At 37.9% G+C, this 214,925-nt stretch overlaps 7 protein-coding genes and 1 long non-coding RNA gene across 24 annotated transcripts; 4 read left to right on the top strand and 4 right to left on the bottom strand.

Annotated features, from left to right (window-relative positions):
- Window positions 1-391: 391 nt before the first annotated feature.
- On the top strand, window positions 392-34,996 carry LOC136677298 (tau-tubulin kinase 1-like). The gene is made up of 15 exons (XM_066654802.1): window positions 392-531; window positions 5,444-5,593; window positions 8,925-9,072; window positions 10,104-10,177; window positions 11,535-11,675; window positions 12,245-12,349; window positions 15,063-15,128; window positions 15,577-15,669; window positions 16,298-16,423; window positions 16,563-16,711; window positions 17,288-17,483; window positions 17,616-17,713; window positions 19,529-19,991; window positions 31,202-32,724; window positions 32,878-34,996. Exons 2-15 carry the CDS (start codon window positions 5,528-5,530, stop codon window positions 33,329-33,331), a joined length of 3,702 nt encoding a protein of 1,233 aa, XP_066510899.1. The 5' UTR covers window positions 392-531; window positions 5,444-5,527; the 3' UTR covers window positions 33,332-34,996.
- A 3,851-nt stretch (window positions 34,997-38,847) lies between these two features.
- On the top strand, window positions 38,848-46,833 carry LOC136676991 (solute carrier family 22 member 7-like). Its single transcript, XM_066654322.1, has 10 exons — window positions 38,848-39,192; window positions 39,435-39,538; window positions 41,050-41,204; window positions 41,349-41,517; window positions 41,785-41,899; window positions 43,029-43,138; window positions 43,340-43,554; window positions 44,136-44,244; window positions 44,689-44,895; window positions 45,431-46,833. Exons 1-10 carry the CDS (start codon window positions 38,848-38,850, stop codon window positions 45,492-45,494), a joined length of 1,593 nt encoding a protein of 530 aa, XP_066510419.1. The 3' UTR covers window positions 45,495-46,833.
- Window positions 46,834-47,156: 323 nt separating this feature from the next.
- Window positions 47,157-58,325, top strand: LOC136676578 (lysosomal alpha-mannosidase-like). Its single transcript, XM_066653678.1, has 23 exons — window positions 47,157-47,303; window positions 48,029-48,131; window positions 48,954-49,127; window positions 49,548-49,741; window positions 50,146-50,278; window positions 50,541-50,686; window positions 50,817-51,016; window positions 51,179-51,299; window positions 51,428-51,506; window positions 51,603-51,712; window positions 51,861-51,968; window positions 52,254-52,370; window positions 52,753-52,935; window positions 53,253-53,350; window positions 54,026-54,143; window positions 54,272-54,390; window positions 54,713-54,814; window positions 55,152-55,239; window positions 55,401-55,481; window positions 55,649-55,870; window positions 56,638-56,787; window positions 56,878-56,980; window positions 57,426-58,325. Exons 1-23 carry the CDS (start codon window positions 47,157-47,159, stop codon window positions 57,533-57,535), a joined length of 3,006 nt encoding a protein of 1,001 aa, XP_066509775.1. The 3' UTR covers window positions 57,536-58,325.
- A 107-nt stretch (window positions 58,326-58,432) lies between these two features.
- Window positions 58,433-69,146, bottom strand: LOC136676717 (tRNA (guanine(26)-N(2))-dimethyltransferase-like). 2 transcript variants are annotated; one of them, XM_066653902.1, is made up of 16 exons: window positions 68,277-68,385; window positions 67,477-67,879; window positions 66,703-66,910; window positions 66,084-66,271; window positions 65,692-65,807; window positions 65,410-65,522; window positions 65,153-65,301; window positions 64,848-64,931; window positions 64,702-64,771; window positions 64,223-64,357; window positions 63,961-64,046; window positions 62,707-62,815; window positions 62,193-62,269; window positions 60,465-60,584; window positions 60,103-60,220; window positions 58,433-59,552 (listed from the first exon to the last, which is right to left on the bottom strand). In XM_066653902.1, the coding sequence occupies exons 1-16, from the start codon at window positions 68,299-68,301 to the stop codon at window positions 59,472-59,474; spliced, it is 2,082 nt and encodes a 693-aa protein (XP_066509999.1). In that variant the 5' UTR covers window positions 68,302-68,385; the 3' UTR covers window positions 58,433-59,471. The 2 variants fall into 2 exon arrangements, with proteins under 2 accessions (XP_066509999.1, XP_066510000.1); XM_066653903.1 differs by lacking the exon at window positions 68,277-68,385 and adding an exon at window positions 68,703-69,146 and having other exon boundaries at window positions 58,434-59,552.
- Window positions 69,147-74,899: 5,753 nt separating this feature from the next.
- On the bottom strand, window positions 74,900-81,141 carry LOC136676853 (syntaxin-10-like). Its single transcript, XM_066654119.1, has 8 exons — window positions 81,064-81,141; window positions 80,232-80,401; window positions 79,908-80,002; window positions 79,672-79,734; window positions 79,281-79,382; window positions 79,041-79,147; window positions 76,963-77,057; window positions 74,900-76,752 (listed from the first exon to the last, which is right to left on the bottom strand). Exons 1-8 carry the CDS (start codon window positions 81,096-81,098, stop codon window positions 76,676-76,678), a joined length of 744 nt encoding a protein of 247 aa, XP_066510216.1. The 5' UTR covers window positions 81,099-81,141; the 3' UTR covers window positions 74,900-76,675.
- A 3,606-nt stretch (window positions 81,142-84,747) lies between these two features.
- Window positions 84,748-158,481, bottom strand: LOC136676287 (voltage-dependent P/Q-type calcium channel subunit alpha-1A-like). Of its 16 annotated transcripts, none has more exons than XM_066653157.1 (47): window positions 158,347-158,481; window positions 156,867-157,006; window positions 149,000-149,091; window positions 148,571-148,723; window positions 148,213-148,400; window positions 147,400-147,503; window positions 143,962-144,077; window positions 143,654-143,692; window positions 141,837-141,923; window positions 140,886-141,089; window positions 140,287-140,399; window positions 140,093-140,205; window positions 139,670-139,801; window positions 139,476-139,548; window positions 139,161-139,278; window positions 138,943-139,010; window positions 137,592-137,698; window positions 135,749-135,881; window positions 135,184-135,539; window positions 134,448-134,740; window positions 133,645-133,780; window positions 132,187-132,316; window positions 132,045-132,104; window positions 131,798-131,904; window positions 126,330-126,429; window positions 125,842-126,002; window positions 123,663-123,803; window positions 122,891-123,092; window positions 122,097-122,261; window positions 121,446-121,556; window positions 120,626-120,709; window positions 118,283-118,399; window positions 117,793-117,858; window positions 117,584-117,681; window positions 117,338-117,488; window positions 116,742-116,869; window positions 113,519-113,615; window positions 106,699-106,804; window positions 105,903-106,010; window positions 103,253-103,356; window positions 100,108-100,214; window positions 97,947-98,085; window positions 96,080-96,199; window positions 94,181-94,216; window positions 91,876-92,086; window positions 90,602-90,843; window positions 84,748-89,891 (listed from the first exon to the last, which is right to left on the bottom strand). In XM_066653157.1, the coding sequence occupies exons 1-47, from the start codon at window positions 158,479-158,481 to the stop codon at window positions 89,283-89,285; spliced, it is 6,600 nt and encodes a 2,199-aa protein (XP_066509254.1). In that variant the 3' UTR covers window positions 84,748-89,282. The 16 variants fall into 16 exon arrangements, with proteins under 16 accessions (XP_066509254.1, XP_066509259.1, XP_066509256.1 ...); XM_066653162.1 differs by having other exon boundaries at window positions 100,108-100,190; XM_066653159.1 differs by having other exon boundaries at window positions 103,253-103,353.
- Window positions 92,051-93,789, top strand: LOC136676289 (uncharacterized). The gene is made up of 3 exons (XR_010796277.1): window positions 92,051-92,166; window positions 92,281-92,358; window positions 92,642-93,789. It is a non-coding gene; the product is annotated as an uncharacterized lncRNA (long non-coding RNA).
- Window positions 158,482-204,485: 46,004 nt separating the features above from the next.
- Window positions 204,486-212,903, bottom strand: LOC136677218 (PAT complex subunit Asterix). Its single transcript, XM_066654686.1, has 4 exons — window positions 212,705-212,903; window positions 210,174-210,279; window positions 206,183-206,280; window positions 204,486-205,167 (listed from the first exon to the last, which is right to left on the bottom strand). Exons 1-4 carry the CDS (start codon window positions 212,752-212,754, stop codon window positions 205,101-205,103), a joined length of 321 nt encoding a protein of 106 aa, XP_066510783.1. The 5' UTR covers window positions 212,755-212,903; the 3' UTR covers window positions 204,486-205,100.
- Window positions 212,904-214,925: the final 2,022 nt, after the last annotated feature.

Raw genomic sequence — 214,925 nt, 5'->3', positions numbered from 1 at the left:
CATAAAGAAAAAAAGGAAAGTTTTACTACTCATTTGTCTAAAATGAATCCCTCACTCTGAGGAAACATGTTTCTCCTTTGGACCTATGGAGTGCCTGGGAGTTAGGTTACACCCATAACCCACAGTTGGCACTGGGCGTGGTGATGTAGGGCTCATGTTCAGCTGCTAAACAGCTTCCCATTAAATATCATGCTTGATTTTGAAAACTGTGTCCACAATGGGTCCACGTGAAGTAGCTCACTCACGAATCCTGCTTTGTGGAACAACCTATTAGCTACATCATTTTTCACACTCCCTGATTTGCCTTAATGTTATAATATATTCTGTGTAATGTCCAGTAATAAGTGGGAATATCCGCTGGGGGCGCACTGCAGTGATGCTGAAGATCTGATGGTGATGCTGGCAGTATCTTTCGACATGGAGCAGAAAAAAGCATCAAAATAACGATAAAAATGTGCCGCGGAGCTGGAGTGAGGATGATGAAAAACATGACGAAGATGAGGATAACAACATTAAACTGCTGATGAGCAGGTAAAAATATACGCTTCTCCTTGTCAATGAAGGCCCCAGAAATCATTTTGCCTTCTTCTCATATGAATTCTCGGTTCCACCTTAAATGGTACAGCAGTTACCTTCTTACGCCAGCTTCTTATTGGAATTCATTGTTCCACCTTAAAAGGTGCAGCATTTACGTTCTGGCGCCAGGTGCTTATTTGAATTCGCCATTCCACCTTAAATAACAGCAGTAACATTCTGGTGCCATATGGGACAGAAAACTAATCAGAAGCCGAGGTATGTTGCAATATTTTAAGGTGGAACGAGGGGTTGTAATGAAGCTGGCGTCAGAATGAAACAGATACACCATATAATGTGGAACGGGAAAATTAATTAAAAGTCTGACATCAGAATGTTAAAATATAACTGCTGCATCATTTAAGGTGGAATATAAAATTCCAATATGATGGTGACCAATAGAAGACATTGTCTGATGCACCATTTAGTATAAATGAAAATTGAAAAAAGAAACTGGCGTCAGATTGTAAAAATGCAACTGCAGCATTGTTTACAGATATGGAAAGGGGGGCATGCTGCTTTTTAAAATGTAAATGTTTTTTACTGAGGCTCTCATCTGGTATTGTATAATGAGAACATTCTAGGATGACGCCACGCAGTCTGATATTATGGATATTGATTACGAGTTAGTTAATTAAATGATCATGATTTGGGTCTAAAAGTCCGTTTTATTTCTGGTACATGCTGGAGGACATTGTCGCATTTGTTTTATTATTATATTATTTTGGAGAAGGACATGTGACTGTGACGTGCTGTATTGTGCTGTTCCAGCAGGGGGCGCTCTCAAAACAGCCCCGTTCACTAAGGAGACAGTTTCTTCCAGTTTACTCTTAGAATTACTCTGATGTCAGCTTTGGTTTAATGCTGTAACACAATATGAGCCACAGTTAAACAGATTAATCAGATTAATTTTACTTACAGTAAAATGTAACCCTTAAATAAAAATAACATTTTAGTTTTGTAATCTTGAATAATATACACAATATATATAAATGCTATATATTTTTATTACACTAGATATTTAAATAATGATTAACATCTGTATGTATAATGTATATAATCTCTGCATATTTCCTATAGAATATAGGATTATAACACATTTATTTTTCTGAATAAGTAAATCAAGTGTTAAATGTACCAAAATAAATTAAGCATAAATATAATCTAATAAATCAAAATCTAATAAAATATATATTTTAATTTTAATTTTTCACAGTAGAAAAGTATAACAAAAAACATGGGGGGGGGGGGGGTGTTGTGTTTGTGCCGTGTGCTTGAGTGCTTCTGAGTCCACCCTGCTGGTGAGGTTTGGTTTTGACCCGGTTCTGCAGTGCGGGACTGAAGCAGCAGTGGTGCATTTTGGGACATCACTCACTTCCAGCAGAGAGAAAATCCTCTTAAAAGCAGATTTGATTATTGATATTGATAAGGATTACTCCAGAATAATGACAGCAGCCTTGCTTTCTTTTACATTTTATTTATTCTTTCTTATTTACCAGGTTTCTGTGTATGTGGGCTCTTATTATCAGTTAAGTTCATTATTAATGTGTACATTGTATCTGTCTCAAGGATGTACAAATTGAGTTTTGGTTTCAAATTGTACATATTAGAGAATATTGTGGACTTTTGATGAATGGATCCAGGCATCTTCATGTATACAGTTCAACATTACAACACTCGAGTTCCACTACACCAGTACCTTTGAAGTCCAGGAGCCTAAAAAGCTTTATGGAATGATAGTGATGATGAGAAACATTCATTATTATCTGTAACCGCTTATCCAATTCAGGGTCGCGGTGGGTCCAGAGCCTGCCTGGAATCAATGGGCGCAAGGCGGGAATACACCCTGGAGGGGACGCCAGTCCATGATGAAAAACAGTGGAAATCTAAACTAAATATAAGCTTAAATTTGAGATTATTTTGTATTCTTTGAGGAGCTTTTAGAGGCACCTGGTTCCATTCATGTCTTTCGACAATACAATCTTCATAGGTTTCTTCAGAGCAGAGCAACTCTCTCTGAACAAAACCTATTTTCATCATCGACCTTTGTCTATATCTGCACGAGAGAATTATACAAGAATATTGGGGATATGCATATGCACTACGGTTATCATTGAGGTTAGCATTAATGCTGTTTTTAATCTGTATTTGTGTCTGTGGCCTTTTTTTGTAGCTGTTTTTTTCATCACTCTGTGTGTGTGAATGTGAATATGTGTGTGTTTGTGTGTGTGTGTGTGTGTATTTTGTTGTGTTTGCACATTGTATTCCCTGTGTTTAGTTTACTCTGAAGACATTTCTAATGGTGACCTCATTGTTAATGTTTTGTTTTGTTTTGTAACGTCCAGCTGCATGAGCTTGTTTTCTGCTGCTGCCTCCAGCTCAGTGACCTTTGTGCTTTTCATATTTACCTAAGCGTGTGTACTAATAGTAATGTGGTAGCTGATGTTAAAAGATGACATAAGTAAGTAATATATGTGTAATAACTAATACATATGAAGCGTGTTATGTTTTGGCTTTGTAGGCGTGAGAGGAGAGGTTTCTGCTCCACTCTGTTGTGGTGTTTGTGAGGTGGAGGTGGCGTTTTTTGAAGAGGTTAATGATGGTGAGAGTTCATTAATAAACTCTGAGCTCTAGCAGCTGCAGCTCTCTCTCTATTTCTCTCTTTCTCTCTCTCTTTCTCTCTCTCTCTCATTGCTGGATGAGTTACTGTATGTGTTCAGCTTTTATTGATCCAGGAAACCTGAATGACTTCTGCTCCCTAAACTGAGAGCACCCCCTCCCTGCTTGCTGCTGACTGTTAGCCTGTTACACCGGAAGTGATCATATATGAAAGTGTTTGTGTTTAGTAATGTAGGACTATGCTTGGAGTATTTGTAATAATGTTGGGAGGAATATTGGTATGTTATGGGGTATATTTTGGGGTATATTGGGTTTAATATGGGACTGTTTGGTTGAGGCCATATCATGTAAAGTGTACTGGTAGCACATTTGGAGTTATTGCATGCTGTTTTTGGGGAATATGTTGTATCTAGAGAGGTTAGTTGGTATAATGGAGGATATGTGGGTATTACAAGGGTATGTGGATATACAGGATTTATGCAAATTGTTGACGGAGGACATTGAGAATGAGGGAATATATTCGGGTTGTACTGGCATTAACAATAGATGACATGTCATAGCATTGGCATGTGGTGTATTGTTAGGGGTCATCTGGGGCTATGTGTTGTATTTGGAGGAATATTAGGCATATTGGAGGGGCATAGGTTGGTATCCTACTGTTGATTCTATTTCGGAGACTTCCTTTCTTGTGGAACTCCATTCACACTGTGGACCTCAAGGATAGATACAATCAGCCATGTGGCACTGAACTCTTATTCAGAGTTAACAGGAAGCAGAACGAAAGTTACTGCATTTTTATGTGGGTATGGGCAGTACAATTATAATGATCTACTGAAGTCAGAAATTAATTTCATTATTAATTGTGTCTGTGTCATTGTTATGGTTTTCTGACAAAGCAGAGACACGTTGGTCAAACAGGGAACTAGCCAGTGTTTTTGTCTTTCATCTATGAGTTGACTGTCGTAATGGAATCAGTAAAACAAGACATGTTTGATGGCTGCATGCTGTTAGCAACATGCTAATTCCCACTGCTTGTTGGCTACATTACCTTTCCAGTGTAAATCTAAAGAGACAATCTTCAGACACCAAATATGATTGGTTGATTGACTGTGTTTTGGGCCAGTCAAAATTACTGCAGTAAATTGGAATTTTAGAAAAGTCTAAGGCTCTGTTAGAGGATGAGAAAGTTACTGTATAAAGAGTGTTGCCAACTCATGGGCATCCCATTTCTGTTGCTGAAAAATCCGGGTAAGAGCCAGAGTTCCCTATATGGGCATGATACCTACTACAGAATAACAACACCTTAGTTGGTTATGACTTCTGTAGGTTAAATTTTTTCCACCCTTTTCTTGTGAATGATATTCACACAAGCTGGTAACAGTGTTGGGACGCTCCTCTCTACTGGGCTTCAGTAAACTCTTCTGGATTTGTTGCATATTGGAGCTTATTCCCTGTAGACCACTGCATGTGTTGACTAGCGCTGATGCTAAGCTCATATTGAAGCTGATTTCTGCATGCGGTCTCTGTGACGTTAGCACTGCATGCAGTGGCGCATGGGTTTGCTTCTTATTCTTAATCTTAAGTGTATATTAAATGGAACAGCAATCTGAAAAGAGATGGATTGAATAGTATTAATAAAGAATAGAATGTGGAGATTCTCTTTGCGTTTCTAGCAGAGAAAAGGTAAGTTTTTCACAGGGGTCATGAAGGTAAGGTAATGAAGTAATTCAGGAGCCACTGATGTATATGAAATTAATTTAAATACACAAAGTGATGTTTCTCTAAACTTTAAATATTCTCTGCATCCCATCAGAACTTGGTTAAGGGATTTCTTTGATTATTGAACCACATGGTTTTCTGTGGGTTTGTAATTGATACCCTTTTTCTCTTTTGGCTGCTTATACACCTTGCTTAACCATGACTGGTCAGAATGCTTAGCCTTAGCGCATTCCTGTTAAAGTAGGAAGTTATTAGTTGCAATTAGTTACAATTAAAGCACTGAGTGATGGCTGGAGGGTTGAATAGCTGAAATTAAATTTTGTAAATTAACTAGCTGAGATTTGCAGTTAGTTAGTTTAGATTTTCAAAGTGGGTATAGAGGTTTTTTGGCTGTTATTTTGCAGACCACATTGGAATGTCCAATAATGTTAAGAGGGTGCGTTTAATTTCTTGTAGTATTTTCATACCAATAAACAATTTTGTGTGTATGTGTATTTGTGTGTGTGTGTGTGTGTGTGCATATTCTTTTTAGATAAATGGGTCGTTTAAGCTGGGCGCGGCCCGGGTTCTGTCGGGTTGGCAGTGTTTAGTGCCTGTGCTACAGGACACCGGGAACATGAACGGCTCTGAGCAGCAGGATATTCTGCCGCCCAACTGCATGGTCAAGGACCGCTGGAAAGTGGTGAGTCCAGATAATCAATTGAAATTTTACATTTTAACAAAATAAATAAAAGTAAGGAACGAATGGACATGGGTCTGGAAGCTTAAACTTTAGGGATCAGTAATGTTTCTATAAATTGGAACACAAATGAGTAACAGAGGCTGCCCATTCACATGAGCTGTAATGTGTTGTGCTTGTGAGACTTTGGCTTCTCGATATGTGTTCTTGTGTGTTCTTACATCCTCATGTTCTTGCTTGACATCATTTTCCACTGCCAAAATTACATTCCAATACACAAGAACAACACAGATGCCAAGAGTTGTTAAAGTACCTGGATATGGTTTTTGATTCATCCAAAATAACGAGTATGCATCATGACTTGCCAATGCAGGATGTTCATGACTTGCAATCAAGAACAACCAGAAAATCCCAATATTCATTGCTCTATTGATCTATCAAGGTGACTTCTCAAAAACGTTCTTCTAAAGAAAAAAAGCATTCAAAAAATCCCACAAGCAGTTTGGATATGAATAATTCAGTACATTTTCAAAAGACATTTATCACCAACTTCAGATATTTTTGGATAGTTATTTCTTTATAACTGAAATTGGAGATTTATATAATTCTCAGAAGTACAGAATTGAGTTTACAGAAAGTGAATGTAAATGTAATTAAAGTAAATAAACCAGCAAATACATTTAAGAAGCATAGCTACACATCAGCAATGCTTGTAAACCGGTAAAGGAATATAGACACGTATAGACAGTTAAAGAGATATGTATCTGAGAGTGAAGTCAGTGGTTATGTAGTGAGTTTCTCTCAGTGATGACTGTGTATTTATGTGTAGTGGACTGTATGTGATTGTGTAAGAGTTGGATTATTGCTCATTTGCCCGAGAGAGATCACAGACCTGTCACAAATCATCAAACACGCACACACACACACACACACACACACAAACACACACGTCATGTGCTGTTGTCTGTTTATTGCAGTGTTATTAACCCCCTTTGAGATTGATTCAGACAGGATGACTGTTACTAAAGGAGTTGTGTGTTTAATGAGTTACTGAAGTGATTAATACTGAGCTGATTTATAAACTACAGATTCATACTGGATTAAAATACTAAATAGTAGCATCATCCAAAATATTAACTAGCCCTGTTCCTGGAGAGCTTTAAGCCCCATTTACATGGATCCTAAAGGATAATTAAAGTGTTGAATAATTAATAAAACAGAGATAAATAAATAATTAAAGTAAAGTGTGCTGACATTTAAAATGTACATTAAATAAAATGATAATGTATTAATCTCCCTTAATGTTAGAATGCTATATAACCTCAGTTATATGTAAATGATGTTACTTGGTGCTTACAAATGTTGGATTTAGAAACAGTAGCCTCACCTTAGCCGAAGATGCCCCACGTTTCTGTCAGAAATTTGGCTTTCAACCTGTGTGCAGTGGTGGACAAAGTATATGAACTATGTAGCTGAGTTAAACTAGAGATACTCAAGGTAAAATATAATGCCAGTAGTATTAAAAGTCCTCATAGTAGACCTCCACTTGAGTAAAAGAAGTATCTCTCTCTCTCTCTCTCTCTCTCTCTCTCTTTCCTCTCACAGAATAATATGACGGTGACTACATGATAAAAACCATATAAGCACCATATAGTGGTCATAACATATACTTGACTGGTTTATTACAAATATGCGTAACTTTGATATTACTCAAGCTGTTATGATCACGCAGCAACCGACAGAAAAGCACTTTTATAAGAATCCATCTAAAGTTAGCAGGTGCTACAACTGGCCCACATTGATCTGTCACACTCAAAAACCTGATTCTAACACTTTATTGTCAACAAAACTTGGGTTCCACTGACACAAAGTGTAATAATCACACAGCAACCAGAGAAGAGCACTTACTACGTGAATCTGTGCCTAACGATAAAAAGTGAGTTAGTCCATACAAACCCTGGCTTACTGCTCAATAATGCTCAACAATCTTATTACATTTACGTTTACATTTACAGCTCTTATCCAGAGTGACTCAAAAAACTTTTGCTTAGTGTTTAGACAGAATGTGTATCCTAGGTAGTACAATAGGTTCAAGTTTAAACTTCCCCTGAGCTCAGATGGTGCCAGAACAAGGGCCAGTACTGATACCTAGAAAAATCAATTAACACTTTCGTCAACAAAATGGATCACTAATTAGCACAGCAACACATGAAGAAAGGGCAACAAGATATTTACTTTTCTACTCTCTCTCTCTCTCTCTCTCCTCCTTGGTCTCGCTGCCATAATGTCTGTACTGGGACATCCAAGTTAGATTGTTCTTATAGTGATGTAACTACCTGTGTCCTATGTGCTGTATTTCTCATGAGAGATCTCCGCCCCATGGTTCTGAAGGTGCATGGCCAAGATTTTTAGAGGAGAAGCAGTGAGAGAGGCACAATTCTCCCTATTACATGTCAGAGGAGAGCCTCAAAATCTTTTTGAAGCTGTCATTTTTAGGTAAAATACTGTGTCCCTTTAATAGAATGCCATTAATTACACTGATGTCTGTGAAAGTTATCATAAGCACCAAGGTATTCTATTAGGTAGAAATAAGTGGTTATGATATAGCAGTAAATTGGGGAGAATAGGGTTGGGCTCACAATGAAAGGACTCTGAGGAACGCATATATTTTAATGGTTGTTATATTTGGCACTCTTTATTTTCAGGTTGGGTTTTTTTTTTGTTGTTATTTAGAAGTGCATTACGTTGTACAACAAAGTTATTGTATATAATAGAAATGTGAATATTTTAATTAACCCAAGGCTTCACTTTAAAGAATACATCATTAGTGGCCCGTTGGCACTTTTTCTTTCACCTGACTGTGGAAGTAGTGCGCTAATATATAAAATATTACACCACTGTGTTAATGAACTAAGCTAAACTTAAACATTCATTACTCTGGACCAGCAAAGTAATTCACAGAACGACATTTGGTAATGCTGCAGCAAAAAAAAAAATAATAAAATAAAAAATAAAAAAAACCCACAACCAGGGATTTCAAAAGAGAGGGAAGTATCTGCAGTACAATGTTGGATTTTACATTCTTTTGATATCCTGCAGCATCCTGCATGCTAATTTTTAGTTCCTCAGAAAATTTCCTCACCCGTTTTCTTGAAGTAGTTGTATAAATTATGTTAGAAATATATTTTAATCTATTTTTAGTGTGCATAACTGGCAGAATGTATATTACATGGAACTTTATTGAAGTACTTCAGTATTGACATTTAAAAATTTCCAGAAACCTCTGGATTAGGCTTTAGATTAAACTCATGATATTCCACTGTGATGTGTCCAGTTGAAGAAGATCGGCGGTGGTGGTTTTGGGGAGATTTATGAGGCTTTGGACCTGCTGACCAGGGAGAACGTGGCTCTAAAAGTTGAGTCAGCCCAGCAGCCCAAACAGGTTCTAAAGATGGAAGTGGCTGTTCTGAAGAAACTACAGGGTAAAACTTTGTCAACTCAGCTGCACCACAATAGTCAAACAAACAAAAAAAAAAAACCGGGTTTTTGGCCAAAACATGACAGAGAAAATTGTAAATTTTTTAATGGTAATGAGCTGCCAACAAAACAAATTAGTTAATGCATTTACTGCAGTCCACATATTTAAATACTGCACTAATGGATTTGGTCTTGCTTCGAATCTTTAAGTTCCTGTGCTGACAGATATGTAAAGTGTAAAATCACATGGAGCTCAGATGCAATGCCACGTTCTCCATGAAGCTGCACAAATGAGGCAGACGTGACCTGGATTATGTGATACATAGATACACGCACACACAGAGATGTCATGGTGCTCACAGTGGTCAGGGGCAAAAACATCATACATGATCATTTTAATTTAATCTCTACAAAGAAAATACTTTATACTTTCAAACATTATTGAATATTGTTTAAAAAAACATCTAACAATCACAGATGGTTTTATGAAATGTATTTGCATTTAAAGCCATTTAAAGACTAATCTTTTTAGAACTAATTGTTGTTACAATCACTTTCCATGTATTTCAAAGTGGACATGAAAATTGATATATGAAAATGTTACATTTTCACTGAATTTGCACATTAATCTGGTAATCTAGAGGGCTTACAACTATTTTATGATTAGATTTAGGCAACCCTGTCAGTTTATAGAGGGCTACATTAAGCTTTGTAAAAATAAAAAGACAGGAGATAATTAATAATTAAGTAATTAAGAAAAACAAGCAAGAATAACAAAAACAAAAGCAAACATAAATGCCAACCTATCACTAAAGACAAACAATACCTATTGTGTGCATTGCTTCTCACTGATGCTCTCTCTGACCTGTTTTCAGCTGTGTGTGTTTCATTGTTTAAAAAGAGATGTGTTATACTGGCCACATTTAAAATATATGGCATTTAATTAAGACCCCAGAGGACTTAACTTGTGGGAAACCATTAAAATATATTATCCTCTAATTTTCTTCAATTATTCTACATACTTTCATTTTTTCAGGTAAAAATCATGTGTGTAAATTTATTGGCTGTGGAAGAAATGATAAATTCAACTATGTCGTCATGCAGCTGCAGGTAATACATATATGCTCATTTTAAAATTTGTGGATTTTTGTTGCCACTTCTTCACCTATAGTTCAACAACTTGTAAGAAATCAAATTAGGGTCATATATATTTTGAGTTTGTGAAGTGATGTTTACAAATAAAACGCCTGCAGTTTTACATTGTGACTGTCCAATGAAAAACATGTATTTCCATTTTTTTTTTTTCATTTTTTAGTTTACCACATAATTTTAACTCAGCAACTGTCCTTCAGATTGTGTGAACATTTCATGATGCTCCAAAATTACTTGGAATAAAATCTTTTTAAATTGACTTCCATTGAAAGTTAAGTAGTTTTTTCCTTCTCCTATAAAGTTACTATTATGACAGTTTATGACATCTTGATCACAGAAATAGAGAGGATGGAAAGTGTTATGAACAAGGCCATAAGGAAGTGGCTAGGGGGGCCACAGTGTTTAAGTAGAGTGGTATGGTATGGGAGAGGGGTACTGGAGCTACCACTCACAAGTTTAGTTGTGGAATTTAAAGGTGAGTCGTGAGATGAGTTTTTCAGGATCGAAGGATGTGTGGTTAAAGCAGCAGCACCAGTTTCAAAAACAGGAAAAAAGTGGAACCCACGAGTGGCAGTGCAGGTAGTCAGGAGTTCCTTAAAACTAAGGGATGTAATTGGCCATGTGCAATATGGAAGAGCGGGCCTTGGGTCTGGTGATACATGGAAATCTTGTAGTAAGGCCACATCACCAGAGAGAAGGCAAATGATGACTAGATTTATTTGCGATCAGGAATAGGAGGAATGCTGCGCAATAGCAGCATCACAGGCAAAACAAGGCCAATGGCTTTGCTGGGAGAATTTAGAGAAGCAGAAGATCACTTGGCAAGAACTGTGGGCAATGGAGGCAAGTCATATTAAGTTTTTGCTTGGAGCAACATATGATATCCTTCCAACTCTACAAAATCTTGGACAGTGGGTAGGTGGAAACCATAGTTGTAGATTATATACAGAGGTTGGCACGCTGAAGCATATTCTGTCAACTTGTAAGTTTAGTTTGTCAAAAACTAAACGAAACCTCACAGATGAAAATATTCCTGCAATTATTTTATTCACATGTACAGAAAACCTTTTCTCACATGCGCAAAATATTGTTGACATGTGTAAATGATATCTGGGTGCATACAATTTTCTAAAGCTGCCAATATTTCTAAATATGCAAATCTTTATTACACATTGCACAAGCTAAAATATTTATGACCATGATTTGATTTCATAAACTTGTGCCATTGCCACATCATATTTTTGTGTGTTTGTATATGTGTGTGTGTGTGCGTGTGTTTGGGCATGTGTGTGTGTGTGTTTGTGTGTTCTTAAAGGGCCGTAACCTGGCTGATTTAAGGCGGAGTCAGCCAAGAGGAACCTTCACCATAAGCACAACGCTAAGACTTGGGAAACAGATCCTTGAGGCCATTGAGGCAATCCACTCTGTTGGCTTCTTGCATAGAGATATTAAACCGGTATATACACATACACACTTACACAACTACAAACACACTTGTATAGAGATACCAAACATGAAGGACTACTTTCACTCATGTCTATATACATCCATTTGAGGTATGGCAAAACTGCTTGATATACAGAGCACTGTCCTATGCATGCTTTTATTGTTCCAGTACATTTATTCCCATAGTTACACTACTCCTGTTTCCATAGTTACTCCAATTCCCTTTCCATTTTTCCGTACTCCTGTTTTCGTGGTTACAGTACATTATTTCCACTCCCATGTCTATCTGATTCACATTTCCACGGGTACATACTCCCATTTTAATGGTTATCCTATTCCAACTTGCATGATTACAGTTTTCTTGTTTCCATGGATACACTACTCCCATCCTATGCTTACACACAGACCTTTATAGTCCATTTTAAAGCTCAGAAAGCTGGAAAGGATACTGATAAAAAGATAGTTTTATAATATACAGTAATATAAATATGATCATCCTCCTAATAGTTCAGACAATGTGATTGTGTCTTTTGTGTTGTAATATAATCTGATGCTGATATGACTGTGGTTGCATTTCAGTCCAATTTTGCAATGGGGAGATTGCCGTCCACCTTTAGGAAGTGCTACATGCTGGACTTCGGCCTCGCCAGACAGTACACCAACACCACAGGAGAAGTCCGTCCGGTATGGTCCAGCTCAGACTATTGTACAGATAATGAAGTGGACTGTGTTTTACTGAACTGGGCTTGAATTAACTGAGTTAAACAAGACAGGGTTTAATTAGTCTGGTCTTAACTGCACTAACATAAACTTGATTGGACTTATCTGGACTGGGCTAAACTGGGCATGAACATTATATTCAGTCAAGACACTCTCTGAAACTTAAAAAAATCTTTAAGTACTCTTAAGTACAGTTCATGTATGGTCATGGTAGTTGACAAAATGGCAACATCCAATAACATGCTGTTTTTACTCCTATGCTGGTCTATGCTTTTTGTTTGTTTTTTGTTTTTTGTTTTTATGGTTTTGCTTTGGTGTGTTTTTTTTCCCTAGGATTATAGAAAGCTGTTAGCCTCATGATCACTGGTTGGTTATAGGGTTCCAACATATCAGCTCATCATATGCAATTGGACATAAAAAGGAACTAGAAAACTAGGTGTTTTTTCTCTAATTATAATAATATGGGTTATATAAAATCTCTAAATGTTTTATCCTTCTCTCTCTCTCTTCGTTGCAGTAGCATGGATATTTAATGCTGAAGGATGTGTCAGTTAATTCTCACAGACTGTGCCTCTCTCTCTCTCTCTCTCTTTCTCTCTCTCTCTCTCTCTCTTTCTTTCTGTACTGCAGTAGGTCGTAGTTTTAATGACCTCAGTGACCTTCACTGAGAGTGTGTAGTGTTGTCTATGGCATTTCTGAATATAAATAAATAAATTATGAGAATCGTATAAATATCTGAATGCATTTAATATTCCTCTGCTCTAGAGAATTCTTATTCCCCAAAAGCCATATGTTCTTCAATTTTTTTATTGGTTTGTTTGTTTTTACTTAGTCCTTTCTCCGCACTGAAGTAAATCAAATCTTTCATATATTGAATTTATTACCCATTTTGCAACAAAGTATTTTTTATTTTGCTTTTATGAGAAGTATAATATGAAAAAATCGCACCTCTATTTCAAATATAGATTGTTCTACATTGGTAATGTCCAATTTGGAAAAATATACAATATATTATTAGGTGTAATGTAGAGTAACAGTCAAAAGTTGGAGGCGAGCAGTTCTAAAAAAATAACTCTTGATGAGGGCACAGCTCTTCACTCAAAACCATTCCAGGTGACAAGCTCATGAAGCTGATTGAAAGAATGCAGAGAGTGTGCACATCTGTCATCAAAGCCAAAGGTGGCTACTTTAAAGAATCTAAAGTATAAAACATATTCTGGTTTGTTTAACACATTATGGCTAAGTACATAATTCCATATGTGTTACTTCATAGGTTCAATGTTTTCCATATTCATTTACAATGTAGAAAATAATAAAAAAAACACAGAAAAACCATTGAATAAGAAGATTTTCAAACTTTTGACTGGTACTGTACATTCACAATATGTGGGAAATGCCACAAATCAAAGGAAACCCTCCCTGAGTGATTGTATCCAAACATTTGACTGGTAATTTATTTCATTTAAGAAATGTACAAAATATTATGCTATGATACTCTTTAAAGCCTCTTTACATGTTGTTGTTTATAAATACTGAATATGTAGTTCCTATTATAACCATTTTCCATATTGAGTATAAATATTTTCTTATCATCTTTTCGTTTACATTGCTTTATATACATTGCATGCCTTTGATTTTAATTATTATGATTTATATTTTACTTTTTGGTGTATATTCTGGGTGTCATTATTTTAACTGGTTTTTAGTTTGAACATGTTGTTTTGTGTTTCAGCATTTTTTGGAGTGTTGATTTCAGACGTGTATGTCCTTCTCCTGCCTCAGTAAGCACTGCCCCCTACTGTTCAGGGGTCATAAGTTCCATCATCACTTCTGTTCTTTTTTTTCTTTTGTTCATTTTTTTCATATATTGTTTGTTTTAATTTTTCTTTTCCATTTTTGTAATTGTTATTTTCTGTTTGCTTTTGTTTTTATTTGTCCACGCATGGAAACGGGAGCTGAAAATTTACTTGTCTATGCTCTGCCCACAGATATACAATTGTGAAAAGTGTTAATACAATATACAAAGATAAATACACTCACAAATATCATGGTTAAGTTTACTAACTTCAGATGATTATCATCATATCCTTGCTATTTTAGCATGATCAAAATTACTGTAGGTTTCCCATTAAACTACTATGTATGTGTGTGTTTTACTCAAGCTGTGGGTACCAGAATGGTCCATGTACCTTTCGTTAATTGGTTTTCCATTTCTTATCCTGCCGTAGAAAAACAGAGAATGACCCATTTCCATATTTTGAATGATATAAATATAATTGATTTAAGGAAAACAACCCGTTTTCTACAACTTAATTAAACTAAATACAACAAAAAACGAAAAAATATATATGAAAAAATATCAATTAAAATAGCTAATTATGGGTTGGGCTGCAGATTTTAGATTTTAGGTTTTAGTCCGGAAGATTTTAACACTAATAGCCCCATATACTTTAAAATGGAGGAAGTTATTCTGCTGGTAGATTAAAGATGAACATACGTGACCCATTTCATAATTTAATTAAAAATATGGTCAAGGACGGGGCAATATATGCTGAGATTTCTATGCACATTGGTGTCCGGAAAAAGTTAAAGTTAGGGTTAGGGTAATGGTTAGGTTTAGGCAATGCAGGAATACATTCAAGTCAAAACAAACTTTGTATGTGCATGTGTGTTTCAGCCCAGAACTGTGGCTGGTTTCCGTGGTACTGTCCGGTATGCATCAGTGAACGCCCACAAAAACAAAGTGAGTCAGAAATACACTTTAACATTTATAATATAAAATTATGTTTGAAACTACAAACCCCTTTTCCAGAAAGGTTATAAATTCTTTTAAATGCAATGAAAAACATAATCTCTGATTTGTTCATTCTCTTGAAGCCTTTCTATTTTTAGTTGTTTGTTTTGTCCGTTAAACAAACTTTAAGAAAATAACAAATCACAAAAGTTTACATCTTTTCTGGAAATTAGATTTATATATAACACTGGTGTATGTGTATATATATATATATATATATATATATATATACTGGTAAGAATGTGACTTTATAGAATCTTGAAAGACAGGGTTTGTAAAGAAAAAAAAATGCATGTGACATTTACATTATTCCCACACTGTAACATGTGCATATATATAAAAACTCTGAGAATATTGTGTATGTAAGGAAACTGATCTGTGCTTTTGCTGTGATCAGGAAATGGGTCGCCATGACGACCTGTGGTCGCTGTTCTACATGCTGGTGGAGTTTGCTGTGGGACAGCTGCCCTGGAGGAAGATCAAAGACAAGGTAATAGTGTGAATGCAGCACAAAAGTGGTATAATAAATGCACACGTCAAGCACAGGAATTATAGCACCACAAAGTTAAAGTTTAAAGTTTAAGTTGCAGAGATACACAATGGGTGATGGGTCCCAGTGTACCCAGGTCTGACCATGTAAATGTGGGTGGGTGTACGTTAAAACATTAACCAAATTAGAACAATTTATGGGTTTATTGTTTATAGACATATTTCTGTGCATATGTATGGGAGTGTTTTGCTAAAAAAAAAAACTATTATTGTATTAATAACTATTATATTTACCCTATCCTAAAGCTGTATACAAGCCCACAGGTCATCAATAAGACACACAAATAAAAGTTGGAACCTTAGTGATGTATTGATTATTGTGGTGGATTTAACCTGACAGAAACAGAATACTACTACTACTAATAATAATAAAATTAAGACTAGCAATAACAATAATTAAACTATCATGAAAAACAATAGTGTGATTGTCTACTGCAATCATAGCAGTAATTAATAAACTGATAATAACAACTAAGAAATATATTAGAGGATATAGAGTTAGTGCTTTGACCTTTATAGCTCTATACAAGTGAGGTAGCGAAGTATTGTATGTGTTTGTATGTGTGTAGGAGCAGGTGGGCCAGGTTAAAGAGCGATACGACCACCGCATGCTTCTGAAGCACATGCCATCAGAGTTCCACATTTTCCTTGACCATGTCCTCGCCCTCGACTACTACACCAAACCTGACTACCAGGTAAATTCTCTGATACATCAAGGCCACTGGCTTTCAGTATAAAGGCTGTTTCATAATGTGAAAAAATATCATTGGGGGAAAATGACTATTCCTTTTCACTGTCGTGTATTTGTGTGTATTCGTGGGTGTGTGGGTGTAGTTGTTGATGTCAGTGTTTGAGAACAGTATGAAGGAGAGGATTATCACAGAGAATGAACTGTACGACTGGGAGAAAACTGGATCAGACACCATGTTAACATCTAACACAACTACACAGCAGCACACACGGCCCACTGCAGCTATGGTGGGGTAAGATACAGATTCTCTCTCTCTCTCTCTCTCTCTCTCTCTCTCTCTCTCTCTCTCTCTCTCTCTCTCTCACACACACACACACACACACATAAACAGAGAGAGAGACACACACACACACATGTAAGGTATAATAATGAGTTTGAAATCTTAAAATGCTACAGACACTGGCAAGCAGATTGTTACTGAATGATGACCCTCCCCCTCTCCTGTTACTCAGCACAGTTCTAGGTAAATTATGTATTACATAAATAACAGAAATAAGCAGTTAGGTTTCTCCTTCAAGTGTGCTAAGCTGGTGTAATAGAATAAGCCGTTAATATTCTCCTCCAAGTGTGTTGAGCCAATCTAACAGAATTAGTAAGTTTCTCATCCAAGCTGTCATTTTTCTATCACATAATAATTAGTTATTTAACTAAGAAAAATAGCTACTCTCACAATAACACTAGCACCACAACTACCATTAAGCAAGTTCTAACTATAAATTATGAATTTTTTCTAAAGTTAGACTTTTTCAAAGATGAAGTGATCAAATTGTGGTTCTGTTAAATATTCTTATAATTATCTTGTGTGTAGAGGGGTGAATGTTACTCCTGTACCGGGCGATCTCCAGAGGGAGAACACTGATGACGTTTTGCAAGATGAGCACCTTAGTGATCAAGAGAATGCACCCCCTGCTGGACGCCCTGAGAGCTCACCGGTGCCCCCTGAGGGAGATGGTTGGGAGGAAACTGATTTCAACCGCAACAAACTCAGAATCAGCCTTGGAAAAGTACACATATGTATCAGTACACATTTATGTGCTGATAATAAGACATACACAAATTAAATATACATGTATGAAAATATTCATTTTTGTTGTTGTACACTTTTCTCAGTAATTTTAGAATCCTTCTGTTTTCAGGGTCAGGAGGAGGAGGGTAACTGGGGGGCATGTCCAGTGTCACCACAGAGGGGTGGGGCAGGGGCAGAGTCTCCCAGCACACAGGTGCGCTCACTCAGGTAAGAAATAAAGAGCACAGCATACAAAAAATCTAATTTACACTTTACACAATTTATAATAAAAACAGTGACCTTGTGCGAAATGTCAGCTGAAGTAGTCTTTAATATTGACATGTTTTTAATTTTTTTTAATGTGAAATATTAGTGACACATTCTCAGAGTTTATCTGTGTATATTTTAATTCCTTAAGTTTCTATTTGTTTACTATATTTAGAACATTAGCTGGAAAAAAGGCATGAAATATGACTTTTTGCAAATGTTATGACAGGTTTTATATTTTATACTCTACAAAAAACGTATAAAATGTGCAGTTAAATGCCTTATTTAAGTGTATACCCTGTAGAGTATTTGTAACTTAATTTGAATTAGTGGTAGAACAAGGGTCTACTACGGTGTCCCCGTGAGTCACATCACAACAACATTTACAAAGCAAACAAAAGGTTAAAACACAACAACATTAAGGAGAACATAAATACAGTTCAAAAAGTCTGCATTGATAAAAACGCTGCATTGAAAAAATGCTGCATAAACTCAGAACACAACAGCATTAAGGAGAACACAAATACATTGGCAAAACGCTGCATTGAAATAATGCTGCATTGAAAAATACAGGTGCTGGTCATAAAATTAGAATATCATGAAAAAGTTTATTTCAGTTATTCCATTCAAAGAGTGACAATTGTATGTTATACTCATTCATTACACACAGACTGATTTATTTCTAGTGTTTATTTCTTTTAATTTGATGATTATAACTGACAACTAATGAAAACCCCAAATTCAGTATTTATTTCTGTAAGGTTCATTGAAAAACAATGCATTGGAGACTAGAGGGGGATTTTGGATGACATTTACTCAAAAACTATACAGTAATATCACTTTCTTATGTACATAGTATGGAAAACACTGAACTGAGATCTGATGTTGTATGGACTGCTTATTAGAAATTGTCATTTTATGCAGCATGAAATCTGACAAATCATTAAAATCAATGGACAATTATGGGGATTTTGGATGCCATTTACTTAAAAAAACAAAACAGTAATATCACTTCATACTTCATACGTACATAGTATGGTAAACACTGGACTGATATCTGTTGGATTTATGAAGTATTTGTTAGAAATATTCATTTTATAAGTCACTAAAATGTGGTTATTTTTTTCTTTAAAATGATCAACTTGCTTTCAGGTCTTCATATGCTTTTTGTATTACTGCTTATCAGTAGTATCAGTGCACTAAAATCTGATCTGCAGCTAGTTCAACTGTTTTCTCAAACAGTGGCTTGCTTAACCACAGTGAGAATAGCTCACACCGGAACAGTCTTTAGTCAAAGAAGGAGAGAAGCGGTGGATAGAATTTCGTCCCTGGGTACCTGATTAGAGATATGGTAAACTTTCTGGTATACAAACTTCTATTCACTGCTTCCCTCCATCTTTTACTTCTTGTTTCTTGATTTGCTAAGGCTTTTGGTGCAATCACAAAAAGTCAACATGTACAGTGCCCCTTGCAGCTGTGGCCATTTCCGATGTGAGCTACTCTCCAATGCAGCGTTTTTTTCAGTACAATTTTTTAAAATGTATTTGTGTTCTCCTTAATGCTGTTGTGTTCTGAATTTATGTTGCATTTTTAATGCAGCATTTTTTAAATGTATTTGTGTCCTCCTTACTGCTGCTGTGTTCTGATTTTGTTTGCTTTGTAAATGTCGTTGTGATGTGACTCAGGGGGCCACCGTAGTCTACCCCTTTTAGGCCAAAAATGTCTAAAGTCAGTGTAAATTACATGTCAGTATTGTTTGTTGTATTTCCCCTGTAGGTCTCGTATGGATGCCCTGGGTTCTCCGTCACGCCACCTGTATTCATCTCAGCCTGCCCAGATGCTGTCTGTTGAAGGTTGCCGTGGTGACCGCGGCCGTAACGATGACCCTGAAGCCCATAGCAATGCCTTCATCCGATCAGTGCCGCTGGCTGAGGAGGAGGACTTTGACAGCAAGGAATGGGTCATCATAGACAAAGAAGCAGAGCTTCGGGACTTCAGGCCCAGACCAGGGGCAGAGCCTAGCACCTCAGGCACCACCGATGAAGAGCCGGAAGAGCTTCGCCCTTTGGAGGCAGTTCGACCCAGACTGAGCCCAGGGGATCGCAGAGCTGGTGAGGGTGAAGAGTCACGTCGCAGTGGGCGGGGCCAGTCCACATCAGCTGACAGCCCAGCGCCATCGCCGTGTCACTCGCTTCCCTCAGGTCGAGCTCGTAGACGAGAATCTGAACCTCACCGTCAGGTAACAGAACATCTCACCTTTTACCTGCGGTTTAATGGGCTGATTAGTTTTTTTTGGCCAAAGGTGTTGGTGTGCATGATCAGATATGTTTTTATTGATACTCTAAGTCAAAAAAATGAAAATCTGCTACTTTTTAATCTTGTTTTTAGGCTTTGAATAAACTCATGCACTTATAACTGACAAATATTTACGGTTTGTAAAAGGAAATAGATTTACCAAAAACATCAATTTACATTTAAATTACATTTACACAAGTACAGACTAAACCAGTTCAGAATAACAGTATGCAGGGGAACAGTGCTGTTCAGTTGAAGTGACTCAATGACTCATAAGAGTTGTACAGTTTTGAAAATATAATACTTTTTACACATTTCCTCAGAAGAAAAATATTGGGTTTTTGTATGAAATGTCTCTGGGTGTAGATTTTTAACTTGTTTAAATGCCTTTAGATTATTTTTCTTCATTAACAGATTCTGGTTTTCCTAGTGCAAGTATCATTTCTTTAGAGGAAACACAAACAGAGGCTCAGAAAGGTCTAGAAATTTTTCTTTTTTTTTTTTAATATTTTACATTTTTTTGATGTAATGGTGAAAAACCAGCGTGAAGTTTAGAATTTATGCTTATTTAATACCCTGAGTTCAGTAAAAGTCTATGCTGTGTTGGTTTTGCAAAAGATCTAAAGGGTTAAATAAAATCGTAATGACTTTTGTTTTTAAAAAGTACAGAAATGTGGCTTAACATTTGTTTAGTCCTCAGGTGCCAAATTACCTTCAGTTTGCTGCCAATATACTGTATATCGATACATATCTGTATTTTTATTTTAACCAAAAATTAGGTAATTAAAATTAATGAAGGTAATTGCCTTCTCCTAAAAATGTATATTTTGAAGGTACATATTTGTATTGCACAGTAGTGAAATTCTTTGTTTTCTGTGCTTCTTGGAATAGGATAATGATTGCTAATGTGAAGTGGCAGATTATGATCAAAAAGAATTAGAGATGTTTTGTGGAGTGCTGGCATCTCTCTCTTTCTCTCTCTCTCTCTCTCTTTCTCTCTGCTGTGTGTGACACACTCATCATTCATTTGTTTTTTTCTGATCATCAGTTTTTGGTTCTCATTTTTTTCTGGAAACATTTTTAATGATTCCTCATTCAGAGAGAGATTTTACAGAGCTGTTGACCTAGAGCAGACAAACATTTACATTTTACGTGTACTTTTTCAGTTTTGTATACATGCACATTTGCTCACATTTTTTCTGTGATTTTCTGATTCTTTTTTTTTTCTTTTTCTTTGTTTTAAAATGCTCAAGGTATCTATCTTTCGTTTTTTTTGCTGCATTTAAAGATTTCCATGTCAACAGCAGCATTTTCATTTTTTAATGATGCAGATGTGTATTTTGGCAAAATCACCATAAAAAAGGTAACCTAAATAATATTTATATTAACATTTTAAATGGTATTTGAATGTAATTGAGTAAATCCAAATGTAGGAAAAATACATGTTATTAAGTGTTAATTGTAATAAAACAAATATAGAATAACAGGGCCAAATTCATTAATGTAATATGTACACTGTATTGCCAAAAGGCCAGTCAAGTTCTTTCATGCCAAACTTGCTAACCCATTTCTTTATGGACCTTGGTTTGTGCACTGGTGTGCAGTCATGTTGTAACAGAAAGCATGAAATCATCCAAAATCTCTTGATATGCTGAAGCATTAAGAGTTCCTTTCACTAGAACTAAGGGGCCAAGCCCAACTCCTGAAAAACTACCCCACACCATAATCCCCTCACCACCAAACATTACATTTGGCACAATGCAGTCAGACAAGTACAGTTCTCCCGTCAACCACCAAACCTAGACTGGCCCATCCAATTGCCAGACAGAGAAGCATGATTAGTCACTCCAGAGAACACGCCTCCACTGCTCTAGAGTCCAGCGGCAGCATGCTTTACACCACTGAATCCAATGCTTTGCATTATGCTTGGTGATGCAATGCTTGGATGCAGCTGTTCGGCCATGGAAACCCATTCCATGAAGCTTTCTACTCGCACTGTTCTTGAGCTAATCTGAAGGCCACATGAAGTTTGGAGTCTTTAGTGATTGATTCTGTGGAAAGATGGTGACCTCTGCACTGACCCCGCACTGTCATTTGACATGGCCTACCAGTTTGTGGCTGAGTTGCTGTTGCACCCAATCACTTTCAATTTGTTATTATACCACTGACAGTTGACTGTGGAATATTTAGTAGTGAGTAAATTGCTCAACTGGACTTGCACAGACAGCATCCTACCACGGCACCACTCTGGAATTCATTGAGATCCTGAGAGATACCCATTCTTTCACACATGTTTGTAGGACCAGTCTGCATGCCTAGGTGTTTGGTTTCATACATCTGTGGCCATGGAAGTAATTGGAACACCTGAATTAAATGGATGGGTGAGTGGACACTTTTGGCAATATAGTGTACATTGAAAATTTAAAATGAAAGTTAGACTTATCGTGTTCACTAGAAAGAGTGTAGATTTAAATGTGTGAATTTATGAAAAAAGGGAGGAATTAAAAATGGGTTTATACCCTTATAGTTTTGCAAATCAAAGTGAAACATCCATAAGCTTTTATCTAATAAAGCATGGCATTTTCACAGACATTTTTTAATGTTTCATTACAGAAACTGAATGTACAGAGGAGCTGTCTATAATCTGAAGAATATTGGCTTGTTTAATGTCTGTATTTATTACTCATGCTATAGTACTACTATGTCAGTTATTTCTATTTTATGAAATAGTGTGTATTACTGAAAAGTACAGTTTAAGTATGAAAATATTTGGAATAATTTTATATTTAAGCCAACCGGAAATTTGTACCCAGAATTTTCAAGAAGGCTCCAGACATGGCACAAATGCAATAATGATGAAGCAGAGAGGGAAATGGAATGAATATATGAAACCTGAAATTTTCACTGTTCTCTGTAACTTAACACAAATTGAGCAAAATGCAGTTTTGTAGATTTTTATATTATGAAACATAATATTTTATTTTTATTAATATATATTATGAAATGTCACAATTCACTAATAATACAAGTTTCTCAAAACTAAACTGTTAGTTTAACATCTCCATAAATCATTCTCATATTTTGATGTTTTAATGTTGGAATAGTTGATTTATTTGGTTGAATGCTCAGATGTTGGGCACCTTTTTATTTTTTTATTTAATTATAAGCTTTCCAAATAACAAAAGTAAAATAAAATTCTCGCAATGATCTTATAAATTCTCGCAATAAACTTATAATGAGAAATATTAAATATATTGACTAGTTTTAAAAAGATTTCTCTTGAGAAGATTCCTAGAAACTTCAGTCTTACTTTTGTCCCAGAGCCCCATCTTCTGAGAATTTGCGTTTTTCCAACATTCTCTCTTTTTTATTATTATTTTTTGCCTGTTTTTCGTAAGCGCTCCCTCGCTCCTTCTCTCGCTTAAGTTTGACTCGTGTATTTTTGGATCTGAGGAGAAAGTACCGGTTGCCGTTGGATCAGCAAGCGAAGAAGGAGAGAGAGAGCCTGGGGTAAGCACAGTTCAGGATGGTCCCTTATCACTGTTCCATCACTTCACTTCTATTCTTTATTTTATTTTTGTTGTTCTTTTTATTTTATGTCATTGTTTTTTACCCATGTTTGCTCATCTTTTTTGTATTTGTGTGCCTGATGTTGTAGTCGGTTCTCAGACAGTTCTCTAGTGTTTAAAAACAGCCCCAGATTCTTCTTCCTAATGTTCATTGTGTTGTTTGTTGGCCATTTGCAGAACAATTGCAAAGTTTTGCCTGATGTGTGATGTTTAACGGGAGGGAACAGAATACAGACATGACAAAAATAATTCTTAAAAACAAAAACATTTAAAATTTTGAGGACTGATGCTCAAACTTTTTCATATGTAGGATACATAAGAAAATAAGGAGGAAATAAGGTGTGTTTTATTTGGCATTCTTTTCTGCTGTGTTCTCAGTTTTAGTCCTGGAGAACCTGTCCTGCATGTTTTAGTTCTAATTTTAGGTTTAGTTTAGTTAGTACCATAAATGAAGTGGATGTGCAATTTTCATGTTTCACAAAATCTCAAAATAATTTGTGCAGAAGAGTCTGTTAAATTAAAATAAAACTACACTGTAAATAAAAATAAATAAAAAATAGCACAATTGTGAACTGGATATAATGAGCTACAAATTTTTTTACAAATGCGTTCTAAATTTGATTTCAATTTTTAAACTCCTAAAGGAGTTTCAGAGCTTATTTATGTTTTTACATATGACCAAGTTTGGACATTAAGAAATTTAAACAAGCTTTACACCAGCCAATAACATGTAACAGAAATTTAATCTAATCAATTAATCTCAGCATTTTAGAGGAATAGGTAAAATGCAATTTTGAAGATATGATATTGCCAATTTGGGAATAAAACAAAATAGTACAAATGTATATCAAATTATTTGAAAAAATATTTATATTAAAAGGAGATTTCATGTTAATAACATGCTTTCCTGTAACAGAAAACACACTGAAATGTGTAGAACATGTAGAGGTGGATGATATGGCAATATTTTACAATTATCATGATATATTTTGCTATTTTGATTAAGAATACTTATTGTTGAGTATATGGTCAGTACTTAAAAAGCGCTACACCCACATGTTTCACAGAAAACAGCCTTTAACTAGATTTGATGTGACAGATTGTATGTGAAATGTTAAATAAATATCATTGTATTCAGTGTTTTTGGTGCAATTCTTACATGTGGCTCTAGTGCATGATGTTTCCTTGAAAAAAAAATGTCATATGTATGGTATATTGTGCAAATGTTTTGTATAATATCACCCTCCTCTATCGACCAAGATTGTGAACCACTGCTTTGGTGCATGCATTTTTGAGAGATTATGAGGTTATTTGTCTATGGTATTATAATAGGTTATCTTCTTCAGTTTTAACTCTCTCTCTCTCTCTTTTGCTCTCTCTCTCTCTCTCCAGGTAGATGATGATCGCCCTCCCTCTCCAAGGCCCAATCAGCTTCGTCGTTTGGCCTCATATGTTTTCTCTTCATCTACTCTGGAGACAGAGCAGTATCCGCACTCCTCTTTTATCCAGCGCAGCCGCTCAGCTGAGAGTAGCCCCGCCCACATTACCCACAATCCCCTGCGGCCAGGTGGGCGGCGCCACGCCCCTCTTCAGCCACCGGGAAGCCCCCGGAGCCGACACTCTGTCCTAAATACCTCTCGCTCTCAGATCCAGCACATTCTGGCCAAGCTTATCAATAAAAACAGCTGAGGGTCAGGGTTGGAAGTGGGGCGGGGCGGGGGTGGACCCTGACAAACTTGCAGTTAAAAACCCGATAAGTCTCTTAATAATGCAATAACATTGTTTGCTGCTCCAGGCATCCAAGCCAGAGGTCGACAATTACATTTGAACACTCAGCGGTTTGGCCTTTTGTTATTACAAAAACAATGACATCATTATGTATTAGGGATGTGCTGCACAATTATACCAAAATAAAAAAAAATAAAAACAATATTGAGAAAAACAAATGGATAACTGCTACAAATCAGTTCAGTGGTAAGAATTAAACTGATGCAGTTAGGTTTATTTTGGAAGCATAACTAAAGGAAGGCAAGATTCTCTTATAAAAATTTAAGAAATCAAGAAAGAATGAAAGAAATATAGGGTAAAAGAAACAAAATAAATGTGTAAACATAATAATAAATAAAAAAAAGTTAAGGTCCATTTTGATTGGAATGCTCCCTTTGGGAAGAACAAGTAGAAGTTTAGATGAAATGGAATAGTTCTGGTAAATGTCTGGACCGGACTCTGTTAATGAAATGATACAAGTTTATAAACTTTATTTTGGTTTTGTTTAATTATAATATGTTTGTTTCATGATCAAAAATTTGGCTTGATTTTAAACACAAAACAGTAAAAAAAAATTACCATTTTGTTAGAAAGGGATAAGACCAGAGCTTTTACAACATTTTATGCAACGTTTCATTGTCTTCCATGTGATCTGCGTGTGGTGGGCAGAGCTTACCTCTTCTTTTTTTGCACAGCTTCAATCAAAGTTCAACATAGATGATGTTTAAAGGCGCACTAAGTAATCTTTATGTTTTTATTACTGTTTTTCCTTTGTAGCTTGCTATAAACAGACAGAAACATCCAAAACCATCCAGTAGATTTAATTTAATATATATTCTAAGTTTTGTTTTTAGTATAGTATTTAGTTTTTCCCTCAGTGTACCTTTAACCCACTATTTCTGAGCACATATACTTTGCTCTAAAGGTGCTGCTGCCTCATAAGGGAATACTGTGTGAATATGCAAATTAAGTGATGTAGGGTCCTTATATCAGAAGAGAAAAAGTTACTCTTCACACTTTCACCCCACAATGTCCTAAACTCCATCAGCTGCTTTTCACCTGAAACTGGAGGGAAACTGTAAATTCTATATTTAATATGTTGAAGCTGTGATTGAGATGCAGAAGAAAGAGTTTTGTCACCCTTAGAATTCTAAACTTTGGGTGGATGTGTGTAGACGTGGTGTGCTGAAGATTTTGGGAGTTTGCTCAGTTTGTTTGTTTGTTGCTTGGTTGGTTGATGTTTTGTACTGTACACTCCTGCACTTTATAAAGGAAAAGGGACTTCCAGCCATAATGCTAACACGCAGTCACTAATTCATGCAATACACATCTAGAGATGACTTTGGTCATCTGAAATTAAATGAAGCCATTAACGATTGCATTATTTACATTTTCATCACATGACTAGACCTGCAATTAACAACTGTCTCTGTATTTACATTTCTGTAGTCACTTTATCTGAAGTTTAACATTTTCTACAGCTCATTTCAAAATGAAATTTCAGAAATCATACTGCCCCCTGCTCTTTCTGTAGTGTGTTATTTTCTGTCAGAACCACAAATGGGCATATGAACATTAAAAATGATTATAGAGCAGTTTTATTATATTTAATTGCCTACAAGTGAATCATAAAAAACAAGATTGGTTTGTTTCTTGCAGCCCTGGTCTAAGCAGAGATTTCTGTGGAAATCAGATAATGGTTAAGTTTCTTCTTGTTGTGTTTTGTAGAATTAAAAAAGGAGATTAAATTTTAAGGGTGAAATCCAGCTCCAGGATAAAGAATCTTATTCTACTTACCTTGTCACAGCACTGAAGAGTATTTGTGAAGTTTAAAATGATTGTGGGAAAGTTCCTGCATGTGAAGGGCTATAAAACATGTCTGCATTTCTGCACAGCTAGTAATTATATATGCGTTTATTTCTGCACATTTTAAACAGCAAACATCCACGACTGCTGGCATGATTAATAATACAAACGCTAAAAAACAAAGAAGGGTATAACATGTTATGCAAATAGAAATGTGGAGATGGAAGGTGGGAATCTCTCGATGCATCACTGTTTTCTTTTTATACAACCTGTATTTTAATTTGTAAATCATAATTGTGGCTTTAGATATTTATTGTTGATGTTGGAACAACTTTGCAGGAGAAGGAAAAAAAGTAGATGTTAATAGAATGTAAAGGGACAGGACTATTTTTAAGCAATTTTGGAGCATTTCTGGTGGTTCAGTCATCATAAATTTTCCAGAATATTATTTTAAATAATGACATAAAATAAAAAACAGGAATGGGCATGCACAAAGTTATTGAAACTGTGAGCATATTTATGGAAACTGTGAGCATATTTATGGAAATCATATTTTAAAATGATAGATGTGTGTTCTGCTCTTCACATGATGCATCATGATGCATTCAAATGTAGCTTGCATCCTAAAAGTGGCCCCTGCCAGAGCACCTCCAGATCCACATGCTTTATATCAGTTTAACAAGGTGTGCTCTGTTATATCTAAGATTAGACATGTTGTGATTTGACTGAGAAGCTTTCTCAAGACAACTGTGATGCATCTGAAGCTTGATTGTTTTCCCACCTCAAATGAAAGTCTTAAAAAAAACTGTGTTCTTCTGCTAATGGCTATAATAGCACAGCAGTGGCTGTTTTCATGATTGTAGAGGCTGTGTGCTAACATGCTGCTAACTCTTGCAATTCTTTTGCACATATGCTTTGATATTAGCAAAGTGTTTAGTAATATACAGCAATGTTTTTAGCAGTGCTTTTGTAACATTTACATTGAGGCACAACGCTGTTATTGTACATTTTTATTCATAGATCTATTGGTTTATGCTGGACATACATTGATTTATCTGCCAATGTCTGCATGGCAACCAAGAGAATTCGCTGAAGAAATATGACTTTTAAAATTATTTAAATGGTTTTAACTTTAAAAACCCTAGAATTGTTATCCTTTTCAATCTTGAAATGATTTTAAATGTTAATAAAGTGGGAATAATAAAAACAAATTACTCTGAAATATGTTATGTAAGTGTAAGAGAGTAGCATTAAGAAACTTGTGCAACTATGATAAAAAGGGGTTATATTTCATTTTCAAAAGCAATGAAAAAAGACAATGTAAAGTATTACAAACTGCGTATTTTAATTTTTGGGTGTAGGCAATTTCACATGCAGCATTTGAAAACTTTGAAATGTTTCCAACAACCTCACACAAAGCATTGCTGTCTGAACCTGAGTCTGTCTACTAAATGATTTCTGCATAATTACATTATCTGGTTTAGCCTTAAATAAAGTGATTGAGGGTAGGATTTGTTTGGTGTGGAATATGCTGTTTTACAGAAACAGTAAGATTTGTTGACAGTGGTAGTAAATGGAACCAGATGTCAACTTTAAAAGCTTCTGACAGAAAATGATTATATGAAATAGTTCAAAACACACTGTTGTTCTTTAACAGAGAATAAAGAGGTGTGATTTTCATTTTATCCACTTTTTTCTGCTGCAGAACTAGATTTAAATAGTAAAGGGTTTATTTGTTCGCAGATTGTTTATTCATTTTATATATTTGCTGATAAATTAGATATTTAAAGTTGATAAAAGATTTAAGTTCAGTACGAATGTAAATGTAATCTCACTTCTAACATTCTTCATGTTCCAATCACTACTTCAGTTTCATTAGAGGACACAAGAGAACATTCTAGAATATTTAGAACAAATTTTACAATATTGAAGAAGATTAGAGAACATTGGGGAACTTTACTGAACCTTGAAGAATGTTGATGTGAAGTTCTGTTTCTTGTTAAAGATGATTTGTGTAGATAGTCCTCTTTATTATAAAAAGCCACAAAATGTATGATTGTATTTCATATAAACTCTGGTCATCATGCCAATGTTGTACTTCACTGATGAAATCACAAAGTAATTGGATGCTTCATGAGGTGTGATGGGCTAGTTTCTGGATGCAGGGTAATAAAAAATAAAAGGAAGATGGTTAATACTGAAAAAAAACAAAGCAAACAAACAAAAAAACTGTTTAATTAACAAAATTAGAAGATTTGATTACCCTGATCCTGAATGCTGCTTATGTCATTTTATGGTGGTTCAGAGTGTTAAAACACAACAGGAACAAAAGCAAAAGTGGAGACCACAATATCATTAAGGCAGAAAGAACAAAATGTAATATTAACATTATTGTCATGCTGTTGTTTATTTCCCAAATGCTTTTGTGCTTTACTCTCTGGGTCACCGTTTTGTAGTGAACACAAAGCTCATCCACAGCGGTGTAATATGTTATCTCAACAACTCAAAGTAAAGCAGCTTAAACTATCACATATAAGAAAGACAATTCAGTAGAAATGAAGTATGACAGTAAGCAAAATCATTTAAGGGTCTTTTTTTCTATTTAACTAAATTTGGAAAAGCCATTAATTCTTAAAACTCAAATAAGCCTCCTACTAGTAAATGTGAGAATTAGAATTTTTGTTTCAGTTTACATTTTGGATATTGGGAAAGTGAGCAATTAAAAAGCTAAAAACAGCTTTTCATAATTCTCACAATATTAAAAATAAGCACCAAAACCAAAATATAATATTTATTTGTAATTTTAAAATACAAAGGAATATCAGTATTTAGAAAAAACAGCTAAAATATTAAAAGGATGATTATTACTGTTAATTTGGGATAAATCTGTATTACTGAGATAAATATGTAAAATAATTGTTATATGCTTTATTGTGTCTTATATGACAAAAATGTACTATAAACATATTTCTTTTTTTAATCACAATATCACTGTACAGTATTGCAGTATGCTTGTATACATGTAAAGCATGTATTTTTTATTTTTTTTCTAATTATAAAAAAAAGTCTAATATAAGGCTCATATAGGTAAAAGCATGTGGTCTGGTTGGATATAGTCTGTAAAATAACATCTATGTTGGAAAACACTTGAAAAACAGTAGAAAAAATGACTGTTTAATGTTAAAGGGAAACTGCATTGCGTGCCTTTTTTATTTGTGTAATCTTGACAATCTTGAAAAGCTTGTGTACGACCAAAACAACATTAAAGTTTTGGAATGAACATTATTTGGTGTATTTTTGTTTTTCTCAGCAAGAATCATAACAATGTGTAAATTAAATGTAAACACCTATGTGATTTTTGGGAATTACCTCCTGGGAGATCCACAGAAATGTCATATCAAATGGTTGTATACAGGTACAGATTTATCTTTTAATTTTTTTATTTAGTTAAATATAAAATAAAGTCAAATGAATGCAACATGGTAGTTACCAATATTTCAAATTTAAAAATTGATTCACTTACTGATTCTCTTTAATTCTGATGTTAAACATATGTCAGTTTTAAAAATCACAAAAATCAAATCATATATATTTAAAATAAATATAAATCTATTCACATTTTAATGTCTTCTGTATCTAACTAGACCATACTGATCTTTTAATGTCCAGCTATTTTAACAAAATATTTTTCCTATGTGATCATATTACTATTATAATTATGTATTACAATAATAAGGTTCATGATGCTTTTGACAATTATGGAGTGCATGTACTTGGCCGCAGTGATAAGAAATCATTCCGTTTTATTTGTCATTTTAATTCTACAGTGCAATTATAGTGATCTGCCTTAGCAGAATTGGTGGCTCTCGGCGTTTGTTGGCATTTGGTGCTGCTACTTCTTTAAATATTTCTGTGAGGCTGCTTCACCCAGTACTACTCAGTAAGGTTCCTGAAAAATGTTTAATCTTCTTTATCAAGATTAGTGACTAAGTGTTTTTTCTTTGAATTTCAGGCTTCCGTGCCAAGTGAGCCTCTGCTGTCTCCAACTGATTACAGGACAAAGGCTCCATTCTCTGAGAAGGAGATGTTCCACATCCTTCCCAAGCTCCAGGCTAAACGAGCTGATTTCCTGACTGTGATGCTAACGGGGAGCTTGCATCAACGCAGAGCCTTCATTGCCACACCTCCAGAGACTCAGGATGATGGGCCAAGAGATGATGATGTGACCAAAAGCGAATCAGACAGTGGGGAGAGTGAGAAGAGCACTGAGAGGAGCCAGGATGGAGCTCCTTCCACTCTACTAGCTGATGATCCTCAGAAGGGTCCTAAAGAACCTGGTTCAGTTGCTGAAGTTGACCCTGATCAAGAAGACATCTCCAAAACACTTGTGTTGTTCTCACCTGGAGATATGAGGAAGTCTCCAAATTCTGGGGAAGTTGCTGAAACTTGTCAGGCACCAGTTACAACAGAAGCTCCTCAAACTGAGAAGGCTGTGTACTGTCAGCCTGTGGAGAAAAGCCAAAAAGAACATGCGGAGGGCCGTTCTAAGACCACTAATCAAGGGACATCCAGTTTAGTCAAGCAGAAGGGTAACCCAGCAGTTTCTGTGCCAATTTCAAATGCTTCTGCTGCTTCTCCCCCTTTCACCAAAGTGGAGCGCACTTTTATCCACATTGCTGAGACTTCGCATCTCAATGTCATGTCTTCCAATGGTGTTCCAGAATGTGTCCTTGAATTCTCAGCAGGTGCGGAAGATGTACCATGTCAAGGTGAACCCCAGAAAGACAGTGTTATAACCGCATCAGAACCAGAGGGGCCTCTAGGCATCCAGTCAGAAATCTCCTCTCAGACTCCCACAGAGGAGCCTCAAGTACTTACTGTACTTGATGGGACTGTACCTGGCCAGATTTACACCATGGATAATGTACCTATCTCTCCTGTTTCTTTAGAAAAACAAGAGCCCATCCAAAGAGACCCATCAAGCAAGGGGAACAAGGAGCTTTCACCTGAGATGACTAAAAAAGAATCTCAGCAATTGACATTGGAAGATGACACAGGAGCAAATATCGCAAAACATTCCGCATCTCCCCGGCAAAGAAGCAGGAGCCGAATTCCTGTCTTAGTCCCGGAGGAGGATCTCGGAGTGGACCAGTCAATTTCCACAAGAGAACGAATCTGGAAAAAGGCTAGGCAGCAGGACCTAGCAAGATTGGTTGTTGAGAGGCAGAGACAGGGTCGCTGGATGAGGCTAAATTCCAGGACATCCTCATCACTATCCTCTGGGGACGAGCCCAGGAGAGCCTCAGAGACATTGTCCACAACTGGCTCTGAAGAAGACACTCACCAATCAGATGACTCACTCAACAAAGGCAAAAAGGACATGGGGGAGCATGGGCATGAAGGGTGGCGCAGCAGGATTCCTCGACCTGTTACGCCAATCAGGAGACCCTCAGCTAAGCTGTTAGCAGCTGTTCCTTCACCTTTAACCCTGCCAGGGACCAGCACAGTGAGAACACCACATACTGCTAGCAATGGGTATGTTCCTTCCAATAAATCAATATTGTTTAGATATATAATCACATTGATTTAATACCTAGAACCTAGAAGTACCTTAAAATGTAACTAACCAGTTTCTTCCCTTCTAATTTACTATTAAGTGGTTGAGCAATATTTTTCTTTTACTTTCAGGCCAAAAACACCACAGTTTAAATCAGGAGTGGGAAGTGGTCCTCATCTGAGGTCAAAATCATCGATAGCCCACTGTTCTCAGCCTGGGGGGAGCCCTCGCATGCCGCTGCGGTGCATCTTCACCACGTCCCGCCGCAGCTACAGTACTACGGCCCAGTGCACCTTCACCTCTGCCCGGGCCACCAGCCCGTCCCCACAGCGTCCAGCTTTCAGAACCACTACCAATCCTGACCCCCGGAGGGCACCACTTGCAGTCTGCACCGGGCCAGCAATTTCCCTCCGGACCAGGACTACAACAGCCTCGCCAACTAATCCTGGCATAAACAACAAGAACCGAACCAAAGCTCCCACCGCCACCTCTAAAATCACCATCAAGCCCACCACAATGACCACCACAAACACACGCACTAAGCTGAAGAAAAGCACAACTGACCTTACAGCTGCAGCCAGATAATACACTGTGACTGCCTGGTTACTCTGATTGTTTTTGCTCACATTCATAGTGTTGCCTCAAAAAACAGACCCCAAGCAATCTTTTCATTAATCTTCCATGGTTTTGAATGGCCTGCTTCACAGTGTAAACATTAACTGTAACATAAACCAAAACACCATTTTACATTTTGCACAAAAGCAAAAACAACTACACAAAACAATATATGCCGTATTTCTTGTTGTACCAGGCTGAACTTTCTCTCTCTGAAGGCGAGCTTCCAGTAACTTAGTATATGTAATTCATATTTAGCCAACATGGTGCTATTCTGCTGTGTGTACAGTATTTTTGTGCATTTTTTATTTGGTTATGAGAACAAAGTTTATTTAAATTAACCAACAATCAGTTTCTACTAGCTTGTATAAAATCCGAAAATAGTACACATCGGAAAACACTGATTTATTCAGAAGCTACAGAAATTGTATTTTAACCATCAATCAGCTGAATATTTGCAAAATCTGGAGTCTTGCCTTTATTTACTATTGCTACATCAGTAAAACATTCAGTGTAAGCTAACTGACACAATCAGTATTTCTGAAAACTGATAAGTTTAAATTTCAAATCAGGATTCTGGAAACTATGTTTACATTAATCAAACCAGGGAAATTGTTTACTCACTTGATATTAAAGTAGCAGGTCTTCATGTCTGTTAAGGAGGTTTGCTTTAAGACAACTGCCCCTTCAGCAAAATCTAACACTAAAGCAAACATTGAAACTGTGAACACGTTCAAGCAAACCAGACTTTTGATTTGACTGTTGGCATTAAGCCCCTTTTGGCCATTTTTTTACTTTACTAATTTTGATTGGTTTACTGCCACATAAAATCTCAGAATAGATTTGTTCTGAGGAGTTTAGCGATTGGTAGGAGACATAAAAGAACATTTAAGGAATCATATATTTAAACATTTACATGCTGCTTTAAGTCACCGCTAATTATATTTCTTTGAATGCTCCCCTTTACAATAAATCTAATCAGACTCCTGAGATGTGTTGGTGCCAGTCTACAGAAAATTAGTCCTGCCCACCCATTGTACAGATGGGTAGCTGGCTGAGCCTTCAGCAGTTTAGCCCCATTTATTCAGCCTACTCCAAAATAAACATGACCAATTTATCCTACACCAGCTTAGCAGTGTCGTGTGTATTCAGCTTAAGACACTAAACATGTTTTGGCTTACAGACTACATTTTGTAAATGGGGAAACTGGGAAATATCATTTTTCACTAAGTTATCACTTTAGATAATGTTTTGAAACCTTCATATTAGTGCAGAGACATTCATTATTAAGTACAGAGATACTCATTACTCAGTGCAGAGATACTGTGATCCTCATAAGGCATTAAACAAATGTGACCCTTATATCTGCCCCTTCTGTGCTGAGGACATTGTACTGTAAATGTCCTTCTCTTTGACTCTATATTTAAGAGCATGCCTTCTGTGTTTTTGCTCAGTTTTTTTTTACATATATATTTGGTGTTTCATTATGTACAGTTTGTTTGTCCAAAATATTTCTCTTTATAAATCTCTTTATTTTTATCTGGCTTATGAAGAAAATATTTGGTTTTGAATTGCTTTGAGGAAATATATTTATTCCGCCCCACAAGTCTCTGCTCTGTATTTTGTACTTAAGAGTTAAACACATTATACCTTGGGATACTGTAAACAAATGAGACGAATGCTTAAAATGCTAAAGTGTAAATACTCATTAAACAGCTTTTATTTTAAATTTTAAAAAGAAACATAACTGATATAAGTTTATTGAGCATCAGATGATGAATTCAGGCAAAAGTTATATTAAAGAATTTTGTGTGTCTGTTATTGAAGCCAAGCATTTTTAACCCAATATTTTCACGTTCAAAACAAAAATTTAAATCACAATTGAATAGAATTAAATATTGCACTGCTGTTTCTTAGATCAATTCCAATTCCAGTGCTTTAATAGATTAGGTATAAATGCATTATTTATGTGTAGCCACATGATTATGGTACAGCACAGTGTGTGTGTACCTGTTAATATATTTAAATCACATTATATCTAAAATGTGTAAAACAGTATTACAACATGCTCAAAATTAGGGGTCAAACAGAGTAGATAGTAACACACACATGGACTCCACCCGTTACTAATGTGGAACCATTGGCCTTTAGGTAACTTGTGAATGGCCCTTGTGAGTACTCTATGGGTTGTGAACACACACCCAGAGTGGCAGGCTGTCATCCCCAGCCCCTAGGGGTCAGTTGTGGATTCGCTGCTTTGCACCAGGGCACGTCAGCCTTGGATTGAAAGAGGACACTTCCACATCTTTCATTCCCACCGTGCCCAACTTTCCTGCCAGTCGTGGGAAACAAACCAACAACCTTGTTGTTGTTGAGCAGTTGTTAAGTTGTTAAGCAGTAAGTCATGACAACATATTTTTGTCATTTACCGTATTTAAGTTTTGTGATTTCAACTGGATGTTACGGGATTTCAGCCTCTCAAATCAAGTTTTCAGATTACTCCAATGAAAAATAAATAGGAAATTTTTGAAGATTTGAGTGAAATGAGCTTGAAACTTACGCTCAGGAAGAGCACCCGGCATGCACCGCGGGCCCACCTTTTTCAGTACTTATCTTAACTGTCCATGAGACTTGCACTACTTTTAAGGACCTTGTGATTCGCATGCGCTTACAGTTTTAGCTTGGTTCCTTCCTGGATGGGGTTCCCTATGGCCATTTGGCTTGGAGAGAAGAAGGCAAGCTATTTATTGGTTAAAGGTTGGTGACGCTATCTCGGTCCCTGACCACAGAACACTCTTTCTGTTCCCCCCTGTCGGGGTTAATTTAGTGTTTGTGCGCTCGTGTGTTGCCGTGTATTTTGGGACGCTGATGTGTTAGGGCGCGTGTGAGTTGTCGCGTATGTACGTGCGCGTGAGGCACCATAAGCAAGTAAGTGTTTTCGTTTCAGTGAGCTTAAACAAGCATTTACACTGTCGCGTGTGTGAGGCACCATAAACAAGCATGTCCCCGTGTCTGTGAGTTAAGAAAGCAAATAAACTCACGTGAGCAACTCTAAGCAAGCTTATACGCGCGTGTTTGTGTGCGCATGTCTGAATGTTCCATAAAGCACAATGAACAATTATAATAGTAATGTAAAAAAAAATAGTGGTAATAGGTGTTCTATTTAAGTATTTTACTTTGGCGCAACAACATGTAATAATGGTAATAAATTGAAAATGTGCATTTTACTAAAAAGGTATGTTTTTATTTTATAGCAAATTACATTTTGTGAAAGAATTGATTAAACAGCTACTTTTAAAAGACCAATTTTACTGATAAAATAATACAGTTATTATCATCTGTCATTTTAGTGGAGGGTTTTTACCTGCAAGCAACAATGCACAAAAAAGAATATCAATTATATTCATTCATTCTCAGTCCAGTCTTTAGGCTAAGAAATCCAGCAATACATAAAACCAAATTCTTATTGTTCATAACATTGCTGTAAAGTACTGAAGAACAAAGACTGAATTTATGAATGAATTTACCAATGTGTGGGGGGGCTCACAAAACTACAGCATTAACATATCTTAGCCTATGCACAGTTGAGTACAAACTGAAAAAAATATAAATTTAGTTATTTAACATAAAAAAGAAGGCATATAGTGACAATTATTTCAATATTTCTTAGTATTATGCCATCTGTGTGGCATATTGCTAACCATTAGCCCACTGCCCAGTGACCACTCATTATGTCTCATGCACTTGTAAGAAAGCAGCAATTTAGCAATGCTGCACCCCCTGTGCCTCAGGTGTGAATCAGTGTGATCAGAGTTGCCCAGAGGTTGATGTAGTAGACAAGCAGATAAACCATCCAATCATTTTGTTCAGTCTAATTGAACAGCCCTGTGGTCTTTGTAGAAAAGTGTTTGGTTCAGCATTTGGTTATTGCTCTTCGGATGTATTTCAAGATATACAACAAAAAACATTTTTAAGACCAGCTAATCAAATTCAGCATGTGAACTCATTTGGCATTTAAGATTAACTCATTTACATGATGCATGCCCTAATTCATGAAGATCAGTAGTAAGGCAATAAAATTATGGAACCTGAGGGTCATTAAGTTAATAAATGGTCTTGCTTAAATAACTAAGGCTTTCTCAGAAAACAAAATGTCTGGATGATAGCATGTTTTTTCCAGTAGCTGTATATGTCATTCAGCATTAACAGTGCCTTCACATATGCAAGTCACCTGTGTCATATGCACTAATGTACCTCGCAGTACCATCACAGATATTGGCTTTTCAGCTGTGTAAATAAAAAAGGGTTTGATGGGCCCACTTTTCCTGAGCCCACAAGACACCGCATCCATGATTTAAAAAAAACAATTTTAATTTTTAATTTGTTGCAGCGCAGGACACTTTTCCACTTTGACTCAGTGCCTCTGAAATGAGCTTGGGCCAAGTGATGGTGGCAGCATTTCTGGAACCTGTATGTATATGGTTTACCTTGCATTTGTGGATGTGACAGTGAACTGTGTTCATGGGCAATAATTTTTGTTAGCGTTTCTGAACACCTGCAATTTACCTGCATCCAGTTATTTCCACTGCAGAAACATTTTTTTTCTCAGTTCAGTGCCACCTTAGGGCCCAAAGGCCACAGCCGGCCAGTATTGTTTTTGGGGCTTCTTCATTGCTTTTAGAGATTTGCCCCTCTGAAGGTTAATTATGTACTGTAGAAAATATACCCAGGTTCAACCCAATCATGTCACTGATATTTACACTGCATTACAAAACTTTACCAGTCTTTTTTTTTCCATTCCATTTTGGAATGTTTTGCTGACATGAAAGTTTCAACATTTAAAATGTTGTCTTTGCACGATTGTAAATTAAATATAGTGTTTCAATTATTTACACATTATTGCATTTTATTTTATATATTGCACAATGTCCCACCATTTCTGAAAATGGGGTTTGGAGACACAGTATAATAATAAAATATTAGTATTACTGCAAAGTTGCACTATGCATTGGAATTCTTGTCAATTAGTTTAAAGGCCAATGTGGACCTGAAGCATTTATGTTGGGTTTTACTTCCAGAGTTCAGAACTCTCCCTCCCTCCCTCTCTCTCTCTCTCTCTCTCTCTCTCTCTCTCTCTCTCTCTCTCTCTCTCTCTCTCTCTCTCCGTAACAGAGGGTTCTGTGTTGTGTGTAAACCTGTGACTGAGTGACTGAGGATAAATTCATGAAATAACACTATCATCTACATTCACCATACAGGCCAAAGAGAAAAAGTGAGAGAGGAGGGACAAAGAAAAAGAAAAGTCATGAGAGAGAGAAAGAGCAAAAGGGTAGGAGTGAAATAGAAAGGAAGCAGAAGGAGACTTAAAGAAAGCCAAAAAGAAAGAAAGAAAGAAAGAAAGAAAGAACGGGAAGAAGAGAGAGAGAAGGGAAAAAACAAAGTTAGAGAGAGTGAAAGAAAATAAGTGATAGAGTAAAAATTTAACAATGCATTTTGAGGAGGTTTTAGAGGAGGTGGGTGGGTTCCATAGGTTCCAGTTTCTGGTTCTCCACATCTTGAGCATTCCTCGCATTATTCTACCACTTCACTTCCTGCTTCACAACTTCATTTCTGCCGTTCCTCCGCATCACTGCACCCCACTTCACCTGAACGAGAGGTACGCTAGCATCACACCTTGGCCCCGCCCCAGAGACACCGATGGAGCCCACAGCTCTTGTAAGATGTTCCCGCAGAACCTGAACTCCAGCATTGCTGACTTTAATGGGACGATACCTTGTCAGAACGGCTGGACTTATGACCGGAGCACCTTCAACTCCACCACCGCTACTGAGGTCAGACAAAGTAATATATTACAACTAAAATGGGCAGTAGTAATGATCATTTTAATAATCATCTTTTTTTTGTGTACTAGTCTCTTTTGAGTGAAACAATAAAATATATACTGCCCACTATATATCCTGTAATGTATTATAGTCTGCCAGATTGTCCGTGTGGGTTGTAGAATATTACAGGCCACTTTGTTATTTATTAACATGTCTATTTTCCATTTTTGACATCAGTATTTGTTACACAGTGGGATTTAGTGTGTGATAGTAAGAACCTGAACCAGGCTCTAGCCTCATTTTTCTTCATGGGTGTGATGATCGGAGCCGCACTCTATGGTTACCTGGCTGACAGGTGAGTTTACGGTATTAACGTGTTCTACTGGTCGTTTTTATTTCAACACCTAATCTGAGACTTGAATAACTTCTAGCTTGCAGTTTCCATGGAGACATATTTAAGAAATATACAATTGTGATTTACAAGATTTTTGTATGATAAACATTCAGAGTTACAATTTTCCCATACAAATTGTTATTTTGTTTGGCCATGACAGACATACACTAGCAAAATCCCTGCAACCACCTAAGATACCAAAGCAACTGTTTTGAAATATTCTAATTATATTTTTAATCTATTATATTATATTCTAATTATTATTATTATTATTATTATTATTATTATAATCTAATCTAATATATCACCCAACTAGAAACACCCTGCTAGGAATTTCATAGCAAACAAAATCCTAGCAACCACTAGGGGTATCATGGCAACAACCTAGAACCACCCCTTTCAATGATTTGGGATATCATACAAATTTCCTAGGCACATTTTAACAGTCACCAGGAACAGATAACCACTGGGCAAAACTAGAGCACATGCCTTGTAATGTATATATACATACAAAAGTAAAAGATCTATTGGTTGATTCAAAAAACACATTCAATGTAGTCATGACGTTATGAACCATGTAACATTCATTATGCATATGCATAGAACATACACATTATAGTTAATTTATTTGTATTGTAAACACAGTGGAGTGTTATAGATGTTTATGGCTACTAAAATTGCATTGTCATTCTGCTTGTGATCCTGTGTGTATGAGGAGAAAGGCATGTGATACTATGAGTTGGTGTGTTTGACAGAGGGCTACACACACTTCCCATGGGTTTTATCTACAAAGGAACCCACTTTAAAAACTCTCTATAAAATAAATGTCCATATGAATAAAACTTATTTTTCCCAGATGTTGTCAATCAGGGGCATCTTCTGTGTCTAAATCTCTGAAAGAAAAAGACTAATGTAGGAAACAAGTAAATTTGATTTGTATAGCGCTTTTTACAAACTGATGTTGTCATAAAGCAGCTTTACAGAAACTGATAATTAAAATAAAATTTAAATTGATATCCCTAGGTGAGCAAGCCAAATGTTAGGGTTCCACTGGCTAAATAAATTATAAACAGTAAAGTTTTTTTTTTTTAAATTAGAGGTAGAAGTAGCTTTGGAGTCTGTATAGATCATGGAGGTCTTTAATAAAAGTCTGTGCGGAATCAGTCCCATCCAATATCCAGTAATGAAAAATTAAGAACACCAATTAGCATGGTGCTAAATGCATGCCTCAGGCACACAAGCCTATGTGTTAGAGAAATTAGATCAGCCAAGGCATATACATGATTGCTTCTGGGCCCACCCAAACTGACAGCCATAAAAACTCCCAGTTTTGACAAAGCCCATTCAGCTGTCAGCATCTGGCTACGTCACTAACAGTTTTTCTGTTTTTAAGGTCTTTTAAGGTGGAGTGGAAAATTCCTTTAACCAGGTCTAGCTACAACTTGTGTGTGTATGTGTGTGTGTGTGTTTAGGTTTGGCCGTAAGCCCATGCTGTTGGTGTCGTTTGTGTCCAGCTGTGTGTTTGGAGTCGCCTCTGCGTTCTCAACTTCATATATAATGTTCGCTATCAACCGAACACTTAGTGGAGTTGCACTGACGGGGATGAGCATCACCACACTTGCACTCAGTATAAAATGCACACACACACACTCTCTCTCACAAATTATGTTAATGGCTTTAATCTAATCTAATAAATTGTATGGTGTCTACACATCCAGTAGTGATCATATTACAAACTGTAAGGTATTAACTGTACCTATATGTTGCACAGGTATAGAATGGACGGGTATAAAGCGCCGCACGTTAACTGGTACAATAATGAGTTTGGGTTGGAGCGTTGGCAACATGCTGCTAGCATTATTAGCTTATTTGCTACGAGACTGGCGACACCTCATGTTAGCAGTAACTGCCCCCTGTCTGGCCGCCATTACCACCTGGTGGTGAGTATTATGTAGCACTGAGCACTGTGTCTACCTGTTGGTGAGTTACTGTACAGTAGCTCAATCTCCACCAAGCTCTATGTCCAATGGGTGAAAAGTTCTAAATTACAGAGCTCTTTTTTTTACCTGGTGGTAAGCTATTATTCAGCACAGTGGTATCTCAACCTTATTACAAAACAAAGTTTCTCATATTAATTATAGTGACATATGCTGTCATATAACTAGTACGTTGTTTGAAATTAAGCCTGATTAAGTGTAACTGTCCAGGTGGGTTCCAGAGTCAGCAAGGTGGCTGTTAGTGAATGGTAGAGTGGAGGAAGCTCATCGAATTCTGCAGCAGTGTGCAAGGATCAATGGGAGAACAGTCAGTCTGGATATAGAGGTACATAATAAAAATTTCCAACACAAATTAATACAGCATGCATGGACAGAGTACATGTTAACACAAAGGATTAGTAGTCCATGAAGCACCCATAAACATAGGGCAATGCTTCTAAAACCATATTTTCCTATACATGTAACTTGATAAGTATTGAAGTCTCTTTGGATTGGCTCATCTGCCAGATGATATAAATGTAAATGCAAATGCAAATATAGTGTATACCAAGTGTTGCAGGGTTAAAGTATATGCAGTGTAAAGTAATGGGATATTTGCATTATTCATATGTCTTTGAGAGAACAAATTACATTTTGTTATGCATTTAAGTCATAAATCTTCTATAGATCTGTGTCTAACCTTGCTTGTAATTTGCAGAACCTGAGCCTGTACAGCTGACTGTACTATAATCTCAAACAAATAAAACGGTCAAATCACAATGACACATATATATACAATTTCTGTGTATTTTTTGCTGACTTGCCATTTATTTCTGCAGCAGAATGTGCAGAGATAGGGTTTAGATAGTAACATAAAAAATAATGAGTTGTAAGAATACTGTTCTCAAGAAGTAATGAGTAAAGGTCATATGAATTGTTGGAGAAAAGTTAAATTAACTGTTGTAATGTAATGGATTACAACACAATTTAACAGGATGCAGGCAGTATACACCAACACACATTAATGGGGACATTGTGAAAGAAAATAACTTTAGAAGACATTAATTTAGTTGTAAAAGTAGGTTAATTTGATAATAAAGAGTGCATATCAAGACATGCAAGAAAAAAGTCAGGAAACATTAGATAAAATTGGCCATTCTGATTTTGAGCTGCTTCTTACATCAAGTGCAGACACTTTAGAAATGTGTTTATGTGAAAGCAAAAATGAGGTTAATTGGAAAAAAATAAACAGGGTGAGTGCAGACAAATAATAATACAGATTAAGTATTTTAACAGAACAGGATAGTAGCGCTGTGGGATTGTGGGATCCTTGTGGTATTTATGCATGTCAAAGACGTTTCAATAAGAACCCAGGAAACTGTTAACTGTATTAATTCTAGTTTAAGTAGAGAGTAATTACCTGCATTGTTTAAAAACATTTTTTCCTGTAAAAGAAAGTTTTTATTCATTATCAGACTTTACACAAAGTGACCATGACTGAAGAATCCAGTAAAGGTCATTCCTACCTCGACTTAGTGAAGACACGCAAAATGTGCAAGATCACCATCTGCTCAGGAATCGTCTGGTAATTTGTTTATTACCGTTCATAATACAATCAGTTATTTAATTGACTGTATCAATATCCACCAAATGAGTGGGTTTCAAATTGTGTGTGTGCTGTAATTTTACACATACAGAAAAAAATAAAACATGTCAACATGTATAAACTTTAAAATCTTTACTGCTTGCTGTATTTGTGTTTTGATCCTGTGTTCTGACTGGTCAGGTTTGCTGTGGCTTTTACGTATTATGGAATTAGCTTCAACATCAGTGGCTTCGGCCTGAACATCTTCCTCACACAGTTCATCTATGGTGCCATAGAAGTTCCTGCCAAAGTGGGAATCTATTTTGTGTTGGATCGTATTGGACGTCGGAATGGTCAGGCATGGTCTCTCATCCTCTCAGGGGCATTCATTGGTCTTAACTCCGTCATACCGACAGGTTATTTTACTTTATATATTCAAAACCACAAAATGGCATACACAGAATGTTTGCTACAATTATTAAACACTTCGCGTACATGTATACAGTCTTATACTGAAAAATGCTTAGACTATATTATTATACAAATATATGTTCAGCGCATTACCTATTCTGGCGGCGGAGTGGAGTGGCACTAAACAAGCTTTGCTATATTTGAGGCAAAATTATAGTTTACATAGCGGTCAGTCTCCAGTGAAAATTATGGAATCATCTTCCATAACCCCTGAAGAACAGATAATTGTTTTGGGAAGTTAAGAACGAATGGCGTTATTAGTGCCATCTATCGGTCAGAGTAGGTAATGCTCTTAAGTTCTATATTCTTTAGAAAATCACCCAAGTATATTTTTTTAAATATATTTTTTGGTTTCTGTTCATTTTTATGATATTTTTTGTTTGATTGTTTTTATTTTATTAATGATTATTTGATGCTTGATAAGAGAGATATTTTAAACCTAACTACTATGCAAGAAAACTGTAGGATACACTGATACACGGTATGTGTGTTCTTTGTGTGTGTGTGTGTGTCTGTGAGAGAGTAGATTATGTAGGTGTACGTACAGGTGTAGCTGTGTGTGGAAAAGCATTTTCTGAAGCAGCTTTCACTGTTGCCTTCCTCTACACAGCAGAACTCTTCCCTACTGTTATTCGGTAAGAAAATGAATCAGGAGTATTAATAAGGAGTTTGTTCCTTTTTGTGCAGTAACAATCTGTAATCTTCTGGGACATGTTTACAACAGATATCACTGTGAGGATTGGATAATAAGCCTATACAGATTTTGCATGCTTAGTTCTTGTATGTCATCCCATAAACACTGATTGGAGTTCCATCACTCAGGAGCACACAGGTGCACTGCTCCAAAGTCCAATGCTAGAGAAATGTATACACCTCTGGCAGTCTTCACCTTAGGTTCATGTGCTCATGAATAAAGTAGCTGACATTACTCATTATAAGGGGCGTACCTATTTGAATGTATATTGTGCATGCATTAGTATGCTTTGTTTGTTCCATTGTGTGTGTGTGTGTGTATGTGTGTGTGTGTGTGTGTGTGTGTGTGTGTGTGTGTGTGTGTGTGTGTATTGTGTGTATTTCAGGCATTGTGGTTTTGGCTACACCTCATTTGTTGGCCGGTTGGGGGGTTCTTTAGCACCTCTTTTGATCATGCTAGAGGACTTTTGGATGTATGCCCCACCACTGTTCTTCTCTACCATTGCCATTGCAAGTGGCTGTGTGGCGTTCCTGCTGCCAGAAACACTTCGTAATCGACTTCCTGAAACGGTCCGCGATGTGGAGGAGGACCGGTGGGCACTCTCTCTCTCCTTTCTCTCTCTCTCCTGTCTTCCTATCTCTCGCTCTCTCACCCTCTTTCTCTCTACTGCTCTCTCTCTCCTGTCTCTCTGCCTCTCTCCTGTCTCTCTCGCTGTCTTTCTCTCTACCGCTCTCTCTCTCTCTCTTGTGTGTCTCTCTCTCTTGTCTCTCTACCTCTCTCTCTCTCTCTTGTCTCTCTACCTCTCTCTCTCCTGTCTTTCTATCTCTCTCTCTCTCTCTCTCTCTCTCTCTCTCTTTGGGGGTGCTGTATTCAATTTCAATCAAGACAGAGATACTGAGCAGAGAATAAGACACATTTAATGGGGAGTCACTTACCTGCACAGTATCCCACTTCTTACACCAGGGTAGTTTTACAGTTAACATGTAAAGAGTTATACAATTTTATGTGTTTTAGGTATACAAACGGTTTCACCAGGTTTTGTTTTGGTGTTTAGTAATTCATACTGAGATGTTGTTTTTATTAAGAGTGTGTGATTTATTATTAAGAGTGTGTATTTATTTTTTCAGACGCACAGATCCGGAGGTGGAAATGATGGAGATAAACTCAGGGAGAGCACAAGAGGAAAATTAAAATTCCATAAAGGATAATGGATAAACTATATTTCAGCCACAACTAAACCATTTAGATTTATAACTAGCATTTTATCATTTTTATTTTGTTTATGGTTTACTCCAGTGTAAAATTCTGAAAAACTACTTGCTTTTTACACTGTGGAATATTTCTGAGTAGTGCTGCAATTTCCATTGGGATCAGCAAAATATTTCTTATAAAGTTATAAGTCGTATGAAATGATCTTAATTGTTAATATGATGAGCCCCTAGATGCCATTCAATAAAGTAAGCAAAAAAAACCACAACAACAACAACAAAAATTACAGTTTTAGAGACTTGTGTGTGTTATAGATGTGAGTGTTTGCGTGACTGGGTGAGTGTTTGATGGACTGGTGCACTGTCTATGCTGTGTTCCTGTTTTGTATCCAATGATCCCCAACACCCCCCACCCCCAATCACATCACCCCATTCTGTAGGTTCCGGGCCAGAGTTTTAGTATAGTGGGCGGCACGGTGGTGCAGCAGGTAGTGTTGCAGTCACACAGCTCCAGGGACCTGGAAGTTGTGGGTTTGATTCCCGCTCTGGGTGACTGTCTGTGAGGAGTTGTTGTGTTCTCCCTGTGTCAGTGTGGGTTTCCTCCCACAGTCCAAAAACACACGTTGGTAGACTCAAAAGTGACTCAAAAGTGTCCGTAGGTGTGAGTGAATGTGTGTGTGTCTGTGTTGCCCTGTGAAGGATTGGCGCCCCCTCCAGGGTGTATTCCCGCCTTGCACCCAATGATTCCAGGTAGGCTCTGGACACACCGTGACCCTGAACTGGATAAGCGGTTACAGATAATGAACGAATGGTTAGTAAATAATAATAATAAAAATGGTAAATAAATAATGCCTATAAGGACTTTGATTTGAACAGGACAAAGTAGTTACAGGAAATGAATTATTAATATTCTGACAGTTATGATATAATAACAATCATTTGGTAACTGGTGTGTTATGAATTTGGGAAAATGCACAGTTCAGATCGTATGAAAAAGCTGTGTTAGTGGTGCTATTACATAAACTTACTATTTATTTACATCCAGTTACAATTACTATGTCATTTTTATTTAAATATTATAAGCCTGTACATTATGCCTTCATCAGTATTAACATCACCCTTCAAATGGAATCATGCCTGAATTTGAGAGTTAAAATGACAAAAGCTATGTTTTTTAAAGTTGTGAATGTGTGTAAAATTAATGCAATCTGTCTGTTTGAGACTATAGTTGTGTGTGTGAATAATTGCTCACTAGTGTGTGTGTTTGTGTGTTCACTACCATGGATGGCTCAAATGCAGAGAAGCAATTTCCCCAAGGGGATCAATAAAGGTGTTTTTTCTTGTTCTTCTTGTTCTCCTTTTTATTTTCTGTTAACCTATATACCATTATCTTTGTCTCTGTACTTTTTATTACAGAAACAATCTACACAAACATGCATATAAAATTCAGACATAGTCAGCCATGCAGGACATTCAGAATAAAAAGACAGGATCACAGTAAAAGAGAGTTCAAAATATGCACCGTGTATGGTCTTTGTCTTTAACGCTGATGACGTAACTGGCTCCTGGGCAGGGGTTGGGAGATCACGTGGTGTGTGTTGTTAGTTAAACCCCGCCCGGCAGAGGATCATATGACATTGTGATGATGGCGGAGAGCACCGGGCAGAAGGGAGCTCTGGTCATCACTGTTGTTATAATCACTGTTAATATTATTATTAACACTGTTACTGTCAGTGCTCGTGCCTTACCCTCAAACACACACCAACACAGCGGAGATCAGTGCGGTTACAAGGTCAGTGTGTGTACAGTTTATAACTTTGTTACAGAGTTAGATAATTGAGTTTGTACTGTTTGTGTGAGTAAGTTGAGGGTTTATGTATGTAGAGTGTGTGTAGTTTCTAAGTATAGCTTCTGTTTTGTGATGTGTGAAGACAGTTTTTATGTATTTGTGTAGGTAGAATGTTTGTGTCTGTGGTTAGTTTATATGAGAGTGTCTGTAGAGAGTTTTGTGTAAGGTGTATGTGGACAGGATGTGTGTAGAGTTTCAGTTGTGTTAAGTAATTACATTTACTTAATGTGTATTTGTATGTATTTATGGCTGTGTGGGGTGTTCTCACATTGCAGTGGTTAGTAATTACCAAATATTTTCACGGAAGTGATGTACCAGTAACAGGAACGATGGGCATCCACGGCTCACTGGTATTCAGCAAGCTGTAATGCACTGTGTAATTTTAATCTGGACCAGTGGTCTGGTTTGGACCGGTTTTGGTAGGAACTAAACACTGTTCACCCAAAACACCCCACAAGACCAATGTTTTTGGAAATACAATTTGGCATTGTCAAAGTCACTTCGATCTTTACACGTGCCTATTTTTCCATGCTTCCAAACCATAATTTCAAGAACTGACTTTTCAGCTTTTAATCTTGTTGTTGAATGAAAACTAAAATTGTTTTTATTTTTATTATTTTTAAATTACTGCTTTCTATATGTACATTTATGAATTTGTGTGTTTTTAGTCATGTCCAGCTACAAAGTCCTCCATGCTAAATGTCCACTTAGTTCCACACACACATGACGACGTGGGCTGGCTGAAGACTGTAGACCAGTACTACTATGGAGGTAATACACCCCTTAAGCACAAATACACACACACAAACACACACACACACACAGAAACACACACACACAGAAACGCACACACATTGTCAGGGAGGTGACAAAGTTGAGGATGAAGTGGTTTTCTTACTCAGTCTAGTGCCTCTGTCTCAGTTTTTCTTTCTCTTCCTGTTCTGCATGTGTGACTTTTATCTGATTCACAGCTTTTGTTTTAACTTTAACACACTCAAACCAAGAAAGACTCTTTTTAATCAAATAATAATTCAAAGCCTTTAAATGAAAATATTTTACAGTGCTGTTTTGTAGTAAATTTATGATCTGGCTAGTACTAGTTTAGACTTTTTTTTTTTTGCAATGTGGAGAACTGAGAATGTGATACTGATCATCTGGTGTTTATGATGATCAGATGTGCACTGGGTATTGATTAAACCCGGAAGACTTACTCAGCACAATGTGGTTATTTCTTTGGCCAGAGTCGCTTTGATGCTGCCATGTAAATGTTTACACACCCTTGGACCAATAACTAACAAGATTAGGTAGAGCTGATCTTCGTCTCACATGAGTTTTATTTGATTTTAAAAGTCACCTCACTTTTGAAACTTAACAACAAACAAACAAAAAAACCAAACAAACAGCATTACTGTCAGAGGTGTTGTATAGAAGTGTCTTGATTCAGAGAATTGGGAGAGAGATACTGTTGGTGACCAACTGCTAGTTTGTTTGTGTAGCAGATAACACTATTATCTTAAACACTGGGCTTTAGAATGCTCTGGTGCTTTATGTTTTGAATGCTAGAGATTTTTTATTTTTTTCATTGTTTTTCAGAGCGTAATTATATACAGCACGCAGGGGTACAGTATATTCTGGACTCTGTAGTCTCGGAGCTGCAGAAGAACCCAGCACGGAGGTTCATCTATGTTGAGACTGCATTCTTCTATCGTTGGTGGAATGATCAAAACGAGAACACTCGCAAAATCGTCACTCAGCTTGTACAGGAGGGTGAGCATGCTAATATTGACACAGAGAAATATTTATCATCTGAGTGCACAACAATTTACACCTATTATGTGGGTATTTATCACAGATGTACAAATACTATAAAAAAAAGTTTATGGATCAAGAATCAAGTTGTAAATTTTGAATAACTTGTATATCTTGAAGAATTAAATAATTCATACTAGATATAGTATACGTCTTTGTAATTCTAATTAATTCAACGTAGATACAGAATAGTAAAAAGCAAATACTGACAAACACATGCTATAGTAGATGCAGAATTTTCACTTTTTTTCAAATTTTAATTATTTAGCTTATTTAATGAATACCAAATACAGAAATGTGCACTTGAAATGTTCAGTATTATTTTTTTTCCTAAATTCTCATTCTCTCTCTCTCTCTCTCTCTCTCTCTCTCTCTCAGGTCGACTAGAGTTTGTTAATGGAGGATGGTGTATGAGTGATGAAGCCTCTACACATTACAGTGCTGTTATTGACCAGATGACCCTGGGTTTACGTTTTCTAAATGAAACATTTGGTGAATGTGGTCGTCCTCGCGTGGCGTGGCACATCGACCCATTTGGACATGCCCGGGAACATGCTTCCATGTTTGCTCAGGTTATTTTGATGTCAACGTCTACATTAAAATAAATTACAGAATGAATACAGCATGAACAACTGGGAGAAAATGTATTACTTCTCATTACAGTTACTCTCTTCAGCCTTTGTTATATATTGTATGCTTTTGTTAATACTGACACTATAGCATCAACCTAGCATAATCCTAGCAACCACCATGGATACCATAGCAACTACCAAGCATCACCAAAGCAATTAACTACCAAAATTTTAACAAACACTTGTGATAAAATTTCCGCCACCTGTTTAGCCATGGCAACAAAATGGGCTAACATAGCAATCACCACTTTATTTATCTATTGATATAAAGGCCAGTATTGTGTGTGTTTTTGTTTATGGAGTTGAGTTACGAGTTGACATCGAGTGTGTTTATGTTGTTATAGATGGGTTATGATGGATTATTCTTTGGCCGGCTGGATTATCAGGATAAACAGAGAAGGCTGCAGATGAAAGAAATGGAGATGGTGTGGAGAGGAAGTGAAAGTCTGAATGCTTCCACTGCTGACCTCTTCACTGGTAAAAACATTTACCCTTGTTTAATGTTTTTGTTTTCATTTAAACACTTTTGAGTAACCTCTTTAGTGCCCTCATGTGACCCTACATGTTTTGTGTTAGTAAATAAGTTCTGTTTATTTTTTATTTATTTATTTATTTATTTATTTATTTATTTTTGGTCTCTCAAGGGTAATCCTGCCCTTTCCATACTGTATGTTTATTGCTGTTATTATTCCAAAGCATTCCATGTTGCACCATCCTGTGGCGATTGTGTTGTGTACAGGTGTTCTGCCAAATGGTTATAACCCTCCTCAAGGGTTTTGCTGGGATCAGTTTTGTTCTGATGACCCTGTTCAGGATGATCCGGAGCTTGAGAATTACAATGTGGATGAACTGGTCACCAAGTTTATTAGCACTGCAAAGACACAGGTCAGTGTGTGTCTGTGTACCTGTGAATTTAATATTAGCTAACCATGCCGTAAAATAGGATTTGACAAAAATAGAGATACATGTTTTTGATTGTTTGATTTTTTGATTTTGATGTTTTCCCCTCCACTAGGCAGATACATACAAGACCAATCACATCATTATGACGATGGGCTCAGATTTTCAGTATGAGAATGCTATCCCCTGGTACAAAAACATGGACAAGCTAATCCACTATGTCAATGCACAGCAGGCTAACGGCAGCCAGGTGAATGTCTTATACTCAACACCATCTTGTTACCTGCAGGAGCTCCACCTGTCCGACCAGAAGTGGTAAGACACACTGCATGAATATTTGTTTAATTTACAGCTTACCCTACATTTATTTCTTCAGATGTTATTGCTGTTCTTCATTTCTCACCTCTGTTTCTTCTAGGCTGTTTTAATTTAATTTCCTATAACAAATATAAATCTCTCTCTCTTTCTCTTTCTCAGGCCATTAAAAACAGATGATTTTTTCCCATATGCTGATGGTCCTCATGAATTCTGGACTGGTTACTTCACCAGCCGACCCGCACTCAAACGCTATGAAAGACTGAGTAACAGCTTACTTCAGGTTACACAGACAAACATAAAGCATAATGAGAAACTATAGAGGACACTAGTGGGTGGAGCGTGGTGGGAGCTCCCCACAATGATTTCATAGTAAATTATTTGAATCACTATATTCCTCTTTGCTTTCAGACATGTAACCAGCTGGAGGTTCTAGGTGGCAAAATGTCCAGGGATGGAGTGTTTGGGAAAGGGGACAGTGATGCTATGAGTTAGTTCAATTTTATTCAGATTAAACCCTGAGCAAGCATGTTTATTGACTGTGTTTACCTGTTGACAATAAACGATATACTTTCTGATCTGTCAGAGCAAGCAATGGCTGTAGCGCAGCACCACGATGCAGTTTCTGGAACTGAGAAACAACATGTCGCTGATGACTATGCTAAGCAGCTGGCAGTCGGCTGGGCTCACTGCCAGGTAGATGCATTAACCTATCATCTTACAGCAGTTAACAATAAAACGGCTGATTTGACAGAATTAGCCGTTAGTGTTCTCCAGTGTTTTGTTTTTGTTTGAGCAGTTTTAGCATTTTTCTCTCTCTCGCTTTCTCTCTTTCTCTTTCTAGGTGTTGGTCAGTAATTCCCTGGCTGTTTTAAGTGAGTCAGATGTTCCGAGAGTTTTCTGTGAGAACCTCAACATCAGTGTGTGTCCAATCACAGAGAGCAGCAAAATGGTAACACACAGACATATACATTCCATGATGAAATAGAAAATACTTAGGGGGGAAAAATATTGTTAAATTGCATATAATATTAGTTTCTTCTCAATTAAACTTTGTATTTTGGAGAACATTGACAGAACTCTCAATAGTCTTGCATTGTTTTCCATGTTGTCAATTTGTAATGAGGCTTCAAAAGAATGTGGACAGAACAGAGTCAAGCCCAGATAAAGCCAAATAAATAAAAAAGTTAAATAATTATATTTTTCTTTCAATCACTTTGATCTTTCTCTCTCTCAGTTCTCTCTGAATGTGTATAATCCGCTTGCTCGCCCAGTGAGCTGGTCCGTCCGTCTCCCCGTTAACGGCACTTTGTACAATATCACAGACTCCAGTGGGAAACAAGTGGAAAATCAGGTGACTTAAATTTAATTTACATTTACTAATGGAGAATTTAAATGAGTAATCAGTCTTTTCCTCAAATGATTCTTCCTCACATTATGAAAACAACCATTAAATCATTTAATTCCTAATGAAATGGAGATTTCGTACAAACCTTTATTTTAAACATGACCACCGCATGTGGGGAAATTACTATATAGAGCATTTGCCATTTCATTCAATGGACTACAAAGCAGCATGACTCCTCACATCCTGTGAGTTGTACTTGAAATATGAATGAAAAATATTCTTGGTGGTATTTAAGGTTATTAAAAATTACTGTTCTTTTGAGAATAGTTATATGGTTTTACCTGTCTCTCATGTTTTCCCTCTGTCCCTCCCCTTCTCCTGCTCTCAGGTGGTCCCTGTCTCTAAAGCTACTCAGAATGTGCGAAGGGGGCAAGGTTATGCTAAGTATGAGCTGGTTTTTGAAGTACAGGCTCCACCCCTTGGTTTCAGTACATATTCCATTACTCTACTTAAGGCTAACAGAAGTCCAGCAGAACCTAACCACAGTGCCCCTCTCTCCATCCAGAACAAGGTCATTATTCCGTGTCCATATTATTCAATATAAATATTTATTATATTTAAAATTTTATGGGTTTTTTTCCCCAGGGCTCACCTTATAAATAAGATATGATACATAACTTACATATAAATAGAATTAGTAAAAAATTAAAATAGGTTCATTCTAGCAAATTGCTAACATAAGCGAATTCTACTATTCTAATGTGTGCGTGCGAGAGAGACAAAAGCTTGACTAGACTAGTCTCTGTGTACCTAAACCCCCGTTTGCATCTGCATATGTGAGCATGTGATTTTTATTCTGAAATGTCTGGGTGTGTTCTGTTATTACAGTATCTGAAGGCAAGCTTTGACCCTGAGACTGGACTCCTGAGTGGGCTGACCAACCTAGAAACACAACAGAACATCCAGCTAACACAGAATTTCTATTGGTGTGTAGCACCCACACACACACACAACTTGTACTATTTTGAAAAACACGCATGCCAATGTGTTATATCCTTGTGAAAGGGCACAGGAAATATTCATACTTTGAGACTACTCCCTTTGCTGTTAAAGAATATGTAAGAAAATAAGTGCTCCTGAATGGCACAGAGCTCAAAGCATTCCTTCTATCATCAGGAGAAGACAGTTCAATCCTCTTATCCTCTGTGGGGACATGAGGATTGAACTAGATTTTTTTTAATGTATATATTTAGTTATATATAGTCGTATGTCGTATGCAGATGTATGGTGTTAGAACCAAAAACATAGATTTATATACAATCGAAACAGAAGACATTTTGGTGTGAACCCAACCCCAGGTCATTGAAAAGCAAGTAGACTTCCATTTCAGTCTGACAGACTTCCTGAGACTTACTGAATCATATATAGTATTCTTAGCAAATTTGAAAATACAGAATGTAAAATATTTAATAAACAGTTTTATACATTTCTAAGATTTATCATCACTGTGTACATCAAATTTATCTGGTAATTCTGTAGAAAATGACAATTAAATGTTTAGGAGTATTTTATTTTGGTATAAATAGATAAGATCACTTTGCATACAAAAATCATATGTAACATGTATATATATGGTTATGGATATGATTAATTATTCTTAGGTATAAAGCTAGTGTTGGAAACGTAGACAGCAGCCAGACATCTGGAGCATATATCTTCAGACCAAACTCTTCCTCTCCTGTCATTATCAACAATAAACCTGAAATATCCACAGTACAGGTCACTATCACATCTTTACACTTTTTTTGGAAATAATACGCAATATATACCATAAATATGTAAACCTCTCTTTTTTGCAATTTCCCTTGATGTCAATAGAATTATCTTTCTCTATGTATATATGGCAGAACTCTGTGGTACAGGAAGTAAGACAGCAGTTCAGTCCATGGGTTTCTCAGGTCATTCGTCTTTATGAAAACAGCAGAGAATTGGAGTTGGAATGGACTATTGGACCTGTACCTGTGGAGTAAATACACACACACACACACACACACACACAAAACAAACACACAACAGGACACAGACCTATAGTCAATTCTTAAAAACACCCACCGTGCACACACTAATCACTTAATACACTCAGAGACAGTAGCTCATTTGTTGCTGATTGGTGTGTTAGTCCTCTGGTGCTTCATCAGTAGGAACTTTGTGTGCTGTAGCATTTACATTCATATATTTATAGAGTAAAACACACACACACACACACAATTGTATTATTCATGAAAGTTATACTCTTGTTTTCTTGTAGTGATTGAATTCTATATTTTCTTGAATGTGTTTGTGTGTAGTGATAATTGGGGAAAAGAGGTGATCACTCGGTTAGATAGTAACATCAACTCAGCTGGATATTTCTACACTGACTCCAATGGTCGTGAGGTACTTGAGAGACGGTAAGAATGAATTAGAATTAAACTATCTTTTCTATGGCTTAATAAAATAAATTATAAAAATGGGCATGAAAAAAATGTGTGAATGTTTCACATTTAATGCAATAAATGTACAACTTTTTGAAACACTTAATGCAGTTTCCCATTTTGACACTTAAACCATCTGCAGTTGTACTAAACTAAGGTTGCCTTACATTGTGAATTTTGCTTATGCACTGACATTAACTGCTGCACCATTTTAAGGTAGAGCAGCAAATTGCAATAAAAAGCCTGCTGTTGTACATCATTGTGATATGACAGCAGTATTGATTAATACATTTTTTTTGCTCTGCCCAATCAGAAAAGATTATCGTCCGACATGGGATCTGAAACAGACTGAGCCTATTGCTGGAAATTACTACCCAATCAACTCCCGTGCTTTCATCAAGGTAGCAGCCAATCAGACAGCAGGGCTCCATTTAGTGAAAGATTGAGGGGGGGGGGGGGGCGCTCTGGTTCATTTACATTCATCAGTGTTTGCATGAATTTGTGTATTTTTTAGCCAGATGCTTAAGCATTCTGAATATTTTTTGTGTGCTTATGTATTTAGGATGCCAATAGTCAGATGACTGTAGTGACAGACCGTTCACAAGGAATCAGCAGCATCTATAATGGCTCTCTGGAAATCATGGTGAGATTTATGCACATTATTAGAATCAATCATTCTAAGATTTAATGGTTCTGGTAGGATTTCTCATACATTTTTATATATTTATTTATTTATTTTTTTGGCTGTACTTTTTGGTAATCACTAAAAAGTTAATTTCTTGTCCTCTATCACTTTACTCTCTCCCTCAGCTCCACAGACGTTTATTGAGGGATGATTATCGGGGGGTGGGCGAGCCCCTGTCAGAGCCAGGGGAATTTAAGGAGGGGCTGGTGGTTCGAGGGAAGTTGTTGTTGATTGTAACTCCTCCTGAAACTGCAGCTGATTCTCATCGTCCTCTCGCTCAGGGCATCGTGCTGCAACCACTTTTGTCCTTTCAGCAGGGTGTGCTACCACACTCAGCAAAACTGGAGGTACACAGGATTTATTGCTTGCTGTTGCTTTGAACATTTTCTATTAGCTTAACTTGTGATGTTTTAGTGAAGCATTCTTGTTGCAGAATAATTACATAGATCACACCAGGAGGATATCACTTTGTCTTTAATTTCCCCATCATGTTTTCTATGACCTGTCTATTTTGTCAAAGACGACTGCAGAGGGCTGCAGACTGTAGCTCCACTCTAGACAGGGAACATGACCTTTATACTTGTGATAATGAGGAAGTATTTGGGTCAGCTAATTTTTATTTTATTTTTTATTTATTTTTCATCCTCAATAGAAGGTTCAATTCAGCAGGTCATTTGTGTAAATATAAACATGTCTGAAATTGCAAAATTTTGAACGGAAATTGTATATGTTAGTGTACATTGATTCAGAAAAGATCATTAAAATATTTTAATATAGTTATTATTTATTTCCATTCTAAAGTGGAAGTCATGTGTTTCCTGGCTAGGGTCTGAATGCCAGAACTTCCTTATGTTTCTGGAAAAATACATTTTGACAGAGCAATGACAGTAGTGATTCTTTGTGACAGCTAGTTGAAAGTTATTGCACCAAGCCATCACTCTTGGGAACAGTTTGTATTACAATGTGACCAGTGTTCTCCTGTGTTGGTTAAAACCTAAAAGGAAAGTACAAATCTTTGCTCAGACATTAGCCTGTCACTGATTAAGACAATGATCTCCACTTGTATTAGAGAAACTCTGATCATTTAACACCCGTGTGTGTTTGTGTGCGCTAGTTCTCTGCGCTGGATGCAGCACTGCCTCCTGCTGTCCACCTGCTGACTCTCTCTCAGTTAAGCTCTGACTCTGTTCTGCTGAGGCTGGAACATCAGTTTGAGAAAAAAGAGAGCAAAACCTTCTCTCAGCCTGTTACAGTCAATCTCATGGTACTCTCATACACAACGCACATTACTGAAGTCACAAAACACACTCACCGTGATAATGTATGTGAATGATATTTTTTGTTGTGTTTTTAGAAATTGTTTTCTACTCTGGAAGTACTGGGAGCATCAGAGATGAGCCTTGCAGCCAATCAGTGGAAAGAGAATATGAGCCGCTTTCAGTGGAACACTACCACCGGTACATACACACACAGGCAATATGAGCTGTTAAACTTATACTCCTTTAGTGTACAGTGTAAATGTGGTGAAAATACGTGTGAACCGAAGCCTGTGCTAAAATAATGCTTCCTTTATCACTGATATGTATCTGGTGAAATTAAACAAAGCTTTAGGTTCAGTTTTCTGTGATTTAAATGGTATCTGTTCTGGCAAATTGCAAATGGGGAAAAAATCTGTATTGAACAAGCCTAGTTTCAGTTACCAAAAAAGCAGAAATCTATCTCAGAAGCTTATCATTTTAAACTTTAAACTCTTAACGTAATCAAATACAAACCTGTAGTGGTATGAATCATTTCTTCACTGTGATTAAAAACATTGTTGGAGTACCCTGGACAGGGGCCTAAACGATTTGTATCTGAATATGTTTAAATAACTTTTTATTTGTTGTTTTTTTTTCCCCTCAGATGCGGACATGAAGCCTTTGTGGGCAGAAATGAGAGACCCATCTCCCTGGGAGGTCACTCTGAACCCAATGGAAATCCGTACCTTTCTCTTGAGTGTGCAACAGAAATAACTGGTTACAGCACATTTATTCTGCAGCTGTCTTGTCAGAAGAGAGCCATTTCACCTGATCAATCATGAATCTGTGAACCTCAGTGTAGAAATATGAGAGAAATGCTAAAATTGTATGTAAAATTCTGTTGTAAAATGATAAAACTGTTTATAAGCAAATCAGTCACAGATATAAACACTGGTCACAGTTAAGACTGTATTGGTCACTGATAATTACTGATCACACAATAATGCAGTTAGACCTCCTGAAGTGATCTCCTCATTTCTGTAGTTTACTAAAGTTACCGGGACAAAACCTGGGTCTGAGCTGATTTCCTAAAGTTCAGTGTTAATAAAATTGTAAAATGTGTGCTCTTTGAAACCTGAGACTGTGAAGGTGGCCTATGTTTACCTTTATAAAAGGTTCTTTTAGCACCAAACAACAGCATGGTTTAATATGGATCATATATTGTGTAAAATTAGAAACATGTTTGGAACTCTTTGATTCACTGCAGAGAGAAACAGTATTGATATTTGAAGATATTCAAGAAAAAACTAAATCAGCTTAAGCCTGGCCTTGCTCATGACCAAGAGCCTAATTACAAAATAATGAAAACTTCAGGTGGTCTGTCTGCCTTTCTAAGATCCAGGGACAGTTTATATAGCCTTTTAAAAATTATTAACTATGAGGATTGAAGGGGAAAACAAACAGGATATTTTGTCTGTGGTCAACCATTTGTTTCTATTGTTTGTTTGCCTCCTTCCACCATGATCTCTCACACTAATAAGAGTTTGATGGCTGTATTTTTTTTGGGGGGGGGGGGGGGGGTTGTAAATGAATTTTTATAATGATCAAACTGTGGTTTTATAAATGAGCAGCTGAAAATAACAGCTTTTATTCTCTTCTCAGTTTTTTAATGGTTACCTCCTCGTGATAATATATAAAAAAGTTCATTCATTCATTATCTGTAACCGCTTATCCAGTTCAGGGTTGCGGGGGTCCAGAGCCTACCTGGAATCATTGGGCGCAAGGCGGGAATACACCCTGGAGGGGGCGCCAGTCCTTCACAGGGCAACACAGACACACATACATTCACACACTCACACCTACGGACACTTTTGAGTCGCCAATCCACCTACCAACGTGTGTTTTTGGACTGTGGGAGGAAACCGGAGCACCTGGAGGAAACCCACGCGGACACGGGGAGAACACACCAACTCCTCACAGACAGTCGCCCGGAGCGGGAATCGAACCCACAACCTCCAGGTCCCTGGAGCTGTGTGACTGCAACACTACCTGCTGCGCCACTGTGCCGCCCATATAAAAAAGCTATTAGTGTCAAATGTTACCCATGTAAACTTCATATACATCCAGTGTAAACAAAGCCTTTCTTAAAACAGCAAAACAGGGTCGTCACTTTTGGGCCTTGACATTCAAGGGCCAAAAGTCTAAAATATGGAAATGAGAAGTTTAAGATGATGACAGAAAACCTGCAGATTAAAATGCCACAATTTAACAGCTGTGCTATTTAAATTGGAGCAGTGATGACAAAGGGCCATTTATAGTTTGCCTAATCATGCATACTCCTATATTGTCACGCATTTAATTAGTGTTGAAATTTAAATGTATTTCCTTTTGTGGTTTTAAGTATGTCTTTAGAAGCTCAACGCTTCTGTTCTTGTGAAGATAGACACCTGCATGAGTTGGGCATTCACATAGAGTTTATTGTAAAAATAATAATAAAGGTAAATAATGTTCCAATCAGCTTTCGTATAGATATTTACATAGGGTTCATGCAATGCACAATAAACCTGTAGGTCAGAACAAAACTAAAGTACATTGATTATCAGTCAGATGCTGTAAACCCACATTTAATTAAACAAAATCCTAAAATGAAGACCACCCATTTTTCTCAGGGTTGATTTTGGTTTTCAGAATAATAGAAGTCATAAACCCATCACTCCTTCATTTCCTCTTGGACAAACAGATGTTTTGGATCATGGGAATAACAGCACTTTTCTCCATATGAACATGTTCCCTGGGACAGATAAAACACACTCAGTGTTCATTAATAATCAATAAAGGCTTAAGTTCCTAAATATAACATAAAAGTTATTTTAACGTTTACATAAGTAGATCATTGTCACACTGAATGTTTTCTCTTATCTAGTAAAAAGATGTTATTTTCACCAAAACAGAAAACAGACAATAGTTATTAAATATTAAATGCTTTCCTTGAAGCACAATGTGTGTATGAAATGTGCTCTATACAAACCTGCCTTGCCTATGCCTTGCCTACAGTAATACTGCAAGTAATTTTACTTCTAATAATAGTACTATCAGTACCAAAACTACTAAAAAATACTTTTAATACTAATAATACTTCTATTGGTTACTTACCTCTAACACTAATACTAATATTATTGGTACTATAATTACCAATGATATTACAACTTCTGATAATCACAGTTCCTTTATCACTACTAATGTTAATATTTGATAAATAATTAATATTAGTGCAAAGACTTTCACTTGACTGAAGGTTAATTTTTAAAATATTAAAAATTAAAAACATGAATGAAGTTTACCTTCCTGAACTTCTTGCAGGGGAAATTCTTGAGCTGAGATGAGTCAGTGATCTGGTTTTTTCGTTTGCCTTGAAACTGTTTCCTTCGCTCCTCCAGCTCAGAAGAAATGCCACCACCACTAAACACAAATATATATTTTAAAATGTTATTTTAAACTTAGACTAGAGTTACATTAGTCTTTATTTCAATGTCACAATTACACCATCTTCAGATTGTGCAAAATATTTAAATATTCCATTAAAAATAACTATAAATCTCAAAAATGGCTTTAGTAAACAATGCATAGTAAATGCAGACCTGAATTATGTCAGTGTTTTACAGTTAATATAAACATTTTTAATTTGTATTAAAACTAAACTAACCCAGCTTTAGCACGAGCTTTTGGACCCCAGTTTGCCTGAGGATTCTCTTGAAATCGTGTTAGGTGACGTTTACGTGACTGAGGATTAGCGTCTGGTCTGATGTCAAAACATGCTTCTAGACTGAAACAAACACACAAACATTAATAATTAAAATTGTACAGTAACTAACAAAAAAATGCTATAGGGAATAATGGAGCAAATCTGCATAAATTATTATTTCTAACCTCACATCCAGAAAAGCTGGCACACTGTGTAAAGTGCAATGAAATCATGAATCTGTGACATTTCTTTTGAACATTTATGTAACAGACAAAGGTAAATATCTCACAGAAAATATCTTGTGTTCTTAACAATCCAAGTTGATTGTGTTCTGTAATCTAAAATTAAATACATAGATTTAATGCTGCAACACTCCAAACATTTAAGAAGGACAAAATAAGATGTCCTTCATGTCACACTGTTTTGAAGCATAACACTATAAGCAATATAAAATGTATAAAAGATACATTCACCAAATGTTCAGTCTTTGCAACAAAAATAGTTTCTAAAAAATTTTTTTTCAATGCACAATTGCAAAGAATCCTGATCTTTCATCATCAACTGTCATAATATGATATAAAGATTCAGGAAATCTTGAGAAAGTCCATATAAAGTAAGGCTGGACACCAGTGTGACCTTCAAGGGACAGTTATAAAACAGACACACTGTCTTTGGAGTACTTAAAAAAAAAAAAAAAAAAAACCACTTGTTACTTAACAGAATCCACCAAAGCCTCAAGACATGAAACACTCTTACACAACGAGAAAGCCAATTCTATGCTAAAACACAGTTCTCATGGCACAAGCTCTTCTCAAATGGTAATGAAACCAGTAAAATGTGTGATTTTGTCAGATGAGTCCATGCTTCAACTTGTTTTCAGTAAAAATGCATGATGATTTCTCTGTTACACAGACTGTTCAGCAGCTCCTGTCTTTTTGCCCAAGAATGGGCAAAAACTCGACTTGCTAAACTGAATGAATATCAGTTTAGCAAAAATGAATATCTTTAATTCCCAAACAACTAAAATTTTGGCCCAGTGTCAAACAAACCTCTGTCCCAGCTTTTATTTTTAAGTGTGTTGCAGGCATAATTTGTTTTTAATTTGTTCAGAGTTAACAAACAGAATTAAGGACTAACAAATTTAAGATTTGTTTTTATTGCATTTTTAGATTGCAATTGCCCCATCTTTTTAAGAAATGGGGTTTGCATTTTTGTTGTAATCAATAATCTGTGGTGTCTGATTGTGTGGTTAATTAGTGTAGTGTAAAATCACAGCAGACTGGAGATAGATTTCCAGTTTGAGCATGAACATCAGTCTGCTTGGCCAAAACTCCTAACACTGCATTAGCCTACACAGGTAATATCATTAGATCTATAAGGCACAAAGGAAACTCCACAGATTTTCATTTTTATTTATTTCTGATAGGTTAAGCAAATTTGTTGATTAGCATTACAGCAGACTCAGGCTGCAACAGCCATTTAACTAGCTAACGTAGCCTGTGTTTACCTATAATTTATAAACAAAAATCATCTTGTTAACATTTATAGAATCGAGCAATCACTGGTTTTAAAAGGTGTGATTTTGGTTTGAATTAATGTTATGCACATAGTAAGTAGGGAAATGTGAAAAACTTATTACTGAGACACAGCCCATGTTAATCTGTTATATAGGAATGAAGGAATTTTTACGTAGGTTCAGTGGAGAGAATCCGGAAAGCTGGACTAGTCTGTGATAATCTCTCTCTCTTCACCGGGTTACTCTTCTCCTGGAAGAGACATGCACATGCACACACACACACAAATTCTGTTATGCTCTTTGTTGAATTAATGATTACTGTAGCTAAATAACGCTACACCTACACCCAACACTAATACTAGCCTGAACCTCAGTAAGCAAAAAACAAATCATTTCACTCTGTTAGCTTTTCACCTTAAAGTACCAGTTTCTTCACAATACCACAAATTGTGAAATACTATCCTTTGCTATCTGGTCCTCAAAAATATACAAAAATATGCCCACAAGGAGATAAGACCTATAATACACTGCAGTAGCATGCTGATATTCTTTCTGCAGGATTTATTTGGACAGACGTTTATTCTGCAGATAGCAACCTAGCAATAAGCACAGCTCGTTTTAAAGGGTTGATGACACATTTTTTAAAGCACACACACAAACACACACGCACTCTCAGCACTATCTCACCCAGCAGCGCATGATATCCCATAGAACTCCACATGGGGCGTCAGTCTTCACTGCGTTTTTACAGGCATGAGCAAAAGACACCCTGTAACCTGCATGAAGAATAGCTGACCTGACCACAGAGAAGGGAGAATATCATTATCAGTGATATTTACATTATATGAAATTATATTATATGGTTATAAGAAGATGGCGCGGTGCATCTGCTGCCGTCGCGTCTGTTGCACAGACCTAACCCCTGTTGGGCGAGTGGACAGACGGAAAATCATTTCGCTGCAATGTTGTACTTGTATAACTTTGTATGTGACAATAAATTGAATCTAATCTAATCTAATATCATTATAGGCCTAGGCAATGAATCGAAAAATAATCTAAATTCATATTCAGAACATAATATAGACATAATTTTGTCTATATCGATTATTTTTATTCAGTTATGTCCCCACTGTGTGTTCAAGTACTGTCCCTCTAAAACCATGCTATCAAGTTGTAGTCACATGATTCTGCCCCTATCTGCCACATGGAAGCAAACTAAACACTGAGGCCGACCAAGCGACTCGAGCAGCTCATATCAAAGAAAAACACAGCGCCTGTGGTTTGAAAAAAAACACACAGAGAGGAATAAGCTCCCAGCAACTTTCAAAACAATAACCCATATTGAATATGGGAGTATATTTACATTCACTGAACTATGAGGGTCAAAAATACAAAAACAAAATAATTGTTCATTAATCGCAATCGTGGTAAAATGTACAATTAATCATGATTTTGATGTGTACTCATATCACCCAGCACTATATCATTATCATTATTACTGTACATTATTAACAAGCATCTTTGTAATTATCAGCACCATGGTTACCATTATTGCCATCATCAATATTACTTATCATAAATATCATATCTGTAATACTCATCAAAATCAATACCACAATTCACAGTCACCACTGTCATGGTCTTCATCACCATTACAGTAACCACCATAATCTTCCTCATCATCATAACCTTAATCATCATCATCATTTTTTTCACAACCATCATCTCAATCATGATACTGTAAGCATCATCTTTATCATCATTATCATCATCATCACAGTAATCATCACTGACATAAAAATGACCACCTTTATCTTCTCCTCAGATTTAAATCATCATCAACATCATAAATACATTCTTTAATATTTCATTACCAATTTCATTAAAATATTTCAAAATGAGTGGACTGTGTACAGATGTGTGGTGTGATGTAATTTGTACCGGAACTGTAGCATGGAGGGTGTGTTACAGTGGATGGTGCTGCTGAGTTGATCCAGAACATAATACAGAGGAACATCCTGCAGCTCCTGGAAACAAACAAACAAAGTTATTTCACAACCAGATCAAAATTATGTGTTGACAACACTTTTCAGTCCTGAATCATTGATGACATTATGATTTATGATATCTGGATCTAATACAGCTGAAAGTGTTCCAATCCACAGACTTTTGTCATTTCATATAAATCAATCCTTTGACTGACCTCAGTGACCATGCTGAGAACCCCCTCAATTCGTTTGGAAGTCCCAAAGCGAGTGGGGTTGCCTGCAACCGCTTTGAGAACCTTTTGAACAAACTCAAGATCATGGATGGGTTCTGCCCACACTGGACCTCCCAGCTTTAAACAGAGGAACAGAGAGGACAGGTCAGTTATTATAAAACATACACATTACTGTTAGTGTTAACTTCTTCAATTTTAAAGACAGATGGATAGGCACAGATTTATAACTTTTCCATAGTGTTACTGATTAAAAGTAACTGAATAAACAGCTTTAATGACAGGGGGATTTAGTGATGTAAATTATAATAAATATGCAGAATTTATTCTACATAATGAATATAACAATATATGTTCTCTCTAAAATAATCTTCTGGAAAAAAATGAATAAGCTTATTGTTTAAATGGAAACTAAATTAAGGGTCTCAGTTTTTTGCCCAGGACTCTGTATGTTGAGTCTATACCTGATGTGTCTGGCCGCAGTGTTCACAGTTCTGTTTGACTGGAGGTCCAGTAGCAGCGGAATATTTCATACTGAAATAAAGCAGATACAGTTAAAGCCATACAGTAATAACATGTTCATAAATAACGCTAAGTGTATTTAACTCACTGTTTTCCATGTGAAATCCTCTTTCCCATTCTCTGGAGGTAAAACGCACCACAGCCCACACAGTTGTACAGCAAAGCCTGTTTACTGTAATAAACACACATGGATAAAGTTCTGTGTTAAATGAAAATGTCATGCATTTGTTTTTACATTTTGGCTCGATTATTAGGTTGAGACAGACATTGGAGGGATTTGATTATGAAGTTCATTTACTTAAAAAAAATAAATAAAAAATTTAAGATCAAAACAAAGGTTTATGTCCAAGTTCAAGTACAAAAGCTAAGTAATGGTTTGCATGTGTTATTTACCTGGCAGAGTTTTTAACTTTAGCCTGTCCCGTTCTGACTCTGACAAAGACTCTGATGTAAAAGTCGACGCTGACACTGAGCAGCGGCTCAATATATCTCTGATAAACATTCGCTCTCTGATCCAGAGAGTGGAGGATAATTCTGAGAGCCTGAACAACACACACAAAAGCCATAAAATAACAGAGTACACGTCATTCGTAAAATAGGCACGCCTTTAAAATGTACCTTCAATTACAGAAAACATGGGAGGTTCTCACCATCTCGTGGCAGTATTTAGTCTTGATGGAGATGGAGCCATATTTACTGTAACATGTCTCTCCACTGTTCCCTGCCATCACTGCCATGTCGGTACATGTAATGCACAGCAGCCCTGAAGACATACATGAGTTACAGAATGTCACCATGCCACACCAGGTCACACAGTGGTCTTAGAGGGGTCACATCAAGTTGTACAGTGCTATAAACAGTTCAGCAGTGAAATGAGGGTTAATGAAAAGGAGAAGTGCTCACAGCTAAAATGGGATGAGGCTTAAACTCACCTCCTTCACTGACAGCCTGCACAGCTGCATCCAGGAAGGGGGCAGGGCTTCCATATGGATCCAGGTCAATGACATCATAGCGTTCCTTCCTACCTCGAGCTTCATACATCAGCATACTAAATGTAAACCAACAACACTAGCTCTGTTTGAAATCAGCTGAAATTAGGTTAGATTTACCATTATTTAAAAAGAGTAATACATGTCTCTATTACAGTCTTTTGAGTATTGATCCATACCAAGATTTCAATCCATTTATTTTTTTTATAGCTAAGACAGGTATAACGACTAGGAAAAATTGCTGTACGAAAGACAATTTCATCAATGATTTTCATTTTTCACCATCATTTGTTTTAATGTGTGTGTATATGTATGTGGATGTGTGTGTGTGAGACCTGGCATCTCTCTGGCTGGCCTGTAACAGGTGTGTGACATTGTTGTGCTCAGCATTCCGGGCAATTAATGCAGCAGCTTTTGCAGAACAGTCGTTAGCTGTTACGCTCTTCAGACCCGGAACCTCCAGAGCAAACCGAACAGAACGTAGACCAGAAGCAGCTAGTCCCTCCAACACACACAGACCTTCCTATAAAAACACACATATACATTTACAGGCGTACACATATATAAAGGAGTTTGCCCTTCAACCTTAAATTATGTACAAGTTTCATTCAGGCACCTATTCTGCAGCTACATATTGGAATTTTCTGTTCCATTTTTATGATATACAATGTCAGTATATGGTCATATGGGTCCATAGGTGTATTATACATTGGGAATTCAGAGTCAAAGGAGATAAAGAAGTCACAAAGTACACAGAGGTTAATAGTGAGTCACACAGTGGTCATACAGGAGTCATTCTGAGTTATAGTGTGTCAGAGTGACACAGAGCCTTTGCCAAAAGTATTAACTGCTCTGTCATTTAAAGTGGAACACAGGTGAATACAAAATTCAGGTATTAGATAGAATTTACACAAATATAAAATTACTGTAACAAATAAAGGGGATAAAAAATACCTCACACTTTTCCCCAACTAAAGCAGTCTTAAACATTGCCTCCTCTTTTCCTTCCACTCTCTCGCCATTCTCTGTCTCTCCCTCTCTTTCTCCGCAATTCTTCTCATCAGACAAAGAGACAACCACTCTTTCTTTTTCTGCAGGAACAATGATGCGTACACCTCTTTGGATGAGTGTCTCCCTCGCAAACTCCGTCATCACCGCACACCTTAAGAAAACCAAAATGTCAGTGTCAGCACAAATACAGACATATTTTGAAGTCATAAAGAACTCATAACGGGTTATGGACAAGCAATGCAAAAGGCCTATGGGAGTTATAGAGGGTTATATAAGAGTCATAGAGTAGTGAGAGTGTAAAGTGTCAGAGTAGACACTCATGGTAATAGAGGAGCAATATATCATGCACTACTGTGAAGTGGTCTTACATACAGGTACATATAAGAGCCAAAATGTGGTCCTAGTGTGGTCAACTTGACCAAAAACATGGACACACTAACAAAAAGGTCAGTGTATTAGCCACACAGTTTAACATTTAAGTTCTGTGTTTATTTATTTATTTTTTTAATCTCTTTTACAATTTATAAACATTCTGCTTAAATAGTTATGGTAATGATAACGTATGTATTAATAAATAAGTCTCAAAAACACAATACTAACTTAAATAAATGAAGACAATCATCATAATGAGAGATGATCAATTCCCTCACAATCTCAGTACAATGCACTGTACTTTGAAAATTACATTAATCACATTGTGATGAGTGTGTTACTCACGTTAAGTCTCTGTTGAACTCCTGTACTGGGTTGTAGAAAACCTCATTGGCACTGGGAAACAGAATTGAGGCTTTTCCCTCTCTGACCACTGTCTCTGCAGCCGCTAGAACCTCTGACTCTACGGGTTTCACAATGTTTGCTGGTTCCCCTGAAGATTCTGTGGATTCTGTGATATCAGGCTTTGATGTAGTTTTGTTGTCATTAATGTCTTGAATTTCCTGGGGGTCTTCTCTAGTCTCCATGTTCCTGCAGAGTCTCTGAACCAGGTTAAAGTTTCTGTGCTGGCCAAATGTGATAGGCGCCAAATTAACAATTAGCTTTAGCCGTATGGTAGGAGAGATCCTTCGTGCTGTCTGCAGAACTGCAATTAGCCGCATAGAATACAACTCAGACCCCAATCCACCTGACAGAAAACAGAACAAAGAGATTTCATTACTGACAGATTTCAGTGTAAGTTTAAATAATGTATTTTATTCTCAGTCATTTTGGACCAATTTATTTGTCCCGTCATCACTGTAATGATACATACAAGGCAATTGGCAGTGGGCTGAGTGCTAAATGGAGATGGCAAAGAATAATTTCATATTCATACATTGACACTTGCTAAATAATGCCAAATGTATATAGTTACATCTAAACCTCTTTTAAGGTATACAAAGTAATAATAATAATAATAATAATAAAAACTTATGACACAAGGCGGGGAGGTTATTTTCACTTACACATATATTTGGCCAGGGGTGACATATCATATTTATATTAAATGTACTTTTATTAAATGAAAACCTCGAGAGTATTACCAAACATCAGCAATCTATAATCCATTCCCTGTAAAACAGTCCTGTGAGGCGTTTTAAGAGGACGTCAGGTTCCATTCGCCAGCATCAACACAGCTGTCCACAATGATGCCTTTGTAAGTTTCTATAGAACATTCTCCATCACTTACATTTCAACATTTGAAATTTAAATCAGACACATCTGATACTGTAACACAAGTCTATAACATAATACAACTGTTTCTTTGTTTAAGGTGGAATGGCGTAATCCCACTGACAATCCTGTTTAAACCTGGTGTGTAGGTTATATAAAAACTTTATTGTAAACTTAAGTGTATAAGCTCCTGAGGTTCATCGGCCACCATTAGCATTAGCCCAGCAGGTAAAACAGCCCAAGACTGACCCTAAAGTCCAAGAGCACCCGATCAGGTGACTGTGTTCTCCTCTTACCTGCCAGTTGTGTTTACGGGCACAACGCGAACAAATAACGGTGTATTATTCTGTAGGTGTCTGGTATAACTTATGTATATTTTTCTCACATGGACATGCACTACGCTACAGTTTCTACGGTAGCCGAGAAGTACAAACTGAGAAAGGCGTTTCGGAACAGCTTAGCTGAAGTCTACACGCATGCGTTCTTAGTGCTTAGTTGATGCCAACGCTCTATATGGTTAGGTTAAAGACATTCAAATTAGGGGTCCAAGCACTGCAAGTGCTGGAGGCCTGTTGTTTTTGGTCCGTTTCCTCTTCTTCTTCTTCTTCTTCTTTTTCTCCGATGAAACGCGATGGGCAGCCCAAGCCGTAGGTCCTACAGACTTGCCGTTTGGTAGTAAACCCTCCCGCTACTCAGGCGCAAAGAATCAGCCCGATCAGCCTGATGGTGGCGCTCCCTATATCTCCTACCCCGTGTGGCGTAGAGACAAAATTATTTTTTTCCCAGATTCCTCAGGTCAGACCCTACAAAAAAGCCTCAAGATCCCATAAGCTCCGCCCAGTTAGATTTTGAGCTAATTTGCATAATATGCTAAATCACACAAATTTTTGAGCGCGAACTAGTCTCTGGAAATGTACCCAATATGGACATATGTGGTATCAGCAGAATCCTAAGAACCTGAACTTTAATAATTATCAAAAAAAAGTTGGATTTTTATCACTGCTCGGCTTCCAGACTCCGCCCAAATACAGGGGTAGAGCTCGAGTTCCAAAAATCAGACAAATACAGTTATAACTCGCAAACGCTTTCTCTGAATGGTACGATACTTCACATGCTTAATCCGTATATGGTTTGGAAGACATACGTACTTGGTTGTGCAACTGCAAGCATAGGGGGCGCTATAACAACAAAGAATTTGTTACATTTAACAGGATTGTCCGATTGACATGCCGATTGGTATGCATGTAGTGGGTGATGTCCTGAATGAGATTCTATGAGGATGATGTCATATTCGAAAAAACATGGCCGTCATCGGCCAATCAAATTTCAGCAGCTGTTTCATGACTTTAACAAGTTCCTGTCATCATGAGACTTCCATAGTATGTCCATGGTAGCACTTCTTAAGCCCATAAAAAGTTTCATAACGATAGCCACTGGGGGGCGCAATTCAAATTTTCAACATGAAAATATGGAATATCTCTGTGAAAATAAAACATATTGACAAGCTGTTTAATTTATTTCATACTCTGCATAGAGTCTTACAACATTGCAATTACAACTATTGTCAAAAAATGCATCGTTTATCCACAATAGTCAGGTATGTGAAAATGGAGCTTTTTGAACTCCTCCCTGGAAATTTGTCTTATCAATAAACAACTGGTATTTTTGAAATCTTTATAGACTGTAGGTAAATAATTTTCATAAAAGCTTTGAACTTTTAACACGCTGTTGTGGCAGTTATTTAACAAATATGCATGGGCGGGGCTCAATGCACTCTTTGAGCTATAACTACAACAAACTTCACCCAAATCAAACAAAACTTGGTACACATATTTATGTCATTACTCTTAAGTAGTGTGCGAAATGTGACCACATTGCACAGAAAGGGGGCGCTACAATTAGACAGCAACTGGTTGCATAGGTTATTAATTGATTACACCGCCACCTAGAGATGCAGTACCAGTAAGATGAGATAGATATATTCTGAACATCATGGGAAAGGACCTTGTGCATTTTCATAACATATGCCTAAAGCATTTTTGAGTTACAGCTGTTTTTTATGTGATGTTTCAACGGCAAGCTGCACATCTCTATTTAAGCAGAGGCTGCAATCACACAGTAATGAAAGTTCCACATTTTTTTGATAACTACAAAATTTCAGGTTCTTACGATTCTCATGATACCACATATTAGGTTTTGATCCAAGAACTAGTTCTTGATCAAATATATGTCCGTTACATCTCATATATACCTGCAGACTCGTTATGCAGAATCCCCCCTCAGCCCTTACCTCTCCTCCTCACACACAGACTGTCACCTCTCCCCCTCCCCTCCCGCCTGCCAGTCAGAGAGGGCCAGATGACACAGACATTTGAAAGCAGATCTAAACAAATCAACAATACCATTATGACCACCTCCTTATTTTACTTTCAGTGTCCATGTTTTCAGCTCCACTGTCCACAGGAGCACTTTGTAGATCTAAAATTACAGAGAGGGGCGCACCTCTTGCTCTGCATACTTTCATTGCTCCTTTTCACATGTTCTTCAATGGTCAGGACACCTACAAAGCAGGTATGCTGCAAATGTATGAACTACTGTTTCTGCCATTTTGTATTTATAATATTAACCAGCAGAGTAGGTGTGTGTAACACTGTGGGCAGTGTGTGTTGACACTGGTTTTAAAATCTCCAGCAGCACTGCTCTTTCTGTTCCACTCATAAGAACACAATACACACTGACTTATCACCATAATGTCAGTGTCACTACAGTGCTGAGAATGTATGAGCTACTGTCTCTGAATTTATGTCTGTAAGTTGGACCAATAAAATATGTGTATCTTAGTGTGGACAGTGAGTTGACACAGGTGTTAAAATCTCCTGCAGCACTGCTTTGTCTTATCCACTCATAAGAGTGCTACACACACTGCCATATCACCATAATGTCAGTGCCACTGCTGTGCTAAGAATTATCCACCACCCAAATCATATCTGCTTTGTGGGGCTCCTGAACATTGGGTCAGAATCAAGGGTGAAATTCCAGAGTAAGTTCTGTGCTCTGTGCTGTCTCTGTAACCCAGAAATTCTGCAGTCCAGAAATTCACCCACTCATCTACTACCACTTCTTCTTACACTCCAGAACACCAAGGATCACATTTTAAAGCACTACAAAATCTATCTTAAAGTGTGGCTCCTGTATCAGGAAATGTTATATGCTACCTTCTTGCTCTGCAAAGACTGCTCGCTTTCACCCTGCTCTTCAATGGTCTGGACACCCATACAGCAGGTATGACTCAGGTGTTGGAGTTTTAAATCCCTCAGCAACACTGCTGGACAGAGAATAGTCCACAACCAAACACATCCAGCAGACAGTGTCCTGTGTACACTGATGACAGACTCGAGTACAAGCAACTCCACATCATATCTGCTGTTTGTGGGTCCTGAACATTAGGGTGAGAAACCAGAGTGCAACTCCAGAGTGACTTCTGTGCTCTATACTGTCTCTGTCATCCGCTACTCCTCCATCTCATGCTACACCTCCAAAGAAATGCCAGAACAGCATGGAACACCTTACAAACACTACACAAACTTCCCCAAAAAGCCCCTAATATCTCAGGGCAGCTCATATGCTAGCACATTGTGCTTCTACCAGCGAATACCAGCTTGGACCCCGGGAATTGTTGCTTGCGGCTATATTTATTTATTTTTTTTTTAAATTCAACCCATTTCACGTCACCAAACATTTCGCGTGTTAGTTACATTAGAGTATGTGTTTTGTTTCCACAAGATTTATTTAAATATAGCCTGTTAAGACACAAATTTATGTCAGGTTTTATTTACTCTACCAACTTTTCAGTGTATAACAAGTTGAAATACACATTGTATTAAGTTGCCTTGGACTTCTTAGAGTAGCCTTGCACTTGCTTCTCTCAAAGTTTTCTGGCGTTTGAGCCCATTTGTGCTGACGAACTACAGTGAAACAGTCATTTGTTTGCCTTCCCAGTTTAAACATATAAATTTTTTCAATTCACCCAACCACTTTTCTCTAGGATTCATGTCAAGAGATACCTTGTCATCTTGTTGTCATTAGATCCTAAACCCACAGGTTTCCATGGCAGGGCAGCACAATGAAGCAGCAGGTATAACTGTCATATAGCTCCAGGGTCCTGGGGTTGTGGGTTTGAGCCCTGTTCCAGGTAACTGATGAGTTTGGTGAGTTCTCCCCTTATCCATGTGGGTTTTCTCCCATAGTTCAGTGATTCCGGGTAGGCTTCAGACCCCCTGTTTTTCTGAATTAGATAAACGTTTACAGACAATGAATGAATATTTCCATGGTGGAAATCACTGCATGGGCTCAAAGTTCCCACAAACATCCGTGAACATAGTTTGCTACATCCACAAACGCAAGTTAATTCAGGACTCTAATTCACAACCCCAGGACTCTAGAGCTGTGCCACAGAAATGCTACATATTGTGACACCATCCCTGTCCTGTAAACCCAATATTTGCTGCTACATAAACTAAAAATTCTCACATATGTATATGTACTGTGGTCACTGATACATACCCCATACCATGATTGATGTGAAAATTTGTTTCTTTTTTTTTTTTTTTTAAACAAGCTCGCATGGTCTTCTGGGCCATCTGAGATGAACTGCATAGTATATTTAAGAATGGAATTATCCTTGTTTGTTTATGATTTTCTTGATGCAGTAGTTAATTCTTTTAAGTGGCAACAGATTTTTAGAGTTTTAAAAAGTTTTTAAAGTTCCCAAGACGTGTGTGGATATATAATATCCACTTGACATTTTCTGATGTGGTGCCATATGAAGAATTGTATGAAGGACCAAACTCGCCTGAATCATTTCACAATATTAAGTACAGGCAGTGATAAAAGAAATAAATATTTTGCAATCTTGCAATGAAAAATATTCTGTTGAACTATTTGAAAATTCTCTCATAAAGTTTGGCATAAAGCAATAAGCAGTGAACAATATTTGTTTGCAAAGACAGAGCCTTTGGTAAACTATCCTTTTATTTTCACATGCTTATAGCGTATTGCTTTAAAACAGCATGACAGCCCTCACTTTTATTTTGCCACATCCCAAATTTTTTTTAATTGTATGGCAGGCATCAAATTATAAAATTGGTTTATATTTAAAATACATAATTACAATCATACACAGGATAAGATATAAAATATCCTATGCCTATCCATTAGAGATTCACATAGTGCCCACCCACCTCTCTTCCTACCTACAGCCACAAAATTTCTGTTGCTTAAAACCTACACCTACACACTTAGGTTGCTGTGGCCATTTATGATCCAATCAGCAACCAGCTATCCTTAACACCTAAGATTACTCATTGAGCCCAGCCCATAGGTACACAAACCACCCACTGTATTACTAGGTCTTCAAAGGGGTCATCAGGTAGACACCTCCTCTTGTTGGTATTTCACTGAATTAAGCCCACAACACCTCCAGAAGGCTCAACAGTGAAGTCTAGTGTCCCAGACCCAACCCCCCTTCCAAGCCAGCTTTAGCCCACCTTATCCTTTATCATCAACAACCATAAATCCACACTGGCCTCCCTGGTGACTAAGGCCATACCTAGCCCCACTGGCACCGTTAATGCATGTTCAGTGCCACCAGTTCCATGTGAACTTTACATGCTACATCACCAACAACCACAATAGGACCTCTACAGTGCATTTCCTGAAATATTTTGTGCTCTCCTTATCCACAACCACTGATTAGACCTTTCAGCTGTTTCTGATCACTCCTTCACAGCTGTCCTTAGTTTCTGGCCCCTGATGCCAAACTGCACAAGCAGGGATGTGGCAGACTTGGCTACAATTCCCCTAACATCTGTCTCCACTGGTCTTACATGTGCCTGCCACGCATGTTCCCTCACTTCGGCCGCCAAGTCTGCGTACTTCAGCTTTTTCCTTTCGATTGCTTCATCTACTGTATCCTCAAATGGAACTGTTAACTCTATGAAATGAACTGTTTACTTTCAGAGTAGTTCACCATGTCTGACCTCAGTGTAGTTAACTGTACTCTGGGACCTACAGTTTTTTACCCATGTCTACCAGCAATTCCCAATCTTGTGCTACACCCCATATACCAATATATGAATCATGCTGTTCAGTGAAAACACTGGAAATCTATTCTGAGCTTTTGTCAGCTATACAAATAGTCGAGTATTTAAAAAAAATCACAATCTGCTTATTTTATTGTTATAAATGTCTCACCTTTCCTGGAGATGGACTTTGTATATAAAACAGAGAGGCGCTAGAAAATAAGCCTTAGAAAATAAGAAAAATTAAATCATATTGTTCAACTATTGTACATGACTAAACGGTTTATTAAAACTAAACATCAATTACAGATATTATTCTCTTGATTTCAAATAAAACTGGAATTAACCCAGTGTCTTAAGCAATAATTACACACAAAAGGGATTTTTAAATATAATTTTAATATAAACTTTTCTTTATTTTACAGCTCAAAACAAAAATCACATTCATTGCAGAACAGTATTAAAACCCAACACGATAATCAGTCTCAGACAGCATTCAGACTGAAAACATCTGACTGACTGCGTCTGTTCAGTATATCCGCGTGTGTGGATATATGTAAATGTGACATCATAAAAACTGGGAATTCAAAATGGGCTGTGCTTATTTTCCATATATGGACTGTACAGACTTTTTGAAACTTGTTTATTTACATCAACCAACTGAGATTAAAAACAAAACAAAACAAAAACTATTTTTTTCCATGATATTGACCATGTAATATTGAGTTACTTTCCCCTGTGTCTGGCAGAAAGTAGGTTCTAAAATGTTCAGCTCTTTTCAGTGAACAGGTAAATCACTGTGTTAAATGGTTAAGGCATGGAGCATATCAATTTACATTATTTTACATCATCAGTACATTAATTACACAAGCAGAAAAGGCTGAATCCAGAGCTGCATGACACAATCATATATGAATTATTATTGTGATTTTAGCATTGTCAAACTATGCAATTGATTTTCTATATATTCATAAATATAAATATAATAATCAACAAATATCCCAATTGACGGTATATGTCTTTGGTAAAGATAATATAGATATAAAACGGAGTATTTCTTTAATGTCAGTTGCGCAATATTGGAAATACTGGTAAAGGCTTGGAGCATCCAGCATGGGGCAACAGATCATTCAAAGTTCAAAATATATTAACGTAATAATTCAGTACAAAAATGTCAATATTTTGTTTCTTCTCATGATATAAATTGTTGGAAGCAGATTACATGCAAGTAATAGGGTGTATTATTATTATTAATACCAAAGTTAATAAACAAATAAAATTGCATACCAAATTAAAAATGCTGGTTAAGTAATAGCTGAAATAATTGTAAATGTAGATTAAAATAATATGAAGTAGATGTGATCCTAATGTAATTTGGGAACAACAAGAATTTATGGCAAACACAGTTACTGTTTAAATATCATTATTATATTATCACTAAAATTTGCTATCATAGTGTGGATATATGGCTTCATCTACAGTTCTGTTCATTATGTTATTTTCAGATGTTTACAAATAGTTTTACACCTGTTAAATATTACCATATTAGAATAATTGCATTATATATGCATTATTTATCTGCCAAAACATTAGCTAGTTTTAGTCCAGAGACGATTCCACGGGTCTTAAAATGAGTAATTAATTTAATTCAATCCAATTTAACATTATTATTATTTTATTAAAATTTTATATATGTATTTTTTTTGCAAGAAATATCACTATAAATGCATGGTTGCTATTATCACAATATTGATATATTTTCTGTATTGTGCAGCTCTAGTACAGCTCTTCTCTTTGGCTAGAAACAAGCATTACCTTACAAAATAAAAGTTCCCTCAACCCCGGTGTAGTATTGTTAATTGATTTACATATTTTCCATACTGCACTGTGAACCGTAGGAGTATAAGATATAATATTAAGGCTGCAGCAGGGCAGCAATGTCCACCCCCTTCCTCCAATCTGTCCAATAATACACAAACATTATTTAAGTGAAATATACAATAAAATAACCACAAGCTGAAATTGTGTGTAAAAAAAAAAAAAAAAAAAAAAAAAAAAAAAAAAAAAAAAAACCACGAGAGGTTTGTGGCAGCATTTACCTATATTCTCAGAGGCCACTCGTTTGTGTGTGGGTGTGCATACATGAACACGTTTGTGTGTAAAAGCCATTCAAGTCCAGCAGGTGGAGGTCACAATGCCAAGAACAGAATGAGGACGACAATGAGGATGATGACGAGAGCACCGATAGCACACCACTGCCGCTTACCTACAAAGGACAACAGTAGTCAAAGTTAACTTTTTTATTATTATTTTCTCAAAAAAAAAAAAAAACACTACAGATAAACACACCATATATGACTTAAAATTGAGCAGAGTGCAAAATCTCCAAAACAGCACTGGGATTAATTCATTATAAAAGAGTAAAATACCATTCATAAGTGCTCTGAAACGGACTGGGTATCTCAGTCATACTCACTGCTCGTCATGTGTGAGACTTTCTCCAGCTTCTTTAGAACTGAGTCCATCCTGGAACCGGTATGCTCCATCTCCTCACTGAACTCACCCAACATGCTGAAAAATACAGACACTATAAGTTTCACCATAATATACAAAAACTTTAGTTATGAATACATTGATACAATGCTGATGTGATTTAGCAGTTCTAAGATCCTTAAGAAAAAAAAATAGAAACACTGACCATATATGTGTGTGTGTGTGTATCTCAGTATATTAAAATATAATAACATTTATCTTAATTTATTTAATTAATTAATGTAAAAAGACACTCATATTATATAGATTCATTGTTTCAGGTATTTATTTATTTTAATGGTGATGATTATGGATTCTCTATGGGGTTTAGGTCAGGCGAGTTTGCTAGCAAGTCAAGCACAGTGATACTGTGGATATTAAATCAGGTATTGGTACTTTTGGCAGTGTGGACAAGTGCCAAATCCTGCTGGAAAATGAAATCCGCATCTCCATAAAGCTTGTCAGCAGAGGGAAGCATGAAGTGCTCTAAAATTTCCTGGTAGACGGCTGTGATAACTTTTGACTTGATTGGACACAGTGGACCAACCCCAGCAGATGGCTCCCCAAACCATCACTGATTGTGGAAACTTCACACTATACCTCAGGCAGCTTGGATTGTGTGGCTCTCCACTCTTCCTTCAGACTTTGAAACCTTGATTTCCAAATGAAATACAAAATTTGCTTTAATCTGAAAGCAAGATTTTGGACAACTAAGCAACAGTCCAGTCCTTTTGATCCTTGACCTAGTTAAGACACTTCTGCCATTGTCTCTGGGTCATGAGTGGCTTGACACAAGGAAGGTGACAGCTGTAGCCCATGTCCTGGATACGTCTGTGTGTGGTGGCTCTTGAAGCACTGACTCCAGCAGCAGTCCACTCCTTGTGACTCTCCCCCAGATGTTTGAATGGCCTTTTCTTCACAATTCTTTTAAGGCTGTGGTTATCCCTGTTGCTTGTGCACCCTTTTCTACCACACTTTTTCTTTCCACTCAACTTTCCATTAATGTACTTGGATACATCAGGAGGGTGTCAATGACTGCCTTCTGGACACCTGGAGGTTTAAGAAACCTTTTAAGAAACAAAAACCAGGTGTTTTGTGTTGATTATCATTATTTTAGGAGATAATGACTTTTGGGTTTTCATTGGCTGTAAACCAATTCACATTTTGAATTCATTCATTATCTGTAAGTGCTTATAGTTCAGGGTCAGGGTGGGTCCGGAGCCTATCCGGAATCATTGGACGCAAGGCTGGAAAACTCCCTGGAGGGGGTGTCAGTCCTTCACAGGGTGACACCCACTCACACATTCACACCTATGGACACTTTTGAATCGCCAATCCAGCTACCGACATGTGTTTTTTGGACTGTGGGGAGGAAACCGGAGCACCTGGAGGAAACCTACTGACTGGTTTTCTGACCCATGAAACAGCCTGGACCCCCACTAATAGAGTAAATGTAAACTGCACACTTCAGAGTGGTATTTTATTGTGGCCAGCCTAAGGCACACCTGTGCAATAATCATGCTGTCTAATCAACATCTTGATATGCCACACCTGTGGCGTGGACGGATTACCTCAGCAAAGGAGAAGCGTTCACTAACACAGATTTAGACAAATGTGTGAACAATATTTGAGAGAAAAAGGCTTTTTGTGTACATAGAAATAGGCTTAGATTTTTTCCACTTCAGTTGCTAATTGAAATAATAGGTCTTAAGGTGTAACTACTCTTTAAACATCATTTTGTCAAAGGATATAACATCACGTATTCTTACTTCATTTCACCCATGTGGGTTTATAGTATCTATGCATTGTACCCCCAGAATATTAGAATAATATATTACCATCCTTTTGTTTATTTCTTTCAAATTTTATTTAGAGCTATGCAGTTGCATACAACCAATGTAATAAATTAGAATAAACTCAATGTATTGAAAATATTTTCATTGCAGTTATCTGCTCTGAAACTGTATAATAGTTGATGTTTATGATATGTTTAAAAGTTGTGGCATATTTTGGGTCACTCACACAGCCTGTTCGTCAAGCTCATCTCCAATCCTGTTGGACATGTCCTTTAACACTCGAATACTTCCAGATACAAGTTCTAACTGCTCATCCTGCTCCTGTACAATCAACTACACGTAGCAGAAAGCAGTGTACAGCAGATGGAAGAAGTGCTATAATATCAAATCATAATAATAATACAGACACTCTAAACAAAACCAGCAAAGGTAACAACATAATTATAATAAAAACAGGTTTGTTTACCTGCTGCTGCTCCTGTTGTTCCTGGATGTACCGGGAATTGGCTGAAACCAGGTGAGGCTCCAGACCTGCATGTCTCACCTGAGTAGATCCTCCCATCAGAGCCTGCATGCACGCACGCAAAGGAGCGCATATGTATTTCTTTTGTTTGTTTTTAATAGAAAATGAATGAATGAATACATATTCATTCATAATATCAAATTACTCACTCATACATGACAAAATGTTCTACAAGGGATTACATGTGTATTTATGATAATGCATTCTTTATAAATAAGTATTTTTGTGTATATTTTTCAAAGGACAGTTTTTATAATAGTGCCTTACATTTTTCACATATTTTATAGTGATGTGTAGTGTGAACAGATGTATTAAGGCAGATGAAAGTACTTACCTGTCTGTTCTTTTTTTCTGCCTGAGCTACAGCTGAGGGACTGGACAGCTGCTCTTTCATCTCCTATGTACAACACACATATACATACACATATAGATATATAAAAGTGTGCTTATATTAAAGGAATATTTTGGTGGGATTGGGGGCAGTGAGTTGGATTTAACTGTATTTTCAGCTTTTACTTTTTAATATATTAAGCAGTGTTCGAACTTTTGCACATGACTTTCTGTGTGTACCTGAACAGCTGTTCTTGTTTTCTCCACAAACTCTCGCCGCTCCTGCAGCTCATTCTCCCCAAGTCGGAACTTTCCAGGGTTTGATTCCACGATACCTCTCATAGTTAAGAGCTCATACATACTTCTGGTTTGAACACACTAGAATGTTCATGATTCACTAAAGCATTACATAATGCACACAGCTCATATAGTGTAATGTAAAATGTAATACTGTATGAACACTGATGTGTACATAGTGTGTATGGTGTGCATGTAAGTTTGCATTTGTAGATGTTTATTTGATATAATATGATAAATAAAAAGATACACAGAGAGAGAGGATACTAATGGTTTCATGGAGGTCCTCCAGGTCCCAGTCAATAGCCCTGAGACAGTTTCTCAGCTCATTGGTGCTCCAGTCTAATTCATCTCGATTAACAGGTGTGTCCTCTTGCAGAAGCTCCTCCCATCTCTGAAATAGTCCCCGAGCTCGCAATAATGCCTTCTGCACCTCACTACAAAATTTGTTACACATTATACATCATAATGCAGTCTTTGTTATATTAAGTAATAAGTAATATTATACCCTTTTGAATGTTCCTACAACACATTCTCATTATTCTAAATTATAATACAACCTCCATGTAAATGCAATATAAACAAGAATGTGTGATGTGTTCATTTTTCTGAACTTTACTTAACAGACAAAAATAAAAAACTTCAGTGTTTTGTAAATATAAACTTTATATATTTACTAACATAAACAAGTGTCCCAACTGTGTGTAATCCTTTCTTACTGTGTGTGTGCACTCTCTGAGACACTGTGTATACCCTCATTGTGTGTATACCCTCACACACTGTGTAATCTACTCACAGACGCTGTGTACAATTTCTCATTTTGTACTCTCTCAGACATTATGTGTTATGTCTCACTTTGTGTACTCAGACCACACGTGTAATCTTTCAGACACTGTGTGTTATCTCTCAAGCACTGTGTGTATTCTTCTCTCATTGTGTGTACTCTCTCAGACACTGTGTAATCTCTCCTCTCAGACACTGAAGGATTGTAAAATAACCCGTCTCTGATTTTGACTCAGAACACCGATCACACAGAACTCATCGTGAAGTACATCATTAATGACAGAGTGAAATAAAGAATAATAAGTATTATTTTTACCCTTTAACCACGAAGAAAGGATCTTCCATGGACATGGTTCCTCTCAGCAGCAGTTTACACTCGATGTTGTACTTCAAAATAAAAGTCCTGACGCACTCCCTAAACTCCTCTGGATACTTTAAAAAAGTCTTTTACCTATTAAAATTCATCCTTAGTCACCATTGATACTGTAATTAATTTAAAGTGTTAATTCAACTGTCTAATACTTTTTTCTGCGTTAAATTACCACTCGCAGAAGTTATTTGCTGTTTTATGAATTACGTTCAAATGATCATTTTTAAAATAAAAAAGTACCACTCATTGTAGTAGAATATGCATACCGTTATATGTGATTTTTGGTTGAAGTCTTTTATTGTGAAATCAATCTGAAGTGAAGTATTTGTGACGTTGCAAACGGGCTTTTATTTTTTATTTAAGTATTTTAAGTAATAAAAGGCCACTTGTGTATTATTTGTACCGTCAGTGTTTCATTAATGTTCTCTGTTAATTTTCCTAAATTTAACTGAATCATAAAGTTAAAAGTTTATTCTCTCTCTCTCTCTCTCTCTCTCTCTCTCTCTCTCTCTCTCTCTCTCTCTCTCTCTCTCTCTCTCCCCACACACAAAATTTTGTGTCTGTGAATTGTTGGAACAATATATGTATACCATTTTGTGGACACATATTAGATTTGTATAAATACTACAAGAAATCTTACCCTAACCTTAAACAATTTCTTTATCTTAAAATGTAATAATTTACATTGTGGGGCCAGCAGAGGGGTCCCCATAAGTAAGACAAATCTCCACACTGCGTGATCAAGTGTGATCTATTCCTCGCGCGCACACACATACACACAGTAATAAAATTGAGGCATTTGTTTAGAATGCATTCTCTCTGAGTTTTATTCCAGGCCTTTGGGTAGGGTTCTGTTCAGAATTATTACAAAATGCACTTTAGAAACAGAAAGAGCATGATAGAGGAAGAGAGAGAGAGAGAGAGAGAGAGAGAGAGAGAAACAGGGATTTTCTCACAGCCGGAATAGAGGGCAACATCACCACATTCACAGCCTCTGCTTTCATAGCAATATCAGCAAACAGGGCTTTTAACATTTAAATCTACTCAGCAATAAAGCTGATGTTTGTTTTTACATATTTTAAATATAATTTTCAATATCGGTAACCTTTCAAACAGCGTGTTGCCTCACCTGCAGTTTTCAGTATCATTCGGCAATAAAAACAAACAAACAAAGATCCTTTATATCATTATTTTTTGGTGCTCTTTTTCTGTAAATTTTTGCTTTTTTGTTTTTAAAAATAGAAGAAAAAAAAGAACACATTGCTCTTAAAAACATCTATCTATTTTTATATATTTATACATATATATTCTTTTCTTCACACCCACACACACACACACTCACACACACACACATACACACAAACACACACGTGTGTGTGTGTATGTGTGCGTGTGTTTTTATTATTATTTTTTTTTATATATTCCTGAAGTTGACCCACAGAGTGGCATGCACATTGCACATGCATATCATGAAAACATACTCCTCCTCATCGCCATGGTAACATTCTTCCCTTTTTTAAACCTTCATCTTTTGCTTCTGAATGATTACAGAGGATGATGGTGGAAGTGTGTAATGATGGACTGATGTGAGAGACTGGGAGGGGCTTGGGGTATAATGGTAAACACAAAAATACTATACTGTTAAAACTTTATTATAATTTAAATTGTTCTATCATATTATTACTATTTCCAAAAAATAATCATATCAATAAATAAATATAAATACATTATTCAATATTTTTGCCTCTTTCTGTTAATATTAAAGCTCTATATATTATTTACTTTATTATTCAACCTTACAGCAACTCATAAAGATAAAACAGTTTGTAGATTTCAAACGCATGGATACTATTTAATTATTAAAACTATTGTATCTTTCATCAAGCAGATTAAACACACTTCTCCAAAGAGCTGTTGGCCAATAAGAAAATACCCTGATAGCTGTATCAGTTTAGTGTACCAGTGATATCAGATATGCTTTCTACATATGGTAAAGCTTTACTAGATTTATACCCAAAGCTTTAATACTTCAGCTAGCTTTTTGCTGGCAAATTCATATTGTAACTAATTTTAAGCAGTATTATGTACCTTTCCTGAACCAGTGCCTTATTTCGCATTTTTTCCTTATATAATAATATCATAAGATTACACACACACACACAAACACACACACAAACAATATATATACATTCATATATAACTGATATAACTCATTTAAAGCAGCATGTTAGTTAACTGCCAGGGATTAAATAGGAAGTAAAAGTAAAGAAATGCAGAGAAAGTGAGCATAAGAGTGAGAAGAGAGAGAGAGAGTGAGAAGAAAGAGAGAGAGAGAAAGAGAGAGACAGAGAGAGAAAGAGTGTGATGGAAATGAAGCAAAGAATGAAGACAAGCCCAGTGAGTGATATTTAAGTGATTATTTACTGAAGGAGATGGTAAACATAAACAATGAGCAATTCCACTTTCAGTTCAGAGAGAGAGGGAGAATGAGAGTAAACAGAAAAAGACAGAAGCAGAGAGAGGGCAGAGAAAAATAATACAGAGGGAGAGAAAAACAACAAAGAGAGTATAGGTGAGAGTAAAACAACACAGTGTAGATATAATGAGACAGATAAAGTATTTAAATGTCTGCCAATGTGTTTATATATATATATATATATATATAAACACATTCTTTACAGTTGGAATGTCTGTAAATCTACAGTAGGTTGGCAAATGACAATGCGAGGAGACAGAATGACAGTGCTCTATGTACAGTAAAAGTGAAGCAGAGTGGAAAGAGAAAGATGATCGAAAAACACATCATAAGGCACTGAAAACATCCAGCGTTCACATCAGCCCCAGAGGAAGTTAAGTTGAAGTGTTATTGCAATTAATAAACGTAAATGTAGCCAAGAAAAACCCAAACATACACCAACAATTATGTAAACTGTAAAAAAAACTTCCAGAATCTACCAGCATAGTTGCTAATTTGATTCCTCATTTCACCTTAAATGGTTCTAAATGTACATTCTGACACCTGGTGTATAAGTGCATTGACTACAATTAAACAGATTGTATGAATGGAGTAAAATTACATTAGTTTATAATATACTCAATTACAAGTATTAACATTCAGAATTACTCAAAAGTACACTCCCCCACCCACACACTGTTACAGCACTCACCCCATCCTCCTAGGTCTTTACTTTAAATAAGTGTAGGTGTTTGCTATGAGGGACTGTGAATAATGAATGTTGCTGAGCAGGAGTCATAATCTCAACAGAGTTTAAAACTTTAGTGCTAGGATATCAGGGTTGCAGGTAAGATTTTGCAAAATAATTCTATATTGTACTATCACGTTATATACTGATGCCTGACTAACTGAAATTAACAGGTTAAATTAATTGTAAATATACATATATAATTTGTTTTTGTAGTTTGTGTCACATTATCTCAAAATATAATTTATAAAGATAGACATTTATTAGATATTTCTTTTAAACCGGCTTTACATGGTGAAACACAAATAGAGTTTAATTAAATTTATTAAATTTTTTCAGAAATTTCCATTGTTGGAAAAAGCAATTCAATAAATAGTCAATAAATTATTCCAACATTTAGAAAGATGATTAAATCTTTTAAATCTGATTGCTTATAATAATGATGTGTACAGCTAATCAAGGAGAAAAATGCTAGCACAAGTATTTATTAATATTGGCTGACTCTCTATCAAACTAAATTATACAAATATTATTTTCTATTTCTCTAACACTAAGAGCATCATGTGTTTTTTTTTATTTGTTATCTAAATTATTATGGGGTGTGGCAAGGCAGATTTTGCTGTTACACACCACATGACATGGCAGACTTGGACATGGACACTCCTAAATTCATATGCTTTGACAGTAAAACATAACGGCATATAATGATGGAATGTGATGCCCTGTAATGGACTGTAATGGAGTGCAATGAATTGTGATGGATTCTTATGTGGTTGAATCCCTCTGGGACCCGATGGCATCATAGTTTTTGTGTTTGTATTTTTTTTTTGGTGTTGTTCACTGCCATAGTTTTGCCTCTTGCTCATACATACAGCCGAAAAAACTCCCAAAAATCCTCCCTCCCCAATGTGTTAGCATGCACACACTTACACACACAAACACACACACACTGCAGTGCTGATCTGTACAGAGGGAGGCCACATACGTGGCAGAGCTACATTACAGGAGACTAGATTTGGCAGCACTCGTAAAAATCAGACAGTAGAAGGAGAGCCCTTATTTGTGTTGAACACAATAACAAACAAAAATAATTACATTAAATAACGCTGTGGAAATGGAGTGTATATGTGACCTAAAACTCATGCTGCTGTAATCTTTAACTCCAGACCCCTTTTGGAATCCTGATCCGTGAAAAATTATGCTATACTAATGCTGCTGGCAATGAACGAAAGCTAAGAGACACCAGTTAACGATGGATTATTTAAAAAAATAATAAATACTGGCTGTCCACTTTCATTTATCATGGGCAAAGCTGGTGAGCATTAGCATCACATTCCTTTAGTGACTTTAAAACGTCCTGAAGCCTAACACATTACAGAACCAGTCGAGAAAAACAGAAAAAAGGATTCTGTAAACAGCACTAAAACCACAATCAACAAAAGTATGTCCAAGCACTGGGACCTAAGCCTGACCTGTGTCTGGAGCTGAATCAGAGCTTTTTCAGATTTGCCTCCTATTCAGTGTCAGTGTTTATTCTTTTTATTTTCCCCAGTGGAAAGCGCAGGACCAAGAGGAGTGTAAAATGGTACAGCATTTAAATGCATGCAAGAGCTGGACATCCAGCAAAAACCTTCTAGAGACCTGAGAAACAGAAAATCTCTCCCTAGCTCACAAAACTTGCAAAACTGTATCGATGCTAGTACAGACACATAATACAGCCATTGTCCTTTTCCTATTCCTCCAGAACTGTGATCTGTTTCACTGCATTACTGTGCCTCCCAGTCGTTAAGGCGTTTTGTGATTGATTCCATCACAGAGTGTGTGTGTGTGTGTGTGAGAGAGAGAGAGAGAGAGAGAGAGAGAGAGAGAGAGAGAGAGAGAAACAGAGGGAGAGATGTAAAGAGACATATGGAGATGTAGAATGTGGCACAGAAGGCACTGTGGCTCTGTAGGTTCATCTAAACATTATCGCCTTCATCTTCACCATCATCATTAAACCAGTCTTGGTGGGTCTCACTGGAGACTTACTGAACACAAATTCTCCACCAGTGTTTTCTCTTTCATACCACCGTACATCTCCAAACAATACAAGGATTAAATTTACATACACATCAATCCTGTTGTGGCTTGTTTAATAGATGTGTACTGATGTGTAAAGAAAATAATACAAATTGGGATAAATACCTAATGACAAGAGCATTAAACCATGTTTTCATTAATAATATTTTCTTCATTATTTTGGTAATTTCTGCATGTACTCTTTGAATATGCATGATGGCACAAAGAAAGAACACGAATGGAGTCTTAGTTGTAGTATAAACCAAGCATAATACCAGCATTAGGCTAATGTCTCACTGTAGACTGAATATTCATCAGCTTAAATTAAATCAGCTGGGAGGACATATGTGGATTAAGGGAAAACGATGGTGGGCCTGTTTAGGCTGTTCAGGGCTGTCCTAGGATACATGATACAATAATACTTCATGCTTCTTGATCTGAGAATCTGAATGCTATCTGCATAGGTACATACTCATAGTGTAAAAAGATATTTTTCATTTGTACCATACACTAAACCGAGAGAAACTTAACACTTCTTACTTTGGGGGAAAACAATTTGTTTTTAAAAGGTATATATCATTAGCTACATGCGGAACTAATTTAAACCTGAGGGTGATAGACAATAAGAACTGTGGGAGAATTCATACTGGCAGTGATGAGTATGGGGTTTGGTGAAGTATGGTCAGAAAATGTTGTATCCTGAGTAGGGTTTGAGTTTAGGATCAGATTTGGGTTTGAATTTGGATTTCACATTGGGGTTAAGGTTGGGGATTTGGACTTTATATTGAGTTTGAATTTGGATTTTGGTTAAAGTCTGGTTTCAGAGAGACAGACAGGTAGGCAGGGCAGACCATCCGACTTCCAGTACTTTCTAACAGATCACATAAATCCAGAAAATCCTCCTCTAAATCACAATCACACATTGTACCAAAATAAAGACCGTTAGCTGCTCCCCAGAGAGACATCAACACAAAAAGCGCTCTTGATCAAGGGAATAAACTGATCCCACTGTGGAGCCTAACACTGCACAGCAGCACCACCGTGTGGACAAAAGGTAAACATGACAATATTCTCTCAAAATAGTCATCTGCACCTACAGTTTACATTTGGCTGGCTGGAAAAAAAGAACCGGGGATTAAAACTGACCCATAGGATTATAAAACTTATCCAAATCACACTATTAAATTCTCTTCTTAAACTGCAGACAAAGAAAGGCGGATGAACCCTGAATGACGACCTTCGGCGTCAGTTTGGTTTCAGGTTACAACTGTTTTGAAAAACTTTTTTTTCTGACACAAAAACTGACCTCTCAAGAACTCCTGGGGTAGAAAATATCTGAGGGCAAAAAAATCACCTGGCCACTACTGTCCTGGAGTGCACTTAGTACCTAATGAAGAGCTCAGTCCTCGAGAAGCTCGGGCTACATCCCAAATCAATGCTCCCTGCTGATTAGTGCCCTTCTGTTCACTGAGGTCATAAAGATGTACCGTAAGCCAGAGGTGGAAAGTGGCACCCTTCTTTTTTTATACATAAACAAGTGTGCAACCAAATGAGAAACAACATGGCAGCTTAAACTCTGAAAAACAAGACAACAAAGTCACTTGACAACCTCTACCAACACCACCATCATGATCATCGTTTCATTCATCATCAATTGTGTTAAACATATTTTTCATTATTGTATAAGACTATTATCAATAGTGGTAATAAATTAAGTCTTTGTAAACTAGAAATTCTCTCCTGTAGTTTCTCTCACTGCCGTAGCCACTGCTTATCCGGAGAAGATGAGTGTCTGCTCCTTAAACATTTTTCTCTTGTATAGTGCAATCAAAAAATGGTGATCATCATCGTGGCACAAACCCAACATCTATCTGTGTAGGCCACCAGTGCAAGAGCAACTTAGAGAGAAGGAGAGAACTTCTTAGAACAATTGCAAAATAAAGAGACCTATCTTCCCATCCCCCTCTTTGTTCCACAGTTAAGTGTTTGTCAGGTAATTCTTTTTTTTTTTTAATCAATCATGCAAGATTTCCTTCAGATTTGAGTCCAAAATATGAAAGAAAGCAGAGCAAATGCAACAAAATAACCAAGCTTCAAATGTTCAAGAAGAAGAATAATAAGAAGAACTAATTAAGTGAAGACATACTGAAGTAGAATTAGTCTTTCATCCCATTTCCACCCATATCTCTGTCCTTTTTTTGTTTTGACAAATTGTGGGTAGGGCTTCTGGTGCATCACATCCTCTTCAGTGCCCCACCCTTTCTCCAGACTCTAGTTAACCCCGCCCCCAGGCGATGAGGCTAACTCCTTAAGTTTGAGTAAACATAGATGATAAAACTCATCAGTATGAGCCTGGGCTAGTTTTGCAGTAGGTGGTGCTAGCTCTACTTTATGAGAGCACTTGTTTGTTTGTTTTTTCTTTTTTTTTTTTTAGCTATTTTTTCACTTTCAGGTCTTTTCAAGAGGCATAGCTTTTATGTTGAAAAAAAAAAAAATAATAATGTTGTTCCCTGCTTGGGAAAGGAACAAACATATCATTGTCCGTTGTGGTGTTGGCTTAGTCTTGTTGTTGTAGTTTTGTTCTGGCTCTTGGAGTCCACTGAAATGTCCAACACACGTCTCCATGGAGACAGCCACCGACAAACACCCCCGGGCTAGCCCCTCCCCACTGAAGCTTCTGGATAATGTTTTAGAAAGCAAGGGAGAGTGTGCGAGAAGGAGAGAACAGGAGAGGTAGCATGGCATCTCACATTAGTAATGTGAGAGTGTCATTCTTATTTTAAGAGTATCTCAGACCACTGGCCCCTCCTTCTTCTCTCTCCTTCAAAATCTGCATGTCAATGTCTTTACTTTTTTTAATTGCAGGACAATTTTGTGCCCTCTTGAGGCCACTGCATGCTAGCGCTAGCACCAGTCATCCTCGTCCGTCTCGCTGTAGGGTTCATGGAGGCCTTTCCTTGGCCCTCGAGAGTGCGCAGGGCGGTGGGCTTGTCCTCGATGGTGTGGTGATGGAGGGGATGGCGAACGGTAGCCATTAGGGACACGGCGTGGGTGTGAAAACCCACTGTGGCGGGCAGTTCTTGGTGAACGGGAATGTGGGTGAGGGTTGCCCTGAGCTAAGCTCTGCTCATAAGCAGGCGGCTCATGGTGACGTTCATATTCATAGTCTCGTTCGTAAAAAGGGGGCTCACCTTCCAGACTGTCCACCGGGGGGCACCAACGGGGGTTTCTGGGTGAGCGGGGTGAGGCCTGGCGGGACTGAGGGCAAGAGGGTGGGCGAGAAGGTGGATGGGAAGGCGGGCGGTGGTGGTAGTGACCCTCGTGTCCTGGCGAAGGTGAACGGAGGCGACCCTGACCAGGTGAGTGTGTGTACGGAGGTTTCCGTACTGCAGGTGAGTAGGTGACCTTGGGGCGAGGGGTGGACGGCGTCTGCGGAAGCTGCCGGCGCCCTCTGCGGGGCGTACTTGTGCCCGACGTTGACGGGACAGGGCTCCCGCTCACTGAACTACTGCCCTAAACCAAAATGGAAAGAAAAAAACACAACAAAAAAATAAAAGAGCAAGCACAAAATCAACATGGAAGGCAAACAATAGAAGCACGATAGAAGAGGATGCAGCAGGAAGAGCCACAGTAAAGAAAGAGAGTGTGTGAGTGTGTGTGTGTGTGAGAGAGAGAGAGAGAGAGAGAGAGAGAGAGAGAGAGAGACAGCGAGTCAGTAAATAATACAAAAGCAAGCAAGCAAGCAAAGTGGCAAGCACAGTGAAGCCACAAGTCACACAAACAACATCAGCCAGAAATAAAGAAAAAAGTAATAACAGAATAACACAGGGAAGAGAGACTGGGTTCAGTGAGGAGGAACAGGGTGGGTGTTAATATCATGCATTACATCAGGATTAACTGTTATTCTAACAGAGATTTTGTGTTGAAAGAACAAAATAATTTCTTTTTAGTTACTGAGGTTAAGGTTAGGGTTAGGGTTAGGTTTAGGGTTAGGCTTAGGAAATGCTTTTTACATACACAGGTATTTACATGTTGTCAGATCAAAACCATACATTATGTGAATCAAGAGATCTACAGAAACGATCACAGAAGTTATTGGTGCATTATCCCTTTTTACAAGTTATCCTTCCCTTGCAAAGCTGTCATATTATGAGAACCAAGGTTTTGTTCTGAGAACAATGATCCTTTCAAGGAACCAAAATAACTGTATGCGTGTGTCCCACCTGTCTGTGTCCACGGCCATCTCTGCCCTCACTGGGGGAACGGGACCAGTGGCGTTCTGCTCTGCTGTGAGAGTGATGGTGGTATTCTCTCTCTTGGCCGTAATGCTCTTTATCCACAGAACTGTGGTGATGGTGGTGATGATGATGATGCCGCCGGTCCTTGGCCCTGCCTCTCTCTCTCTCCCTCTCTTTGGGTGGAAGATCACCTGACTGCGTTGTGGTACTGAGATCTGTGCCCAGACCTGATGAGTTTAAAACAGATTCAATGAGAATCAGACATTGCTCAAGTTCAGAGTCCTGCACAGCTTGGTTATGCCCATACTGCAAGTATGATGTGACACAAATAGGATGTTTTTAAGAGTTCATTCTTATTTTAATCTTTTAATTTTAATTTTAATTCAATTAATCTGTCATAAGTGACTGACAAACTGAAACAGAGAGACAGACTATTGACAAGGGGCCTTTCTCAGATTAGACATGTAAAAAAGGTATTAAATTCTGACCAATCTAAATGCAGAGGCCTCAAGTTGGATTCCTCCACAATGCCAGTGAATGGAGGTAAATGGATTTTAAATGTGCTGGAGAAGATCATAAATTGGTGCAAGACCCTGGTTTTAAGGACAAATTCTTGTGATCGGTTTAAGATACACCCATCACTACTATCTCTGTGAAAAACCACATTGACCAGTAAAAAATATATAGTGCACGTGAGTGTCGTTAAAATGTTTAGATAACACAAACTATCAACGAAAAACTCATTTATAAGTTTAACTATAGAATTCAAGGGACTTCTTGATCCTCAAGGCACTTCTCCCTGAAGGTGCTATGAAAATGTGTAGGAATAAACAGTCAAAACAATCCTTTCTTTAATTTTACAGTAAAAGCTCATGTTCAGTCTTCACAGAAAAGTATTGTATAAAAGTATAATATATATATATATATAAAAAGAGATGTAAAGCAGTGGAGTTAGTAAATCAGTAGGTTGCTGTGAGTTTAGCTATAGCTATCTATAGATTCAAGACGGCTAAATCAGTGTTGCTGATAGGAACTGGGATTCCGTTTCTAATATTAGTCACAGCTGACACTTACTGTCACTGGTAATTTCAAAATAAAAGCTTATAAAACCTGTATATTTATTTACTGTAAATGTAGCTGTTTTTTTTAAAGAGTTAAGAGTTATTAAGAGTTCAAGATGTTCTCATCTGTTGAACCACCATCAACAGTCCATACTAGCATGCAGTAAAAGAGAAAAAAGTTTTGAAATATAACCTGACCTGTATCCGCATCTGTGTATCGGGTGAGTGATCTCTCGGAGGTTCTATGACTTCGCTCTCTGTCTCTCTCTCTCCTCCGTCTCCCATGCCTTTGTGCTTCTTCAGACACCACCCGCTCCAGAGAGTAGTCATCCAATCGCACACCTCGTCCTGAGCGCCCATGCACCAATGAGGATGTAGAACGCCGCATTGGACTCATGTCTGTGATTGTCTGCAGAAAGCAAGAAAGATAGAGCGACAGACAGATAGGAAGGACAAGAAGAATGAAGACAAGGAGGAAGAGACAAGAAGGTTAAATAAACATGTTTTGGTTGCTGGGGAATTAGTCTGACTGAAGTCATGTTGGCAAATGCTGTGTGTTGGAGATTCTGGGTCATACCCATGCCTGTCTGTTCACACCCACAGACTTACACATCTCATCTGACATGCATTCAGGATCAGAAATAAGAGGACAGAGAAGGAGATAGAAGGAGAGATCAACAGGTAAAAAAGACAAAAAGAGAAAGTGACAGAAGCGCAAGGGTAGGAATTGAGAAAGACAGATCAGAGAGAATGTGCACAGCATGCTTTGCTGCCTAACATGCATTTCAATAGAACTATAAACTTAATTGCATTTTGTAAATACAAACACATTTTTAATTTGTGCAAGACACTCAAAAATGGGACATGGGCATAATAATAAGGTTTATAGATTATTTAAGTTACACTATTTCCAACTGGAGTAAGGGAAGCTAACACTCACGCTAGTTGCTTCTTTGGTCAACAGAAGGAGCTGATCCTTATTTCCTGTGAATGGTGACTAGCAGCCTGCTAATTAGCTGCTGCCAATGTTGACTGAGGGAGTCCCTCCAGATGGCGGCCTGCTCACTGGCAGACTACGTACTTTGCTATCTGTTTCGTACTTTCTGTATTGGGGTGGTTTTGTTTATTTATTTTTTTGTATTTTTATTTTTTTTGTTCTATCTTTGCTAGTGTTTTGGGTTCTTGTGTTGTTATTGTTATTAGTTTCTTTGTACATTTGTCAGTTGCATAAAGTTTCAAGATAAATTCCAGTTCTTGATTTATTACATTCTATAAGAAATTTCCCAACCTTTCCAAAACAGGGGTGATGCAATTAGGGCAGGGAATAGAGGACAGATCTGAGCAAATGCATGGAGGAACTCATGTTATAAATACTGCAGTAATCTACAAACAGCATCATCATAAAAGTCAGTCAATCAAATACCTAGCATTAAATCACACATAGACATACAAACTAGTGCATAAGTCTGAACATCTGTTGCTTGATGCCATGCAGTATATCAGCATGCTACTGTTTGTCGTCACTGATTTAGCTCATGCTACAACATACATAAAAATCACTCACTCATTCACTCACTCACTCATTCACTCACGTCTGGGTCTGTAGTAGAATTTCATGAACACAGTAGTGTAGGCTGACCCAGTCCAACAATACAAAATGCACTTTTTAATTTTTTTTTTTCTTCTCCAAGCTGTTGAATGTTGCTTGTTATAACTTCACGGACCACACTGAAATTGTCATATGTGTCAGCTGAAAAATGTAATTAAAGCTGAACATACAAAATATTAAGTTTTCCTGACTTAGGACAATAATTCACATTTTTATTTTGCCATGAGATTACAGATGACATTTAACTTGATGACTAAGAGAAGGTACTTCTGTCACTTATGTTACATACAAAAAAAATATTTTAACTTCTTCATTTGGCCACTTCTCCACTGAGTATCTAAATAACTAATAACTAAAGGGTTGTGTGTGAATACTATCTGGAGTTAAGTATCCCAGGACAAATTGATGTGGTCATTTACCTGCTGGGGCACTAGAACCATTTCAGCAAGAATGTTCATAATACATTACAGCAAAGTTTGACTCCAGAGGCATTTTGCAACAAAAGGTAGTTTCATTAATGTTTTCTGTACACTGTGGGGCACTAGGTCACCCTACTAATTAATAGATAGATGGACAGACATACAGACAGACAAAGAGATGAAGAGATAGATAGATAGATAGATAGATAGATAGATAGATAGATAGATAGATAGATAGAATGTTGACATTAAAAGGCACTTGGAGGTATAATGGAAAAGGATCAACAATATGTAATGAGACAAAGACAGACTCCTGGAACAGACAAAAAGAACAAGAGGAAGATGAAGGGGCAGAAGGGAGACAAAAGAGAAAGACAGAAAGAGGGAGAGACAGGAAAGAGAGAGAAAGAGAGAGTGAGTGAGAGAGAGAGAGAGAGAGAGAGAGAGAGAGAGACACGGCAGACAGGGTACATACACTGAGGTTATTTCCTCGCGGTCTGCTTCTGCGACGCTGGAGAACATGAAGCGCAAAGACACCAAGCAAGGAGAGAGAGATAGAGAGAGCAAGAGAGAGAGAGAGAGAGAGAGAGAGAGCAAGAGAGAGAAAGAGAGGGAAGAGATTGAGAGAGATTATTATACGTGGGTGAATAAAGTGTGTCATGGGAAGAAAGGGGTGGATAATGAAAAGGGGGAAATATTGTGGGAAACAATAGATTCTGTTTCCAAATCATGTCAGAGGGAATGATACATCAGATGGAGAGAGAAAATGACACGATTTGAACAGAGAGAGAGAGCGTGTGGTGTGATGGAGGTGGTCTGCACTTACCAGTGTACAGCGAACACTCTGCAGAACAGAGCAGTGTTAGACACAGCAACAAAAATAGACACCTTGCTAAAGGTATACACAAATATACACATGTAAACACACACAAAAACACAATATTCCTCAAATCAAGGAGGATGGAAGGATGTCAGTAGACATATATGAGTGGTAAGTTAACTGACCACTGCTGATACTAAAATGGATAATTTAAGAGCTAGCCTTTTACACAACTGTCACAATGCACTGTGCAAACTGATTTGAAACTAACTGCACATTGGCACATTGTCGCAATATCACCTATCCTTCCCAAAACCCACAGAAATTGTGCTGCAGCCTCTATACTTCATCTAAATATGAGATGAATATCAGAACAATCTGGGCAATTTACAGGAATTAACAGGAATTACAAGAGGTGGCACTGTACAGAAGAATTTCACCCTTTGAAAATTTGTGCTGAATTTCATCCCTTTACACTTTGGTGATGTGTCACCCAATGAACAAACCACATGTGAAACATGGCGTTTCATATCCTTTAAAAGGTGCAGAAAAGACTCCAAAGGAGACAGCCCAGAAGCAACAGAATATATGCACATAATCCACCAAAATGAAAAAATACTGGAAGAATACAAACAAAAAAGGTTATGTTGCTTGTGGGTTATCTCTGTTGCCATTCACAACTATTTACCCTCCATCTGCAGAACAGACAGGACAAACCAAGGCTATGTTCAGAGTGAACTAGTGAGATGGCGGTGATAGGAATGCTAAGGAATGCTAACACACACACACACACACACACACACACACACACACACACACACTCACAGCATGGATATAAATATGTCTACTCCAGGCACTTAAAGTACATGCTAGCATTTGCTTAAAATTTAGCATGGTAGCATACATAACAAATAAGCACGTATTGGCCTTTAAGAGCCTCAATGGTAATTGGCTGGTAGAATCTATAACTGGATGATGGAGAACACTACTAAATCAGTTTAGGCCCTGGACAAGCACCAGTCCAGCACAGTTTGATAATTTTCTTGTGTAAAACCCCTGATCTTCAGTTAAACCAGAATTACTAAAAGTTTATTAAAAAAAGGCACTTTTGGTAATTTACCGAAATAGTCTTAGGATAAAGGTTCCAAGGATAGAGGATAAAGATTCCAAACAAAATTACCCTTGCTAAAATAATGTTAGCTTTCTAGGTATCTTTTCCTCAAATACTAATTATAAGCTTATACTATGCAAACTATGCGAAGTTTGAAATCTGCTTTATTGTCTAAAACTGAGAAAGCATACAAAATTACAGGATTATTAAACTGGTTTTATTACATCAACATCTAATGGTTAAGAGGCAAGTTTTGAATCTGTGTGAGAAAACCTCCAAACTTTGCCAGACTCAGAGAGGATCTCCAGGACCTGAGCTGTGTTACCTGGAAACTAAATAAAGGAATACAGAGAAAAGATGGAGCTGGGGATGGCTGTATGCATAGATGGAGGAATGAGAGGAGGGTGGGAGAGAATCGTTGATGGTAGGATGAAGGTGCTCACTTGGTTGTCTGCTGAGAGGCGGGGCATGGAAATGGTCCTCCCATGCCCTTCCATTGGGTGAAAAGTCTCAGTGTCCGAGTAACCGCCCCCAACAGGCCCCATCTCCCTCATTTCTACTGTCTGTAAAACAGAAGGACAGTGTGGGGGCCAAGCCTCAAACTCCTGCTTAAAACGATAATCTCCTGATATAAACTAAACTACTAAACTAACCAAATATCTATTTTCCCCTCAAAGTATGACTAATATAGAACTAATGAAAAAAGCAGAACACACAGGACATACCTTGCATCTCTTAAGCAGCACATTTTAACAGTTGCAAAACCACATTTAGGGCACAGCAGTGTCATGTTTGTTTAACTGAGCTTGATAATCTTGAATTATTGCTCAAGACTTGGAATAGAATTAAAATGAATTCTTTACTCTTCCAGGTGAGAATAAAACACAGTTCACATCACTAATAAGAGCAGCAGAATAGAACCAGGATATTCAATTCTGAACAATCTAGCTAAGCCATCCGCAGATATGACTTGCAAAGTATGCATCCTCACTCTGCAGTGTTTTCCCATTCCTCATGTTGTGTGAGCAATGCTAGCTAAAAACTCTGCAGTGTTTTCCCATTCCTCATGTTGTGTGAGCAATGCTAGCTACAAACTGGGGTGGGTGTGGAGGACAGCATTGAGTGCTAGAGCTCCCTCAGGGAGAGATGGTAGCGTGTTAGCATTGGCGGAGTTCAACAGTAGAACAGCGGGAAAGGAAGCAGCCAGGCCATGTGGAGGACCAAAACAGGGGTCAACGAGACCGAGGGCGAGCAACAGTGAGGCAAGAGAACCATCAACGACCAACAGGAGAAAGACAGAAAGCATGAGAATTAGAAAGTGAGACAGAGAGAGAGTGAGACACAGAAAAAAAGGGAAGATATGGAGGGATGGGGATGGTAAACAGCTAGTGATGCACTGAAATTTCATTACCTTCATTATAATTTATCATTAACTTCATTATAATTTATCTTTTTTGCAAGGGTTAATCACTTAAAAAATTATTTTGATGGTAAAAAATGTCAGTTTCCATTGTTCTCCTTCATTGCTTAAAATTTTCTGTTGACTGCATGTGGGCAGGTGCTATGGGTAAGGTCAGGTCTCATAAGTGTCAAAAAATAGCAAGTGGAGTGTGCAAAGATTTATTGGTGCAAAAAAAGAGAATACAACTGGACTGAGATTCTGAAGTATACATTAAAACCTAAGACCTTAATTAGCTATGTAAGCAAACTAGCTAGTACTGCAGCTAATGTTAGCAACTACCCTAAAGTTTTCGGATCCTAAATAAATGCCTTGGCTAACAGTGTCATTACGGAGATGAATGGATTTGTTAAAAAAACAAACAAAAAAAAAACTAACAAACAAACAAACACATCAATTTAATATATTAAACTAATTATGTGACAGCAAAGTAAGGCACTAAGCTAGCTGAAAATATAGCTATGTAGTATTTAATAAAAGCAGTAAACAATGTCTAAATTAAAGTTTGAAACTTTTTTATTATGTTTCACTATGACTTTATAACTAAATGTCATTTTAGTCCAGAGTTTTGATTTCAGTGCATTGCTAGAAAAGACAACTGCAACAGACACAGCAACAATGGCTGTGATTGGCAAAACACAAAGCCTCTGAAACACAACTGTGCCTATCAGAGGTGCCAATAAATGGAAATGAAACAGAGGTAGACAGCTACTGTTTCTGCTGTAGAATAAGTGCAGAACTGAACAGCACTCCTTTGACCAGAGTTAGGATCTATGGTCCAGATCGCCATAACTATCTCACTCATTCCCTATGAGAAGAGTGTTTAGGTGTTTACCTGAGAGAAGTGTTACCTGTGGGTTGTGGCGGTTGTCATGGGGATCATCGTAGGCTCTGTCAGAGTTCCAGTTGTCAGGGACAGACTTGTGAAATATCTCCTGAGCTCTTGGTGTGACCCATGACTGAGTATCCATTAAACCAGAGTCCACTGGCCTGAACCAAACACACATGTCAGATACATACACAAAATTACTTACAAAATGTAAATGCACAAAACTTATGCACAAACTTAATCAGAAATATAAGAAAATCTCTTTAAGAAAATCAATAAGATACAGCTGATATAAAAACCTACAAGCCAAAGAAATGAAGAACATTTAAAACAAAAAACACAAAGCACTGGAGAGAGATACATAAAAGCGCTGTTTTATTTAGCATTAACATGTTAGAAAAATATCTGGATAAACTTATAAACTTATAACTCCCTAATATGTGCATAAGTGTTTACACTTAGCTGGTGGCAAATAAGAATATGATTCTATCAGCAAAAATGCAGGTAGTTGCAAGTTGTAAATAGCCTTAGAGAGAAGCTGTGTCCCAAAGTCATGGATCATTCGTATGTAACTGAGGCAGGAAAGATTTATTAGCTGTCCAAGTCTTTCCAATCACAACACTGAACAAATATTTATGTGAGATGCAAAGAGGTTAAACCAATCAAACCAAAACATGAAGAAACAAGTGTACTGGATAAATGTGGTCCATGCAGTATTTGATCCATACAGTATTTTGACATAGACATTTAATTAATACTTCTAGAGAACTGTGTAAACTTCTGGATAAAGGGGTATAATATGTTCCCTTTAAGTTCTCACGATGACTCCAGTAGAAACATCATGGCTTTCTGATATAAGCAACATTAATAACACTGAAAGATTTCAGGTGTTCGATTTAATGTAAGGATATTAGGTGTTGGGAAGTTTAGAAATATAGTTGCTGACTGAAGTCTGTCAGGATTGAGGGTCCTTGGAGTAATGAAAAGTTTGTAAATGAATGAAGGTTTGGAGGAACTGTGAGGGACTAAAGATCTGGTACAATTTAGGGTGACGAAGATTGAAAGGATTTAGAGTGGTGGAATTAGGACTTTTGCAGGTCTTTGAAGAGATGGAATGATTTTTGACAGTTGAGTTCTGCATTTTCTCAGAAACTAAAGCAGAATTAAAGCATTTAAAAAAAACCCAGAGTCTTGTAGGACCAAGTGACAGTCTCATAAGATTACAGAACATTCAACACCTGTAAGACCTTGGCTGCACTACTGGATGTGAAAGGCATGGTAGGTCTGAAGGCATTGTAGGATTGAAGATGTGAAAGGACAAAGAGTGATTAAAGAGGAGATTATTTGAAGGTGACTAGAAGTCTGGAAGTATCCACCTCTTGAATCCTTTATCAGAAATGAAAGCATTTCTCAAACATATCCAAAGGTTCATACAACATGGGACAACATTCAGTGATGTCAGTGGTCATTTTGGCAACATCCTTGGCCTTTGACAATGACTAATGCAGGTCTTAGGTTTAGTTGTGCATGCTCCCTCCATCTCGATTGTTTGGTGTCACGTGGTTAGGACAGCAATATTAAATCAGTCTTTTCTTTGTCTTTATGTTCTGATGCAAATCTCATTTCCAGAAAAGAGACTTGTAAAACAAAAATCTGTGAGCTGTTAATTCTCTTGAAGCTTTAATTGACTAAGAAAAGATATCAATTTTTAGCACATGGTGGACATTGCCTGCAACCACACACACTCTGTCTACAAAGCCTTGTTGTACTACAGAATGAGGCCTGGCACTGTATTGTTGAAATAACCAGGAAAAGAAGTTTTATAAATGGCAGCATATGTCTCTCTAAATACCCAATCAGTGAAAACATCTCACATATGCAAGTCACCCATGCATTGGCCATTGATACATCCCCCATACCACAAGAGATGTTGGCATTTTTGCTTCCATAGTCTTTGATGAATATTCCCAGAATGCTCCAGTTTGAATGCTCTAGATTTTTCAGAGTCTGTGCAAAATCTTTAAGCACATGATTAACATAAGAGAGGAAGATCTTAGTGAGAGGAATTAAGAAAGTGTGATAGACATAGAGAAAGATAGAGTGAGAGGGTGAGTGAGAGAGTAAGAGTGAGAAAAAAGAGAGAGTGAGAGTGTATGAGAGATATATTAAATTCTTTTACTCACAGGCTGTTAACAGTGTCCTGCTGAAGATTGGTCAAACCATTGACCCCCTGACTCCCATCCTGATTCGGGGATGGTTCCATGCGCTGAAACATTAATGGCGTTCGGTTCTGTGTGAGATACAACATGGCCGGCAGCCGGGGTCACACACACACTCATGGGAACACGGGGTCACACATACACACACAAGCCACCATGCAATACACTGGTGGGGCTCCAGACAGAATGCAGAAGTCAGTCGGAGGGCACTGTGGAAAGAGGAGTCCCTTGTGCCCTCGCCCAACCTGAGTGGATCTGAGCCTCGTCCATCCAGTCCATCGCTAATGAAGGGCTAAAACCACTTCCGCTGCCAAAACAGACTGAGCCTCAGAGTATTAGTAACCAGATCAGAAAACTACAAATTTTTCTTGGGCATAGTTTTATTATAGACACTTCTTATTTTTCGGGTAGGTAGAGGGTCCATACGTAAGGTCAATGGCTTTTGTTTGTTGATTGACATATACAGAGGTAATTTTCCTGGACTCCATGACCTCCAGTAACGCCCCATGTTGCTGGGAAATAACCCAAACAACAAAAAGTGTTAATGAATTTCAAATCATAATAAAAAAATCTCCTTCTCGACTTCTAAACCAAAATGTACTATATAATATCAGTTTATCTATCTATCTATCTATCTATCTATCTATCTATCTATCTATCTATCTATCTATCTATCTATCTATCTATCTATCTATCTCCATAACTTTTAAAGGATTAAGTGGTTGTGTATATTTTAACTGATCAGCTTGCCAATTAATGATCTGGTCAGTGTCTGAGACTCAGAAACTCTAAGGCAGCTAGAGGTTAAACTGATAACCTCACCTCAACATCCAACAAACTAAGAATGAACACACAGTTGCGGAGAGAAAATTCCATGTTATAAAAGTTCACTGAACAATATATCAACTGATCTTTTGATTATTAAAGACAGAAATGCAGAAAAGGGGAGGAGTAGAACAAGCAAATGACACAAAGACGGGAGAAAACAGAGAATAAAATATGGGAATATGGGAAGCAACACATTATCTACAAAAAACAGACATTAATATAACGGCTTAATAAAAGAAGAAAGAAAATGACAGAGTGAGGAAGAAAGAGACAGTTATTGGGACTGAGAGACAGGTAGACATCACTGAGACAGAATAATACTGTGTCCCATTACTATACACCAAAATATAATTAAAGAGGACGTATTATAATAGAGATAGTCATTTAGGGATAGGGAACCTTTCAACTCACAAACATGCTTAATACAGAATGCATGTGATAAAACAGACGTTCTGGCTATTGTTTTGAATTGATTTGGATTGTATCGCTCCTTCATCTGAGTGTTTTTAATCACAGTATAATTTGGACAAGGGATTCTGTGAAAGACAAAAGACAAGCAAAATGTCTCGCTGTGCTGTTCACTCCTGTACAGCGTACAGTGGTTTATTGTCACTTAAAGGAAGAAGTGTTCAAATCAGTCCTTTTAAAAATGGCTGTTTATACAGGGTGAGAATGGAGCTATGTGTTTGATCCAAAGAATGACACAGATACTTCATTAAGACCCCAAGGACCTCTGTTAATTTGTGGAAGAATATATGTCCCTTTTAACGTATACACTGAACTGCAAAATTGCGGGCTAACAAATGACCTCATCAATCTAGTCACAATATCTAATATTTCTCATCATGAGAGATTTTTAAGAATATTGTAAGATTGTTTACCACATTTCTATTTGATCTAATATATTTGGTCTAGCAAATTTGAGGAATTTTAATCTTTAATGTAAAAGATTGCTGTACAGACCATACAATAAAAAAGAAGTATTGATGATTCTGCACAATTTCTATGTTTTGTGAATTTGACAAAAGCAGAATCTTTTGAGCCTGATTTTTACACTTTAAGCTGAGACATTGAGCTTTTGATTGATTGAGAAATTATGTCTAAATACTTGTTTCCATTAACTCCTTTTTAACATTAAGGATATTTTTCTTTCTCCTGTAAAGTTACTTATTCATTCATTGTTACTAACTGCCTGTCCAATTCAGGGTCAAATTCGGTCCAGCGCCTACCTGGAATCACTGAGTCAGAAACACACACTGGATGGGGTGCATCTTAGTGTAAGTTTACTGTATTTTTTATAATTATATAAATAAACCATTATGAATTATGTTTATAATTGGGACACAGTCTAACAATAAAACAGTGAAGCAGGTGTAGCACAGTGACGTTGAGCGGCTTGTGTGAAGCTTCAGGAACAAGAACAGGAATCAATCTGATTCAAACACCATCAAGGACCAAGGAAAGACACAAAAAACTCACAAAAACACAATCTAACACACAAAGTAAGTAGTGTCCATGCTTCTCCAGTGGAATATGAAATGAGTACAAAAAGTTTATGGTTCTATAGTTTTAAAGAAGACTGATAAATTTGTCTTCCTTTTTAAATTCATGACATAACACTCCTCCTGTTAGAAGCTATGGACACTTTTTTGGAGAAAACATGAACTCTCACACTGTCAAACGGCCATGTTGTATCATAAATCATAACATTCACATCCACTTATTCTTGAAAACTAATATCTTTACCTTAATGCATGCTTATAAATATCTAGACTAAATTCTCTTTAGGGCTGTTTCAAAGACGCATATTAAACTGAATTGAAGATTTAGTGATCCCCTCAGTGTCTCAGAAAGGAAAATCCTTTTCAAAAGTGGCCCTAATTAATTGTTAATTGTATGAGCAAGTCACTCACTTAAGTTAGGAAATAAAAATCACTCAGAATGTTGATTAAGCCATCATATATTCTCAGTTGATGTGTTAGCACTGGCTCGTTAATTGATGGTCATCTGAAACAGCCTCTACTATTAAGTAACCAAAGATAATGCTAATGCTTGCAAAAAGAGAAAGTGAAGAGACAGAATCATGAGGCATTTCAGGCAATGTGCGATTAGTGGTGTAGGATGTTTTACAATAAATGTTGCAATCAGATTTCTAGACATTTCATCACGTTGTCTTCTTAATGCTAAGCTGTCTAGCTAAGAGGAGAATGAACATGCTTTATCAGAGCTAGTGTTAGAATTCAGAAAAAAGTATAAAATTGTTTTGTGTTTAAACTGGTACCTGCTCCTCCCGTAGTGCCTGTAGTTTTTTGGCCTTGCTCTGGCGGTAGTACTCCATGATCATCATGGCAGCATAGATTTTCCCAACTGTCAGGTCTGTGGCTGCTGAGAGGACGCAAAAGTTACCCTGCACAATTAGACCCAGCTGGAATGGACCCTGAGCCAAGAGGGGATGGGAGTGGGAGACAAAACAAAAGAACACGCACAAACACAATACCAACACAACAAGAGCATACAGAGCTAGCCTCTAACACCAGCATTAGACCTGATCTATTAAAATTAAATATGCCCATTATACTATATTGCAATATCAGTGTATTTTTTAGCTTAATACTGATGGATAGAACTGGAAAATACACATTTTTAATTAGGAAGAGACAATATGAAATTACAAAGTTACACCCATCAAATGAGAATATCTGAAGGATATTCAGGTAAAAGACAATTAACATTTAATTTAACCTCTGCTCTAAATTTATAGGAGCAAAGCATGCTAATACCATTTGTTATCCTAGTAATACTATCACCTTGGTTATAGTGATTCAGCTACATGATTTTGTAAATGGTCAATTTATTCACAAGTTCTTTTTTCTTGGATGACAACATATAAATGCAGTATCAGAAACTAGCTCACAGACACAACACAGACAAATTGGACACTTAGACATTGTTTAGTTGCCACACAAAACAACATAAAACAGCACGTTGGACACGGAACATGTAAAGTACATTAAAGAGCCATTTGTCTTTTCACAGGCAGACCGAATAGTAACAACCTCCAAAACTAACTGTAATTCATGTCCCTTGGAGGAGATGAGAGTCATCACCAAAACACTCGGTTTAATCATTTTCCTATAACCCTATTATTTTGAGCATTTTAACTGAGAAAATAACACAGAATGCTTAAACATATGCAGCAGATGAGTGCTAAATTGCTAAATCATGTGATGACAGTTAATGTATCTCCAGAGTATTTTAAAATGAACTCTATTCAAATTCATTCATTCATTAATTCATACATTATCTGTAACCGCTTATCCAGTTCAGGGTCGCGGTTAATTAAATTCAACAAAGAAAATATCATGCATTGTCAGATGCTATACATTCTCTAAATAGTTGACAACCATTGACAAGTAATTAATTACTAATTGACTATAAATGTTTTAAAATTACATTATTGTGCTAACAATTCAAGTATCATTTTGTTGTAATTGGTAAGGATACTTGAACACAGGTGCCCTGAAATGTGCAATTTTCTGCCTTTCACACACTGGAGTGAAAAGACATCTATAGAGGATTTTTCTATAGTGAGTCACCCCCTGATAACAGGCAAGAGGAAAGGAGGAAAAAGAGGAGAAAATGCAGAGAGTGAGGTGCATGCATTTGAAAGTGAGGATAAAGGCAGCTGGGAAAGGACACATGCACAGATTTTTTAAATGATTTATGATTTGCAAGACTGCCAACGTTAAAGAATTTGTTGGAGGGAGATTTGGAGTGATGCACAACTGAGACAGTTCACAGGCAACATGCTGGCATTTGTATTTTGGAGACAGTGCGTCTCAGCAATCTGCAACTTTATGTGGCCTGCCAGTTGGCTGAGTTCCTGTGGTTCCTAAACATATCCACTTTTATATAATACCACTCACAGTTGATCATGAGATAGTTTAGCGGGAAGAAATTTCACAACTGACTGGTTGCAACAATGGTATTCTGTTACAGTACCACGCTCCAATTCAATGAGTTTTTTTTTAAATGAGTTTCATTGAGTTTTCCAATTCAGTTCCATAGTTAATACTACTGTATTTATATATTTTTAATAAATGAGACGTTCTGGAAGGTCAGAGAAGAATCACTGAAAAGTGAATGATGTTTCTGGGGGTAGTGGACAATCAGAACAAATTTAAGGGACAGCTGGAGGATGTGGAAAATTAATCTAGAAATTGAGAAAAGATTAGCAGGATGTTAAAGGAGGCTTCTTGTAGTTAAAAAAACAGTCTCTGAAAGGATTATTAGATTGCAGGGAAAGAACAGAAGCTGAAGCAGGAGATTAGAGATTGAGCAAAAGTTACAGAAATTAAAACATTGTGAAAGATGAGGGAAGGCAAGCATGAATTTGTGTTAAGATTAGGTTGAGGAAAGTTAATGTTGGAGTACAAGGAAGGTTAGCTGAGCATACAGGGGAGAATGTTTTTTTGGTCTGGGGTGGTTATTTGGGTTGAATGTGCTAGCTGGTGGTAGATGGAAGGCTAGAGGAAAACTAATGTAATGTTAGCTGGAAATTGTAGATGGATTAGCTAGGACTTAAGAGAAGGTCAGCTAAGGACTTAGAGAAAGTTGGCTGCAAGTTTAGATAAGATACTGGAGTGTCAGGGAAGAACATATGAGGTTAACTGGATTGAGCCAAAGCTAGATACATAGTCATGCAAGGTTAGCTAGAAGGTTATGTTGAGGTTGAAAAATGTCTCTCTAGAGGCTGACAGAAGTTTATCTAAAGAATGATAGTCTGCTAGCTGGATGGCAATTAGAGAAAAGCTGGAGGCTGGGGGGGGGTTGCCTGATCAGAGGGTGCTGAGCAGTGAGTGAGTAAGCTCCTCTGATGACTTGGTGATCTGATTAGCTGTTTCGGTCGGTACAAACCCCTCTAAACTTACCCTTGTGAGGAGTGACCAGCAGGTCCAAGTTTTTCTGAGACAGATTTGGCCAAATTGCCATCATCTCTTTCCTCAGCTCTGCATCCATCTGGTGCTTGTCTGCTCCTCCTGAAAGTATGTGGTGTTTAAGTATACACATAGAAATATTGAACAGAATTGTCGTGAAGGCAGAGCCTTCATGGTGTATGATTTCCTAACCAAATAATATCACTGAGTCTAGTTCAGGGATCATCCAGTTTAGGGTCACTGTGGGTTCGGATCCCACCCAGAATCATTGGACGCAAGGCAGGAAAACACCCTGGACAGGGCACCAGTCCATCACAGGGCAATACACAGTTATATCTATGGATGCTATTAAGTAGCCAATCCAGCCACCAGAGTGTGTTTTTGGACTGTCAGAGGGAAAATGCAGACAAAGGGAGGACACACCAAACTCCTCAAAGTCACCCAAGGCAGGGCTCGAACCCACAACCAAAGGAACTTGGAACTGTGCGACAGTGACACTAACCTCATTTAAACACCTACATAAATATTTACCAGTAAAAGAGCTCTACCTTAAGTTAGAATTTTTCATAATGCCATGCACTGTGGGAAGATTAAGGACGCAATGATAAAGGTGTGTATTTATCAAGACATCTGGTTTGGTGACTATTCCAAATAGTAAAGTGCTGATATTTTCAATTTATTATCTGCATTTAAAAGGTCTCATTGTGAGGGCAGAGTTTCATTTCCTTAATCTACAGAGGAAATTAAACAGAAATATACAGAACCTGTATTATAGGCTAATGTTCCATACCCTTTGCAATTTTGATGTCAAGTGCCGTGCGGATTAAGGCCATCAGGGTGGAGTTGAAATGCACTGTGTTGTCGTCGGCAACAGGCAAATCCATACGCAGCAGTCTCTGTGGAGAGCCAATCAGGATTGAGAGTATGTGGGCGTTTCATTCAAACCTCCAATCAGCTGTTTTGTCGGGCAGGTATAAGGAGGGGGGAGCTCAGTATATAGTGGCTAAAATATGATGCCAGACATATCTTGGTTATGGTAGATGCATCAGTGAAGCATCTTCTGACATTTTCACTTACTCTATTTTCACCACTAATTGCACATATTTAATTCTGGTACTGTATTTCTTACCTATACTTCTGTTTGATAATCTAAAGTACAGGTTAACTGTTAAAAAGAAATCCATAAAAAAAGTCCATAAAGAGCTAGAAATTTCTAAGAGGCATCTTTGAGAATGATGACTACACAGAGCAACTGTCCAACACATTTAACTAAGTATATAACTGAAAAAACCAATAGTGCCAATATCAGTCTGAAGTTTGGACGCACTTAACAGAGACTACACAATCTCTGACACGTCATCCTTTGTATCAGAGCTCCCCCTACCTCCTGGAGGCATGGTTCACAAGGGACTAAATGAACAAAAAGACATCTAAGAACAAATCCATGTAATGTAGGATGTTGTTTTTCAGACTGCCATTTTTGGTCATTTTCAGTTACCTCTGAACACTAAGCATCGGTTTCATGAAGCACATGACATACAACGGCCTTACTGAGCATTAAAGCTCTGTGTTTCTTCAGCGTTCTGCATTTAATCCATTCCATTACAAGCAGAAAAGCTGCAGCTCCAACAATTACCATGCAACGGCTCATGCAGAGAACGCTGACGCCCCCAAAACCACCACCACATGCACCATGCGACACATGCACCCTCACCCCGAGAGCACGAGCAGCCGCGCACAGAGAGGACCATTTATCACTTCATTTATCAGAGTATTTCTCTTTGCATTGATCACTCTGTTTAAAGGAGTTGGGGTGGGTTGTGTTTTCTTTGCTGGTTTGGGCTTGTCACACATTCATATTTCAAATTGAATTTGATTTTTAATTCCAGATTTCTTTTCTGATCTCTCAATGCAGGATGGGTGCGGTCAGTTTTAAGGTCAGTTATAGAAAGACACTGCCTGCTAAATTTACAGAGTTACGGAGTTAGAGAGAGAGAGGCAAGACATGGGGCTGGGTTAGACATCGGTCGATTGCTGTGTTAGTTTCACTCCAGACTGGAAGGCCATGAAATGTTTCCACAGGTAAAAAAACAAACAAAAACAAGCAAAGAGATGATGGATGATCATATGTTTGGCCATGAACAGAAGGAATGGTCAGGAAAGAGTGAGGGATGATTGTTTAAAAAGCAATAAATGAATGAGAAAGAGAGAGAGAGAGAGAGAGAGAGAGAGAGAGAGAGAGAGAGAGAGAGAGAGAGACAGAGGGAAAGAGGAGGGTAAAGAGATAGAGAAAGATGTGTAGGAAGGCAGAAAGAACCACAACTTTGAGAGAACCGCAGACATTTGGTGTAAAATTAAACACAAGCAAAACCATATCTAACTGAAATTAATCTTACACAGATCGTGGGAAACGGACAGATGATCAACAGGCCGAAAGCTTGGAGGCAATGCTAAGCAATTAAATCAAACCTCAGCACAACCCTAGTTTTGATTTGAGTTTTGCAATATAGATTTTGATATTGACTGAATGATATTAATCATTGAGTTACACTGTCAAAGGTAGTACAGACACACTTATTTGTCTTATTTGTAGTAAAAACAAAACAAATCTATATTATAGAACAGCTGCTCCATTCTTCTAGATTTGAACATGATGTTCATGAAAAAGCTTATTTAAAAACAAGTGTTAACCCAGCAAATATACCATAATATCAAATCATATTTCAATAGGGTGAGAGAATAGCACTCTCAGGCTAGTGGAACATTCTGAAACAAACTGGGTTGTGAAACTGGACAGCAAATAGTTAAATACACAAGCATTTATTTCTAAAATATTTTAGAACATAAATAATAATTTTAAAAACAACTGCTTGCTTCTATACTTTAGGCCTGTACGGTATGATTCTGTGTTGATCTTTTTTGTTTTTCAATACAAAAGACTTAAATGCTAAAGAAGGTTATGTTTATCTGATTGTTACTGGATGCCCTTCAAAATAAAAGTCCTCTCTGGAATGAAATATCATGCACTGGGTAATATTTATTCCCAGCAAGATATTTCTTTCTGCATCCACAAATGTATTCCACAACCCTTAGAGTCAGGCCTGGTGTGTCATGGCTATTTAATACTTAATACTTACATAATACTTAATGATTAAGAGTGATTTTTTAAGTATAACACTACATTAAAAACACCCAAAAAACTGATTCAAAAACTAAGCTGTAGAACAGACCTAGAACAAAATAATAACCATCATTATAACCAACACTGATAACTTATCAGTAATTTTAGCAAACGTGTGTCACAAAACTCTAACAGACTTACTGGCTAAGTTGACCTTAAACATTAAAATACAATGTTAATGTTTACAACAAAGTTTAATTTTGTTCCTGTAAAGATTATCAAGAAATTACTGATCTTTATCGTATCTTACATCTTAATAGTAAATGTTAATAATATGGATAATAACTTCCTATAGTATATTTCACCATAGCAAACACTTAAAATTGCCCTCAGCTTATATTCTTTTGCTTTTATTGGTTCTTCCTACTGAATGAATCCTGATTAATGTACAGCATTAACTAAACTGTATTCTACTATCAAATAAATACAGAGAAATATTCCTTTAAGACTAAGCCAAGGTCAAATAGAAAAGTAGAGGCTTAGATTACAGGCGCTGGTGTTCTATTACAGGGGTTCTAAATCTCATCTTAAATATTTAGTCATACAGAATGACTGAACTTAACTAAAATATGAAGCTGGTAAGCTGAAGCTGCCTGAAATTTTTTAACTTTGTATAATTGCATAAATGACTTTGTTGACTTTTTCATAGAAATCTATAACCTGACTTTCTGGGCTATAAGTAAATTGCGGTGGAATAATCTAGATTGAAAATGAGAGAGACGTAGGGAAAACCATGCCAGGAATTTGAAGAGAGGGGAGATGAAATCACAGCAGAATTTTAGGCAAAGTGGAGCAATGTTAAGAATAGCATTGCCATATAGGCATTAACAATGCAAAAATAAAGACAAAATAAATAAGACAAATAGAGACAGAATGTGTGTGTGTGTGTGTGTGTGTGTGTGTGAAACAAAGAGACAGAGAGACAGACAGACAGAGAGAGAGAGAGAGAGAGAGAGAGAGAGAGAGAGAGAGAGAGAGAGAATGAGAATGAGGGAAATGGAATGAATACTGCACTGACAGAATCCGACAGATGAAAAAACAGTGGACAAGTAAACATGGCTCTGAAAAGTCATCTGATCTGATTCTGAAATTCTGAGGATCTGTAGATAATTTCTCTTCACTTCATTCAGAAGATATCTGCAAAGGTTTTTACAGCTGACCGTCTCAGTGTGTCCAAAGCTCTGTAATTTCCAGGATGCTGGCTGACCATCCACAGGAGAGAAAGACATAGAGCACGAAACACACACAGCCATTCCCAGTCCTTCTGTACACACACACACACCTTTCATCTTTAGTAATCTTTATTTTAACTATGTTTAGTTGTATGATTATTCCTACGGGCCTCTCAACCTAAATAACCCTTAGAAGTCACAGTTATTTTATATGAACTAATTATAATGTGTAGGTCACTGAAATTTTAAAATAGAAAAATATATATTATTTAATGTTCCAATATGATGAAAATATATCGCTGCGTGCCCAATCTTATTATTTGTGGGAAGTTAAATTACCAGCTTGCCATAGTCCCCAAAAAAAAAAAAAAAACCCAACAAAAAAAAAAAAAAACATGTATCAAACTACTATCACATTCTTTTCAATTTTTTTTTAACGACACTCAAACAAAAGAAAACGCATACTTCATATTTATCTGTGTACTTTCACATTTATCTGTGTAAAGTGTTGTGATCATTCCAGTTCAAACCTCAGAACAAAGCCTCAATAACTCTAGCCTTCTAAGGGTTGAAGGACCTGAGTGTTTGTTGCTGTATGTTGCTGGTGTTGTGTATAATATTTTGTGTGTTTAGGTGCGTACCGTGCAGAAGGACTGACAAGACCTCTCTCTGTTCTCCCTCTCCAGTGGATGAATGTGAATGAATGAGTGTGTGTTTGTCTGTGCATGAGTGTGGGCTGGCTAACACTTCACTTTCACCGACTTTCACAAAAGAACATTAGCTCACCAACACCAAAACTAACAGAGAAAAGGGGCAGCTCTGATTGGGGGAGCGGGCAGAGAGAGAGAGGGAGAGAGAAAGATAAACAGAAAGCAAGAGGGAGAGAGAGAGGGGGAGAGAGAGAGAGATGGAAAGAAAGATAAAGAGTCAGAGTGGTGCCCGCTCACCCAGCTGCCCTCTAACCTTGTATGCCACCCTTGCAGGGCATCGCTTCCCCAGACCGAGTGGCGGGCACATGAGCCTCAGCATCTCATACATATCACTGAAACTGATCCTGCCGCTGCAGACCCCCAAAACAAACAAACAAACAGACAGAACGCAAAACGGGATGGGGAAGGACACAGATGGGTCAGAACCAGGGGTAGCGTAGACGGAAAACCAAATCAAAAACAAAAGAAACAAAAGAAAAAGAAAGAAAGACACAGAGGTTATTGATTTGGTCACAGGGAGGTGGAAGGTGGAAGGTGGGGAGGTTTATGGGAGCGGAGTCTGAGAGTTGGCGAATGCTCCACTGTTGGCTGGATCTGTGGTTTACTGAGAGAAGGAGATGCTGAGATTGGTCGTAGCGATGCTCCATGAAATTTTTTTGGCCAGAAACAATACACAATAAAATGACTGTGGTGTGTTATTTTAAGTCTACAACATAAACAAACAAACTTGGCATTAAATATTACAAATCTATGTTCAAATGACCTACACAATTTGTTATGTACAATCAAAATGCTTAGAGGCTGACATGAATCCTATATTTTCATTTAAAGTTTGCAATGATTTAAAAAGTATAGTGTCTAAACGTACATTCATTCTATGCAAGCAACTGTACGTTTGTCAGTTAAATTTCAAAATTCAAATCACAGTAAAGATTCACACTAAATGATTCTCAGTGGTGGCAAAAAAAATAAAAAACCCAAAAATCTAAAAAAAAAACCAACCAAAAAAAAAAACGATTAGGACAATTTTTTAATTTTCATGAAAGCTAAATAAATGAATAAAAATTATATTCATATCAATCAACAAGTATGCAACAGTGTAAATATGAAAAACCTAATGCAACATTTTCAGTATCAGATTCAGCCAAAAATTTTAATTTGGTGCATCGCTATGTTGTACTTTTTTATTTAAATAAAAACAAAATAAAAAAGAAAAGCATTCTATGAGATCGGTGAGTGGTCACATAGAAACAGCAGCAAGGCTTTATTCGGACAGAAAACCTCGCTGCTCTGAGTCAGGTTTATGTCAGCGCAGTTCTGGCCCTTCCCTCCCCTTTCTAGACCGAACCAGAGCAATGCTTAATCCCCAGGCATCGATCCACAGCAAGCAAAGAACATACCACACACACGGCTGCTTTTATTGTGCTTTTTTAGGCTCTTGTTTTATCTTGTTTGTAAATTGACTGCTTGTGTGTTTGTGGCAAAGTGCACATCATGCGTTTTCCTGCGATTTCTGCATTGTCCCGCACATTCTCATTTTCATATCAGAATGCAAATATGTGGAGATGATGGAGATAAAATAAACAACGGAAAAAAAACATTTAAAAAATAATCGAAAAAACGTGGAGGAGAAGTAAATTAAAAAGAAGAATTTAAAAAAAGAGTAACACTTTATTTTAAGGTTTGCTTTCTAAAAATTGATTAACCATTAACAAGCAATTAATAGTCTAGTAAATATAAATATACGATTTGTATGCAAGCTTAAAAATTTGATATAATTTTGTTAGCTATAATATTATGCAAGTGTTATTAACTGTTTATTGACTAATAAATTAGATGTACATTTACTGTCAGTTATGACACCATTATCAATAAATAGTAAGAACTCAAATGATCAGAATTCACAATCCCAAAATACGGCCATTAATGTGATTACATGGCCATTGAGGATTATTTAGAAATGATATACAACTGGCAGCGTGATTAGTGGCCACTGTGTTTGAAAGTGTAATCATAAACTAATGCAAATACAATTTAATTTAAAACAATTAGTTAAACAGTTAATAACTCATTTACAGAAGACTGTATTAAAGGAGAGATCAATCATTTTTCCACCCAAAACACAACAAAAATTTTTTTTTTTACATCAACTATTATATTATATTGAATAACCAGTTTATGCTCCACAGAGCAGGTCCTGAACAAGAGGGCAGCCATGTTTAAAAAAAGCTTAGTACAGAATCTCTGATACATCCCAGAAACTAGGTGACAGTATAATGTTTCATGATATGAAGCACTGCTCCTTTAACACATCTTAGAAACAAATTTATACCCCATTTCTGAGCATGTTTACAAATTATATATTTCTGTTTACTAAGGTGTTATTAACTGCTCATTAAAGATTAGGTAATTGTTAAGAAGCAGACCTTATAATGAAGTGTTAATGCCAAAAGGAAAAGGAAAAAGAAAAGGAAAAGAAAAAGCAACATTCATTCCAGTCTCCACTGCGAGCAGGTGCTGAGGTTTTTTGGTTAAAAGCGTCCAAACCTTGCAGGCCACCCTATGAGGACATTTCTTGCCTAAGCCCAGTGGGGGGTCGATAACCCGTAATAAACTGTACATATCCTTATAATGAATTCGCCCGCTGCAAGAAAAACACAGGGTGGTTAGAGGGAGGGGAGGGGAAAACAGAGAGAAAGAGAGTGTGAGAGAAAGAGAGAGAGAAGGTAAAGGAGAAAAAAGAACAAGAATAGAAAGAACACACACACATCCATAGAGAAATCGCACTCTGAACCCAGTGAAGCTCCAGAGCTGCTCCCTGACTCCACCCAAAAATCTCAGAGATTATTTAAAGGACAGTTCGAGACATTTTCCACAGGACGTCTGGAGTTTATGAGGAGTGGAAACTGAACTGGGAGTAAAAATTACTGTGCACTGATTAGGTATGGGCGGTATGCAAATTTTTTATACTGTCTCAAAATATTATCACGGTATACAAGGTATGGGTGAGGGGGGTGCACTGTTGGGTTGAGTGAGCCTCAAATTTCAGTGACTGGTGCCGGAGTAACAGGAAAGAAAAAAAAAGCTAAATAAGACAAGTTCTACAAGCATTGCTTTCCAGCTCGTGGTTTAGCACACTGCAGCAGATTATTTTACAGCAAACAGCTACTGGGCTTGTGTTTTTTCCTCAACCCATTTTCAGAGTGTGAAATCACCAGTCAGCCAGCTCCTACAGTGCCCCCTCCCTGTGGCTCTCTTAATTGCACATAAATTAACTTTATGGCTATGTACTTAAAGACACAGAAAAGAAATTTGAAACATAATTACCACTCTCATTTTGAGATACAGTCCACATTTTTAAATGCCACAGTATACTTTATTATCATTATACCACCAAAACCTATCACTGATTCTGATCATATAAACATTCTGAGCCCTAAATGTAGTTTCCCTGCTGGTTTTATCTACTTCCATAACAAAAGTAGGGTACTGAACTAGATAGTGAATAGTCTTTCAAACATTTTAAAACTTTACTGTGTTTATGTTTTAAAATCATTTATTTTAAATATTTACATACATTCAAGCATATCCACAAATGGAAATTAGGAAAATCCTCTTTTAATATTTTTATGGAATATGTATACTTGAAGAGGGACAAGCTGCTGTGGGACAAGCTTCTCTCCATTCATGCATTCATACTGCTAGCCACTGATCCAGATTACAAAATAAATAAAATAGAACAAACCTTAAAAATATAAATAAAATAGAAATATAACTTAAAAAAACATATGAATATGACTAGTAATAGGTAAATGAAATGTAAATCTGCTTCAGATCTGGAAAGTTTCTTCCCCAATAAAACTACACATTTGTACAATTTTAAATCAACCAGAACACACGCTGCATTTTTTCAATATTAAAGTAAATTTCTGTTGGAAATTAACAGGTCCCAGCTCAGCATGCACTACCTCAGCCGCTTCAGATGGTGGGGTGATAAACTCTGAAAAAAATGGAGGAACTGTCCTTCAGATGATCTTAAGAGCTGGAGAGAGAGAGAGAGAGAGAGAGAGAGAGAGAGAGAGAGAGGAGAGAGAGAGAGAGAGAGAGAGAGAGAGAGAGAGAGAGAGAGAAAGGGAGGGAGGGAGAGAGAGAGAGAGAGAGAGAAAGGGAGGGAGGGAGAGAGAGAGAGAGAGAGAGAAAGAGAGAGAGAGAGAGAGAGAGAGAGAGAGAACGAGAGAGAGAGAGAGACTGGAGCAGTGATCATGGTGCAGAACAAAAAAAAAAAAAAACACCCTCACTGTGGCGAGGTCAATGACTTAATTTAACACTGCATACAGCATCAGGCGAGAAAACAGCAAAATACAGCAGTAGTACTGAGTACTCTGCACTTTGTATTTTGGTACTAAGTATTAGGAGGTATGCAGTGGGGCAGGACTGAAGCTGGAACCTGTGGAGAGCCATGCACCGGAGCCCAACAACCACTAAATTAAGTCATTGTCAGGATTTAAGTTTGCCATGCACAGGGTGTTCTTTTTATACTCAGCTTCTGTAGTGGTTTTGTTCTCATTTATTTCTTTTTTGTTTACTTGTGTTTACTCTGCTTTTTTAACCCTCAGAAGCTGCAGGTGTGGCCAGTGATAAAGTGCCTGGTTGTTAAATTAATTTATTTAATAACTGGAGAAATGTGCCACTTCTAAACCTTCAGTCAACACCACATTTGGTATTCTTAGGAGAAGAGAAGAAGTGTTACTATGATTTCAATTCTAAATATGAAAAGCCTCAGCAAGCACAGGCCTTGTTTTTCAGATGTTTCTGATACTTAAAACATATATTAATGCAAAATGAGATTTAAAGGTATAGTCCACTAAAATGTAAATTATTATTTATGCTTACACAGCACAACAAATTCTCAGTAATAATTTTATTCTTTAAGCCAGTTCATGTCAATAGAAACCAGTCACACTAACCTGTACACAATGGTCTGTCGTGCAGCAAAATCTGAATCACCATTTGACAAAAAAGTTCTGCAGATTTAAACTTTAGGTAAAAGAATGCAGCTGTCCTGTTGAGATCAGCCAATCAGGCACAAGTATATTGAACTCATTTGTCTCTGATTTGCACACATCAAATAGTGTATTTCATTTTCTTGATCAGATAGAAATGTCCTCATGGCAAAAAGAGCCATGCGATTAATTGGAATGCAGAAAATCTGAAAGTGGGTGTGCACTAAATCTAAGGATACAATACTGTGACAAAAAGGTGTTGGAAGAAGCGTCCTACACAAATTAAACTAAAAGTAGCTGTTTGTTTTTTCCTCTAATGGAACTGTACAGGGAACTGTCTACATTATTTATTTATATGGATTTATATATCGATTTATTTCATTTAATGTCATTTATGGATTATACATTTTTGGTGGGCTGCAAGACACTAATATTATTTTTTATCTACAGATATTATTGACTAATATCTGAAAACAGTAGCAGCATGGACTTTTATACCTGGTTTCCATATTTTTATAAATCTAAATAAGCACACCTCAGACACCAAGCTTGGCTACATTTGAAAAAAAATGTTGTAGGTTGTGTAAATCTACTTTGTATTAATGCTTAATGTGTGATCAGTTATTTTACATAGTGTTTTTAAAAGAAATGTGAGAAGGTTTCTAGTTTGTATTTATGTACCTGCATATATGTGTGTGTGTTTATGTGTGCGTGTGTGTGTTTAATGTATGTATGTATGTATGTGAGAGTGTGTGTTTGTTACTCACCAAGCTGCTGGATCATACTCTGCCCAGATTCTGACGTACTCATCCAAATGATGTGGACCCAGAATAGAAGAGTCCCGTGTCAAATACTCAAAATTATCCATAATTACGGCGACAAACAGGTTCAGCATCTAGACACACACACACACACGCGCACACACACACACACCATTATTCAATAATTCATTCATTTTTTGTCTGTAACCGTTTATCCAGTTCAGGGTTGCGGTGGGTCCAGAGCCTACCCAGAATCACTAGGTGCAAGGCAGGAAACACACACATTAGTAAAGCTCATTTATCAATAGAAGGTGATGAGTGAAACACCAGTACTGAAATCACAAAATTGTCCTACCTATAGCTACTGCTGAAATTTGTGCTAATGCTGGGGAAAATCTCATTCAAACTATTAGGAACCCTATAGAATAGCTATACACTTACACCATCTCCTCAGCAAGAAAGCTGAGGCATTCAGACTGCTATAAAATCAGCACTTGGAATTCTGGTGACTGAAAAGTGTGACCAAAAATGAGGGGTTCAAAAGTAAATGACCAGAATTTACATAGGGATGGATCAAGGGATGAAATGAAAGATTCCCTCACCAGGAAGGAGCAGAGGAAGATAAAGGAAACGAAGTAGGCGTAGGCCACGTTACTCCCACACTCTTTGTTTTCATTCCCAGAGGCAGGGTCACACTTCTTTCCACCCAAACATGCCAACATTATTTCATGCCATGCCTCTCCTGTAGCACTCCTGTTACACAAAAACACACTCATAAGACCATGAGAGAGAGAGAGAGAGAGAGAGAGAGAGAGAGAGAGGAGAGAGAGAGAGAGGTGTTGTTGTACCTAAACAGCAACATTAGTGCCATGATGAAGGTTCTGAAATTATTGTGTTCATCTATAGCACTGTCTTCTTCTTCATTTAAAGCCAGGTTCCCAAACAGCTACGAATACAGACATAAACATACATTTTCAACATACTCAGTGTATACAAACTTAAATGAACTCTGTACAAATCAGAGTGCAATATAGTCTGTTTTGTGTGTGTGTTTTACCTGCATGCCGATAATAGCGTAGATAAAGAAGAGAATGGCGATCAGCAGACAGACATAAGGCAGAGCCTTCAGAAAAGAATAAAGAAAGAAAAAAAAACAAGAAAGAAGGGAGAAGAGAGAGAGAGAGAGAGAGAGAGGCAGGTGTTATACACACAGACTGCTCTTTGTATGTAGGCATTTGTATTCATTATGTATCAGAGACACTATACTACTTATTTAAAAAAGGACATAATATGCTGATTTTTTAATTAATTGCTCGATAAAAATGTAATTATACAAACTTAGAAGCCTTGTTATCTGAGTGTGTGTTTATGTTTATATTTTACCCTTTATGAGCACACTTTTTACACACATGACTTCATAGGGACCAATGTGAGAGAGAAAGAGAGAGAGAGAGAGAGAGAGAGAGAGAGAGAGAGAGAGAGAGAGAGAGAGAGAGAGAGAAAGAGAAAGAGAAAGAGACTGTGTATGTGTTTGTGAGTTTGTGCACCTTAAATGACTGTACAAAGGTCCAGAGCAGAATGCGGATGGTCTCGCCTTGTCTGAGGAGTTTAATGAGACGAGCCGCTCGGAATAGACGTAGAAATCTCACATTAATTACGTTATTCTACAGAGAGTGAGCGCGAGAGGAAGCGCGAGAGACAGATATAGAGAAGAAGAAAACAGACAGAGAAGATAACAAAAGGGAAGAATGGGAGAAAATAGGCAGACAAAAATTTAAAAAGAACAAGTGAGAAATACTTTAAAAAAAGAAGAGAGAAATTCTGTTTTAAAATGCACATACCAAATTTTCAATACTGAAATTATCAGCTAAGATAGGAGGTCAAAATAAAAGAATAATATAATATCAAATAAAATAAAACAGGGGACATTAATTTTATTCATAAAAAAAAACAGAAACAAAAGAAAATGAAAATTCTGAAATTAAACACTCATCATCCAATCACATTTTTAAGCAGCAATTATCAAATGCACTGATCTTTTGGGACGAGCAGCAAACACAGGCACACACAGGAGGAGAACGCTGAGCTGAAACTCTCAATATATCTCATTATTTCAGTCACTATATTTTAATATTATATATGTATGTTTAATAATATTATATAGGTATGTTTAAATGATGCTTTAGTATAACAACAACAAAAATATATTAACTATATATTAACACTGATTCGTGTTCATTATATAAACTTTATTTCTAGATACATAAACAGAAAAAAATATATAATAATCATAAATGAAGTGACCTGATAAAAAATAAAACATTTAATTATTTAAGAAATTATAAATATGTTTCTTAAATATCTGTACTCAATTTTAGTAAATATAAAATGCATATGTTCTGTTTATGGTAATTTCTTTTACCATGAAAGAAATTTACTTGTATATGATTTAGCCTTTGAAATTTTTTTGTTAAAATGTTTACGTTCATGTCAGCGTTTGCCTCCTTCCACTGAGACACAGCGCTTCCTTCTGGCCAGGAGGAGGAACATGAGGGTGTGGGGTGGAGAGGAAGAGGAAGAGCAAGGAGGGAGAGGGAGAGCAAGAGAGAGAGCGAGAGAGACAGAGACATCATGCAACTTTTATTAAAGTGCATGGCATTCAGGCAATGAAATGATTAAATTTATCTGGGTGTATGTAAAAATAAATGTATGTGTGTGTGTGTGTGTGTGTGAGAGAGATAAATGTATCTGTGACTATGATCTAAGATCCTACGTCCTGTGTAACAAAATCAACAGGTATACATACATAGACTGTAAAACAATTACCTGTTAATATCCCATCCAGCATAAGCTGGTTCTAAAATGATATATAAGCAGTAGTACGTATAATTACTTTATTACAAATACAATTACTTATTGTAATACTTCTACATGGAGACAGTTATCCAGTAACTCTTTTGTACTATATCAGAAATCCCAGTAAAAATAAAAGAGGTGGTAGGCCCTGTGGCTGCTCACAAGCAGAAAACAAGCCCAAATATTACATTTAATGTAATTCAATTTACCCTTAACATCCAGCTGCTTTACATTAGGAAATCAGTACAATTATAGCTAACAATCAACACCACTGTATAAAATCAAACCTTTTGAATTTTAACAGAAATATAGGTGGGGTGGGACAAAGGGGATGCACTTTGAAAAACTTGTATTAAATACATTATCAGTTCTGTTAATTACCCAACACACCCCGTAAAATTCTCATGTTTTAGTACTTTAGTAAAACCTACATAGAAATACTGCTATGTATGTAAACTCAATCACTATAAGTTGCTGAGTGCTAAAATTGAAAGCCTGTTTCAGAGTGTGATCTGAATGCATTTGAACATGAACTGTGAGTCATTTCAGCTTGAAGATGCAAAATTATCATCATCAGCCACTCCAGGCGTCAGCTCATCACACAGGAAGCACATGCTCTCGCAGGGGATTGTGGGAAATGGATGCATTATAAGAGAGGGAGGCAGAAAGAAAATTACAAACCAACCGTAGGCTAATGTAGTTCAGAGAAGAATGGGTTTGATTGACAGTGATTGGTGATGTTTGGTTCATTTTGGTTTGTTATGGTCACACATGGAGGGACAGTGGAGGGTCATAGTGCATTTTTGTTTTGTTTTGTTTGTTTGTTTGTTTTAGATTGGATGGGTTTATCAGGGTAGATACGCCAACAAAGCAGAAGATTAAAGAAAGCATGAAAAAGAACAGGAACAACAGTGGTTACAGATCCAAGTTTAATGGCTAATTAATCACACATAGAAAACTATTTGAGGTATATTATACAAAGAATATACACATCCTGCATGAGACTCAGCCCAAAAGTGGAGCAGAACACTCACCCACAGCTCCGTAACTAAAATATCAGTGATGCTTCCAAGGATGGAGACGAAATCAAAAATATTCCAAGCGTCTCGGAAATAATTCTGCAGGAAAACAAACAAAAAACAACCAGCATTTAAACAGAGTCTGAGCGACTCAGCCAATCACAGAGTTGTTACCATGGAAACAGGCAGGTGATACGTACACTTGAAAAGATGGGTACTTGTGAGCTTATTTTAGGATATTTTAAAGAGGTCAGCAGATACTCACATGCTTTATACAATTTCAGGTCTAAATAGTAACACAGACCATTAATAAATAAAGAACGACATATTAATACTGATCACTGAGTCATTCAGAAGAGTATTTCTGTGTGCGTATGAAGATGTTTACGAGCCAAAAATGTAAAAACAAATTTCCCAAACAACCAAAACATCACATTTTAACCAACTGTATTAACAAGTTGTAACATGTGGCTCAAACCAATACAGATTTTATGGAGCTAAATAGACATCTATAATGCAGTGATATTTCTATAAATTATTTGAATTACATTGGTAATCAATATCTATTAACACAAGTTGGATGCTGCAGACATTTATCCACTTGCTGTTTGCTGTTTTAGGTGACTGTCATGGGGTAAAGACCTTGTGATTCATTCTTTTATTTATTTATTCATTCATTCATTCATTTATGCTTTCATCCAATGTCATTAACCGCGTATCCAGTTTGTGTGTGTGTGTGTGTGTGTGTGTGTGTGTGTGTGTGTGTGTGTGTGTGAGTGAGTGTGTGTGAGTGAGTGTGTGTTTGTGTGTGCGCACATGTTTGTGTAAGACTTACTCGAATGCCAAAGGCGATCATTTTCAAAATACACTCCATGAAGAAGAGGATGGTGAAGACAATGTTCAGATTCTTCAGCACAAGATCATACATGTCTGGGGCTTGGTGATACTGGACATAAACACAAAACCCTGGTTTATACTTTTGTCAAAGATTAACTGGCACTACCATAAATGAAAGCTCAGCATGGTGCAGGATATAATGTTAAATATAAACATATGTAGTTGGGCATATGTCGTAGAAAAAAGTTGCTCCCTTTCTTGGACACACAGCTATATAAAACTTTACATTTCCGTGGTCATTTCCCTTGTGAATATTGAGCAGTTCCAAATTGTGCTTAGTTACTACCCAAGTCCTAATTCTATACATGTAGCAATTATAAGTCAAAGCAATTGTGCCCCCCTATAAGAACATGTTTAACCAATCATAACCAACCCCTACATTTGTTTTTCTGGTTGTGCTATTATTATTATTATTATTGTTATTATTATTATTATTATTATTATTATCATCATCAGAGATTGAACAACAGTTTTTGAGACTAATGTGTGATACGAAATGTTGGGACACTAAGTTCTATAAATTTGCAGTTGAAACTAAAGACACAAAGACAATGTTCTGAGTGAGAAGAAGAGAAAGAGAAGGATGTACCTTCATCATGAGGACGATGGTATTGAGCGCGATCAGAGCCATGATGCTGTACTCGAATGGCGGCGAAACCACGAACTGCCACATTTTGTACTGAAAACTCAGCTTATTCTTTGGCATGTGACGAGTCAGAGGCTTAGCGTTTATAGCAAAGTCTATACAGGCTCTCTGTAAAACAAACACACACACACACACACACACACACACACAAGAATATGCTACATATTCAATAATTAATATAATTTATGTGTTTAATTATACACTCTATCTGTTTATAGTCATACACATAAAAACCATAAAGATCAGTGTGCTGATGCAGATAAGAGTGAAAAAATTTGGTGTCGAACCCACAAGGCAGAGGGTGCTTTAGTAAAGGAGGTTAGCATGTTTTACATTCAGTTAATTTCTTAAAAAAACACACAGAAAAATGCTCTATATTATTAATGAAATTATGCTGAATACTTAATTTATTATTTAGTTCATTATATTGTTTAGGCTTGTGGTGGGTTGTTTTTTTTGTGTGTGTGTTTTTAACGCTGTTTTTCAATGTATCTTAGCTCTGTGTGTAAGACAGATTGGGTTTGAATGAAGGGTGTGTGTAAAGTGCTAGGTTGTATTTTATTTATACCATATATAGTAATTGCTCAGTAAATTACATTGATTTATGCTTGTCTAGATAGATTTTTCTGTGTATTATTTTATATTGCTTAATTTTGGACTGTAGTTCTGATTTATTTTTTGCTGTGACTGACTATTTCAAACATCAAGCAGAATAAGAATTTTTTCTGTTTTCATACCTCATTCTTTTCCAAACTGTAGTCCTCCATCATCTTGTCTCCTTGCTCCTGGAAGGTGATGATAATCAGAGCCACGAAGATGTTGACGAAGAAGAAGGGGAAGACAACGAAGTACACCACGTAAAAGATGGACATTTCCATCCGATAGCCTGGGCTTGGGCCCTGATCCTCATGGGTGGAGTCCACAGAGTGCTTCAGCACCCTAAGAGAGTGTGATAGTAAGAGAGAGAGAGAGAGAGAGAGAGAGCGAGAGAGAGAGAGAAATGTAATGGCTATAAACAAAACACATAACTATAAGCTATCATTACCTTTTCTGTTTTGCGGGGCCTGGGAGGAAGTGGGGGGTAATTGGGACATAGGGAAGATGCTATATTTGCTAGGCCTTTTTTGGGGTTTGTTAGGGATTGTTTAGGGGTGTTTACATGCACGCTAGCTGTAATGCTAGAGAATGTCAATGCACTTAGCAAAACAAAGCACCTGTTAGCTCAGTTTGACACTAAATACACATGTGTGTGTATGTAATGTGTGTGCAGACCTTGTCTTTGATGCTCACTACAAAACTTGCAAACTGGAAACTAAAATAACTGTTTTACATTTGTCGCCTTTTTTCTTTTGGTGATCTGATCTGAAAAGTGAGTTTGGTCATCCATTACACCACTAAAGATTTGATACAAAAGCAACATTCCTGAGAGTCCTTTAGAACTATATATCATTCCAGGGGGTAACTGCAGTGTATTGCATTTGGAAACGCAGTGTTTGTGCATATACATACTGTGGCCACCCCTCCCCGGTTGATACGGTGAAGAGAGTTAACAGGGCCCACAGCACATTGTCGTAGTGAAAATCGTACTTCTTCCACTCCCGCGCCTGTGCTTTCACTTCGTTATCGCGCTCATACACCAGGTACTCACCCCTAACACACACACACACACATTTTTAGAAATTTCATAACATGTTAGCATAAATTGTTTCAAGAAAAGTTGTAAATTGCAATAAAAAAAAGTACAAAGCAAAGATTTTCAGTGTTTTCACCAACAAACTTTTTTTCACTTGTCAAACTTTTTTGTAAATATAAGCCAATTGTTAATTATAAATAGAGGCTTATTTACCACTGTGATGCATTATCTTTCTTTTTACACTTTTTAATCATTAGGTAACTATTGAATCTTTGCAGTATTGCAATTTTATGTCCACTCGTTTGACACAAGAGCCGCTCAGTAGTCTATTGCCATTGACTATTTCTCCTCTTCATGATGCTCAACTGGAGACAGATCTGGATTGTAGGCAGACCAGTTAAACATATACTCTGTGTCTACAAAGCCAAGCCATTGTAGCATGTGTAGAAAAAGGCCTGGCATTATTTTCCTGAAATAACCACAGCTTCTCTGGGATTGATGTTACCTTGATAAAGCCCTAATATATGACACAGATTCACATTTACTGCATTTTATTGAACGTAAAATGTATGGTATTAGGGCATTCCATAAATATTGTATATTATGAAAAAGTTCATTTCTTGTCCATAAATTAAAACATTTAAATTAAAAAGGTAAACTGCCATATTTGTTATAGTCATTACACATGTGGCATATGACAAGTAACATATTTCAAGCCCTTTTTTTTAAATCTAATCTGATGGCTAATTGCTCATAAAAATTAGAAATCCACTAACTCAAATTATAGAACATTTCATTGGATTAAACACAAAAGGACATACAATACAGGAGTGTCTAAGATCTGACAATTATGTTCATTTATACATTCAATACTGGTTTGGGGCTCCTTTTACCACAAATCATTACACCATTGTAGTGTGGTCTATCAGCTGAGATGTTACTGAAGCCCAAGATGCTTTGACAGGTGCCTCCAGCTTATCTGTATTGCTGACTTGGTTGTTTCTCATGTTCCATATGACAGTACCCCAGGGTACAGGTCCAGAGAGTTGGCTGATAAACCAAGCACTGTAATGTCATGGTCAGCCAAACATTTGGCAGTAGTTTTGACACTGTACATCCCGCTCGAAAAGGAAATTGGCATCTTCATAAAGCTTGTCAGCAGATAGAAGCATGAAGTGCTCTAAAATCTCCTGGTAGATGGCTGTGTTGACTTTGAACTTGATAAAACACAGTGAACCAACATCAGCAGATGGCAATCCAAACCATCAAATCACCTTAGTTTCTGTCCCTCTCCAGTCTTCCTCCACAATCTAGGACCTTGATTTCCAATTCAAATGCTTTGCAACAACATCAGTTGTTGACAAATTTAATTGGATTAAAACCTTTTTTATATTGACTTTAATTGAAATTTAAGGTGTTTTCCTTCTCCTGTAAAATTATGATATTGGAGATACGAGTTTTTCATTGGAGAGCAACAATATGAAAAGGACTTTGGACCACTCAGCAACAGTTCGGTTCTTTCTCTCAATGCCCAGATCTTTCAAATGTTGTAGATCAGGAGTGGTCTGATATTAGGAATGTGGTGGCTGTAGTCCATTTTTAAAAGACCTCTTTGCATAGTGGTTATTGATGCACTGATACCAGCCTCGTTCTGTTCCCTATGAAGCTCTTACAATTTCCTAAATGTAATTTTCCCAACAATCCCCTCAAGGCTGGGGTCGTCCCTGATGCTTATGCGACAAATTTCCATTAATATACTTTAATATAGCACTCTGCGAACAGCCAGTATTTTCAGCAAATGACCTTCTGTAGCTTACCCTCCTTCTAGAGGATATTGGGGACTGTTTTCTGGACAACTGTGAAGTCTTCCCCATGATTGCATGTGCTGAACTAGATACATGGTAAGTAACAGGCTTGATATATGTCACTTTATGTATAATGAATATAAAATATGTGAAAGTGTACCTTTTTTAAATAAATTATGAAATAAAATGAACCTTTTCAGGATATGCCTTTTGCATGAACCCATGGGTATATGAATGTAAGTAATCTTACCTGCAGTCACTGTCAAACTCTTTGGATTCGTCCGTGCAGTAGAAGAATCGTCCCTTAAAGAGCTGCACAGCCACCACAGCGAAGATGAACATGAAGAGCATATACACAATGAGGATATTCAAGACATTCTTCAGAGAGTTCACCACACAGTCAAACACCGCCTAAAGAAAGAGGCAACAACAGAGAGAGAGAGAGAGAGAGAGAGAGAGAGAGAGAGAGAGAGAGAGCGCACTTAGTAACATTTGGAAATTTGCTGATTTGGAGACCTCTCCCCTACCCTGAGCAGAAAATGACAAATCAATTACAGAAATGTCCTCATTAGTACATTACAGTTAATCAGTTGTTCTATGACAAGCGTTCACAGGGCTCAGATTTTCCTCTTGGTAGATGGCCAATATTTTATGCTGATTTCAAAATAACACAACAAATCAAAAGAAAACATCTTATGTACCAATGTATGAAACATCTACATTTTTGTGTAAGCTTACCTTTAGTTTGGGCAGACGCTTGATGGTCTTGAGAGGTCGCAGGACTCGAAGTACTCTTAGAGACTTAATGACGCTAATATCTTTCCCCTTACTGCTCCCCCTGGAGGAAAGAGGCCAAAAAACAATGCAATTAGCTCTCAGTTCCAGAGAGAGGCAGTTACTACAGTTTGCCCAGAACACTGTAGTCATTATTTACACATCCACTTACAGACTCATCTATTTCAGATGTGATTTTACTTTCTTAATAAAATACATCTATTTTAATATACCTTTTCTACAAACTGCAAGCTTTAAAAAAAAATCAAACTTCCAAAATTCTCCCCAACTTAATCAAAGTGTAGTCGATCATGAATTGGTGTGAAGTGTTTTAATTCCACACGGGAGATAAAAAATTAAGCACTATATATAATGGAAGTTATATCACTAGTTGGCTTTCTTTAACTCGTCTTAGTAACTCATGTAATGTTTTCTAACAGTATACATACAGTTCAGGTAACGTTGCTACATTATCCTTGTATGTCCAGTGCAAAATTAAAAAAACAAACTTCACACACAAAACATGTCCTTGCTATTCGGCTACATTTGAAGAAAGAGAACTAGCAGAATGTGAATTGTTGTCAAACTCTTTTCTGTTTTTTGCAATTCATTCATTCATTCCCTGAAGTTTGTGGACATTCCGAAAGCAAGACACATTCAGTTAATCATTAACAGAGTTTCAGGCATTTTCTGGTGCAATGCCCAGCCAACCCTCTTTCTTTCTTTCTGTTACAGTGTTGAGGATGTAGGTCCGGTTGCTGGGAATGGGGGGTCCAGGGGCTGGGATGGGGTCTGGGGGGCTGGAGTGTTAATATGGAGAGGTTGGGAGTGTAAAGTTGAATCACTGTTTATTTGAACAACTGTGAATTGCACTGAGACGTGAGAAAATTCCAAACTATAAATCAGGAGGAAAAAAAAAAGAAATATTAAGGGACAAATAAAATAGCATCACTCACTGTATGCTGTAGAGATTAAACCACAGTTCAAAAGACTGAAACTCAGTGTGTTAAGAAAAAGGTACACCGCACGGTGACGGAGAGTCTGATACTTTCAGTGCAATAACCTGGCCTTATTATCAGGATTCTGCCAGTTTTATTCTGATCGGCTCTCTGTACAACCGCATATATGAAATTCCATGTATTGTCCACTTCTATGTCATGCCAAAATAGCAGACTTGTGACGGGGACTTTTGTGTGTCAGTGAAATTTATATTCCTGTTTCAGTAGGCAGTTCTTGGCCACTTTAAGTGGCAAAAGGCACTTTTTTTTTTGTACAATGGAGATATACTTGAACTAAGCAGCATTCAGTTTTGACTATAACCCATAAAGACCAATTCCAACTAGAATATTTCACGGGTATTGAGAAATATATTTTTTGACTCTCCTTTAGTTTGGATGTGAATTCTGTTATCTCCTTTAAATTTCCTCTTAGTAATTCAAAATACCAAGATATGTGAAATTGACAATAATCAGAGAATAACTGTGTGGGAACTGGGCAATGACCATTAATCCATGATCAATTATTAATCACTCCTTTCCTTGTGATGGTGTGTGTGTGTATGTGTGTGTGTGTGTGTGTGTGCAGTTCTGTAACGCTCCAATGGGATTTGCACATAAATCCCTGAAAGAGGAATGTATGATTGTGCGGCAGGCAGGAAGAGAAGGATAAAAGACAGTAAGATAATGGATGAAGAGAGAGAGGGGACGGAAGACGGGAGAATGTATGGAGGAAAAAAGAAAGAAAGAGAGAGAAGCCATCGTCAGGTGAGGCAGACGGTTGCCGTGCGTCAGCAACAGGAAGAAAAGAAACTTTACCCAGAGAGACTCCTGCAGAGGACCACAGCAGAGAGACAGGAGAGTCAGGCACACACACATGCCCGCACACACACACATACATACAGAAAGACAGAGAGAAAAACGACAACATAGAGAAAGACAGACAGAATCAACAGGACAAAAAGGAGGAGAATTCAGAGGAAAAACATCCATATGAGAGATAGACGGAGAGAAGTGTAATGAAATTCAATGGGAGCCAAAATGTAAACTGTCCATTAGGTGGCGCTACAAATTCTAGTTTTAGTTTTTTCCATGATTTTTTGGAAGTCATGATGTCATTACAAGTTGCCACTGAAAACGTGTTCTGACACATTTCATACCAATGTTGTTTCCTGTATATTAGCACTAAGACTGGCTATGAGCGTTCAGTGCTAATGTGTCGAAGAACTTCTAGCTCTGATTTATTTCACAGCTGCAGTTGACAGCAAAATTTCAGAAAACTCTTGATTCAATGTCTCCTATGCAACAACAACATACCTTGATTTAAACACTTAACAACATTCATTGGTACCATGAGGTGAGTAAGCTAATACATATGTTCAAGTACTGTATTGATCTTATTTATTGGTTTGATAAAAAACACACACACACACACACACACACACAAAATACCTAATTACTGATGCATGCTGCGATTCATAACACACTACACCCTATAGCGGGTGATGTGCTATAGTAAGCAGTGTGGGGACCCAAGCTTGAACACGTAAGAGTGATGCCTTTCCCTACATGTGTGCAAGTGTGTGTCTGTGAACACACTTACACACATACAAAGACACTCACAAACACTTCTGCTTGGGTGCAGAAGATGATGTCATACTTGTACCTTCATCTGAAGGATCATATCCAAAAAAACTGCAGTTTTGGAATTTATTCATTTTATGAGATGGTTTCTCTTTGCTCTTCCAGGTTTAGGCTGGTCAGAGTGAACCTTGTTTTACTTTACTTTCTCCTTCCTTTACAATTTCCTTCAGTTTAAAACTCCCTTCTAATGATGCACCTTGCAAGTTACATTTCAAAGGCTACAAATTCAGTTAGAGTTATTACTCTAATGAAGACAAACATATGACACCAACTAAAGCTGAAGAAGGAGTGTTTCACATTACTGGGCTTTTCAATGGTCCCAAAGAATAATACTCATATCCTCACAAATATTACGTGGCAATAGCAAATTACCTTTGAAAATCCTTTTTAGTTTGGGTTTAGTTAATAGGATCTGTCTTTTGTTTATTATATAATTTGAATATTTTTAAGAAATATTTTATGAATATAGAGCTGGAGAAGTGGAAATCCTAAAGATTTAAAGAAGAGAATCAACAAACAACACACTGAAAGAAAGATGAGAATCTGTCACCCTGGAACACTACATTGTTTCTGTTAATTGTTTTTTTTTATTTATTTATTTATTTTATTTCCTTGACTCAACAAAATGTCCACACCCTGAATATTAGCCTGGAGCAGGAGAGAAGAGTAGAGTAGAGTAGAGTAGAGTAGAGAAGAGTAGAGAAGAGAAGAGAAGAGAAGAGAAGAGAAGAGAAGAGAAGAGAAGAGAAGAGAAGAGAAGAGAAGAGAAGAGAAGAGAAGAGGTATAGAAAAATGAGGTAAAATCTTTGGAGAGTGGGATGTATAAGGAATACGTGACGGCAATGGAAAGCCATGCAGAGCAGAGATAGAAGACACACACACACACACACACATACTTCTATATACATTTAGCAGTTTATCAAAATTAATCACATTTGTCTTAAATGCTTACATTTGACAAATGATCTGAGCCATCAAAAAATTTCTAATTTCAAATTTTGAACTAGAAGACTATAATTACAGAATCATAGCAACAGAGCACTGCAGGTGGGCTTCAGCCTGGGACTATGGATTGTTCAAAAGGTCCAATCTTTTATTTATTATTTTAATAAATATGCACATTAACTTCACTAATATAGACTTAACATCACAGATATAGACACACTAACCTCTCTGTTTCTAGAGAGTACAAACACAAACTCCACTTAGTAAACTGAAACAACAACCCTAATATTAAAAATAAACAACAAATGTCATAAAAATTCTATCAAAAACACCTCAAATGCACATTATGACTATCAGACAAATCCAATGATTGGATGTCTGATGTAATTACATTAATTATTTATGGGCGTGCAGAAGAAAAAGAGAGGGGTACCTGCAACAGGGCGGGACTCTGGATGCTCACCACACCTGGAACACACCTGGGCACTAAAGGGCTACAGGTGCCTGGAGGCCCCTCCCCCCACAAGGCCCCACCCATTGGGGCATCAGGTGACCCAATTCCATAGGAAGTGGAGGGAGAAGTGTTAGGGAATGGAGGAGTGAGGGATGTGCTGATGAAGATGGAGGAAGGAGAGCCTCCTTTTCAGCCAGTGTCTTAATTTACTTGTTGATGATAGATAATCAGTAATAAAGCTGAAATGATTTCAATTTAAAATATCGTTGTTGTCCAAAAAAACAAAACATGTTTCTCAAATATAGTAACTTTACAAGAGAAACTAAAAACTTCTTAAATTTCAATGACAATGTAAAACGATAAAAAGTAATTTTGGAGCATTTCTATTCGTCCATTCATGATTAAATTTTCACACAGTGTGAAGGACAGCTGCTGTGTTCAAATTATGAATTAAATAAAAAAATACACAAAAAATGCCTGTTTTTCTTTGGACAGTGACGATATAAAAAGCAGTACATGTTTTGAAAAAAATATGTTTAAAGAAATTGGCAAATTTTTGAATAAGTCCCTCAATTTTATGATGTAGATGGTTCATTTAAACACGTTATGCTCTAATATATTCATATAATCCATATGCCAATTCTGACATATTTAAACCACTACAGGAAACAGAGGGGGTGGCATTAATACAGTTTTTAGCAATCGTACAGGAGGAAAAGAGTTTGTAGCCCAAGCACAAGTGTGAAACCCAATGAATCCATTAAAGTAATAGTAAGTCCTGGCTACTAAATTCCAAAAATTATTTCCACTGAAAAAACGATTAACAACAGCCAATAGTTATTTTTAAAATAACTATGATTTGCAGCAGTCAAAAGTTAAGATGACAGGATTGTCCAAACTATACAGTCAGATCAGATTACAGCTCTTTTACAAACAAGGGCTAAGAGACAAAATACAGACAGAAAATAGGACAGAGACAGAAAGAGAAAGAGAAATGTAGTGTAAACTCGATGAAGGAAATTAACATTGCATGAAAGTGAAAAGTAAAATTGAGAAAGGACTTAGTGGGCAGGACAACAGAGAGAGAGAGAGAGAGAGAGAGAGAGAGAGAGAGAGAGAGAAGAAATGTATAAAAAGAGATAGAGGGAAAGATTTGACAGAAAATAAAAGGATGAAATAGACAAAGAGAACCAGAGACAGAGATGGAGAGAGTGAGAGAGGCAGATCAAAGAAAGAAAGAAAGAAAGACAGTAAGAAAAGAGAGAGAGAGAGGTGTAAAGGGTGTAAGAAGCCTGGTCAATGCTGCAGGGTGCCAGTTGAGGGCATTAGAGTGAAGGCAGATGTGGGGCAGCAGGCAGTGAGGTGAGTTATTTAAGGGGTAACGGGACACTTACGTGAAGGCGAAGGCCACCAGGGCACCACTAACCACTATAAAGTCCAGAAAGTTCCACAGATCCCTGAAATATGAGCCTTCATGAAGTACCAAACCCAGAACCACCATCTAAAACACATAGAGAATGTAATTAGATACAATACCAGATGTCTTAAAGAAGCAACAAGTCATTTTACCTCTAAAGAGTGACTTTTTAAGAGTCAAACTGCTTTTCTGAATGAAACAATTTATGCTCCATGAGACTTTACCTTGATCAGCATCTCAAAAGTGAACACACCAGTAAAAACATAATCAAAGTATCGGAGAACCTGTAAAACAACAAGAGAACTTTAACACCCTGCCACACACATAACAACATGTTAAAACATAAGTGTATGTGTGTGTGCTTACATTGTTTTGAGGTGAATCAGGTGACACTGGATCCTCTGCTGCTAGCGCAATGCTACTCATAGCAATTACAGACAGGATGCACATCTCAAAATAGCGAAGGGTCAATATGTAGTGACAGCATTTGCGAAATCTGCAAATACACACACACAATTATACAAACAAAATTCTCTGATACTGTGCAAATGACATAGACCAACTTTTTTTTTATGATTATTTCCAGTCAACAGGACCATTTAGTACAACTTATTGAAATTTTTGCAGTCTAGATTATCCATATTCATAAGGAAGAAGAAAGGCAAAATTTCCAAACTGGATTTAAAAAACTTGTAAAAATTCACTTGGAGAATGTGTAAAAGCAACTCCTGAGACTGAGCTGTGGAGGAGTGGCTGCAAAGTGTGGACATAGTAAACACTGAAATACGTACCATATTTTCCGCACTATAAGGCGCACCTAAAAAACTTAAATTATCTCAAAAGCCGACAGTGCGCCTTATAATCCGGTGCGCCTTATATATGGACCAATATTGAGCCAGGTCTCGCAACTACGGTAAGCAGCCGCCTACTTCATTTTCTTCCGCGCGCGGTGCATGCTGGATATATACCGGTATATATATTTCATTTCCATTTGTTTTTTATGTAAAGCCCAAAATGGCTCCTATTAAGAGACACGCATATGACGCAGAGTTTAAACTCAAGGCGATCAGTCACGCAGAAGAACACGGGAATAGAGGAATAACTTAGTAAAGTGAGCTTTACGTGTTTATTTTGTGTGTTGTGTGATTTTAACGTTTGAGCAACGTTGAGTTATTGATATATTGTTATCGCTTTGCACTATTTCGAGTGTTACTATATTGTGATTATTATTATTATTGAATCGAGGAAAAGCCCCCCCCCCTGTGGGGTATATTAACATTGCACTACATGTTTTACCTTAAACTACGCTGGGTTGTAATCTATTAATAAAGTTGAACTGACCTATCTGACTGTTTTGTTGACATTCCCTTTAGCGCAGCTCCATCTAATTGATGCATAACGTAATCCCCAGCCTCTACTGTAGCGTCTATTGTATGCGCCTTATAATCCGGTGCGCCTTATATATGGACAAAGTTTTAAAATAGGTCATTCAATGAAGGTGCGCCTTATAATCCGGTGCGCCTTATAATCCGGTGCGCCTTATAGTGCGGAAAATACGGTAATGTAAATGTAGATGTGGTGGCCTATGTTTAATTTTCTGTCTTTTTTGTTACTGGAAATGATTGGAAATAAAATAAATGGAGTGGTCTCTAAACTTGCACAGGACATTACATTATTGAACAGTATTATATTGCTATGTTATAGAGACAATCGTTTTTTTGTTTTTTATTTTATCAAATTTTTATTTACACTAAAAATCACTTGATAGACAACACACACACACACACAATAAACACATGTACACACTCTTTGCCACACACTCACGGATTGGTGGGAGACATGATGAAGCAGGAGCTGAAAGGAGGAATGGGCTTAGGTCCATCTTCATCATCTCCACCGTTCTCCTCCTCCTCTTTCTTCTCTCCTTCTTTAGCTGGTTCGGTGTTCGCATTCTTATTCACTGCAGGACATAGATGGATGGCAAAATTCGTGTTTGTTTTCTAAAGTTTTCTATTTTCATTTTGGGAAGGGTCATTCATTTAGCTAAGATGACCAATATTATATTGTCACTATCTGTTCAACTCCATAGGCCAATTCCACTGCTTTCACCAAGACAAAAATCTTGAATGCATAACACTCTTACAAATAAAGAACCCACACACATTATTTGAGGTTACTTAAATCCGCACATGTTGAGGTATTAGCTTCCATTATTGTTAGCTACATATGGTTGGTAGCTAGCTATGGTAATGTACGTTTGTTGCTCACTCTGTATATAGCTACCCTAATCACAATCTAGCCACCATTTCACAAAACCCAGCAAACAACTGCAAATAAAATGATAACATATTAAACGGCAAACACCAAATAAGCAACCGTATGAGATACCATTGCAATGAACTAGCAACCACTTGGAACACCACAGAAAGTACCCAGCAACACCATAATGACCTTCTAGTATTACCACTTAACAACCACATGGAACATCACAGCAACTGCCCACTAACAACTCAGAAGTCATCCCTTATCACTCCAGGAATATACTTGCATAACATATTAACCAGCAGACAAAAACCCAGTTATCACCTGGAAATTGCTTAATTTATTCTGAAGTTTGAGATGCTTACCCTGAAGCTTGGCATGAAGCGAGGGGTAAACAGGGGGCATGTCGATGGCAGTGTGTTCACTTTTTGCGAGTGTGTGTTCTGTTTTAGAGGAGGTGCGTTCTGGTTGTGTGAGGATGAGGACAGAGTCCTGAGGTTCTGGGCCTCTCAGGTTCAGCAGGTTATTTGCCTGCTCTGGATCATCCAGGACTAGCCTACTGTTCCTCAGGTTATCTAGATCCTCACTGTACACATCATCCATGTTCTCTTCACACAGAAGACCATGCACTGGACGAGCAGAGGACACAAATCCCTCCCTGAGAGAAACAGAGAGAGAGAGAAAGAGAGAGAGAGGGGGGGGATTTGACAGAAAATAAAAGAGCAGAACAGACAGAGAATGAAATAGTCAAAGAGAACAGAAACAGAGAAATGGAGAGTGAGAGAGGCAGATCAGACCAATAGAAAGAAGAGAGAGAGAGAGAGACAGAGCAAGCATAGATATAATTTATAGAAACTGGAAATTACAACTGATAAAATGCTCATATCATGAAGAAATTACTGATCCTCACATTGTTTGTTTTTTATTCAATAGTTTTGGCATTATTTAATGCAAATATAGCTACATTTTCTAAACTTAAGTTGAATGTTGATTTTTTTTATTGAGTCTTTCAGTTAATGTTTTTTCCAGTAGATATATCCTGAATTTTTCTCATTGGTGCATTGTTAATGCAGTTTATCATAAATATCATTTTCCACTCACTTCCTCGAACGATGTGGACAGGAGCGTTCCCTCCTCCCATCTCTGTCTCCGTGGTTACCATGGTTGCCATGGCGATGTCTCCTCTGTTTCCGATCCTGTGGCTCCTGTGAGTCTTGTCCAGTTGCCCTGCTGCGGTTCCGCCGGTTCCCATCCTCCCTACGTCTGTGCGAGTGCTGGTGGTCCGGAGTGTGAATAAAGAGGGAGCTGGAATTCCGAGGTTCATACCGAGGTGGAAAATCCTCGGGCTCTCCAGGTCGGGGTTTGTTGGTGTTGTTGTTGCGGTTTTCCTGAGGATTGACCACAAGGGGTCGATCAAGGTGGGTTTTCATGTCTGGACGATTCCGGTAGTTTGACTGCTGAAAAACAGTACAAAGTGCTTTTTAAAAAAAAGTAGGTCTGTTATATTTTATATCAGTTTATCTTTACTATAACAAGCAAAACATTTAAGCTTAATCATATTATTATCAACTTTCAGTGATAATTAATTTTAAAGAATTTAATCCTCCTCTTTCCTCTTGCTCTGTTTGCACCCTCTCTCTCTCATTCTCTCTCTCTCTGTACTAACCTTCCAGCGGTCCTCAGTGTCCAGTTCATTGTAGAGCGCCTCCCTGCTAGTCATGAGATTTTGACGGCGGATTTCGCTGGTACGCTGCTCCCACACAGACTTTGGTGGCTTTGCATTTTTTTGCTGCTCTTTACTGAAATAAATTATATCAGAGTTTACATTTGTAATATAAAATATAAAATATATTGGAACACACAGAATAATAGTGATGCAATGCATAAAATAAGTTTTATATAAATCAGTATTACTCAAAAAAAAATATGGCAACTGTAGAGACAAGAAAACCATTGAACATTTAACTTTATCACATAAACGTTATAAACTATTTAGTGGTGATATAAAATATGTATATTGCATAAGATTTATTTGAGCACAAAATATAGATTTTCCTGTTTATAATCTGTGCATTTAGTCATGCTGAGTGGAATTTACAAACTCATTCAAAAGTTCTAGTGTTCTAGTTTTTTATTTTATTAATTTCATTTCAAATTCTTATTGTTTTATTCTTATTAATTGTTTCCTGTTGGAGTTACTAATGTACTGGAGCAAAATACTTAAGTATGCTGTCAACCATAACTTACATACTAAAGCTATTCAATTTAGCAATAATACATTAGAGAGAGTCCAGCTGGGAACAAACTATTCTGGTTCAGATACCTATTTATGTTCATGGAAATTTATCATGAACATTTTTTAAATGTGGTGCATGGTGGTGAAAGGGGGCTATAAATGCCCCCCCATTCCATTTACACATTAATCACTGCTCTATACTACAAAATAGGTCCTAAAATAGGTTTCTCATTGTCTACTAGTTATAAAATTATTATAAAATTAAATTTGTTATAATGGACAAACTCCGTGATGCAGTGGATAATATTAACATTGGACAAATATCTTATATTAACAATAAGTACAAATATGACCAATAATAGTCACTGACTTAGGTTTTAGATATTGGACTTTAGAGACTGACTTTCATATACCAGTATAAGTAATAAAGATAAATAAATTTATGTTTAGAGATTAAAATAAATAAATAACTAAAGGAGAAATTGCAGCTGCAGGAACACAGCACATTATATATTTGACATAATAGCTTAATAGCAGAAATGTGGATTCTTCTCAGTGGATTTTCTGGATTTTCTATAGCACAGGGTCTAATCTGACAGGCTAAGCTAAACTAAACCCATTAATCTGGCTCTAGCTGTGAATCAAATGGGGAACAATATAAACCAGCTTTAGAGCATAAACCACATTAAAGTGTAGACAGAGTTACATAATCTGAGCTTCTTTTTTTTATGCTACAAGATCCATTTGCATATTTACACATATTCATGAAGGACTGAGTGTCAGAGGTGTCTTGTAAGTGAATGTGTCCATTAACCTTAAGAATAACCCACTGTCTAAAAAAGATGCTCCTGTAAATCTTAAAACCTTTCCCAAAAGGATTTATGTCACATGTTAATCGGCAATGGCTACAGTCAAATATCAATTTATTTGCATTGAGCTACAGCTTTTGAATTACAGAGTTTCATTTCACTGTATAAAACATGTGAAAGGCTTCCTTTATTGTTAAATGCACTGTGTTTCACAGTACTGCATAAAATATGTGCATGTCTTGTATTACTCTTGGATTCAATGTGTTTTCTTTCAAAGATGCAAGAGAATCCTTTCACTCTATAAAAGTTGCTAAGGCTTCGCTTTTTGTATGCAGTGTATCTCTTACACTGTTTGAGCTGAAATGAATTGGAAGACTGCAAGCTTAATCCATGTAACAATGGACAAAGGTCAATTCATTTACCATAACATTTATTATATAGGTATCCTAATTTGTGAGACTTACGCAGCGATGGACAGGTTAGCAGCTGAGAGGGGGCTGACCTCTGCAACCTCTTTAGCTTTCTGCAGGGCAATCTTCTGAGTGGTTGCTTCTTCCTCCTCCTGCTCATCCTGATTAACACATAAGTATACATATATTTCATGACAAAAAATTCTAACATTTGTAGTTTATTCATCTGTGTTTACACAGAACTATAACACTGAATATAGCCAATAGGGATGAGCGGTATCCACATTTTTCATACTGTCATACCCTCTCAAAATAATATCATGGTATATGGTATTATTGTGGGACGGGGTGGTTGTGGGGTGGTGCACTTTCGGGCAATACTGAGCTTCATATATGTGAACACAAAGTCAAGCAAAGGGTTTTCAGAGTGAGGCGCTGTGAACCTCTGCTCAGCACAAGCCCGACAGTTCACATCCACACACGTGTTAATGATAAAAACCTTTTTCTGAGAGAGCAAATTTCAGCGACTGGTGATGGAGGAACAGAAAAGTTCCAAAACAAGCTAAATAAGATGGGTTCTATACTGTGTAGAAGCATAATTGGCTAGCTAACGGGCACTTGTGGCTTAGCACACAATGACAGCGAACAGAGTCTCAAAACACACATATTTAGAGCACAAAGCCTCACAAGTCGAGTGAATGGTCTTCTGAGTACTCTCTCATTTAACCCAACTCAGCACTAAATTCACAGCAGTAATGTGCTACTGGGCTTGTGATTTTCCTCCACCCATTTTGTGTGACCAGTCAGTGAGTGAGCTACCGCCCACAGCTACCTATAATTGGCTGTAAAATTCTATTATTTGTTGGTTGAAATGGTACATCATTAGGTCATTGTCAGTAACAACTTTTATAAAACCACAGGTAATGGTGAGTAATACTGAAAAAAGTGCCATATTTAAAATATATTATTTACTCATAAACCATAATTCATTCATTCTGGAGCCTACTCGGAATCACTGGGCTCAAGGTGGGAACACACCCTGAAGGGGGCGTCAGTCTTTCACAGGGCAACACACACTCACTCACACCTATGGACACTTTTGTGTTGCCAATCCACCTACCATGTGTTTTTGGACCGTGGGAGGAAACTGGAGCATGGGGAGAACACACCAAATTCCTCACAGACAGTCACCCAGTAAGTGTGTTTTTTTGTGTTTACACACACACACACATAATATGATATATAATTAAAATAAAATATTATATTGCCTACCTAAAACTTCAGAGTAAATCAAAATGTTTTCAGCTTTCTTTTTTGTAACTAGCTGTTGCTCAATCTTTCACAAGCAGGGAATGAAAACATTTTTTCACCTTTATTACCTACTTTATCTTACTATTTTCCTTACCTTGGTGAGTTCCTGAGCATTGGCGAGGTTATCCACAGCGATGGCCAAGAACACATTCAGCAGTGTGTCTGACAACAAAAGAGCTAAAGGAACTCACAGAAGAAGGATGATATTATTTTTTAAAAACAAATAATATTTATATTAATAATAGTAATATTATTAACAATAATAGAGATAATAACAATAATAAATCCCTAATTTATTCCTGTCAAAGATACAGTTTCCAAAGAGTGTGAGAACAATGAAGAAGACAGAGGAGATCATCCCCTTCTTTACTCCTCCCTGAGACTCAATGCCATCATACATGACCATGTTCCAGTCTTCACCGGTCAGGATCTATCACACACATACACACACACACACACGCACACACACACATTTATATTAATTTACATTTATTCCAATGCAGAGAAAACATTTCTGTATATTTAGACAAGTTTACACAGTAAAGGATTTTAAAAATGCAAAATACAAATGAGAAATATCAGCTAAGAAAAAGATGGTATGTTTAAAATAAAACAGAAACCTCTCACCTGAAAGACAGTCATAATGGCTGCAGGAAAGGTATCAAAGTTTGTGGGAGGAGTTCCCTGTTCAAAATTAAACCTAACAGAGAATGGAGAACACAATACATGTCTCAGACCATCAAACTGGTGCCAGTCATCATCTGAAAATAAACAGTAAATTAAACTCAAATGATCTCATTCCAAACAGTTTTTGTACTCACTGTCCCCCAAAGAGCTGCATTCCGAGGAGAGCAAAGACCACAATAAAGAGAAAGAGGAGGAACAACAAACTGATAATGGACTTCATAGAATTCAACAGAGAAACAACCAGATTACGTAGGGATGCCCAGTACCTGAGAGAGAGAGAGAGAGAGAGAGAGAAAGAGAGAGAGAGAGAAAGAAGGACAGAGGGAGAAATACACAAAAAATCTGGTTTAGTCCTGGAATTTATTATATGGGCATGGTCCATGCTACAGAAGGGCCAAATGACTTCAGTGAACAGGAAAAAATAAATCTGAAACATCCTGCTTAATGTGAACAAAGCTGTCAAAGCTTTAGACTGTGACAGTGATTTCTTAAAGTTGATGGCTAAACAAGATTCACCAATCTGGCAGAATTCATACAAGATAAACAAGAAAACTCACTTTGTGACTTTGAAGATTCGGAGCAGACGGAGAGCTCGCAGGACACTGATCCCAAAGGAGGTTCCTGGTTTAATCACTGCCCAAAACACCTCAAATATACTGCCCACAATAACCTGAAAACACATACACATTTAAATACAGCAATATAGCAGAGAGAGAGAGAGAGAGAGAGAGAGAGAGAGAGACATACTCACCGCACAATCAAAGCAGTTGAATGAAGAGTGGAAATAAGGCCTAACCCCCAGTCCATATATCTTTATTAACATCTCAAACATGAAAAGGCCCAGGAAAATAAACTCTGCATAAACTGCAGGAAGACACAATAACACAAATTATATTAGAATATTATAGCAGTTAATCTCAGCAAACTATTTCAATAGCTATATTGAAATCAGACTCAGTCATCACAGATATATAGTAAGTAGTTATCAACCTCAACAATCATTCAATTTTCTATCATAGTCCAATTACTTTAAAAACACAAACCAAGCAGAAAACCAATCACACAATAGATCAACAGGAAGACAATATTTTGATAGTGACACATTATGGTTATTCCTGTGACTAAGTCACAGACAGTCATCAATTACAAAGAGTTTTCAACTAAATACTAAACAAAGCTGTGTTTCTTTTTACCCTATTTCCTCACGATACAATGCTGAAGCTGGGAGGGTAAAGGAATACATCTTGACTGTCCAAAGTAAAACAGGACATATTTGTCTATTTTCAAGTGAAGCTTTGCACGTTAACCCTTCAGTAACTGTTTAATTTATAATCCATTGGATGTTCTTACACAGGAAGTCTGAGAGTAGTTCCGGCTGGTCATAGTGGACCACAGCCACACAGAGTGTGTTCAAACCCACGAGGCTCAGAACTGTCCAATAAAACGCCTGAGTTTTCACCATCTTCCGAACCAGGAACCGGAACCTCCGCTCCTTTTTACTGAAATTGGACCCATCCCCTTTACCACTCTTTATACTCCCTCGGGCAAAAGAACCTGGAATAAACGCATACAACAACAAACATATAACACAATAGCACACAACACTCATCTGGGCAAAAGAACCTGAGAAACACAGAAAAACACACACGTGCACAAACACACACACACACACACACACACTCACTCACTCACTCACTCACTCACTCACTCACTCACTCACTCACTCACTCACTCACTCACTCACTCACTCACTCACTCACTCACTCACTCACTCTCTCTCTCACTCTCTCTCTCACTCACTCTCTCTCACTCACTCTCTCTCACTCTCTCTCACTCTCTCTCTCTCTCTCTCTCTCTCTCTCTCTCTCTCTCTCTCTCTCTCTCTCTCTCTCTCTCTCTCTCCAGAATGATCCTGAAATCAGGTTAATTGACCATATTTGGTGCATCCCTTTACAGCATCCACAAATGCATGAACATTAGTCGAATCAGGAAAACGTTCACAAATACTTTTAATACCAGTCATGTTAGGAGGCATATCTCTACACAGTTTCTCTCCCAGCATCATGAATGGAGCAGAGGGCAGAGAACATTCACGGGGGTCTGGAACCATGCTCCGAAGTCTCACCCTACTGTTGACAGGCAGCATTAGGACAGAGGGTGGGTATGGGCTTTCCGTTCTGACTTCCCTCTACTTTTTACAACACATTCTTTAGTGGTCAAATGATACATTTGAGGTAAATGGAGAGGGGTAACTTCGTTAGATTTCGTTAGTGTCAAACTATGCTTAAAGAGTTCTCATACCCATTGCATCCCCCATATGATCCTCTCCCTCCTCTGGGTTCAGGAGGTCCGTTTTACTTTTCTTTATCGTGGGTCTCCGACGAGAACCTAAGAAAAACAGAAGTTATTATAAACCACCAATAGACCCTCAAACTGTACAAGAAGAGGTCTCTATGGCAAAATGCATCGGGCTTAGAACTGTTCTGTTTACCAAATAATATGTTATCAGAAAATTGCCTCAGTTTCAAAATTCCTATTGATTTATGTTAAAGAAAAATAAGCTTATACTCAGAATTCCTTATATAGGCATAAGGCCCACTAGAAAATGACCACATGATTTCAACAGAATATATCAGGCATAATACTGTACTTAAACACAATGATGGACATTGTACCCAAACCATGTTTCTGAGTAAAAGTACAGCTACTCAATTTAAAATATATCTCCAGTAAAAGTCCTTGATTTAAGTCTCCACTTGAGTAAAAGAACAAACGTATTTACCTTAAAATGTACTTATGTAACAATAGTACAAGTACCATGATTTGTTATGGTTCTGATGTATCATTTTTGTAACAACTCATGCTTAATCAATGCATTGTAGGTGAAAAGACTCTACTGTCACTTTTGGTTCACCGGTGTTTTAATAGAATGCATTAATTAATCTGACAGTGATGAACACAAGAGAAACGGCCAAAGATTAATTACAATGAATGTTACATCAACCTTCACATACACCCAAGGAGTTTCACCTCCAAACCAACAGAGGTCGCTGTCTCTTGAGTATTAAGCCCAATTTATGATTCTGTGTCGAACCTACACCATAGCCTGACTCACACCTCATGCACCTCATAGACGCAGACCGAAATGACTGTGATTGGTCTGCAGTCAGATGAACATGGATGAACTCCTCATCCAAAAATATGAACTCCTCCACACTACAGAGACTGCAGGCAGCAGCAAATTCACTGCCAGAGATTTTCTTAGACATTGGTTTGGACACCACAGAATGAATGAAAAGTTTAAACAAAGGAAAAATCGGATGTCTCAGAAAAAAATTAAAAATAAATCTCAACGCAGAGTGCCTACTCTCCTGCAAAATTAACATTGACTGAGGATCTAATCTCTGTGTTACAGCTCAGTGAAGCTCTCTGTTACAAAGTAGGCCTATTGTTTGAGCTCTTTCTGCATTTCTAAGCCATCTGTTTCTTAAATACGTTTTTAGTTTTTCTGACTTTTTGCCTGACTCAGTTTTGTTTTTTTGGGTTTGCCTTTTGGACTTGTTTGTCTTGTGGTACTGATTTTCAGGTTTTGGAATAGATCTGGTTTTGAGCTCATTTCAAGTATTGTGTTAATTTATACTAAAACTTATTAAACACTGTTAAATAAACCTCCAACTGATTCTCACCCTCGGTTTGGAGTGATTAATGACATCCGTAAACCATGTAATATATAATTGCACTGTAGTCACTGCTGACTGTAACTAAACTGACATATCATTTTGTTAATTCATAATGGTTCTAAGAACTGAAACAAGTGTTTAGTCAAATACACACAACAGTTAAAATAAAAAGCAACAGTGCCGAGGAGAGCTGTGCGAAGATGGCACATTTGTTCAGACTTGTTACTGTTTTATCCACACATCAGCTAAAAGGAACAGCAGATTTTCATAATTTAGTGGAGTAAAAAGTAAGATATTTGACTTTGAAATGTAGTGGATTTAAAGTAAAAAGTCAACCAAAATGGAAATACTTATGTACAGTAAGAAATTACATTTAATTTACTACCACTGCTTAAACATACAAACAAACTTTACAAACATAAACATTAAACATCATACGGTCACCAGTGTTGTCATCTTCTGCCAGAATGATCTCTTCTACACAGAAAGAGAGATGGAGATAGATAGATACATAGATAGAGAGAGAGTGAGTGAGAGAGAGAGAGAGAGAGAGAGAGAGATTAACTTAAACTTTCATTTATTTTATCTTAACTCCTATGTTTTTTAAATGTTTTATTAATACTCATGTTATTGTGTTATTTGATAAGTTAATAAATGCAAACAATTGTTAATATATTAAAATGCTTAAGTTTTTTAACTATACATTAAATGTAATTCTCAGGTTATTTCTTAAAGTGCATATAAACCTGCTTTACAGATCCACTCCAGATATCCATTGAGTTCTCTTTCAATCTGCTGCTGTCTTCTCAGCTTCAGGAATTCACTCCGGTTCTCCACTCGCTCTCTTTCCTTTGCAAACTCACTATAGACAACACACACACACACGATTTTTTTTTTGTTGAAAACTGAATAGAAAAAAACAATACAATTCCAAACACATTGGGATTTTTTACATTTTATTTTCTGTTACATTGCTGTTGACCTTACTCACCAAAAGGCTGACTGTGTACCTAGTCTGTAATTTTTATAATTTAATATAGCCACTGAACAGAACTTAAATGCAGACTGACAGAGAGCTCAAAATAAAGAACACTTCTGCATAGTTCCTCCATTTAATTTCCTGGCTCTTTCTTTACCAGGTAAAATTTCTGACAGTTTTGGTGTAGTGAGCATGATAGTCAATTTCTAAGCTGCAGTAGAAGTGAGTGAGACCTCCAGAAAAACAAATGAATAAATAAATAAATACAGTGACAAAGGGCTCATTTATCATTGTGTTGTATTAACCTTTTAATATTGTCCTAGGATTTGGGCAGATTCTGTGCTATTTACAGACTTGCATTCTTAAAAGAGGTAATACGCTCTTAAAAATAAAGGTGTTACAAAGGGTTCTTTGAGCGATGGCATAAAAGAACCACATTTGGCTCCATAGAGAACCATGTTTGTTTGAGATGCATTAAGATGCATAACTCCATCTTAAGATTCTTTACCTATTTAAACATATTAGCAAAAATTGTTCTTTATTGGGCTCAAAAGTATCCGTGGGTGTGTGTGAGTGAATGTGTGAGTGTGTGTGTTGCCCTGTGAAGGACTGGCGCCTCCTCCAGGGTGTATTCCTGCCTTGCGCCCAATGATTCCAGGTAGGCTCTGGACCCACGGTGACACTGAACTGGATAAGCGGTTACAGATAATGAATGAATGAATGAATGTTCTTTATTGAACCAAACCTGGTTCGTCTACACCATCGCTCAGAGAACCTTTTGTAGTCCCATTATCAAAATACATCTACCACAACAACTAATCTAACAATGCAAATTCTAGCATGGTTTAAATTCGGGGTTCAGGGAAATCTGGTTGTGTGGGAACAGGGAAGCAAATGCCTTTTGTTACAAGGGAGTTTGGTTTGAAGCTTTTTTTCTGAGGGAGTTTGGGCTGAGGCCGTTTGGTCTGAAGCTTTTTTTCTGAGGGAGTTTGGTCTGAAGCTATTTTTCTGAGCGAGTTTGGTCTGAAGCTTTTTTCTGTGGGAGTTTGGGCTGAGGCCGTTTGGTCTGAAGTCCGATGTTTAATTACACGAGTTCTGAAGACATGACGATGATTTTCCCGAGACTTGATGTCGTTTCAAACGAGGAATGATGCCGTTCTGTTCAATGCCCAAGTACTGAGGCTGAGGATGTCCTAAAATGTACACCGTACACTTGTGGTTTAGCACACCACAGATTTTTTTTTCAGTGAACTGAGCCTCAAAATATCTTTTTAGAGGATAAAGCCTTATACCTGTATACACAAAGCTGAGTGATGGATTTTCTGAGTATTTTGTCTGTTTACAGCTTTCTTTCCTCGCTTTGAACCGAAATTCAGCGTTAATCTTACAACTGTTGTGGGCTACTGGGCTTATGCTTTTCCCCCGTTTTCATACCGTGACATCAACTGTCATTGAGATCCCACAACGCCCCTCCCTGTGGCTCTCTTAAATGCACATGGACATTTTTGCTGTCTTTTAAAGAGACAGAACAGAAATTAGACACACCACACAAGTGTCATAAACACCGCCCTCATTTTGAGATACCGCGTTATACGGTATTATCTTTGTACTGCCAAACCCTAGGTGTGAGTGAGTTTGAAGAACAATGTTTTGTTAAGATTCTCCTTGATTGCATGAATTTGTTAAATCAACAGCACACGCTATTTAAAATAATTATTTATTAACTGGTAAAACTAGGTATTGGATGATAACCTCAAGTAATACGGACTGCCACGAGAAGAGATTTGGAAAAATTTCAACCAACTGTCACGCCCTCATCCTGTCATGTCTGTTTTCCCCGCCATGTGCTCTCTTTGCACATGGCTCTGTTTGTTGTTGTCCATGTCTCCGCCCTAGTCCCGCCTCCTCGTCTGTGTCTCATTTGTTACCCTGCCCTCTCATTATCTGTTCCAGGTGTATCTTGTCTGTGTCTGGTATTTAAGTTCCTTTGTGTCTCTCCCGTTTGTCGGTCATTTGTACTGTTTTGGTCCCTGTTGTTACCTCTGTCTCATTATCAAGTCTGTATGTCTCTGCTGTTTCTCCGTCATTGTTTTCAACGTCGTCATTTTGTTTCTAAGTCTAGTCTGTCTCTGCTGTTCCTTGTTTCATTTCCTCTGCCGTTATTTGTTTTCCAGTCATCGTGTTTCCTTTCTTTTGAAGTCTGTTTTGTATTGTTCTGTTTTGTTTAAATAAAATTCGCTGTGTTTTTAGCGAATCCGTCCGCCTCTGTCAGTCTGCCCCCCGCGATCCTGACACCAACACATTCACACACAGAATACCACACTCACTGGAATAATGTTATTTGTTTTAATTCTAATGTTTGCCATTATTTGTTGTTTGTTTGATTTTAACAAACAAACACTTACTGCTCAAATCTTTAGATCTCATTTCATACAATTATATGGGCTATGTGTATATGTAGGCCTAATTTATCTGATGTTATCAATGCAATTTATCTCTAAATAAGTATACATTTGTCTAGATTACTTGTGCAACCATTGGTACAATATGGATTAGGTTAAAGTACCTTTATTATGCTTTGTGTAACTTTAGGTAGTAGATTACATTTAAGTAATCTATATCAGGGATGTATGTTATATGTGCAGCACAATGTTGCTGTATCTCTGTTTCAAGGGATGTAAAACGTACATGTGACACACCTATGTACAGAAAATCATGTTTAGAAACTCTACTATTCCATGATTGTAGTCCATACATTGGACATCATACCATTACTATAATGAATGCATCATAAACTCTGTTGGCAGTTTTCAAAGTCATTTACAATAGATTCTGTATACTTGTGACAGTAGATTGTATTTAGGGTGTGGGGGTGAGCCAAAGGACTGCTCAGCAGAGAACATTTAGAGGGAATTACAAAGAAGTAGTTTGTCTTAGGTATTCAAGGAGTCACAGAGATCGATAGCTTCTGTTCCCCCCACTAATTCCCCCACATTTCTAATTTAAACCATACTAGAATTAGTATTGTTAGAACTGAACTGGGAATTGGAAACAGACTGACAGCTTGCTCACAACAAAGAACACTTCTGCACAATACTTCGTACCTTCTCTGAGCTCTCTGTGCTGCAGGAAACACTTCCATGTTTTGGTCACTGTGAGGACATTATGTACTATCATGGTTAGCAAGATAAGTACACACACATACCCTGAGAGCACACCCAACACTAGGTTGAGCATAAAGAAGGAGCCAATGATGATAAGGGGGACGAAGTACAGCCAGTTCCACGCACTGCCTAAGGCATCATTACTCTGTAAAACACACACACACAATATTCTGGGAATATTCTTGTTATGACATCATGTCTGGGGCAATCAGAATGGTTCGATACTCTAGCTGTAACTAGCTAGTGTTCAATTAATGGCACTAATAAACTTAAAAAAAAAACTTGCTTTAACTATGGAAATTATGACTAGTCAACTACTTTCTGATGAACTAAAATTACTAGTCATATAACCCCTAATATAGCATAACATAACACTATGATATATAATGTACTGTAGTATAATAAACTTAACTGTGGTATGCTGTAGTATAGTATATTATAGCACTGTACCATACAGTCAAGTACAGCATAAGTATACAGCTAAAATATAATGTGTTATAATATGGTATAGTATAATTTTGGTATAGTATATGGCAGTATTCTATGCTATAGTATAATATACTATAACATAATGTGGTATATGTTAGTTCAGTTTGATGGATGTGTGTGACCTAATTCCTGCAGTTCTGAGCATGAGGTTATGAAAACCCTGCTCTGTTTCCTATGCCCTTGTAATAAAGGACAACCTTGAGCAGTATGTCTGTGTCTGCAAACCTCTTCTTTGATGATTTCATTACAATAATATAGTACATTATAATGTACCAACAGAAATTCTTTTGATTAAAATTGGCCAGGAACAAGTGTGATTTTGATTGCGAAATGTCTAAAATATTTAAATGTCTCCTGGTATTTACGTAATAGAGCATATCTGTCCAGCCCTCCATGGTGATACATTGGAAGACAGTTAGGACAGCGAACAGGATATTGTCGAACTGCGTGATTCCATAGTTAGGTCCAATCCAGGATTCATTACAAACTGCCCCAGCAGGACACACTCTCGCTGGTAACTCCTCTCCACATGGCTGCTCGTCAAAAATATCACCTACAACACACACACACACATACACACATACACACACACACACACACACACACACATTAATAAAAATACACCCATATTAAATCAGTGCAGAAATTGGCCTCATTTGTCATGTCATTTAGTAATCCTATACAAACGTAGTAGTATTTTTGTGTTTTTGTGTGCTTTTGAACCTGTAGCAATATCGAAGCAGGTTTTGTGGAACTTTCCGGAGTAGAACTCAAGGCCGATGATGGCAAACATTAGGATAGCAACAAAGAGCAGCACTCCAATCTGCAGCAGGGGAATCATGGCCTTCATTATGGACTTCAGCACCACCTGCAGGCCTAAAAGAGGTGCAGCAACATTAATCATCGAATGACACTTCTGAGAATTTAAGATATTATATTATGTTTAGATATTTTTATTTACAGGTTTTTCCCTGAAACCAGAGTATTCTACATTAGAGTGTGCACTAAAGTAATCAGGTGTGTTCAATACAACACACACACACACACACACACGCACACACCGCCACCATTTGCAGGCCTGGAGGAAAAATAGCAGCAATACGAAAAAAAAAACTCACAAAACACTAATACACAACAAACACAAACACTTACTTGGAATTCCTGAGACCAGTTTGAGTGGACGCAGCACTCGGACAGCTCTCAGTGTCCGCAAATCCAACTCAGAACCAACAGTGGATAAGATACTGAGAACGATAAACAGAGAAAGACAAAAAGAAAGAGAGAGAGAGCAAGAGAAAAGGTCAATACAGTGAACAACATATATTAATAGCAGCTGATTTGGTCTGAATTACTTTTGTGTATATAATTGATGAATATGGAGAACAAATGTGAAGACAGAGGTACATTTCTGAAACCCACCACCGGTGGGTGCCACTGACTCTCTTTCATAAAAACAAATGTGAACTTTACAGAGCTAAATTACAGAGTATCTCTAAGTACCTTTCACCACTTAATGTAGCCAAGAAATGCCTACTACAGCAGGAAAAGTGACTGACTGACAGGCAAAAGGACCAATCACAAGTCTGTTCTATTCTGGCACGACATGTAGAAGGAGGGAGCCTTTCAAGCTGGACCAGTAGCAGAGCCAGTACAATACAATATACGGAAGTGTGTATATGTCGATGTACAGACAGCCAGTCAGAATGCAATTTGCAAAATCCTGACAGTGAGACCAGATTCATGCACTATAAGCATCAGGCTCTCCGTCAACCTGTGGGTGGAGCATCTGTGGCTGCAAGTACAGAGCTGGCAACAGAGCTGCACTCTTAACTGATAATTTAATGGTTATTATATGGAACATGGGCTCTTAAGGTATTCACTGTTTCATACATATGTTTCAAACACTAGAAGAAATGAAGATTTACTGGGTTAACTATTTACAGGAGCACTGTGTATTATTTTTATCTTAAATGTACAGCTTCAAAATGATTATGATGCTCATTCGACCTGCAAAAACTAGACTATGCCACTTCAGCATTACAGGGGATGGAGGATAACACTCACAAAAACTGCATAACTCTTTACGAAACACAGGAGCTACTACGGTGTTCAGCTTGTTACAAGGAGAATCTAGCTCAGATTTCCTAGTAAGGACATTATGGCAGAGGTTACAATGAGACAGCGACAATGTGTTATAGTCAGGTTGTTGAGAATTACTGAACAATGAACTCCAAGATTAGCTCCTGCTAAATATAGCCAGATTAGCAAACCTTTTAGCTGTTTATTTGGACACTGATCCTGGTATTAAGTGTTTTTCTGTCGATTGCTGTGTGGCTGTAATGGACAGAGTTACAAAAGCTTAGTTGACAGCAAATTGTTATAATCAGGGTTTTGAGAATTACTGATGAATGAGGCCCAGTGTTAGCATGCTTGCTAACTTTTGCCAGAGTAACACACTTTTTAGTGTTAGACATCAACTCTGGTAACAAGTTCTTTTCTGTTTATTGCTGTGTGGTTGTAATGGCTGTGAAAATACTTCCAGGAGACAAGAACAATATCAGAGAAATTACAGGGAGCTGGATAAACAGAAGCCATCATATGCCCTTGAAATATAGAGATACAGTGTGTTCCAACCAGATTACAGGTGTAAATCCAAACATTTCCGATTGTGCAGAGTTTCAAGTGTGAAAAGGGCTTAAAAATGTCTTCAAAAAAACACGCTCGGTCTGGAAATTCTAAGCTACATTTGGGTAGGAAGAACTATTTAAACCTTAGTTTGGACACTCTTTGGGTCCAAAGGTTAAAATAATTGACAATAATTCACATAATGGCACTCCCAGCCCAGCAGGATGTTAAGTGCAGTGCTTTTAATGGCGGAAGAATGGGGTAATTTGGTATGATCCCCCAGACTGACAGAGAGAGTTAGCCTTGAAAGTAACAGAACAACAGAAAATCTCCAGAGACATCAGAGAGAGAGAGAGAGAGAGAGAGAGAGAGAGAGAGAGAGAGAGAAAGAGAGAGAGATCAACCTCCAGGGAGAAGAGAATGACAGGGTGACATGGAGGGAGAGAACAAGGGATTAACACATTGAAGAAGTGTGGAAAGAACTTTAGTCTGCAGAGAAACACCTGACAATCACATACATGCACAGACAGAAACACAGGAATCAAAACTAATATGAGGTGGATGACAACGTAGATGATTAAGATCATGAAGTGAGCATAATATAGGTGTATACAGGAGTATTAAAGATGTTGATGGAGGTGAAGAAGACTGATGAAAATTATAAAATTGAGGAAGAGGATGATGGAGGTGTGGAATAGTTGATGCTAGTGAAGATGGTGATGATAAATGTAAAGATGATGATGATGAGGCTGATACAGCTGAATATGATAAAAAATGTTAGTGAAGATGAAAATGTAGGTGAGAATAAGGATAATGGAGTGACGAAGGGACAAGGATGAAGATAAGAATGACGATGTTGGTGATGATGAAGTTGAGGAAAAAAATAATGCAGATGAGGATGAGAATAAAGGGGAAGATAAGAGTGAGGATGATGATTATGATGAAGGTGGGACTCTCCCCCACAGTCAGGTCTCTCCCCGTTCACCGCATTTCTATGGCAACGGGCAATTCCTCTTTTACAAAGTCTCCACGGTTACCGACCTCCTCTCATTCATAACCGTTGCCACAGCAACGAGCCCTCTGTCATTGATGGAATCTCCGCTGCAACCAGGCCAGTGAGAGAGACAGAGAGAGCCAGAGAGAGAGAGAGAGAGAGAGAGAGAGAGAGAAGGGATGACATGCAGAGAAGGAGGGAGACGAAAAAGACAGACAGAGACAGCAGAAGAGGGAGAGAAATGTGGACAAGAGAAAGATGGAAATACAGCAAGAACAAGAGTGAGAGAGAAGGCTTTCCTTTCTTACATGACAGATTCTCTGCTGCAATAACTGACCAGTACATGCAAAAACACACACACACACAAATTGCTGACATGTTATTATGGGTTTGTATGTGTTAGGTGATAGATAGATAGATAGATAGATAGATAGATAGATAGATAGATAGATTCTGACTCTGAGTGTGAATGTGGGTCAGTGTTTACATTATTCAGTGGGGTTCAGTTCTGAAGCAGAGTTCACGTTGTCGCAGGAAACACATGACACCCACACTGCTGTGTACAGAGGCTTTAACTGGATATTTTATGACTTAAAAAATCCTTTTATAAGGACTAGACAGCCATGTGCAAGTGTTTGAACATCCCTGTTTTTGTCAAGTTGAAAATAAGCACATTCTCTTCAAGAATTTTAAAGGAGCAATAGGGCATTTTTCCATAACAATGTAAAAAGCAATATTTATAAAAGTGGTTATATATTGTTTTTTACCTTTTCTATGGAGTTGCCTATAGAAAAGTATGTGTGTAACAATGTCACACACACACACACACATTGCAACACATTATAATTCATCTCTGATTAGCTGATATTTGATAGATTTAAGCTGCAGTAACCCGAGACATTAATCACTGACATTTCCCAATTGAAATCTGAATCATCTCAATTGAATTGCTGTAATAAGCGAAACCAAGATTAAGTTTGGTGAATTCTGATATGTCATTTTGCATCCTTGACCAGTAACGCTACTGGGTTGGCAGTGCTCTGTACAGCAGTACTGTAGATCAAAAATCCAGGAAACGCTAATTGCAGCCATTTGTAAGCATGAAATTTTAGAATACTGTCTGAGCTGATCATAAAATGCTACATATGCATGAGGCGGCCTGGTGTGCAGTCAGTAGATTTGTGATTAATACTGATTTATTTATTTAACCTTTATTTTATCCAGGCAGGCATTTAAGAAGGTATTCTTATTTACATAATTGGCCTGGGAAGTGCCCAGTGACACTTGGAAAAAAAAAGATAGAAATAAGTGTCCAGTTTTAGTGTTTCATACCATCAAGATATAACAGAGTTGAGCAAGATGACCAGACATTCCCCTTAGTGAATGTGAACAAGTAGCTCACAGTATAATTAAACCGCTGCCATCTTTACCATGTTCTGTTGCATATCAATTATTTAAAAAGCTGCAATGTGTCCAAATCTGAAAAAAAGCTTTATGAGACAACTGACAGTAGTGAGTACATGTCAATTGCAAATTCAGAAGTATAATAATACATATTCACACATATTTCACAAACGTAATATGTTTCAAAATTATAATATATAATCTTGTTCCATTCATTTCTATTAAACTTTAAGAACATTTTTACTATACCTCTAAAGCTACCATTTCAAAGATACAAACAACAATATGTTTTCTATAACAAGGAAATGAGATTACGTTGGAAGGCATAAGAAGGACAGAAAAAGTACCAAATATTTCTGGACGCAGTCAGAAGTGTATGCACAATTCTTGCTGTAGCCACAGGTGGGCAGTATTTACGAGCGTTTACTGTTATAATGAGTGTCTCGTTCATATCCGCGGCACAGAGCCAATCAGTTTTCAGCATGGACGTCACTGTGTGTGTGTGTGTGTGTGTGTGAGACAGAGAGAGAGAGAGAGAGAGAGAGAGAGAGAGAGAGAGCCAGTGTAAATTGTACCACTGCCATCACTTCCATTATCAATATTACTCCTGGAGCACTGCAGTCATTTAAAGAAAGTGCGCAGTAATATCGCTACGGTAACTGAAGGACTAGCATAGCGGCAAGAAGCGTTAGCATCTTCTCTGGCATTACGTAATGTCGCCATGGAAACAGGAAGCATGTCGGTGCTGAGGAGCGTCTGTGTGAAATACGAACGATAGATTTCTCTGTCCACAGCTCAGTGGTTATATAACTGGCTACACTCATATACCTGTAATCTCTCTCTCTCTCTCTCTCTCTCTCTCTTTAGCATGCCCCCTCTTTCTCTCTCACTCTCTCAATTTCTCTCTGTCTGTCCTTTTTCACTCTTGCTCCCTTTCCGTGCCAGCATTGAAGTCAGTCCGGCTGCCACAGTCACGATTCAGAGAGCTGCCAGACACACACACACACACACACACACACACACACACACAATGGGGTGGGGGGAATGCTAGTACTATACAGAAGCTAACACCTGACTAAGTTTCTCACTTGTACTGAAACTACAGTGTAATCACAGATTTCCTGTCACTGAGCAGAGATTTAATTCCTTTTGTCTTTACATCTGGTGTAAATCCTGAAAAGAGCAAATTGTCTCTATATCTTCTTAAAGCAACTCTTTGGTGTAAAATAAATGTAAAATTCGATATCACAATTTATAATACTGATAGCTGAAAATGATTTAGAGTATTGTCAGTATATCACTACCAGTACCAGTGCAATGTTTGGTTTCTGGTATCAGCTGGTACTGAGCTAATTCTTATAGTAAATATTGTCCACTCATCAGTCCATCTGTCCAGTTAATTCCACTTATACAAGACTAGACTCTTCTCACCCCAAATGTAAACTCAGAACTAAATGCCATAGTATTGTTTCAACAACAGTTTAAAATCAGACCTAAATAGTTTGTAATATTTCATTTAAATAACACAACCACCATTTTTTTCCAGATACTGTTCTCATGCCAGCCAAAACATGTAAATGTTCTAATGTCCTCCTTGTTTCTACACTTATTGCCTCAGCTCCATAATGTATTGATGCACTTTGTAGTTCTACAATTATACACTATAGACACTATAGTCCCTCTACTGCTCTGCATAATTTGTAGTTTTTCACAGTTGTTCAATTATCAGGACCCACACAGGACCACAAATACACTGCAATGACAATGACGTATTGCTGGTGTGTTAGTCTGTGTTGCACTGATATGAATGCATCAGTCACAGCAGTGCTGCTGGAGTTTTTAAACACTGTGCAGACTCACTGACCACTCTATCAGACACACCTACTTTATTGGTCTGCCCACTAGATGTAAAGTCAGACACAGTAGCTCATGTGCTGCCGCAGAGTTGTCTTAGTCATCCTCTGGTCCTTCATCCGTGGTCACTGGACGCTATGCAAAAAACGCTGTTGGCATAAAATTTTTGTTTGGTGGACTATTCTCTTTCCAACACTAACATGGTGTCCAAAAACTCCAACAGCACTGTTGTGTCTGATCAACTCAAAATAGCTCAACACACACTGACAACCATCACAGCAGTGTCACTGCAGCACTAAGAATGATCCATCACCCAAATTACCTGCTCTGTGGTGATCCTCTGTGGGTCCTGTCCACTGAAGAACAGGGTGAGAGTGGTCAGGCACTATAGATAGATTAACTACCTGCACTTACATGGTGAGAGAAACAAGGTGGGAGTTTTAATGGTATGGCTAATTTATATGTTCACCCAATTTTATCCACAATTTAGTCATGGACAGTTCCCACTGTAAACTAAGACGGACTTCCCAATTAAGTGCAAGACTGCCAACCTGGGCGGGTGAAGAACACTTGCTTTTGAGAAAATACTGTATGTCAAGTTCTACTAATTCTTTATAAAATGTTGATAACACAGTGATACTGGACATCTCCTCAGGCTTGGAAAATAATGGTAACTGCACAGATCTATTATATCAGATAACAGATGCCTTCTCTGTCTGGCACTGTGCTCGTGATGGGAAGGGGGAGGGCCATTATACCTACCCTGAGAGCAAGGATGTGTTCGCCGGGATTGTACAGATCGCATAAAAGCGTACTATATGTGATTGGTGCATCACTAGCTATGCCGTAAACACATTAAAGGATTTTAGCTTCACATTTCTGCTCTCACAAACACACAGCCAGTTGATGCAAATGCGTTTCTTAATTGGGGCACACACACCCATCTTCAGATGAGCATGTGTGCTGAAGATGCAGTAAATCAACAGAGTGTGTGTGTGTGTGTGTTTGTGATTGATCATCTGCAGCAGTGAAATCCAGGTTACTGCAGCAGCTAATGCTCTCATTTGATCTTCTCCCATCCCCCTCCACTCACACACCATCTTCATCATCCTGTTTCCAGCTTTCACTCTCTCTCTCTCTCTCCCTTTTTTCCTTTTGCCTCTCTCTCTCTCTCTCTCTCTCTCTCTCTCTCTCTCTCTCTCTCTCCCTTTTTTCCTTTTGCCTCTCTCTCTCTCTCTCTCTCTCTCTCTCTCTCTCTCTCTCTCAGTCACTCTTCCTTCACTCAGTTCTGTTCCCTTTTAGCCTAGGTGTTTCGACCGCTTTCAAAATTTTCCTCTCCAGAAATGCATTACCCCATAGCGATTGTTGCTAGGTTAGACAAACTTTAGGAAACACTACTAAATATGCCACTCAACCACAACTCAATTTATAATACGTTATCACAATTATATTTTGTAGTCACCTGGTAATCATCTAGCATCATTTCTGAGTTTCTATTGGCTGAAATCAACCACATGTTTACCACATGTTGTTTCAGAAATGGTAGATATCTGTCACTCACCCTCTCTGTTTTCTGTCTCTCTCTCTCTCTCTCTCTCTCTCTCTCTCTCTCTCTTTCTGTCATTGTCTCTATCTGTCTCTCTCCCCTGCTCTGTGACATTTTCCTCACTGTCGCTCCCTGCAGTGCTGCTGTGATCCAGGCCTTGTTTGACTCTGTGTGTGTGTGTGTGTGTGTTCATTAGGGTAAGGTGAATTCTGTGTGAAAACAGTACCCTGCTGTGCCCACACATGCACACACACACACACACACACACCTGTATGTATTACATGCTAAACTGCCATGTGGTGAATGGTGGGGCTAAATTGTTGGAGACTGAACAGGCAGAGCTAAGGTGGTGTAGGCTGAAAGTTGTGGAATGAAGAGTTTGGTCCATAGTCTTGTAGGTGAAATAGCTGAAACCAGCACAGACGTTTGGGTGGGCCGTACATTAGAACTGGGTTGTGACATCACAACCATGCTACATCGATTATATCATCAGCTGGGGAGGGAATGGTTCATGATGCTCTGTGAACAAAACAAAGCAAAATTGATCCTTAAATAGAAAGGATGTGTGTGTGTATGTGTGTCTGTGTGTGCCTCACCCTGTCAGCACCACCACGAAGTCCATGACGTTCCAGCCGTTACGGAGATATGAGTCTTTATGGAAGGCAAAACCTAGGGCCAGGATTTTAATCCCAGACTCAAAACAGAATATCGCTATAAAATACGGCTCAGTTTCCTCCTGGAGAAAGAGAAAAAAAAAAGAGAGAGAGAGAGAGAGAGAGAGAGAGAGAATTGACATTCTGCAGTCACAATGGCCACTAGAAGGCCTATAGAAGGTTAAATATGTATAAGTTTAAATTCTATTAAATATTTGGCCTGAACAGATGTGGGCAGGTCTAGTTTGATGTCTGCCAAAAATTAGTGGTCTTCTTTTTAAGCACATTACAGTTTTTCTCAGACGATTTGGATAATTTCTCAGATCAGAATTGAATTTCTCAAAATCACTTGTTCAAACTCCACATTGTCTAGTTACGGGTGCACCTCATAAACACTGTTTCTCATTCATTTTGGACAAACAGCACCTGCTTTGTTTTAACCATGCCGATGATTGTGTACACCTGTCTGCTCTTTCTGACATTATCAACTTCTTTTTTCATGTTGATCAGAATGTTTTAGAAAGACTCCAGTGTAATTTTCTATGCAGCCCTATATGTACATCTGTGCCTGAAGGGTGTTCCCCATGTTTATACTTCTGATATGTTTTTTTTTTAAATCATTTTTTACATTTGCTAAACAGTCTTGTCTTTCTTTTTTGTATCATAACAACACAGTCTGTCACTGACCTACAGTACAAACAGTAAAAAGCATAAATGTGAATCTGGTCCAGTCTCTTCCAATCATTCCCCACATACTGTGATATCTAACTTTACCTCACAGTAAAAGTGCAGCCTGGTGCAATTTCACTGTCATCAAAACATTAAAAAAACACTTATTAGTTATTGATATACTGACAATGTGGCTACACATTTTGACTGGGTTGTTCATAATCAATGACACAAGGTCTTGTCATACTGATGACACAGATACGTACATTGACATAAATACTTCGTTCCGGGATATGAACTAAGGATTTTTAGCAAGTTACAGGCATTTGCCAGAAATCCACCCTGTGGTGCTGATTGTACGAAATGTTTTGAGAAATGCACATGATGTTGTGCAAAAATAAATGATGATTTGAGAAATGTTGCAAAGCGCCTGAGGAAACTGCAAGTAGGAGTTTGTTCCTCTTTACCACAGTAAGTCCCTACTCACCTGGGACATTGCTGTGAAGATTTTGTGGTATTCAACCATTTATTTTAGAGATTATACAGTGTCCACAATATGTGCAAATGAATGTTTGAGCAGTGTTCACAAACCTTTGGATATAGGTACTTGACACTATTTTAAAACACTCATAAAGCTGATGTGAGTGCAGAAACCAAAGTAGAGGTTTAGATACTTTCTTTGTGTTTCGGTCACACTTTTTGTAATGAGTATGTGTGTGTTTTTGTGTGTGTGTGTGTGTGTATGTTGTCTCACCAGTCTTTCTGAAAGTGGTGTTTTGTCTCCCACTGGTAGATGCTGCTCCAGAGCCAAAACAATGCAGTTGGCGATGATGGTGGTTAAAATCATCCACTCAAATGGAGTGAGTAGAGTTAAGGAGAAATTCAACATTTCACTCTCAGCCAATCGCACTAATGTGCTCACACTCCGTTAATTATGTGTTCTCACTCACACAATCACGTTTATTCTGTTACAGTCACCCAATCACATTAACCCTCTCACTCTCACAAATTTGTATTCATCTGCTCACTCCTAACCAATCACAATCAACATGTCAACAAACCTATGTTCACAACACAAGTGAAATACAGAAACACAGGTAAATATCATAAATACCAAAGAACATCACAAGCGCTAATGGATTTTAATAAACAACACGTAATTATGCATAACAACTCTTCTGAATATCCCAAAGACTACTGGATGCCCCAAACTATGTAAACACAAAAAAACAATCTTAAGCATCAGTAAACATTGCAAACATAAGTGAACTCTCAGAGGCAGGTAGCCTAAACATTGCATTTTAAATAAGAATTCCACTTATTTCACAATGCTTCTGCATCCTTAAATGTTTGACATATAAATGAAGGAATTTTGTTTGGATGTTTTTTTCTAAGGGCAGCAGGTAGAGGGTGGCGCAGCAGGTAGTGTCGCAGTCACACAGCTCCAGGGACCTGGAGGTTGTGGGTTCGATTCTCACTCCGGGTGACTGTCTGTGAGGAGTTGGTGTGTTCTCCCCGTGTCCACGTGGGTTTCCTCTGGGTGCTCCGGTTTACTCGCACAGTCCAAAAACACACGTGGATTGGCGACTCAAAAGTGTCCATAGGTGTGAGTGAATGTGTGTTTGTGTTGCCCTGTGAAGGACTAGTGCCCCCTCCAGGGTGTATTCTCGCCTTGCGCCCAATGATTCCAGGTAGGCTCTGGACCCACCGTGACCCTGAACTGGATAAGCAGTTACAGATAATGAATGAATGTTTTTCTAGAGAAATTTCAGACGTTGTGAGGTTAAGATTTCCACTTATTTCCATCATTTTCATCATCATCATCATCATCTTTGTCATCATTAACATCATCCATTTAAAATTTTTAGACTGTTGCAGTTCACTGCTGGTTGTGGAGAGGAAATAAAATGCTATATTTGTGTTTTAAATATCTGGTTCATACCACCACTGAATGAAAACATGCTCATAAAGCAAACACACATACACACACACGCACACAGCTGCAGGGCTGTGTTGAACTGATGGCTGTGGACAGATTCAGACAATATAATGGAGCATCGTTATCCTGTTAGAGCACGCCTGTTAACAGAGGCTACACACATACACACACACACACATCGACTGATATGTTATGACAAACCCATGGTGTCCTGTCCATGTTACTACCATCTTACTGGTTTCAACCAAGAAGCCACTTTGCTTTCACACACACACACACAATCCAAAAACCAATAATATTTAATAACTTTTTGCTACCTCATAAACCAAATAATAAACATTATCCAATTCCATGTGACCATACAAAACACTACTGAAATCCTCCAAACTAATGAACAACATACCACTAGTAAAAATTGATGCAAACATTTGTTAAATTCCTCAAAATTAGTGAACCTGAACAATGACTTGCTATAGTGAACATGTGCCAAATAATAAAAAATCTAAAAACCTTTAAATATTTAAGCAATAAGAGGGAGAGCTATAACAGGAGATTGCATCGTTCGTAGGCATGAGGCAACAGTTCCGTTATCGTATAAATGTATTGTTAGATTTTAAGATAAAAAGGACAGAGAAAATAAAACTACCTGTTTATCAACATTCCACAAGGTAAAATAGTTCCATTGTTTCAAACATTGATTCTAGTGTAAATCCACCATTGAGTGAGTGAGTTAATCCAAGTGAGTTCAGTTTATAGTGATGTACATGTACATTGAATTTACAGATTGTAGTGATACACGTGTAAATGATAGAAAGTTTATCTGTTTAATTTAAAGTATTTACACTGCTCAAAAAACTAAAGGGAACTCTTAAACAACACAATGTAACTCCAAGTCAGTCACACTTCTGTAAAATCACCCTTTCCAGTTTGGAAGCAACACTGATTGTGAATCAATTTCACCTGCTGTTGTGCAAATGGAACAGACAACAGGTAGAAATGAGAGGCAATTAGCAAGACAACCCCTATGAAGGAGTGGTTCTGCAGGTGGTGACCACAGACCGTCTCTGTACACATCGTTTCTGGCTGATGTTTTGGTCACTTTTACATTCTGTCAGTGCACTCTCCCCTAGAGGCAGCATAAGGTGGTGTCTACAACCCACAGAAGTCGCTCAGGTAGTGCAGCTCATACAGGATGGCACACCAATGTGAGCTGTGGCAAGGAGGTTTGCTGTGTCTGTCAGCACAGTGTCCAGAGCATGAAGGAGATACCAGGAGACAGGCCAGTACACCAGGAGACTTGGAGGGGGCCGTAGGAAGGTAACAACCTAGCAGCAGGACCACTAACTCCTCCTTGGTGCAAGAAGGAACAGGAGGAACAGTGCCAGAGCCTTGCAAAATGACTTCCAGCAGGCCACTAGTATCAATGTTTCTGTGCAAACTGTCAGAAACAGACTCCATAAGGATGATATGAGGGCCCAGCGTCAAGGAGTGGGGCTTGTGCTTACAGCCCAACACTGTACAGGGTGAGTGGCATTTGCCAGATAACACCAAGACTGGCAGATTTGCCACTGGCACTCTGGGCACTCTCATCACGGATGAGAGCAGTTTCACACTGAGCACATGACAGACGTGACAGAGTCTGGAGACGCAGTGGAGAACGTTCTGCTGCCTGCAACATCCTCGAATCTGAGCAGTTTGGCAGTGGGTCAGTAATGGTGTGAGGACCTCCATGTGCTAGCCAGAGGTACCCTGACTGCCATTAGGTACTGGGATGACCATATGCTGGTGCAGTGGACCCTTGGGAATCCAATCGAGTACATCTGGGATATCATGTCTCTTTCCATCCACCATTGCCACCTTGCACCACAGACTGTACAGAACATCCCTCAGGAGAACATCTGCTGCCTCATCAGGAGCATGCCCAGGCATTGGAGGGAGGTCATACGGCACTTGGAGGCCACACACACTACTGAGCCTTAATCAAACTGGTCTTGAGGAATTTCCACTGAAGTTGGATCAACCTGTAATTTGATTTTCCAATTTTATTTTGCGTAAGATTCCAAATCCATACCTCCATGGGATAATAATTTTGATTTACATTATCATTTTTATGTTATTTTGTTCTCTAAACATTCCATTATGTAATGAATAAAGATTTTCAACTGGAATATTTCATTTATTGAGATCTAGGATGTGTTATTTTAGTGTTCCCTTTATTTTTTTTAAGTGTATTTTGGTGCTTGTCTTAACAGCCGTCCTGCTTAGCTGGTGACAAAAAAAAAATAAATAAATAAAAAAAAAAGATCAAAGAGAAACTAGGGAAGCCTAGATTTGCCGGACCACAATTAGCCATATAGCCATTGTCACAGAGGTCTGTCTGGTATTTCAAAAACAGGAAAGCTCAAAATACATACCCTTGTCATTGGAAGGTCTGGTGCTTAATATCAATGTCTTTGTTTACAATAATAACAAATAAATAAAAATAGTTTATCTTGTCAGTTGCCGAGTGTATGTGTGATCATGGAAAGCCTGTACTTTTTTTCTGTTCATGCAAAGCTACAAAACTGAAGTACCACGTTGAGGTGACATTAAAGCAACAAGTTAACAGTTTAACATTTAAGTTTTTGAACGTTTATAAAAACCAACCCAGTAAACATTTAGCCATTGATTCAAATAAAATGAAATGAAATAACGTGATGATTTCCGTCTAATCAACGTTCTCTTAAGGTTGAAAATGATAGTTGAAAAGACCAAGTCCAAACACAGACATTGAAAAGACGACTATTAGACGTATTTTGGACGTCCAGGGACGTTCCTTGTTTACTGGGAAGCACCTTAACATTTTATCAACCGAGTAATCTATACTTGATAAAGAAACGGTATCGCTGGGAACTAGATATTTATTACTGACTTACATTTCTATAAAGGTCTGAATGATAAAAAAAAAACTGTGCTGTAACAAATTCACAGCCTCATTTATTTTGAGTAACACTTCGCTCTGGTGTTCTGGTTTTAATAATCCGAAGATTTTGTCCGTTTTCGTGTAAAGTTAAACAAAAATCGGTGCAGATGTAATTTACTCGTCAAAAAGTCAGTAACGGTTAGACAGTGTAGTGACGCCACCTTAAGTTCTGTGAAATACGACTGAATTAACAGTTCCTACTGGCGCATGCGCGTTTCAACATTAGGTGTCAGTAAACGCAAATGCCTCAAAGCCTCAGCATACTTATCTCGAAACGAAATTCGCGAGGGCTATGTGAACTGAGAGCGCCTTCTCAATCTTTGCAAGGTCAAAGATGGTGAGTGATTTGTGACATCTACAGATCTGTAATCCGTGATTAATTACTCTTAAATTATGTCGCAAATACAGCGAAATACTAAACCGTACAGATAATTTTGTTAACTCATAACGGTTCTAAGAAAATAACGTAATTATTTACAGTCTCGGATTCACACAACAGTTGATAAAAAAGTATGCCTTTGGTATTATTGGTTTTAGGCGGAGAAACATTTCACTTGTTTTAGCGCAGCGGCTTTTTACTTTTTTTGTTTGTTTCCTAGCAACGGTGCCGCTATGTGTCACACAGAGAGTTGTGTGGAGCAGGTAAAGTTGTTCACACATTACGACTTCCATACATAAACCAATAGGAACGGCAGATTTTCATAATGTAGTGGAGGTAATAGCAAGATATTTTACTTTGAAACGTAGTTAAAGTAAAAAGTTTCCCAAAATGGAATTATTTACGTGAAATACAGATACACGAAATAGTTCTATGACAAATAAGTGCTATAACAAATTACTGTCCAACACTGGCGGTAACCATGAAAACCTCATGAGCCCCATACCCAGCATTTGTAACTACAGCATCCATTACCCATACTGCATCTCCACAAGTCACCAACACTGCACCTCAGTCAGCACACAGTAGGATCAATGCTTACCAATCAACACTGAATTATATTTTTTCTCAAACAGGTCTGAACCACTAAACCAAAATCATCTATTTTCAAAGAGAATAATATGATTTTACACTAACTTTAGACTGCACCACCACACATTGCCAACTGCTAGCAGTTTGTCTCTCTGTTAAGGTTTTCTGTCCATCTCTCTCCCTCTCCTTCTCTCTCTCTCTCTCTCTCTCTCTCTCTCTCACTGATGCTGCTTTACTGGAAGATGGTGGTCAGCTTATAATGGACTTTTAATAATTCACAGTTCACAGAAAGACAGACAGACAGATTGATAGATAGATCTTCAGTTACAAACGCACACATAGATACACAGAGAGAGAGAGAGAGAGAGATACATCCTCATAACACCAACATCCCTTTTAATCCAAAAAAGTGATAATGCTTGTTCAGTGGTTGAAGTGAACTACAAATCCTAATACAGTGAAATAGGTATGCAGTGTAAATAGCGGGTTTGGCTAAGAAAGGCGTCATGGGAGTTGTAGTTTTGTTGGTTAATGCTGCTCTTTGGCCTCTTTTTCACTGCAGGGCTGAACGGTTTGAGCAAAGAGGGTAACAGTTTCTGTGTTTTTTCCACACGGACATTATACGGCACGTTTACAAAGCATGCTCAGAGTGTTTTTTCTCAGAATGGTGAGCTAATCTACAGAACCATTCCATGGGAGGGCTCAAATGACGTAAGGATCCACTTATTGGCTTTAAAAAGTTTGCTGCTTAAACATGAAGTGATTCTGCAATGCAACATATTTACAGTTGAGTAAAATGTGTATTATATGACGTATTAGTAGCAATAACATACCTTGACCATACAAGTCCTCCCGTTGGCCATATATCCTACAAGAATTAGTATTCACAGTAATCGCAGTATTCACAGAGTGTAACATTAGTCTGTGATGCTTTGCACACACAAAAAAAAGAAGTTTGAAAAACAAACCAACAAACTCGTAGTTCTCCATTTATTTAGCATGCTAACTGACAAAATTATTTTGAGATATTATGTACTTCCTGCTCCTGATTTAGCAATGGAAAAAGAAACCGCAACCAGGCTGACAGGTCAGCAACGGCAGGAACACTACGGAATAGCCTTAAGAATCTTTTAGTCCTCACTGGAAAAGAGGCCTGTGAGCAGGTGGCCTGCATTGGGAAGGAGAAATCTCTCTCTCTCTCACTCTCTCTCTCTCACACACACTCTCTCTCTCATATCTGTGAATTGTGGGTATATTACATAGACTCTCATTAATTTTGTGGATTTACCAACACTAACCTTAACCCAACCTTAAAACATGACTTCACCTTAAATTGTAATGATTAACATTGTGGGGACCAGCTGGTTTTCCCACAATTTGAGTGTGTCCCCGCAATGTGATATATTCCTGCTACATGCACCGTGTGTGTGTGTGTGTGTGTGTGAGTAATGATGTCGTAGATCCTTCCTCCTGCTCATTACTAAAAATAGATTTGTGACTGATAAAAGGCTTTGCTCTCTCCCTCTGTTTTGTCTCTACGTTCTGTCTCTACCTCCATTTTTCTCTCTCTGTCTCTTACACTCTCTTCTTTCTCTTTTGTCGCTGTCTCACTCTCTTTTCTCTCTCTGTCTCACTCTCTTTTCTCTTTCTCTCTCTCTGTCTCGCTGCCTCTCTATCTTTACCCCAGTTATTTGTCTCTTCTTTTGCTGAGTGATCCAGCAATCCACTCTTTGCAGATTTCGTATGGGATTTCACTCGTCTCACTTCAAACACACAAAGTGTCTCTTTCACTTGGTCCATAATTCCATCCCTTAATTTTCTGGCTCAGTGTTTACCTTTTTCTCTCTGAACCCTTTACAATTCAGTCAAAAATCTCTCTCCATCTGCCTCACTCTCATTACATTATACATCTACAGGCAACACCCCCATCCTCAATCATATCACAGCAAGCACTCATGTCTGGGCAAACACAATATTCTGATATGATTATTGATACCAGATCAGATGTCTTTTAGAGAAAGACAGTGAGTGTGTGTGTGTGAGAGAGAGAGCAGTCAGAGATAACAGAACAAAAATCAAAGATATTAAGCAAACATTTCTATCATTATCCAGTCCTGTCTACTCCTGTGCAACTGTCAAAAAACAACCAATATTTCCAACCATTTCTAAACTGTTCCATAAAATTGTCAGTGCCCAGACCTGTCCAACACTGTCCCAGATTAGCAATGTTGTGGATATTCAGCACTAAACTCCACCCTTTGAACCCTACCCTCCTGCCCTAAGTCCTGGCATTGAGTCCCACTCCCAGTGACACCAAGACCTGCCTTCTGAGCTCCACCCTAGCTGTACTGTTGCTGATGGAAGCTGATGGGATGTCAATGGACCAGTGCACTCTGGGAGATAAACAGCCCACAGCAGCGTGTAGCTGTGTAAGCGAGTGTATGTAAGTGAGTGTGTGTGACTGAGCCAGTGTGTGTCAGCAGTGCTGGTCTGATGAGCAACACTAAGCTAACAGACTCAGCACTGCTCACTGCTGACCTGGTCACTCCCCCGAGGAGATTGAGGACCATGGGTCAACACCTCCCCTCCACCACACACACAACACATATCCAGCTCAGCTCAGAAACCTAGAACATAAAGAATCAGTCAGTTTTGATGACGAAGACAATGTAAGCCTGTATTAAAAAACATATAAAACAGCTACTGTGACATTAAAGTAACAGAGTAGCTTCAAAACATAATGGTAAAATCTTCACAACAGTAATCTTTAATAGAATTAATTATCAGAATTCTGGCACACTTTTATTTACGCACAATGAAAACTGTGCTACCTGCCACAAGCAAACTAACGCTTCTATGCACATCTAAAATGACAGGAAACTGACAAACCTCTTAAATGTGATGTTCATCGTTTTAATTGAAAAACACTTTTTTTTTTACAAAATTCTGAGGATGTTTCCTCACCATTTGCTCGCTCTCCATTGTGTGCTTGTCATTAAACTGGTTTAATGTATTTACAAAGCCCTAGCATTTGGAAATGGGTAGGTAATAAAATCAAAATATGTCTCAGTCCATTTTGCTAGGCTTTCTCACGGCTGAACAACGAAGACAACGAAGACACCTCCAAACTTTGGAAAGCATGAACTGAGATGAGGATATTGCTCTATTCCTGCTCCATAGATGGGTAATATTGACTTATCTTGGTTGTAGATGGAACAGACTGGAGAGCACTAACTGTATGAAAGTAAACACAGACGAAACTCGCTACTGAACTTGCCAACTTAAGGAACAAATGAGATTCTGTGGCAATTCAACGAGTGAGTAAAAACGTACAGACAATGTACAAACAGTAATTTTGTCCCCTTAAACATACCGTTCCACTTTAAAAGACACAGAGCGTCTGAACATAAACAAACCAGAACAGAGTTTACCTACAACAGTAGATGTTGACTTTAACACCCACACTGGACAAAGCTTGCTGCTCTGTGTGGGAGATTTTGGGAACATTGTCACAGCAGTGTTAGTTTGTTAGCATGTAGTTTTATTTATATTTAACTTCTTATGAGTTCATTATTTAGAAAATTTTAGGCCTGTTATTCCTTATATAGGCGTGACTACAGCTTGTGATGGGAAGCATCAGGTTTAAATTTTTCTTCCACATGAATCTCACGGTAGAGTAACTGAAGATTAATAAGGATGTGTGTCTGTTTCTTTGCTTGTGAGTGTGTGTGCGTGTGTGTGTGTGTGTGTGGTCACCTGCACAGTTTCACACCCAAAATACAGGATAAATCTATCTAAATTTATCTACAGTTTCCACTCATCTGTATAAAAACCCACACTGTCTGTCAGGCAGGTGCTCTGACTCATGCTATGCTAACCTGGCTTCGGTGATGGAGCAAGAAAAAAGAGATAGATAGGGACAAAATGGTAGAAACGGGAGGAGAGGTAAAAACAGACAAAAGAAACAAAAATAAAAAACAAAAAAGAAATTAGGATATTATGATACAAAGATGAAGAGGATACATGCACTGGAATCACAGCTCAAAACAAACACAAAATCAGAACAAGTTGGGAGAGTAATATGACTTGTATTACATTAAAGACATTATGAACACAATATATTTAATGTTTTGTCTGGTATTCCAGCCATTCAGACCAGCAACACCTTCCAAAAAAGTAAAATAATAACGAACTATAGGGTGAAAGTTCAAGAACTTTCGTGAATTTGGCTTGTCACGTATTGCGAGCATCGTTGCAACATTAGCTTATATGCTGCTTAATGGCTATGGCTATGACTTTAAATTTATCCAAATTTACCCAATCTATCCAATACTACCTTTAAAATTCCACCAGCTTAAAGAGACTGCCACAATTTTATTAAGATGTCCATCTTAAAAACAACGTTATTTGGATTTCCACCTTAAAGATGACCTTTAAAATCTTAGAGACTGCCTATATATTTCTGTGTTCCTCACACCCCTCCCCCACACTCTCACTCTCTCCCCCTCCCCCTCCATTTCTCTCTCTCACACACACGCGCATACACAGCTGAAGGACTGAGATATTCAGAATTCAATGAATTCCTACAAGGGGTACACCCTCCAAACAAATGCTTATAGCTTGAAAATTTTTCTGTTAATTTTTTAACCAAACATACAGAAGCGACAAGCACGCTCTGGGGATCAATCTGGTGTAGAAATTTTGCAGTTTCAGCAGTAAATGATCGCGTCATGACGAGTTAATCAAGAACAAACTTTTGAAAAACTGCACGCTGAGCTGCTCTGAAATACATTGAACGCCATGGTAGCCGAAACCCTCCCTAGTGCCGAACAAAGTTCATAACTCAAAAAACGTATTTTCAAACGATCTCAAACGTACAGGTGCTAGAAAGAGAAAAATTAAGTCTCTAGCCATTGCCCATTCAAGTGAATGGAGGGATATTGAAGGGGGAATTAAACGGGATGGATGAGTGCGATTTTCGATGCGAAAATCGGGTCTCGGTGTGCCTGGGGCCGACCGTTTGAAATCTCGTGGTCATAGCTTCAAAATTGACAGAGTTAGAAGGATGAAATTTTGGCCAATGCATTCATATGGGAAAAATTCCCTCTTTGGAAACTCGTATTCCGAAATCCGTAAGTCGGATCGCTCCAAAAAAGCACAAGCAACCCGAGTTGGCATAGGATCTATGAATGTATAAAGTTTTGTGCCTGTAGCACGAAAACCCTAGGAGGAGTAGCATTTTACATTTTGTGACTAGAATAATAAAAAGAAGAAGAAAAAATAAGATTTCGAAGAACAGTAAGCTCCCGGGACCTGGAGGTTGTGGGTTCGATTGACTCCGGGTGACTGTCTGTGAGGAGTTAGTGTGTTCTTCCCGTGTCCGCGTGGGTTTCCTTCCACGGTCTAAAAACACACGTTGGTAGGTTGATTGGCGACCCAAAAGTGTGAGTGAATGTGTGTGTTGCCCTGTGAAGGACTGGTGCCCCCTCCAGCCTGTTAGGTAGGCTCTGGACACACCATGACCCTGAACTGGATAAGTGGTTACAGAGAATGAATGAATGAATGAACAATGTGAACAGATATATGTGATGCCATCTGGTGTTATAATTCTGATTTGATACAAAACCAGCATCCAGAAGAGAATCAAAATATGGGTGAGGATGACCACCTTGCCAATACATGAGAAAATAATTATCTTAAAACATCCGAAGACACTCAACATATATGGAGTATAATGTAATTGAAGGATTAAAGGACTGTGGTAGAATGTGAGTGGGTAAAGGGTAAGGGCACAAGCCTAAGTTGAATAATACACTACACTCATTCATTCATCTTTTCCGCTTGTCCCTTTCAGGGTTGCCGTAATACACTACACTACATACTTATATCCACAAATACCAGTAAATACTTTACTGTTCCAAAAGTAAAAAGAGATTTTGGAACAATATCTTCAGCCTTTGAGACAACGTCTTTTCCAGTGAAGCACATACAGATTTAAACAGGGCAAGGAAAACCTAATTCTGTACAAAGTACAATGGCATGGCAGTGAGAAAAAGAGTGTGAGAGTGCTGGACTGTCCTGCCAGTCCAGACTTGTCCCCAGTAAAGACTGTTTGACGCATTATGAAACACAAAATGTGAAAATTAAAATCTCATACTGCAGCTCACCTCTACGAAGAATGCAAAAAATAACACCAAAAACAATTCATCAACCTGTGTCTTTACTCCCTAAATGTCATATAACTAGTTCTGATGAGGGACAGGCAACACTACAAGGTAATAATGCTTTAATGTCCCAACTAATTATTACATGTTTCAAGAATCATAGGTTAAAATTAAACATAATATAGTCTATTTAAATAGCCAATTCTGATTTTAATTTAAGATAGGCCCCAACTTGTTTTCTGAATTTGGGGTTGTTTATTAAATAAGAAAAACAAAGGTGTTTGAATATCCTGACTCTAAATCACCTGTATGCCTGTGAGATGGGCTTATCTTTATGTGCACAACAACACCACTTAATGCTGATCAAATCTCAGGACAAAACAAAGCTCTTTAGCGGTCACCATATCAACAGAGCCACTGACATTTGACCTGAGGAGAGAGTGAATGACTGTTTGTGACCTTCACAGATACAGCTCTCAGAGGAACTCAGGCGAAAGTGACCCACTCTCTCACAGCTCCCTAGGGAACTCTTCTCTAATCTGTGTGTGTGTATGTATGTGTGTGTGTGTGTGTGAGAGAGAGAGAGAGAGTGAGTTTGTTTTCTAAAATCATATATCAGTCAAAATATTTTTATACATAACATAAATTATTATTTTATGCATTATACGTGTATTTACTTAGTGAATCTTGCTCGTCCAGTGTGTGTTTTTTTCTGATTGCAGAGGGAAGCAGATGCAGTTACCGTGGAAACCAAGAACAGTTATTTAGAGGCGGATCAATAGTGATCAGCAGAGGAGTAGGAATGTTTAGAGATCACTCACATCTATAATATAACACACTGACACAAACATACACACAGTTATCCTTGCAGTTATCCTCTGTTCTCGTCTTCAACTTACAGACTAATTGATATTATAGCAATCACCATCTCTCTCGCTCTCTCTCTCTCTCTCCTATATCTCCTTCTCTCTTTCTCTGCTGAGTGACAGTTTTCTTGACCTGTGGCCTCTGAAGTCCGATAAACTAATTCCACAGAGGAGCCAAACAGACCACACGCTAAAATCCACCCCACACTAGTAGAAACCCACAAAGTGAAGCTCCACCAAAAATCCATCTCAAATATGATTCAGTTTTAGTTTCAGAATTATTAAATGCAATTATTGTTGTGTATTACTGAAATATTAACATTAGCTGTTAAATATACAAACAGTGTAAATGTACCTTTAAAGGTACAACAGTGTTTAAGTCCAGTTGTGTTCCCTGAAGATACATTACATTCTCTTTTCCAGAAGGATAGGTAAAAAAATAAAATAAATTTAAAAAACATAATAAAAGTCCTGGTGAAATGGAATGTATGAAATCAACACAATTTCAAAATCTACAATCCTAACAGAATAAGGTACAATACTGTTCCCTAATTAAAGGTAAATATATGTACCCTTAAGGGTACCACCACAGAGACAGCAAAAGGTACCACCACAGTGACAAAATTTCTGACAGTGTAGAGAAAAAGCCAAAGCTGATTGAACACCTTCACCGGTGAGGATTCCCTTTTCCTACCAAAAAAACAGTAGATAGGAGGCTTCGGTCAGTGTATGTTTTATGTTCAGATTAAATAGGATCACACCAGAGCAAATTTGTAACTAATCATTCATTATGTGTAACCACTTATCCAGTACAGGGTCGCGGTGGGTCCAGAGCCTACCTGGAATCATTGGGCGCAAGGCGGGAATCCACCCTGGAGGGGGCGCCAGTCCTTCACAGGGCAACACAGACACATTCACTCACACCTATGCCAATCCCCCTACCAACGTGTGTTTTTGGACTGTGGGAGCAAACCGGAACACCCGGAGGAAACCCACCCGGACACAGGGAGAATACACCAACTCCTCACAGACAGTCACCTGGAGCAGGAATTGAACCCACAACATCCAGGTCCCTGGAGCTGTGTGACTGCAACACTACCTGCTGCGCCACCGTGCCGCGCGCTGTAACTAATCACTTGGTTGTTTTTTTCAGGATTCTAATGTCTCAGTTGTTCAAAATATCTGTATGTTCTATATACACATATATAAAGATGTGTTTGTGTTTGTATGTGTGTTTGTCCCTAATGCTAAATGCCAAATTATAATGATGATTGTTTTTATGGAAGAGGAACCCCCTCATTACTGTTGCTTTTAATGACTGAAGAATGATCAGCATGCGTGCGTGTTCCATAGTCATAGTGTGTATACAAACATAGCTCATAGTCGAATAACACACAGTCTCATTATTTCTAAGACACTAAAGGATCTAGAACAGATGTACTGCTCCACAATAACTGCTCATATCTCTTACATCAACTCGGCACACTTGGAAGAGACCATTAACTACACTTTTCTATTACATCAGTCAGCAAGCTTGGAGGAGAACATTAATGCTAATTCTGTTACATTAGCTTTAATAGAATACTAACTTTTACATGTCTTCAGTATTCTTAGAAGACATAATTCATGCAATTTCTGTAAACACTTCATCCTGATCAGGGCTGTGATGAGTTCTGAGGAACCTAGGAACCTAGCCCTGAATATTTGGGTGCAATGAACATGAACAGCTCACCAAACACAAGATGTCTTTTGGGCTAAATCTGGACGGTCCGTCATGGCCTTTGTTAATGTGCTTTTGCTGGGTCAGAGGGCACCAGCTCCTCACACAGTATCACACACTCACCTAGTCACCGAAAAATACCTTATGGCAACATGTGTTTTGGATTGTGGGAGGAGACACACAAAGACAAGGGGATAACAGAAGAAAACACTAACTGCAAATAGTTACATTTTTAAAGTTATAAGTTATAAATTAAGTTGCTGAGAAGTTGTATTTGAAAAAGCTAGCTGCCATTTACTCTGTGTCATCATTTCACGATCAATTACAACAACCAAAAAAATGACCTGGAATAAAATGTATATCAACTTTAATATAAGGAAATACTTTCCTTATCTTTGTAAGTTATTTAAATTTACATTCTATGTAACATTCAAACAAATGAACAGCATACAAAAGACAACAGCAACAAAATCAGCTCAGCTCTAGGTATTTACAGGAATTTTATGTTTGAATGTTTTGACTTCCAGTATAAGACTGGACATTGTGCCTAATTGCAAAGTTTACACTTACTATAGGCTCACACACTCTCGCTCTCCCTGAAGGGGTAAAAAAAAGGGACATTTATCACCCCATGTCAGTGATGATAATTGTAATTAATCGACAAACTGTCAAACTGCCAAAAATGATCAATATTGATGTCAATAAAAGAGTGGGACTATAAGACACAAAACAGACTGTAGCAGCTCATTTAACAACAGCGAAGGTACTAAGGATGAAGGGGGTTTTGCTTATATGTTTATTAAAATGCTCAGTCATTCAGTCACATTACAGAGGCATAAAAATACATGAGCAGAAATAATAAGTAGACAACGGGTATTTCTGTGCAGTCACAAAAGTAGTTCCAGTTTAGATACTGTGGGTGAGAATCTGTTGTCCGTATAAAAAATTCTGGGTCTAAGCTGGATTTCTTCATGACACAAATGGGATACTTGAAAATCTTAATTAATGTGTCCTGTGGTAAACAACATGGTTCCAAACCAGATACAAACCAATCAGATTCCAGTGAATTTCAGTATTGTGAATTATAAACTCATAAATGCGTTATCATGAACAATGCTACATGATACAAGTGAGCTAACAATGCTGTGCACTGAACTGACATTACAATGAATATAAATCTGCTATTAAAGAGAACTGACAAAGATATCACTACTGTTGAAACTATTGCTTTAATAAACTGCAAAACTGCAAAAGCATTCCAGCAGCTGGTGTATCACTACCAGCATCCGTTTCCATGGAAACAAAGTCAAACCCAGATTCTGTTACTGATCAGAACCATTCACACTACACAGCCCACTAAAAAAACCCAGAATACTAAATGCTCAATATAAAAAGGGAGAGAGAGAGAGAGAGAGAGAGAGAGAGAAACACAGCAGGCTTTCACCGAAGGCAGCATTTACAAAACAAGACCTTTACAGGAAATAGAGTAGTTAAAGGTTACACACTCGCACACACACACACAGACACACACTCAGATGTAGAAATGCTCTTTTTCGCTCGCAGCTGGATGCTGTTGTGTGTGTGTGTGTGAGTGTGTGTATGTGTGTTTGCCTGATTTCAATGTGAGCTCTGCTGAAAACACATGCAGTGCTATTGAGCATCATCTACAGAAAAGGCCAATAGCTTTAGAGACTATTTAAAGAATCTCTAACTTTTTAAAATATATTCACTCCAGAGATAGCACAATACCACTGTACATTAAAAAAATCTGATAATGATATAATAGACTTGACTTGAGCATTAGCTTTGAGAGTTGGCTGACATACTGACAACTGATACTGACATTGAAGCCTTGAATATTGCCTGTTAGCAGTAAAGTCAGTTGTCAGTATGTCTGTAAAGTCAGTTGTCAGTAAGTCAGCAAAGAACTGACCAAATAATAATATGTTTTACCATTTGTCCAAGTATCTGTCAGTATCTATTCCAAAACCTTGAGTATAACCAACAATGATATAGAAATATTGAGAAATAACCTGTGTCTATTCAGAAACAGCTATTTGCTGATATCGCTTATCTTAATTAATCTTAATTAGTCCTATACCAATATTACAGCCTTCATTGTTAGCCATTACTGATATTGAAACCTTGAGTATCAGCCAGAATTGAAATGAAAGACTTGAATATCAGCCAATATAAAACTGGGACATATCTGAAATAACAGAAATGTCTTGCTGGTTTTACTGGAAATAATAATATACAGGGCGGACTCTGACTTATTATTATGGTCTCTGATATATGTAAGCGTGAATTCTCATGCATCACTGAGTGTGTTCAGATGGTTTAAGGCGCCAGATTGTTTCCACTAGCTGAGGAACAGCAGATCTGTGTGTGTGTTTTTGTGTATGTGTGTGTGCGTGTGTGTGTGTGTTGCTGTATGATTGCACATCAGAGTGTGAATGTCCCACATGGCACTTGTGTGTGTGGGGGTGTGTGGTGTTAAGTTATGCCCCCCAACCTCCTCAGCCCCCCTGAGGACACTGATCCTCAGAACAGGTGTCACTGTTTTAGCTGCCACCAGTCTGTGTGTGTGTGTGTGTGTGTGTGTGTGTGTGTGTTGTACTGTTCTAAATATATTACCCTCACTGATACTCATTGTGACTGAGCTCTGACTGTGTGATGTTGAAAATCTATTCTTTTTCTCAGGCCTGAACATTCAAATTAAGAATAACTCAAGCTAAAATTAAATCCTACATTTTCATAAAAAGCATTTATAAACAATCAAAACATCAATATTAATACAAAAATAATAATTGTTGGACAATTCATCGTACAACTAGTCCTTCAGTTTGGCCCTTAAATGCCAAATCACTCTTAAAAACACATCTATTTATGTCAATTAATGTTAACACTTCAATGGAATTTTTAACTGTAAGTTAGTGGTAAGGCACATGAATATTTTTGGCTTTTCTGGAGTAAATCTGGACCTCTGAAACTTGAATGTAAACCAGAATGTGATGGGCTGATTCTTCTGTCTCAGGATACTGGTAGTTAATCTAAGATAAAAGATCATCGGATCATCTGAAGCTCTAACCAATGGGAAATGAGCTTGGCTGAATCTAAACAGACACCTCAGAGAAATCAGTCCTCTGAGAACAATTTCTATTGGACATTTTAAAACAATGTAAAACTTTTGTGCCTGATCAGGACTCAAAAATTAAGTAAGAGTAACACTACAAGAGTAAACAAGATGTAAACACAAGTGTTAGGTTTCTACTGTAGAAAAAAAGCTACCAACTACAGAAATGTGCTGCAGCATGCACTATATTGTTAACTCTACCTTAAGTATTGAACATTCTGTGATTTATTATCTCCTTTATAAATGCCACTTCATTTTATTATTACTGACTTTGTTATAGGTATGGAACGGTATACAGCTTTGTTTGGGAGCTGAGTTACAGTTTCTGTTCTGCTGATGTAGACCTCAATAAAACATTGACCTGGACATAATGCTGGGAAAAATCTCTTTGTGTGCTGTGTTTGAACTGCATGCAGGTGTGATAAAAGTGGAAAAATGAGTAAATTCAGCAGAGGTCAGAGTGTAATTGAATCCATAATGTTGGCTGCATTATGCTGGGAAAGGTGTAGGTAACATCCTACCCTCTCCCTTCTGCTCAATGTGGACCAGAAATGTAAACATTAAAATATCTAAAATAAGTGACCCAAACCTGCTCTTGTTGTATAAAGTATAAAAAATATGTTTTATTTTGTGTATTGTTATCACACATGCTAATACTCTTAGCATCTACCCCTCTTTGAGTTTGTGCTGGATGAAATCAATTAGGCTGAGTAGCACAACCTTAAGTGTGTTATTTCAGCAGAATATTAAACAGTATCCAGTAGAATCCAGAGTGACTTATAAAATCAAGTTACCAAACAGTACCCCAAACTGCAAAATCCAACATAATCCTTTCAAAATAACAGAATAAGAAAGTGGCAAAAACCTAAAGTGCAGGACCTCCACCAGCAAATGCTATAGTCGCCGTGAGAAATGTCAGATTACCAGAACATAATATCAAAGGAAGTAAACAAAGCAGACTAAACATAACCAACAGCAGTTTCTCCAGGACTGTGATTAGAGTAACCAACAGCACATGACTCAAAGTGACCAAAAGAACCCCAAACAAATGATCAGAAAAATAAAGTGACAATTACCTGTGTGTAATTAACAGGATTGCAACCTGCAAATACAACAGTCACTAAAAATGACCAAACTGACAAAACAACCCAATCAAAGTGACAGAAAGCCAAAGGAAGCCTTATTAGACTGACCAGTAGAACCCCAATCATCAACTCCAACACAATCTTATTTAACAAATAAAGCAGAATGTTAATCAGAGTGATCAAAAGAACCAAAATGACCAAAATAAAAAATCCCTAAGTCAGCAAATCCAATAAACATTGAATCGACATGACAGAATGAATACCATTCAGCAAATCCAACAGAACCACAGAGACCCCCAAAGCTACAAATAGATTCATAACTGTAATTAGAACTGTAATTAGAGCAACCAAAGAGATCCCAATGAAATCAAACAACAGAACCACAGTGACCAAAAATATTCCTCAATCATCAAATCTGAATGACCAACCAAACCTGCCAATGACCCCAACAGAACCTGAACCATATTAATGCATCAGAAATCTGTAATCATACAGTTCTTTTAGCAAGTGGCATTTCATAGGTTAGTCTTTTTGAATACAGGCGATATTAATATACACTTATCACTTTTTGATTATGTCATCAATGGACATTAAAAGAGGATGGACTAATAAAAATTATATAAATTTGTGGACGGAATTTTTAGAAAGATTTGTAGGCTTTTACTGACCATAATCCAACACCAAAAGTTTTAAAACTTATCCCCAGACATATGTTTTTGTGACAAGACCCGAGAGAATAAGAGTCCTCCATCAGATTCACAATCAAACAGAAACGGAATCTGACAGAAGTGTGATCAGAGTGACCATGAGGAACAGGAAAACAGTGTCCAACAGAACCACAGGGAACCAGAACCACACAGACAACACACTGCAGAACAGATGGTACCAGGCATGAGAGGGGGTTGGGAAGGGCAGTGTGAAATATAAGAATACATTCAAACCCATCAAGAGCAGGACATATAACAAAAACAGGCAATTTTAATACAATGATCTTACAAGTAATAAAATATGATGATGGCATTCAGATACAAATTCACAGGAATAGTACAATAATAAACGTATCTGGCAATGTAGGCCTTCTCCTTTCAGTTCTTTCCTCACTACCCTGTCTCCTCCTATCTCCCGTCCATTCCTCTATGTCTTATGCCACCATTTCCCTCTCCACTATTTTTTCCTTACATCTCTCTGCCCTTTGCTTTTAGTACCACCATCATTCATTTTTTATCCCATCCCCTTTTTCTTTCTTTTTCCCCATCTTCCCTCACCCTTACTGCCATCAACTTCCCTTTCTGTTTACTTTCTGCTCCATTCCTCTTTCCTGCCATCCTTTTCTCATTTTTTTCCATTTTTCAGATTGTCCTCAGACATTTTCTCTTCATACCTTCTTTCTTTCCTTTCCCCAACACCCCTCTCTTTTCCCCGCCAACCTTCTTTTTTCCCTCCATTTCCCTCTTCCACTCCACTCCACCCTGCTGGTAAAGCTCTGTTAGGGGCTCAAATGCTGACATCAGCAACCACACACACACACACACACACACACACATACTCACACACACATTCATGCTGTTATAATATGTCGTCTCCAGCAGCATGTGCGCGTGTGTATGTTTGTGTGTCATAGCATGATCTTATTTGATCACACACTCAAGCAGCTTCCATACAAACGCACACACACACACACACACACACACACACACACACAAACAAACATATAAAAAGTAACTAATAACACTAATTATTTACACAAAATTATTACTTATATTTGAACAATAGCGTCTCTTAACATTTCATTCATTGTCTGAAACCGTTTATCCAATCCAGGGTCGCGGTGGGTCCAGAGCCCACTTGGAATCACTGGGCATAAGGTGGGAACACACCCTGGAGGGGGTGCCAGTCCTTCACAGGGCGACACACACTCACACATTTACACCTACGAACACTTTTGAGTCGCCAATCCACCTACCAACTTGTGTTTTTCAACCAACAGGAGCACCCGGAGGAAACCCACACAGACACAGGGAGAACACCCCAAACTTCTCACAGACACTCACAGTCACCTGGAGCGGAACTTGAACCCACAACCTCCAGGTCCCTGGAACTGTGTGACTGTGACACTACCAGCAGCACCACTGTGCCGCCCACATTTCTAACAGTAAAAACTAAACACAAAGAGCTTACAGACAGCAGACTGATAAGAAATTCTCATAGTTATTTTGGTAAATTACCCTCTGGGGAAAACAGTCAGTACTTATAGGATATTAAAAAACTTAATTTATCATAAAAGTGTCATATTTTATTTTGATCCTTCAAACTCCACATAGTGCCGGGATAAAACCCAAATGTGATCAGTTGATATGACCACACGACTGCTGCTCTTTAATTAAAATTTAAACATAATGACCATAAAGAACAAAATGCACAGGCACACTTAAAGGGAACGTCTAAGATTGTGGGCCATCACAGTTCTCTCAGGTTATTTACATTTTGAAGTTAAGCATCTTTTAAGGTAGAACAGTGTGTTTGAGTGGGAAAAAATTACATTTGTTTGTACGTGGATGAAGCTCAACTTGTCTTTTAGGTTTTTATTTACTGTTTGATTTACCACAGAAACCCATTTGTAACTCGAGTTGTTTAATTCTGTAGCACTTTCAGTAATGCAGTTAGCTGTCTCCCAAATTTCCACTTTAAGTGATCTGAAACAGCAAAAAAGCGTATATTATCCACCTATGGAGCAGGAATAGAACAATATCTTCATTTCAGTTCATGCTTTTCAACGTTTGGAGCTCTCTCCATTGTCTAAAAATACTCTAAATGCCTCTGCCATGAGCACAGAGAGAGAGACTAGCAAACTGAACCGAGCCAGTTTATCCTTTTTATCATTTACAGGCACTGGGGTTTCGTAAAGGCATCAGACCACATTCCAGTGGGCACACAGACTAGAGAGCTAGCAAATGGTGATGAAACATCTTCTGAGTTTTATAAAAAGTGCTTTTTGATTACAATAATGAACTACGCCTTTAACTTATAACCCCACTTTAAAAACGTGTCAGGCCATTACATGGTATCTACATGTATTTGCTCGCACAAATAAGTTTGTATTCCTGTGTTGTAACACCGTCCCTATATTTCCATCATAGCCTAATGTAAAAGCCATTTTAGATCCTCATATAGAACTAAATATACATCCATGCAAACAAACACACTCTATAGGCCATCTGCAGGATATGGCCTGTTTGCTCATATAGACCATATTTTGTTCTGACTTTATGGGGTATAGCCACTCAAACACAACAGAAACACCATTATAATAAAAATACAGAACTAAATACGTATCAATGACAACATACTTACACTTTTTGAAATCTCTCTTTACTAAAACGTGCATTCACACACGCAACTTTCACATTGCCCCTACAGCTCTAAATACTTACACAGAGTTACTGACTGTATGACCAGTCTGTGGTGTTATTGGTATATTTGCTTAAACAATCAAGTTTGTATTCCTGTCTTTGAGGGACACTTCCACTATAACACACACACAATACTGCATTTATACATCTGCATTTATCAAAATCTCTTTTTAGTAAAATATCTGCTTACCAAGATTAATACACATCACACATTATAAAAGCCCTTCTCTGGTCAGTTTTATTTCAGCTATTGGTCTTTTTGATTGTACTCACTCAAGTTTGCATTCCCGTGTTTGTCAGGAGTTATTCTGAAACAGAAATTCATAAGCAACCATATGGTATTTCCACTGAAACCTGACACAATCCCCTTCTTTCTAATGAAACCGAAAAGCCCACATACAGAAACAAACTCACACAAATACAGAAAAACAGACATATATAGATATGGCCATGTTTAAACAGACAACTGATATGGCCATGTTGAAACAGAAAGGTTTGTATTCCTGTATTTGTGGGGTATTTCCAATGTTACTCAACATGGCTGCATTTTTGGTTCCCATGTAAAGCTTTATGGTTACTGTGTTATTAACCCACACAAGCATAAAAGGAACCCAACACTGTCATGATATTTTCTCATACAAACAAGTTTGTATTCCTGTGTTTGATGGGACTTGCACTGAAATCAACTATAGTACCCATATTTCCACCAAAACCCAAAAGACAGGTTACTTTTGCTCAGCACACAGAGCACAAACAGCCACACCAGCACTCGTATCCAGTATGACCCCTATTTTTGTGTGTTTGCTCAAATGAAAAAGTTTGTATCACTGTGTTTGTGGGGACTTATACCAAAACCCAAAACAGTCCCCACGATTCCATTGAAGCCAAAGAGAAAAGCCATTTTTGGTCCTCATGCAGTGCCAAATACACACAGTCACACTCACACTTGCACTTACTGAAGTCTCTCTTTGGTAAAGGATATGGCCACTCTGTGATCTTCTTGGCGTATTTCCTCACCAAGTTGTCCTCGCTGAAGAGGAAGAGCGAGCGGTTGACGGTGAAGCAGTTCTGTCGGACCGGGATGGGGTTGTAAAGGGCCATGGTTCTGGCTCTTTGGGCCATGGACTGTTTGTACACCCTCTGAGCCCCAGGAGGCCCAGCCTGCCTGCTACCTCCACGAGCTTGACCCGGCCCCCCAAGCCCACTTGCGCCACCGGCCCCTCCAGCCCCATACCGAACCGGACCCTCATCCCCAAACCTCGCCATCCTGCACACACACCACCACCAGCACCACACACACACTTTACACAGCAACCCAGGAGGTGCAGAGCCGACACATCACACCCCATCCGCCCACGGTGTGTGTGTTTGTGTGTGTGTGTGTGTGTGTGTGTGTGAGAGAGAGTGAGAGAGAGAGAGATGGGGGGTACTCACGTCTTGTGGAAAATAAATAAAATAAAATAAAGAAATAATGCCCAGCTGGATAAGCTATCAATACACAACACACGTCTAGTGTCTTCTCACCGAGATGTCTTCAAGATGTCGGAATATAAACGAAGCCCAAGCCCATCGGTGTGTGTGTGTGTGTGTGTGTGTGTGTGTGTGTGTGTGTGTGTGTGTGTGTGTGTGTGTGTGTGTGTGTATGTTTATGTATATGTGTGTTTGAGTGAGAGAGTGTGTCCAATGTCCACCTTCCAGATTTTCTCTCCCTGCTGAAGATCTTGTGGATTTAAAATGCTAAAAAAAGCCACAGGCCAATGGATTGTCTCCATAAACATGTGTAAGCCACCATCTTCTAAATCTGTGGTTTCAAAGCTCTTAGGTTGTAAATGAAGCCAAAGCCCACTGGGGTACGTTCATGTCTATGTGTGAGCAACATCCACCTTCTTCTTTCTTGTGAATATTTTATAATATACAACGATGAACAAAGCCCATTGGTTGGCTTTCAAATCTTCTCTTCTTTCTGAGAGCCTTCAAGATTCAGGACAATAAAACAAACAAACAAAAAAAAAACTAAATAAAACATTGGTTTGCATCTGTTAAATACAAACAACAACAGTCTTCAGATCACTTTCTTTACAAAACCTTCAAGATTCATGAAGATAATAATTATAGCTGAAGCCCACTCATGTATATGTGCAACATCCACCTTTGAGATCTCCTCTTCCTTCTGAAGATCTTCAGGATTAATGAGTGTAGAGGATTAATGTGTGAAGAGCTTCAATATTTATGACCATAAAGAAAATCAAAGCTCACTGATTTACGAGCGTATATGAGAAGTCCTTCTAGATCTTCTTTTCCCATCGTACAACGTCCACCTTCGAGATATTCTCTTCATTCAAGGGAGTGTTTAATATTGTGGAAGATGAACAAAGTCAAAGCCTTGTAAGGAAGGTGTGTGTCCACCTTCCAAATCTTCAGAGTTTCTCTTCGTGTTGAAGATCTTCAGGATGTAGGTCAATAAGCGAAGAAAATTGAAGATAAAAAATGAACAATGTAGCCTATGCCCAGTGATATGTGCTCATATGCGTGTGCGAGGCACATCCACCCTCCTTCTTCTGTTCTTATTTTAGATCTTCAGGATACTGGAAGATAAAAGAAGATGAATTCCATTGGTGTTTGTCCATGTTCTAAATGTTGTTTTCTTACTGAAGATCCTTTTATGTTTTTTAAGTTTTATGTTGATAAATGAAGCACTCTGGTGGGTTGTCCATTTACATTTCTGGTTCTTCTGCCGGATGCTGGAGCTCCAAGATTTTATAGTATGTATGTGTGTGTGTGTGTATGTGTGTGTGTGTGTGTAGCGTATGAGACTAAGATGGGAGGATCCACACTGCAGTGTGTGTGCGTGTGTGTGTGTATATGTGTGTGTGTGTTCGTCTCTCAGAAGCCTAACGCGAATCCTCGTGCGTCCTCAACATCTCCCTATCTTCATCATCTTCTCTATCTTCATCATCTTCATTATCCTCCTCGTCCTCCAGCAGGTCCAGCGCGAGCGAGGCACCATCACAAACCGAGAAAACCCCTCTCGCGCGCGCGTATGTGTGAGCGCACGAGCTGCAGTGTTGGGGTGGAGGTCCTCCTGCTCTCTCTCTCTCTCTCTCTCTCTCTCTCTCTCTCTCTCTCTCTCTCTCTCTCTCTCTCTCTCTCTCCCTCTCTCTCTCCCCCCCGCTCTTTTCTCGCGCTCTCCTGGTCCGCAGCGCGCGGAGAAGAAAAAAAAGTAAAGGAGCTCACGCGCCGGAAAGAGCGTCAGCAAACAGGAGCGAGAGAGAAAGAGACGGAAAGAGAGAGAGAGAGAGAGAGAGAGAGAGAGAGAGAGAGAGAGGGTGGAGTCCAAGCGCGTTGGTGGAGCTCTGTGGGGGTGTGCCACAAGCAAAGGCCAATGCCAAAACAAAATGACCATCAGCATCTAAAAGTATCCAGCACTCCAACACTGACAAGTTAACTATTCACAACCACAAAGCGTCAAAGTAATACAACAGAATCCAAACACCATGGAGCTACACAACACCAATAATGCTCCAAACAGCTAAAACTGACACCAAACACTAGTGACATACACTTGTAAACATAAAGGTGCTACAAAAGATCATTTGAGTGATGCCATAGAAAAACCACTTTTGGTTCCATAAAGAACCATTTTTGCTATTACATTTCATATGCATAAAGAACTTTAAGATGGTTGTTTGATGTTGGATTTTTAATCCTTCAAAAGTTTTCTTACACATCTCCTGTCAATTTTTATGGAACCTAAAGTGGTTCTTCTATAGCATTGCTCAAAGAACCCTTAGTAGCACCTTTATATTCAAGAGGGTACACAACCTTGACAAGACTCCAAACAGCGAAAAATAAACACCAGACACCAGAAAGCTACGCAACTCCCAAATATTTTAAGCAGCTACACCAGACATCAAACACCAGGAAGGGACATAACAATCCCAACACTTCTAACAGCTAAAACAGACACCAAAGATCAGTGAAAGACACAATCCCAAAAGTGTACACAAGGATCAATCAGCTACAAACAACTATCAACACCAAGGAGCTACAAATTAATGAGCACCAAGCAGCTACAACAACCAGCAACAGTACACAGCAAATTCTCCAGTGTTAACTTAACACTGAAGGCGTTAAATTATTACACTAACAGTGTTAATTTAACACTAATAACGTTGATTTAGCACTGGTGAATTTGCTGTGTAAATTGCTACAACAAACAACACCAACCAGCTAAGCCCAACAGCAAGCAGTTAAAAATCAACACAATGCAGATACATAAGCATCAACACCAAGCTTATACAAAAACCATCAACACCAAACAGCAACACCAAAACCAAACAACAAACACCAAACACCAACAATCAACACCAGGGAGTTACAAAACCCTAACAACCATCCAAGGAGCTTCATCAAACACCAACTCTATGCTGCTAAACCAAACACCAACACCAAACAAGCAGCTGGAACAACCATTAACACGAAGCAGCAACAACACCAAACACCAACAATAAGCAGCTACTCAATCATTAGTCTCGCACTGTCAGACTCTCTAGGGAGAGTCTGGTACCTTTCGCCACTTAACATGGCCAAGAACTGCCTACTCCTCCAGAAAAAGAAATTTGAATGACATGCCAAAGGACCAATCACAAATCTGCTAATTTGTCCTGATGTGTAGAATGAGGTAAATAGAAAATCAGAATGCAACTGGCAGAATCCTGAGAGTGAGGCCAGCTTAACGCACTGAAAGTATTAGACGCTCCGTCAGCTTGTGGTCTGTGGGCTACTCAACCATCAACTCCAAGCAGCAACACCAAACACCAACCACAAGCAATCAAAACAAAGCAGCTATGACAACCATAAACACCAAGCAGCTACACCAAACACCAGCACCAGACAAATAGAAAACACATCGACAAGTACCTTCAATAAATATTAACACCAAGCACCAACAAACAAAACAAGTAATTTATCACCAAATATAACACCTGCACAACATAATTAGGTGTGGCTTAAAAATAGCTGAGAGCAAGCAGTAATTGCTTATACATTGACATCACCATGGAAATCCTTACATGGCCATAGGCTACTGTCAGTCAGGGACTGTTGCTGTTTATACAAATTCGGCTATAAGGCTGATTGTTGAGTTTAAAGCTTCAAGTATGGATTTAAATATACAGATAAATCTCTATGAAACCTCAGTGTTCTGTACAGAAGTTTCAGGGGACACTGTCCATGGTGCTTAAATACATACAGTACAAGTCAAAGGTTTGGACATATCTTCTCTTTAGTCATTGGTGGAATAGGGCTATTCACTGTATAGAACTGTGTACCAGCTCTACCTCTGCACAACCCAAGTTATAATCTTGACCACATTAAGAAGTCTAGCAGTTGTACAAATTAACTCTTGATGTGGCCATAGCTGATAGCTGACCATTCCAGGTGACGACCTCATGAAGCTGACTGAGAGAACGCAGAGAGAACGCAAAGCTGTCATCAAAGCAAAAGAAGGCTACTTTGAAAAATCTAAAGTATAAAACATATTCTGGTTTGTTTAACATTTTTTGTTTACTACATAATTCCATATGTGTTCCTTCATAGTTTTAATGTGTTCTATGTGCATTTACAATGTAGAAAATATTTTTTTTTAAAAAACAGAGAACAATCATTGAATGAGACGATGTCCAAACTTTTGACGGGTACTGTAAAAGTTGAAATGCATATCCAGAATGAATAACTGGACATAAATGCCATTAGCGAATTACTCCATTCCTAATTTACATACATTTCCATTCCTTCATTCATCCTCACATATCTCATTCCCTTACTTATTCATGCATTCACAAACTCATATACAGACTTACTCAGTCACTCTCCCACTCACATTTTCACTTGTTTACCTATAATTTGCCATTCCATTGCTCATCCACTGATTTAGTTATCCACTTACTCATTGTTACTCATCCATTACTCGTGGATAACTCATGAAGTAATAGATGTAGGTGTAAATGTGTGGTGAGAATGAATGAATTATTTAGTGTTTATTTATTTTGTATTGTAGTTTCTAATTATTCAGTGTTCCTTTGTTCTATCCTTGGGCTCTGCTTATTTAGCATGGCCTCTTTTGCCTGTGGTTCTGCAACTGTTTCTGTTTCATCATTGATGCATTTTATCATCTGTCCTTTATTGCCAATGGAATTAATCTGCTGTGAGAGTAGTGTGTAATTACTCAGCGGTCGCCTGGAGCGGACCCTGATTCTGTCCATCTCTGTCCATGTTTCTTTTATAGCATGTCTGTGGGTCCATCAGTTGTTTTATTTGTGATTCTGACCAGCCACTGATACACTATGTCATCTCATATATAGATGCCATGTAATAAATATGTGACAGTAGAGCCGGATTATTCAAGGTTCCTCTAGTTCTGTCCATGGTTCCGTCTCTGTCCATGGTTGTTTCTCTGCCTGTGGTTCTGACCCATTACTGAAACCTCTGGTTCTATCTATGGATAACTCAATGGTTTGTCCCTGGTTCTGGTCCATCATTGATAGACTGTGTCTAGTGTTCTTTATAAATGGAGTGTATAATAAAACTGATGTGAGAGTGGATTACTCAGCGTTCCATGGTTCCGGGAGATCAGTTTCATCATAAAGACGTGAGTTCCCCTCTGAAGAGGAGGAGAGGACTCAGGAGTGGCGGGAAAACACATTGGGAGAGAGAGAGTGAGTGAGTGAGTGAGTGAGTGAGAGAAAGACAGAGAGAGAGAGAGAAGAGTGCTGAAGGATATAGAAATATAGAGAAAGAGAGAAGGGAGGGGAATGGCAGGAGCATAAGAAAGAAGGATATGGAGGACTCAGCAGCAGGAAAACGTTCACCAAAAGCGAGGGATAGAGAATGTGAGTGAGACAAGAGAGGGATGCTTTACATGTTTTTAATTAAAAAAGGAACAATAGTAATGATATTGTGGATAAATAAACGACACATTATTTTATATGCTTTTACATAATGTAATACTGCTCTCTCTCTCTCTCTCTCTCTCTCTCTCTCTCTCTCTCTCTCAGTGTGTGTGTGCGGGTTGGTGTGTGGTATACTGCATTGATATTCAAAGAGCGTTCACGCGGCAACCCTGCAGGAAACACCCGGCAACCCCATACACACACTCTCTCTCTCTCTCTCTCTCTCTCTCTCTCTCTTGCACTCACACACACACACACACACACACACACACACAGTAACAAAGACATGCTTAGCTCACTTCTCTTACACTATACACTAGACTATTGAAGAAGGAGATAGAAAACACACATAGACAGACAGGAAGGCAGGCAAATAGACTGATAGATAGATAGATAGATAGATAGATAGATAGATAGATAGATAGATAGATAGATAGATAGATAGATAGAGACAGAACAAAGATTACTGACACAGAGGTAGATAGATAGATAGATAGAGTCCATCCTTCCTTTCCCCTTCTTTACATTTCATCCTTCTCTCACATACTGTACTCTCTCTCTCTCTCTCTCTCTCTCTCTCTCTGTCCTACATTATGGGGTGTGGTTAATATTTCATCAGTTAAAGTGCTGATGTCCTTCATCGGCCCTTTACCACAGAAACATCTGCTTCTACTCCACACATAGGACTCCATTAAATATGTATAAATTCCTATATTTGTGCATTTAAAACATTTGTGCCGAAGCTAACGCATTTTAGCATGCTATATCTGTATACACCAATCTGCCATAAAATTAAAACCAGAGAGCTGCCAAAGTCTCTCTGACCTGTCAAGACATGCATTTAACCAGACCTCCAGATGTATCCTGTGGTATCTGGCTCCAGGAAGTTACCAGCAGATGCCTCAGGTCCTGCAAGATGGTTCAGACTTGATGTTTTCAGTACATTCCAGAGATGCATGTTGAGATTGATATGTGGGAATCTTAGGGCAAAGTCAATAACCTTAAACTTGTCATGGTCCTTTTTCCTATAATGCATTCTAGTGCCATCTATTCCTCAACTACGTGACTCACATGGACCTGAATGTCCACATGATGTAAAAGAAAATGTGATTCATCTGATGAAGCCAAATTCATATTTTGCTGCATGGTGCAGTTCTGATGATCATGAATCTCGTGAAGGCAAATCTGGCATGGGTGGTTACACAGCCACATATGCAGCAAACTATGAAGCACTGTGTGTTCTGCCACTTTTCTGTCTGAGCCACCACTAACGTTAGCAGCAATTTGTGCTACAGTACTATTTACCTAATTTTTTGTTGTAGAGGAAATCACTGTAAACAAGCAATTTCTGTAGCACTCAGTGACACTTCTGCACCTATCAACAGTTTAGTTTGGATGTTTTGCCCTCTTTACCTGAGGCAAATGCTTCAACTTGTCTAAGGTTTGAAGTGTAACAGGTTTTTACAGATGTTCTGAAGGTATCACATCAGGGCTCATACAGTCTACTTTTAAATAATCCAGTGTCTTGTTTTTAGCCTTTCTTTGGTGATTTTAGTTGTGCTTTGTGATTATTATCCTGTTGGAGATTAACACATGCAAATCACTACTCTAAACACTTCTGGAGGCAGAACATAATTAGTTACCAGATAACAGGCAGGGATGAATGTGATTGGATAAAATGCATTGGGTGGAGATTTTCAAATACAGCGCTATAAACCAGTAAAGTGCCACCTAGAACCCCGTGTTTGCCCGTTTGGCTGTTAACCAATTATGCTCCCTCTGCGTCAAAGGCAGCACTGCCTTCAGAACCTTTTTTTGTGTGATCAACTTTTTATTCTTTTCCACACATTTAACATCTGGGATGGGGGAAGGGGACAAGAATGCAAGACATATACATACATTGAAAAGACACATACTAAAAGAGATACAATAAATAAAAAAACATTTAACTGAAAACAATATCTTGAATAGAATCATATAAATTCTCCCAATTACCAGTTGTTGAGGATTGTGCTTTGTTAAGTTTAGCTCACAGTTATTCCATTCTGACTATATTTTGAAAACTAAAGATCCGAAAAATCGTAACTGAAAATCCAGACTTGTATAATGGTTTTCTTAATAGCTGTAAAGCCAGCTAATAACATTATTTGCGTAATCAAAGTAAATTGAAAACCTGAGTCATCATTTAGGAGACATAAGTGTGGCAAAAGCGGAATGGTGAGTTCCAGTAGATTGGACAATTTTCCTACTGCAGAGAACCATATGTTTCCTACTTTGGAGCATTCTCAAAACATATGAATAAAAGTAGCAGGTGCCCTCCAGAACCATTTTGAGTAGTGCTTTTGCACACATGCATGAGATTCCATTGTTTCCTGCAAGAAACTACTCAGTTGATGCAGTAAAGCATCAATTTTTGTCTGTGAACATAGAGTTGATGTGACTTGCCAAAAAGCCCCTTGTCTTATCTGTCCAAAGGACATTTTCTAAGAAGCCTTGTGGCTTGTCAGTGTGCATTTTAACAAATTCTTCCTGCAGCGGGATCCCCCTGGTTCTTCTTTCATGCACCCCATTTTCACTCAAAATTGATGTATATTGTGTGATAGACCTTGGAGTTCATCTTGTGTTTATGGAAGGTTTCCTTGGCTCTTTGTCTAAAATTCATAATTCTGTTCAATCTGGGGTCAGTTTTCCTCGTGCCACCATGTTCAGTGAGGTTAGCTGCAATCCCACGAGCTTAAACAAACATTATTAATAACATATATGAACAAATGTAGAAATTGATGGCTGCACTACACTCCAAAACGCAGAGAGAGGGCTGTTTACCACTGTGATAATAATTAAATTTTTTAATTGTTTTAGAACTTCAGCTGCTTAGCAGTTCATGCTGGCCATTGCCTGATTCTCCTCTCCTTGATGCACCACAGCAATAAATAATAATTTAAAATAACCGTGTACTTACCCAGAGAAGACAAAACTTTGATAGTAGCAATCATCTTTCAAAAATCCAAAAATGGGGATTTTAGAGAGACACGTGTTGCCATTAATTTTCTACAGACATTCAGAGCCCATGTGGCTATATTTATCACAGTAGCACGACAGCTTCTCCTACAATGTTGTCTGAGGGCTCAAAGGTCATGATTTTCAACAGTAGTTTCCAGCCTTCCCTTATACTATTTCTCATGATCCCCTGTATCTTCTTACAGTACTACAAGGGTATGGTGAAAGACCTGAATTCTTTGTGAGTTGCCTTGAGAAATGTTATTTTTGACCTGTTTGTCAAATGTCAACTAGCAGTCCTAACCCATCTTTGCTTGAAATGAGAGAGCCTTTTGTTTGTGCCCTTCATATTTAGCTGCTTTGGTGAACCATTTGGTGTGTACTGAAGGCACCATATTTAAAAAAAAAGATTATTAATTAGGTTATAAATACCATAATAATCACTTTTAACACAAAGCAACAGTGACCTCTTTTTTGTCTAATACTGAACATGTCAGAACTTACTGGAAATGTCAAGGTAAAAAATGTGAATTTAGTCATTTCACATGTTAAGGTACACACCACATTATCATGAGTGTTTAAAAACATTGTTAATTCTATCTATTGGCTAAACCTGCTGGTTAAATGGCTAAACGTATTAACAGATATGTGCTGAAACTGAGAGGCTTAATGTCAACTGATGGAGGAGACAAAGTGAGATCAGTATCTATATTCCATTCACTTCCCTGAAAATGAAGTTTGGTGATATGTATCTCCACCGTTGGAACAAATCCTTTTATTTCTCTCCCCCACACTTTGTACGATGGACCTCTGTCTCCCTATTACTCAGCACAATGTTAGCCAATGCATGCATCTGATGTATAATATAAATGACTTAGCAGTTAGTGCTCTCCTTGGAGTGAGATGAGCAGATATACAAGAATTAACAGTTAGGGTTCTCCTCAAAACTGTGTTGAGCTGGTGTAAATTAATTACTGAATTCTGCTCAGAATTAGTAGTTCAGCTGTTTACCACAATTACCAGTTAGTGATCTCCTGCAAGAAAACTGAACTAATGTAAAAAATAATTATCAATTGCGTTTACCATTTTGGAGAAATGAGCTTTGTCATAAGAGTGATAATACAAATTATTCACAAAATCTTGAAAATGTAAAGACCTAAAGATCCAATGGAGGCTGGGAATGGGTATATAAATTAAAATGAAAGTGGAGGATCTAAGGGAGGGAGGGAAAGCGGGAGGGATGAGGGATAAATTAAGTTGGGGGAAAGATGGAGTGACAGAGGGAGGAATAAAGATGGGCGGAAAGAGAGCCACAGTAATTAGCAGATTGGTCTTTTTTGGCTGTTCACTCTGAGAGACTGTGTATAGTAATTGATGAGCTGATTGATAAAGAGAGAGAGAGAGAGAGAGAGAGAGAGAGAGAGAGAGAGAGAGAGAGAGAGAGAGAGAGAGACTAGCTGGTCTCAGCTGTAATGGGTTCTGTGCTGGTGTGGAGTAAGCAGTCTACCCTGGAGAATCAGCACTTACACACACACACACACACACACACACACACACACAAGAATACACATCAGTTTGCACTGTTTTCACTCAAACAATGAAATCTAATACAATATCACTAAAGGGAACTCATTTCTGAGAAGGATGCTACATAAATAAAATATATTATTTCTATGACTGTATAGGTAAGGCTCATTTCGTCACGGCCTTGTATCTCCAGGCTTGTCACTGGAGCTGTGAAACGTTTTCTGGATGGATGAATCATACTCCACTATCAGGCAGTCTGATGATTAATCTGGGTTTGGCAGATGCAGGAGAATGCTACCTACTGGAATGCATAATGCCAACAGTAAAGTCTGGTGAAGGAGGGAGCTCTTTTAGTATATGAAGGGTTAATGTCAATGCTACATCACACCAATATATTTTAGACAAATAATACTTCTTTTCCTTTTCCAGCAGTACAGTGCCCCTGTGCACAAAGTTAGATTTTTAAAGATATGATTTAACAAGCTTAGTATGGAGGAACAATGTGTTAGTGCCCATGATTTTGAAATCCATAACAGTCATCTATGTCTGCTGCTCAGGTGTGCACTTTTGGACACAAATTCTGTAAGTAAATCAATGTGCTGGATCTTTTCTATAATACGGCCACTATCTCTTCAGTGTCCTCGTCTCTTTTCCTTGCTGTAAAACCTAATTGAGGACAGGAGTAAATAAAGCTGAAAGTATCAGGACGTCCAGGTCACTTTACCATGATCTAAATTTAAGTTCATTCACAGATGACAGAGAAACACAGGGATAAACTAACAATGGCTTAACTGAGTCACTATTAGAACTGTACCTCCCTAAATGATAGCCATATATATATATATATATATATATATATATATAATATTTTATCAGTAAATCAAATGGGGAGATAGATAGATAGGTAGATAGAGATAGCGTGAGAGAGAGGGAGAAACAAAGAGAACAAATTCCATTCTCTTAATGCCGTTTCTCTCTTTTCTTAGTCCATCTTCTCTCTCGCTCTCTCTCTCGGGCACTCTCCCTCTGTGCTGAGTCCTGCACACTGTGTCTGATTCATCAGAGTCTTTCAATTAAGCTCAAAACAGCCAACAGAGTGTGTGTGTGTGTGTGTGTGGTATAAATGAGCTCTAATGAAGTTTCTGGAAGACTCAGCGCTGATCTCACTGATCGGGATGGTGGTGTGGGGAGGCAGATTCAGAGAGAGAAAGGGGAGGGAGGGAGGGAGAGTGGTGGGGTGGGTAGAGAGTATATATAGGAGTGTATTAAGAGTACAGGTGGCCTATTTGCTGCAGTTATTTTGCTGTAGTTCGTCCCTGTTCTGCTGCAGGTGGAATCTAAAATGGAACGGCCTTATTTCAACACAGCCTACATACAACCTGTCTTTGTGTTTGTGTGTGGTATATAAAAATGTATCCACACCATAAGTGCATATTTTTGTGGACACCCTTTATTACAAGAATTCACTGAGAATTCAGGGACATGTTATGAGCAAATAATCACATTTTCAGGGCATTTGCCCATTCTTTGGGGATCAGGAAACTACTAACCCACAAGTGTCTATGTCAGTGGCAGTGTTTTGAGATCTGCTCAAAAGCAATGACTGTAATCAAAAACATTTTTTATAAAATCCAGAAGATTTTTTCTCACCATTTGCTAGCTCTAAGGTCTCTTTGTATGCTTATGCTTGAAAACTAGTCTAATGTGTTTACGAAGTGCAGGTATCAGTAATTAACTAAAAAAAACTGTCTTGTCAGATATGCTAGGCTTTCTCTCTCTCTCTCTCTCTCTGCTCACATTACTAAAAAGGCATTTGAAGTTTTTTTAGACAACAGAGAGAACTCCAATTGTTGAAGAGCACAAAACAAGTAAAGGATATTGCTATATTCCTGCTCCATAGATGGGTAATATTGACTTATTTTTGTGTTTGGATTATTTATGGTGGAGATATATACAAAATTAGGAGACTGCTAACGGCATAATGTAACCAGACCAAAAGCACTACAAAATTAAACAAACTGAGTTAACAATGAGTTTCTGTGGTAATTCAAACAGTAAATAAAGCGCACATCTTTCCTGGATCAGGGCCTTTTCATGACAGAAGGGCTTGTGTGGTCTAACAACCTCCAGGTCTATGTTGTTGGGAGTTGTTAGTTCCCAGTAGGGTCTCCCACGGTAAACAGGTCTGGAGTGAAGATCCAGACAAACACAATCTAGAAAGCACCCTTATGAACACCATGAAAAGAGCAATGTGTACCCAGCCCGGGAGAGGGTAACCTGGACCTACCCCTGGAGCCAGGCCTGGGGGTACTGTCCATTGACAGGTACCTGGGGGCCGGGCAGCCCATGTAAGCTCAACTCAAATAGGCAGTGTGGGAAGATCATGTGGGCCCAGCAATCGCAAGATCCAGAGTAGGGGTGCAATGCAATGCCCATCGGGCACAGAGTCAGGGTAAAGAGGCCCTGGCATCATGAAACAGGGCAGAGGAAACTGGTTCTTGGTACGTGGAATGTAACCTCACTCAGGAGGGAAAGAGCCAGAGCTGGTGCTTGAGATTGAGAGATACCAGCTAGATATAGTTGGGCTCACCTCTATACATAGTGTGGGCTCTGGAACCAAACTCCTTTTGCTCCCTCTCCTTTTCAGGAGTTGCACAGGGTGTGAGATGCCGGGTGGGTGTAGGGATCCTCACATGTCCCCAGCTGGCAGCTGTACAATATGAGTTTGTCCCGGTAAACGAGAGGGTCCTCTCAATGCAGCTTCAACTTACAGAGAGGAAAACTTATGCACCTAACAGCAGCTTAGAGTATTCTGACTCTTGGAGCTAGTGAGTGGAGTTCTGGAGAAGATTTCATGCACTGACTCTTGTTTTGCTGGGATACTTCAATGCTCATTGGCAATGACTGGAAAACCTGGAGAGGAGTGATTGGGAGGAACGGCCTGCTTCCCCAAGTGATGTGATGTTATTGGACTTCTCTTCTAGTCATGGTTCGTTCATAATGAATACCATGTTTGAACACAAAGTGGCTCATAAGTGTACTTGGTACCAGAGCTCCTTGGGTCAAAAGTCAAGAATAGATTCTGTGGTCGTGTCGTCTGATCTGAGGCCATATGTTTTGGACACTCAGGTAAAGAGAAGGGCTGAGCTGTCAACTGATCACCATCTGGTGGTGAGTTGGATCAGATGATTGGGAAAGCTGCCAGACAGGCCTGGTAGTGAGGGTGTACTCGGAAAGGCTGGCAGAGGACTGTCCAGAAAGATTTCAACTCTCATCTCTGAGAGAATTTCTCACATGTTCCAGAGGAGGTAGGGGACATAGAGTCTGAATGGACCCTGTGCCGGACTTTCATGGTGGAAGCAACTGCAAATAGCTGTGGTCAAAATCTGCCTGTTATGGTGGCAACCTAAGCGTGGGAGAAGTTTGGAGAGGCCATGGAGAATGAATTCGAGGTGGCCTCAAAGAGATTCTGGAAAACATTCCGACAGCTCAGGGGGAGTGGACACACTATTCAAGCTGTACTCTGTAAGGATGGTGAATCTTTGAACTCAGTTGAGCATTTTGTCTGGCGTTTGAAGGAGCTTTTTGAGGAACTACATAACCTGAGAGACATGCCTCCAGTGCAGGAGGTAGGGCCAGAAGTGTCTGGGGTGTCAGATTTCACGTCACTGGCTAAAGTCACTGAAGCAGTTAAAAAGCTCTGCTGTGGGAAAGCCCTGGGAGTGGATGAGATTTGCCCAGAGTTACTGAAGGCCCTCGATACTGTGGGGCTGTCTTGGCTGACACACCTCTACAATATTGCATGGACCTCATGAACAGTCCCTTTGGATTGGCAAACAGGGTGGTGGTTATTAAAAAAGGGGACCGGAGAATGTGTGCCAAATATTGGGGCATCACACTTCTCAGAATCCCTGAGAAGGTCTACGCCAGGAGGCTAGAAAGGAGAATCCTTCCGATAGTCAAACCTAGGATTTTGGACGAACAATGCAGATTTCATCCAGGCCTCGGATCTACGGACCAACTCTTTACTTTATCAAAGATGATTGGGGGGCATGGGAATTTGCTACTCCCCTCTACACATACTTTGTAGATTTGGAGAAGGTATATGACCATGTAGGGCGGCACGGTGGCGCAGCAGGTAGTGTCGCAGTCACACAGCTCCAGGGACCTGGAGGTTGTGGGTTCGATTCTCACTCCGGGTGACTGTCTGTGAGGAGTTGGTGTGTTCTGAAGGACTGGCGCCCCCTCCAGGGTGTATTCCCGCCTTGTGCCCAATGATTCCAGGTAGGCTCTGCACCCACCGCGACCCTGAACTGGATAAGCGGTTACAGATAATGAATGAATGAATGAATGTATGGCCATGTTCCCTAAGAGATTCTGTGGGAGGTGCTCTGGTGAGCAGTACAGTCCTTATACTCTCAGAGTTTGAGTTGTGTTAGCATGCTCTGAGGTAAGTCAAGTTTGTTCAATGTGGGCATTGAATGAGTGATGGGGAAAAGGATTGTGAGGTTGACCGTACACAGGTGCAGTGCCTGCAGTGATGCGGCCACTGTACTGGACCATCGTGGTGAAGAGAGGGCTGAGCCATAAATCAAAGCTCTGAATTTACCAGTCAGTCTACTACGTACCCATTCTCACCGATGGTCATAAGCGCTGGGTAATGATTGAAATGAACTAGATTGTAGATACAAGCAGCTGGCATATTCTCCAAGATGGGGTGAGGAGCTCAGTGATTAGGGAGGAAATCTGAGTCACTGCTCCTTCGAGTTGAGATGAGCCAGTTGAGGTGGTTCGGGCATCTGATGAGGATGCCTCTTCGACACCTACCACTGGAGGTATATCAGGCACGTCCAACTGGAAGGAGGCCCCAGGGTAGACCTAGGACACTTAGGAGGGATTATATCTCCCTGCTGGCTTGGATACACCTTAATAAGTTTGATGTGTCACATGACCCTCTTCCCATTGAAAAAACAAAAGTTGGATCCAAAATGGCCGACTTCAAAATGGCCACCATGGTCACGACCCATCTTGAAAAGTTTCCCCCCTCCCATATACTAATGTGCCACAAACAGGAAGTTAATATCACCAAACATTCCCATTTTATTAAGGTGTATCCATATAAATGGCCCACCCTGTACATTCATATATTGAAATGGACAACAGCGATACATGAGGGAGCAGGGAGATTAATACATGAGGGAATTTCTCTATGATAACTACCCTAATTTTCTTAAAGGGGAGCTATAGTTTATCCCAGGAATATACTCAACACCAACATCTCTCACTTCATTTCTGCAGTTCTCTTGCTCCTCTATTTTCCCATTCCAGCTTTCTCTTCTCTGTTCTGTTCTTCACAGCACAGCACTGCTTGAAACTCTTACTAAAATGCTTCAGCGGCAGTGGTTTAAACTGGGCTTGATGACCAATGCCTTGGAGGCCTGATTGGTCCTGAGTGACTGAGGGAGGGAAATCCCTTCCCTTGTTCTAATTCTGATTGGGGTATTTTTAGAGATCTTTTTTTTAGGAACCTACCTGAAGTAGTGACATCACATATAATTCATGAGATTTGACAAGACAAAGGAACAGCAGAATGAATCCTGGAATATTTGTGGTGAATGAATATCCAAAATCTTTACATCTTCTGAATCATGCTTTTGCAGTTATTACCAACCAATGTTGCTTACACAACCTTCCTGCACATGAGTTTGTCACATGAGTGTAGTTCTTTCACGATAGCTTAGAACAAGCTGATTACATTATGGATAGAATAATTAAGATGAATTATAAAGATTATATGTTAACACAAAGTAATATTATTCAGACTAAGCATAATGTTTTACACAACAATGCCACACACAATATATAGCAAATAGCTGCTATGTGAAGATGCTGGTGATTCATGATTAAAATATAATTTAAAACACATAATTATAAATCATGATTGTCCTACTGGAATTCATTTCATAAATCTTGCGAAACATGGAGATCAAATAAATTCATCCTTGGGAATTAAGGACATTTGATTCTGTAGTTTCTTAGGAATTTTTGAGTATGCAGAAAAAAGTTGATCAGGATGACACTGTCAAAGATTCTCCTCCCCCTCTCTCTCTCTCTCTCTCTCTGAATTCTATCTGCTGGACAGACCCTGTCATAAGTAAGCATGAGGGAAGGGGGAAGGGAATTATCAGGTAAGTTTTCAAAGATTAAAGTCCCAAAAAGTAAAAATTCTTATGAAACAATTGAGCTGTGATGTTTAATCCTTGTGGTATTTTGACCAAAGCATGTCACAGACAGTTATTTAAAAACTCTGAAACTGTGGAACCTGTGTTAACTCGTTGAAAATGTGTAGAATGTGTCTCATTTAAACAGCTCCCATTGTGAAGAGTATGTATAATCTATCTCCAAAAAGCAAAAGCTGCACGAGTTGAAGATCATCATGCTATATTATAGAAAAAATATTTTTTTCAGAACTCTATGAATCAATTTTCAAATGTATATAATGTTAATTGTTTATTGTATAGTGCAGAAGACATCTGGAAATATCTGCACTCATTCTTGCTCTGTTTCTGTTCTCCACTCGTTTATGTATTCAGGTTTTTCCTTTAATTTGTCATTTGTCTGTATATATATATCCTCCTCCCTGTGGAAGAGTGTGCTGTAAGTAGGGCAGCAGGCAGACACAAATGAGACAGTGATAAAGTGACTAGTTAAATGTCTCTCTCTCTCACTCTCTTTCCTTCCTTTTCTTGCTCTCTTTCTTTTCTCTCTCTCTTTTTCTCCTCCCAGCCCCCTCTCTTTCTGTCTTGCCCTCTGATAAATCTGCTTTTATGCGTATCATAATCAATAAGTCCAGTGAGTCACCCAGGAGAGTGGACCGTGTGTGTGTGTGTGTTGTGCTGCAGTCTGTAAATCACGATCTCTTAGCCCTTCATTGAGAAAGAGCTGGCACAAGCTGGCAGTTGCCCAATCAGGGCAGAGCTGAAAATGAATGAGTGACAATACGCAGTCATTTTCATAAACACACACACACACACACTTTTTGATGTGGTTGATGAATTCAGTAAAGATACTGATTGCAAACTGAAGTGTTGCATTTATTAAAAATTAAAAAGCAGTTTTTCTTTCAAATAAAGAACATAATCTGACCTAAACAGGCTAGGAGGAGAACACTAATCACTAATAATTTTGTATCAGCTCAGCACGCTTGGGGGAGAACACTAACTGCTAATTCTGTTACATAACCAACCACACTGGGAGAAAAACATGAATTGCAGATTCTGTTTGATCAAATCAATGCTTAGAGGAGAATGCTATTGAATTATTAAGTTACATTGGCTCAACACACTTGGAGGAGAACACTAACTGCTAACAGATGATCTCTGTAGAAACACAATTGTATGTGATGAGTGTGAGCAGGTCACCATGTCTAGTGTCAAGTGCAGAAGTGGCAAAAATTCTGAAACTTGTTCAACCTCTCGACAGTTGGTAAGAATTGATCACATCCCGTCTCCTCATAGCATGTTGTGAAACAGTGGAAAGAATTAAGATTACTGCACAAACACAAAACAATACTATTAATATGCATTAGAATTGTGGTTTTTTATCAATCATTGGCATGCCACCTGTTCCTCTGCCTGGTGACTGGATGAATCATTAAGCACAACCCATTTGACCACACACACACACACTGCATAGAGATCTGTATGAGAGTAATGATTAAGGCCATTAGGTCTAATTGATAGGCAGCACTCTTCAATACAGGGTTTAAATCCAAAGTCATAATCATTACCATAATGCACTGTGACACACACTCTCACACACATGCCGAGAGAGAGAGAGAGAGAGAGAGAGAGAGAGAGAGAGAGAGAGAGAGAGAGAGAGAGAGAGAGAGAGAGAGAGAGAGAGAGAGAGAGAGAGAGAGAGAGAGAGAGAGAGAGAGAGAGAGAGAGAGAGAGAGAGAGAGAGAGAGAGAGAGAGTGTTACGTGATTAGTCAGTGAAAGTATGTTAGTCTTGCGGCGCCATCTATTGTCCGTTCTTGGCAGAACATTCAGAACAAATCTAGGAAACTGTATCTGAACTATTAAACTAATCTGTTCCATTGTCGTATTATGTTGTATTGCAAAATTAAATTATCTGCTTATGTCACTTTTAAACTTGTACTATCAAAAGTTCTCAGATGAAAAAACCGTTGTGGAAATGTTTTTCCCACAGTCATCAGAGTTTAACTTTAACTTTATGAACCCCTAATGGTCATGTGCTGGATGTATGTCTCCCCCCCACACAAACAATTGTTTCTTGTGATAGATACAGATTATTCATGTTTAGGTGACAACCTGTGCTCCCACAACGAAGACAAGCTCACAATTCTGGACAAAGACAATTGCTGAAGCCTTTTTAGGGCCAAAGCTCAATGTCATTAAAGTAAGATAATTATTTGAGATTCTACATGATACACTATATTGCCAAAAATATTTATTCGTCTGCCTTCACATGCATATGAAATTCAGTGACAACCCATTTTTAATTCGTAGGGTTTAATACAATGCCTGCCCAATCTTTGCAAACTTTTCGGGGAAGACTTTCCACAATATTTAGGAGTGTGCTTATGGGAATTTTTGAGGTCAGGACTCTATGCAGGCCAGTCAAGTTCTTCCACACCAAACTCGCTCATCCATGTCTTTATGGACTTTGCTTTGTGCACTGGTGCACAATCAGTGTTGGTGCAGCAAGTGGCCATCCTCAGACTGTTTCCACAAAGTTTGGAGCATGAAATTGTCTTGGTATGCTGAAGCATTAATAGTTATTTTCACTGAGCACAACTCTTGAAGTACAACCCCATACTATAATCCCCCCTTCACCAAACTTTACACTTGGCACCAGGCTGTCAGACAAGTAACGTTCTCCTGGGAACCACCAAACCCAGACACATCCATCAGATTGGCAGATAAAGAAGCACCCAGAGAACATGTCTGCACTGCTTTACAGTCCAATGGGCGTGTACTTTACACCACTGCATCTGACTCATTGCATTGCCTTTGGTGATGTAAGGCTTGGATGCAGCTGCTTGGCCATTGAATCCCATTCCATGAAGCTCTCTAAACATTGTCCCTGAGCTAAACATTGTCCCTGAGCTAATCTGATGGCCACATGAAGTTTGGAGGGCTGTAGTGGTTGACTCTACATAAAGTTGGTGACCTCTGCACACTATGAGCCTCAGCATCTGCTGACCCTGCTCTGTCATTTTATGTGGGCTATCACTTTGTGGCTGAGTTGCTGTTGTTCCCAATCACTTACACTTTGTTATAATAACACAGAGTATGGAATATTAAGTAGTGAGAAAATATCTTGCCTGGACACCTGCGGCCATGGAAGTGAATGGAACACCTGAATTCAATTATTCTGATGGGTGACTGAATACTTTTGCCAATATAGTGTAAATATGGCTCCTCCTGAAGTATCTCCCTGGAATTCTTGGTCCTTTAAGAATAAACAGTGTCTGATGTCATGCTGCAGAGACAGGCAATCACCAAACTGATAGTAAAATTTGAATTTAATAGCATAGCATAAAATTGTGTGAAATTTGAGAACATCATTGTACAAATAATAATGATTATGTTAAACGTGTAATTCTGCCTGGTTCCAAAGTGAGGTGCTATACAGTAACATACTCACTCCCACTCTTTGCGCTTGGCCTGTGGAGTGCTGTGCTGTTTGTGAGCCTGGTGTGCTCTGATGATATCCCGGTGGTCCACTAGGGCTCCCCTCCTCCTGACAGGGAGCGTTAAAATGTCGCTGGGCATTTTGGGACACGGTGAGTCACCTGTGTCACAGAAATCACCCAGGAAACCCAAATAAAATCAAACCCAAATGGGTCACCTGACTTGACTCCACTCCAAGATCACACTCATTACAGTTATTCACACTGCCACTTGTAGCAGGAGGATGGGTAGCTGATTTTAGAGTTGGGATTTCACTCCATGCCAGAGATTTGCTTTAGTTCTGACCTGTAAATGTACTTGGAAAACATCATGCTGGAAGAGAGAGAGGCACACGTACATGCACACACACGCACACACACACACACACAGACACACACACACACACGCACATACACAGACACACACACATTAGTCTGGGTTCCTGTTTTAGCTCTAGAACGAAAGGCATCAGAAACACACACACACCCCAATACTGTGCCTGGAGATATATGTGTTAAGTTTTGTTTACTGCTGTACATTTATCAGACAGATGATCCCTGTCTAATGTCAATCTGTGACAGACCTCTTATCTAGAATACACAACTAATTTGACAGTGAGAGCGTGAGAGCGTGAGAGAGAGAGAGAGAGAGAGAGAGAGAGAGAGAGAGAGAGAGAGAGAGAGAGAGAATAGGATGAAATGAATGAATTCAAAAAAGAACTGACAACAAAACAGACAGCAACCCAAGGTGAGGACTGAACCCAGGATCCCAAGACCCTAGAGCTGACAAAACAACCTGTAGCTCCACCATTCTTGCATTTACTTAATAAAACACATTCTGTTTGAATCTGTTAAATGACATGCCATTTTTTATATTCTATTTTTTCTTTTCTCACACACACACACACACACACATATATATATATATACATATATACACACACACACATACATACACAGCATATACACTAATAATGACCTACAACTGATGGTGGCCAGTTTACATTATCTAGATTTATTACATTATTAGATGTATGTATATGAATATGTATGCTACATATGAGCTATGTAGGAGCTCACCTGTGGATCAGGGAAACACCTGTGAACAAAAGTCTGGATTCCTCCTACTCAGATTCTCTGGATAATATACTCCTCAAAAGTCTCTTCTGTGATCCTCATTCTTTACATTAAAAATATACTCCAGCATTATCTTCAATACAGATCTCTCCTCCACAGAACAGCAGCTCGGATAAAACTTTAGCTTCCTGCACAGGAGGAGGGGCCGCAACAAATTGATCCGCCCACTGATAAAGAGGATTCTGCATCTAATGAACCCACCTCTTTACACTGAATGGGAAGGAGTCTGCAGTATATTGACCATGCCTTATACTGAGGGGGCGGGGCTAGAACGAAATCACTATTGTTTACTAAAGAGGAAGAGTCTGTAATGCATTTACCCCTTTGTTGACATTGAAAAGGTAAGGTCAGCAGTACATTTTCCCACAAAACCCTTCATACTGATGGGGAGGAGTTAATAACGTCTTTCCCTGCACATAAAGGAAGAACTTGATCCTCCCCTGTGTGATAACAGGCTGGTCCACTTCCATATTTGTCTTCATCCTCATGAGAGGGAGGAGTCAACAGGGTTTTGGTCCTGACCACTCATAGTGTCTACTAGCTTCTACTTACTTCAGTCTCATCTTCAAGGATTTGAATCAGGAATACAGTTTTTTTTCTTTCTTTCTTTGGTAAGAGGAATCAATGTATTATATATTTATACACTAAAAACTAAGTTTTAATCCACACCCAACTTTTGAAAGCTACCAAACAGAACCAAATGTTTAGAAAAATCACTGCCAAAAGACAAACAAACAGAGAGAGAGAGAGAGAGAGAAGCAGCAGAAATGGCAGCTGGGAGTCAATCCTGCTTATTCTCTGTGCTCAGTGTCAAGGGAAAATTCTGGAAATAGTTTGTACCAGACTTTACCCAATTTTCTTCTTGCTAGTCATTATCATTATCTGTAACCACTTATCCAGTTCTGGGTCGCGGTGTGTCCAGAGCCTACCTGGAATCATTGGGCGCAAGGCGGGAATACACCCTGGAGGGGGCGCCAGTCCTTCACAGGGCAACACAGACACACACACATTCACTCACACCTACGGACAATTTTGAGTCGCCAATCCACCTACCAACGTGTGTTTTTGGACTGTGGGAGGAAAGCCGGAGCACCCGGAGGAAACCCATTCAGACAGGGGGAGAACACATAAACTCCTCACAGACAGTCACCCGGAGCAGGAATCGAACCCACAACTTCCAGGCCCCTGGAGCTGTGTGACTGTGCCACCGTGCCGCCCTCTTCCTTCTAGTCCCCTAGTACAATGTCTGGGTACACATGTGTGTGTAGACCCATGCCTCATATGTGACACTAGATAAAAACTGCTTCATAGCTTAACATTTCCAGTTGTCAGAATGTGGAATATTTTTCTGAAAGGATAACTCTAAAAGTTTTCAAATTTTAAAATGGCTATGGGAAGAAGAAACCATATATAAACAGAATTCAGAAATGTGACTGCCTTCTCTGAGCTCCAGCTCATTTAAAATGGACTGAAACAAAATGGAAATGTCCTGAGGTCCAACAAATCAAAATTTTTAATTATTTTTGTAAATTATGGATGCTGTGTCCTCTGGGCTAAAGAGGAGTGGGACAATTTTACATTGTTAAAAAGCCAGTTCAAAACAAGAAACATTCTCAGTTTCATTTGAAATATCTTTTATAATATTGTTTTTTAAATAAAGCATTTAAATGATCTACCCATCACTGCTGTTTTATTTGCATATTATACATTCATTTATTGTCTGTAAGAACTTATCCAGTTCAGGGTCAAGGTGGGTCCAGAGCCTACCTGGAATCATTGGGCGTAAGGCAGGAACACACCCTGGAGGGGGCGCCAGTCCTTCACAGGGCGACATACACACAGTCACTCAACTCAAACCTACTGACACTTGAGTCGCCAATCCACCTACCAACTTGTTTTTTTTTTTTTTTGGACTGTGGGAGGAAACTGGAGCACCCGGAGGAAACCCACACCGACACAGGGAGAACACACCTAACTCCTCACAGACTCACAGGAGTGGGACTCGAACCCACAACCTCCAAGTCCCTGGAGCTGTGTAACTGCAACGCTACCTGCTGCGTCACCGTGCCACCTATTTACATATTGCAGTGTCCATTTTTTTTTTTTTTGGGGGGGGAATAGGTTATGTATGTATATGATTTCTATTTATTATATATTACTCATTGTAAAAGCAAACTTCTTATTTATACACTAATTTCACACTCTACAATGTCCCTTTTACCAGCTCTACTGACCATATAGCTACACTATGTAGTTCTACAATAACAGACTACATTTCGTCTGTTGGGCTGCATAGTTTATTCATCCTTTTTCACATTCAATGACGAGGGCACACTTCCAACACCCAGAAAGGCATTTTATTGCAGTGACACTAACATGGAGGTAGTGTTGTGCTGCACTGGTACAGTGGATCAGACACAGCAGCTGGAGTGTTAAATAAAAATTCTGTGACCAGTCTACTGACCAAAAATATCCAGCATCATCCTGATGAAAATCCAAAAAGTACTTGTTTTAGTCTGAGTGGGTGGGGCTAAACCTCTACATGTTTAATAGGTGGTTGTATGTGGCCAGTGATGTGATATAACTAGTTATTAATAAATGGGCTTAGTTTCTATATATGAATTACAGGTACACTATTTTTCAAAATTTTAGACAAGGTTTCATGTCAAACTTAATTATTGTTATATTAAGTATAATATTAATGCAGACTTTTTTTACAGAACAAGGACTGTAAAACCAGAAATATCTCTCACTGCTGAAAGTTTAAAAAATGGCTTTTATTTTATATTAGCATCTACACTGTGTTCATATTTCAGCAAAAACTGCTGGACAGGAGTCAAAGGTCAGAGGATGGTCCCATTTCACCTTCCTATTTGGATGAGCAGAGCATAATAAATCCTTGCTGTTTGTGTTATTCCCTGCGTCTTTTTCTCAAAATCAACTTTTGTTACCACGGCGGTGACATGGGCTGAGGGTTCTGCAGGTATGACATCACAACGGCTGATATGGACAACCTGGAGAATAATAAACAACAACAAATTTTACTGATACAGTCCGACTCAAAGTGCTTCACAAAAACAACATAAATGAGAAAATCAGACATTTATAAAGGGCAAAGTTTTTAATTATAAAGGAATATAAAAGATTCTGTTCTGTCTGAAAATATTAATTCTATTTTATATAACTTTTAAGTTTTATTTAAATTAATAATAAGCAAAACATCCACATAGTCAAAAAAATAAAATAAGAGAATAAAAGCCAATGCATTCAATTTAAATAAACCACATTAGTCACAGAAAATATCATATGATATAATTAAAACAAAACAATAATAACCAAAACTAAATTTCAACAACCACAAATCAGGGACATTCTCACTCTTATAAACTGTTATGGGCTAGAATCTCAAATATCGTCGCAGTCCAATTCAAAAACATTTATCTACATTTTTGTTGATTTTAGTTTACTAAATCATTTGAACAAAGCAGCAGTCCTTTATAATATGTGGAAATTTCATGGTGAATGGACTCATAGAATCTTTTTTTTTTTACATCGACTTCTGCTGAAATGAGCTATTTTCTCTGACAATGTGGATGAAGATAGGTGTGTCTAATAGAGCGGACAGTGAGTGAGTTTGCTCAAGCAGCACTGCTGTGTCTGATCCATTGAAACACCTGCTCTGTAAGGGCTCGTGTGTGGGTCCTGACCATTGACCAACAGGGTGAAAGGTGGCTTACTTAATGTGCAGAGCCACAGAATTACATTCTCTTATGTATAAATGTGTGTTCCTGTATGATGAAAATAATGGAAACCACAACTAAATATGTTTCTTTACTGTCACAATGTCTATGAGAAACGGGTTAAAAAAAACAGAACCATGTCAAAACAATTGTCAGACATCAGCTGTGTATTGCCAAGTATTTAGTTTAATAACTTTTTGTGAATAGATTTCAGAGATGGATAACTTACCATCACTGTCACCAATTCTGACTTCTTTAGAACAAGAAGGTAGAGAAATGTTGTACTCACATAAAACTGCTCATCATCTGTTTAGTGTCCTCTGAGCTTCGTGAGTTTGCAAAACTAATGAAGGAGCAGTACACTGCGATCCATGCACACCACTTCAGCTGCAAACAAACAAACAAACAACACAGTCAGATGGAGCGCTTTAAAGCAATAATCTCACCTAAATACCTAATCTTAAAAGACGTTTATAAACTTTTAATAATCTGAGACATCTAAATCTATATTGTTTAGTTGTACACTGGAGATAAGGGGATAATGGGGCTAATGTAGTGATTCATACCACCTGATACCATGTTCATTTACTCATACTCGTAATCGCAAAACCAGACTCCAATACCAACATCAGATAACTATGCCTAGTGCACGTTGCTGCGCTAATGAGCATACAACTCAAAATGTTGGCATTCTGGAATTACTTCACAAGTTCAGTAAACCTTCAAATCTATTCCCAGTTATCACAGCTACACTATCCGGCGTGTATACTCATGCTATTACAGTAAATGAACATGGACGTGAGAATCTAAGCAAGACTATAATATGTTTAATTCGTTGTGTGTATGCATATATATATATATATATATATATATATATATATATATATATATATATATATATATATATATATATATATATATATAATATGTTTTAGTCTCCTGTTCACTGTGTTTTGGGGTAAATTTTGTCTGATGTGTCGACCCACAAGCGCAGAAACCTTCCCTCACACACAGGGAGAGTGAGTTTGGGGCACTGTCTTGACTGTCCTCGAAACAAGGTGGGGTTTTCTTCACTCAAAGTGTGCTTTCCTCCAGGGAAATATTTTTTCCTTTTGTGAAAGCAATGTTTGTTGCCTGACGTGTTTTTTTCTAAAACATATTGGAACCGACACCGTAGATCAGGCTGATGCTCTTAATAAATAAACACTCCCAACTCCGGAACTTTTCCTGCCCTGCAGTGATTCTGGGTCGGCTCTGGATCCAATACAACCCTGAACTGGACAAGAGCAAAGAGAAACTAGGCAAGCCTAGATTTGCAGGACCCTATAGCCATATAGTCATTGTCACAGAGATGTTTCTGGTATTTCAAAAACAGGAAAGCTCAAAATACATAACCTTGTCATTGGAAGGTCTGGAGAAGCTTTGGTGCTTCATACCAATGTCTTGTTTACAATAATAACAAATAATAAAAATAGTTTATCTTGTCAGTTGCTGACAGTGTGTGTATGATCATGGAAAGCCTGTTATGTCCTGTTCATACAAAGCTACAAAACTGAAACATCGTGTTTAGATGACTTTAAAGCAACTCGTTTACCAGAAAACAACAAAATAACATTTTAACATTTAAGTTTTTGAACGTTTATAAAACCAAGCACCGTAACATTTTATCAACCGAGTAATCTAAACTTGACAAAGGAACAGGGCATCGCTGGGAACTAGATATTTATTACTGATTTATATTTCTATAAGGGTCTGATGGATAAAACTGTGCAGTAACAAATTCTCAGTCTTGTTTATTTTGAGTAACACATCGCTCTGGTGTTCTGGTTTTAATAACCCAAAGATTTTGTCCGTTTTCTTGTAAAGTTAAACCAAATGCTGTGCAGGTATAATTTATTCATCAGAAAGTCAGTAACGGTGAGATGTGTCCGTGTATTCATGACTTTCTGTTTGTTAAATATATAGTAGAAAACAAAAGGCTGTGTCACAGAAACATTCTCCAAAACTTAAGAAGAGTCTATGATAAATATTACCTCAGCAACGTTCAACACAATTCTGTTCAAGGCTCCAGTAAAACACTGAGCTGCACCGTGGTGGATGGTGGACCTACAGCGCTGAAGCAGCACAAACGTTTCCCAAATCAGCTGTTAGCTCTCTGACCCCTTGAACACTTAAACCCTCGCACCTTCTGCTTAACTTTCCACAACGTCATCAAAGTTAACATTTTATGACAAGAAATGGGACAGTAGAAAGCCTGCAGGCAGCAAAATATTTTTGGTGATTTTGAAATCTGCCGGATGCATTTTTTAGATCTCAAAAAGAGCACTTGTCTGGGGAAAATAGGGTGTTTGGCTACCGGACTGGAATGTGACATATGGCTGAATTAACAACAGACAGTGTAGTGGCACCACTTTAAGTTCTCTCTGTGAAATACGGCTGAATTAACAGTTCCAACTCACGTGTTTCAACAGTAGGTGTCATTAGGGCCCGGTAGGCAGTCCGGGAATAAGATACAGACAATGAATGAATGAACATGCTTTCCCACTGTTACAAGCCTTCCACTGTTCTAATGGGTTAAGTACAATATCTTTACAGTTCAGCACTTGGAGTATTTATTTATTTATTATTTTTAAATCTTTATACTCTTTCTGCTTCTTTAAATGCTTGAGGTGGTAATGCCCCAAGAATGTTTTCATGACACAAGACATAGATATCATTCATTTTTGTGGTAAGAAAATTATGCTATTGTTCCAGTGAAATGTTTCTTTGTGAATTTGAGTGCATACTATGGGTTATGTCTGGATAATAAAAATGTTAATATTTTATAATAACGAACATCTGGTGTATTCAGTCTACATTTTTAGAAGGATGTCCAAATTGTTAATATTGTGATAAATATAGAGATTAATATATAGAAAAACTTATCATGATAACATTTTTGGCCATATAACCCAGCTCTATCTCTTACACAGTATATTGTTGTTGATGATCAACCATTTTCGGTCATTGACAACCAGGGATTTATGCACCTTTTAGAGCCCAATACAAAATTCTCAACCGTTATCGAATAACGGAAGCTGTCTTATCAAACTGTCTTACTGTGCAAATGCATATCCAGAGCCTGTTGCTTATGTTACTAATTTATAGATAGATACTTTATTGATCCCAGTAGGAAATTCAAATTATTGGTGGTGTAATGTGGGAAGTGCTAAATAAAAAATGGACAGTTACAGAAATTAACAATAAAGTTTTTTATTAAACAAAAATGTTTTAATTAATAACTACACTAGTGCACAAGGCTCCGAATTGTTTAATTCTAAGAAAGTATCAGTATTGGTATCAGCAAGTATAAAAATACACATACACTCTTACACGGTTAGGAAAAAAATGGCATTTATGCACCCCTAGGCCAATATAACTCAAGTATATTTTGGTTGCAATGAAACGTTCTTCTCAGATGAGTCCAGCTGAGCCACAGATCTAATTCTGATTGTTTGTTTCCTCCTCCTTTAAACCCAAGTCAACAGCTCCCGCAGAGCTTCACTCAGAAAATAACAGTGTTTGGGAGACAGTAACATTTAAACACACTTTCTTTCTTATCTCCTCTTATTTTTAGCTCTATTGGGGACAAATATGTCCCTTAAACATCCCCTGTCCATCACACATAAATGGCCCCTCTCTGGACACATCAATGTTTAAAACTTTAAAGTTCTAAAGGTTTCAGTTGAGATAAAACACTGTGTGTAATATAATAATATAATATTTAATCAATTCTTATATATAAATGTTAGGATTTTTTTTTCCAATATCACTTGCGACTAATGACCTTCAGGATTGTGAGTTACAGCGCTAATAGGTATAAAATCCATCAAACAAATACAGACAATACATAGCTGAAGAATGTGGACACCTCTACTAATTACTGAGTTTGGGTGTCCACAGAAAAAACAGCTGAATGGGATCAAAATGAAGATCTTAGAATGAAGATTTTAAACCTGGAACTTTTATGCCCTGGTCAATTATAAATGCTACTATAGTGGACAGAAACATTTAGGAGATAAAAAAATCGTAGGGTAAAAATAATCTAATATCAGTGTTTATCCATAGAGACTATATGGTTATCTGCATGAACACCTGAACTCAATAATTAGGAGAGGCGTCCACACATCACTTGTATCTCTCTAGCAGTCAGTACAGTCCACCACCAACACCATGTATAACGCAATAGAACATCTGCCCTGTTTTCATGTAAACACTCTGTTGACATGTATGTGTGTCACCTTGAGCATAAGTCCACACATGCTGAAGATCATGCCCAGGAGGTTCATGTAATCTGGGGTGGGGTCCTCCAGTGTTGGATTGGTGTCCGTGCTTGGGGGCTTATAACTGCTCAAACAAACAAACAAACACATGCTTAATTTTTGTGGTTTAAAGTGTTAGTTTACACTACAATCAATAAATTCGATCAGCCCTGACATGACGGGTGTCAGAATTTTTTGTAATGTATATAATATAAAAAACAATCAATGAAAACTTGCAGCCCACCAATTAGCATAATACTAATGTTGCATTTATGACCACACTGAAATTGTGAAAATGGACAGGCAACAGCAAAATAGATAGATGCAATCAAATAAATAATAAATGAACCATTAAAAATTCTGAAGACCCAAACAGAAGATAGGGGGCTTGTTCAACTTCACCCGGCACTGTGCAGACCGATTGCCGTCTGTTTCGGCAGTGCATGCCAGTTATATTTTTGTCTGACTTGCGTCTGCACCTGCTATAAGTCACAATGATAAGCTGCTATATAATCTCACTAGTGTGAGGCAGATGCATATGGAAGGCCACTGGGCTCTAAACGCGTAGGAATATCCGTGTTAACGCATATAACATAATTTTACAAGATATGTGCATGTTAATGCATTTTGAATGTGTTAACACATATATATTTTGCATGTTAACAGGTTGTGTATTTTCATTTTTTTTTTGCTCTTGGCAATCATTAATGTTTATGAATCATGATGCTTTACTGCTACCCACTGGTATGGTGTTATTGCTGAAACAGCATAGCCATAATGTACCATATCATGAAAAAATGCCAGTGTTTAATGTTCTGAACAATGTCTTTGTTGAACAGTTTAAAGTATATATTTTAAAGAATTAAGCATAACTCACACATATATAATGAACACATTGTGTGTCACACCCATAGTGTGAGAGAATAGTGATGCTTGTTTAATATAGAATTATGATTGATATTATGTTTTAGAACATTTTATGAAGTTGAATAATTATATGCATTTTTGCAAATTTTAAGGTATTAAACACCAGAATCTTTTATTGGAAAAAGTAAACTTCCGGTTGCTGTGGGGATCAGCTCTAGTGTTGCTGTCTTCACACTGCTCACATAGGGATCTTCGTAGCTATACGTTAGCGCTTTTCTCACTATGTTATGAATAATAAAGGTGAAACGAAGGGAGTATGTTCACATAAGATTTATGTTTAGTTGTCAGCTGTTATGTGTGATGAAAGTCCTATAATGTATGGATATGCCCGGATTTGAGGCCTCCAATTGGCGGAGACCTTAAAAAGCGTGTAAACGTGTTTTTGGTCAAGTTATCATGACTGAATGTTATGTGTTAACTCTCACAATTTTAACAATGTGTTAACATGTTTAGAGCCCAATGGCCTTCCATAAATGCAGGATGCAGAGCCGGCCGCTGCAGTTGCTCACCAGGAGCTGCGCAGGACGAGGGACAGCCTGGTGACAGGACGACAGAGCTTAATACACATTGGCTAGAAGCTCCGCTGAAACCGTTGTTTGTTTCTTTTAGTTCTAAAATGTAAATCTCAATTAGCGACACGTATCTCTCTTAAAGACCCTGTATGTACAGTAATAATGTCAGGATTTCTCATAGAGTGAGTTAATTTACTATATTACCTTAAATATGTTTTAGGACATGTCATGAAATGCCGTGAGATCTGACAGGGCTCAATGGGCTGCAGGTGGCTACTGTGTGTGTTGACGGCTTTTTTATTATCCTCTTCAGCAATTGGCTACTCTCGCTGACCACTAAGGCGAGGCACAGTTAATCTCGAACAAGCTTATGGTGTTCTGGAGAAACACTATTCATGTGGTCGAAAGAAGGCGGAATCAAATTGACTGAATAAAATAATGTAGCTAGTGATAATATCCTTAATTTCGCACTGCTATAAAGTAATTCATTGTTATAGCAAGTCATTGTTATAGAAGACTGAGACAAACAAAATACAGTTTAGTTTATGATAATAGGCATTATTATATCAGATGTTTTTACTTGCAATGATAATCCTCATAAGGCAATTAGTTACATTTGAATCTAGAACATTCGTTCCTTACCGCATTTATTAAAATATTTCAGGTTTTAATTCTATAAAGACTCGTCAAAATAAGTTTGTAGTAAAAAAATTAATTTTTACAACAGTTATATTTACAGTACATAAATGTAATGACCAAATGCTAATAAAAGGATGCGGGTCGTTTATGTCACGTGATTATATCGAGGCCTCCAACTGGCTCAGAGGATGCCGTGACTGAGGTATCGACCACTTGATTGGTCTAAATTTCAAAGACGAGGCATAAGGGTGAAAATTAGCTCCGGTGTTGGGGAGTTTAATCTGTTTGCGTATAATACCAAGTTCTGAAATAAAACACAACACAATAAAGCCCCGTTAATGATCATTAATCGAATAGAAAATTACTTTTAGCCAATCTGCTGATGTTAGACCGTGTCAATATTGTAAAACTCAACATGTTATTTATACTGACCGGAATATTTTGTTGTGTCTCCTCGGGTCATTCATGCTGTTGGAGCTCATTATATCCTTTAAGATGTGTTTATTCGACTTTATAGCCCTCTATTCTTTATATCTGACTTAACACGTTTAAAATAACAAAATATGAATCCTCACAACACAAAGCTCACACGGAGGAAAGAGCGATCTGAGCTACAACAACGACAAAAAAATCTGGTATGTTGCTTCAAAATAAAAGTCCGTAAAAACCCCGCTTGAACACAAAAGATATTTGTTTGAAAGTAATTAAATAAATCTATCATAGTCCCTCTTTTTGACGTCTTCCCGCTATTTTGTTTTATCCATTTCGTTTTCTTATGTTTTTCCTTTTAATAAAGGTTTGTGCTAATCTCTATTTCTATCTTTTAAATAATGTTGCTTGTAATTGTTTATGTTGTTGTAAAAGATTGGAAAACATAAGATATACTAAAGGACAATTCCACTTATTTACCTATGAGTTAATAACAATTAAAACTACATAGTTAATATGTAGTTAAAGAAATTAATTAATGCTCTATTGTTGTGAAACCTACAGTCAGATTTGTTAGGAGTTTTGAATGGAATTATACCTCTTTTAAAAGCTCCTCAAAAAAAAAAAAAAAGAGAAAGAATTTGATTAACACTCTTGATTAAGCTCTTAAACTTCTATAAAAATCCAATCACACTGCCGAGACAGACTAATCACAAAGTTAACATACTAGTTCTGACTGATGTTTTATGAATATGTAAAATATCTAAAGCCTTAAATAAAATCTTTACATTTTATTTTTATGGAAAATTTCTATTTACTTTATGTTTAAAACATATTGAATACAAACTACATTTTTAAAGAAAAATACATTTGAAAATATACTTTGTTCTATGTATAAAACACGCCACTTATTTTAAATTAAATATAAACCACAGCTTGAAAACTAAAAATTGAGCATTATGACTGTCAAATATCGCTGTTTGTACTTTTTAAACACTGAATATAGTTCATTATATTTCAGCCCTTTATTTCAGTCATGTCCCACACGATCTCAAGAGGAAATTGCTTCATTTTTTCCTCAGAAATCTGGTCAAAGTGTTCAACCTGTGTCACGGTCAGATTTCACAATTAATTTACATAAAAATAAATATATAGGCTGGGCAACAGGTAGTGTCACTGTCACACAGCTCCTGGATCCTCGGGTTGTGGGTTCAAGCTCCACACCAGGTGACTGTCTGTGAGACGTTTGGTGTGTTTTGTTCCTCAAAAACACAAAAACAGCATGTTGGTAGGTGGAATGGCTACTCAGAAGTGTCCATAGGTGTGTGTGTGTGTCACCCTGTGAAGGACTGGCTCCCCTTCAGGGTGTTTTCCTGCCTTGCGCCCAGTGATTCCAGGTAGGCTCTGGGGACCCACTGCGACCCTGAACTAGATAAGGGTTTACAGACAATGAATGAATAAATGTATATGGGGTTGGAGTACAAAGCATTTATTGTTGCCTCTACAAAATTACTTCTTTCAAAAGTCTTTTTCTTATCATTCATTACAGGGTCACAGTGGGTCCTTCACAGGGCAACACAGAAACACACATTCATTCACACCTACAGTCACTTTTGAGTCGCCAATCCACCTACCAACGTATGTTTTTGGACTGTGGGAGGAAACCGGAGCAAACCCATGCGGACATGGGGAGAACACACCAACTCCTCACAGACAGTCACCCGGAGTGGGAATCGAACCCACAGCCTCCAAGTCCCTGGAGCTGTGTGACTGCGACACTACCTGCTGCACCACCGTGCCACCATGTCAGAGTCACTGAACTATGAGGGTAAAAAATAGAAAAAACAAAATGATATTTCATTAATAATAATCGTGGTAAAATGTACAATTATTATTGATTTGTGCTCATATCGCCCAGCACTACCCTTACTGGTTTGGTCCTATGAGAATGAACTCTTTTTTTTTTTTATTTGTTGATGAGACCATAACAGAGCTTTGATTTCCCTTGTGTAAAGCTTCACTTAAATGAATAAAAACATTAATTAATTAATAAAATGAAAACAATAAATACAATTGTTAGATAAGTGGTTACAGTTAATGAATGAATGAATCTACAAAGAGCCAGAGGGATGTTAGTTTATGGCCTTTAATTAAATTTATAATGACCATTTTAATGATAAATTCATTAAAACAGTGAACAGAGTTCAGTTTCTGGTTGTATTCA

This window comes from Hoplias malabaricus, chromosome X2 (assembly GCF_029633855.1).
Source record: "Hoplias malabaricus isolate fHopMal1 chromosome X2, fHopMal1.hap1, whole genome shotgun sequence".
NCBI lineage: Eukaryota > Metazoa > Chordata > Actinopteri > Characiformes > Erythrinidae > Hoplias > Hoplias malabaricus.
Note: the sequence above shows the minus strand (reverse complement) of the source record. Positions and strands in the feature narration are given on the sequence as shown.

Bases quoted from the DNA above. Each gene is read 5' to 3' on its own strand.
- LOC136676717 (XM_066653902.1), bottom strand. From the start codon at position 68,301: ATGGATTATAGATTGCTGATGTTTG. The intron at 64,358-64,701 runs GTATAGACTCAA...CTCTGTTTAAAG, and splicing joins ACTGCGGCCAGACACATCAG to CTGGGAGGTCCAGTGTGGGC. The intron at 62,270-62,706 runs GTGAGATAGTGC...TGTCTCTTCCAG, and splicing joins GGGATATCATGCGCTGCTGG to GAGAAGAGTAACCCGGTGAA.
- LOC136677298 (XM_066654802.1), top strand. From the start codon at position 5,528: ATGAACGGCTCTGAGCAGCAGGATATTCTGCCGCCCAACTGCATGGTC. The intron at 16,424-16,562 runs GTAAATTCTCTG...GTGTGGGTGTAG, and splicing joins ACACCAAACCTGACTACCAG to TTGTTGATGTCAGTGTTTGA. The intron at 19,992-31,201 runs GTAACAGAACAT...TTTGAATTTCAG, and splicing joins AATCTGAACCTCACCGTCAG to GCTTCCGTGCCAAGTGAGCC.
- LOC136676578 (XM_066653678.1), top strand. From the start codon at position 47,157: ATGGCGGAGAGCACCGGGCAGAAGGGAGCTCTGGTCATCACTGTTGTT. The intron at 49,128-49,547 runs GTGAGCATGCTA...TCTCTCTCTCAG, and splicing joins CACTCAGCTTGTACAGGAGG to GTCGACTAGAGTTTGTTAAT. The intron at 55,482-55,648 runs GTGAGATTTATG...TCTCTCCCTCAG, and splicing joins ATGGCTCTCTGGAAATCATG to CTCCACAGACGTTTATTGAG.
- LOC136676287 (XM_066653157.1), bottom strand. From the start codon at position 158,481: ATGTTGAATTTCTCCTTAACTCTACTCACTCCATTTGAGTGGATGATT. The intron at 148,401-148,570 runs GTTCAAAAGCAC...TGTGTGTTGTAG, and splicing joins CTGCTTCGATATTGCTACAG to GTGATATTTTTGACGAGCAG. The intron at 133,781-134,447 runs GTAAGCATCTCA...TATGTCCTGCAG, and splicing joins GCTTCATGCCAAGCTTCAGG to TGAATAAGAATGCGAACACC.
- LOC136676853 (XM_066654119.1), bottom strand. From the start codon at position 81,098: ATGTCCATGGAAGATCCTTTCTTCGTGGTTAAAGG. The intron at 79,735-79,907 runs GTACACACAGAA...TGTTGTACATAG, and splicing joins AAACAAGAACAGCTGTTCAG to GAGATGAAAGAGCAGCTGTC. The intron at 76,753-76,962 runs GTGAGTATGACT...TGTCCTTTGTAG, and splicing joins AGTCTCACACATGACGAGCA to GTAAGCGGCAGTGGTGTGCT.
- LOC136676991 (XM_066654322.1), top strand. From the start codon at position 38,848: ATGCATTTTGAGGAGGTTTTAGAGGAGGTGGGTGGGTTCCATAGGTTC. The intron at 41,205-41,348 runs GTATAAAATGCA...TATGTTGCACAG, and splicing joins CATCACCACACTTGCACTCA to GTATAGAATGGACGGGTATA. The intron at 43,555-44,135 runs GTTATTTTACTT...GTGAGAGAGTAG, and splicing joins TAACTCCGTCATACCGACAG to ATTATGTAGGTGTACGTACA.
- LOC136677218 (XM_066654686.1), bottom strand. From the start codon at position 212,754: ATGAGCTCCAACAGCATGAATGACCCGAGGAGACACAACAAAATATTC. The intron at 210,280-212,704 runs GTCAGTATAAAT...TTGTTTGAGCAG, and splicing joins AGACACAACAAAATATTCCG to TTATAAGCCCCCAAGCACGG. The intron at 206,281-210,173 runs GTGACACACATA...GTTTGTTTGCAG, and splicing joins TGTGTGGACTTATGCTCAAG to CTGAAGTGGTGTGCATGGAT.